This window comes from Rhinopithecus roxellana, chromosome 19 (assembly GCF_007565055.1).
Source record: "Rhinopithecus roxellana isolate Shanxi Qingling chromosome 19, ASM756505v1, whole genome shotgun sequence".
Taxonomy (NCBI): domain Eukaryota; kingdom Metazoa; phylum Chordata; class Mammalia; order Primates; family Cercopithecidae; genus Rhinopithecus; species Rhinopithecus roxellana.
In genome coordinates, this window is record NC_044567.1 from 62760128 (window position 1) to 62982215 (window position 222088).

Genomic DNA, 222088 nt, shown 5'->3' on the forward strand with positions numbered 1-222088 from the left:
ACACAGAGGCCTCCCAGGCCCTAGGACTCTTTAGGGCTGTGTGGTTAGCGGTGACTGGCAATAGGGCCCCTAATTGTTTCTCAGAGGAACAGTGTCTTCCCAACTGGGCATGGTGGCGCATGCCTGTGGTCCCAGCTACTAGGGAGGCTGAGGTGGGAGGATCACCTGAGCCCAGGAGGTCCAGGCTGCAGTGAGTCATGATTGCACAGCTGCCTCCAGCTTGGGTGACAGAGTGAGACCCCATCTCAAAAACAAAAACAGGGCCGGGCGCGGTGGCTCAAGCCTGTAATCCCAGCACTTTGGGAGGCCGAGACGGGCGGATCACGAGGTCAGGAGATCGAGACCATCCTGGCTAACATGGTGAAACCCCGTCTCTACTAAAACTAACAACAAACTAGCCGGGCGAGGTGGCGGGCGCCTGTAGTCCCAGCTACTCGGGAGGCTGAGGCAGGAGAATGGCGTGAACCCGGGAGGCGGAGCTTGCAGTGAGCTGAGATCCGGCCACTGCACTCCAGCCTGGGCAGCAGAGCGAGACTCCGTCTCAAAAAAAAAAAAAAAACAAAAAACAAAAACAGAGGCCGAGGTGGGCAGATCACCTGAGGCCTGGCCAACATGGTGAAACCCCATCTCTACTAAAACAAAAAAATACAAAAATTAGCCAGGCGCGGTGGCACATGTCTGTAGTTCCAGCTACTCAGGAGGCTAAGGCAGGAGGATCCTTTGAACCCGGGAGGCAGAGGTTGCAATAAGCTGAGGTTGCACCATTGCACTCCAGCCTGGGTGACAGAGTGAGACTCCATCACAAAACAAAAAACCCAATGCCTTCCCATTGGCATGATTTGCTGGTAGGGCCCAGAGGAAGTCCTGCCTTCTGCCTTCTTCCCCCCACCCTGCCCCTGAGGGATGAGGGGTTGAGGCTTAAGAGGCATGTCCTCCCTCCCACCTCCTCAACTAGGCTGTGCAGTGGGGGTGAGAAAACACCCCGGTGGGATCCTCTTTGCATGGTCTCAGGGGCCTTGGATGTCATCTCAACTAACCTCGTCTCCTGTCCTCATCTTGTGCAGACTCAGAGGTTCCGACATGGAACCAGGGTCACACAGCTAGGATGACGTGATGACCAGGCCTCAGGTTCTGACCCCCCAGGCAGGGTAGGGACCCAGCTCCTCTATGCCCTACTGTCTCAAGAGCAGCCCCTCAGTCTTAATCTGCACCCTCGGGAGGCCCCTGCTCACTGTGCTCTCCTGAGGAACAGGTCCCTGTCCTGGGTGTCGCCACAGGAACTGGTATGCCTGGTGAAGCGATGTGTTCAAAGCCCATAGCCAAAAATCACCCTAACCCTGCCTCTGCCTCAGTTACTCCCACACTCGCCCCCCTGCTTTGTAGCTGCTCCAAGGTAGGGGCAGCCCAAGGTCCCTGAGTGCTGAGGAGGAAGCTACCTGGCCTGGCTCACATTCCGGGCCCCACTGTAGCCCAAAGGTATATTTTAAGAGGACAAAGGATTGTTTTTTTTATTTTTTTTGCTAAGAAAGTTTCTAGGTGGCAGGTGCTTTCTGGGGAGGAGGCATGCGCAGCAGACACGGCGGCCCGACTGTCCTTTCTCTTCCATCCGTCCGTGCTCGCCCCGCCACCTGCCACCTCTTGCTCCCTCAGAGCCAGAAGGTTCTTGGCTCCAGGCCTCCTGGCCTGGATGCTGGCAGCCCCTGGGGAGAGGACCCAGGCTCCCTCTAGTAATGGCCACCACCCTCCCCTCAGGGCAGCTGGAGCCTCCTCTTTGGCAGGGTCCCCCTCCCTTCCCCAGGAGACTGCACCTGTAGCCCTGGTTCCAGTGAACCTGGCCCCCACCCCAGTGGCTGGAACAGGAAGGCCAGGAGGCAGATGGGCCGATCCCCTGCCCACCAGAGCAGCTTTTCCGAAAGGGGGGCAGGGGCAGGGTTTGCTCCCCCTGGTGCTGGGGTGTGGTGGAGACATTGCAGCCAGGGCTGGAGGCAGGCGGGTGGGAGTAGAGATGTCGCTGCTGAGCCCCCATCACCGTGGAAGACGGGGGTCTGCACTCTGGACGCTCCGCATGCTGGGGCGTCCCCAGGTGTCAGGCCAGGCTGGAAGGCCATGCTGTGACGGGGAAGCCCCAGACCCTACAGGAAAGCCCTTGCAGGTCCCCACCAGGGACCCAGCCCCACCGCAAACCTCTACGGCTACGGTGCAGGCCGCAAGGCATGTTGGGAGGCCTGCTTGGCCCGGTGCCGCCGCAGCCTCACGAAGACCTGCGCCTCTCGGTCACCCTTCCGGCCCGCCAGCAGCTGTAGGATTGGGTCCCCTGCGGAGAGAGGGGTTTGGGGGTCAGATGCTGGGGGGAGAGGCAGTGCCTGGTGGTGGCAGGGAAGAGTGGGGGGCGGGGCACAACACTGCCCTATCCCCCCGACCACCTGGAAGGAAACCAGTGACAGACCCTCGCCAGCCCAGCTCAGGAGGTGGTCTGACAGACGCATCCGGTCGCGTAACAGACAGAGTGCTGCTGGGACACTGACCCGACTGCAGCGAGGGGCTGAGACGTGCCTAAGGTTTGGCTATTACCTTTTTTTTTTTTTTTTTGAGACAGAGTCTCGCTTTGTCGCCCAGGCTGGAGTGCAGTGGCCAGATCTCAGCTCATTCCAAGCTCCGCCTGCTGGGTTTATGCCATTCTCCTGCCTCAGCCTCCCGAGTAGCTGGGACTACAGGCGCCCGACACCTCGCCCGGCTAGTTTTTTGTATTTTTTAGTAGAGACGGGGTTTCACTGTGTTAGCCAGGATGGTCTCGATCTCCTGACCTCGTGATCTGCCCATCTTGGCCTCCCAAAGTGCTGGGATTACAGGCTTGAGCCACCGCGCCCAGGCCTGCTATTACGACCTTTTCATGTGAGAACCTAAAGCTAGCAAGTTAACCTCTTCATGCCTCGGTTTACTCATCTGTAAAAGAGTGCTAATATCTGCTTCGTTGGCTGGCATGCATAAAGTGCTTAGCACTTGCTCATTAGTGCACAAGCACCAGACCGTTGCTGGAATCAAAAATGCTCTGCAGGGATGTGGCCACGCTGAGTGAGATCCAGGCCCTTCTCCCCAGTTAAACTTCTTGGTGACTCCCCCATGCAGGAAGAGTCACGTTACACTTAGCTTAAAGTTCACTGGTCTGTTGATTAGACTGAGAGATGGGCCATGGTTGTCCCACTGGCTCCCACCTCCAGGGAAGCTGTTCTCTGACCCGGTGTCACCTCTCTGGGGGCCCTGCCTGAGCTTTACAGGCTCCCGTCCTGTACCACCCTGCCCTGGGCTCAGGCCTACCGTTGGGTGCGGGGTACGTGAGGGGCAGGCGGGTCTGAGGCACGTCACCAGGCTCCTCAGAGCCACTCAGCCCGGGCACCTCACACAGCGGCAGGAAGGCCTCGCCTTCCAGGTCGTCAGCCCCCAGCGTGTCGTGGTCCAGCACGGTGAGCAGGAGGCATGCCCCAGCCTTGCGGCACGGCTCGGCAGGCACCAGGCTGTGGGGAGAGTCAGGGCTCTGCTGCCAGCCCCAGCACGGCCACCCCCAGCACTGACACATAGGTTCACCCACTTGGTGTTGGGAACCAGCCAGGGTTAGAACTGCAAAGCCAGCTCTCAGCCTGGTACCTCTTGGCCATGTGTGCAATGCCTGTGAGCTGATGCTTTAAACCAGGGGTCCTGTGTTCCCTGCTCACCTGTCCTGAGGAACTGGGAGCAGGTTACTGAGAACCTCAGAGACAGGACCCTTCTCCCTGGAAGTCCCTAAGTTCAACATGTGGGAGTCCACCCCTCCCCCCAGGGGAAGCAAGCTTTTTTTTTTTTTTGAGATAGAGTCTTGCTCTGTCACCCAGGCTGGAGTGCAGTGGCGTGATCTTGACTCACCACAACCTCCGCCTCCCAGGTTCAAGTGTTCTCCTGCCTCAGCCTCCCGAGTAGCTGGGACTGCAGGCACATCCCACCACACCCAGCTAATTTTTTGTATTTTTAGTAGAGACAGGGTTTCACCGTGTTAGCCAGGATGGTCTCAATCTCCTGACCTTGTGATCTACCCGCCTGGGCCTCCCAAAGTGCTGGGATTACAGGCGTGAGCCACCATACCCGGCCCTCTTTTTTTTTTTTTTTTTTTTTGGAAATGGAATCTCACTCTGTTGCCCAGGCTGGAGTGCAGTGGCACCATCTCAGCAGCCTCTGCCTCCTGGGTTAAGCAATTCTCCTGTCTCAGCCTCCTGAGTAGCTCAGATTACAGGTGCCCACCATCACACCTGGCTAATTTTGTATTTTTAGTAGAGATGGGGTTTCACCATGTTGGCCAGGCTGGTCTTGAACTTCTGACCTCAAGTGATCCACCCACCTCAGCCTCCCAAAGTGCTGGCATTACAAGTGTGAGCCACCGCGTCCAGCTGCACTCTTGTCCCAGGTGCCCCATCCCTTGGGCCCAAATGTGGCCATCTCAGGGGAGCCCCTTGGCCCCAGCCAGGAGGAGCAGGCCTGAGGGAGCCCACCTGGGGGAAATGAGGCGGGGGATTGGGAGAAGAACGGGACCCACTCACAATTCAAAGGTCTCATCAAACAGTGGATGAAGGTCCTTCTTGTGCTTCTGGGTCTCCCGGGCAGCCAGCTCAGGGAACTCATGCCTGGGCTCCAAGGTCAGCTGGACAAAGGGGTCGCTGGAGCCTGGCAAGTGGCAGGAGCGTGTGCATTAGTTGAGGGTCTCCCAGGTACCCCACCCCCGCAGCTATGCTCTGCTCAGCAGCACTGACCCCTCCTGGTAACTGGAGGAAATGCACCCAGAGCTCCTGCAGGGTGAGCAGAGCCCCAAGGGTCGCTGAGACAGGAGGGCCAGGACGGGACCACAGGGAGTGGCCAAAGGGCAGCCTCCACTCACCGTTGGAGTCCAGGGGCAGCAGGCTGGAGGCGCTGAGCAGCTCCACACGCAGCTTCTGCTCAGAGGCGCGGTAGCAGGCCTTGACTGTCACAGCCCCCAGCTCCTCAGAGGTGGTTTCTGCCTGGGGTGGGGAGCAGGGGCAGGGTCAGCAGGGACACAGCGGGAGCGAGGTGCTCCAGAGGCTGCAGAGGGCACAGCACGAGGGAGGGACCTCACCTGCTGCTGGATGCGGCTACAGAAGTACTTCCGGATGAGCTCCCGGCTGGAGGCTGCCTGCAGCTCCAGGTCGCTCTGCAGAGCCTGGGAACACATACAGCTGAGAATCCAAATGGACCGCATGCCCAACCATAGCCAGGGCCTGCCCTCCAGGAGCTCGCGGTCAAGGGTAAGACGCCCGTTTGAAATGGAAAGTATTGGGTCATGGGGCCACGGGCAGGAGCCACCCTCAGGCCAGGCAGACAGCAGGAGAGGCACAGACAGGGCTGGCTTCACGGGTGTGCTTCCCCGACCCCACCACCCCTGTGCAGGCACACAGGGCCCCTTAGGAGCTTAGTGCTTAGGAGGACCCAGGCTTGGTTTCAAGTTCTGTCGTCACCATTTTAAAATTTGAATAACTTTTGAATAAGGGGCCCAGCTTTTCATTTTGTACTGGGCCCCATAAATTATGTAGCTGGCCCTGGACATAGGTGAGTTGCCAAAAGGCAGGCTCCCCAGACCTCCTGCGGGGAAGCTCCCCCAAAGCTCCTACCTGGAAGGTGGCAGTGTGCAGAGCCTCGGGCGGCAGGCCACAGCCCTCAGCGTGGAAGCAGATCTCCAAGTTCTGAGGGAGATATCAGAGTTGACCCCAGGCACCCTCCCACCAGGGTTATCATTGCTGTGACCAGTTCTGTTACCTGCAGGGCAATCTTCAGCCTGTTGGAAGCCAGGGTCGAGCTGCGTTGGGAGGCGGCCACCTCTACCAGCACTGTGAGCGTGTGGGTCCAGAGCAGGGTCAGGAGGCTGGGGCGGGGGCCGGAGGGATGTGGACACAGCACAGCAGGGCAGTGGTGGAGGAGGAAGCAAAGAGGCTCTTGAGAAAGGGGAGGCCTCAGGGACCCAGCCACACCCCAGCTCCTCGCACCCCAGGTGAGGGTGGGGAGAGGGCGGGTACAGGACCAGGAAGGGGCAGGTGGGGTCAGTCCTATCCAACACACCTCTCAACCTCAGTGAAGAACCCTCCACAGCAGGCTAATGGAACCCACAAACAAGGCTGGAGACAGGGAGGAGGCCAGGCCCCCAGTGACAGAACTTGATTTAAGACAGGAGCAGGCCGGGCGCGGTAGCTCATGCCTGTAATCCCAGCACTTTGGGAGGTCAAGGCAGGTAGATCAGGAGATCAAGAGATTGAGACCATGCTGGCCAACATAGCGAAACCCCGTCTCTACTAAAAATACAAAAATTAGCTGGGCGTGGTGGCACGTGCCCCTGTAGTCCCAGCTACTTGGGAGGCTGAGGCAGAAGAATCGCTTGAACCCGGGAGGCGGAGGTTGCAGTGAGCCAAGATTGCACCACTGCACTCCGGCCTGGCAACAGAGCGAGACTCCAGCTCAAAAAAAAAAAAAAAAAAAATTAGCCAGGCATAATGGCATGCACCTGCAGCGCCAGCTACTCAGCAGCCTGAGGTGGGAGGGATCGCTTGAGCCCACGAAGATGAGGCTACAGTGAGCCGAGATCACGCCACTGCACTCCAGCCTAAGTAACAAGAATGAGATGCTGTCTCAAAAAAAAAAAAAAGCAGGCTGGGCGCGGTGTCTCACGCCTGTAATCCCAGCACTTTGGGAGGCTGAGGCGGGTGGATCACTGAGGTCGGGAGTTGGAGACCAGCCTGACCAACATGGAGAAACTCCATCTCTACTAAAAATACAAAATTAGCCGGGCATGGTGGCGCGTGCCTGTAGTCCCAGCTACTCGGGAGGCTGAGGCAGGAGAATCACTTGAACTGGGAGGTGGAGGTTGCGGTGAGCCCAGATCATGCATGCCATTGCACTCTAGTCTGGGCAGTAAGAGCGAAACTCCATCTCAAAAAAAAAAAAAAAAAAAAAAAAAAAATAGCATGGCCAGGCGCAGTGGCTCACACCTATAATCCCAGCACTTTGGGAAGCCCGAGATGGGGTGATCACCTGAGATGAGGAACGAGAGACTCTGTCCCCCCGCCAAAAAAGTAGGTAATTAATTAATTTGTGCAACACATTTAAGTGCCCATTATGTACCAGGCACTGTTCTTTCCAAAGTCTTTTTCAGATAGGGTCTCACTCTGTCACCCAGGCTGAGTACAGCAGTGCCATCACGGCTCACTGCAGCTTCCACCTTCTGCGTTCAAGGGATTCTCTCCACCTTCTGCGTTCAAGGGATCCTCCCAACTCAACCTCCCAGGTAGCTGGACTACAGGTGGACGCCACCATGCCTGGCTAATTTGTGTGTGTGTGTGTGTGTGTGTGTGTGTGTGTGTGTGTATATACACACACACATATATACACACACACACAAATAAATATAAATATAAATATATAGATATAGATATTTTTTTTGGTATAATTTTGTAGAGACTGGGTTTTGCCATGTTGCCCACGCTGGTCTTGAACCCCTGGGCTCAAGTGATCCACTCACCTTGGCTTCCCAAAGTGCTGGGATTACAGGCATGAGCCACCATGCCTGGTGGTGTTCTAAAGGCTCTTGAGACAGCACTGAGCAAAACTTCCCTCTTGGTGGATGTTTAACTCTGGTTTATGTGAAAAATATGGTCTAAGATCAAGTCCAGCAGAGCTTAAAGGTGAAAAAAGTAAATAAAATGTTAAAAATAGTCTGGGCGTGGTGGCTCACGCCTGTAATCCCAGCACTTTGGGAGGCCAAGGCGGGTTGATCATGAAGTCAGGAGTTCGAGACCAGCCTGACCAACATGGAGAAACCCCGTCGCTCCTAAAAATACAAAATTAGCTGGGCGTGGTGGCACAAGCCTGTAGTCCCAGCTACTTGGGAGGCTGAGGCAGGGAATCACTTGAACCCGGTGGCGGAGGTTGCAGTGAGCTGAGATGGCGCCACTGCACTCCAGCCTGGCGACAGAGCAAGACTCTATCTCAAAAAAATAAAAAATATATATACATGGTTTAAGAAATAAAAACGGCTGGGCTCCGAGGGGCCCTGACTATACCTGTGGGGGTAGAACAGAACTCTAGGAGGGCAGGCAGCCTCTTCAAGCGCCCAGATTCCACAGGGAGGTGGGCACTGTCATCGTCATCGTCACTACAGCTAATAGTCACTGACCACTTCCTTTGTACCGACATCACGCTCAGCACCTCACATGACCCATTTAATCCTCAGCAGAAGCCAGAACTATTTTCCTCTGCACCAGGAACTTGCCCAAGGCTGCTAAGCAGTGATGAAGCTGGAGTCTGAACCCAGGTGGTCCAGAGCCCACGTGCTGGACTCCACTGCCTGTTGCCTGGCATCCTGGGTCCCTGCTCTAAGACCCCCTAACTAGAAGTTCTCCTTGCACCGTGGGTGGGGAACACCTGTAACCTAATGGGGGCAGAGGAGCAGTCAGGGAGGCCCTGAAGACAGGCCTGGGACTAAAGGAGAAAGGACAGGCAGATTTTGGCTCAGCCTAAGGAAGAACTCAAAGCACTCAGAGTTAGGCAGCAGGAAATGGGGAGGCCTGCAAAGTGGCAAGCTCCCTGTCCCTGCAGCGAGCATCAGCAGAGCTTGACCACCCTGTAAGGGAGGTCACCAAAGGGATTCACCTCCACCCCTCAGAACCCATGCTGAGGCCCAGGAAGGAGGGGCCGTGGGAGGAGAGGGGGAGGTGGGGAGCATGCCCAGGGCAGGGGCTGCTACACCCCTCAGAACGGATGCTGGGGCCCAGGAAGGAGGGGCCGTGGGAGGAGAGGGGGAGGTGGTGAGCACGCCCAGGGCAGGGGCTGCTACAGACCTGCTGAAGTTCTCCTGTACCAAGTTGGTGTTCATGTAGCAAAGCTCCACTTCCAGGAACTTCATCAGGGGCAGAATGGCCTGGGGAGGGAGAAGGGGAGCAGGTGTGGCTCCAGCTCATGTTGCCCCCACCCCCATCCCCTTCCCCTGACCTGGAGGGAGGAAACAGGGCCGGGAACGTCTCTGTGAGAGCAGTTTGTAGTGTCTGTAAGAGGCCGGACTGCCCACCTCTCTGCCTTCCCCTCTTCATTGCTTAGCCTGTCCCAGCCACACTGGCCGCCTCTACAGCCCTGGAACCTTCCAGGCATGGTCCTGCCTCAGGGTCTCTGCCCTTGCCTGGAATGCTCTTCCACTAGAACTTCTCATGGCTCCTCCCCTTGCTTCCCGTAGGTCTTCACTCAGTTGTCACAGCCTTCCCTGGTCACCATCTAAAAATACAACCCTCTGACCCTTCCCACCCCCTTCTCTGTCTTTTCTCTGTAGCATTTATCATTATCTAGCACACTGCATGTGTGTGCGCACATACACGTCTGTGCATAGAGTTAATAGCTATAACGATCACTGGAGTTATGGACAGCTCTTCTCTCACCTCCACTACTAGAATGTCAGCTCCAAGAAAGCAGGTATTTTGTCATATTGTTCATTGACCTATCCCCAGTGCTTAAATCAATGCATAGGACAAAGTGGGCACCTGATAAATAGTTGATGAATGAATGAAAATCCTTCCACCCAGCAGTCGAAGGTGTGCGTCATGATATGCCCCCACTTACAGGCCAGCTGGCTTGTGTGAACAGGACAGCAAAGCTAGGAGGCAGCTGAGAAGGATGTGTACCCTGGCCTGTCGGGCTGCAAAGCCTAAGCCCTCCCCAGCTGCAGCCCCCTCACTGACTGTCAGTGCTGGGACAGCCGGTGGAGTGACCCAACCCAGTCCTGTGAGCATCCCAGGAGGAAACTGAGGCCCAGGGAGAGAACATGCCTTGCCTGGTCTGGGGGACTTGTCTTTGACACCAAGGCCTTCAGTGACCCCAGATCTACAGAGCTGGCAGGGCGGTGAAGGCCAGCAGGCAGAAGGGCCACTTACATCCTCAGGCAGGACGGACTCCCTGACACCCACCAGTTTCTGGATGTGCTTGGCGATGCCCACCTCCAACTGGAGACACAAAACGGAAGAAGGAGGGAGGTCAGGGCATGAGTTGGGGATGGGAGAGTTCCTTAGTGCCTGAGTTTAGACGCAGGAAGGGGTCAGGGCTGGACATGGGCCCAGGTCCTGCTGGAACCAGGCAGGCTGAGGACGGGAGGGGATGGGGTGACTGTGCGGTCGGACAAGGTACCTGCTCGGCCAGGGTTCGGACGCCAGTGCGGATCTCATGGCCCAGCCCGGCCAGCGCGCTCTGCAGCTGGGCATGCAGCGTGTTCTGCAGCTGCCCCTGCTCCAGCACGGCCCCTACCCGCTGCTCCAGGGCCTCCCATGCCAGCTGGGTGGGCAACTTGCCGATCACCAGCCGCAGCTGCTCCATGTCATTCACCACCACACACAGCTGGGACAGAGATGCAAGAGCTTCCTGAACTGCATCCGGGCTGGTCCCCACACCCAGCCAGACTCCCAGCCCCAGCTCTGGCCTCACCATGTTGGCTGCCTGGCCTTGGTCCTTCTGACCTGAAGACAGCTCGCGGGCCCGGGCCTTTATAAGACTGCAGTACACCAGGGCCAGGCGACAGGTGTCCTAGGGTGGGGTTGGACAGAGGGAACTGATCCATGGGTGGGGCATCCAAGAAGGGCAGGTGGGAAGGGCATGGAAATTTCGGCGACTTGGGAGATATAGGACACAGGCCTTGGGAGACTGCCTGGGTGAGAGCTTGGGAGAAACGGTGGCTGGTATTCTAGAAAGAGGGGGAAGGACACGTGGAAGATGCCACACCTCCACAAACTTGACAGTAATCATGAAGGCCTCCTCTGGGTCTGGCCAGTCCAGCTGCCGGGCAGTGTGGCTGATCTGGGCAAAGCAGGTGGATAGATCCACCGCTGATGTGCTGTGCTTGGTCAGTTCACCCAGGGGTACCAGCTGGGGGAAGAAAGGAGGACTCAGGATACTGCCAAATCCACCGCCTTCCCTCCTTCCTTCATTCATAGAGCAGCTACTACCACCAGGCACAGAGCTGGGTAGGGAGCTTCACAAGAGACAAGCACAGCTCCGCCCAGACGCACAGCCTGCAGGATCTCAGGCGAAGTGAAGCCACAGGCCCAAGGATATCCAGAGGCAGCGTTTTGCACACAACTGGCCTCAAGTGCACCCAAAGGGACGTTCAGAGAGAGTTACCAGCTTTGACTACACTTTGGAGGTCCAGGCAGAACCCAAGCCTCACCCCCAAACCAGGGCCCGGTCCCCCACCCTGGCCACGCCCCCACCTCATCCATCTGCACAGCGCGCTGCACCCGCGCCAGGGCCACGTTGTATGTCTTCTGCAGCCAGGAGGGGATGGCCGGCTGGAACCAGCGGTGGAAATTATCCAGGGTCAGGACTCCATCCCTGGGGATTGCCGGGGCTCAGCGTCGGGAAGGCTGGGGCCTCGTCTACCCTCTTCTCCCCTGTGCCCCTGCGGCCCGCAATTGGCCTGCTGCCCACCTCTCTGAGGAGCTTGGACGCAGCTGGCAGAGCTCCTTGAGGCTGATGTAGAGCTGGAACAGACTCTCGCCCATCTCTGGGGACACTGCATCACCCACAGCCGTCGTGTGGTCCTGCACCCGCTTGGCCACCTGCAAAGGGAAGGTGTGGAGGGTGGGGTCCACAGCCCTGTCAGAGAGCATGGCCTAGAGACAGGGGAGGGACTCACCAGCCACTGCAGCTCCCGGAAAGCCATGGAGAAGAGGTGGATCTTGAGGGTACTGCAGAAAAGGCAGCAGGTGTCACCCAGTGCCATACACCATGATCCCTGTGGTTCCAGCTCTGAGCCAATGCCCCACTACCTCCCGACCTGGCTATCTGCTCACTTGTGGAAGATCTTGTCCCACGTGCGCTGGCACTGGTGCAGGTCGCCGATGACATCCTGTACCAGGCCCAGCAAGGCCTTGCCTGCCTCCAGGATGCCCTGCAGAGACAGAGGTGGGCTGGGCAGGGCTGCCAGAGGCAGGCACCACCCCCTGTGCCCCCCCCCACCCGCCCCCTTGCCCAGCCCCTCACCTGCACCATGGGCTGATGGTGCTGCTGCTTCAGGTGGAACCATTCAGTGGTGCCAGTCTGTTGACAAAGAGGCAGTGAGCAGGGAGGGATTGCCAGGCCCAGACACTGGTCTCCCCCATCCCCAGCATGAGTACCATACCTGCAGGGCCTCAGTCACCAGCTGGGGCAATGGGGCGGTGTTGGGGCACAGTTCTCCGAAGGCCTTCATCTTGCACATCTGTACCAGGACCCTGCAAGAAGGAAAGAGCTGTGTCCAAAGTGCTTGCTGCCCCACACAGCACTCACTCCTCCAACAGCCTTCTCCCACTCCTGCAGGCACCCCAGCTGCTCCCTCATCCCTTACCCCACCGAGGAAGGGGAGAGCAGTCACTGACCTGAGAAGAGACTGGAGCCGGGCTGGGGAGTCCGAGACAGAGAGGGGGAAGACAGAGCGGAACCTCCGAATGAGGGAGAGGCCGTAGGCCAGCAGGGAGCTGAATGAAGCGGCCAGCTCCTCCTGCTGCAGAGCCAGGAGATGCTTTAGGAGCCTGGACAGCTTCTGCTGCTCCCCTGCCCCTTCCCTGAGCCCTGCTTGCCCAGCACCCCTTGACCACTGCATGCCTACCTGTTCTGCCTTGAGCCGACCCTGGATCCACTGGTACTCAATGCTGGTGATGGGGTGCAGGAGGCAGCTGCTGGGAAACTCCAGGCTCTGGTAGAGGCGGCTGTAGGCCAGCCACTGCCTGCAGGGGACAGGAAGCCCTCAGCTGGGCAGGGAGGAGGGAGTCACCTTCCCCTGTTCACCTGGCCTCAGGTGGAGGGAATCATCTCCCTCCTCCAGGGCCCTGGTGGAGAATCATCCACCAGCACAGGCTGAAAACTAGTGTCTCAATAGGACACGCAGGATTTTTTTTTTTTTAGACGTAGTCTCACTCTGTCACCCAGGTTGGAGTGCAGTGGTGCAACCTCAGCTTACTGCAACCTATGCCTCCTAGGTTCAAGCGATTCTCCAGCCTCAGCCTCCCAAGTAGCTGGGACTACAGGCATGTACCACCATGCCCAGCTAAATTTTGTATTTTTAGTAGAGATGGGGTTTCACCATGTTGGCCAGGCTGGTCTTGAACACCTGACCTCAAGTGATCCACCTGCCTCGGCCTCCCAAAGTGCTGGGATTACAAGCGTGAGCCACTGTGACCAGCCAGGATATTTTGTTTGTTTCCATAGATGCTTTTCAAATTGCCCAGATTGAGATATTTGTGATTTTAAAACTTCAGGATTTCTTGCTGTTTTTGAAAAACTGCATCAGCAAGGTGCGGTGGCTCACACCTGTAATCGCAGCACTTTGGGAGGCCAACGAGGGCGGATCACCTGAGGTCAGGAGTTCGAGACCAGCCTGGCCAACATGGTGAAACCCCATCTCTACCAAAAATACGAAATTTAGCCAGGCGTGATGGTGGGCACCTGTAGTCCCAGCTACTTAGGAGGCTGAGACAGGAGAATCACTTGAACCCAGGAGTCAGAAGTTGCAGTAAGCTGAGACTGTGCCACGGCACTCCAGCCTGGGCAACAAGAGGGAAACTCCAGCTAAAAAAAAAAAAAAAGGCCGGGCGCGGTGGCTCAAGCCTGTAATCCCAGCACTTTGGGAGGCCGAGACGGGTGGATCACGAGGTCAGGAGATCGAGACCATCCTGGCTAACACCGTGAAACCCCGTCTCTACTAAAAAATACAAAAAACTAGCTGGGCGAGGTGGCGGGTGCCTGTAGTCCCAGCTACTCGGGAGGCTGAGGCAGGAGAATGGCGTAAACCCGGGAGGCGGAGCTTGCAGTGAGCTGAGATCCGGCCACTGCACTCCAGCCTGGGCGATAGAGTGAGACTCCGTCTCAAAAAAAAAAAAAAAAAAAAAAAAAAAAGAAAAGAAAAATAGGATCTAAGGACCTAAGCCTTCGTGCACATGTGGCAAGCATCAACGAGAACTTCCTTTCAGATGGTTTGGAGGGATGTCACACACAGAGGTCCAGTGGGAGGGCAGAGGATGGGGGAGAGGAGCAGCCTGGGGACAGGCCGAGGTCCCTATTGGACACTGCAGCCACTTGCATTACTGTGCTTGGGCCCTGCAGGCAAACCAGGTCCCTCCCCATCTGGTGCCTGCTCCAGTCTCCAGCCTCGCTGCCATTCCACGCTCGTCTACAGATCACCCACCTGCCTGAGGTCCTAGCAGTACACATGCTGACCCTGACCCAGAAATGCACTCCCCTGGGCTCCCTCTGCCTCCCACTCAGACTCCAAGTTGCAGCCCAGGCCTGAGGCAGTATCCTGCTCCTGTTCCTCCCCTGGCCAGCGCCTGGCTGTGTCTCATCTCTTTTTTTTTTTTTTTTTGAGACAGAGTCTCGTTGTGTCACCCAGGCTGGAGCGCAGTGGTGTGATCTCAGCTCACTGCAACCTCCACCTCCTGGGTTCAAGTGATTCTTGTGCCTCACCCTCCTGAGTAGCTGGGACTACAGATGTGCGCCATCACGTCTGACTAATTTTTGTATATTTTGTAGAGACGGGGTTTCACCATGCTGGCCAGGCTGGTCTCAAACTCCTGACTTCAAGTGATCTGTTCGCCTCAGCCTTCCAAAGTGCTGGGATTCCAGGTGCGAGCCACTGTGCCCGGCCGGCTGTGTCCCATCTCTGACCTTCTCACATGCACTGGAATGACTGTGACCCCCTGTGACCTCCCCAGCATTCCTAGGACTTGACATGAGCGGCCCTCAACATAGATCCTTATCAGAGCATAGTTTTGCTGAGTTGAAGGCTATGGTATTGGGAAACAGGGCTGGGGTTAGGGACGGGGTCCAAATTCAAATGCCCAGAAGAACTCAGGAGACGAAAGCAACTGAAGTGGGCCCAGTGGCAGCTGTGACGGGCAGAGGCAGACACATCACTGCTCTGGCCACTCAAAAAAGCAGCAAAATGGCTGGGCACAGTGGCTCATGCCTGTAATCCCAGCACTTTGGGAGGCCGAGGCAGGCAGATCACCTGAGGTCGGGAGTTCGAGACCAGCCTGACCAACATGGAGGAACTCTGTCTCTACTAAAAATGCAAAGTTAGCTGCGCGTGGTGGAGCACGCCTGTAATCCCAGCTACTCAAGAGGCTGAGGCAGGAGAATCACTTGAAACTGGAAGGCGGAGGTTGCAGTGAGCCAAGATCATGCCATTGCACTCCAGCCTGGGCAACAAGGATGAAATTCTGTTTCAAAAGAAAAAAAAGCAGCAAAATGATGGCCCTGAAGTTCTAACACTTGTGTTTCACGAGAAGCTGGAGATCTGGATGGTATGTGAAATCTCCAGATTGCTTTTTCTAATATTTTTTGGAAATGAGATCTCACTCTGTGGTCCAGGCAGGACTGTTGGTGTGATCATAGCTCACTGCAGCCTTGAACTCCTGGGCTCAGGTGATCCTCCTGCCTCAGCCTCCCAAAGTCCTGGGATTACAGGAGTGAGCTACCACATCAGCCAAATCTCTAGACTTTTTAAAGTTGGCAACTGATTCAAAACTTCAAACACACATTTTGGGCCAAAGGGAAGTCCGCTGAGAATTACACTTTGGGCTACCAGCTTGGAGGAGGGCAGGGGGCGTGGGGGGTTGTGGCTCAGGGGTTCTGCCCAGGGCTGTGCACTCACGCCATGGACTGGTGGAAGTCGGACAGGTCCTTCTGTGTGGCATGCAGAAAGAGGATGGTGGCAGCCTGGGGACTCAACGACCCATCCCAGGAGGTGCTGCCCGCCTGAGTGGAGCAGGTGGAGGAGTATCAGGACCTGAAGGGCAGCCCCGGCTGTGCCCAGCCCTGGGAGGGCAGTACCTGGTGCTGGGTGACCTCGTGGGACACGAGCTGCTGCAGAAGGTGGAGGTGCACCGTGTAGCTGGGCTGCGAGCGGCTGGCTGAGGTGGCTCTCTGCAATGAGGCCTCTGTGAGCAGACAGGGCCCCACGCCGGGTATAGCCAGGCCCCCAACCCAGCAGACCACCGCAGGAGCTGGGCACAGCCACTGGCCCAGGACCCGACCTACCCGCTTGTGGATGAGTTGGAACTGGAGGTGGCACTGGCCGCGGTCTGGGTAGGTCTCAGTGCGGGGTTCCAAGGGGTACCACTGATCCTCTCGGCAGTGCAGGTCCTGACAGGCGGGGATGCCCAGCCCATGAGTGTCAGAACCTCACAGAGGCAGGGGCAGTGGAGACAACAGGAGGTGGACTCCAGGCTCAGTTTGGTGAGGACATGGAGCCTCTCCCCAGAACCCCTCCCAACCCCCTCCCTCTGCCTCGCTCCTGGGCCCCTTTCCTCATCCTCACCTGCAGCCTCAGAACCACGTTCCCCAAAAAGTCATCCTGGCCTTTGTCCTTCCGGGCCTCCTTAAAGATCCTTCGTCAGGCAGGGTCCCAGGAGGGGGATGCAGCAAGCATCAGAAGGGATCAGGCTGGAATCTACCCCCCGCCGCAGCCACCTGGACCCCAAAGGAGTCTGCACCCCAGCATCCAGTGTGCATGTCGGGGGATGGAGGGCAGAAGGAGGCCCCACTCCTTCCCTGTGAGCCCTACAACGCGCACCTGCGAAGCCCATGCAGATCTGTGAGCTCCCCAAGCTTCTGTCGGACAGACTCCACAGTGTCCAGGTCCCTGGCAGGACAGAGGTTTGAGAAGGAAGCAGAGAGAGCGCCTAGGACCTCTTCCAGGAGGAGGTTCTGCCTCTCTCACCCCAGATACCTTCCCTTCCCATCCCTAGGTGCAGGCCAGGTCACTCACCACATGTCCAGATGAAAGCTCGCACTGGTGATGTCCTCAAACTCCCTATATGGAGAAAAGGGCGTGCTTGAGGTCCCTGGAGGGTGGATGCCCCCAGCCGAAGCCATAAGTGACCACAGCCCAGAGCCATGGAGTTGTAGCCTATCCCTGCCAAACTCCTCTCCTCATACCCGCATCACTGCCTTTTTTTTTTTTTTTTTTTTTTTTTTTTGAGATGGAGTCTAGTTCTGTCCCCAGGCTGGAGGAGGGCAGTGACAGGATCTCAGCTCACTGCAACCTCCGCCTCCCGGGTTCAAATGATTTTCCTGCCTGAGCCTTCCAAGTAGCTGGGATTACAGGTGCCCACCACCACGCCCAGCTAATTTTTGTAATTTTAGTAAAGACAGGGTTTCACTGTGTTGGCCAGGCTGGTCTTGAGCTTCTGACCTCGTGATCCGCCCGCCTAGGCCTCCCAAAGTGCTGGGATTACAAGCATGCCTTTTTTTTTTTTTTTTTTTTTTTTGAGACAGAGTCTTACTCTGTCACCGAGGCTGGAGTACAGTGGCACGATCTCGGCTCACCTCCACCTCCACCTCCCTGGTTCAAGCGATTCTCCTGCCTCAGCCTCCTACGCAGCTGGGATTACAGGCATATACCACCACGCCCAGCTAATTTTTGTACTTTTAGGAGAGCGGGGGGGTTTCACCGTGTTGGCCAGGCTGGTCTCGAACTTCTGACCTCAGGTGATCTACCTGCCTCAGCCTCCCCAAAGTGCTGGGATTACAGGCATGAGCCACTGCGCCTGGACCCCACTAATTTTTTGTTTTGAGACAGAGTCTTGCTCTGTCACCAGGTTGGATCTCAGCTCACTGCAACTTCTGCCTTCCAGGTTCAAGCAATTCCCCTGCCTCAGCCTCTCGAATAGCAGGGACTACAGGTGCCTGCTACCATGCCCAGCTAATTTTTTGTATTTTAGGAGAGACAGGGTTTCACCATGTTAGCCAGGATGGTCTCGATCTCCTGACCTCGTGATCTGCCTGCCTCGGCCTCCCAAAGTGCTGGGATTATAGGTGTGAGCCACCGCGCCCGGCCTTTTTTGTATTTTTAGTAGAAATGGGCTTTTGCCATGTTGGCCAGGCTGGTCTTGAACTCCTGGCCTCAAGTGCTCTGCCCACCTCAGCCTCCTTTGGCGTGAGCCACGGCACCTATCCCTGCCTCCTTTCAGGTATGGCTTCAGGCACCCCCAAATTCACTCACAAGGGCCCGACCCTCCTTGCCCCATCAGCACATGTGGCATTGATGTCGTTCTATCCCATCTGACCTACTGTCCATCTAACGTGCCTAGAGATGGACTTCTTCTCCAGTCTTTGTCCAGGGCCAAACCCCCTCCCCTGAGCCAGGACAACCTACTCATCTCAGTATCTGGGGGAGACCCTGCTACCCAGAGGAGACCTGGACAGAGTGGGGGCTGGAGTGCGGCCACGTACAGAATGAAGGTCTCGTCCCAGACGGGGTTGAGTGTCTGGGTGATGACCTGAGTGCGGTGGGTCTGCTCCTCGGGGATGGTGTGCCTCACCACAGCCTTCTGCCGATGCCGGGACCCGGGGCTGCCCCCCAGCACACCTACCCCCTGCTCAATGCCCAGCAGGCAGTAGGGGTCGCTGAACCCTGGAAAGGAGTGGGGAAGACGAGGCAGCCAGGGAATCGGCTGGGTCCTTGGGAGAGGCCCTCATCACCCTCGCCCGGGGCTGAGCCTCCTCCTGGGGAGAGGGAAGAGGACCAGCAGCATGGGAGCCAGCACTGCAGAGCTTCTAGGAGGTGGGTGCTCCCACTAAGAGTCCAGGGCCAGGCTGTGATGGGAGAGGAAGGAGCCAGGAAGAAGCCCCTCGGGGACCCCGCCCCGCGCTCACCACTGACATCTTTGCCCAGAATGCCCTTGGCCTGTTTCACTGTTGCCTTCAGACAAAATACTGGCTTCTGGAGGGACAGGAGGGACGGCCTGAGTCCCTGAGGGGGCTGGGCTTCCCAGGCCCCTCCTTGCGCAGGGTGGCCCCGGCCCCAGGTTACCTCGAGCTCCCTGACCCTCTGCAGCGCCTGCTGGTGCTCCTCGGGCTCCACGTGGAAGGCCTGGTGGGGAGGCAGGCGGGTGGGTGGCTGGGGGCACGAGACAGGGCAGCTGCAGGAAGGGGGTTGGGGTGGGGGCTGGGCTCACCTCCTGCAGGTACCGCAGCAGCTCAGAGGCCTCCGTCACATGGTTGGGTTCAGGCTGACCCAGGCGGTGCAGGACAGTGTAGAGTGCGTCCTCGTAGAGCAGGGCCCGCTGAGACACACGGGGTCACCTTGGGGACCCCACCAGCCACCCCTGGCACCAACACCTCTCGCTAAGGGCAGGACAAGGGGCGGCTTGTGCAGCGGAGGGAGTTGAGACCCAGGAGTCCCCTCCTCACCGCAAGTTGCTTGCTGCCATCAGCGTCGGCCAGCAGGAGGATGCACAGCCGCCCTCCCCACCTCTCTGCACCCCAACACTCTGACTCTTACCTGCTCAGGGGAGAAGTGGTGGGACGGAGGCTGGATCTGCAGAGCAAGGTGGAAAGGCAGAGTGTCCTGGGAGGCCCAGAGCAGGCTCAGATGGACAGGAACGGCTCCTCCAAAGCCTGAACCAGGCCAAGGGTATGGGGGCCCCAGCACCCGGGCCTCCAGCCCCACTGATGCCCCGCACCTGTTCCCCCAGCAGGCCTCCTGGAGGTCCATCCCCTGGCCCGCCGTGGCTGAGGTCCATGGGCGCCCAGCAACGCAAGCCCTCCACGCCCGTACCCCACCTCCCTTCCTTCCCCAGAGGAAACAGCTCTGCTTATCGGTGGCGGCTGCTCCTCACCCAGCAGCGGAAGTGAGGCTCAGCAGCGGAGGTGAGGGGGGTGCCACGCCGGCCTAGGGGTCTGCTGCTCCCCGAACAGCTCACCCCACAGCAGGGACACCCCCACCTAACGGAGTCTGCTCCTTTGGAGCTGGAGGAGCAGGGGATGGGGAGTCAGGCCCACCAGAGGTAGGGGTTCAGAGAGGCTCAGACCGCAGGGCCTGAGGCTCACAGTGGCCCAGAGTACACCTGGCAGCCCCTGCTCTGCTGGCCCAGGAGGCTCTCCCCAGGGTGGGGTAGACAGGGGAGGGTCCCTGGTCCCCAGTCCCAGCCTTCGAGAGGTGGGGCCAGATAGCAGGGCACCCACACCCGAGACCGCAGTGCTCCCCAAGGCCAGCTGTCTCCCCAGTGAGGTCACTCCTACCTCCGGGGCTGTTTGGGGCAGGGGGTCCTGTAGATCTCTGACTCTGCGGCGCCTTATCTTGATGGCCTGGCGCAAGAGGGGAGGGCGCTGCTGCAGATGGGAGAGGAGTGTCGCCATGGTGGCCTTCTCTGCCCTTCCCTGTCCGTTGGTGCTGGGTGAAGACAGCGAAGCCACAGGATTATGCAAAGAGCCTGGGGCTGCCACCCTCTGTCAGGGGAGGGCGTAGGGGAGGGTGGTAGGGGGGACGGAAGGGTGAGGGTTTCACCGCTTCGGAGAGGCAGTCTCCCAGGCCCCCTGCACCTTCCCCAGCCGGGATCCCTACAGGACCCTCCTCTGGCTGGAGCAGAAGGTGGACTCTGTGGGCAGGCCTGGCCCCGCCCCACCCTCCCACAGGGGCCCTAGGAAGGGGCCAATGCTCTCAGCAGGGGGCGGGGGGTCTAGAACAGGCAGGCAGCATCCTCCCCCATCCATGTGCTGTGCCCAGGCTTGGCAGGACCCTGAGGGAAGCTGACATGGGCCCCAGGGGGTTCTCGCCCCACTTCCTCAAGTGCATCCAGACGTGGGGTGGGGCTCAAGGTGAGGGCTCCCAAGAGGCGTCTCCCTGGAGGACAGCCAGTTGCTCAGCCTGCCTGGCCCCACAGGTGACATTCCATGGAGATGACGGGGCCAAGCTGTGCTCGGCAGGGACGGCCCTGTGCCCTTGTCCCCACCTTGGCGGTCAGGAGGGTGCTCTCTTCAAACGCCCTTGAAGGGGGCCTAGCCAAGTCCCAGAGAGCTCCGGGCCAGGATGGCCAGGAGAAGGCAGAGCGGCCGCTGCCCAATCTCTCCCGAGGACAGACTTGGCTCCGGGGGGACGGGAAAATGCACCTCAGCATGGGGCTTTCCCAGAACTCTGTGCCCAGTGCTGGGCTGGGGGACTCGGGGGCACGTGGGCCTGGCCACGGCCTTTGGCCATTTCCCACCCTCCTGTCCCTTCAAGTTCACAGCAGGGCACGTGATGTGGGTGGTGGTGAGCCAGCTCGGCTACCCCAGTGTCCCTGTCACAGGTCCCGACATGCTCCAGGGCTGACTCAGCCTCCCCTCTCCAGCAGCCAGGACTTGGGCCAGGGCTGCCATTCCTCAAGGAGCCAGCAGGGGACAAGGTGTTGACCCCAACCCCTCCCATCCAGGCTGATGATGGGCCGAATCCACCTCTGTCCCAGCCAGGTCCGGGGGACTCGGTGGGGGAGGGACACAGCTGCTGAGCAACAACCACAGGAACTGGCTCCAGAGGCCAGAGCTGTCCTGGGGACCAGACAGCTGGGCCGTGAGAATGGGGATCCTCCCATGGGAGGGAACTGTCCCGGGAACCTCCAGGGCCCTCGGCAGCCAGACGGCTCTCCTTCCGGAAGAGACCGCCTGGGTCACCACATGCAGAGCCAGAAAGGGTCCAGTTACTTCATTTTTACTATTTCACATTTTCAGCAAACAAATCAAGGTGCAAACAGGGTTTATTTCACATTAATATATTAACTGGATTTTTTGTCAAATAAATAGGGAATTCTCTTTAGATAACCTTCTCCTCACGTCATGGCCAGTCCAGGAACAAACAAGAGCGAATGTTAGCGCATCCAGGGGCACGAAGCTTAAGGGGAAGAAGCAGGCTGGGGGGCTAGTGGCAGGTCCCGGCTGGCACGAAGGGTCAGGGGCCCTTGTTTCCAGCCCCACCCAGCAGCCCAAAAGTGGACAGACATGCATCCTCTGGTTCCAGTCGGGAAACTCCTTCTAGAGGGAAGTGAGAGGTGAGGGACAGCAAATTCCAGAAACACCAGCAAAAGGCAGAAGCGCTTCCTCCCAGCCTCGGTGGCCCTGCCCAGACGCCACCCAAGCCCTGGAAGCTCATTTTACAGCTTCAAAAGTCACACGGGGTGGCAACAGCATGACCCAGGACAAGGAAGGGAAGGACGGGTGGCGGGGCTGCAGCTGGACCCTGGCTGAGTGGAATGTGGACACGGTGGCCTTCTGAGACCAGCATAGACCAGCGGAGGGAATGTGAGCAGGGCCTGGCAGGGCCGGGGAAGACACCTGGCTGGTCTGAAGTGGCTCATGAGGCTGAGTGTAGCAGCGGCTGCCAGACTGAGGGAGCTGGACTGCGGTGGAGGAGGTGGCCAGAGAGTCCCTTTGAGGGGAGAAGCTGAGAGTGAAACAGGAACAGGGGATGCCCTGTGCTCCCAGGAAAGCCCCAGACGGTGCATGAGGCACACTGGGCAGCGTTGTGGGCTCTGGGCTGGCATGGGAAGCTGGGCGGCACCTCTCCTGAGGCCAGAGGCCCTAATGTCCCACAATGCTAGTTTCTGGTAATTGTTTATGATCAGACCTGGAGGGAGAACAAGGCGCCCCCTCCCCTCCCCCAGCCCCAGGGCAGCCCCGATGGGAGGGGTAGGGTACAGAGATAAGGGTGGGAGGCAGGGAGGCAGGAGGGCCTACTGGGTCTTCTTATCTTCCGGTGGGTAGTAGGGAGGTGGTGGCGGCTGGCTCTGAAGAAGAGAGAAAGGGAAAACTCGCGTTAGAAGGCTTAAAACATGGCGCGGTCTTCCCCCTGCGGCTCCCAGCGTCTGGGGCTGCGCTGGCACCGCCACGCTCTCACCGTGGGCATGTAGACGTTGTGAGGATTGCCTGGGTTGTAGTAGGCGCTGGCGGCTGCTTCTGCGGCCTTGGCTTCGGCTGTGAGAGCAAACACACCTAGTGTCAGTGACAAGTTCTCATCCCCCTGAGCTCAGCCCAGAGACCCTGGGTCCCCACGGCTCGGGGCAGCTGGAGCTGGGGGTCCAGTTCCACCAATAACAGTAGCAGGTGAGGCTTCGTGAGCATGGGCCACGTGCTGGCACGGTCCTTTCCAGGCCCATCGCATGTCTCACCTCATCTTATCCTTGAGCCAACCCCCCAGGTGCCACTGTGACCGACCAACTGAGTGTAGATGAGAGGACCAAGGCACACAGGGTGACCTTCCCTGCCCAGGCCATGTGGGTGGCTAAGGGATGGGGGTGGGGCCAGAATCTAGCTCTGCACCACCAGGCCACAGCCCTGCTGGGCCCCTGGGGCAGTCCAGGGGTCATCCATCATCTGCAGCTCTCAGCAGTCTCTGGCAATTCTGAGGCTCTCTGTGCAACCTTGGGCAGGAGAGAGCTGGTCCCGAAGGGCTGCCAGCACCCAAGGGCCCTCACCTGCAGGAGTGGAGGGGACATCGGGACCGCTGACCGGAGGTTCCATGGGCCCAGGATAGGGCGGTGGTGGGGGCTGCACGTATCCCATGGCCCCATCCATCATTGGGGGTCCTGGATAGAACTCTGCTTGGCAAGAGAGCAACAGGGACCTGGTGAGCACCCGGCTGCGGCCCCCTCCGAGGGGGTGCCTCTCCAGATCCTTTGTTAGTCCTGAAGCAGCTCAAGGAATGAAGTCTCCCTGGCCTGGGGGGAGCCTGGATAGGTGGGCTCATGAGGGGAGGGTGGGCAGCAAAGGACACACTCACCAGGCGGGGGCGGTGGATAGGGGTAGCCAGGAGGGCAGGGGTACATTCCATTGGCGACTGGCGGGGGATAGACATAGGCCCCGCTGGGCATGTAAGAGTAGCCATAGGCTCCATTGGGGGCTTCACCTCTGGAGGCTACAAGTACAAGGGGAAAGAGAAATGAGTGTGGCCTGCCTTGGGGCGGGGAGAAGGCGGTCCCGCTGCCTGCAGAGGGGAGCTACTGGGTTCCAGGAGTGTGCCCAGCAGACATGCTCTGTCCACCCCACTCCACTCTCCACCCACACTCGAGGCTGCCTTGGTCAGGGATGGGGTGATGAGAGAGGACAGGAGAGGTCAGAGCCAAGGGAAGGCAAGGGAGGTCAAGGACAAGGGTGGAGGATGGACAGAGGCCGGGAGGGAGGCTCAGGGCTGGGGCAGGAGTGAGCTGGTGGAGGACGTCTGCTGGGCCCATCCCTTGGTCATTTTCAATGGCTGCAAAACCGCAGTTTAATGGTTGGTTTAGTGTTTGTTTTATGAGGCCATAGTAAAGTGTCCTTGAGTCCAAACAGCTTTGTCAAAACGTGACCCACCTGCTCCAGGCAGGGAAACACAGCCTCTGACGTACAGGACAGAGCTCACGCCAATGACAGCTTTTCCTTCCCAACTGCTAGGCCTGGTCAGCCTAGTGCCCAGACACTTACCTCTTGAGTGTTTAAAAAAGCAAAACAAAAAGGAAGCAAACTCAAACCAACCCTACATGTTCAGTGTGTCCTCAGCCCCTAATCTTCGGAGCCTGGATACCTTGAGATGCCACTTGGAGCATCCGCTGTCCAAACTCAATGGCGCCCCCTGCCGTGAAAGTCAACTTGTAGGAAGCAGAGCCTTCCCAGCCACCTGAGAGGGGAAGGACAGCGAATAAACACCAGAGAAAAAGAAAACTGATGCCCAAGGAGATGGCTGTTTTCCTCTCCAGGGCTTCACCCAACGCCCGGGAGGCTTGCGGGAAGCTGGGCCTGCGCTGTGATGGGGACTTCCCGGTACCATGGTTTCCAGCCTGCTGCCTGCATAGGAGCCGGCACTGCAGCCCGGCCACGCCCGGCTATACTCGCTTCCCTCTTTGCAACAACGGCCTCTCCTTCCTGGAACAAGCCTGTCCTCCCACCACTGGCCCAATATGTACACAGGTGCCAAGGCCACCTTGGTTTGGTTTTAGAGCTAACATCAAGGTTTCTTTCCACCCCCAGTCAAGCACTCGGCAGCTGTACAGGAACAAGCCCACTTGGCAACAAAAGACCTTGAAATTCAGAGCAGACCTCTCGTCCTAAAGGGGTCCAAGGACAGACTCCAGCCCCTCTAGCTTGGCTTCTACCCAAAGAGGGACCAAGAGTGCAATAGCAAGGGCGGGCCTGGCTGGGTGTCAAGGGGAAGGCAAGTTCAATGCAGAGGTCTCTGGGGCCTGCCAAAAAGCCAGCCCCAAAGCAGGGTGACTCTGGCTTCGCAGAGGCAGTTGCCTCTTCCTGGCTCTCATGAAAAGGCCCCTCTCAAGAACTGATGCAGCTCCTTCCTGAGTCTAAAATTTGTATGCACTCGCCAAGTCGCACTAAGCATCTTGACTCAAGTCTGCAAGCTTCTGCAGACTTCACGCTCTGAAAAGCTGATCTGAGCTGCCGTCTTTAATGCCAGCATTTTCCCCAGCTCTTGGCAATCAAACCCCACCAGCTGGCAGCCCAGAGCTGGGAAGAGGTCATGGCTAGGGTGATAAGGGTCTGAAGGGGACACCCCCAGGGCGGCAGTCAGAGGCTCCCAGGGCACCTCTCTGGAAGCCCCATCCGTGTCCCTGAGTTCCCATCACCTACCTCCTGCTTCTGCCTTCACTGTTCCCTTGATGTAGTTTGCACCAAATACAGGCTGCTTGATCTCACAGTCTTTCATGAGATAAAATGGCATCATAAAGGACTGCATGGCATCCTTGCCCTTGGACAGAAAGATGACCTGCAGGGAGAGAGGGTGAGGTCATCAGCACCGAAAGCACAGCCCACGCTGCCCTGCTTCCCGGGAGTGACGAGTCTGCTCCCAGTGCCAGGGTCCAGTAGCCCCACGGCTCTCTCTGTGCCAGACACTCCTGGAGAGAGCTTTGGAAAGGGAAAGGGCTCACTGCAGCCTGGAGAGGCCAAGCTCACGTACATGGGAGAAAAACGTACTGGTCACAGACAGTATCTACGAGCAGGGCAGACTGCTCTGTCACTGACATGGTGGTGGTGAGGTGGTGGCGGTGGTGCCTAAGTGAAGGGGCCTACGAAGGAGGAAGGACAGGCAGAGGCAAGGGAAGGACAAGGAGAGGCAAGGCAGGGATGGGTTCCTCAAAGGGGAGGCCTCCAGCCTGAGCTCTCCAGAACCGAGCAGGATAGTGCAGTGGTCGCTAGCTCCCACTGAGGCGGACTATAAACAGCAACAAGAGCTCTCCTGGAGCCTGTGCCTGGAGAACCGCCTGGGTTTTCTTTTTTCTTTTAATTTTATTTATTTATTTTTCGAGACGGAGTCTTGCTCTGTCGCCCAGGCTGGAGTGCAGTGGCGCCATCTGGGCTCACTGCAAGCTCCGCCTCCCGGGTTCACGCTATTCTCCTGCCTCAGCCTCCCGAGCAGCTGGGACTACAGGCGCCCGCCACCTCGCCTGGCTAATTTTTTGTATTTTTAGTAGAGATGGGGTTTCACTGTGTTAACCAGGATGGTCTCGATCTCCTGATCTCGTGATCCGCCCGTCTCGGCCTCCCAAAGTGCTGGGATTACAGGTGTGGCCACCGCGCCCGGCCTTTTTATTTTTTTGAGACGGAGTCTCACTCTGTAACCTAGGCTGGAGTACAGTGGACCGATCTTGGCTCACTGCAGCCTCTGCCTCCCGGGTTCAAGCGATTCTTTCGCCTCAGCCTCCCGAGTAGCTGGGACTACAGGCGCCCACCACTACGCCCGGCTAATTTTTTGTACTTTTAGTAGAGACAGGGTTTCACCATGTTAGCCAGGATGGTCTCGATCTCCTGACCTCGTGATCCGCCCGCACCGGCCTCCCAAAGTGCTGGGATTACAGGCTTGAGCCACCGTGCCCGGCTTTTCTTTTTTTGGGGCAGGGTCTCACTCTGTTGCCCAGGCTGGAGTGCAGTGGCATGATCCCAGCTCACTGCAGCCTCAACCTCTCCCGGCTCCAGTTATTCTCCACCTCAGCCTCTTGGGTAGCTGGGACTACAGGCATGTGCCACCAACACCCAGCTTATTTTTATATTTTTTGTAAAGATGGGGTTTTGCCATGTTACCCAGGCTGGTCTCGAAATCCTGAGCTCAAGTGGTCCGTCTGCCTTGGCCTCCCAAAGTGCTTTACAGGCGTGAGCCACTGCACCAGCCTGTCTTTGAGTCTAAGCCTTGAGTAGCCACAAGCAGCAATTTTCCAAGAACATCCGTTTGTATTTCTCAACCTCTCAGAGTCCACGTGGGTAACTCTCAGGCAAGGCCTATTCTGCAGCCTGGCATTTGTCATTCTGCGGGGTAGTACCGGGCTCTCTGCCCAGTCCAGAGGCTGTGCCACGCAACTGTGCCCTGTTTACCAGATTTCTCACTCTGGATGTGCACAGTGCTTCATGGGCTACTCTCACAGAAAACAAAATATTAATAATAATAGTCTCTGGCCTCCAGGCCCAAGTCATGCCAGCGGCTGCATCCAACTCTATAGAGATTTTGCAGCAGCGGCTCTGGAATTTACATGGGTTCACTGCCCAGTGGTCAGGTCAGTTACACAAAGAGCCTGGTGGTTCTGGAATCCAGGAGCATGTGACGGAGAAACAGGCAGAGTGAGGCACTAACATTCACCAGGGTTCAGAGGCCACTTGACTCATGAGGCTGAGGCGGACCTAAGACTAAGACTCACGTCACCTCCAACAGCAACAAGCCTCTCAACCAACTGTCCTGCTGTGCAACTCACCCGGTAAGGGGTAAGGTAGACGGTGCCTTTCTTGGTCCCTTTGAAGGCTTCTGGCACGTTCTTCATGTCATTGAATGTGAGTTCCACATGATCATAGGACATGAGGATGCTGTGATGAGAAAAGAAGAAAAGCCTTGATGAGACAGTATGGAGATGCGATGTCACGCAGACACTGGGCCTTTCTCCCAAGCAGCTGCCCGGCACATCAGCTCTCATAATCCCTCAACAGTGCTGCATTCAAACCATTCATAGGGCCGGGCACGGTGGCTCACACCTGTATCCCAGCACTTTGGGAGGCCGAGGCAGGTGGATCACAAGGTCAAGAGTTTGAGAACAGCCTGGCCAACACGGTGAAACCCCATCTCTACTAAAAATACCAAAAAATCAGTCGCGGCGGGCCCCCGTAATCCCAGCTACTCAGGAGGCTGAGGCGGGAGAATGGCTTGAACCCAGGAAGTAGAGGTTGCAGGGAGCCAAGATGGCACCATTGCACTCCAGCCTGGGCAACAAGAGAGAAGCTCCAGGTGGGCGCGGTGGCTCATGCCTGTCATCCCAGCACTTTGGGAGGCTGAGACGGGCAGATCACCTGAGGTCGGGAGTGCGAGACCAGCCTGACCAACATGGAGAAGAAACCCCGTCTCTACTAAAAAAGTACAAAATTAGCTGGGCGTGGTGGTGGGCATCTGTAATCCCAGCTACTAGGGAGGCCAAGACAGGAGAATCACTAGAACCCGGGAGGTAGAGGTTGCGGTGAGCCGAGATCGCGCCATTGCACTCCAGCCTGGGCAACAAGAGCGAAACTCCACCTCAAAAAAAAAAAAAAAAAGAGAGAGAAGCTCTGTCTCAAAAACAAATAAATTAATAAAGCCATTCATAGGGCTAGGAGCGGTAGCCCACACCTGTAATCCCAGCACTTTGGGAGGCTGAGGCGGGTGGATCGCTTGAACCCAGGAGTTTGAGACCAGCCTGGGTAACGTGGTGAGACCCCGTCTCTACAAAAAAACTAAAAACCAAAAACAAACCCCATTAATGCAGCCATGGAAGAAACGAGCAGGTTGGGGTTCTGTAAAATTTCCCAAACTCCGCTTATACGGCCCCCAAATGATCAACATGGTAGCAGAGTTACAGGGCTCTAGAGAGGCTGCCGTCCCTCAAGTAGGTGAGGTGATCTGGCTTAACTTTTCTATTCTCTTTTAAGTCCTTTTGACAGATGTTCTGTTTTTGCTGGTCTGTTTTTCTTTTTTTTTTTTTTTTTTTTTTTTTGAGACGGAGTCTCGCTCTGTCGCCCAGGCTGGAGTGCAGTGGCCGGATCTCAGCTCACTGCAAGCTCCGCCTCCCAGGTTTACGCCATTCTCCTGCCTCAGCCTCCCAAGTAGCTGGGACTACAGGCGCCCGCCACCTCGCCCGGCTAGCTTTTTGTATTTTTTAGTAGAGACGGGGTTTCACCATGTTAGCCAGGATGGTCTCGATCTCCTGACCTCGTGATCCGCCCGTCTCAGCCTCCCAAAGTGCTGGGATTACAGGCTTGAGCCACCGTGCCCGGCTGTTTTTCAACCCTAACATATAAACATGTCTAAGAGATGATCGTACAGATCACAATAGGACCTCCTTCAGGGTTCTTTTAAACCTGGGTTCTTTTTTTTTTTTTTTTGAGACGGAGTCTCACTCTGTCGCCCAGGCTGGAGTGCAGTGGCCGGATCTCAGCTCACTGCAAGCTCCTCCCGGGTTTACGCCATTCTCCTGCCTCAGCCTCCCGAGTAGCTGGGACTACAGGCTCCCGCAACCTCGCCCGGCTAGTTTTTTGTATTTTTTTTGGTAGAGACGGGGTTTCACCGTGTTAGCCAGGATGGTCTCGATCTCCTGACCTTGTGATCCGCCCGTCTCGGCCTCCCAAAGTGCTGGGATTACAGACTTGAGCCACCGCACCCGGCCTAAACCTGGGTTCTTAAGCTGGGTTTGCAGGAAAGTCCTTGAAGCCCTTGAGATGATCACGTACGTCATATGTGCATTTTTCTGAGAGGAGAGTCCACAGCTTCCATCATTCTCAAAGGAGTTCACGACTTGAAAAGTAACGTTCACTATTTTCACTATCAATTTTTTTTTTCTTTGTTATGAGACGGAGTTTCACTCTTGTTGCCCAGGCTGGAGTGCTCTGGCATGATCTCGGCTTACTGCAACCTCTACCTCCTGGGTTCAAGCAATTCTCCTGCCTCAGCCTCCCACGTAGCTGGGGTTACAGGCATGCGTCACCACGCCCGGCTGATTTTTTGTATTTAGTAGAGACGGGGTTTCACCATGTTGGTCAGGCGGGTTTCAAACTCCTGACCTCAAGTGATCCACCTACCTCGGCCACCCAAAGTGCTAGGATTACAGGCGTGAGCCACGGAGCCCAGCCTAATTATCAAATTTTGAACACTGGACTTATACTTCAATTGTTACAGACACAACTTATTCAGACAGGAGGCTGAAGCACTGTCTAAAACAAGGCGCACCTTACTTAGCAGAACTGAGCCCTAAGCCAGGCAGAAGGCCCAGCAGGATAGATACATTCTTGTTTCAGAAAGTTCCAAAGAGACAGAAAGAAAAACAGTCCCCAGAGATGTTGCCAAATGGCATGAAAAGCTGGCCAGGCCTGGGAACTGACTCACACACAGAGATGCAACAAGACAGTATGAGGTGTCTCTGATCACATGATAAAAAGGTTCACACGGTTCTGTTTGTCTTCTGCCTCCCCCCATATATCACAACTTTCTCTGACTGAGGAAAGGTAAGTGGGAAACAACTGGTCTAAAAAAAAGAAGTGGTCGGGCGCGGTGACTCATTCCTGTAATCCCAATACCTTCGGAGGCCAAGGAGGGCAGATCACGAGGTCAGGAGTTCGAGATCAGCCTGGCCAACATGGTGAACTCCTGTCTCTAGTAAAAATACAAAAAAGTAGCTGGGTGTAGTGGCAAGTGCCTGTAATCCCAGTTACTGGGGAGGCTGAGGCAGGATAATTGCTTGAACCCAGGAGGCGGAGGTTGCAGTGAACTGAGATTGTGCCATTGCACTCCGGTCGGGGTGACAGAGCAAGCCTCCATCTCAAAAAAAAAAAAAAAAAAAAAAGAGAAGTACCACTCAGAGAAAAGAAGGAATTACCCATCAGACTCTGAGCAGGTAAGATAGAGGAAAAGTGAGCATGCTGGGTCACTCTAGGCATTTTCCTCTGACTCATCATAACATTCCCAAGTTACAGGGCACCTGGATGCTGGCCTTAGCTAGGTACAGGGCTCTGACTCCACAATGTTTCCTTTGGGGACTCAGGTGCCTCCTAAGCTCCTTCTGCCCTCAAGGGGCAATTCAGGTTCGGCATAGTTCAACCCAGAGCTGGCTGGTCTGATTTTCAATACCCAAGGAACAAAAGGAGAGAGAGGCCATTCAGGGCTTCTCTTGGCAGAGACTGGAGGAGAGACAGGATGCAATGAGCAAGGGGTGGGGAGGGTGGAGTGGAAAGAACCTTGAATTAGGAGACCTCTGCCTTCGGAGGAGATTCAAACCAACAGGCATTCAAGAGAGAGGCAAGGGAATGACTTTACGGATCCACACAGTGCCAGGAACTGTCAGACATCTGACAAACGTCATCTGTTTAATTTCACTTTTGGGACCTCAATTTCTTACGTGGAACCTGAACAGTTCTGGAACATACTGGAAGCCTGTATGCTGGTGGTTAATCCTATTAACTTTGGAGTCAAGACTCCTTTCCTGGAATTGCCATCTCTGTTACTTACAGAGTTGCAATCTCGGGCAAGTTACTTAACCTTTCTGCCCCCCACTTTCCCTACCTGTGAAATGTGGACAGTAGTAGATCGTACTGCACAGAATTTATTAAATAAGGTAGAAAAGGCGCAGAGCCTGACACGTAGTAACGTTGTAGACATCCAATAAGTGACAATTATTTTTGTTTGGGGCTCCTCCCAGCTACTGAAGTCAAAACTCTGGAAAGGGGTTCAAGAATCACCCCTAGGCCCCACCGGTCGTCCCATGCCAGATCCCCATGCAGACGTCCCACTCCCACCTCCCAGCTGATCACAACCTCCCGGGCCCTCCCCCGCGGCCCACTCACCTTCCTCCAACCCCGCCCCCAGCCGTTCCCCCCCCCAACCTTACTCCATCAATGCTCCCCCTTCAGGGGCTTATTCCCTACCGCCCGCCGCCCGCCGCCCACTGCCTCGACACCCGAACTTTGGTCCTCTAGGATCCTTCCGCCGTGTTTTCACCTCTCCGTGTTGTTGACGATCACTCCGCCGCCCTCCGAATGATTCTTGTTGAGCGCCATAGTCTCTCCAACAGGGGTCCCGAGACTCAAAACGCAGTGAGCTTGCGCCCCTCTTCGCCCCGCCCCTAGTGGCGTCTTCTTATTAGAGTCAGCCAGTCACAGCTCGAGCGCGGAGGCTTGCCCAACCACCTGACCCGAACGTCACGTGGTAATAGTTTACTCCCTCCCCCCAGTTCCGCCTGCGCAACAAACAAGATGAAGACTACAATTCCCAGCAGGCAACGCTCCCACAGCCTCTGCCTCTCCCTATGCTGGAGGAAGGATGCATTCTGGAACTTGTAGTCTCCTGGCTCATAGGCCGAAATTGGCTCCACAATTCACATAACCAATCGGCTTGTGCCATCCCCACTCCGCCTCTTCAGCCGGACGGAAATAAACAATTCGGCTGCTGTCAGGGACGTGAGCCTGGGGACCTCGGCCGAGCCTTACGGGAAGTCCCGCTGGCCGAATGCGACCTGGACATGGCCTGGGAGGGCCAAGCAGTCCCCTGGTGGATGGGCAGCCTTCGTTCACTCAGCAGACGTGTATGGGGCGCTTGCGTGACTCCGGGGCTTTTAGCTGAGCCCGAGGCCCCGGCTCTTGGGGACGCGGTGGACTGGCGGCGTCGGATCACCCCGCCACCCATCTCACCACCCCAAGCCCTGAGCCCGGGGGGCGGGGAGAGCCCCGCATGGGGAGGGGAGGCCGTGTGCCCCGCCTGGCTCCCACCACTTTCGCAGGCAGGCCGGGCGCCCTTTGCAGCCTCCTCGCCGGCCTCGCGGTGGCGCCGATCCCTCCGGAGCGCCCAGCGGGGTCCCGGCCGGAAGACTGAAGGCTGAGTGAGACTGGGCACGGCGCGAGACTGGCAACCTGATAACTAGGACTTACAGAATAAGACTGACTCATGCCAGCTCGTGATCCAGCCCTGGGCGTCCTCCACGGGGCAGCTGTCATTCCCTAATCGCCCCCCACCAAACCCCTGCACCTCCGAGCTGAATCCGTGAGGCGGAGAGAGGGGGCTGCACTCCTCACTTGGTGGTTCCGGTACTCGTTAACCTTAAGGAATTAGAGTTTGCTTTTCAGTAGACAGCTGCTTTCCTGACCGTGGTGGTCAACCTCTAGATCCACCTGTTCGACTTCGCTTAGCAGGGAGGTCTCCTATGTGAAGAAACAAAGCTGTCTCACTAGAAAAGATCAGGAAACCGCAGCGTTCTGTGAGGTCCGGTGCAATACCAGGTTGGACCTTGCAGGACAAGTACAGTGGATTAAGGATGGTCATAATGAAATCTGCCCCAATGGTTAGATGTATTTTGGCGTCTGCAATCTCTGCAGTCTTTAAAAAGAATTAAGTCGGCTGGGCGCGATGACTCACGCCTGTAATCCCAGCACTTTGGGAGGCCGAGGCGGGTGGATCGTGAGGTCAGAAGATCGAGACCATCCTGGCTAACACGGTGAAACCCCGTCTCTACTAAAAAATACAAAAAAATTAGCCGGGCGTGGTGGCGGGCGCCTGTAGTCCCAGCTATCCGGAGGCTGAGGCAGGAGAATGGCGTGAACCCAGGAGGCGGAGCTTGCAGTAATCCGAGATTGAGCCACTGCACTCCAGCCTAGGCGACAGAGTGAGACTCCGTCTCAAAAAAAAAAAAAAAAAGTCAGACTATGTGCTGATATGGAAAGATTGTCAAGGGTTATTAAGCACAGAATGCTGTATACATATAGTTCTATTTGTATTAAAAAATAGGATCTAATCCCAGCACTTTGGGAGGCCGAGAGGGGCGGATCATGAGGTCAGGAGATCGAGACCATCCTGGCTAACATGGTGAAACCCCGTCTCTACTAAAAATACAAAAAACCAGCTGGGTGAGGTGGCGGGCGCCTGTAGTCCCAGCTACTCGGGAGGCTGAGGCAGGAGAATGGCGTGAACCCGGGAGGCGGAGCTTGCAGTGAGCCGAGATTGAGCCACTGCACTCCAGTCTGGGTGACAGAGCGAGACTCCGCCTCAAAAAAAAAAAAAAAAAAAAAAAAAAAAGGATCTAGATAGAAATTTTTTGGGGGTGGATTGGTGGCTCAGTATGTCAGTATGCATTGTACTTTTTGGTACTGTTTAGTTTTTTTTTTTCTATGTGCATTTAAAATATAAATTTAAAAAACAAAAGCAGGTCGGGGTTTGTGGCACATGCCTGTAATTCCAGCACTTTGGGAGGCCAAGGCGGGTGGATCACCTGAGGTCAGGAGTTTAAGACCAGCCTGGGCAACATGGTGAAACCCCATCTCTACTAAAAATACAGAATGTGGTGGTGGTCACCTGTAATCCCAGCTACTCAGGAGGCTGAAGCAGGAGAATCACTTGAACCCCGGAGACAGAGGTTGCAGTGAGCTGAGATGAAGCCACTGCACTCCAGCCTGGGCAACAAGAACAAAACTCTATCTCAGAAACAAACAAAAAACCCCACAATTATTCATTCACAATACTGTGGCCACAATGAGGCCTCCTGACAGGGGGGAAATGACAAGAGGAAGTTGCAGTGGAGAGATAACGAGCTTGACCAGCTTCAGCTACAATGTCCAGAATTTCTAAGTTTTATAAAAACATATGACCATGTGAACACACTTCTTGGACAGCTCCCATGACTTTGGGGCCGGAAGGTACCAGAACTCAAAACTCAAACCGAAGGATTCAACAATCGTTTATTGCGGAACCAGGTGAGCAGCTGCAGGCCCCCCAGGCCCAGGTCTCAGTACTCAGACCTCTCCTCTGGCCTTTTACCCCTGTCTGCCTGTCTCCAGCTCTCCTTTTCACTGCAGTATGATTGCTCATATTCTCCACACCGGAGAATCTCCACACCGGAGCCCATCTTAGCGATGTGCTAAGAAAGGGTGCAGGTCTACCCCAGATACCAGCAGGCAGGGTCTGGGGCAGCTGAACCGCTGAACTGGTCACCTGTTTTTCTGTTTATAATTTTATTTATTTATTTTATTTACTTATTTATTTTGAGACGGAGTCTCGCTCTGTTGCCCAAGCTAGAGAGCAGTGGTGTGATCTCCGCTCACTGCAAGCTCCGCTTCCCGGGTTCACGCCATTCTCTTGCCTCAGCCTCCCGAGCAGCTGGGACTACAGGTGCCTCCCACCACGCCCGGCAAATTTTTTGCATTTTTAGTAGAGATGGGGGTTTCACCGTAGCCAGGATGGTCTCGATCTCCTGACCTGGTGATCTGCCCGCCCCGGTCTCCCAAAGTGCTGGGATTACAGGCGTGAGCCACCGTGCCCGGCCTATTTATTTTTGATACAGGGTCTTGCCCGTCTCCTGGGGTGGAGTACAGTGACACGATCTCTGCTCACTGCAGCCTCCGCCTCCTGGGTTCAAGCAATTCTCGGACCTCAGCCTCCGAAGTAGCTGGGACTACAGATGCAGGCCATCACACCCAGCTAAGCTTTGTATTTTTAGTAGAGATGGGTTTTCACCATGTTGGCCAGGCTGGTCTCAAATTCCTGACCTCAAGTAATGCGCCCACCTAACACTCCCAAAAGTGTTAGGATTACAGGTGTCAGCCACCGTCCCCCACCCCTGGTCGCCTCCTGACCCCCAATAAGATTAATCTGTTTGTCCCAGTGAGCCAAATAAATACCATTTCATTGACCAAATCATTTTCTGTGTGTGCCATGACATAAAAGAGGTTGGCAGGCCTGTAGAGTTGGTTCATGCCTGTAATCCCAGCATTCTGGAAGACTGAGGCAGAAGGATTGCTTCAGCCCAGGAGTTTGAGACTAGCCTGGGCAACACAGTGAGACCCTCCCTCTAAAAATTAAAAAAAAAAAAAAGGTTGGCAGCGTTTACCAAACACTGGCTATTTTTCTTTACCTTGACCCACCATAAAAATATATAGAGCTTGAGCCCAGGAGTTTGAGACCAGCCTGGGTGACAGAACGAGACCCTGTCTTATACTGCCAGTCAGGCTGGAGTGGTGCAATCATGGCTCACTGTACCTTCAACCTCCTGGGCTCAAGCAATCTTTTTACCTCAGCCTCCTGAGTAGCTGGGACTACAGGGGCACATCACTATGCCTGGCTAGTTTTAAAAAATTTTTTGGTAGAGATGGGGTCCTGTTATGTTGCCCAGGCTGGTCTTGAACTCCTGGCATCAAGCCAGTGGTCCTGCCTCAGCCTCCCAAGTAGCTGAGAGTACAGGCCCTGCCACCACCACAGGCTGCTTAATTTGTATTTTGTTGTGGGATATATTCTGAAATTTTTTTTTTTTTTTTTTTTTTTTTTTTTTTTTTTTTTTTTTTGAGACGGAGTCTCGCTCTGTGGCCCAGGCTGGAGTGCAGTGGCCAGATCTCAGCTCACTACAAGCTCCGCCTCCCGGGTTTACGCCATTCTCCTGCCTCAGCCTCCCGAGTAGCTGGGACTACAGGCGCCCGCCACCTCGCCTGGCTAGTTTTTGAATTTTTAGTAGAGACGGGGTTTCACCATGTTAGCCAGGATGATCTCGATCTCCTGACCTCGTGATCCGCCCGTCTCGGCCTCCCAAAGTGCTGGGATTACAGGCTTGAGCCACTGTGCCTGGCCTATTCTGAAATTTTCTTTTATTTTGTCATCTTAAAAAATTGCTGCAAGGGGGCTGGGCACGGTGGCTCACGCCTGTAATTCCAGCACTTCAGGAGGCTGAGGTGGGCACATCACCTGAGGTTGGGAGTTCAAGACCAGCCTGGCCAACATGGTGAAACCCCATCTCTACTAAAAAAAAACAAAAAAACAAATTAGCCGGGCGTGGTGGCACATGCCTGTAATTCCAGCTACTCGGGAGGCTGAGGTAGGAGAATCGCTTGACCCCAGGAGGTGAAGGTTGCGGTGAGCTGAGATCGCACCATTGCACTCCAGCCTGGGCAACAAGAGCGAAACTCTGTCTCAAAAAAAAAAAAAAAAAAAAAAAAAAATTGCTGCAAGGGCTGGGCTCGGTGGCTTGCGCCTATAATCCCAGCACTTTGGGAAGCCAAGGCAGGCAGACCACCTGAGTCAGGAGTTCAAGACTAGCCTGGCCAACATGGTGAAACCCCGTCTCTACTAAAACTACAAAATTAGCCGAGCATGGTGGCACAAGCCTGTAATCCCAACTACATAGGAGGCTGAGGCAGGAGAATTGCTGGAATCTGGAAGGTAGAGGTTGCAGTGAGCAGAGATGGTGCCATTACACTCCAGCATGGGCAAAAAGAGCAAAACTCAAAAAAAAAAAAAAAAAAAAAAAAAGAAACAAAAAAGCATGGCCGGGCGCGGTGGCTCACGCCTGTAATCCCAGCACTTTGGGAGGCCGAGACGGGCGGATCACGAGGTCAGGAGATCGAGACCATCCTGGCTAACACGGTGAAACCCCATCTCTACTAAAAATGCAAAAAATTTGCCGGGCGTGGTGGGAGGCACCTGTAGTCCCAGCTGCTCGGGAGGCTGAGGCAGGAGAATGGCGTGAACCCGGGAGGCAGAGCTTGCAGTGAGCTGAGATCCGGCCACTGCACCCCAGCCTGGGAGACACAGCGAGACTCCGTCTCAAAAAAAAAAAAAAAAAAAAAAAAAAAAAATGCTGCCGGCGTGGTGGCTCAAGGCGGACACTTGAGGTCAGGAGTTTGAGACTAGCCTGGCCAACATGGTGAAACCCCCATCTCTACTAAAAATACAAAAAATTAGCCGGGCATAGTGGAGCGCACCTGTAGTCCCAGCTACTCAGGAGGCAGAGGTGGGAGGATTGCTTCAGACCAGGAGGCAGAGGTTTCAGTGAGCTGAGTTCGCACCATTGCACTCCAGCCTGGGTGACAGAGTGAGACCCCATCTCAAAAAACAAAACAAAACAAAACACCAAAACCAACAACAATAATAGGATTGAAAGAGGAGCCCCAGGACACTAAAACCCAGCCCTCTGAGGAGGGGGCATGGGCCAGCTGGTGCTGGTGCTGGTGCCTCTGAAGGGAGCTCAGGGCAGCTGATTCTGCAAGGGTTGGAAAAAGTAGAAACTGGATTCAGCTGCTACTAAAGAACTGCAGCTGCCCTGATGAAGCAGCTTTCCTGGGTAAAACACAGGCAAAAATAGTAAGCAGATGGGAAGCTGGGGCCTTCTCCAGCCCTGCAGGTGTCTCTAGCGCCCCCTCTTGGCAGAGCCTGGCAGGGAGCAGTGGGCAATGGGGAAACGTGGCTCTGGGTGTGTTGGCTCAGGCCTGTAATCACAGCAGTTTGGGAGGCCCAGGCAGGCGGATCACCTGAGGTCAGGCGTTCGAGGCCAGCCTGGGCAACATGATGAAACCCCATCTCCACTAAAAATACGAAAATTATCCGGGCGTGGTGGTGCGTGCCTGTAATCCCAGCTACTCGGGAGGCTGAGGCAAGAAAATCGCTGGAACCCAGGAGGCGGAGGTTGCAGTGAGCCAAGATCACACTACTGCACTCCAGCCAGCCTGGGCGACAGAGCAAGACTCCATCTCAAAAAGTAATAATAAAAAATAAAATTAAGAAAAAAAGATGTGTCTCTGAGTCCCAGCCAGACCATGAAGCTGAGTTGGGTGGGTGGGTGGGTGTTATGCGTTGAGTTCTGTCTCCCCGCAAATTCACATGTTGAAGTCCTGACCTGCACTACCTCAGAAAGTGACCTTATTTGGAAATAGGGTTGTTGAAGACATCATTAGTTAAGATGAGATCATTAGGGTGGGCCCTAAATCCAACGTGACTGGTGCCCTTGTAAGAAGGGAAAACTTGGACACAGACACACGCAAGGAAAAGGCGGTGCAAAGAGGGCGGTAGAGAGCTACCAGGATTGCTACACGGATTGCCACATATTGTCAACAAACCACCAGAAGCAAGGAGAGCAGCAGGGGACAGTTTCACTCTCACAGTCTCAGAAGGAGTTGACCCTGCCCACACCTTGATTCGGTCTCCACACTGAGATGATACATTTTGATTGCTTAAGCCACCTAGTTTGTGGTGTCTTGTTACGACAGCCCTAGCACATTAATACAGTGGGTTTGGAGCTGAGAGTCAAGAATTTGGCATCATCCCCAAACTGTGCTTGGCCCAGGGGAGTAGGGCCTCAGCTGCAGCTAGAAGCACTTGGAGCCAGGCATGGTAGCTCACACCTGTAATTCCCAGCACTTTGGGAGGCTGAGGCGAGTGGATTACCTGAGGTCAGGAGTTCAAGACCAGCCTGACCAACATGGAGAAACCTCGTCTCTACTAAAAAGTATAAAATTAGCTCCCGGGAGTGGTGGCGCATGTCTGTAATCCCAGCTACTCGGGAGGCTGAGGTGGGAGAATCGCTTGAACCTTGGAGGCGGAGGTTGCGGTGAGCCGCGATCGTGCCATTGCACTCCAGCCTGGGCGACAGAGTGAGACTCTGTCTCAAAAATAAAAATAAAAAATAGAAGCCCTTGGACTCGGATGGTGGGCATCTGAGCAGCAGACCCCGTAGAGAACAGAGTAGAAGCTCTCCTATCTGTGGCCCCGGTGGCGTGGCTCATGCCTGTAATTCCAGCACTTGGGAGGCCAAAGTGGGCGGATCACTTGAGGCCAGGAGCTCGAGACCAGCCTGGCCAACATGGTGAAACCCCATCTCTACTAAAAATAGGAAAATTAGCTGGGTGTGGTGGTGCACACCTGTAATCCCAGCTACACAGGAAGCTGAGCCAGAAGAATCACTTGAACCCAGGAGGCGGAGGTTGCAGTGAGCTGAGATGGTGCCACTGCACTCCTGCCTGAGCAACAGAGTTGGTGCGGGGGAGAAAGCTCTCCCATCCCTTGGGCACCATGGAATCACCATATAATGCCAGGTGTAGTGGCTCTCACCTGTAATCCTAGCACTTTGGGAGGCCAAGGTGGGCCAATCAACTGCGGTCGAGAGTTTGAGACCAGCCTGGCCAACATGGTGAAACCCTGTCTCTACTAAAAATATAAAAATTAACCGAGCATGGTGGTGGGCGCCTGTAATCCCAGCTACTCCAGAGGCTGAGGCAGGAGAATTGCTTGAACCTGGGAGGTGGAGGTTACAGTGAGCAAAGATTGTGCCCTCCAGCCTGGACGACTCCATCTCAAATAATAATAATAATAATAATAATAATAATAATAATAGTAGTAGTAGTAGTAGTAGTAGTAGTAGTAGTAGTAGTGATTCTACTGAGGGGGAAGATGCCCCTCCCCATATGCCTGAAGTTGAATTTCCTACTTTCTTGGCAAAGGGCAGCTTATAATCACATTTTACTTGATTTAGGGAAACTGCCCAAATGGACATTTCTTTTACCTGAGTATTGGGGAACAAATTTGTGCTTGATACACCAAATCTTTTTCATTCAGCCAGTTGTCCTCTTCCTAATACGCCAGTGAGAGGAAGAAAACTCCTGGTAAGTCATGGTAACTTTCTGCCACTCCCCGTTGGTTGCTGTGCTGCAGAGTGGCAGATGCCCTGTGAGGCGTTGGTGATGTTTGGTGATGTGAAAGTGGGCTATTTTGGGTGAGTCCTTTTTGGCCGTAGGTGTTTCAAGAACACAAGTTGCCCGCTCCCTCCTCAGAGGCAGGGCCAACACGTGTCTGGGGCTGTTTCTGGTTGCTATAGAGATGGGCCCCACCCTGAGGTTCCCACTGGGACCTCCTGGCTCTGTCAAGTTCAGTTTCCCCAGACACAGCTGCAAGGCCTGTTCTGAGCAATTCCTGCTGTTAGAGTGTTTATACACGGCTTGAGTGCATTTCCGCTTCTGAACCTCCAAAGCCACAGAAAGCCAGAAAGGGGCGGTGTGACCTCTGAAGATGTCCGCATCCCAGTACTGAGGAGCCTTGGCTGGAGGGACCCCCTACACCAGAGAGCTGGAGGAGAGGAGGGAGCAGGGGAGGTGCTTAAGGGCCTGGCTCTCCCTGTTATTATATTTCTCTGTCCCCCTTCCCAGAGTTAGCGGGCTCTCCCTGGCAAGATGCAAGGCAGCAGTTTTAATTATTTTCATCCTCTTTTTTCCCCTCCTTAGCTTATTTCTCACCTAAATAATAGAATGACTGAAACTTCAAACCCCCCCTTTTTTTTTTTTTAAATGGAGTCTCGGCTGGGCGCGGTGGCTCAAGCCTGTAATCCCAGCACTTTGGGAGGCCGAGACGGGCGGATCACGAGGTCAGGAGATCGAGACCATCCTGGCTAACACGGTGAAAACCCGTCTCTACTAAAAAATACAAAAAACTAGCCGGGCAAGGTGGCGGGCGCATGTAGTCCCAGCTACTCGGGAGGCTGAGGCAGGAGAATGGCGTAAACCCAGGAGGCGGAGCTTGCAGTGAGCTGAGATCCGGCCACTGCACTCCAGCCTGGGCGACAGAGCGAGACTCAGTCTCAAAAAAAAAAAAAAAAGAAAGAAAGAAAGAAATGGAGTCTCACTCTGTCACCCAGGCTGGAGTGCAGTAGTGTGATCTCAGCTCACTGCAACCTCTGCTTCCTGGGCTCAAGCAATCCTCGTACCTCAGCCCTCAGAGTAGCTGGGACCACAGGTGTGCGTCACCATGCCTGGCTGATTTTTTTTTTTTTTTTTTTTGTATTTTTGGTAGAGATGGGGTTTCACCATGTTGCTCAGGCTGGCCTTGAACTCCTGAGCTCGTGATCCTCCCGCCTTGGACTTCCAAAGTGCTGGGATTACAGGCGTGAGCCATGGTGCCCAGTCAAAACTTCAAATCTGACTGTACTGTTTACTGATGTGAGACCATGCCCTGGCTTCCCATTGTTCCTAGGAAAGATCTAGAATCCTTACCAGGCTTTGCCTTGCAGGACCTGGCCTGCCACCTCAGGCCTCTCACCCTTCTGCCCTGCACTCCTGTCCCCTGCAATGCACTGGCTGGTCTCGAGCCCACACCCATCCTTTCTGTCTTGTTAGCTCCTCCCTGTCCTTCAGGCCTCAGCAGTCCTTTCTTCAAGGAAGTGATCCCTAGAAATAGCCTTCCGCCAGCCCCAATAGGGCTCCTTCTCATGGCCACTGTTCTTTTCTTTCTTTTTTTTTTTGGCAGTGTTGGGCGGGGGCACGTGGTAAAATATACATAACATAAAATTCACCATTTTAAACTTTTTTTTTTTTTTTTTTTTTTGAGACGGAGTCTCGCTCTGTTGCCAGGCTGGAGTGCAGTGGTGCAATCTCGGCTCACTGCAACCTCCGCCTCCCGGGTTCAAGCCATCCTCCTGCCTCAGCCTCCCAAGTAGCTGGGATTAGCCACCACGCCTGGCTAAGTTTTGTATTTTTAGTAGAGACGGGGTTTCACCATGTTGGCCACAGTGGTCTCAAACTCCTGACCTCAGGTGATCCACCTGCCTCAGCCTCCAAAAATGCTAGGATTATAGGTGTGAGCCACCATGCCTGGCCTGTTTTTTATATTAAAGCAATATTGGGCTGGGCTTGTATATTAAAATAACATTGGGCTAAAAATACAAAATTAGCCGGGCGTGGTGGTGTGCAGCTGTAATCCCAGCTATTGAGTAAAATTCAAAATTTAAATGTCATTTAAAGATAAAGTACAGGCTGGGTGTGGGCATGGTGGCTCATGCCTATAATCCCAGCACTTTGGGAAGATGAAGTGGGAGGATTGCTTGGGCCCAGGAGTTGGAGACCAGCCGGGCCAACACAGCAAGACCCCATCACTGTTTGGTTCCATATACCCCTGAAGGTGTCAGGAGCATGTGAGGAGAACACGGTGGCTCTCCATCCCAAGTGAAGCCCACAAGGACCACCAGGGCTTCCTGCATTTCTTATGCATCCCCCAATCTGACTGTGTGGACGGGGAATGACCTCGCCTTCTAGATTTCGTTTGTTTGAGATGGAGTCTCACTCTGTTGCCCAGGCTGGAGTGCAGTGGTACGATCTCAGCTCACTGCAACCTCCGCCTCCCTGGTTCAAGTGATTCTCCTGCCTCAGCCTTCTGAGTAGCTGGAATGACAGGCTTGCACCACCATGCCCAGCTAATTTTTGTATTTTTAGTAAAGATGGGGTTTCACTATGTTGGTAAGGCTGGCCTTGAACTCTTGACCTCATGATCTGCCCTCCTCGGCCTCCCAAAGTGCTGGCATTACAGGCATGAGCCACCACACCTGGCCACCTTCCAGATTTTGAATGTCGGCATCAAATGGGCGTGGGGTGTTTGGGGTTGAACGGGACACAGACCCTGCTCAGTGCTCCAGTAGTCCCCTGTTATCAACGTTTTGCTTACTCACAGTCTACTGCAATCCAGAAATGTTAAATGGAAGATTCCAGAAGCAAACAACTCATAAGTTTTAGATTGCATGCCATTCTGAGTAGCATGATGAAATCTCGTGCCATCCCACTTCATCCAGCCTGCCTGGGACAAGAATCATCCCTTTGTTCGGGGAATCCACACTGTAGGGACTGCCCGCCCATTGTTTACTTTTAGCCATCTTGGTTACCAGATGGAAAAACCGTAGTGCCTATAGGATTCTGTACAGTCTGCAGCGTCAGGCACACACGGGGGGGTCTGGGAACGCATCCTCCGAGATAAAGAAGGACTAGAGTACTTTCCTCCTGGGAGAGATGCAGTAGCTGCCAACCTCAGCCACGCCCAGTTCGGCCCCATCCTCCTGGCCAGGCCTCCGGGAGCCACAGTCCAGCTGCACCCACTCTGCCTGGGAGGAGAGGGGGTGAAGGGAGGTACTTCTGTGAGTGTTCCTCGGGCCTCAGGAAGGGGAGGACAAGGATGAGGAGAAGGGAGGAAAGAAGACTGGGGGTCTGTGTCCTCCTGGGGTGTGGGGAAGCCATGGGAGCAGCCCAGGCCGCTTCCTTCAGGCCGTTGGTTGGAACCCGAGCTCATTTTCCCACAGAAACAAAGTGCGAGTGGAGGTTGGCTCCCTGCCTGGCCCAGAGCAGCCAGGCCCAGCAACCAGCGCCAAAGCCTGGGAAACCCCTCACCCTGCACCATTGTCTGGGCCTGGTGGGGGCCTGGCGGGGGCTCTGGCGGGAGCTTCTGAGGCCACAGACCCTCGGGCAGCCGTGCCAAGGCTCTGGTGACCGTGGGAACTGGGACCTGGCTGAGGGCAGCGCATACACAGGCGGCAATGCTGGGAAGCAGGGTTGTGTGTGTGTGAGTGTGAGGTGTGTGTGTGTGTTTAGACATTTCTTTTTTTGTTTGTTTGGAGACAAAATCTTGCTCTGTCACCCAGGCTGGAGTGCAGGGGTGTGATCTCGGCTCACTGCAACCTCCGCCTCCCAGATTCAAGCGATTCTTTTGCCTCAGCCTGCCGAGTAGCTAGGACTATAGGCACGTGCCACCACTCCCGGCTAATTTTTGTATTTTTTAGTAGAGACGGGGTTTCCCTATGTTGGCCAGGCTGGTCTCGAACTCGTGATCTCAAGTGATCTGCCCGCTTCAACCTCCCCAAGTGCTGGGATTACAGGCATGAGCTACCACGCCTGGCCTGTTTAGGCATTTCTAAGCACAAGACACACCTAGACTGGGCGGTATGGAGAGAGTGTTCTGGACTGGGTAACTGGGCAGTCCCCCAGTACCCCGTGCCTCAGTTTCTTCCTCTGAAAATGGTAGTGGGAGGGGAAGGTTGAGACTAGGTCAGTGGTTTTCTCATTTTTGTTTCTTTTTAACAGTTTCTCTTTTCTTTTCTTTTTTTTTTTTTTTGAGACGGAGTCTCTCTGTGTCACCCAGGCTGGAGTGCAGTGGCGCAATGTCGCCTCACTGCAAGCTCTGCAAGCTCTGCCTCCCGGGTTCATGCTATTCTCCTGCCTCAGCCTCCCAAGTAGTTGGGACTACAGGTGCCCGCCACCATGTCTGGTTAATTTTTTATTTTTATTTTTATTTTAGTAGAGAGGGGGTTTCACCACGTTGGCCAGGATGGTCTTGATCTTCTGACCTCATGATCTGCCTGCCTTGGCCTCCCAAAGTGCTGGGATTACAGGCGTGAGCCACCGCACCCAGCCCAGCTTCTTTTTAAAAAGCGGTCTTGAATCAAATAGGCAAAAGCTTCTCTGATTAAGATGTTGGCAGGGGTGCTGAGAGACCTGCCCCCAGCCTTTCCGCAGCCCACCCCGCTCAGTGCACCTCCTCCTAGGTCTTCTCAGAGCATTGTTGGGAAAGTCACTAGGCTGGAGCAACATGCATTCATACATAGACGATCACCCAGGCAGACACTCACGCATAGCACACACACACATGCAGATATACACACATGTATGCAGATATATGCACATATACGCATACACACAAAATACCTAGGCATGCAGACCACACACACACACACACACACACACACACACTCGCAGTCCAGGGTAACAAAGGAAATGCGAGGTTGTAGCTAACATTCCAGTCTTCAGAGTCTGAAACTTGGGATCTGAAGAGCCAGCCCCTTGCTAGCTGTGCACCCAGGGGCCAGCCAATCCCTGGCTCTGAGCTGCAAAGCTACAATACAGGGATTTGGGATTAAAATGCTTCTTTCAGGCATGGTATAGAACCCTGTCTCTATATTTTAAAATTTATTTTATTTATTTTATTTATTTTTATTTTTATTTTTTTGAGACGGAGTCTCGCTCTGTCGCCCAGGCTGGAGTGCAATGGCCGGATCTCAGCTCACTGCAAGCTCCGCCTCTTGGGTTTAGGCCATTCTCCTGCCTCAGCCTCCCTGAGTAGCTGGGACTACAGGCGCCCGCCACTTCGCCCGGCTAGCTTTTTGTATTCTTTAGTAGAGACGGGGTTTCACCGTGTTAGCCAGGATGGTCTCGATCTCCTGACCTCGTGATCCGCCCGTCTCGGCCTCCCAAAGTGCTGGGATTACAGGTTTGAGCCACCACGCCCGGCCAATTTATTTTATTTTATGTATTTATTTTTGAGACAGGGTCTCACCCTGTCATCCAGGCTGAGGTATAGTGTGGCATGAACATGGCTCACTGCAGCCCCAACCTCCTGGGCTCAAGGGACCCTCCCATCTCAGCCTCCCAAGTAGCTGAAACCACAGACACGCACCACCATGCTGGCTGTTGTTTGTTTTTTGTTTTTGAGACAGAGTCTGGCTCTGTCGCGCAGTCTGGAGTGCAGTGGTGCAATCTCGGCTCACTGCAACCTCCGCCTGCTGGGTTCAAGTAATTCTCTGCCTCAGCCTACTGAGTAGCTGGGATTACAGGAGCCCGCCACCACGTCCAGCTAATTCTTTTTGTATTTTTAGTAGAGACATGGTTTCACCATGTTGGCCAGGCTGGTCTTGAACTCCTGACCTCGTGATCCACCCGTCTTGGCCTCCCAAAGTGCTGGGATTACAGGTGTGAGCTATTGCACCTGGCCAATTTTTATTTTTATTTTTGATTTTTGTAGAGATGGGGTCTCACCATGTTGGCCAGGCTGATCTCAAACTCCTGGGCTCGAGTGATCCCTCCCACCTCAGCCTCCCAAAGTGCTGGGATTACAGGTGTGAGCCACCATGCCCAGCCTCAATTTTTTTTTATAAAGAGATGTTTGTTTCCCAAACTTCCACGCAAGACTCTGGGCTGGAGGCCACTCTGCAGATGGCATCCTTGCTGATTGGCTGTGTCTGTGGCCACAGGCGTGACCAGTCTCACCTGAATTCCACCAAGAAAGCACCAGGCTTGTCTAGCTCACATTCCAGGACATGCCAACGCTTCCTGCAGGGTCAGCGACCAGAAGGTTCTCTGGCAAGGGGAGCCTGTAGGGTAGGGAGTGCCAAGTAGGGGGACAAGATGAGACAGCAGGTGGCATGAGGGGTGGGAGGGGTCCTGTGCAAGGTAGGAGGCTTGTAGTAGGTGGTCCAAGGAGCATCCAAGGGGACAGTGGGGCAGCCTTCTCCTCCAGTCCCTTTCACTGCTGGGTGAGCTGGGGACCCGTGGCTGCCAAGGGAACGGTGTTGAAAACACAAAGCACCAGAAGCAAGGAGGCCCCGCCCGGAAAAACAACATCCTGGCTGCTGGGGCCCAGGCAGGCTCTACGGGAGGGGCTATTTTTAGCTGCTGAGGCCGCTGGGGCTGGACTTGTATGGCCTTGCTGTGTGGCTGCATAACTCACCCATTATCCCGCCTGACCTTGAGATGGGCGTCTGTCTAAGAGGCCTCTCTGTCTGCCCTTGCCCTTGGCCACAGCCCCTCTCTGGGGTGTACCTGGGCCACACAGAACCCAGGGAGGAGTGAGCTGGCCTGGGCCTGGAAACATACTGGCCTGTACCCTCAGAGCATCCCAGGCCTGGCTTGGGTTCTAGGGCAGCAGAGGGCACTGGGCCCTCCCAGAAGAGAGGCAGAGGCTCTCCTGGGGGACAGGTCACAGGTGTCCCCAGCATGGAGGACAAGAAGATTCCAGAGGGGGACATACGTCCTTTTATTTTTTGAGATGGAGTCTTGCTGTGTCGCCCAGGCGGGAGTGCAGGGGTGTGATTGATCTTGGCTCACTATTACCTCTGCCTTCCGGGTTCAAGTGATTCTCCTGCCTCAGGCCCCTGAGTAGCTGGGATTACAGGTGCCCACCACCACGCCCGGCTAATTTTTGTATTTTTAGTAGAGACGAGGGGTTCGCCAAGTTGCCTAGGCTGGTCTCGAACTCCTGACCTCAAGTGATCTGCCTGCCTTGGCCTCCCAAAGTGCTGAGATTACAGGCGTGAGTCACTGTGCCTAGCCAGGACATAAGTCCTCTTATTGTAGATGCTCTGGGCTCCAGCCACATCCTGGGCCGGCTCTGTGGGCTGAGGGCTATGTGTGAAGGAAGTTCCAGGTCTCAAAACTCTCTTGCCCACGCCCAGGGGTCCTGCCCTGTTCCTGGAGGGGTGATGCCTGCATTTAATGGTGGGCACAAACAGTACAAACAGCGAAGGCAGGTCCAGAACCAGGCTGCCACATGAAAGATAGAAATAGCTGGTGGGAGTCAGGCCATCCCAAGCAAACACTCAAGCAGCCGGGATGGCAGTGGGGCTGGAGAAGCCACCTCTGGCTGCCCCTGCTGGGAACAAGGGAGTAGGGGTGCCCCAAAGGGCAGGTACCCTGTTCCAGTCCCCTTCTCACAGGCCAAGGCTCTCTCTCAACAGGCATCCTGGGACCAGGGGCTCTGGCCCCTCTCCTGCCTGCCCACTCAACCAGCTTATGAATGAGAGCGGTTCTGGGAATCCTTGGGTGGAGAGGATGGAAAAGGAGTCATTCATTCAACAAGTGTTTATTGAGCACCTACTACATGCCAGACATTGTTCTAGAAACCTGGAAAAGAAGGGGTCAGGGTAGCTTGGAGCTGTCCCAGCTGTAGTTCTGTCTCTCAGAAGCGAGGTCTGCAGGGGAACAGGGTCTGGGGGGGCCTCCTGCCTGGGGAGGGGGGGAAGGCTGAGTATATAAAAGGTGGAAGCCTCTAGAAATGAGAAGGCTGGGTGTGTGGGACTCATGCTGGTGCCTTCCCCAGAGGAAGGAGAGGGCCCAGAGGAGGCAGCTTCCTGGAGCAGAGACCGCAGCAGGAGCGCCCACGCCCCACATCACCTCCTCTTCAGCACGGATATGCAGGACTTCTTGAGGGGCCCGATCTGCAGGTGAGCGTCCACACTCTCCAGGAAGAAGGCAGGCTTGAGCCTGTGGGTGAACAGCCCTGCAAAGTGACTATCCAGGCGGCTCTGGAAGGGGTCAATGGGGGAGGCCGGGATGCCACCCCGGCGGGGCCGGGAGGCCTTCAGCCTCCGCAGGAGGCTCATCTTGCCGTCCCGCACAGCATAGAAGGCCAGGGCACGGTCGGCATATTCTAGGCAGACCCCAACTGTGGGCGAGAAGGGGTGTGGCAGGGGAGCCTCCAGCCCATGAAACCAGACGGAGAAGCTGCGTCCATTCCACTGCAGGCAGCAGGAGTGGGCGTTGCGGCCCAGCCGGCCGCGGTCGTAGGGCTCTTGTGGGGAGAAGTCTTCGGCCATGACCCCCACGCTGACCCAGCCCTCGATAATCTCCACCTCCCAGTAGTAGGTGCCCCGGTCCAGGGCGCCCTCGCCCAGCACCTGCTCACAATGGGCGAAGCGGGTAGGCGACTCAGGGTAGTTGATAGGAGACAGCACCCTCTTGACACCCTTGGTTCCAAACAGCTGCAGGAACTTGTCTGCCGTGTCACTGTCCAAATCCACGATGTAGGCAACTGATCCCGCGGACAGAAGAGAGAGGCAGGGCTCAGGGCCAGGCTGAGAGGCACGGCCCCTCCACAAGTGCCCACCCCCAAAAACACAGCCTCTCCCCTGCTTTCCAACTGGCACAACCCAGCCTCGCCGGAGACCACCCCAGGAGCTGCCCTAGCTCTCCCCACGAACTAGGGAGAGGAATCCTAACCCTTGTGTGCCAGCGCCCTGCTGGGACCTGCGTCTGGGATCAGCCTAGCAGCCCTGGGAGGGCACAGTGTGAGTGGAGGGGGCAGGGCGCCCACTTACACTTGAGGAAATAGTCTCAGCCTAGCAGCCCTGGGAGGGCACAGTGTGAGTGGAGGGGGCAGGGCGCCCACTTACACTTGAGGAAATAGTCTCAGCCTAGCAGCCCTGGGAGGGCACAGTGTGAGTGGAGGGGGCAGGGCGCCCACTTACACTTGAGGAAATAGTCTCAGCCTAGCAGCCCTGGGAGGGCGCAGTGTGAGTGGAGGGGGCAGGGCGCCCACTTACACTTGAGGAAATAGTCCCTGGGAGCTTCACTCTCCAAGAGGTTCGTGCTATCGGGGTCCTGGGGCTCAGCATCAGCTGTAGAAGAGGAGATAATGGTGAGAATGCCCCCAGACTGCCCCCCTCTGAACCTGTGACGACAATCCCTTCCCCCTTCACTTCCTCCCAGAGTCCAGAGCCACCAGGGAGCAAGCACCACCCAGACGTGGCACGCTGTGCTCACACGCATGCCCGTTGCCTGTGTTCTGCTCCTTGCCCCACGTGCTTCCCGGGCCACAGCCCCTCTGGAGCTAGAGGGTGGGCTAGGAGAAGCCCCCTCTACCCCAGGTCCAAGGGGCTGATGGATCCTCACAGGGTGGCAGCTCTAGTCACTGGCGGGATTTGGGCTCCTCCCTGTGCCAGGCACAATTTTCCTCCTCCACTTCTGGATGGGCACCAGGGCTGGGGGCCTGTGCGAGAAGCTGGGAGAGGGTGAGTCATCGGGGGAGTGGGGCGGTGCCCACCTTCCGAGTCCAGCTTCTGTGGCCCGTCCTCGTTGCCAGCCGGCCCCCTCAGCTGCTCCCACTGGTTGGCGCAGGCCACGGCCAGCACGTCTCTCACTGCGCAGGACAGCTTGGGAAGATTTGGTGAAGCTGAGCTCCCTCGGCGGTCCAGGGCCAGGGCCACACCCCTCCTCCAGGGCCAGCCTTAGTGCCAGCAGCTCCTGTGCCAGAGAAATGCCCATTAAAGCTCTGCTGGCCATGGCTCCTCCTTGCTGGGGGTGGAGGCAGCTCTGCCAGGAGGTCATGCACCCACTGCCTCCTCCCTCCACCCCGACCTGTCCCAGCTTCTGTTCCTTCTGTGGCCCCCAGAGCGGCCCTCACCTGCAGGAAGCTGACTGAGTCGGCTTCAGGGACCTGGCTGAGATTCTGGCGGGCTCGGCTCAGGCGGCTGCGCTGTTCCTCCTGTCGCCGCAGGTCACCCTGGGAGCGGCCCAGCATAGCAGCTTCCCCCTCCTCAATGAAGGCCAGCACCTGGGTCTGAAAGCCCTGCAGGGCAGCCGCAGCATCTGCAAACAGCCGGCTCACCCTCTCCCGCTCCGCCACGGCTGCACTCTGCACAGAATGACAGTAGCAGGGGCAATGAGGGCAAAGAACCATCCTGGACTGTGGCTCCCTCCTTCCCTGACCCCGGCTTCCCACCAACCCTCTTGAGGTGACAGAGGGGCCAGCCTGAGCCTACCCTGCATCTGGGCCAGGTCAGGGGACACTTGTGCTCAGTGGGTATGCGCATGGCTTGTTTGGAGTGGATTGTGCCATGCTGAAAGCATACACTGCCAGGAGTATGCCCACTGCAGGGGAGGACAGGGATGGAGGCTGAGGAGGGGTGTCTGACCTTGATGAGGGCCACTGTGCGCCTGGACTGTGCAATGCCAGCACCCAGTTCGTCCATGCGGTCCTCCACGGCGCTCAGGACTTTCGGCTGCTCAGCCTGTGGACAACACCCTCCATGAGTGTGACGTCTGGCAGAGGCCACAGCCCTGCCCTGGGGTCCCAGGCCTTGCCAGGGGAGAGAAGGGGGTGACCGGGGAGTGGTATCTGTGCATTGGGTGGGACTGGAGTGGCCATGACGTCCCATAATATGCCAGAGGGGCCTGCAGTCCAGGCTGGTGCCTTTCCTGAACGCCTGGAGGACCCGCAGGCTGACTGGGTGTCTGCCTCCCGTCTCTGACAGGAGGCCCAGTACAGGGCTTTCCTCTGGTCTCAGTGTTACTCAGATGAATCTGAGAACTTCCTTCGGCGAGGAAGCGGCACAGAGTAAGCGAGTTAGGTGCGGGGGTTGGGGGTGACTGCACAAGGAAGCATTAAGCTGTCCTGGGAATCACTGTTCCCAAAGAACCTGCATCCACAGTCCAGGCCTGAAAAAAGGGGATTCCGGGCAAATCCCCTAGGTCTTATGAGTCACTGCTCCAGGCAGGAGAGACGGAAAATCCCTCGGCCAGAGGCGCCAAGACAGGGCTGGAGGCCAAAGGAAACTGGGGGCGGGAGGTAGAGACTGCGGCGCACATGCTCCCACCACGGGCCCCCGGAACAGCTGGACAGAGAATCTGTGTGCCCGGCCGCCCTCTGCCGCCCTCCTGCCGCCTGCCACACCCATCGAAAGCCGCAGACTTAGTCCAGGGCAAATCTGAGCTGAGACCGGGTGAGCCCCTGGGCGGCAGCAGGAGCCACGCTACTCGAAACCCCGCAGGCCTGACCCGGTTCCCTCCCGCCTACAGCCCCATAGACCCCGGCCCGGCTTCAGGTCCCCTGCCCGCTCTTCGCGTCCTTGTCCCGTTCTCTCACGTCCCTCCTTCTCCCTTCCCATTTCCATCCCGCGAGCAGATGACCTTGTCAAGGCTGGAAGGGACCGCAAAGATCCTCAGGTTAGAGGAGGAAATTAAGATCCAACCCGGGAAGGCTGGGGGATCCAAGGTCCTCGGCCCGCTCGCGCGCGGTCAGTCACCAGCCCCGGCTCACCCGAGTGTGCCCCCGGAGCCCACCTCCTGAAGCGCGCGCTCCTGCTCCAGCGGCACCAGCTCGTGGCCGCGGTGCTCCTGGGCGGCGCAGGCCTCGCACAGACACACGCGCTCCGCGCGGCAGTAGCGCTCGAGCGGCCGCAGGTGGCGCGGGCACAGGCTCTCCTCTAGCCGGCGCAGCGGCGGCACCAGGCGGTGTCCGCGGAGTGCGGGGCTGCGCTCGTGCGGGCCCAGGTGCGCGGGGCAAAAGGAGGCGAGGCAGGAGAGGCAGGACAGCGCGGCAGGCAGGGCCGCGCCCTCGGGGCACGCGTCGCAGCGCACTGGCTCTTCGCCCGCGGACCACGGCTCGGGCGCGCAGGGGGCCGACGGCTCCGGGGCGCTGGGCGGCGCGCTGGGCACCGAGGGCTCCGGAGCCGGAGCAGGGGCCGGGCCTGGGCCAGGGCCGGGCCCGGGGCCCGAGCCCTGGCGGAGCTGCAGCAGCTCGGACAGCGTGTGGTTCTTGCGGAGCTGAAGGCCGTCGGGGAAGGGCTCCTGGCACAGCGGGCAGCGGGCCGCGCCTCCGGGTCCGCCGGCGCCACTCGCGCCACGATGCGGCCAGAGTGCGCCCAGGCAGGCGAGACAGAAGTTGTGGCCGCAGGGCAGCGTCACCGGCTCCCGGAGCGGCTCTAGGCAGATGGGGCAGCTGAAGGGACCACTGCTGTCCATGGTTCAGCGGCCGCCCAGGGCGCCGCCGATTCTGCTCCGGCCTGGGAGGGACCCGGGCCGTTCGCGCCGCGGCACCGCCCCCTGGGACCTAGGCCAGGGCTCCGGCCCCCGCCCGCCCCCAGCTCGGCCCGCCCCGCAGCGCCACCCGCCCGCCCGCTGGTCCGCGGACTCCCAGTCCCCGCTCAGACAACGCGGGGAGGCCTCTGAGCCCGCGCAACCCCCAGGGGAGTCCGCGTGGTCCCAAGGAAGGGCACTGCTGAAAGGGTGTGAAACTGAGGGAGCGCGGGCGGAGAACGCGAGGGGTACAGCGGAAGGAATGGGAAGGGCTCAACCTCCATCCCTCTGGTCCTTCTGGGCCTGGCCAGGGCTCCGCAGGGGCTGGGCGGGTCTAGCTGTGTCACGACTGCACCTTTGCGCTCGACCCCTCCCCGGCACCCTTAGCAAAGTTCCCGAGCTGCTGACTGCAGAGAAAAATAACTGCTGATGTACACATGTTTTTGCCCCTTAGCGACTTTTTTTTTTTTTTTTTTTTTTTTTTTTGATACAGAGTTCCGCACTTGTCGCCCAGGCTGGAGTGCAGTTGGGCGATCTCGGCTCACTGCAACCTCCGCCTTCCGTATTCAAGTGATTCTTCTGCTTCAGCCTCCCAAGTAACTGGAATTACATGCGCTCGCCACCACACCCGGCTAATTTTTGTAATTTTTTTGTAGAGATGCCGTTGTTGGCCAGGCTAGGTCCAGGCTGGTCTTGAACTCGTGACCTCAGGTGATCTACCCGCCTCAGCCTCCCAAAGTACTGGGATTACAGGCGTGAGCCACAGCGCCCAACCCCTTTAGCGACTCTGTTTACCCCCAGTGGGGAACTTGGGCTTTTCTAGATCTGAAATGGGAAGTTGATGTCATTCCCTGAGTCCCTTGCCTGAGGAATTTAGTTCTGGTCCCTGGACACTGGGGGCACCTGTGGTGGGGCTGGGGGTTCCCCAGCTGGAAGTATTTAAAGCTCATCTAATTATGCACTTAAAGTTGTGCATTTTATTGTATGAGTTGTATCTCAATAATGTTAAGTTAAAACACTACACCAGAATGACAACAGAATAAGTAAAGTAGCGCTGATTATAACCCAGAGTGTAAAATAAACATCTATGGGTCCATGCCGATATAAATAAATAATAAATTAACAAGCCAGGGAGAATAGACACATTTCGCATTGAAAATTCCAAATAATGTTATTTTATTTTTATTTTTTTAGATGGAATTTCGCTTTTGTTGCCCAGGCTGGAGTGCAGTGGCGCAATCTCAGCTCACTGCAACCTGTGCCTCCTGGTTTCAAGCGATTCTCCTTCCTCAGCCTCTGGAATAGCTGGAATTATGCGCGCCCGCCACCACACTCGGCTAATTTTTGTATTTTTAGTAGAGACGGGGTTTCACCATGTTGGCCAAGCTGGTCTCCAACTGCTGACTTCAGGTGATCCACCCACCTCGGCCTCCCAAAGTGCTAGGATTACAGGCATGAGCCACCACTCCCGGGCCCAAATGATTTTTGTAGTGACTGTGAGGAGGAACTTAACTTCCCACTCCTGTGGGCTGTGCAGAGTGACTCTTCTAAAGGGAGCCGAAGCTTCGCAGCTGAGAAACCTGACACAGTAGCTCAGCCAGGTGATCAAGGTCAACATCAACAGTGATGTCAGGCTGGGTGCAGGGGCTCATGCCTGTAATTCCAGCACTTGGGGAGATTAAGGTGGGAGGATCACTTGAGTCCAGGAGTTCGAGACCAGCCTGGGCAACATAGCTGAGTGCAGTAGGCTGTGGTCCCAGCTACTTGGGGGGCTGAAGTGGTAGGATTACTTGACCCTGGGCAGGTCAAGACTACAGTGGGGCTGGGTATGGTGGCTCACGCCTGTAATCCCAGCACTTTGGGAGGCCGAGGTGGGCAGATCACTTAAGGTCAGGAGTTTGAGACCAAACTGGCAGTACAGTGGCACGACTTTGGCTCACTGCAACCTCCACCTCCCGGGTTCAAGTCATTCTCGTGCCTCAGCCTCCCAAGTATCTGGTATTACAGGCGCTCACCACCACACCCGGCTAATTTTTGTATTTTTTTTTTTTTTTGAGGCGGAGTCTCGCTCTGTCGCCCAGGCTGGAGTGCAGTGGCCGGATCTCAGCTCACTGCAAGCTCCGCCTCCCGGGTTTGCGCCATTCTCCCGCCTCAGCCTCCCGAGTAGCTGGGACTACAGGCGCCTGCCACCTCGCCCGGCTAGTTTTTGTATTTTTAGTAGAGACGGGGTTTCACTGTGTTAGCCAGGATGGTCTCGATCTCCTGACCTCGTGATCCGCCCGTCTCGGCCTCCCGAAGTGCTGGGATTACAGGCTTGAGCCACCGCGCCTGGCCTAATTTTTGTATTTTTAGCAGAGATGGGGTTTCACCATATTAGACAGGCAAGGTAGCGGGCACCTGTAATCCCAGCTACTCGGGAGGCTGAGGCAGGAGAATCGCTTGAATCTAGGAGGTAGAAGTTGCAGTGAGAGTTCACGCCACTGCACTCCAGCCTGGGTGACAGAGCATCTCAAAAAAAAAAAAAAAAAAAAAAAAAAAATTAAATGCTACCTTGCCTGGCTAATATTTTTGTATTTTTAGTAGAGACGGGGTTTCACCATGTGGGCCAGGCTGGTCTTGAACTCCTGACCTCAAGTGATCTGCCCACCTCAGCCTCCCAAAGTGCTGGGATTACAGGCATGAGCCACTGCACCCGGAGATACCTGTAATTTCGGTTAGTGACAAAGTCACAGGTAACTGCTCATACCACTATGGTATATTCTCTCCATTTGGAATGGAAAGAAATGCTTTCAGTAACATGCTGCAGTGTGGCTTCCTTCTGCAGGATCTGAGGGAGACTGTCCTGGGCATCTGTCCCAGCTTCTGGTACTGGCTGGCAATTCTTGGCGTTCCTTGGCTCTTAGCTGTAAGATGTGCTCTAAGATCAGTCTCAGTTGTCATTTGCCTTTTTTCTGTGTCTGTGTTCATGTCCTCTTCTCTCTCTCTCTCTCTCTGTTTTTTTTGAGAGACTCTTGCTCTGTTGCTCACTCAAACTCCTGGGCTTAAGCAGTCTGCCTCACTCAGCCTCCCAAAGTGCTAGGATTACAGGCATAAGCCACTGTGCCCGGTGCCAATTTCCTCTTCTTATAAGGACACCAGTCGTTGGATGAGGGCATATTCTACTCCAGTATGCCCTCATCTTAACTCGGTCACACCTACAAATACTCTATTTCCAAATAAGGTCACAGCCACAGGTCCTGGGGGTTAGGATCTGAATAAGTCTTTTTCAAGGAACATGATTCAACCTATAACAGCACATAAGTAAGGAAAGTTTGGAGAGAGGCCCAGGCTCAAATGTGCTAGAGGTCATGCATGTCCCCCAGTGTTCCTGGCCTTCCTGGCCCTTCCCTAAACCTCAGCACACACTGCTGCGGCCATCCCAAACCCTTATCTACCTCTCCCATCAGGTCTGCATTCCCACCGCTGTTTCCCCAGCTCTCTAGGCTTGGGGGATGGGAAAATACTCTCAGGTCCCCTGAGACCAGGCTAGAAATGTTCAGAAGGAACTTAATGAGTTCAGAGCTAAAGAGGAGAAAACACAAGGAAAAGAGCACAAATGTGCCGGGTGCCGTGGCTCCCGCCTGGAATCCCAGGACTTTGGGAGGCCGAGGTGGGCGATCACTTGAGGTCACGAGTTCCAGACCAGCCTGGCCAACATGGCAAAGCCCCATCTCTACTAAAAATACAAAAAAATTAGCCGGGCGTGGTGGTGTGTGCACCTGTATTCCCAGCTACTCGGGAGGCTGAGGCAGGAGAATTGCTTGAACCCGGGAGGCAGAGGTTGTGCCACTGCACTCCAGCCTGGGCGACAGAGCGAGACTCCAACTCAAAAAAAAAAGAAGGGCCGGGCGCGGTGGCTCAAGCCTGTAATCCCAGCACTTTGGGAGGCCGAGACGGGCGGATCACGAGGTCAGGAGATCGAGACCATCCTGGCCAACCCGGTGAAACCCCGTCTCTACTAAAAAATACAAAAAACTAGCTGGGCGAGGTGGCGGGCGCCTGTAGTCCCAGCTACTCGGGAGGCTGAGGCAGGAGAATGGTGTAAACCCGGGAGGCGGAGCTTGCAGTGAGCTGAGATCCGGCCACTGCACTCCAGCCTGGGTGACAGAGCGAGACTCCGTCTCAAAAAAAAAAAAAGAAAGAAAAGAAAGAAAGAAGGAGGGACCCGGTCTCTTGGGGAGGGAGCTGGCTCTCCAGGCATTCAGTAACCCCTGTCTTAGTGTGTCTCGGCTGCTATCTCAGAACACCAGAGACTGGGTGGCTTATACACAACAGACACTCCTCACAGTTCTGGAGGCTGGAGGTCTGCGATCTGACAGCACAGTCAGGGTTCCGGTGAGAGCCACCTCCTGGGTTGTAGATGGCTGCCTTCCCACTGTGTCCTCACATGGCCAAGAGACAGCCAGAGAGCCTCTGGGGCCCCTTGGACAAGGGCGCTCATCCCATGAATGAGGCTTCACCCACCTGAAGACCCCACCTCCTAGGACCATCACCTTAGGGATGAGGATCTCAACACATCACTTCTGAGGGTACACACACATTCAGACTGTTGCAACTTCAAGTGCCAAAAGAGCAGTGCAATCTGCTCCCAGGGCTCCATGGGAAAGGCTGGGGGAACTGTGGAAGTGGCATTTGATCTGGGCTTTCACAGACTGCTAGGACTCAGGCAGGCAGAGACTGGGGTGGGAAAAGACCTTCCAGGCAGAGGGAGTAGCAGAGGGAGCCGGCCTGGGTGTGCCTGATTTGGCAGGAAGGTGGGTAATGAGTTCCATACGTTGGTTTCTCAAGAGCACTTGATCAGGACTGTGACTTGTCTGCCAAGCCCCAGGAGCAGTTGGGAGGCCCAGGCTGCCTGGGTTTGGTGAGGCCATAAACCTGCCTGGTTCTGGAAGGAGAGGGTGCCTTTCTGGTTGGGTCCCAGCCAACCCTCTGCTCCCCACCCACAGCCTGCTATCCTCCCTGCTTGAAAAGATCTGCTCCCCAGGAGGAAAGCACAGAGATGTGGTTTGTCAGTGTGGTGGCAGCTAGATATTTCTTTTCTTTTCTGTTTTTTTTTGAAATGGCGTCTCACTCTGTTGCCCAGGCTGGAGTGCAGTGGCACAATCTCAGCTCACTGCAATCTCCACCTCCCGGGTTCAAGTGATTCTCCTGCCTTAGCCTCCCAAGTAGCTGGGATTACAGACATGCATCACCACGCCCGGCTAAATTTTGTATTTTTTAGTAGCGATGGGGTTTCACCATGTTGGCCAGGCTGGTCTCAAACCCCTGATCTCAGGTGATCTGCCTGCCTCGGCCTCTCAAAGTGCTGGAATTACAGATGTGAGCCACCGTGCCCAGCCTAGCATCTTTCTATTTCATTTCCATTCCCAAAGTTTTAACATTGTTTGCCCAGTGTATTAGTTCCCTTCAAAACGAATTGTCTAAGAGCCAAGGGCAAGGGTAACTGGCACCATGTGAGCTCAGCATGTTCACACCTGCCCTCATTCTGTCCGTCCAAGGACCCTATCCTAAAGGATGGCAACAGGAATTCCGACAGGTACCATGTCTTGCCAGAGGTCACATAACTCATCCTGCGGAGGAAGCAGAATTTAAGCTCAAGAGGTTGCAGCTTGAATAATTAAAAATCTCACATATGACTATCTGACCGTAGTACTGCTTGAGAAAAAAAGGAAAAAAATCAAACAAAAACAAGTGTCTGGGTGTGGTGGCTCACGCCTATAATCCCGATCTTTCGGGAGCCAAGGCACGAGGACCTGAGCTCAGGAGTTGGAGACCAGCCTAGGCAACATATTAAGACCCTGTCTCTGGGGAAAAAAAGCAAAAAGCAATCTGGTGATGAGAGTCATTAAAAAGCTATTTCTAGCTTTACTTGTGTTTCTGAAAATTATTGAAAGGGGATAGAAACACCATGTCCCTAAGAGCACTTCCTTTTCTTTATGCTTTTTTTTTTTTTTTTTTAGACAGAGTCTCACTCTTTCTCCCAGGCTGGAGTGCACTGGCTCGATCTCGGCTCACTGCAACACCTGCCTCCTGGGTTCAAGGCATCCTCGTACCTCAGCCTCCGGAGCAGCTGGGACTATAGGCATGCACCACCACGCCCAGCTAATTTTTGTATTTTTAGTAGAGAGGGGGCTTCACCATGTTGGCCAGGCTGGTCTTGAACTCCTGACCTCAGGTGATCCACCCACTCTGGCCTCCCAAAGTGCTGGGACTACAGGCCTGGACTTCTTTATGCTTTTGATGTACTTTTTTGTTTTGTTTTTTGGTTAAAAAGCTTTTTTGTTTTGTTTGTTTGTTTCATTGTCTTTTTTCCTCACGGTCTCTGAACAAGTTTTTTTTTTTTTTTTTTTTTTTTTTTTTTTTTTTTGAGACGGAGTCTCGCTCTGTCGCCCAGGCTGGAGTGCAGTGGCCGGATCTCAGCTCACTGCAAGCTCCGCCTCCCGGGTTCACACCATTCTCCTGTCTCAGCCTCCCGAGTAGCTGGGACTACAGGCGCCTGCCTCGTCGCCCGGCTAGTTTTTTGTATTTTTTAGTAGAGACGGGGTTTCACCGTATTAGCCAGGATGGTCTCGATCTCCTGACCTCATGATCCGCCCGTCTCGGCCTCTCAAAGTGCTGGGATTACAGGCTTGAGCCATCGCGCCCGTCCTGAACAAGTTTTTTAAATTTTTATTTATTTATTTATTTTTTGAGACGAAGTCTCGCTCTGTCGCCCAGGCTGGAGTGCAGTGGCGTGATCTTGGCTCACTGCAAGCTCCGCCTCCCTAGTTCACGCCCGTCTCCTGCCTCAGCCTCCCAAGTAGCTGGGACTACAGGCGCTGCCACCTCGCCCGGCTCATTTTTTGTATTTTTAGTAGAGACGGGGTTTCACCGTGTTAGCCAGGATGGTCTCGATCTCCTGACCTTGTGATCCACCTACCTCAGCCTCCCAAAGTGCTGGGATTACAGCCGTGAGCCACCGCGCCCCGCTTTTTATATATTTTTAAACAGTTGGTTTGTATGAATGTCAAATGAATATATTTATATTACTTAAAAAGTAAACAGGGCAGGTGCGGTGGCTCATCTGAGACTGGGAATTTGAGACCAGCCTGGCCAACATGGCAAAACTCTATGTCTACTAAAAATACAAAAATTAGCTGGGAGTGGTAGTGCATGTCTGTAGTCCCAGCTACTCAGGATGCTGAAGCAGGAGAATTGCTTGAACCCAGGAGGCAGAGGCTGCAGTGAGCCGAGATTGGGCCACTGCACTCCAGCCTGGGGGACAGAGTGAGACTCCATCTCAAAAAATAATAAATAGGCCAGGCACAGTGGCTTACGCCTGTAATCCCAGCACTTTGGGAGGCTGAGGCGGGCGGATCACGAGGTCAGGATATCAAGACCATCCTGGCTAACACGGTGAAACCCCGTCTCTACTAAAAATACAAAAAATTAGCCGGGTGTGGTAGCGGGCCTGTAGTCCCAGCTACTCGGAGGCTGAGGCAGGAGAATGGCGTGAACCTGGGAGCTGGAGCTGGCAGTGAGCCGAGATCGCACCACTGCACTCTAGTCTGGACGACAGAGCGAGACTCCGTTTAAAAAAAAAAAAAAAAAAAAAAAAACACACACCGTTTTCCTTTATAAATTGCCCAGTCTCAGGTACATCTTTATTAGCAGCACGAAAAACCGACTAATACACCTCTCTGGCCTCCCATCTAACTCCTCCAATCCTGCTGGATGTCTTTCACAATCTCTCCTGCCCTTGTTCTGTCTCTGGGTGACCATCCACCTGACTGTGCATAACTGAAGTCCAGAATCTGTAAGGGGGTCTGGTGGGTGGGCCAGACATGCTGGAAACACCCACCAGCTAATCAAATGTGTCCCCTTTCCAAATGTCACATCCCAATTCTGTGCTGCCTTTTCCCTTGATACCAGTGTGCATTTTCCTGGAGAGGATATGGAGAGTTCTCTCAGAATAAGTTAGGCTGGCTGAGCATGGATTGCTTGAAGCCAGGAGTTCAGGACCAGCCCGGGCAACACAGTGAGAACCGTTCTCCACAAAAAAATTAAAAAATTAGCTGGGCAAAGTGGTATGCGACTGTAGTTCCAGCTACTCAGGAGACTGAGGCAGGAGGAGGATCACTTGAGCCCAGGAGGCAGAGATTGTATTCCGTCCTTGCACTGCAGCCTGGGTGACAGAGTGAGGCCCCATCTCTTAAAAAAAAAAAAAAAGGAAAGAAAAAAGAAAAAAAAAGCAATGGCTCACGCCTGCAATCCCAGGCGTGGATCCCTTTGGGAGGCTCAGGCGGGCAGATGACATGAGGTCAGGAGTTTGAGACCAGCCTGGCCAAACTGGTGAAACCATGACTCCACTAAAAATACAAAAACTAGCTGGGTGTGGTGGTGGGCGCCTATAATCCAAGCTACTTGGGAGGCTGAGGCAGGAGAATCACTTGAATGTGGAAGGCAGAGGTTGCACTGAGCTGAGATCGCTCCACTGCACTCCAGCCTGGGCGACAGAGTGCAACTCTGTCTCAAAAACAAAACAAAAGACAAATTAGCTGGGCATTACAGGTGGGTGCCTGTAGTCCTAGCTATTCTGAAGGCTGAGGCAGGAGAATCACTTAAACCCGGGAGGCAGAGGTTGCAGTGAGCCAAGACTGTACCACTGCACTCTAGCCTGGGTGACAGAGTAAGGCTCTGTCTCAAAGAAAAAAAAAGAAAAAAAGAAAGAAAACGAAAAAGAAATAAAGAGTGGGAGTCTCTGAGCCTACGTTGGCTCGGGAGGCTGTCCATTAGAAAAAAAAAAGGCGGGGCTGGACATGGTGACTCACGCCTGCAATCCCAGCACTTTGGGAGTCCGAGGCAGGAGGATCACGAGGTCCAGAGTTTGAGACCAGCCTGACCAACATGGTGAAACCCTAACTTTACTAAAAATACAAAAATTAGTCGGGCGTGGTGGCGTGCACCTATAATCCCAGCTACTCAGGAGGCTGAGGCAGGAAGATCGCTTGAACCCGGGAGGTGGAGGTTGCAGTGAGCTGAGATGGCGCCACTGCACTCCAGCCTGGGGGACAGAGTGAGACTCCGTCTCAAAAAAAAAGAAAGAAAGAAAAAGGGGGTAATATTTACAATATAGAACACGCCCACAGAATATAGAAAGAACCATCACCCAATAGGAAGATGAATTTCATATAATAAATGGCCCCAAACACCTCCCACCTCAGAAGCAGACAGGGGGCCACTCTTCCTCTCTCTGCCCCCTCAGAGCGTGGCTCAGCCCTCTGGAAGCTTCTGCTGCAGCCTTGGATTAGGAGGGAGTATGAGGTGGGGCCAGCAATGATGGCTATCTGGCCAGGCCAATACGTCTTGCCTGGCTGGGCTTTCAGCTCCCACTGTTGCCCCTAGCTAGCCAGCAAGGTCCTGCCTGCCTCCTGGTTGTGGGGCTGCACATGTCAGGTTCCCTTCCCATGTCTGGGGAGCTCCCATCTGAGGATCTTGCTGGAAAGTCCTTACCTGGGCTGTGCCAATCCAAGTCCCTGCCCTGCTCTTTAACAAACAGCCACAGGCTAGGAGCAGGGACACAAGATGGAGGCTGCAATGGTGGCAGTGATTGGGATGGGGTTGTCGTGGGAGGTTTTTTTTTTTTTCCCCACAAATATAGAAACATTATATATACTGGGGTATGTATATTACATGTATTATCCTTTAAAAATTTTTTATTGTGAAATATTTATCCATGAGTACATATAACACAGATGTCCAGTTTTTAAAGTTACAAAAGCAGACACCCCTCCCTTTTTTTTTTTTTCAGATGGAGTCTTGCTCTGTCACCCAGGCTGTAGTGCAGTGGTGCAATCTCGGCTCACTGCAACCTCACCTCCTGGGTTCAAGCGATTCTCCTGCCTCAGCCTCCCCAGGAGGGATTACAGGCGCACGCCACCACGCCCGGCTAATTTTTGTTATTTTTAGTAGAGATGGGGTTTTGCCATGTTGGCCAGGCTGAACTCGAACTCCTGACCTTGTGATCCGCCCACCTCGGCCTCCCAAGTGCTGGGATTTACAAGCGTGAGCCACCGCGCCTGGCCAAAAGCAGACACCCTTGGAACCACCTCCCAAAACAAGAAGTGGAACATTTCAAGTAAAACAAATTACATCTACCCTATGACCCAGCAACCCCACTTCCGGAAGTACAAGCAAAATCATGCCCAGGGTTCTTCATGGCAGCATGTTCTGCAATGGCAAACACCACACTAAACCAGGAGCTAGCCTGTGCCAGCACCTGCACACATGGCTGCCCCAAAGTCCCACACCCAGGGGTGGGATGCTGGAGACGGAGGTCCTGCCGGTGTCACGTGCTGCTTGGTGACAGGGTTGAGGGGCCTTAGTCGGCTGGACTCAAGGTGGCCTCACTGTGGCCTTTTGTATAAAAAAATCTTCAAGTGCTCATTGTTCCCTGAGTGACTCACTTGAGGTAACAGCCTACATACATGACCATAAATGCGGCCAAGCATCCTGCTCAGAAATATTCATCATAAGCCAGGCGTGGTGGTGCACACCTGTAATCCCAGCTACTCAGGAGGCTGAGGTAGGAGAATCCTATGAGCCCATGATGGCACCCCTGCACACCAGCCTGGGTGACAGAGGGAGACTCTGTCTCAAAAAAAAACACATCGATGTTTGTATAGCTAAAAAGAAAGCAAATTAAATGTCCAATGATAGATAAACTTGATAGCTATTAGAATGACTACGGTAATCAGTGAAAATTTTCTTTTTTTTTTTTTTGAGACGGAGTCTCGCTCTGTCGCCCGGGCTGGAGTGCAGTGGCCGGATCTCAGCTCACTGCAAGCTCCGCCTCCTGGGTTTACGCCATTCTCCTGCCTCAGCCTCCCGAGTAGCTGGGACTACAAGCGCCCGGCTAGTTTTTTGTATTTTTTAGTAGAGACGGGTTTCACCATGTTAGCCAGGATGGTCTCAATCTCCTGACCTCGTGAGTCCGCCCATCTCGGCCTCCCAAAGTGCTGGGATTACAGGCTTGAGCCACCGCGCCCGGCCGAAAATTTTCAATCATGTGAAAAATGCTTACGTTAAGTCAAAAAACTTCAGAAAACACTGTAATCTCAGCTACTTCGGAGGCTGAGGTGGGAGGATTCTTTGAGCTCAGAAGCTCGAGGCTGCAGTGAGCCACGATTGTGCCACTGTACCCCAGTCTGAGTGACAGAGCAAGACCATCTCCTAAAAAAAAAAAGTTTAAATGCAGAAAACAAAATTGTTTATAGAATACAATTATAAAGGTGCACAAAATAAAAAGACTACAAGACAGGACGGATGTCTATCCAAATGTTACAAAAAATTAAAGAGAGCTGCAGGCGGGACGGAGGGAGGAATCTGTCTGCCCCGGGACTACTCTGGCTCACCGCCCCTCACTAACTGCTCCTTTGGCCCTTATCATCTCCGGAGGCAAGTTCAGGTGGATCCAAATTTTGTCACACGCGCTGTCCTGTAAGCCCAGACGTCCCCTGGGCACTGCTCTAGCCTCCCAGGCCCAGGCAGTACCTAGAACTGGGTTCTGTTTGGGGCAAGGGCATCCCATTTATCCCCCTCCTAGACCGTGTCCCCTTCAAAGAGGCTGGAACACTGAACTTGGGTTTATGCTCACCTCCCCCCACCTCCAATCTCTTTCTGAGTTAACAGAGAGGCCAACTACTGGTCCTCCAATCTCCGAGCTGGAGCTGGGCAGCTCTTGGGCATGCAAGCATGGTGGCAGCTATGCCAGGGCTCCATCCCATGCCTTCTTCAGCTGAGCACCCCTTCCTGGGGCCCCGGAGGGAACACAGCCCCTGGCTGATGGCACAGGGTCAGGGTCCTACCCTCAAGGAGCCAGAAGACGGGGGTGAGGGGCTGGTTGAAGAGGGCATGGAAGGTGTACAGGGGCTGGGTCTGGGGCTCCAGGCTGTAGAAGGTGAGGCAGCCTGAGGCCAGGTCCAAATCCATGCCCAGGAGCCGCCCTGACACCCCTGGGAGGCGCTGGGCCTGCCCGTTGTGCCAGGCCTGGAGGCTGTCCCCCTGGACGCAGAGCCCCCAGGAGCAGGGTCCCCGGCCAATGTTGTCTGTGTGGGGCCCCACCCTGCACCGTGACAGTTGCGGGTAGGAGACGCCCAGTGTGACTGAGTGGTCTGATGCACGCACCTCCCAGTAGTGGTGCCCGGCCTGGAAACTCTGGGTACACTGCACCTGCCAGAGCTCGAATCTGCCGGGCCTGCCTGGGCCCTGGGACTGACGGCAGTGCTTCACCTGCTGGTCCTGGTGCGACAGATAGAAGTGACGGTTGGCACTGATTGGATCAAAGGTCAGATTGCGATAATCTGTTGGGGAAAGGAGGACAGAAGTGGGCTAGGGGAAGACAGCACAACTGGATCTCCATTTATCCGCTGCTAAACCTCCGCCAGGCATGCTGAGCACCAGCAGCCACCACAACACTTAATCCTCGCCACGACCTCACAGGCGGAATCCTCTATCAGCCCCGTTCACAGCTGAGAAAACTGGGGCTCTGAGATCCATTAACTCAGTATTAAGCGGAAGAATCGCGGGTCTGTGCCCCAGACTCTGTCCTTCAATGAACACTGGCTGCCTCTGCTTCAGGGTAGATGTGCACGAGGTGTGCAGGGGATAGGGCCAGGCTCAGATGTCCCGGCAGGACAGTCACAACACATGCCCCCCTCACTCACATGTACATACAAACATGTGTGCACACACTTGTTCACAGCACACACAGGCACCTCCTTGCACACGCACACACAGTTGCACACATACACGAATGGCCTCCTTACTCTGCCAGAGTTTCCTCCTCAGTGGACAAACTGTGCTTGGGACCGGTGCCAGGGGACCTGGGGCCTCTAGGGGGCAAAGCAGCGTTAGCAGAATGGTTGGAGAGGTCATGATGTGTGGGCCCTGACCCCCCCTGCCCCCCAGCGGGAGCGGCAGCTGGGCCCAGGGTCGTAGTGGGGGCCTGGGGTCAGTCTTACCCATGGGGCCTAAGTCCACAGGCTTGGCTGGTGCCCTGGGGTGGACCCCCTCTTCCAAGAGGAGGCCACACAGCCGGCTTAGCAACTGCTTCAGGTCGCCCAGCTGTTGGTCTTCATCCCACTGCAGAGGGGTCAGTGGCCCAAGAGGCCCTGGGGGCTGGAGGAGCTGTGATTCCTGAGCCCCAGGGAGAACAAGTAAGCCGGGGCCTAAGGGGCAGGGAAGCAAGTCCCCCACCTGTACCCTGAGCCCTCGCACCTGCAGGAAGGTCTGCTCATCCACCTGCTCCAGGAGCTCCTGGATCCTGCAGCCATGGTAAGCCACAGCCTCCAAGTGGCCCCGCAGCCGCTGCTCCTCATCTTGAGCCTGTGCCAGCACCCGCGTCTTGGCCACCTCGATGCTCCTCAGTGCTGCCGTGTGCTGCATTTCCAGGGCCTGTAGCAGGCTGCTGAACTTGCCGGAGACCCAGGAGGCCAAGACGCAGGCCGAGTTCTGGGTGGGAACAGGAGGGGCTTCAGGGTGGCCAGGGCCCTGTGCCATACCAAGGCAGGCTAGGGCCACGGCTGCCCACTGGGCTGAGGGTCAGGGATGTTGGGAGGCAGGGTCCTGGGAACCTCCCCAGGACCCCTGTGCCCAGCTCCCTGCTCAGCCACACTCCCTGCTGCCCAGTGTTCCAGGAACCAGCTGGTGGCCGCCCCCAGGATGCAGTGTGAGGCCATGGTGGGCGGGCAGGCACAGCCTCATACCTGAATCTGGCTTCTTTGCTTCTGCAGCTCTAGTAGCTGGCCTTCGGCCTGGGTGGCCTGCTGCTGGGTAACCTCCAGGCTGGCTCTCAGCTGGGCCTGTGGTGGCCGCCCATGGGACAAGCAACAAGAGAGGGCCAGGATTGGCTGTGACATCCTTTCTCAACCAACCATGCCTGCAGACACCAGGCAACCCCTCCCCACGCCACCCCAGGCCAGCCTCCAGAGCACAGGCCTCACTCTAACCCAGGGAGAGTTGGGGCCGTGCCCCGCGGGGTCCGGACAAAGTCCTTCTTAACCTGTAGTAGGGTGGTACCTGAGCAGAGCAGAAGCCTTGGGCTCAGGACCCAACTTCCATTCCCATTTCCACCTCTTGCATGCTGAGCAAGTTGAGGCAAAGCACCTGCCCTCTCTGGGCCTAACGCCACACACATCAATACATGAAAGTGATAATACTGGCTCAGGAGGCCTTGTAGGGATAACCCCAAATACTAAAGCTATTGGTCCCTCTCTCATTGCAGAGGGTTCAGTGGTCCAGGAGGCCCTGGGGCTTGAGAAGCTGACTGCAGGGACCACCCAAAGCACCAAAGCTGTCTGAGAAGTGGGCAGTTATTTGCATGGATAAACTAGATACTTCTGGGGATCCGGCCAGTCCCTGGCCCTAGCTTTGAGCCTGAGGGGGGAGGAAGGGACCCTAATTCGGTTACACTCCCTGAGTCCCTTGGGAATCAAAACACCATGCTCTCATGAGAGCGAGACGAACCATGCAGGTCCCGGGGGCCCCATTCCCAGCACCTGGTCAAAAGCTTCACCCTCGTTTCCGCTTTTCCCACAATGCACTGAGATGGGGACTGTTACTATCCCCACATCACAGAGGAGGAAACGGGCTCAGAGAGGTTGATAATTTGGTCAACGTCCTCAGATCTTCCTAAGTCCAGAGCTCCGCCAGGCCCCCGGCTCCAGCATTTAACACAGGAACACAGGAGGCAGGAGGGTGGGCTCTCCCAGGGTACCCGACCCTCCCCCAGGGACAGGCACCCCCATGTCCCTTTCCCTCTGTCTTGCAAAATTCTGGCTCCCCTGGTGCTACTGGCTGCCCCTGTTGCTCCCTTCCTCCACATGGCTCTCTACTGGCCTCCAACTCAAACTTCCATGCCTGGCTCCGTCTTCTGCACCCGCCGCTGAGCAGTACGTCTCCTCTCATCCTACTCCGCGGCTTTAGCAGCCACAAGGAATGTCCCGCAACACTCTGGAGCCCTTTTCCTTCACCTCATCTCAGCGCTCCCATGAACTCACCCTGGCCCTGTCACCAGCTCTAAAATCTCCATTCTAGGCACCCATTCTTCCTTCTCTGACCACCACCTTCGTGCCCTCTCCTGTTCCAGCCACCTCTATCCCAGTCCTCCCACTTCGCTGACCCCCAGCCGTGCACCCTCCCATCCCTCCCTGCCCATTAGCCCTCCTGGCCACCCCTTCCCTTCTTGTCCCATCCAGTGTCTCTGCGCCATCCTCCACCCATGCCTTAGCCCCAGCCCTCCTCGGTCCCCAAATGATCCCACGTCCTATCTTCACTGCTGAAATGGGTTTTGTCAAGGGCCGTGCTGAAGGTCATTTCTGTCCTCGTACTGAGCCTCCGATCGGCATGGGCACCCTGCCCGTTCTCTTCCTGGCACCCGTCTCCAGGTGCCACACAGGGCTGCCACTCCCCCAACCTTCCCCATCTTCCTGGGAGCTCCAGCTTGGAACCCTCTCTCCCTCCTAGCACTAATGACTCCCAGCTCTCCGCTCCCGAGCTTTGGAGCTCACTGCAAGCTCCACCTCCCGGTTCACACCATTCTCCTGCCTCAGCCACCCCAGTAGCTGGGACTACAGGCGGCCGCCACCAGGCTCAGCTAATTTTTTGTATTTTTAGTAGAGACGGGGTTTCACTGTGTTAGCCAGGGTGGTCTCAATCTCCTGACCTCGTGATGCGGCCGCCTCGGCTCCCAAAGTGCTGGGATCACAGGTGTGAGCCACTGCACCCAGTGGTGGCCAGGCTGCGGTGGGTCGGGCCCCCTCCCACTCCCGGCGGCAGCGCCTGCTCCTGGAGGCGACACTCGCGCATGGTGCACACGCTGCACACGCAGTGGCTCTCGGTCTGGCAGAAGAGCTCCAGTGGCTGCCCATGGCAGGGGCAGAGCATGGCAGGCTGGGGTCCCAGATCCCACAGACCGGTCCCCTGGTTTGTCTCACTGGCGACTGTGACCTCTATACGTCCAAGGCCAAACTCTGCCCTCCACCTACGCCTCTCAGCACACCTGCACCCCAGCCACCTGCGTGCTCGACAGAAACCCAGGTGTCTCCCTTGCTGCCCTCTCTGCTGTGCCCCACGTCCCCTCTGGCCTGCTTTCGCCTCCACAAGGTACCGCTCCCCCTCAGCGTTTCTCATCTCCTCCTCCATTCTGGTCTCCTTTCCCTGCCCCCCAACTGGTTCCTTGCCTCCCTGCACTCCTGCCCTGGGCTCCTACCCTATTCAGGTCTTGCGTCCTGCCCCCTTCAGCCCCCCAGCCAGATGATTAGTCTCCATGAAGCCCAAATCTGATCATGTGCCACCCTGCTTCCAAGCCTACAATGGCTCCTATGACCCTAGAGTAAGAGACAGGCTCCCCCAGGACCCTGCCCGATCTGGCCCCCTCTGACCCCCCGGCCTGGCCCACAGATCTCAGTGGCACAAATCTGCCACTGGCCAGCCCGCGTGCCCAGTTCTTTCCCATCCCAGAGAGGGAAGCAGGCTGATTCCTCTGCCTAAAATGCTCTTCCCCAGTTCTTTCTCCTCCTGGCTGGTGCTTCCTCAGCCCTCACATGCCAGCCTGAAGGCGGCCTCCCCTTCCTCCTCCTGGCCTGTTTAGCAGGGTCACCGCGACACCTCTATGACATGCTATGTGCTTTCCTCACTGCATTTTGTAAGAATACATTCACGCCTTACTGGAACACTGACTTCTTAAGTGGATTCTAAGTCTCTTAAGGGCAGGGAGCTCGTCTATCCATTTACCAACAGCCCCCATACCCCCCTCACCCCTCCACCCCCACCCTGTACAGCGAATTAAAGCAGACACACGACTGTTCTCTAGCGCCTGGGCACGGAGCAGGGAGCTGCTGCCTCATGCCCGGGCTTTTTTTCATCCGGAAGGCATCCAGCAGCTCCTGAGACCCACCCTGCGGTACTGGCCGGGCTGCACATCCCAGTCCGATGCACAGATCCGAGATATTTTTTATTTTTTATTTTGAGACGGAGTCTCGCTCTGTCGCCCAGACTGGAGTGTAGTGGCACGATCTCGGCTCACTGCAAGCTCCGCCTCCCGGGTTCACGCCATTCTCCTGCCTCAGCCTCCCGAGTAGCTGGGACTACAGCCCGCCACCTCGCCCGGCTAATTTTTTGTATTTTTAATAGAGACGGGGTTTCACCGTGTTAGCCAGGATGGTCTCGATCTCCTGACCTCGTGATCCGCCAGCCTCGGCCTCCCAAAGTGCAGGGATTACAGGCGTGAGCCACCGCGCCTGGCAGACCCGCGATTTTTATAATCAACTCCCAGGTTGGGCGAAGCCCCCCTCCAGTTGAGGCTCCCCTCCCCCGCCGGGTGCCCGGAGAGAGCAGGGCGCGGCCCGCAGGAGTCACCCTGCGGTAGCCAGGCCGCGGCGGGTCCAGCCCCCTCCTGCTCCCGGCGGACGCGTCACCTCGCGCTTGAGGCGCTCGGCGTCCAGCAGCGCCCGCTCGTGGAGGCGACATTCGTGCACGGTGCACACGCTGCACACGCAGCGGCCCTCGGTCCGGCAGAAGAGCTCCATTGGCCGCCCATGGCGGGGGCAGCGCGCGGCGGGGCCGGGGCCGGGGCCGGGGTCGGGGCCGGGGTCCCGGGCGGGCCCGGCGTGCACCACCTCCAGCACGCCGCTGAGGGCCACGTTGCGGCGCAGCTCGGCGCCGTCGGGGAAGGGCTCCCGGCACTCGGGGCAAGCCTTCCCGCAGCGGTCCCACCAGTCCCGGATGCAGGCTCCGCAGAAGTTGTGGCCGCAGGGCAGCGTCACTGGGTCCTGGTAGAGTCCCAGGCAGATGGCGCAGGTCAGCTTCTCCTCCAGTAGCTGCGCGGCCATGGCCCGGCGGCGGTGGGAGCCAGGCGGGCCCCGGAATTCTTAAAGGGACAGCTGGCCTCGCGTACTGAGGGCGCCCGGGCTTGGCTAACGCGAGGCGGGGCGAGGCTAGGTCCCCGCCCCGGAAGGCGGAGGGGTGCGGCGGGCCCTTCTCCGACACCTTCGACCAGCGACGTCCGCAGGGGCCTAGGCCACCCCTGCCCGCCTCGGCCTGGGCCGCTCGAAGCCTCCGCGTTCCGGCCTTGCGCCCCTCCCTCTCTCTAGGCACCGCGCCACCCCGGCTGAGAGCTGGGTTCGGCTCTCTCGGGTCCCAGCCTGGCGGGTCCATCCCACCCCTTTGGGCCTTCAGCCCAGGTCCTGGAGAGCAGAGACTCGAAAATCCCGCCCCGCCTCCGGGCTTCTGACCACGGGTCGCGCGGAACCTCTTCTGGACTCATCTGTCAATGGCCTAACTGCATAGACCACCCGCGCAATCCCCCGGGGCTCGGCGATGAAACGAAAGTCAGTGCACGTGGGCGGGCGGGCTCCCTGCAGACCCGAGCACTGCTGCACTTTTTCCTGGAGCTGGGTTTCGGGCACTTGCCAGACTGGGGTGTCTTCCTTCTCTGGGCTACACGTAATTTTGGTTATTTTAAAGTAAACAGCGAGATGGAAATGTCTGGTCACCAACAGACAGGGTCCAGTTAACTGGTATTTTTCAAATGGCCCTTGAATGAGTACACAAACCAGCTTTCAGCTCCAATCAGCATCCCTTCTCCCTGCTGCCCTCTGCTGGGGAGAATTTCTTGCCTGGGGTCCGAGCTGATCTGCAGCCTCAGTATTTAGAGGCACTCCAGCGTTTCCCCTGCGGCTGAGCAGGCAAGGCGGGTCTGGGGCCTAGCGCCCACCTCCCCGGCAGTGTGTATCAGGCCAGGGGGAACCCCAGTAGAGCAAGGCCTTTCTATCTAACCAAGCTGGGCTGATACTGAGGCGGCACGAGCTCTCACTGCTGCAGCAAGCACTGCGTCCTGTGTGCGGCCACAGGCGAAGTTTCTTTCTGGAAAAAGTGCAGAGATCTACCCTCCACCTACTAGTTAGCCAGACTTCTGCTTTTGGTAAGAGAGAAACAAAACACCTAACTGTCCAGCCGCAGGCTCCATGGGCTTTCTGACCCTGAGCAGGTCTCTTGAGTCACGCTGTTACCTACCTAATGTGGCTTCTCCTCCCAAGCATGGGGTGGGGGCAGGAATCTGTGCAGAGGGTCAGTGCTGGGGCAGGCACTCTCTCTCCAGGGGCCGGTGGGACCCCCTGGGGCACACAGCCAGTGCTCAATAAATGCTCCCTCCTGAGCCCAGCTGCTCTGCTCCACTTTTTCAGGGAGCTGGGTTTCAGGCACCTGCTGGATTGGGATGTCCGTCTCCCTTCCCGGGGCCACACCTGTTTTTGGCCCACTGCCTGCTTTTGCTTTGGATCCCAGGGCCACCGACACCCTCAGAAGATGGAGTTCAGGGTGCACCTGGTGGGGTGGGAGGCAGCCCCTTTCCCACGCAAGAGTACAGCTCCATCGGGGTCTTCTGGCCCTGGAACACCAAACCAGGCCAGCTATGGCAGAAATCATCATTTTTTTTTTTTTTTAATAGAGGCAGTGTCTCATTATGTTGCTCAGGCTGGTCTTGAACTCCTGGGCTCAAGCGATCCTGCCTCCTCAGCCTCCCAGTGTTGGGATTACAGGCGTGAGACAACCAAACCTGGCAAGAAATCATCTTTATTCCCATTCCCCACCCCACCACCTGAGAGTCCCTTTCCAAGCCCTGGGCCTGATGTGGGGGGGCCACAGAGGGGCTGCCTAAGGCAGGGCCCAGACCCCACAGCGTGGGCCTCTGGAGCTGTCTTTACTCCTGCTGCCGATCAATCCCATGCTCTGAAGTGGGCACACTCTGGCTCCTTAGTAGATGCCATAGGTGGGCTCATGACTGTCCCTGTACCGGTCCAGGTAGCGCAGGGGCTGCCGGTGGGGGAACCGCTTCTGTTTGGGGTGGTAAGGGGGTGGCCGCACGAACTCAAACACCGGCTCCCGCATGTCTGCAAGAAGAGCGAGGGGCACAGGGGTGGTCTCCTGCTGGCCTGCGCCCCCTCAGGCTGAGGCCTGCCCACCAGGAGTCTGCCGCAGTCTTCCCCTAACAAAGTTTCTCCCTGGCAGGGCAGGCGAGGCCTGGGAGCTCAGGCCCACCCAGTGCCCCAGCCCCATGGCACTTACCCAGAAGCTGGTGGAAGATGTGGGTGACGGAGTCATCCCAGCGGCACTGGAAGAAGGACAAGCCGGCTGGAGTCATGGCTTCTTGGTGTTTCTTGTAGAAATCAAAAGTGCGGAAGGTCCGCTGGGCCAGCTGATAGCTGTAAGATGGAGAGCATGTGAGAGCGGGGAGTGGGTACCAGAGCCCTCACCCCTCCACCCCACAGGCAACCCTGAGAGGCCCCTGGGATGCTGCTAGCACCCTGTCCTGCTCTTCTGCCAGCCTCAAGGCTGAGGTCGGAGAGAACTGAGCACGAGTGACCATTCCAGGGGAGCTGGCCTGAGGCCGGGTTATGTGTTGGGGGTGTAGATTACCAGGGTGAGGGGCGTGCGTCCTCGGAGAAGTCAATCGGCTGGTCCTGCTTGAAGAGCAGGAAGGCAAGACGGTGGATGCCGGAGCCTCGGGCAGGGAAGGGGGGGAGGTAGGGACACGTCACCTGTCCTTCAGCCACCCGGTTACCCGGGATGTTGGTTCTGGGAGGAGGGAAAGTCTCCATTAATAACCACTCCAGGGAGGCAGCAGGAGTGTCCACCCAGCTCCACACACACCGCAGAGGCTGACATGACTCCCTGAGAGGACGACTCTAAGCACTCTCTTTCCTAGGACAGAAGAGGCAGCCAAGCTCTGTGAATGCCTGGACATACTGCAAACATGGGAAGCGTGCTGGAGGAACTCCGAGTGGGGGACAGGGCTCCAGAGAGCGTCACCTTGACAACAAGGTCATGCAGCCTGCTTCCAGGCCCCGGGAGCCAGGGGGTCAGCCACAGTCACTGAGGCTAGAAAGCCATGCCACTTCTGGCTGCTTTTCCCTCTGCGTCCCGAAGTCCCCAGGACCTCATCGGGGGTTGTGTGCCCAGCCTGGCACAGGGACGGCCAATGCCTCAGGCACAACTCCCCAGAGGGTCCTGCTGCACACAGGTTGGTAACTGCAGTTGAATAAAAATGACAGAAACCAGCCTCCCAGTCACTGTCCCCAATTAACCAGAAGGCTCAAAGTTGGGGTCACTGGCCTGACCTCTGCCCCCTGGCCTGGTGTTCACAGCCAAAGGCTACCGAGACGATAGAAGGCAGCCTCGTCTGGGCCCAGGGAAGGAGTGCCCAGTGGTTCAAGGAGCACTTGGGAGATGCCACAGCTGCCAGGCCTCTCCTGCTCCTTCTCTCATGTGACCATCACAGTCCACATGAGTGGACTATGTCACTCACTCAGGCTGAGTAAGGCACATGGTGCCATTATCCCAGTTTTACAGGTGAAGAAATGAGTTTAGAGAGACGAAGGGGCCAGGCATGGTGGCTCATGCTTGTAATCCTAGCACTTTGGGAGGCAGAGATGGGCAGATCGCTTGAGCTCAGGAGACCAGCCTGGGCAACACGGTGAAACCCTGTCTGTATAAAAAAAACCTAAAAATTAGCTGGATGTAGTGGCTTGCACATGTAGTCCCAGCTACTCAGGAGACTGAGGTGGGAGGAGCACCTGAGTCCAGGAGTTAGAGGCTGCAATTAGCCAAGATTGCACCACTGTACTCCAGCCTGGGGGACAGAGTGAGACCCTGTCTCAAAAAAAATAAAAAATAAAAAATAAAAGATGAGGAGGCTTGTGGGGACCGACCGAGGCCAACTGCAAACTTTGTCTCCTGTAGCTGTCTTCAAGTAGACACGGGGATCCCAGGGCCCCTAACACCCTCAGGAGATAGAGGCGGGGGTCACCTCCTGAGGCAGGAGGGGAATTCAAGTCCCATGGGTAGTCTGTGAAACTCAGGAGCAGCTCAGTCCAGGCTCCCAGGTCCTCCTCCCGCCTGGGCAGCACCCCTCTACCCCTGGTACTCACAGCAGCCAGTGGAGGTACTCAGCATCCGGCTCCAGCAGGTGCCCATCTGCACAAAAACACACCTGCTGATCACTGCCCTGCCGACCACGGCCCTGCTGCCCCCTCCCTTGTTAGGAGCCAGGGCTGGAGATCTCCACCTGGCCCCTCCCCCAGCTCCCCAGGGCCCTGGCTCATGGGAGGTGAGCGGGGCAGGGGGCCTGGACACCCACCCAAGACACCCACCCAAGCTAGTGAGTAGCAGCGTCCACAAGGAGCCCTCTTCGGCCTCATAGGTCACCTCTGGTGCTTGGGCAGCCTGGCAGGGAGAGAAGGAAGCTGTCAGCCCCACCAGGGACAGACCAGCTGTTGCAGGGAGCCTTGGAGAAAGGGGTGCCCACTCTGACCCAAATGCCCTTGACAGCCCCTGGCACAGGCAGGCAAAGGGATGCATAGAGAAGGAGCCCTGCAGAGTTGCCTGTCCAGGCAACAACCACAAAAAAGAACTGTGCCAAGGCCTGGGCAGGAGGGCACACCACAGACAGCAGGCCGGTCACAGGAATGTGCTAAGATGGAGCCTCTTTTCCCTTCAAAATGAAGGAAAAATGAAATTGTCATGGTGTTTGTCTTCCAGGAAATCAAAGAAACAGAGAACAACAAAATTCCAAAAAATTCCAAACCCAGGAGCGTCTGTGACACTGAGATGGGATGTGTCAGTGTTTGCACAGGGCAGGGAGGAGGGGCACAGGTGAGCAGTTACCTCGGTTGGAGTCACCTCATTGCCACAGTACACGGGTATCAGGTCGTCCTCACCCACAGCATAGGCCACATGCAGGGGAACTTGGGGCACAAAGGTGGCACCATGGAACAGGTCTCGGTAGAGGCCGTAATATTCAGCCAGACGCTGCTTATGGTAGGGGCCACAGGTCCTCTCCCACTCGGCCCGCACGGCATCCAGTGGGACACTGGCTGGACAGGAATAAGGACAGTTGGGATACGGGGGGGCAGGGACACATCCTGTACCCCAACTCTGGGATGGCGCCTCCCCTGAGAAGGCTTACCTGTGCGGAGGCGGGCAGCCCTCTCCTCTTCTACATTGGCCCGAAGCTTCCGGATGGCCTGTTTCCGTTCCAGCAGCTGTTGGGTCCGGGAGACTTTGGGTGGAGGCAGCCCAATATCAATCTTCTCTTTGGGATCTGGAGAGGGAAGATGTGTTGGAAAAACAGGGTCATGCGTCACTGCAGCCTTAACCTCCCTCAGCGTCCTGAGTAGCTGAGGCTACAAGTGTACACCTTCTTGTCTGGCTAATTTTTGCATTTTTTGTAAAGACAGGGTTTTGCCACATTGCCCAGGCTGGTCTGGAACTCCTGGGCTCAAGTGATCTGCCCGCCTCGGCCTCCCACAGTGTTGGGATTACAGGCGTGAGCCACTGTGCCCAGCCATGGTAGCTAATTTAAAAAACCTTTCTAAGAGGTGGGATCTCATTATGTTGCTCAGACTGGTCTCAAACTCCTGGCCTCAAGTGATCCTCCTGCCTCAGCCTCTTGAGTAGCTGGGATTATAGGCACAAGCCACTGCACCCAGTGAGGGGGCAGGCACATCTTCTTGGTTAAACTGTCTGTCCCTACCTAGTTCTCTCATTCTGTGCTTCAAGCTCTGCTGCTCAAGCATTCCCTATGATTCACAGAATTAAAACAAACTGTTCTACTTCCCAGACCTGAACAGGATGTAATTGGGAAGCAAATCAGATACAACTTGAGGTTGTTTTTTTTTTTTTTTTTTTTTTTGAGACAGAATCTCGCTCTCTCACCCAGGCTGGAGTGCAGTGGCGTGATCTCGGCTCACTGCAACCTCTGCCTCCTGGGTTGAAGCAATTCTCCTGTCTCAGTCTCCTTAGTAGCTGGGATTACAGGCGCCTGCCACCATGCCTGGCTGATTTTTTTTGTATTTTTAGTAGAGACAGGATTTCACCATGTTGGCCAGGCTGGAGGTTGTGTTTTTCTGATCCCCAAACCAGGCCACAGTTTTGTCTACATCATGGGAAATTGAAGCCAGTGGTCCTTCCAATTATAGTTGAGATCACCTCCAAGCCTGTGCACAGGTGGCTACGAACACCCAGCTGTCCTGGCTAGAGTGAATGACTGATGCTAGAAGGACTTACAGAAGTGCTTCTCCGCCAGGCGTGGTGGCTCATGCCTATAATCCCAACACTTTGGGAGACTGAGGCAGGGGGATCACTTGAGGTCAGGAGTTTGAGACCAGCTTGGGCAACATGGTGAAACCCCACCTCTACTAAAAATACAAAAATTAGCTGGGTGTGGTGGCGCATGCCTGTAGTGTCAGCTACTTTGGAGGCTGAGGCAGGAAAATTTCTTGAACTCAAGAGGCAGAGGTTGCAGTGAGCCATCGCACCACTGCACTCCAGCCTGGGCATCAGAGCGAGCCTCTGCCTTAAAAAAAAAAAAAAAAAGAAAAGAAAACTAATAATAACGAAAACATACTGAGCCCACATCACAGACAGCATTAGGCAAAAATGCCAATGAATTGCATCTTTTAATCCTCATGGTAATTTTGTAGCAAAGACACATATTATTTTACAGTTGAAATAAGCTCAGGGACATTGTCCCTGAGAGGCTGAGCTGGGATTTAAATCGGGTTATTTAGATTCCATGCTTGTGCCTTTAACCACCACAAAACTGCCTCTACAAACGCTAAAAACAACAACAACATATACTCCATAAATTGTAAGCTCCTTAAAGGTTGGAGTCTTTTTTTTGAGACGGCGTTTCGCCCTCGTTGCCCAGACTGGAGTGCAATGGCGCGATCTCGGCTCACCGCAACCTCCGCCTCCTGGGTTCAAGCGATTCCCCTGCCTCAGAGGCCTCCCGAGTAGCTGGGATTACAAGCATGCGCCACTACGCCGAGCTAATTTTGTATTTTTAGTAGCGACAGGGTTTCTCCATGTTGGTCAGGTTGGTCTCAAACTCCCGACCTCAGGTGATCCGCCCGCCTTGGCCTCCCAAAGTGGTGGGATTACAGGCGTGAGCCACCGCGACCAGCCAGGTTGGGTTCTTTTTTGAGTCACCCTGCCCAGGACTTTAATTTCATTCAGCAAAGTATTGCACATGTACATCCTTGCACTGTTCAGGTGCAAGGATCCAATGGAGGGCAAGACAAGCAGGATCCCTGTCAACAGCGCGCTCAGTCTGGGGACAGGCAGCGCAGAGTCAGAATGCAGTGTGGCCAGAGCTACCTCGAGTATTTTAGGCGCACAGAACAACATCCCAATATGGAAAGTAAGATGATCAAGATTTTAGGAGCAGATACTTTAGGAGCTGGAACTCTAATAGAAGGGGGAGCGAATTTTCCAAGAATGAGGCGCAGAAGGTGTGAACAATCCCGGCGTGATGAAGCTGCCGATAGAGCACACAGGACTGCAGACGGGCCCTCCCATCCTCGCCAGCATCCACAGGGGCGCTGACAAGGCTCGTCTAGCCCCGGGAAAAAGGCCGGCGGGTCCCCTTGAGTTCCCCGGACGGTGGCTGCAGCCCCTGCTCCAGTTGCCCCGCACCTGTCTTCTCCCCAAAATACTCCCAGTAGGTCCGCCACCAGTGCGGGGCCTGCGCCTCCTGCTCTGCCCGGCGCCGGTAGCGGTCGAAGCTCCGGTACTTCTCCAGCCGCTCCAGGTTGCTCACGTCGATGTCCTGGTTGGGCATTGGTCCCAGTGGGGGTGTCCGGCGGCCCAAAACGGCTGCGGGCAGAGAGAAGACGTAAGTCCGGCGCCCCAAAGCTCGCGCGACAACCCGCCCCCACCCCACAGAGCTGCCCACCCCTACACCCCTCACCCGAGGTGCTGAAGGCCCGCCATCTCCGACACCCGCACAGCGCGGCTCGCCACCAGGGCGCCGCCATCTTCCCTCCGGCCTGCGTCATCGCGGCCGCCACTAGGACCCGGGCACAGGTGGCCAGCGCGGCGCCTGAGCGCAACGCAGCAGGCCGCGTCCAGCCCCGCCCAGGCCCCGCTCTTAGGCCAGTCCCCGGGTCCTGCCCTGCGGACCCTGTCGCCTGTACCGGAAGTGCCCGTTGGACGGCGGGGCGGAGCTGAGAGCAGCCAGGCTCTCGCCCACGGCGGGCCACCAGAGGGCGGCACAGACCGGGGTCGGCCGGCGGGGCCCTCCCCAAGCCCCTGGACGCGGGGCACTGAGTTCCCCAGGGGCGCAGGCCTGGTTGGGAGAAGGGGTGCGGACTCCGATTCCGGACTCGGTCTGCTTGGGTTTAAAACCCAGATTGAGGGCTGGGCGCAGTGGCTCACGCCTGGAATCCCAGCACTTTGGGAGGCCGAGGCAGGTGGATCACGAGGTCAGGAAATCGAGACCATCCTGGTCAACACGGTGAAAATCCGTCTCTACTAAAAATACAAAAATTAGCGGGGCGTGGCGGCCACCTGTAATCCCAGTTACTCAGGAGGCTGAGGGAGGAGACTCGCTTGAACCTGGGAGGCGGAGGCTGCAGTGAGTCGAGATCGCGCCACTGCACTCCAACATGGGCGACAAAAGTGAAACTCCATCTCAAAAATAATAATAATAATAATAATAATAATAATAATAATAATAATAACCCAGGGCCGGGCGCGGTGGCTCAAGCCTGTAATCCCAGCACTTTGGGAGGCCGAGACGGGCGGATCACGAGGTCAGGAGATCGAGACCATCCTGGCTAACATGGTGAAACCCCGTCTCTACTAAAAATACAAAAAATTAGCCGGGCGAGGTGGCGGGCGCCTGTGGTCCCAGCTACTCGGGAGGCTGAGGCAGGAGAATGGCGTGAACCCGGGAGGCGGAGGTTGCAGTGAGCTGAGATCCGGCCGTGGCACTCCAGCCTGGACGACAGAGCAAGACTCCGTCTCAAAAATAAAATAAAATAAAATAAAAACCCAGATTGTGGCCGGGCGCAGTGGTTCATACCTGTAATCCCAGCACTTTGGGAGGCCGAGGTGGGTGGATCACCTGAGGTCAGAAGTTTGAGACAAGCCCTACCAACGTGGCGAAACCCTAAAGATACAAACATTTTTGTGTCTACTAATGATACACAAATTAGCCGGGCGTGGTGGCAGACACCTGTAATCCCAGCTACTCAGGAGGCTAAGGCACAAGAATTGCTTGAACCCGGGAGGCAGAAGCTGCAGTGAGACGAGATTGCGCCACCACCTCGGTGACAGAGACACCAGTCTCAAAAAAAAAACAATCCACCCCCCCAAAAAAAACCAGATCGTGACCTTACTGTCTCCCTTGTGGTTTCCTCATTTGGGAAAAAGCAGGTAATACTAGTGCTTACCTGACAGTTGTCAGGATGAAAAGATTACCCTCTGGAAAGCACTTGCAGCGGTGTGTATTAATTAGCTCAACTATCTCCAACTCCCCATTATCCACATAAAGTCGGAAGTGACCTGGTTAAGATGCAGATGTGAATGTTTCTGGCAGGACTCAGGCTTGCTCTTGTGATCCAGTTCTACAAAGGCAAAACTTGGTAGCCTGGGGAATCTGGGACCCTTCTCTGCCCCAGCCCTGGCCCTCCTGCCCTAAAAGGCAATCTTCCAGTGCACTTTGCCCCCCGAGGCCACGGGGCCTTTGTACAGGCTGTCTCTTCTGCCTCTCACCTCCTCACTTCCCCACCTTGGCCTGGCCACCACCCAGCCCCAGGAGAGGGGTCTCTCCAGGAAACCTGCTCTGACATCCCAGGCCAGGGCTGGCGGTGACCAGGCCAGTGGCTCTGGCACCAGCAGAAGCTTGGCCCTCACAATCACTTTGAGATGGAATGAGAATGGAATGAGGGTCTCTCCATCCAGCAGGAAGTGGCCACGCCTTCCACTGGTTTTCATAAACAGCAGCCAAACAGCTAAACCTTTCACCATCATTTCTATTTCACCCTGCAGTATGCACCTGCTACATGCTAAATGTGGAGGGGAATGCACGGGGGCAGTCACACCCAGTCCTGCTTGTAAGGAGTTGCTTATTGTGAAATTCCATACTGCAGTTATGCAGTACAGGAGCGTAACTGGATTGTGTGTGTTTACATCGTGGCTGTTTAACCTTGTCCTGTTTTTTTTTTTGAGATGGAGTTTCTGTTGCCCAGGCTGGAGTGTATTGGCATGACCTTGGCTCACTGCATCCTCTGCCTCCCAGGTTCAAGTGATTCTCCTGCCTCAGCCTCCCAAGTAGCTGGGATTACAGGCATACACCACCACGCCTGGCTAATTTTTTGTATTTTTAGTAGAGACAGGGTTTCACCGTATTGGCCAGGCTGGTCTCCAACTACTGACCTCAGGTGACCCGCCTGCCTTGGCCTCCCAAAGTGCTGGGATTACAGGTGTGAGCCACTGCGCCCAGCCACCTGTCCTTTTGTTTCTGAATCCTTTTCTTCAGCCTCTAAACCCACCCGCCCTACCCCACGACCCTCCCAACCCTCTCCAGATGAAGATGTATGGGGCCTCGGCAGTTGGCGTGAAAGCCGCCTGGCCACCCAGGTGGCGATGCATTCCTCCATTCTTGTCCTCTTGCTGTCCCAGAACCCTTAGTCGTGCTTGCTTGGATATTAACGGTTTGAGAGAGGCTTCACATGGATTCCCACATGTACCAACTTGAAGCAAATAACGATGAATATCTTGAAACTAGAAACAGTGGCTCTACCATTTTAAAAAAATACGTGGGGTCAATGTGTTACCCATACTGGGCTCAAGCCAGCCTCCCACCTCAGCCTCCCAATAGCAGCTACAGGTGTGTACCACTGTACCAGTACTTTTTTGAGACACTATTGCTCTGTTGCACAGGCTGGAGTGCAGTGGCCCGATCTCAGCTCACTGCAAGCTCTGCTTCCCAGGTTCATGCCATTCTCCTGCCTCAGCCTCCCGAGTAGCTGGAACTGCAGGCGCCCTCCACCACGCCCGGCTAATTTTTTGTATATTTAGTAGAGATGGGGTTTCACCGTGTTAGCCAGGATGGTCTCGATCTCCTGACCTCGTGACCCGCCCGCCTCTGCCTCCCAAAGTGCTGGGATTACAGGCGTGAGCCACCGCGCCCAGCCCCTGCACCAGTATTTTTTAATCATTACGTTCCACCAATATTTCTTTTTCTTTTTCTTTTTTTTTTTGATACAAAGTCTCACTCTGTCACCCAGGCTGGAGGGCAGTGACATAATCTTGGCTCACTGCAACCTCTGCCTCCTGGGTTCAAGCAATTCTTCTGCCTCAGCCTCCCAAGTAGCTGGGACTACAGGCCACGCACCACCATGCCTGGATAATTTTTGTATTTTCAGTAGAGACAGGGTTTCACCACATTGGCCAGGCTGGTCTCGAACTCCTGACCTCAGGTAATCCACCCACCTTGGCCTCCCAAAATGCTGGGATTACAGACGTGACCCACCGCGCCCAGCTGCAATATTTCTCTCTCTAAAAGGAACTGAATGAAACACTTGGGTTATGATCTTGTTTACAATTTTGAAGGCAAAAGAAAGAGCAGCAGCTACACAACACTCATTTCTGCACTCAGCCCTCTCCAGTGTCTGTGGCCTGGGAGAAGGCTGAATGGGGTAATTAGGATGCCTGCCACACCCTCATGGTGGTGACGGGAATGCTGAGCGCTTACACTGAGTAAAGTGCCATTATAACTGAGTGCCTGTGGAATGCCTCTGCTTGGCTGTCCCCCCCCCGGCACTGTATACTCATCTGTGACACCACCCACTCACCTGGATGCCAGGAACCTGGCTGTCCTCCTCGACACGTCTTCCTTTCTGACCCTCCATGACTGGCACCAGGTCTGAGGGGCACTTTTCTGTGGGCCCTCCCTGCCGTACCTGGCACAGTCCTGCCCACAGTCTGTCCCCTGCACCATTGCCAGCTGCCTTCTCACACATCGTCTGTGCCCACTCTGCAGACACAATGGGTTTTCTTCTGTTTTTTTTTTTTTTGGAGATGGAGTCTTGCTGTGTCGCCCAGGCTGCAGTGCAGTGGTGCAATCTCGGCTCTCTGCAACCTGTGCCTCCTGGGTTCAAGCAATCCTCCTGCCTCAGCCTCCCAAGTAGCTGGGATTACAGGCACACACCACCATGCCCAGCTAATATTTTTGTATTTTTAGTAGAGACAGAGTTTCACGATGTTGGCCAGGTTGGTTTCAAACTCCTGATTTCAAGTGATCCACCCATGTTGGCCTCCCAAAGTGTTAGGATTACAGGCGTGAGCCACTGTGCCTGGCCAATGGGTTTTCTAAAATACAAATATGGTTCAACTGTTTAAAATCTTCTAGTGAAGACCTAAAAATTTGCCCTCAGACAAATTTGCCCTGAAAAGTTGCACATCTTTAACAAGATATGCAAAGCCCTCTCATTCTAACCTCTTCTCCCTACTGTCTTGAAGGCCATGCTCTCCCCTGTGGGTCTCCCAGCACTGCCCTCCCAGACGTGTGTGCTTGATCACCTGCAGATCCTGCAGGTGGCTGCCTAGATGCCAGCTGCCCCTGAGCCGATGTGCCCATCCTTAGACCCCCCAGCTCTTTGCACAGGTCTGCCCCTGAGCCGATGTGCCCATCCTTAGACCCCCCAGCTCTTTGCACAGGTCTGCCCCTGAGCCGATGTGCCCATCCTTAGACCCCCCAGCTCTTTGCACAGGTCTGCCCCTGAGCCGATGTGCCCATCCTTAGACCCCCCAGCTCTTTGCACAGGTCTGCCTCAGGACTGGTTGAGTCTCTCTTGCGGAGAATCACATTTGAGACTTAACCAAGGCTTCCAACGGGGCGTGTGATGCTTCCCTCCTCAGCCCCAGAAGCGCCTGAAGAGATCTTCCTCCCACACCAGCACCTACGAGGAGTGTAGCCTGCTCCTCTGGGAGGTAGGAGACTGGGGTGGCTGACAGCCTGGGGCTTGGGGATCAGATAGAGCAGAACTCAAATCCAGGCGCCACTCACTGTCACCTCAGGCAAGTTATTTAAATCTACCCGGGCCTCAGTTTCTGCATGTTTGAAGCAGGGCTAATAGTACCCTTCTCCTGGCTGTGGTCCAGCTGCCAGGTGCCACTGGAGACTGCAGGTGCTGGAGGGGAGAGGCATGTGGCCAGAGGCGCCTGGTCCTTACCAATCTTATAGGCTGACTTTCTTTTTTTTTTTTTGAGGCGGAGTCTCGCTCTGTCGCCCGGACTGGAGTGCAGTGGCCAGATCTCAGCTCACTGCAAGCTCCGCCTCCCGGGTTCACGCCATTCTCCTGCCTCAGCCTCCCGAGTAGCTGGGACTACAGGCGCCCGCCACCTCGCCCGGCTAGTTTTTGTATTTTTAGTAGAGACGGGGTTTCACCGTGTTAGCCAGGATGGTCTCGATCTCCTGACCTCGTGATCCGCCCGTCTCGGCCTCCCAAAGTGCTGGGATTACAGGCTTGAGCCACCGTGCCCGGCCTAGGCTGACTTTCTTAATAGGAACATCTGCCTGTTCTTTGGGACTTGTCCAGCAAGTAACAGGAAACATTTTCTAAGAAATAAGTATAAACCCTGATGAGCCATGGCAAAAGCAGTTGTTTTAAGCTTAGTCAAGTGAAGCAGTGGGAGTGGAGGAGGATCAAAGAAATCTCTGCTAGTTGTGATGGATTCCTTGTCACCTCCACTGCACGCCCACTGAGCTGTGGCTTTCGGCAGATGAGCAGCACAGAGGCGCCTTCCCTCCTCGTCCCTCCCCACGGCCCACCATCGCCACAGCTCCCTCTGCCGCCAGTGTGGCACCCAGATGGGGAGGAAGCTGAGGAGGCCACTGTCCACCCAAACTGGTTGGTCCTTCGGGCAATGCTAGGAATAGGGTGGGGGCTCTGGGCAAGCCCAGGAGGAGGAGGGCCCGGCTGAGTTCCAGGAACATCTCACACCACAAGGGAGGATCTAGCTGGTGCCTTCTCTGTACCGTCAGGAGGCCAGAGGGCCCTTCTCCAGCTCATCAGGGAGGGAACTGCTCTGGCAGGGAGTAGGGAAGGCTGTTTGTGGCATCCCTCAAGAAAGCTCCTGCCTCAGAAGAGGCCCAGGCAAAAAGAGCCCACAACAGTCTACCTGTGGAAAGGGGGAGCCCACAGAGCCCAGTGAGAGCTGGGGGTCCTCGCTGCCAGCTCAGACCTTCAGATCCAAGCCAGATGGCTTTGAGGCAGGGCAGCCAAAGCCGTGGTAAGACAGCCTATACCACAGAGCCCCAGAGGCAGGGGCTGCCCCGGGCTGGCACACTTGGAAAGGATGCACTTGCACCCTGTCCACGGAATAGCTGCCATCAGGCCTCAAGCATCTCAGAATCCTCCCCAGGCACTGCCTCCGTGGAGGCAGCAGGAGGAACAGGAGAGTTCTGGGGTCTGAACCTCTGTTGGAGAATCAGGCTGGGATCCCACTCAGGCTGAATGAGATGTCAAATTGTAGGACCCTTTCTTCAGGGTCTCCAGAAAGAACTGTTCATTCTCCAAGAAGTCGTGGTCCTGCAAGGCAGATTTGGATGGGCGGTCACCTTCCCTGAGCTGAGAGAGAGGTGGAGCCCTGGACACTAGCTGAGCCAGCCCTCATTAAGGCCCCTCCCCACATCGTCCCTGACTCTGCCTGGCTCTGGGAGTCAGCAGGGGCCGTGAAAGAGCCCAGGTACGGAGTGAGACAGACGACAGTCTCAATCCTGGCAAGGCTGCTTGTTTGCTGTGGAACTCACGAGCACATGACTTCATGTCTCTAAGCCTCAGTTTCCTTGTCTGTAAATATTCCTTGTGGCCCTTCCTTGTAGGGCTGTGTGAGGGTAAAGGCTTAAAATATACACAAAGCAGGCCAGGCACAATGGCTCATGCCGGTAATCCTAGCTAATCCGCAGGCCGAGGGGGCAGGATCACTTGAGCTCAGGACTTTGAGACCAGCCTAGGCAACATCATGAGACCCTATTTCTAAATATAAATAAATAAGAAAGAAAATATAAACAAAGCCTTCAGCACTGAGGTTGGCACACAGGAAATGATCCATGACAACTGTTATCATTATTGTTTTGTTTAGTTTGAGACAAGTGTCTTGCTCTGTCATTCAAGCTGAAGTGCAGTGGTGTGAACACAGCTGTAGCCTCGACCAGCTGGGCTCAGGCAATCCTCCCACCTCAGCCTCCCAAATAGCTGGGACTACAGATGTGCCCCACCATGCCCAGCTAATTTTTAAATTTTTAATATTTATTTTTTTGAGACAGAGTCTCACTCTGTTGCCTGGAGTGCAGTGGCACCATTGTGGCTCACTGCAGCCTTTACCTCCCGGGCTTAAGTGATCCTCCTGCCTCAGCCTCTGGAGTAGCTGGGACTACACGTGCATGCCACCATGCTCAGCTATTTTTTTGTGGAGATGAGGTCTTACTATGGTGCCCAGGCTGGCCACGAACTCCTGGGCTCAAGTGCTCCTCCCACCATAGCCTCCCAAAGTGCTGGGATTACAGGTGTGAGCCACCGGGCCCAGCCTGTTATTATTATTACTATAGGTTATCAGGAGATGACATATGCAAATTGCTTTGCACAGAACTTGGCCTAGTGAGGAGGTCTGAGCATTGGCTCACTAAGCAAACTGCAGTTTTACTCCCTAGGAGCTGGGGTCACCCCTCCCCAGGGCTACCGTGTGCCCCTCCCTGCCTCTGCCCTGAGTAGGAAGGACTTATGAACACAAGGATCCCCAAGGCCAGGAGAGACTCACCTGCTCTGCCGTGTGCCTCAGCAGCACCAGCCTGGCATGAAGGTGCAAGGGGCTGGGGTCCAGGCCAGTTGGTGGCTGGCTGCACCAGCGGGTGCTGGGAGCAGTAGGCAAGTGGGCTGAAAAGGCCAAGGAGAAAGTCAGGGACCAAAATGTTGGTGGAAATACCGGGCGGTCACAGCTTGTTCCTGCAGAGCTGCTCCCCACTGCCAGTGGGTGGACCCTGGCCATACCCTCAGGGTGCAATGGCACTAACTCTCAGAAGCCTCTGACAAATGCATACCTGCTCCTACCTGGCAAGACCATTTATAGGAATTTATTCAAGTGAAATAAGCAGGCAAAGGTGCAAAGACGTATGTAGGAAGATGTCCACTGGGTACTCTTTCTCTTTAAGACAACAGGCCAGGCACGGTGGCTCATGCGGCCGGGCACGGTGGCTCATGCCTGTAATCCTAGCACTTTGGGAGGCCGAGGCAGGCAGATCACCTGAGTTCGGGAGCTCGAGACCAGCCTGACTAACATGGAGAAACCCTGTCTCTACTGAAAATACAAAATTAGCCAGGCATGGTGGCGCATGCCTGTAATCCCAGCTACTAGGCAGGGTGAAGCAGAAGAATCGCTCGAACCTGGGAGGTGGAGGTTGCGGTGAGCCGAGATCGCGCCATTGCACTCCAGCCTGGGCAACAAGAGCAAAACTCTGTCTCCAAAAAAAAAAAAAAAAAGACAACAAATCATTCAGCACAGAGCAGCCTCATGGGAAGACTGTGCTGGTTGGGAATTGATAAATGTTTAATGACTGATCTGAAAACCTGTTCCACGTGTACATTACTGAGTGAAAATGAGTGAAAAAAGTAACGTTGTCGAACAACACATACAATCCTAATTTTTTTTTTTTTTTTTGAGATGGAGTCTCGCTCTGTCTCCCAGGCTGGAGTGCAGTGGCAGGATCTCAGCTCACTGCAAGCTCCGCCTCCCGGGTTTAGCCATTCTCCTGCCTCAGCCTCCCGAGTAGCTGGGACTGCAGGCGCCCGCCACCTCGCCTGGCTAGTTTTTTGTATTTTTAGTAGAGACGGGGTTTCACCGTGTTAGCCAGGATGGTCTCGATCTCCTGACCTCGTGATCCCCTCGTCTCGGCCTCCCAAAGTGCTGGGATTACAGGCTTGAGCCACCGCACCCGGCCTCTAATTTTGTTTTTAAAAACATATGTACCAGGCTGGGCGCACTGACTCATGCCTGTAATCCCAGCACTTTGGGAGGCCAAGGTGGGTGGATCACCTGAGGTCAGGAGTTTGAGACTAGCCTGGCCAACATGGCAGAACCCTATCTCTACTAAAAATACAAAATTAGCCAGGCATGGTAGCACATGCCTGTAATCCCAGCTACTTGAGAGGCTGAGGCAAGAGAATCGCTTGAACCCAGGAGGTGGAGGTTGCAGTGAGCCGAGATCATGCCTCTGCACTACAGCCTGGGTGACAAGAGCAAAACTCCATCTCAAAAAAAAAAAAAAAAAAAAAAAAAAAAATGTACCTGAGTGGAACATCATGCACTAAAATGTTAAAAGTGAAAAGTGGTTCTCTCTAGACTTGGGAGTGGTGTTGAGGGTGACTTTTTTTTTTTTTTTAAACGTACTCTCCCTCTGTTGTCCAGGCTGGAGTGCAGTGGCACAATCTCAGCTTACTGCAACCTCCACTTCTCGGGTTCAAGTGATTCTCCTGCCTCAGCCTCCCGAGTAGCTGGGATTACAGGCACCTGCCACCACACCTGGCTAATTTTGCATTTTTAGTAGAGACAGGGTTTCACTATGTTGCCCAGGCTGGTCTCGAACTCCTGACCTCATGTGATCCGCCTGCCTCAGCCACTGAAAGTGCTGGGATTATAGGCGTGAGCCACCTGCGCCCAGCCTGATGATGACTTTTTTAATTTCCTTTTTTTCCTCTTAGTCCAGAAAAAGGTGACATTTTTCATAATAGCGTTCCTCTCTGTTTCTGATTTATCTAAAATTAACACACATTACTTGTGTAAAAAAGAAATAAGGTGACTGTAAAACCCAGCTGGCTGCCTTAACTGGAGCAGCTGGAGGAGGGCCTGCCCACTCCTAGCACTGCCCCTGCCCACTCCCGAGCCGCCGACCCTTCCTTCTGGAGCCACTCACCTCTCTGGCTGGAGGCTGCAGGGCCCTGGGCCCTGGGGAACAGACCCATGAGGCTGGAGGGCAGGTCCTGTCGTGCGCGGTCCAGTTGCAGCCTCTGCTGGGCCAGACTCAGATGCTCCTGTCCCCATTCCCCCGGAAAGAAGGACTCAGCTGTCAGGTGGGAGGCTGGGGGTGTCGGGGGCAGGGGTGCCATACACTCAGGGAGGCTTGCCTGGTGCATGTGCTGCTCCTGCTTCCGCAGCCTCTCCTGCTGTTGCTGCACTGCCTGCAACCGGGCCTGCTGCTCTGCCTGCACCTGCCGGGCCTCGCGCAATGCTCGCTCCCCCTCCTCGTACTTCTCGGAGGCCACCTGCAGGGAGGCCGCCTGGGTCAGGGCTGCCTGAGCTCAGCCGCGCCCACACCCATGTGCCCCAGCAGCACCTTGCTCATGCGCTCCACCTCCTCGGCGCGGAGCTTGACACGTAGGGCGGTGGCGTTGGTCCTCTCCTTCTCCAGCCGCAGCTCCTGCCGCTCCTGCTCCAGGGCTGCTCTCTCCCCTGCCAGCTGCTTCTCCTCGGCCCGGAGCTCGCTGGCCCTGATCTTCAGCTCAGCCTGCTCCTGGAGATGGCAGAGGCCCTGCTGCATTCTCCTCCCAGGAGTTGCGCTGCGCTCTGTGCAGGACTCTAGGGTCCCCTCTGCCCACCCTGCCCCTGGGAGGGGGTGGTGGAGCCAAGGGCTTCCAGGGAGGGCCAGAGAAGCCTGGGGCCAAGCCGGGGTGCTGTCCTCCCAAGCCACGTGACTGTGGCAGGCTCAACTCTGAAGTTCACTTTCCTCATTTCTAAATGATCAAAGTCATGGGAATATGAGGATCCAATGATAAAATATGTATGATGCACCTAGGACAATAGGAGGAAGCTGTTAGCATGATGATGTGATTACTGTTTTAATCCCTATGCTCTTGTGACATTAGTGCTACACTCTCCTTTCCTAAAACTAGAAGCGGATGTGTCCAGATGGAGAGGCACAGGCTACCCCGGGCCCTCCACTGTCCGGAGGCTCTGGGCCCTACCTTGGCCAGGCTGATGAGGGTGCCCTCCCGCTGGGTGTCCACCTGCAGCGCCCGCTCGGCCTCGCGCTCGGCCCGCTCCTTACTCAGCTTTTGCTGCGCGGAGAACTCCGCCCACTCGGCCGCCAGGCGCCGCCGCTCCTCCCCGCACTTGAGCATGACAGACTTCTGCTCCTCCAGCAAGGTGCTCTGGGATGTGGGGGTGAGGGCACAGGGTGAGTGTCCCTGGGCATAATGGCAGGGGCAGGGGCTGAGTGCAGTGGCTTGACTCACCTTGGCCCGCTCCAGCTCCGCCCTTTCCATGGCCATCTGCTGGGCCGTGACCTTCCTTTGCTCCTCTAGGGCGCGCTGCATGGACTCCGCCTTGGACTGCTCGGCAGTCACCCGCCAGCGTTCCTGTAGGGCCCAGGGCAGGACTGAGAGCGTGGTTCCCACCCTGAGGATCATGCCTGAGGAGCTGCACGAACCCACCAGTGTCTCCCACGCTATGCCACTGACCCGTCCTTCCCAAAGAGGCACAAAATGGGGTGCCTGAGAGGCACTGCCAGGGCCCAGCCCGCATGATTCTGCCCAAGAGGAGGACCCAGCAGGTGCCCTCCCAACCCTCAGGTCTCCAACAGCACCAAGGCTAGCAGCTTGGGAGGGCCAAGGAGCAGCAACATCCCTGCCGCTGAATGGCCAGCTACACACTCTGCCTGTCCTCACCCATCAGCCAAGCAGGCTAAGCACAGGGTGGCCTAATGCTGTGCTGTGGGCCCAGCCACACACAGCAGAGGCAAGAGTTTCACTGTGCCTGACCCCAGGCAGGTGCTTAACACAGTTACCAAATGAAGAGGCAAATCAAAATGGTTCACAACATAAAAGCATCTCTATCTATGTTGATATGGCTACAGGATAGATATCAGGTCGGCAGTGGACATCTCTGACTAGTGAGATATTTTTATTTTCTTCTTTAAAAACATTTCTTTTGGCCAGGCACAGTGGCTAGGGCCTATAATCCCAGCACTTTGGGAGGCCAAGACAGGTGGATCACCTGAGGTCAGGAGTTCAAGACCACCCTGGCCAACATGGTGAAACCCATCTCTACTAAAAATACAAAAATTAGCTCTGAGTGTGGTGGCAGTTGCCTGTAATCCCAGCTACTTGAGAGGCTGAGGCAGGAGAATCCCTTGAACCCAGGAGGCGAAGGTTGCAGTGAGCTGAGATTGCACCACTGCACTCCAGCCTGGGCGACAGAGCAAGACTCTGACTCAAAAAAAAAAAAAAAAAAAAGTTTTTGACTGGGCAAGGTGGTTCACGCCTGTAATCCCTGCCCTTTGGGAGGCCAAAGTGGGCAGACTGTCTGAATTCAGGAGTTTGAGATCAGCCTGGGCAACATGGCAAACCCCTGTTTCTACAAAAAATACAAAAACTTAGCTGGGTATAGTGGCATGCACCTGTGGTCCCAGCTACTTGGGGGCTGAGGTGGGAAGACTGCTTGAGCCCGGGAGGTTCAAGCTGCTGTGAGCCGAGATCTTGCCACTGCACTCTAGCCTGAGTGACAGTGAGACCCCATCTCTAAAAAAAATTTTTTTTTGGTCAGGCGTGGTGGCTCCCACCTATACCCTCAAAATATTGGAAGGCCTAAGTAGGTGGATTGCTTGAGCCCAGGAGTTCAAGGCCAGCCTGGACAACATGGCGAGACCCATATCTCAACAAAAAATACACTATTAGCTGGGTGTGGTGGTGTGTGCCTGTAGTCCCAGCTACTCAGGAAGCTGAGGCAGGAGGATGGCTTGAGCCAAGGAGGTCAGGCTGCAGTTAGCTATGATCACACCACTGCACTCCAGCCTGGGCGACAGAGCAAGACCCTGTCTCTAAAAAAAAAAAAAAAAAAAAAAAAAGCGCTTTATGACAGCTGGGGACAAAAAGACAGGTGGGAGGACAAGGAAGGCTTCATGGAGGTGGTAGCATCAAAAGATTCATTACCGTTGAATTCAGCCTAGAAAGATTTCCACAGGTAAGGAAAAGGATGTGAGCAAACGCAGGGATTGCAGGTGTGCACCACCACACCCAGTTCATTAAAACAAAATTTAAATGTTTTTATTATTTATTTATTTTTTTGAGACAGAGTCTCGCTGTTAACCAGACTGGTGTGCAGTGGTGCGATCTCCACTCATTGCAACCTCCGCGTCCTGGGTTCAAGCGATTCTCCTGCCTCAGCCTCCCTAATAGCTGGGATTACAGGCATGCACCACCATGCCCGGCTAGTTTTGTTATTTTTAGTAGAGATGGGGTTTCACCATGTTGGCAAGGCTGGTCTTGAACTCCTGATCTCAAGTGATCTACCAGCCTTGGACTCCCGAAGTGCTGGAATTACAGGCGTGAGTCAACTAGCCTGACATAAAAAATTTTTTTAGAGGTGGGGTCTTGCTATGGTCTTGCTAGGCTGGTCTCAAATTCTTGGGCTTAAGTGATCCTCCTGCTTCAGCCCCCCAAGTAGCTGGGATTACAGGCACTGGCCACTGTGCCTGGCTAAGGTCATTGTTATTTATTTATTTATTTTTTGAGACGGAGTCTCGCTGTCTCCCAGGCTGGAGTGCAGTGGCGCGATCTCGGTTCACCGCAAGCTCCACCTCCCAGGTTCACGCCATTCTCCTGCCTCAGCCTCCCGAGTAGCTGGGACTACAGGCGCCCGCCACCACGCCCAGCTAATTTTTTGTATTTTTAGTAGAGACGGGGTTTCACCGTGTTAGCCAGGATGGTCTTGATCTCCTGACCTCGTGATCCACCCGCCTCGGCCTCCCAAAGTGCTGGGATTATAGGCGTGACCCACTGAGCCCGGCCAGGTCATTATTATTTAAATAAAGCATGTGCTTATATAGGAAAGGTATCTAGGGAATTCAAATGTCTCTGTGAGAGCTGAAGAGGCTAGGATGACATTTAATAGGCAAGAGCATCTGTCCTAATGTCAGGCCTCAGCTGATGTGACAGATTCGAGTGTCAGGAAGTGGGAAGTGCAGCTGATGGTTGCGGGGGCTAGACTGTGGAGGGCAGCCAAGGTGGCTGAGGGGCTTGTGGTGCTGAGGAGCAGGCAGGGCGTGGTGGGGGCCAGGCAGCCCCTGCATGCTCAGGTGGGCAGTGCTGAGGGCCTGGCCGGGGCAGGGGGATGTAGAGGCAGGAAGCCGCACATGGGGCGCTGACCTGAGGAGGTGAGGTCAGCAGTGCCGCCATGCCTGCGGGTGCCCTGGAGAAGAGGTCCCATGGCAGGAGGGCCAGGAGGATGGGCCTCACCTGCTCCAGCAGCCGGCTCTGCTCATTCAGCCGCGCCTCCATCTTCCCGATGATTTCCTGTTGCCGGCTCCGCTCCTCCTCCATGTCCCGCTGCTGCTGGCCCAGCCGCTCCTGCAGTGCTGGGGGCAACCCACAGGGTGCTCAGCAGCTGCTCCCCTTCCCACCAGGAGCCCGGGTGGCTGAAAGGGGAGGGCGTACCCCGCAGCTGCTCGTCACGCTGCCGGATCCCCAGCTCCCGCTCTTGGGAGGTGGTGAGGTGCGAGGCCTCCACGCGGGAGGACAGCTCGTGCAGGCTGCTGGAGAACTTCTCCATCTGGTGGATGATGCTATTCAGGGACCTGGAAGAAGACTGGGTCAGCCCCTCCTGAAGGTCTCAGGGACCCCCCAGACTCCCCCCTCAGGCGGGCATGGTTGGGGCGGCGCACGTACCGCGTGTGAGAGGTGGCGCTGGTGGCCGCATTGACCTCTCGGTCCTTCAGCAGCTTTAGCCGCTGCAGCTGCTCCTCGTGGTCTCTGCGCATCTCTAGGATGGACGCCCTGAGGGGAGGCGGGAGGGGAAGGTGGTCACTCTGAGCTGGACCACCCGGATGCGGTAATTCCTTGTGGAAGGGCGTGCTTCCGAGCAGCCCTTGCTCCCAGGCCTCTCTTCTGCCGGGCACTGCCTCAGTTTCCCCAGCTCCTCTGTCTTATCTGTCATGGTGCCTCAATGCTACACACACTAAGATGGGCAATCCTCCCATTATTCAGCTTTTTTTTTTTTTTTTTTTTTTTTGGAGGTGGAGTCTCGGTCTGTCACCCAGACTGGAGTGCACTGGCATGATCTTGGCTCACTGCAACCTCCGCCTCCTGGGTTCAAGCAATTCTCCTGCCTCAGCCTCCCAAGTAGTTGGGACTACAGTCACCCACTACCACGCCCAGCTAATTTTTTGTATTTTAGTAGAGATGGGGTTTCACCGTGTTGCCCAGGCTGGTCTCGAACTCCTGAGCTCAGGCAATCTGCCTGCCTTGGCCACCCAAAGCGCTAGGATTACAGACATGAGCCACTGCGCCCGGCCCCAAGCAGTCTTTCTTTTCTTTTCTTTTTTTTTTGGTAGAGATGAGGTCTCACTATGTTGCCCAGGCTGGTCTTGAACTCCTAGCCTCAAGCAATTCTCCTACCTTGGCCTCCCAAGTGTTTATTTTATTTTTTAAATGTTTTTAGAGACAGGGTTTTGTTCTGTGGTCCAGGCTGGAGTGCAGTAGCATGATCATAGCTCATTGCAGCCCTGATCTCTTGGGCTCAAGGTATCCTCCTGCCTCAGCCTCCCAAGTAGCTGGAACTACAGGAGTACACTATCATGCCAGCTAATTTAAAAATTGTTTTGCCAGGCGCCGTGGCTCAAGCCTGTAATCCCAGCACTTTGGGAGGCCGAGACGGGCGGATCACGAGGTCAGGAGATCGAGACCATCCTGGCTAATACGGTGAAACCCCGTCTCTACTAAAAAATACAAAAAACTAGCCGGGCAAGGTGGCGGGCGCCTGTAGTCCCAGCTACTCGGGAGGCTGAGGCAGGAGAATGGCGTAAACCCAGGGGGCGGAGCTTGCAGTGAGCTGAGATCCGGCCACTGCACTCCAGCCTGGGCGACAGAGCGAGACTCCGTCTCAAAAAAAAAAAAAAATTGTTTTTAGAGACAAGGTCTCACTGTGTTGCCCAGGCTGGTCTCAAACACCTGGCCTCAAGTGATCCTCCCACCTTGGCCTCCCAAAGTGCTGGGATTACAGGTGTAAGCCACTGTGCCCGGCCCCTGAGCAGTTTTAAAAGGCTGCCTCTGCCTTCATCAACCTGACTCCCTTAGGTAACTTTTCTTAGTTTCCTTCTCTTCTAGAAAGGCAACCCTATCAACATGGCAGGCACAACAGCGCAAGCCTTTCCCAGGTGGATCTTGTTTCTAGCCTCTACTGCGTGAGTGGATGATCTTGTGCTTAGACCCTGGGGGACTTGCTGCTGCCATGCCGTGCCTAAACAGCCTGTGGGTACCCCTCCTGCCTCTGTAAGAGCAGGTGGCACCCCTACCCATGGGTGTGATGAGTCAGTGTGCCCAGCCCTCAGTCCTCACTCACTGGACCAGGAGGGAAGGACCCGAACCCCTGTCCAAAGGCTGCTGAGTCACAGCGAAGGGTCTCATGGGGATGGCTCTCTTCCGGCTACTCCTTGCAAGCCCGCTCCCCAGCTGCCTGTCCCTGGGCCTCACCGCTGCAGCTCCTGGAGCCGCTGCATTTCCTGGTCCTTCTCCTGTGCTGTGGCCACCAAGCGCCGCTGGTGCTGGGCCGTGAGCTCAGCACGGGCCTGTTCAGCCTCCTGGCAGTGCGACAGATACCGAGCTGACAGCTCCTCGTTCTCTCTCCGGAGCCGCTCCTCCCGTTGCTGGTACGATGTTTCTAGCATCTTGATGCGGCTTCTGCCAACAGAACACCCAGCCATGGTGAGAGGAAGGCAGAGGGCTGCCACCTAAAAGCCTCTCCAGGCACACTGGGATAGCCTTTGGGGTCAGCGTGAGATCCAAGGCAGAGCTGGGGCCAGCACCAGGTTACCTGTGTGCACTCTCGATGAGCTCCAGGTCTGCCTGGTGCTGCTGCTGCAGACTCCCCAGCAGCAGCTCATGCTGGGCCCGTTCCAGCTCCAGCTTCCGCACCTAGAAGATGGCAGGAGGGCCAGTGACCAGGGAGGGGAGGCAGCTGTACTCCACGCTGCCCTGTGCCAACAGCCCCTCCTCCCTCATGGGGAAGCTTTCAGCCACTCTCAGTGTCCCCTCCCATCGCAACCCTGCCCCCAGCGCCAGTGGCCCCACTGCCCTTACCTGGGTCTCCAGCTCTGCCAGCCGGGCCTGGCTCTGTAGCAGTTTGGCCTGGAGCTCAGTGGTGCCGCTCTGAAGCTGCCCCTGTGCTGCCAGGAGCTGCTTCTTGTATTCTGTGCCTGGCAGCAGGCTCCGGACCAGGGACTCTGGGAGCAGGGGCTGGAGGAGAGGAAGAGAGGTGTTCCTGGTTAGGGAGGGGACAGGGGCCCAGCTGAGATCAGCTATCTCCTGGCCTGCTGCTCACTGGACCTCCCTGCATCTGATCTGTGGCTGCAGATGGGTCCAAGGCCTTGGAGAGTAAAAGTCACTGTGGCTAAGCAGTCCCCAGTGTACCTCCCCTTGCAGGTCTGGTCAGGAGCATGTCTCCCTCCACCGCCCCGGAACAGCTTCCTCCCCTGCATAGTCTCCGGCTTCCCAGACAAATGGCTGAGCCCCAGCAGAGTCTCTGCTATGACAAAAGCTGATGCTGGCTTTTCCTGTCAGGCCTGAAGCCCACATGCTGACACTAATCTGGTTCCCACAAGGTGTCCCCTACCCACCATCTCCCAGGGACACACTCCTGGGGGCCACACCTCCCAGGCCTACATGTCACAGGTGACTGCCACACATGGGAAACAGAGGCAGAGGTGTGGTGCGAGGATGGCAGGGGTGGAGGAGGCTTTCTTGACAGAACAGGACCCTGGGCCCTGCTTTCTGACTGCAGCATCCCAGCTCCCTGGCCTGGCTACTTCCTCAAACTCCTCACTGATGTAGGCAAATTAACACCCAGCTCTGCCTGGGAGCAGCGAGGCTAAAGATTCAGGCAAGTTCTGGTGGGGGGTGCCGGGGGAGCTGGCTGACGTCACATTTGTAAGAGCAGGTGGCACCTTTGTAAGAGCAGGTGGCACACACACAAAAAATATGTTTGACATATTTTTCGTGGCAGGTCATCAGGTCAAACTGTTGGTGTTGCCTCTGGGCATGGAGAATTGCTCCCTAGGCCCTGAGCTAGACCTGTCTGCCCACACCCCTACCTGGATGGGCATGGAAGGCTCTGTGGGTTCCTGGGTGCTCAGGAAACAGGTGGCAGGCTCTGAAACATCAACAGCAGAGAAATGAGCAGGAGGTCCAGGGCTCTGGGCCTGCGAGTGTCCAGGAGGGGCTGGTGTCACTCATGTCCCAGGGACCCCAAAGGAAGCTCAAAGCACCTCTTCCTCACCCAGGGTTAAACTGACAAACGAAGCAGAAAACAAAAAACAAACCAGTGGCCGAGAGGTCTTCAGGGGCTGGCCCTCTCTTTGGGGAACCTGTAGGGAGTGCTGAGGCAGCATGGTTCCGAGTCACAGGGGACCTGAGGACACAGGGATGGGGCATGGTGAGCAGCCTCTGTGTGGGACACGGGGATGGGGCAGGGTGAGCAGCCTCTGCGTGAGACACGGGAACGGGGCAGGGTGGGCAGCCTCTGTGTGGGACACGGGATGGGGCAGGGTGAGCAGCCTCTGTGTGGGACATGGGAACGGGGCAGGGTGGGCAGCCTCTGTGTGGGACACGGGGATGGGGCAGGGTGGGCAGCCTCTGTGTGAGGCATGGGGATGGGGCAGGGTGAGCAGCCTGTGTCCCTCTCTAAGGACAGAGGCCTGTGCTGCCCACCACGATCTCACTCCCACTCAGCCCACAGCCCAGGCCTACCCCGAGTCACCAGGCCTGACACACGGTCTTTCTTGTGCGGTTGTTCCGGAGCTCCCTCCAGCAGCTGCTTGCTCAAGTCCTTGTGTGCTGGTGACAGGTTGGCTGAGGAAAGGCAGCATTCAAGGTGAAAGTGACAGAAGGCCCAGGTCAGGCTGGATAAAGATGGGTCTCAGGACCGGCTTCACATGTGAAGCTCGTGGACGCCCTTCCTCCTGCTCCCATCATCCCATCTTGGGGCATTCTCTTCCCACATCTGAGCTCCTGCGATTTCAGGGTGTCTCTTCCCTTCAAGTACCCCCTTCCTGCCTCAGTGTCCACAGTGGCGCAGTGAATGGACACGGTCCAAGCAGTGACAATGGAAATGGTGTAGACGCTGGAGTCAAGTTCAAGTTCAGAGCCCTGTTCCAGCCCACTTAACTTGGCTCAGCTCTAGATTAAGGTTCTGCTCAGTCTTCCAAATCTGGCTGGCTCCCTTTCCCATTATTTCCACCTCTTTCTCGGCTCACAGGTCAGTGAAGAGACAGGCTCTCTTCTGTGTTGGCCTGAGCTTTCCCCTTGGCCTCAGGTCAAAGTCAAAACTGCCCTCCTGACATCAACCCCAGGACTGGGTGATGTCCCTGGGCTGCCATAAATTCCCCAGGTCACTACTCTGGGCTCTGGCCATAGCACATCTCACCACTTCCTCTGGACTCCCCCAGCCTGCCGGCCCCTTGTGCCTTCCTGCCCTCAGAGGTCACTCGCTATCCTGCCCCACGGAGAGGGGCTTCTCCAGGAGGTGCCTCTTGGCCACTGTGTCTCTTCTAATACTCTCAAAGAGCACAGGGACATTTCGTCTCACACACGCCATATTCACTTCAGTGGAGTCGGCAGAAGCACTAGTTGTTTGGACGCTGGGGCTTCCAGCCTGAGGGCGCTGTGACAGGGCAGTGGTGTGTCTGCCACCTCGGGTACCCTCTGTCTTCTGCCCGATCAAGTTAGCACCTGTCCCCATGGCGGTCAGGGCATGAATGTCAACAGCGCTCCTTCTTGGGTGTGTCCCTGGGGCAAGCCCGGGAGCCAGAGGCTCTCTCTGCAGTGCCCAAAAGGCAGAGTAGCAAAGCCAAGAAACGGCCTCTGTGCCCACACTGCCCTGCCTTGTTCCCCAACTCCCGACTGAGGCTGCAACAGGTGAAGGGGCAAAGGGGATCCTCAAGTCTGCAGCCAGTCCTCCCCCTACTAGCCACAGCAGCCCAAGCCCATACCTGCCAGAAGGGGGATGGCCCACTGTCCCCGCCAAACTCAGGCCCTCAGAGGCCCCAGCACGCTGCTCTCTGGCCAGGCCTTGGGACTTCTTCCGAGACAGGGTATGTCTCAGCCAGTCCTCCTCTTCCTCCTCCTTGGAGGCTCGCAGCTTGGAAGCCTGGCTGGCTTTGGCAGGGGACCCTGCCCCTTCGGTTGGTGGCTGTGCCCTGGAGGGGGGCAGCCCAGCTGGTGTGGAGTGCTGGCTCGCAGGAGCAGGCACCGAGGGCGTGGCAGGCACTGAGCTTTCCCGACGGGCCTCTCTGGTGGGTGAGGCAGGGAGCAGGTCCACGTCCTCGTCCTTGAGGCCTAGCCAGTCAGCTCCTCCCTTCCTGGGCTGGATGGGGCTGGAAGCAGCTGGAGGGCTCTGTTTGGAGCCTGGTTCTCCCTTGGGGTCTGGGCCACTGTCTGCTAAGAACCTACTTCAAAACAGAAAGGAGGGTGTCAGGCAGGGGAAGGAGCCAGTCCCAGTGGCCCCCTAGCAGCCTGTGGCTGGGCGGCACGATGCCCAGGGACCCTGCATGGTCAGCTGAGGCCCAGTAAGCAGTGGCTCCTGGACTGGCTTATGTGGCAGGCCACGTGCTGTCTGTAGAACAACGAAGTACAGAGATCTTGACTTCCATCACATGAACCAGGGACAGTTCTCCCCGCAGAGAACAGGAACATAATGAAATGACAGCCATGGGCACACAGGTCTAAAGAAAAATCAGGCCGAGCATGGTGGCTCACGCCTGTAATCCCAGAGTTGTGGGAGGCCAAGGTGGGCAGATCGCTTAAAGCCAGGAGTTCGAGACCAGCCTGGCCAACACAGTGAAACCCCATCTCTACTAAAAACACACAAAAAAAGCCAGGTGTGGTGGGGCGCGCCTGTAATCCCAGCTACTTGGGAGGCTGAGGCACAAGAACTGCTTGAACCTGGGAGGTGGAGGTTGCGGTAAGCAGAGATCATGCCACTGCGCTCCAGCCTGGGTGACAGAGTGAGACTCTGTCTAAAAAGAACAATAAATTGGATTAAGTGGTTTCCAGGTTTTCCAACAACAGTTACTTCATTTGTTCGGCCGTGGCCTTCATCTGTCACTGACCAGTGGCAGCAGGTACCCAGGGTTAAGAACATACTGGGTGTGGGAAGAAATGCCAGGATGCACAGAGCTATTCAGATAGAAAGAGGCTGAAGAAGCCAACCTGGCATAATAGGAACAACTGCTGAACCTGGGAAAGGATGAGAGGGGCTCCCGGCGCTGTTCTTACAACTTCTGAAGTGTTTTTTTGAAATGGAGTCTCACTCTATTGCATAGGCTGGAGTGCAGCGGTGCAATCTCAGCTCACCACAACCTCCACCTCTGGAGTTCAAGCTATTCTCCTGCCTCAGCCTTCAAAATCGAAAGTTTAAAATATATATTGGGAAAAAAAACTCCAGACTCAGAAAATCCTATCACTGCTTTAATTTTTTTTTGTAAACTGCGAGGATCACGCTGTCCGAATTGTCATGTCAGGTTCAACAGCAGAGTTCCTGGGAAGCAGGGTCTGAGATGCCACTGCAGAGGCCACTGTAGAGGTCTTGCTACCCATCGGGATGTATGTGCCTTGGGAAGACTGAGTGACATTACAGCCTTTTATGATTTCAGGGACTTTAGGTGGAGGCAGGCCTACCTGCTCCTTTCCTTCTGAGGCTGGGTGGGGCACTGGCGAACCTGAGCAGTGTCTGGGATGGGGGCTCCCACTGGGGCCGTCTCCACCACTCTGTCTGGGCTGGCGAGACCAGGCCATCTCCTGCTTCCTCCAGCACCCACAGAGCTGAGGGCCTTGTACCCTGTGGCCTCCCACACGAGACTCTTGGGTGGGACAGGGGCCAGCTGCAGGGGCCTATCTTCCCAGTGGACGATCTGTCTCAGAGGCCAGGCCTCCTGCAGGCCCCACTTACCTGACAGACTGCCTGCGGGACTGCCAGCCCTCAGAGGAGCCCACGGTGGGCTGATAGGCTCCAAAGGTGAAGTCCTCGTCTGCCCATGCATCTTCACTCTCTGTGAATTAAGGAGCCTGTGATCATGATCTGGAGTAGGGGAAACTGAGCTCATTTGCGGCTACAAAATTCTAACAACAGCTGAATTTGGTAGCTTGTTGTGTAAGACAAGCAGAGGGAAGCTGCTGTGAAGGGAGCACCTCAGGCACTGGCCAGAAAGATGCAGTGGCCTTGCAGTAGGCGGGCCCTGCCCCAGGATCCCTTGAGGTCAGGTCCAGCGAGCTGCGTGTGTCACAAGAACGATTCTCAGCAGACAGCCTGTGGGCCGATGCTTTGAGAAACACTGGCCAGAGCAGTGCTTTTCAGATGCAAGCTGCTACCCATGAGGGGGCCGAGAAACCAGCTTAATGTGTCACAGTCAGTGTGTTTCCAAATCAAACAGCATCTCAATCATAGACGACCGAGCACGAACAGTGGTCTCGGTAAGTATTATTACATGACGCTTTTGTCTCAGCTACAGACGTGTATAATTACATGTGTGTATCAGGATGTGAGGCTGATTTCTTATTACAGGTTGTAATGAAAGCCTGATCTAGAGGCCTCCCTCCCATCCTGTCGCGGCCCCCGCAAGCCTCCTTACCCTGTGGCCTCTGGTACTTCTTGTCTAGCTTGAACTCCCTGTGCTCCCCTGTGCCCGGGCAGGCCAGGAGTTTGGTGGCCGTGCCTCGACCCAGCAGCTCATCCAGCGTGGAGCGAGCAGGGCGAGGCCCTTCCCTGCAGGACGGGACACACGGCAGGAACGTGTGGGTATGAGGGGCTCTTGGGACCCCTGCAGTACCCGTCCACCAGCTTTTCCCTGAACCTGAAGCAACAGCCTAGGCAGCAGCCCGGCCTACTCAGAGGGATCCTTACTGGTCTCCCATCTGCCTCTTCTCTGCTTTGGGGCTGTCTCCAAACCCCAAGGTGGCCATGATGTCATCCCCATCGTCAAACAATTCTTCTCTTTTTCGGATGGGGGTGTCTCCAGGAGTTAGTGGAATAGAGGGACCTGAAAGACAGAACACCAAGGCCCAATGTCCACAGCCTTCTTGCCCTCAGCTGTGATATCTGAATGGGTTGGGGGATGGTTTCTCTGCACCTTTGGGTAGGACGACAGGCTTTAGACCTGCCCGGTCTGTCACGGGACCCAATTCCTCCAGCCTACTCTCAGACTCACACATCCTACCTCCCTATTCCTAAAGGCTGATGATCTCTTTGTACTGGACCTTACACCTCTGGTCCCCACCCGGGAGAGGCCTCTGGTTCTGCTCCAGAAAGGTTGGTTAGCCTGTTGCCAATAAAGCCTTCCTCCAGGATGGGAAATGAGCCCACTCCACCCTACCTTGATCTCTGACTGTGCTGGGGCTCTTGTCAGAAGCTGTTTTACTCTCTGTCACAGGCGGCTTCTTGGTGATTCCTTCTTCATCATAGGAGAGAAGTCCTGCCAACGGGTCTTCCAAGTCTCACAGCAGAAGGGAAAGCACAGGTCAGACCACAGCACTTAGTTGAGGAAAAGCAAGCCTGAACTGGGGAGCAGCGCTCAAGTCAAGACTTGTGGCTGCTCCAGTACATAAACAAGCCCCCTGGCATCTGGAGGGTGCGGCCTGGGGCAACAGGGACTCCAGAGGCCGGGCAAGGGGAGAGGGAGTCGGAGGGCGGCCCTGGGCTTACGGGGCCTGCTGCAGGCTTGCCCGTGGGGCCTCTGACTCTGCAGGCTGCAAGGCCTTCTGGAAATGTCCCTCAAGCATCAAAAGAGATATAAAATGTCCACACATTCATGACGGGAAAGGGGCTTCTTCCTATATTGGGGAAAATCTTCAGTTTGATGCCTGGCTTTAAGGTCTTTGCAAGTAAGTTCCCCAATATCTCAGCCAATACAATATAACTGGTCCCGACATGAATTCATGAGGAACTAAACCAGTGGCACCAGCACTCTGCTCCCCATGTGACATAGGCAGCAGCGGGGCCTCGGGCCAGAAAGTGTACCCAGGCTGCTCCACTCCCAAACCAGAGTGTCCCAGAGGCATGACAGGAGCCTATGATACCTTCAGAGGAAAACCTCCTGTTCTGATGCCCAGAGCTGCTGGGAGACGGAGGTGACTTCTTGGTGGATATGGCGCCCCCTGCAGGAAGCAGAGGGCAAGGTTGTAGGCCTGAGTCTCTCCTGGCCAAAGTCTTCCTCCCATACCATGGACTGGGACCTCTGGGATGGGGTACACTTCTTCCTGGGAAGCTGAGGGCTCATGGCCATGGGCACAGCCAAGGGAGGAGTCTCCAGTTCTCCCATGGGCTTCTGGTAGGGAAACGTGGTAGGAGCTACCTCCGCTCCCTCATCATGAGTCACTCCAGAGACATGGGTTCAGGAGAGGCACAGGCTACCATAGAGTTCTCCATTTTAACTCACACAGCTTCTCCAGGAGTTGCCCATGTTGGACCCAGAGGGCCTGGAACAGCTCGAGGAAGGGAGGAAACTCAAGCTGTCCCCTTACCCCACCACACACACTCACACACACGCACAACTGCTTCTTAACCTCTCCAGCTTGCACAGAGAAAACCCAAGGACACAAACACTTCCTACTAGCATCTTCCACATCCTCAAAGTCTCCCTAACAGATTCGAGGAGCCGTCTCTCATGTACCTTTCTCACTGGCTGCTGACCCCCCTGCAGGCTTGGGGTGGCTGGGCAGCTCTCCTTTCCCAGGGTCCTTTGCAGCTTTTTTGCTAGGGGCTGCATTAGACTTCTTCAGACCTAAGATATCAGCATCCATGCCGTCCAGGTCCTAGAAAACCAGGGAGGGAAGGCAGAGGATGATGTCTGATAAGGGGGTGAGGACTTCCACCCAAGAGAGATGGGCTGATGGCACCCCAGGGGCAGAATTGTGAGAAAACAAAGGAAAATGCAAAAACTATTGAGAAAAACAGTGAGTGAAGAAAGAAAATGGAACTAAAGGTAAGCAGGGTGGGGTGGAGTGCAGTCCAGCTCATGGTTCTGGGATGAGACTCAAAGTTAGCATCAAAAATTGAGTCAGAGGACTTGTGGGTTATGCCCAGGGATCCTAGGTGGCTGGTCTGGGGAAAAAAGCTTTCCTTTTTTTTCTTTTTTTAGACAGAATATTGGCCGGGCACAGTGGCTCATGCCTGTAATCCCAGCACTTTGGGCTGAGGTAGGTGGATCACCAGGTCAAGAAATCGAGACCATCCTGGTCAACATGGTGAAACCCTGTCTTTACTAAAAATACAAAATTTAGTTGGGCGTGGTGGTGCACGCCTGTAATCCCAGCTACTTGGGAGGCTGAGGTAGGAGAATCGCTTGACCCTGGGAGCTGGAGGTTGCAGTGAGCCGAGATCGCACGACTGCACTCCTGCCTAGGCAAGAGAGCAAAACTCCATCTCAAAAAAAAATAAAATAAATTAAAAATAAAACAAAGACAGAGTCTCACTCTGTCACCCAGGCTAGAGTGAAGTGGTGCAATCATAGCTCATTGCAGCCTCTAACTCCTGAGCTCAAGTGATCCACCTGCATCGGTCTCCCAAAGTGCTGGCATTACAGGAGTAAGCCACCATGCCAGGCTTTTTTTTTTTTTGAAGACAGAGTCTCACTCTGTCACCCAGGCTGAAGCGCAGTGGTGTGATCATAGCTCATTGCAGTCTCCAACTCCTAGGCTCAAGCGAGCCTACTGCTTCGACCTCCCAAAGTTCTGGGATTACAGGTGTGACTGACTGTGCCTGGCCTTTGAGGAGAAAGATTTCAAGATGAGGTTAAAGAAGCTGAATCTGGGCCGGGTGTGGTGCCTCATGCCTGTAATTTCATTATTTTGGGAGGCCCAGGTAAGAGAATCGCTTAAGGCCAGGAGTGTAAGGTTGCAATGAGATCACATCACTGCACTCAGTCTGGGTGATAGAATGAGACAGTGTCTCTAAAAAAAAAAAATACCAAAAAAACAAAAAAACACAACAAAAACAAGAGCCCCACAGGGCTGTAACCAAAAGCGTGGCCTTGTCCTAGGGACTCTGGTAAAATGGGTTAACTAAAAGGGACACAAACCCCCAAGCGTCAGACAGGAGGGTGCTGCTGGCTGGAAGGAGAGAGAGAACAAGGTGTCCTAGGCCAAGCTAGAGATTACGTCCTTACAAATTATTCAGAATCTGTGCCTTAAAAATCCATTGCAAAGACTGGTGCTGGGCTTGATCTGATGAGAAGACAGCAGTATTGAAGGGGGCTTGGCAGGGGATGTGGAGAGAAATATGGAGAAAAATTAAGAACAAGCATTACAGGAGACAGTTTCCCTAGAGGAGACAGTCCTCTAGGTGGAAGTGAGGGGACCCAGCTAGGTAGGCCTCCGAGTAGGGCTGGCCCCATTTCCCCAGAGGCCTGTGGCACCCTCCACTCTCTATATACCAGCAACACTGGTTGATACCCAGAAAGACGAGAAGGCCAACGGCTCACAGACGAGTTCCATGCTTGCACAAGGAAGGGCTCAGAAACACAGGTTGTAAAGGGAGAAATTAGAGGGAGAATGAAGCCTTGGTATAAAATATCATGACCCCACCCCACCCACCCCCAGTTCTAAGAATCGTGCAAGCTGTTTCCTTACCTTCATGCCCTGGAGCAGAGCCTGTGGGTCTGCCTCTGAGATACCTGAAACCTAAGTCCATAAGGAGGGTGAGGACACAGACTAGGAGGCACATTAGTCAAGGCCCCATAAAATTCAGGGTCCTGGCCCCTTGCTTCTATTAGGGCAGACGGCGCGTCAGGAGCTTACACAGCCAACGGAGCTTACACAGAAGGGTGGCTTTGTTCTCCTTGCTTGGGCTTGGCAGTTGTTTGAAGCCAAACCTGCCTGGTTGTAGAGACTCAGAAAGCACTGCCATTCCTGCCCCTTCCAACCGCAGAGAACCCTTCCATCCAGCATCGGAATTCTGCTACTTCCCACCCATGCCAATGGACAGCTATGGAGTTTATTAGGGGAAAGGAGCAACATCTAAGGCTCTAGCCGTTTCAGGGAGCTCTCCTTTCCACTCATCTTACTACAGGAAAGAGGATTCTGCTTTGAGTCACTCGGCAGCCCTTGGGCATTATTTTGCTTTAAAAACGAAGTGATGGCCGGGCACAGTGGCTCACGCCTGTAATCCCAGTACTTTGGGAGGCTGAGGTGGTTAGATCACTTGAGGTCAGGAGTTTGAGACCAGCCTGGTCAACATGGGGAAACCCCGTCTCTACTAAAAATACAAAATTACCTACTAAAAATACAAAAATTATTTTCTTTGGCTGGGCACAGTGGCTCAGACTGTAATCACAGTACTCTGAGAGACCGATACGGGCGGATCAAGAGGTCAGTTTGAGACTAGCTTGACCAACATGGTGAAACCCCACCTCTACTAAAAATACAAAAATTAGCCAGGCGTGGTGGTGGGTACCTGTAATCCCAGCTACTCAGGAGGCTGAAGCAGGAGAATTGCTTGAACCAGGAGGTGGAGATTGCAGTGAGCCAAGATCGCACCACTGTACTCCAGCCTGGTCAACAGAGGGAGACTCCGTCTCAAAATAAAAAAAAACAAACGACAAAAAAAATTAGCCAGTCATGGTGGCAGGCGCCTATAATTCCAGCTACTTGGGAGGTTGAGGCAGGAGAATTGCTTGACCCCGGGAGGTGGAGGTTGCAGTGAGCCAAGATCGCACCATTGCACTCTAGCCTGAGCAACAGAGCAAGACTCCATCTCAAAAAAAAAAAAAAAAAAAAAGAAAGAAAGAACAAAGTGACTTTGCAGGGACTTCTAAACCCTTCTGTGGGCAGCCCCTTGACAACAACACCCATCTCATTGTTTCTGGGATAGGCAGAGAGGTGGAGGAGTAGGAAATGGCCAGGCTTACCTCAGCATCAGCTTCTTCCAGGCCTGCGATGGTGCTGAAGACATCATCACCCAGGAGGGACCTGCAAAGGGGAGGCATCAGCCCCTACGTGCATCCAAGGGCACTGGATGACTAAAAAGGGGAAGAGTGGCTTAGAAAGCCCAAGGAATCTCGGATAGATTTCTCTGGAGAACAGAGGTGCTAAAGGAATGTCACAAGCCTCCTGATGCAGTGATTTTCAACTTTGTTAGCAGTAGAACTGCTTTAAAAACAAATTGTTGTGAGCTGAGATCCGGCCACTGCACTCCAGCCTGGGCGACAGAGCAAGACTCCGTCTCAAAAAAAAAAAAAAAACAAACAAACAAACAAAAAAACAAATTGTTAAAAACAATAGGCTGGGCCGGGCGCGGTGGCTCAAGCCTGTAATCCCAGCACTTTGGGAGGCCGAGGCGGGCGGATCACAAGGTCAGGAGATCGAGACCATCCTGGCTAACACGGTGAAACCCTCGTCTCTACTAAAAAATACAAAAAACTAGCCGGGCGAGGTGGCGGGCGCCTGTAGTCCCAGCTACTCTGGAGGCTGAGGCAGGAGAATGGCGTGAACCCGGGAGGCGGAGCTTGCAGTGAGCTGAGATCTGGCCACTGCACTCCAGCTTGGGCGACAGAGCGAGACTCCATCTCAAAAAAAAAAAAAAAAAAAAATAGGCTGGGCGCAGGGGCTGACGCCTGTAATCCCAGCACCTTGGGAGGCCGAGGTGGGCGGATCACCTGAGGTCAGTTTGAGACCAGCTTGACCAATATGGTGAAACCTCATCTCTATGAAAAATATAAAAATTAGCTGGGTGTGGTGGCGGGCACCTGTAGTCCCAGCTACTCGGGAGGCTGAGACAGGAGAATTGTTTGAACCGGGGTGGCGGAGGTTGCAGTGAGCTGAGGTTGTGCCACTGCACTCCAGCCTGGGCGACAGAGACTCTCTTAAAAAAAAAAAAATGGTGAGCAAGTGTGAAGTAGAAAGTGGGGGTGGAGGGGCAAAGAGCATTTAAACTGAAGTAGGTCGTGGATACCCAGGCCGACCCTGCCCTTACTTTGTTCTAGCCTTTGAAGAAGGGAACATCTGAGATACACCTGTAGTGTCTCTGGTATGTGAAGCTAGTTTAACAGGCTTCTCAGGTAGTGTCACTGGAAAAAAAGAAAAGAGAAAACGTGTCATTCAGCTAAAGGGACCTGGAGTCAAGATGCAAAGGCTGGCAAGCTCCCTTCCCAAGCTGTCTCTGTATTAGGAGGAAGAAATCTGGCTCCATAGGCAGGTCCCAATGTCACCCCTTGGAAAACCTGAATGGGAGAGAGGGTAGTACATTTCCAAGGAGGAAGTCAACCCTAAGTGCCAAATACCAAATGAAGAGCCCAACCCAACCCAACCCAACCCAACCCAACCCAACCCAACTGAACCCCAAGGAAATGCATGAGGAAAATTGTTTTCCACAGCCCAAAACTGTAGGCTGGAATACATTAGCCAGGTGTGGTGGTGGGTGCCTGTAATCCCAGCTACTCAGGAGGCTGAGGCAGGAGAATCGCTTGAACCAGGAGGCGGAGATTGCAGTGAGCAGAGATTGCGCCACTGCACTTCAGCCTGGGTGACAGGAGCTTTGTGGGTTCTCTGGGACCATGCGGGGGAAACCTGTCTCTCTGTCCCTGGTGAGCTTTACATGACCATGAAACCATGTTCCTTAACAGACCAACACAAACACAAATAATATGGATTAGCATCCAGAATCTACCAGGAACTCTTATAACTCAATGATAAAGACAAGTTACCCAATTAAAAAGGGGCAAAGAATCTGAACAGACATTTCTCCAAAGATATACACATGGCCAATAAACACATGAAAAGATGCTGAACCTCATTAGTCATTAGGGAAATGCACATCAAAAAAACACCCTCTAGGATGGCAATAATCAAAAAGAAGAAAAATAAGTATTAGCAAGGATGTAGAGGAACTAGACCCCTCTTACATTGCTGGTGGGATGTAAAACGGCACAGCTGCTGTGGAAAAGCAGTCTCCTCAAAAAGTTAAACATGCAGTTGCCATATGGTCCAGGAATTCCAAATGAACTGAAGACACATGTCCGCCCAAAAACTAGTACACCAACATTCATAACTGCATTATTCATAACAGCCAAAATGTGGAAATATCTCAGATATCCGTCAGCTGATGAAGGGATAAACAAAATGTGATTTATCCACACAATGGAGCATTATCTAGCCATAAAAAAGTTATAAAGTACTGATTCATGCTACAGTGTGGATAAAATTTGGATAAAACTTGGAAAATATCATGCTATATCAGAGAAGCTATGTGTGCTACGCACAGTGGCTCACACTTGTAATCCCAACACTTTGGGAGGCTGAGGCAGGTGACTGAGGCCAGGAGTTCAAGATCAGCCTGGCCAACATGGTGAAAACCCATCTCTACTAAAAATACAAAAATTAGTTGGTTGTGGTTGTGTGTGCCTGTAGTCCCAGCTACTCGGGAAGCTGAGGCACGAGAATCACTTGAACTCAGGAGGCAGAGGTAGAGCCTAGATCACACCACTGCACTCCAGCCAGGGTGACACAGTGAGACTCTGTTACAAAAAAAAAAAAAAAGCTAGATGTAAAGGTAAGATGCTGGCCGGGCATGGTGGCTCAACACCTGTAATCCCAGCACTTTGGGAGGTCGAGACTGGCAGATCACCTGAGGTTGGGAGTTCGAGACCAGCCTGACCAACATGGAGAAACTCCCGTTTCTACTAAAAATACAAAATTAGCCAGGCGTGATGGTGAGCGCCTGTAATCCCAGCTACTCAGGAGGCTGAGGCAGAATTGCTTGAACCTGGGAGGTGGAGGCTGCGGGGAGTCGAGATCGTGCCATTGCACTCCAGCCTGGGCAACAAGAGCGAAACTCTGTCTCAAAAAAAAAAAAAAAAAAAAAGTAGGCCGGGTGCGGTGGCTCAAGCCTGTAATCCCAGCACTTTGGGAGGCCGAGACGGGCGGATCACGAGGTCAGGAGATCAAGACCATCCTGGCTAACACGGTGAAACCCTGTCTCTACTAAAAACTACAAAAAACTAGCCGGGTGAGGTGGCAGGCGCCTGTAGTCCCAGCTACTCGGGAGGCTGAGGCAGGAGAATGGCATGAGCCCGGGAAGCGGAGCTTGCAGTGAGCTGAGATCCGGCCACTGCACTCCAGCCTGGGCGACAGAGCGAGACTCCGTCTCAAAAAAAAAAAAAAAAAAAAAAAGTAAGATGCTGTGTGATTCCATTTTATGTCAGGTGTCCACAATAGGCAAATCCATAGAGACAGAGAGTAAATAATAAGTGGTTGCCTAAGGTTGGAGGGAGGAGAGAATGAAATTGACTACTAATGGGCATAGGGCTTCTTTACAGGGTGATGGAGAATGTTCTGGAATTAGGTAGTGGTGATGGTTATACAACTTTGTGAATATTCTAAAACCACTGAGTTGTATACTTTACAGGCATGGATTTATGCTATATAAATTACATCTCAATTTTTTTTTTTTTTTTTTTTGAGACAGAGTCTGGCTCTGTCGCACGGGCTGGAGCGCAGTGGTGCAATCTTGGCTCACTGCAACCTCTGCCTCCTGGGTTCAAGTGATTCTCCTGCCTCAGCCTCCTGAGTAGCTGGGATTACAGGTGCCCGCCACTATGCCCAACTAATTTTTTTGTATTTTTAGTAGAGACAGGGTTTCACCATGTTGTTCGGGCTGGTCTTGAACTCCTGACCTCGTGATTGGCCCTCCTCAGCCTCCCAGAGTGCTGGGATTACAGACGTGTATATCTCAATTTTTTAAAAAGGGCGGGTGTACTGGCTCATGCCTGTAATCCTAGCACTTTGGTTCAGGAGGCGGGAGGATCCATTTGAGTCCAGAAGTGTGGGACCAGCCTGGGCAACATAGTAAGGAAAAAAAAGCAACAGCAGCAGCCCAAATTAGGGGATTCTGGGCAAGGCGCACTTACTCTCATCCCCTAGAAGGTCACCAAGTAAATCATCAATGGAGCCTGGAACAGAAAAGGGACTGTCATGACTTCAGGAGGAAAAAAGAGTGGCCCTTAATAAACCTCAAGGCTTGAGACTCGCCAGAAGGCGTCAGAGCTTTCAGATGTTGGGACTCAGGCTTAGCTCTCCTTTCATTGGCCACGAGATGTTTTATGTCTCTGGCAACAAGTCACAAAGCCTTGCTGAAATACCCTGAGGCAGAAATTTAAAATAACTATCTCAGGCCAGGCGCAGTGGCTCACACCTGCTATGCCAGCACTTTGGGAGGCTGACGCGGGCGGATCTCCTGAAGTCAGGAGTTTGAGACCAGCCTGACCAACATGGCGAAACTCTGTCTCTACTAAAAATACAAAAAAATGGCTGGGCGCAGTGGCACACGCCTGTAATCCCAGCACTTGGGGAGGCTGAGGCAGGTGGATCATGAGGTCAGGAGATCAAGACCATCCTGGCTAACACGGTGAAACCCTGTTTCTCCTAAAAATTCAAAAAATTAGCCAGGCATGGTGGCGGGCGCCTGTAGTCCCAGGTACGTGGGAGGCTGAGGCAGGAAAATCACTTGAACCTGGGTTGCCGAGGTTGTAGTAAGCTGAGATGGTACCACTGCACTCCAGCCTGGGCGACAGAGCAAGAAGCCATCTCAGAAAAAAAAAAAAAAAAACTCCAAAAAATTAGCTGGGCATGGTGGCACATGTCTGTAATCCCAGCTACTAGGGAGGTTAAGGCAAGAGAATTGCTTGAACCTGGGAGGCAAAAGTTGCAGTGAACCAAGATCGCGTCACTGCATTCCAGCCTGGGTGACAGAGCAAGATGCCATCTCAAAAACAAATAAACAAACAAACAAAATTAGCCAGGCATGGCGGCGGGTGCCTGTAGTCCCAGTTACTGGGGAGGCTGAGGCAGGAGAATCGCTTGAACCTGGGAGGCAGAGGTTGCAGTGATCTGAGATCGTGCCATTGCACTCTAGCCCGGGCAACAGAACGAAACTCCGTCTAATTAAAAAAAAAAAAAAAAAAAAAAAAACTCAAAGAATGATGGTGCAGATTTTCAGGAGAACCTATATTCTACCTGTCTACCATGACACACTGGCCAAAAATCAGTCTTCCAGATCTCGAACACAGCCCAGTGTGGCTCTTTGGGAAGAGTGCCCAAGATTTCTAGGCACATGGAAGCTACTTTCAGACAAGTAGGCTCCTTGTACCCTTCCATCTGATATCCCCCAGAAGTGGTCTGGACGTCCTCATCAATGGCCACTTTCTGATGGAGGCATGTGGGGGAACCTAAGTATGAATACCAAATTCATTTCCCTCCCCCAGCTTTCCCACCCTGAATCCCAACCACATATTTCTGGATACAGAGCCCAAGGAGAAGGATTTTTTCCACAACCCCATATCTTATTTATGTCTGAACTTCTCTGAGGACCAGTGAGGAAGCAAAAGGAAGACCAAGGCTGCCTACGGAAAAATGGGAAGAACAGTAAGACTCTCATCAAAAACATTTTTTTTTTTCCTGAGACAGAGTCTCGCTGTGTCGCCCAGGCTGGAGTGCAGTGGTGCGATCTTGGCTCACTGCAAGCTCTGCCTCCCGGGTTCACACCATTCTCCTGCCTCAGCCTCCCAAGCAGCTGGGACTACAGGTGCCTGCCACCACGCCCAGCTAATTTTTTGTATTTTTAGTAGAGACGGGGTTTCACCGTGTTAGCCAGGATGGTCTCGATCTACTGACCTCATGATCCACCCGCCTCAGCCTCCCAAAGTGCTGGGATTACAGGCGTGAGCCACCGTGTCTGGCCCAAAAACATTTAAATAAACACACATTTCATTGTTCCAGGACCAAAGGGGAAAAAGATATATATTTGGCTTAAGGGTAATGTTCCATCTCTCCACTCACCTTTCCATCCCTTCTTGGTTTTTGGCGCCTAAAACGGGAAAAACAAATCACATCAAGAATACCAAACAGTGAACACAGGTGGAAACTGGCAATGCAGAATGAATTGCATTGCCTTTTGCCAAGTCACCAGAGGCAGGAGCACCAATGGCATTTAGAGATGTTAAGTCCTTTATGCGTTCCTGTATTTTCTGAGAACCGACTCATCAGAGCGTGGACACAGCCCCACTAACCAGTGATGGGTACCAATGGGTGGGCAGAAGTCATTCCTATCCCAGACACGACATGCAAACCCTCCCAGTCGAGATGTCTGTGACCGGAAATTCCTTCTATTCTGTGCCCCTGATTCAATACCAGTGACAGGCACTTAAAAACGCTTCCAGCCAGACACTCAGAGGCTCAGAAGAAAACTTGGTAGTCAAAAGTTTGGTATCAATGCCACCTCCTGTCACTCTTCTCCAGGGTTTCCATCCTGGTCCTTGCTGCCCAGTCCCCAGACTGTTGCATGCAGTCAAGATCTTTGGGGGTGCAGGATGGGAGGCATGTTTGCTTTCCATGCATCTTACTCTGAACTCTGCCTACCATCTCACAGCTCTCGGGGCTGCTTGCAGCTCCTTCACAGCACTGGCCAGCTCATCTGGATTCTGCCCACATCAGGCTCATACTCCCTAATGAAGAAAATTAAAGTGGTTGCTTAAAAATGATGTAGCTTTGGCTGGGCGCCGTGGCTCACGCCTGTAATCCCAACACTTTCAGAGGCTGAGGCAGGTGGATCACCTGAGGTCAGGAGTTCAAGACCAGCCTGGCCAACATGGTGAAACTCTGTTTCTACTAAAAACACAAAAATTAGCTGGGCATGGTAGTGCACATCTGTAATCCCAGCTACTCAGGAGGCTGAGGCACGAGACTCGTTTGAACTTGGGATGTGGAGGCTGCAGTGAGCTGAGACTATGCCAACCTAGGAGACAGAGTGAGACTCCATCTCAAAAAAAAAAAAAAAAGAAAACAGAGAGAGAGAGACAAGGCGCAGTGGCTCACACCTGTAATCCCAGAACTCTTTGGGAGGCTGAGGCAGGTGGATCACCTGAGGTCAGGAGTTTGTGACCAGCTTGGCCAACATGGTAAAACCCCATCTCTACCAAAAAATACAAAAAATTAGCTGGGTGTGGTGGTAGGCACCCAGCTACTTGGCAGGCTGAGGCAGGAGAATCACTTGAACCCACTAGACAGAAGTTGCAGTGAGCTGAGATCATGCTATGCATTCTAGCCTAGGCAACAGAGCAAGACTCCATCTCAAAAAAAAAAAAAAAAAAAAAGATGGTTTAACAGAGCATGAATCCAAGGTTTATCAAAGCTTCTCTCACTTTGCCCATTCAAGAGGTAAAACCCATTTCCATAAATTAAAAATTCCTTATAGGGGATGCACTTCAGAAGAGGAGCAAAGTACTCTCAGTCCGGGCACGGTGGCTCACACCTGTTACCCCGGCACTTTGGGAAGCCGAGGTGGGCAGATCACTTGAGGTCAGGAGTTCAAGACCAGCCTGACCAACATGGTGAAATGCTGTCTCTACTAAAAATACAAAAATTAGCTGGGCGTGGTGGCACATGCCTGTAATCTCAGCTACTCAGGAGGCTGAGGCAGGAGACTCGCTTGAACCCAGGAGGAGAAGGTTGTAGTGAGCTGAGATCGCCCCACTGCACTCCAGCCTGGGCAACACGTGAGACTCTGTCTCAAAAAAAAAAAAAAAAGTGCTCTGGATAACTTAACGGGCTTTCTGAAGCTTTGCGATTACTTGAAAAAAGGGCAGTGGCCATGATCCCTTACCCTGAAAGCTGATGCGGCAAGTGGCAAGTACTCATTTCAGAAATGAGGTGGGTACCTGGCACCAAGGCTGAAACCCTTTCCCAGGCAGCACCCATGACTACTTTCTAGGCAGCATTGAGCACAAAAGCAGGTGTGAGCTCTGGTTACTCTTTGATATTCTTTTTCTTTGTAAAATCTTTTTTTAGAGACGGGGTCTCACTGTGTTACCCAGGTTGGTATTGAACTCTGGGGCTCAAGCAATCCTCCTGCGTTGGTCTCCCAAAGTGCTGGGATTACAGGTATGAGCCACCACATCCAGCAACACGATTTTCACTGACGGTGGAAATATTTCCCTTTACATAGGCAGTAAATCTGACCCATTGAGAACAGTTTTCTTCGCAATTAGCTCTCTCCCTCCCCCTCCTCCACTTTACCAAAACCCACCTACAGGATGTCCTGGAAGGAGTCAGAGGGGTCCTCTCTCTGTCCCAGGTGTTCGCCTGTCCTGTTATTGGAATGCAAGGGTTATCTGGGCTTACCTACAGAGTCCACCTTGAATACTTGAATACATGTGTTTTCTTTTTTTTCTTTTTTCTTTTTTACATGGAGTCTCGCTCTGTTGCCTAGGCTGGAGTGCAGTGGTGCAATCTTGGCTCACCGCAACCTCAGCCTCCCAGGTTCAAGCGAATCTGCCTCAGCCTCCCGAGTAGCTGGGAATATAGGCATGCACCACCATGCCCAGTTAATTTTTGTATTTTTAGTAGAGACGGGGTTTCACTGTTGGCCAGGATGGTCTTGAACTCCTGATCTCGTGATCTGCCCACCTCGGCCTCCCAAAGTGCTGGGATTACAGGTGTGAGCCACCGCGCCTGGCCTTCTTTCTATCTTTCTTTCTTTTTTCCAGACAGGGTCTTGCTCTGTTGCCCAGACTGGAGTGCAGTGGCGCGATCACAGCTCTCACAGCTTGCTGCAGCCTCGACCTCCTTGGGCTCAGGCGATCCTCCAATCTCAGCCTCCCTAGCAGCTGGGACCACAGGCACAGGCCACCATGTCCGGCAAATTTTAAAACTTTTTTTGTAGAGACGGGTCTCCCTACGTTGCCCAGGGTCGTCCCAAACGCCTGGCCTCGAGTGATCCTCCCGCCTTGGCCTCCCGAAGTGTTGGGATTATAGGCATGAGCCACCGTGCCCGGCTTTGTGTTTTTCTCTGCAATGGCGACATCACGACCTACAAGTCCAAATGTGTCCCATAACACATCATGGAACTTCTGGCATCTCCTATCGATCCTGTACCGGCTTCAAACTATGGGGATTTTCTAGGCGTGGTTTGCCAAGGCCAAAGGGCTACAGTGTAACCCCGTCCCCACATCTATTCAGCCGACTCCATGCCAGGCGTTTTACAGATCCCGAGATTACCCCTAAACAAGACCCCTAACCGGAGTAGCCCCACCGTCCCGAGACTCCGCGCCCCTCAATGCGTCACCCTTCTGAGCGCCCGGCCTATATGGTCCCCGAGAGCAGCCTGTAATGTTCCCAGCCCCTGAAGCCTCCCGTTACGCGCCGTGTCCCCGGAGGTGCGGCCGCTGGGACCAGCACCGGCCCCGGCTCCATTCAGGTCGCCCAGCTCGGCCAGGCCTCCAGCTTCCAGCCGCTGCTGCCACCCTCAGCCTTCCGGCCTCCCGCGGAAAGGCGGGCGCGAGGCATCCTGGGAGTCGTAGTCGGCGGTCTGCTCACCCGCCCGCACAGAGGAGACGGGGCCGACGTGAGCAACTACAGCTCCCAGGGAGCCGCGCGCGGCCCTTGGCGAGGCCGGGCCTCTGCCGGAGGTGGGCACGTTGCTAGGAGCTGCCCCAACGCCTCTCCAGGAAGAGGGAGCCAGGCCCAAAGGCCCTCTTGGGAACTGCAGAGACGCTTAAAAGTTCCTCCTGCCCACTTCTGAGGGCTGACACGTGGCCGGCGCGGAGGCGTGAGAAATGTGTCGATATTGGGAGGTTGACGGGTGAATCCACAAATTCACCCGTGTTTATTCCACACCCCAAAGCTTGAGGGAAGTGACTGACCTTCCTGTTTAATGATCCAATCAAAGCTGTATAGCCAGAATGAAACCCAATACTGTCACTCCACAAAAAGATACGTCACATTTTTTCTAGTATGTGCTAATTATGAATTTTATTAAGGTTTATTCAATTTCACAGAGGAAAGAACGGTTTGTAGTTTGGCTTACCCGCAGTGCTGGCAGGTCACAGCTGGCCAACCATGATTCATTCACATGCTCTGGCCCCGTGCCCCTCGTCCTCCCACCCCTGCCCCCACAGGACACCATCAAGCCAGGGCTGGGTAACAACATATGCTAAAGCCATCTTCTCAGGTATGAACCAAACTCAAGCCACAACAGCAAAGGCGGAAAAAGGTAACAAAGTAATTATGTGCTCCCAAGGTATACAGTCATTTAGTTGAATCTATAACAATTGGAAATAAAAAGGCATTTATGAAGTCTAGTCTGCAGTCTGAATGTGGAAGGTGGAAGATCACACACATTTACTAATCTAAGAAATACTCAAAACATATTTTGGTCTAAAAAATCCCCAATTTTCCATGATCTTCCCAAAACCACCAATGACCCACTTAAGACAGAAACACCCTTGAATCTAGGAACGTGCACATATGCAACAGCTAACATGTGGTAACTCTAACAATGTTCCTTATATGTTTCTGTGTTTACTATCATGGACCATAGGAATCAAGTACTGGAAAATTTAGTAAGTGTGCACAGTTAAAAGCAAAACAGTGGCTGGGCGCGGTGGCTCACACCTGTAATTCCAGCACTTTGGGAGGCTGAGGTGGGTGTATCACGAGGGCAGGAGTTCAAGACCAGCCTGGCCAACTTGGTGAAACCCCGTCTCTGCTAAAAATACAAAAAAATTAGATGGGCATGGCAGCAGGTGCCTGTAATCACAGCTACTCAGGAGGCTGAGGAGGAGAATTGCTTGAACCCAGGAGGCGGAGGTTGCAGTGAGCCAAGATTGTGCCACTGCACTATGGCCTGGGTGAAAGAGCAACTCAGTGTCTCAAAAACCAAAAACAAAACAAGAAAAACCCCCCAAAAATACCATCAGTATTTTAAAATAGAAAGTCATTTTAGTCCATTACAGTATGACTTGTTCTAATCCTCCAATAACACAGTAAATAAACAGCAGAAATTACTTTCCTGCATTGTTTCATGAAAATGATCAAAACCTTTATCTAAGTCAGAACATCAACAAGACTCTTGATCTCAGGTCATCAATTTCCTGGCACTCCTCCTCTCTCTAGCTGTAGTAGCAGCTACTCCTTGAAGACAACCTGTATATCCCAGGCATACCCTCTACATGTATAAAAAGATGTGCAGGTGTTACAGACCACCTACACCTAATTCACTTCCTAATAAGATGGATGGAATAACTCGGAAAATGTAGAGGAGGGATTTTGAGCCGCAGTTCTCTAAAGAATTATTGATTCACAGGATATCCAAGATTATGCATTTGAAAAGTTTCATTTCTCCACCCAAAGCCCTGCAGTGAAGAAAATCCAAGAATGAAGATGTAACATGTTGGCTGGGCGAAGTGACGCAGTGGCTTATGCCTGTAATCTCAGCACTTTGGGAGGTGGCGGGGGGTGTGTGCAGATCACCTGGCCAACATAGTGAAACCCCATCTCTGCTCAAAATATAAAAATTAGCCAAGCGTGATGGTGGGTGCCTGTAATCCCAGCTACTCAGGAGGCTGAGGTGGGAGAATCGCTTGAACCCGGGAGGTGAAGATTGCTAAGCCGTGATCGCACCATTGCATTCCTGCCTGGGCGACAGAGCGAGACTCCGTCTCAAAAAAAAAAAAAAAAAAAAAAGTAACATGTTGGCCCAGCGCAGTAGCTCACTCCTGTAATCCCAACCCTTTGGGAGGCCTGGGGTGGGAGGATCACCTGAGGCTACGAGTTCACGACCGGCCCAAGGCAACATAGCCATACCCTATCTCCAAAAAGAAAAAAAAAAATTAGCCAGGTGTGGTGATGTGCACCAGTAATCCCAGCTTCTCAGAAGAGGCCAAGGCAGGAGTCCAAGAGTTGGTGGCCAAAGTATGCTACAATCACACCACTGCATTCCAGCCTGGGTGAGAGTGAGACACTCGTGGGGTGGAAAAAAAAGATCCAGCATGTTAACTTCAGGAACCATAAAATGAAGTCGCCATTGCAAAGGTATATATGATCTGAAATTACAAGTGGTGACTTCTCAGAAAGCATATGAACATAGTGAATGTTGTAATGTTCTGAAGATAAGCTGATACTTAGTAGTGATATGTTCTAAAGACAAGAACATGAGGGCCCCAAAGGCTGTGTCACCAACTCTGCTTTGAGGTCACTAATCTTTAAATACAGAGCATAAAGTAGAACTCCAAACACTTGGGCAAGAAGAATCCATTACAAATAGCCAACACATTTCTATTAAACCTCACATTTTCAATTTTGTATTCGGTTGAGAGTACTTTTTTAAAAAAGGCTTAAATCTAACACACACAAAACTCATTAATTCTGCTCACTCTGGGCCAGGTGCTGTGGCTCACACCTGTAATCTCAGCACTTTGGGAGGCTGAGGCAAGATGATCACTTGAGCCCGGGAGTCTGACACCAGCCTGGGCAACATGGCAAAACCCTCTCTCTACAAAAAAAGTAGAATTAGCCGGACGTGGGAGCATGTGCCTGTGGTCCCAGCTACTCAGGAGACCGAGGAGGGAGGACCATTTGAACCCGGGAGGCAGAGGTCACAGTGAGCCAAGATCCCACCATTGCACTCCAGTCTGGGTGACAGAGTGATACCCTGTCTCAAAAAGATAAAAATAAAAAATAAAATTCCTACTAATTTTGGAGAAGACAAGGTTAAAATGTATCTTTGTACTTGTCTAGTGTGGTAGACAGAACAAATTGGACTTGCCACTTCCTTTAAGGTACAGCCAACAAATGTGTACCAAGTACTTCCAAGGACTCCTAAAGTGACTGGAGCCACTCACAACTATTGCTACAACTGCAGTAATTACAGCTGATTTACACTTATCCACTCAGGCAGGTATCACTCCTTCCTTTTTTATTCTTAGTGTTCCCTAAATCTAATAAACCTATATTCTAAATTTCTTCATAATTTAAACCTAAGTTTAATTGTGTGGCATATTTTTTCTCTCTTAATAGTACAAATCAGTGAGGTTTACTGTATCTTTACTCTTGATTATACTGAATAAAGTTCAAGACAGAAAATTTCAATATTAATAAAAATAGCATCAAACATCAGATTTAGATTTTATTTTATTTTATTATTTTCTGAGATGTAGTCTCGCTCAGCCAGTGGCGCCATCTTGGCTTACTGCAACCTCCACCACCCTGCCCCCAGTTCAAGCAATTCTTCTGCCTCAGCCTCCTGAGTAGCTGGGACTACAGGCACGCGCCACCACCATGCCCAGCTAATTTTTGTATTTTTTTTTTTAGTAGAGATGGGATTTCACCATGTTGGCCAGGATGATCTCAAACTCCTGACTTCAGGTGATCCACCAGTCTAGGCCTCCCAAAGTGCTTGGATTACAGGTGTGAGCCACCGCACCCGGCCCCAGATTTAGATTTTAAATAAAACTTGAGGTACTGGGTCAAAGGGGGCTCTGCAGGTCGATGATCTCCTCAAACCCGCCAAGACATCCCATCTATGCAAATGGATTAGGGGGTGTCATTCCAAACACCCTCAGATCCTGCCCAGATATTCATCTGTGAACAAGGTATTTCAACACTAATTTTCAAACAATTCTACATCTAGCAGGTCAGTTTATCATTTTCCAGAATCTGAACTACTGTCAAGATAGACTCAAGTGAGATTAACTCAGGGTTAATCTTCAATCTTAACACAATTATCAATTAGTTCTCCCAGTGGAAAGATTAAGGCTTCTGTCAATATGTAGCATTTCTGCTGTAGCCTAAAAGTCTCCTATTACCAGTTCCCCAGGACAGACAGATACTATGTCAGGTCTCAGGAGAGGAGTTACGTTTCCAGGAATGAAACCACATTCTCAGGACTGATTCTAGAACAGCTGGTTTCATGAGGCATACGGCGCAGATTTTAAAAAGAAAAAACAAAAACAACAACAAAGTGACTTACATTGACTTTAAGAAAAAATTAATTAAGATGTATTTAATCTTTAAATATAGAATGATTGTGTAAATTACATTTCAGCTGAAAGGACAATTAGCGATTCAGATAAAGCTCCTAGAAATGTACTGAAAACAAAGCCATACGTAGAGTAAGAAATAGAACCTACAGAACTTCCGCTTTTCTAACCATAGTTTTTTTTTTTCCCCAGTTGTTAAAAAAAAACAAACACACACCTCACAGTTTCAATGATTATATTTTCTGAACCAAAAATCAGAACACATGGTTTGTGTCAAAGGGTTTTTCTGTGCTACGTCTGGGAGTGAGATGACCTAAGTGACATTTTTTAAATGCCAAATATGGTAACCTCCAAGCTTTTAATGGCTTATGCCAAGATGACAGAATCTTTGAAATCTGATTGTCCCAGAAAATCCAGTTAATATAGTCACCAAAGTTACAGCTGAGAGCTCTCCCTACAGTTCCTACTACTGTGACAATTTAGTGATCCTTCAAATGGAAAATTCCTAATTACACGAGACAATGGTCCTACAGGAGGCCTGTGCGAAATAAGTTCTCTTGTTGGAAAAATGCCAGCATGAATAGTTGGATAAACGCAATCCATCAGCAAAGGAGAGCAAGCAGGCAGAGACTGTGCCAAGCAGAAACTCATTTGCATCAAGTTTTCCAATAAGTTTCCTTCCCCCAGTCCCTTTTCTTCAATCCTGCTTTTAAGCCAGGTCCCAGGGTAAGTCTGGTAGAACACCAAGCAGGAAAGCTTGGAAGGGTTCTACACCACTTCAAAAATACCTTTGCTTAAAAACACTTATATAGCCAGTGATTAGCAATTAAAATGTGAAAATAATCAACTACTTAGTAGTTAAATTCTGCTAATTATCAAAAGTCGTAGTCTACTGGGATCAGCAGCATTACAAAAGGAAGTCATATTGCATTTCTTAAGCTTTTTCTGAATGGTTTAACAGGTCTCTTTCAGTGTTAATTGCACTTAAAACATCTGCTTTTTTTTTTTCATTTAATCTCTGAAATCTGTTCATTTTTTTCCCTCCATTTATAAAAAGGGGTCAATTTATCATTTGCTCTATAGCTATTTGAATTCGAAAAAGATTCCACACAGATTCGAGTTGCACACAGGTGCTTTCTGGAGCAGATTAAACTTGTCCTCGTGATACTTCAGAGCTTAGACTGCAGTGATTTCAGGTGCTTGTAAGATTCGTGGACCTGTGGGGAAGGGAGAGAGAAGAACTACTAATAAAGAGTTTGTAATGTTAAATAGTATATATATATATTTTTTCAAGACTGATTCCTGCTCTGTTGCCCAGGCTGGAGTGCAGTGTCACAATCCTGGCTCACTACAGCCTCTGCCTCCCAGACTCCAGTGATCTTCCCACCTCAGCCTCCCGAGTTGCTAGAACTACAGGTGTGTGCCATGACACCTGGCTGCTATTTGCAATTTTTGTAGAGATGGGGGTTTACCATGTTGGCCAGGTTGGTCTAGAACTCCTCAACCCAAGTCATCCACCCACTTCAGCCTCCTAAAGTGCTAAGATTACAGGCGTGAACCACTGTGCCCAGCCTGTGGTTATTACTATAGAGTCCTTATCTTTCAGAGATATGCATTGAATTATTTATGGATAAAATTATCTGATGTCTTAGTTTATTTATTTATTTATTTTTTTTGAGATGGAGTCTCACTCTGTCTCCCAGGCTGGAGTGCAGTGGTGCGATCTTGGCTCACTGCAAGCTCCGCCTCCTGGGTTCATGCCATTCTCCTGCCTCAGCCTCTTGAGTAGCTGGGACTACAGGCGCCCACCACCAAGCCCAGCTAATTTTTTGTATTTCTAGTAGCGATGGGGTTTCACCGTGTTAGCCAGGATGGTCTCGATCTCCTGACCTCGTCATCCGCCCACCTCGGCCTCCCAAAGTGCTGGGATTACAGGCGTGAGCCACCATGCCCGGCCATTTTTTTTTTTTTTTTTGAAACGGAGCCTCGCTCTTGTTGCCCACGCTGGAGTGCAATGGCACCATCTCGGCTCACCGCAACCTCTGCCTCCCAGGTTCAAGCAATTCTCCTGCCTCAGCCTCCCGAGTAGCTGGGATTACAGGTGTGCGCCACCACGCCCAGCTAATTTTGTATTTTTAGTAGAAACAGGGTTTCTCCATGTTGGTCAGGCTGGTCTCAAACTCCCGACCTCAGGTGATCCACCAGCCTCGGCCTCCCAGAGTGCTGGAATTACAGGTGTGCGTCACTGAGTCTGGCCCTGATGTCTTAGATTTATTACAAAATAGTCCCCAGGAGGAGGGGGATGAAGGTTCAGATGAAACACAACTGGCCACGAGTTGACAGTCATTGCTGCTAGACGAAAGGTGTACCAAAGAGCACTATGGAATTCTCTTTTTGTATATTTTATTCTATTTGTGTGTGTGTGTATATATACTTTTTTTTTTGTGACAGAGTTTTGCTCTTGTCGCCCAGGCTGGAGTGCAATGGTACAAACATGGCTCACTGCAACCTCAGCCTCCTGGGTTCTCCTGGGTTCTCCTGGGTTCAAGCTGAGGCAGGAGAATTCCCGAGTAGCTGGGACTATAGGCGTCCACCACTACTGCCCGGCTGATTTTTTGTACTTTTAGTAGAGATGGAGTTTCACCATTTTAGCCAGGCTAGTCTCAAACTCCTGACCTCAGGTGATCCGCCCACTTGGCCTCCCAAATTGCTGGGATTACAGGTGTGAGCCAACGTGCCCGGCCTATATATATATTTAAATGTTCAATTCGTTATCAAAAATTGAAATTGATTAAGACCCTGGTTACTGTGGGAACAACCCAGTTCCCTTCTGAACCTGTTGCTCGAATAAAGTGACTGTCAGAAGTGGCCACGGTACTTTCAGAGCTTTCACAGATAAATCCCTTTACAGAGGCCTTTCCTGCTTCAATATTTAAGTGAAGACTTTTAAAAAGGTGCAAAGACACTGGATTTTTACCTCTGTTTTGTTCAGTGGGGAGTTCCTAGCCCACTCAAACAAGTTTTCATATACATTTCCATCATAGCGGCCAAGCACAGAGCCAAGTGTCACATCCTGAAAATCAAATGCATCAACCAAAGCAACAGCATCTGAGCGAATCAGAGTAAGTAACTCCTTTACACGCTGGTTTACTTGCATAATCTGAGACTCTGTCATGATGCTCCCCTAAAAGAGACCAAAGTAAGTAAATAAAATATATATATTTATATAGATAGACATAATTATATGCATATACAGCTATAAAGCACACAGCAATTTTTCTTTCTGAGACTGAGTTTCACTCTTGTTGCCCACGCTGGAGTGCAATGGCGTGATCTTGGCTCACCGCAATCTGCCTCCTGGGTTCAAGCGATTCTCCTCCCTCAGCCTCCCGAATAGCTGAGATTACAAGCATGCAATAGCACGCCAGGCTAATTTTGTATTGTTAGTAGAGACAGGGTTTCTCCATGTTTGTCAGGCTGGTCTTGAACTCCCGACCTCAGGTGATCCACCTGCCTTGGCCTCTCAAAGTACTGGGATTACAGGTGTGAGCCACTGCGCCCAGCTATTTTTCTTTTTTGAGACAGAGTCTTGCTCTGTCGCCCAGGCTGGAGTGCAGTGGTGCTCACTGCACCACTGTAATCTTGGCTCATTGCAACCTCTGCCACCAGGGTTCAAACGATTCCCGTGCCTCAGCCTCCCTAGTAGCTGGGATTACAGGCGTGCACCACTGCACCTGGCTAATTTTTGTATTTTTAGTAGAGACAGGGTTTCACCAGGCCAGGCTGGTCTTGAACTCCTGACCTCAAGTGATCACCGTACCTGCCTCGGGCTCCCAAAGTGCTGGGATTACAGGCATGAGCCACCGCGCCCGGCCAACAATTACTTTTCTTAACAACAAAAAAGACTTGCACTTAGAAAAGACTGACCTGAAGGAAATCCCCTGCGTTCTGACTGATTCCATACAGAGAATACAGCAGACATAAATTCCTTAAGACAGCTTCAATGGCTTTATCTTGAATTTTGAGGAGTTTTTCTGAAAAGAGCTTAACTACCACATAGTGGCAATGTGCCTAAGATTAAACAGAAAATACCTGAGTTTGAGAACCTTAGAAAAAGATTCAATACACAGTGACTAGGGTTTCTGCACCAGAAAATGCGGGACGCTGCAGGGCAGGGAAGGGGAAAAAGAGAACTACCACTGACCTCACTTGCTCGAACAAGGTCAACAGAAGTTAGGTTCCATGCTACCTCCTTGCTTTTTCTGTGAATCACTTCTTTTTGAAGGTTTTTTGCAGCAATTTCTACTAATCTGTTAAGACACAGATTGGAGGTCTGAGGAAATGATCAACAGTACTCATGCCTTCTTGTCATCTATCAGGGCCCCAGCCCCTCGGCTGCATATTCTAGCTCTTGGGGGAAAGCTCACCTGGCTGCACGGAGTTTATATGCTTCGGTTAGGCTTTCAGGGGCTATTGATATCCACCATGGTTGGCCAGACTGCTACCTGCTGTGGCTGGATGCGTTGACTGGGCAGGTCATTCAAATAGGACACCATGCCACACACCAACTTTCCTGAGTGCACCTGGTCATAACTTTTCATCAGGAACCTAAAAATCACCAGTAAACATGCTTTTTAGTAATTACTTTTTCTGTTTTTTGAGATGGAGTTTTGTTCTTGTTGCCTAGGCTGGATGGAGTGCAATGGCCAGATCTCAGCTCACTGCAACCTCCTCTTCTCAGGTTCAAATGAATGACTCTCCTGTCTCAGCCTCCCAAGTAGCTGGGACTACAGGCACCCGCCATCATGCCTGGCTAATTTTTAATATATTTTTGTTTCTAGTAGAGACAGGGTTTTACCATGTTGGCCAGGCTGGTCTCTAACTCCTGACCTCAAGTGATCCACCCGGCTTGGCCTCCCAAAGTGCTGGGATTACAGGAGTGAGCTACCACACCTGGCCTTTTTTTTTTTTTTTTGATGGAGTTTTCACTCTTGTTGCCCAGCATGGAGTGCAATGGTGCAATCTTGGCTCACTGCAACCTCCGCCTCCCAGGTTCAAGTGATTCTTCTGCCTCAGCCTCCCAAATAGCTGGGATTATAGGCATATGCCACCATGTCTGGCTAATTTTTTTGTATTTTTTAGTAGAGAGAGGGTTTGACCATGTCGGTCAGGCTGGTCTTTAACTCCTTACCTCGTGATCCGCCCGCCTCAGCCTCCCAAAGTGCTGGGATTAGTCATGAGTGCCCAGCCCAGTAACTCTACCCTTGATACAACTTCAAGCTATGTAATAGGTGCTTCATACTCTCTAGCCTCACCACGAAATAAAAACAGTGAGTCAGAATGGAAGGTAAAAGTATACCTTTCAGGAACAAATATATATATATACGGTGAAGAAAAACCATGGGAACAAGAACCTAGGAAAAGGACTAGAACATTCTTATGAACAGATGGGAGGAATCGCGGATTTGACTCTCACCTAGCCGTCTGGAGCATCATGACAGTGTTTTCTCCCTCAAAGGTACAGCTTGGGGTGAAATTGACATAAATATTTGGAAGACCACTGCAATGAGAATAGCCATGCCCACCACAAGCCATCCGACAAGCTTCGATGCCAGTGTTTGCAGTCCAGGAGGTGAAAGCCTTAAGTCCGGCGGTGAGGGCATGAAGCTAACAGGACAAGCACAAATCTGTCAGGACATTTGTGGTGCTGAGAGCCCGAGAACCAATGAGAAAACACACCCCTCCTCTAACATCCCGGCCACTGTCAAAACACAGCTGCCACACATGCAAACTGAAGAAGCACAGCTGTCCGACTGGCCAGAAGAATGGAGAACACTACCCACAGCCATCTGCGCTGCTCTACTTGGCTGAAAATTCACCACTTACATTTCCTTGATCGACAAATAATCAAGATGGTACGATATTTTGGATAACACTAAAAATACTTAACAACAAACCCCACAGTTCTTCATATCTGATCTACCTTCAACCAGAAGAAGTTCTCAGAATACATTATTCTTTTCAGGAAATCTCAACATCTAGTTATCTCCTGGACATCGTCCAACAGGCAACCATGAAACAGAAGGGTACCCACGAGTGAATGAGACCAAACTCGTACCTCAGGCAGTTCACTCAGGTCCCCTTGACCAATGCCTTCATTAATCCGGTGATAGGTCTCCTTCATGTATGCGCCCACAAACTGGAAGGCATAGGCAGTGGCCAGGAGTGGAAAGAGTTTATACTGTTGGGTTTGAAAATCCAAAATCTGCGGTTCTGGTTCACTACACGACATAGAAAAAGAATAAAATAGTAAGTAAATGTTTATACAGAACTTTCTATATGCCAGGTTCTAATCTAAGCACTTGATATTTTAACTTATTTAGTCCTTATAAGGGCACTGTGAGGTAGTTACTATTACTATCCCCATTTTACAAATGGGAAACCGAGAGGTCAAGAATCTGCCTGAAGTCACACAGCTCATATGTGTCAGGTCTTAGATGGAAATTGGGGCTCTCTTTTTTTTTTTTTTTTTTTTTGTGATGAAGTCTCCCTCTGTGACCCAGGCTTTAGTGCAGTGGTACGATCTTGGCTCACTGCAAGCTCCACCTCCCACGTTCAAGTGATTCTCCTGCGTCAGCCTCCCACAGTGCTGGGATTACAGGCATGAGCTATCGTGCCTAGGCTATTTGGCTCCCTAAAACCATGTTCTAATTACCTTGTACTGTGTAGGCTGACAGTAATTTTCTAGCTGCAAAGTCCGTATCTGTCCTAGTCTTTCCAGTATGACTAAGAAAACTGTACCTCATAGCAACATACAAAACCAATGTTAGACAACCCAGTAAGGCAGCAATGCTGAAAAGCTCTGCTCACCAGATGGCTGAATACACTGCATTTTGACCACAATTTTGGAGAAGACCCAATGGATGGTGTTAAATATTTTGAAGTATAAGGCCGGGCGCGGTGGCTCAAGCCTGTAGTCCCAGCACTTTGGGAGGCCGAGATGGGTGGATCATGAGGTCAGGAGATCGAGACCATCCTGGCTAACACGGTGAAACCCCGTCTCTACTAAAAAATACAAAAAACGAGCCGGGCGAGGTGGCGGGCGCCTGTAGTCCCAGCTACTCTGGAGGCTGAGGCAGAAGAATGGCATAAACCCGGGAGGCGGAGCTTGCAGTGAGCTGAGATCTGGCCACTGCACTCCAGCCTGGGCGACAGAGCCAGACTCCGTCTCAAAAAAAAATAATAATAATTTGAAGTGTAAGAATTAGCAAGGGTCTGATTCTATCAACTCCTTTATTTCTTTTTAAAAATGTAATTATTATTTTTTGAGATGAAGTCTCCCTTTACCACCCAGGATGGAGTACAGTATTGTGATTTCGGCTCACTACAACCTCCACTTCCTGGGTTCAAGTGATTCTCCTGCCTCAGTCCCCCGAGTAGCTGGAATTACAGGCACCCGCCACTACACCCGCTAAGTTTTGTATTTTTAGTAGACGTGGGGTTTCACTATGTTGGCCAGGCTGGTACTCGAACTCCTGACTTCAAGTGATCCACCCGCTTTGGCCTCCCAAAGTGCTGGGATTACAGGCGTGAGCCACTGCTCCTGGCTTCAAAATTTAATTAATTTTTAATTTTGTTGAAAATAGACCAGTGTGGCCAACATGGTGAAATCCTGTCTCTACTAAAAATACAAAAATTAGCCTGGCATGGTGGCGTGCGCCTGTAATCCCAGCTACTTCGGAGGCTGAGACAGAAGAATCACTTGAACCCAGGGGGCGGAGACTGCAGCAAGCTGAGATTGTGCCACTGCACTCCAGCCTGGGCGACAGAGTGAGAATCCGTCTCAAAAAAAAAAAAGACGAAAAGGAGAGGGAAGGGGAGGGGAGGCAGAATCACGAGGTAAGGAGTTCAAGACCAGCCTGACCAACATGGTCAAACCCTGTCTCTACTAAAAAATACAAAAAAAATTAGCCAGGCATGGTGGCACATGCCCATAATCCCAGCTACTTGGGAGGCTGAGGCAGAAGAATCACTTGAACCTAGGAGGCAGAGGTTGCAGTGAGCCAAGATTGTGCCATTGCACTCCATCCTGGGCAACAAGAGTGAAAACTCCATCAAAAAAAAAAAAAAAAAAAGGCCAGGTGTGGTGGCTCACTCCTGTAATCCCAGCACTTTGGGAGGCCGAGGTGGGTGGATTACGAGGTAAGGAGTTCAAGACCAGCCTGGCCAATATGGTAAAACCCTGTCTCTACTAAAAAAATATACATATATTAAAAATTAGCCAGGCGTGGTGGCAAGTGCCTGTAGTCCCAGCTACTTGGGAGGTTGAGGCAGGAGAATCATTCATTTGAACCTGAGAAGAGGAGGTTGCAGTGAGCTGAGATCTGGCCATTGCACTCCATCCAGCCTAGGCAACAAGAACAAAACTCCATCTCAAAAAACAAAAAGAAAAAGTAGTTACTAAAAGCAGGTTTACTGGTGATTTTTAGGTTCCTGATGAAAAGTTATGACCAGGTGCACTCAGGAAAGTTGGTGTGTGGCATGGTGTCCTATTTGAATGACCTGCCCAGTCAACGCATCCAGCCACAGCAGGTAGCAGTCTGGCCAACCATGGTGGATATCAATAGCCCCGAAAGCCTAACCGAAGCATATAAACTCCGTGCAGCCAGGTGAGCTCTCTCTTAAGAGCTAGAATACGCAGCCGAGGGGCTGGGGCCCTGACAGATGACAAGAAGGCATGAGTACTGTTGATCATTTCCTCAGACCTCCAATCTGTGTCTTAACAGATTTGTTAAGGAGACAGGGTTTCACTATGTTGGTCAGACTGGTCTTGAACTCCTTACCTCGTGATCCGCCCTGCCTCGGCCTCCCAAAGTGCTGAGATTACAGTCATGAGCCACTGTGCCCAGCCTCTCCTCTCCTCTTAACAGATTAGAGAAGGAGAGGGGAGGGAAAGGGAAAGGGAAAGGAAAGAAAATAGAGACAGGGTCTCGCTATGTTGCTTAGGTTGGCCTCAAACTCCTAGGCTCAAGTAATCTTCTTGCCTCGGCCTCCCAAAGTGCTGAGATTACAGGTGTGAGCTACCACACCTGGCCAATTTCTTTATTCCTTAAGAGTAAAAAGAGTATCAGGGAGTATCAGTGAAAGGCAGTTGTAGGAATAAACTGTGGCCATGAATGCAAAAGGGAAACAAATTTAATGTAACTTTCACCATGCACAATTTACAGCTGCTAGTAGTAATCCGAACTTTCAAATTGCCTTTAATGTGTTGAACATTTCACTTACAAAGTTCAAGTAATATTATTACTACTTTTCTTAAAAGGTTAAAGATAATAAGGTGAGTATTCTCTTTTTTGGCAATCACTGATTATAGCAAGGGTGGTTATTTCTATCTTTCCTCTTAAGAAAAGGAAGCCTAGATACAAAATTACAGGCCCAGTTATCACCCTAGCCAATTTTGCAGTGCCAATGCATCTTCTCTATCGACATCTGGGAATTCTGGGATCTGAATGAGGTAAAAACTAGGCTTTCGGTACTGAGCCCATCTAGGACCCTACCCTTACCCTGGCTTGATTTCAGACTGGTGCCTCACAGCGCTGTATCGGATGGCAATGGTGCACGCCTTAGACAGAGCCCGAGCAGCTTCTCCCACAAGGAAGGACCTGACAAACACCATGGTCCCGTAAGTCAGCTTGTTACTCAGTGGTTTCACGTATGTGCCATCAGGCTTCACCTGGAAGAAGAACGTGGGACTGATGCTTCCTTTTTTTAAGTCCAAGAGGCAGTTCAGTGGTTCTCAAAGTATAGTCCCTGGAATAGCAGCATCAGCATCACCTGGCAACTTGCATGAAATACTACATCTTAGTCCCCACCCTGACCAACTGAATCAGAAACTCCGGGGTAGGGCCTAGCAATCTGGGCTTTAACTGGCCTTCCAGGTGATTCTAACACATGCAAGTTTAAGAATCATTGGTTTAGCAAATCAAAATATATCCTTCAACCCTGCTAACTGCTTCTGATTTCACTGTCACAGTAAAAGAAGCATCAGAGTGGGCGTGATGACCATGCCTGTAATTCCAGCACTTTGGGAGGCCAAAGTGGACGGATCAAGAGGTCAGGAGTTTGAGACCAGGCTGAACAACATGGTGAAACCCCGTCTCCACTAAAAATACAAAAATTAGCTGAGTGTGGTGGCGCGTGTCTATAATCCCAGCTACTCAGGAGGCTGAGACAGGAGAATTATTTGAACCCGGGAGGCGGAGGTTGCAGTGAGCTGAGATTGTGCCACTGCACTCCAGCCTGGGTGCCAGAGTGAGACTCCATCTCAAAAAAAAAAAAAAAAAAAAAAAAAAATGCTGGGTGCAGTGGCTCACACCTGTAATCCTAGCACTTTGGGAGGCCGAGGCAGAAGGGTCCCCCGAGGTCAGGAGTTCGAGACCAGCCTGGCCAACAGGGTGAAACCCCACCTCTACTAAAAATACAAAAAAATTAGCTGGGTGTGGTGCCACATGCCTGTAATCCCAGCTACTTGGGAGGCTGAGGCAGGAGAATCGCTTGAACCCAGGAGGCAGAGATTGCAGTGAGCCAAGATCATACCACTGCACTCCACCATGGGTGACAATGCAAGACTCTCTCTCAAAAAAAAAAAAAAAAGCATCAGAAGGAAAAATGCATTATTACCTCCTTTATTTTTTTTTGAGACAAGAGTCTCACTGTGTTGCCCAGGCTGGAGGGCAGTGGTGCGATCTTGACTTACTGCAACCTCTGCCTTCCGGGTTCAAGTGATTCTCCTGCCTCAGCCTCCTGAGTAGCTGAGATTACAGGTACGTGCCATCACACCCAGCTAATCTTTGTATTTTTAGTAGAGATGGGGTTTCACCATATTGGTCAGGCTGATCTTGAATTCCTGACCTCATGATCCGCTCTCCTCAGCCTCCCAAAGTGCTAGGACTACAGGCATGAGCCACCATGCCTGGCCTTATTACCTCCTTTTATAAGACAGAGTCTCACTCTGTTGCCAAGCTGGAGTGCAGTGGCACAATCTCTGCTCACTGCAACCACTGCCTCCTGGACTCAAGAGATTCTCCTGCCTCAGCCTCCTAAGTAGCTAGGACTACAGGCGCACGCCACCACGCCCGGCTAATTTTTTTGTATTTTTAGTAGAGACGGGGTTTCACCATGTTGGTTGGCCAGGATGGTCTCCATCTCTTGACCTCATGATCTTCCTGCCTTGGCCTCCCAAAGTGCTGGAATTACAGGTGTGAGCCACCGCACCCAGCCTTTTTTTTTTTTTTTTTTTTTTTGAGGCAAGGTCTCACTGTCATCCAGGCTGGAGTACAGTGTGGCGTAATCATAGCTCACTGAAGCCTCGACGTCCCAGGCTCAAGTGATCCTCCCACCCCAGTCTCCCAAGTAGCTGGGACTACACACGTGTGCTACCATGCCCAGCTAGATTTTTAAAATTTTTGTAGAGATGGGTTCACACTATGTTGCCCAGGCTGGTCTTGAACTCCTGGGCTCAAGTCATCCATGCACTGAGCCTCCCAAAGTGCTGGGATAACAGGAATATGCCAGTGTGCCTGGCTGTTATTACCTTCTAAAAGAACAGATCATTCTAACCCTATTGTGAGCAACAGCCACTGCAACCCCACTGTTTGATGCCTCTGCTTCTATTTTCTATCAAAACATACCTGGGCATACTTCATCAGCATGTTTTCTCTGGGAATACGATAGTTGTCCATTTTGAGGTAGCCATTGTCCATCTCATCATAACCAAATTTGGGGCCGATGTCGCCAACGGTAATTCCTACCACAGATGAAAGGACAGTCATGAGATGTTTATGCTCTGGAATTTCTGGCTTTCGCTCCGCCTCTTTAGTTGGGCATTCTACCTTTTAAGACAGTGCTCAGTTTCATTTTCATCTCAACATCAGATGAACAGTTCTTACCTGGCAAAGGCTTATGGGTCCCGATTTCACGAATAGGTACGATAAAGGCATGTAATCCATAGCATTTCCCCTTAGTGATGAGCTGGGCAAGAACTATTGCATGATTTGAAGTCTTTCCAACTGTAATATCAAAGGGAACAAGAGAGGGGTGAGTAAACGTTCGTACATTTTTAAAGGGTAGAAAAAAGAAGAAAGAATATGTTAAATTTAACACTACACAAAACCAATAGTATGTGTCCAGAAAGCCTTTCTGCTGACAGTATCACACTTAGCTTTCAGAAAGAAATTCCCTTAAGCTAACAGTTACTACTCTTTTCTGCTTATTTCTCATACATTTACACAGAGAAAATTTTAGGATAAAAATAAGAATATTAATTTAAACTACTTCCTTGTTATCCCTTAAGGCAGTGCTGTCCAAAACAGTAATCACTAGCTACATGTGCCTTCTTACATATAAATTATAATTAAATAAAATATACAATGTGAATAACAAAATCCTTTAACCACTAACTGTATCAGAAATATATATTCCAAGATAATAACTCAGAATGGAATAAGAAGAGATAAAAGTTTCAGGTCAGCTGGGCACGGTGGCTCACACCTGTAATTCCAGCACTTTGGGAGGCTGAGGCGGGCAGATCACGAGGTCAGGAGTTCGAGACTAGCCTGGTCAATATGGTGAAATCCCATCTCTACTAAAATACAAAAATTAGCTGGGCTTGGTGGTGTGCGCCTGTAGTCCCAGCTACTCAGAGGCTGAGGCAGGAGAATCACTTGAACTGGAAGGTGGAGGTTGCAGTGAGCCGAGATCACGCCACTGCACTCCAACGTGGGTGACATAGTGAGACTCCTGTCTCAAAAAAAAAAAAAAAAAAAAAAAAAAAAAAAAATTTTGTGTTAAAGCTATTTAAATTTTTTTCTTTTTTTTTTGAGATGGAGTCTCGCTTTGTCTCCCAGGCTGGAGTGCAGTGCATGATCTCGGCTCACTGCAAGCTCCGCCTCCCGGGTTCATGCCATTCTCCTGCCTCAGCCTCTGAGTAGCTGGGACTACAGGCGCGCACCACCACACCCGGCTAATTTTTTGTATTTTTAGTAGAGATGGGGTTTCACCATGTTAGCCAGGATGGTCTCGATCTCCTGACCTCGTGATCCGCCCACCTCGGTCTCCCAAAGTGCTGGGATTACAGGCATGAGCCACCGTGCCCTGTCATTTTTTTCTTTTTTTTTTAAGAGACAGGGTTGGCCGGGCGTGGTGGCTCAAGCCTGTAATCCCAGCACTTTGGGAGGCCGAGACAGGTGGATCACTAGGTCAGGAGATCGAGACCATCCTGGCTAACACCGTGAAACCCCGTCTCTACTAAAAAATACAAAAAACTAGCTGGGCGAGGTGGCGGGCGCCTGTAGTCCCAGCTACTCGGGAGCCTGAGGCAGGAGAATGGCGTAAACCTGGGAGGCGGAGCTTGCAGTGAGCTGAGATCCGGCCACTGCACTCCAGCCTGGGCGACAGAGCGAGACTCCGTCTCAAAAAAAAAAAAAAAAAAAAAAAGAGGGTTTCACTCTGTCACCCAGGCTGGAATGCAGTGGACATGATCACAGACAGTAGCTCACTGTAGGCTTGAACTCCTGGGCTCAAGTGGTCCTCCCACCTCAGCCTCCTGAGTAGCCAGGACTACAGGTCTATAGGTATGTGCCACTATGCCTGGCTTTCCCCTCTCTCTCGTGCGCGCTCTCTCTCTCTCTCTCTATACACACACACACACACACCTCCTCTCTCTCTCTGTCTATACACACACACCCACACACCCCACACATATTGTTTGTTTGTTGGGTTGTTTTTGAGACAGAGTCTTGCTGCGATGCCCAGGTTGGAGTGCAGTGGTGCAATCTTGGCTCACTGCAATCTTCCCGGGTTCAAGTGATTCTCCTGCCTCAGCCTCCCGAGTAGCTGGGACTATAGGTGTGTGCCACCACACCCAGCTAATTTTAGTATTTTTAGTAGAGACGGGGTTTCAGCATATTAACCAGGCTGGTCTTGAATTTCTGACCTCAAGTGATCCGCCCACCTCAGCCTCCCGAAGTGTTAGGATTACAGGCGTGAAACCACCAAGCCTGGCCGACGTTCTCATAAAAGCTCTACATTCTAAGCAAAATCTCATGACAAACCTTCAAAACATCCAATAAATGCTAAAAAATTCACTTACGTCCGCCAGGCCACCATTTAATGGAGGTCACAGTAGGACTGTTGAGAATGAACTCCTGGGTTTCAGGGTCATATGTGGCTGTGGTTTCCAAGCCTCGAAGGTGAGTTCCTAAGGAGATAAATTACATTGACTTCAGTTAAGAGATGGGGAAAAAAATAGGCACAAGGAAAAATTTCCTGCATAGTCCTTTAAACTCTCATATCTCAGAGAAAAACAAAATCTAACAAAAAACACCAGTAGATGAGCTACAACTGGTTGACAACCAAGACACTGAATTTCCCACGCTATCTGATGGTTTTCCATTAAGTTGAAAATCTAAGTATCATCATGCATGTTCCATTTCTGTAATTGATTTGTTACATTTATTTACAGCAACTGAAAGAAAATATAAAGGCAACTTAGAATCACATTTTTAAGATCACAATATATGAATTTAACAGGGATGTTAACTGTCTTTTTAAACCCATCTCTGAGTTGCAAGTATGCGAATTTCAACTCATATGTATTATGTTAACCACACCAATTCAACATTCTCGAATTCTGTACTAATAAGAATAAGATAACATGTGAGAGAAAGACATTTCAGCCAAAATTCTTATAAATTAAAAATGTATGGCTGTGCGTGGTGGCTCACACCTGTAATCCCAGCACTTTGGGAGGCCGAGGCGGGTGGATCATGAGGTCAGGAGATCGAGACCATCCTGGCTAACATGGTGAAACCCCATCTCTACTAAAAATACAAAAAACAGCTAGGCATTGTGGTATGCGCCTGTAGTCCCAGCTACTCAGGAGGCTGAGGCAGAATTGCTTGAACCCAGGAGGCAGAGGTTGCAGTGAGCCAAGATTGTGCCACTGCACTCCAGCCTGGGTGACAGAGCGAGACTCCATCTCAAAATAATAATAATAATAATAATAATAATAAAGTATAAAAGTATAACCATTATTGGGGAAATGACCTGGAATGTGACTTCAAAAAATTCCTAAAAAGGTCCAATAATAAGGTCTCAGTTGACCCTACAGATTTCCAATAGCAGGCCTAACTTAGTCCTAGCTGGTTCATTAATGCAGCAAGGAAGAGTTTCCAGTTTCTTACGTGTACTGGGATAGATGGGGTCTTATGTTTTAAATCTTCACATAAATATACCAAAACTATCTGAAAAGAGTTATAGAAAAATGTTCTAGGTGGCAGTCTCTACAAAACTACTGACTAAAGCAAATGTTGGGAACCTTTTACCTATCCGCTTTCATAACGCTAGACCTCATCAAACACACTTTGAAACATTTAGAAGCTTCTAAGTTGAATAACCAACTTACATGCAATCCACAACTTTCACAGACATCTTTCATCAAAGAAGCAGCTTTTACAGAAAAGCAGACGACATTAAACAGAACAGATAAGGACAAAATGTTTTCAAAAGCACAACTGAAACAAATAGTATTCCACTTGGAGTCTCATGAAAATCCTGTAAAATACTATTCAGTACCAAATAAAAAGCAGCAGCTGTATAGAAATAAGGAGCAAGTGGCAAATACACACTAGACCAGTTTTTCTGAAACATCAGAGAAGAAAAAGAGAAGCCATAATAAATGAATGGCAAACATGGATCCAATTCAGAGCAGATACAAAGAGGAACAGCGGCCACCTCCAGTCCACCCAGGTGCATGAAGAAAGCAGGTGGGGGATGGAAAGATCAATGAAAGGTGGAGATAGTGTCTGAAACCAAATGCCTGCCAAGTTTGGCTTATCTTGGTTTTTTTACTCTCCAGTCAAGTCACTTGTAGAACTACTGATTGACTCAAAGTACAAATAACTCCAAAGCACAAAATGTCACACACTTCAGTTATAAGCTACTCATTTCCCTCAAGCAAATCCAAGGGTACACAAACTATTATTTATATTTCTTCTGGAATTTGTATAAGTTCATTAAAGTACCAGTAGCAAAGGTAATCAGATAGTAATGAAGAAAAAACCAGTTTTGGGTTGTATATGCACACAGATTCCACACAACCTCAGTAACATTGAAAGCCACTTGGTAAATAAAACCTGACTTGTAATTCTTGACCCTCTGAAGGAGAACTATGGCATAAAAAAGACAATCGTTTTATCACTATGATAACCTTTAATTCCCATTGACCAAAGCACTGTTTATACCAAAACCTGTACTCTGCAAAAAAAGCTCATTTAAACAGACCACAGAACATCGACACGCCATCGATGGTACATGGTGGGCACTCCACACATGGTAAGTTCACAGGGGCCCGCCCAACCCAGAAGGTAGACTGAATACTCCATACCATGACCCATCTCTGTCTGGGCATAAGTGCCAATGATCTCCAAGTTCCAGGCGGGCATGAAGAAGCGCTCCTGCTGCTCCGCAGTTGCCTGGTGAAGCAAGGTGGGCAGGAACATGCCCAAGTGAAGATCCAGAGGCTCAGGCCGCCCTCGGTGCACAAAACTTCGAGGAAATATCAAGGATGGGCATTTGAGAGAAGAGTCATCAGGTGTGAGAGAATCAGCAATTTAAATATAGCAAGGAAAGGAGACAAAAAAAACCTTAAGTATGAATTAGTTGCGTGCACTTAATCATAGATGGGAGCACTGTCCCTTTCTGTATTACTTTATAATTCTTGTTAATTTCCATTTTTCTGGAGTCAGCAAGGAGTATGAGGAAAGGGATTGGCTACTGATTCCAAAGTCAGTGCAGTACAAAACCACACGTGCAAGACAGAGGACCCCAGCCCAGGAATTAAATAAAAGGAAATAAAGAAAATTTGAGAGGCCAGTGCAGTGGCTCACGCCTGCAATCTCAGCACTTTGTGAGGCCAAGGCGGTCAGATCACCTTAAGTCAGGAGTTCGAGACCAGCCTGGCCAACATGACAAAACCCGACTCTTCTAAAAATACAAAAATCAGTTGAGCATGGTGGCGCCAGCCAGAAGTCCCAGCTATTTGGGAGGCTGACGCAGGAAAATCGCTTGAACATAGGAGGCGGAGGTTGCAGTGAGCCGAGATCACGCCCACTGCATTCCAGCCTGGGTGACAGAGTGAGACTCTGTCTCAAAAAAAAAAAAAAAAGAGAGAATTGGCCAGGCACAGTGGCTCACACCTATAATCCCAGCACTCTGGGAGGCCAAGGTGGGTGGATCACCTGAGGTCAGGAGTTCAAGACCAGCCTGGCCAACATGGTGAAACCCTGTCTCTACTAAAAATACAAAAATTAGCCAGGCATGGTGGCGCACACCTGTAATCCCAGCTACTGGAAGGTTGAGGCAGGAGAACTGCTCCAACCCAGGAGGCAGAGGTTGCAGTGAGCCAAGATCACATCACTGCATTCTAGCCTGGGCGACAGAGTGAGACTCCATCTCAAAAGAGAGGGAGAGAGAGAGAATTTGAAAAGTTGTATAAGGCCAGGCATGGTGGCTCACGCCTGTAATCCCAGCACTTTGGGAGGCTGAGGTGGGCGGATCACCTGAGGTCAGGCGTTGGGAGACCAGCCTGATCAACATGGTGAGACCCCATCTCTACTAAAAATACAAAATCAGCCAGGCATGGTGGCACATGCCTGTAATCCAAGCTACTTGGGAGGCTGAGGCAGGAGAAATGCTTGAACCTGGGAGGCGGTGGTTGCAATGAGCCGAGATCATGCTATTGTACTCCAGCCTAGGCAACAAGAGTGAAAATCCGTCTCAAAAAACAACAACAAAAAAGAAACCAACCAACCAAACAAACAAAAAATTAGCTGGGTGTCGTGGCACCCACCTGAAATCCCAGCTACTTGGGAGGCTAAGGCAGGAGAATTGCTTGAACCTAGGAATGGAAGGTTGCAGTGAGCTGACATCACACCACTGCACTCTAGCCTGGGCAACAGAGCAAGACTCTGTCTCAAAAAAAAAAAAAAAAAAGTTGTATAGAATGGAGAATTTGCTGGGTGTGGTGGCACGTGCCTGTAATTGCAGCTACTTGGGATGCTGAGGCAGAATCGCTTGAGGAAAATCACTTGAGGCCAGGAGTTGGAGAACAGAGAATTTGAGTGGTACTGATACAAGGATGTCCTCTGATGAGAAAGCAAGAAAGAACATAGTAGTTCTCTCAGAGTGACAATATGACCCCCAGATTATAGCTTTTCCTCAATGCAACTTCAAAAATGCTTCTAGGCTGGGATTTTTTTTCTGTTTTGTCCACAAAACATCCAGCATAGAACCACATTCCTCACATAGATCTGATCACTTCATTCAGATTCATCATGTCAAATATTGAGCCATGCTTTACTGAAACAATTTAATACAAAAACTGACAGTGCTCTTCATCCCAATAAATTATTTCAGAAATTAAAAAAGACATGCAATTTCTAGTGAAGACCATAATAACAAGTTACAGATTCATGCATAAGCTTTCTGTGACAATTATACAGAAGTTATCACTAATGATAATAAACATCTTAGCTTTATTAGTTTTAAATCCACTTTCTGGGGTCATTCTTTTCCACTTAAAACGTGCATGGGACAGGATTCTGTGTGAATTTTTGCTAAGGATAGGAAGTCATTTTATATGCCTTTGCATTTTTCCACATTACTGGCATTCTGCTTAATTGCTAGCTCCAAATCCGTCAACTCCATATTGCTCTTATCATTCTATGTGTCTTTGAAATAAGCATAAACGACGTTTCAGTTTTTAAATTTCTGTTTGTTCCTGGCAAGGTAGGGAGGAAAATAACCAGGGCACACTGCTCAGACAAGGGCTGATCAATGACTTCTTCCAATCTACTGGCTGGGCTTTCAGCTAAGCAATCACACTTTAGAAAAAGAAAAATCAATGTGTGACTGAATCCCTCATTTTACAGAGAAGAAATTAAGGCTGAGACGGATTAAATGCCTTGCTCAGGGAAAAAAGACAATGGCAAAACAAGGACAAGAATCTCGTCACCACTGGAGCTGAGCAAGGGGTAAACATGGACATGCAGAATGGAATAACAGACACAGGGCCAGGCGCGGTGGCTCACGCCTGTAATCCCAGCACTTTGGGAGGCCAAGGCAGGCGGATCACCTGAGGTTGGAGTTCAAGACCAGCCTGGTCAACATGGTGAAACCCCATCTCTACTAAAATTACAAAAATTAGCTGGGCGTGGTGGTGGGCACCTGTAATCCCAGCTACTTGGGAGGCTGAGGCAGGAGAATCACTTGAACCCAGGAGGCAAAGGTTGCAGCGAGCCACGATGGTGCCACTGCACTCCAGCCTGGGAGACAGAGACTCTCTCAAAAAACAAAAAACAACAACGAACAAAGCAGACACTGGAGGCTTCAGAATGTGGGAGGATGGGAGGGGTATGAGGCCTGAAAAGTTATCTGCTGGGTACTATGTTCACTATTTGGGCAATGGGTACTGCAAAATCCCAGACTTCACCATTACATAATATATGCATGTAAGGAAATGGCACTTCTACCCCCAAAACCTATTTTTTTAAAAAACAACCTTGTCACCTAGTCCTGTCTCCTAGCTGGGGAAATTATTGCACAAGCATAGCACGGACTAAAGACTGTGACTGTAGGCCAGGCACGGTGGCTCACGCCTGTAATCCCCACACTTTGGGAGGCCGAGGTGGGCAGATCACTTGAGGTCAGGAGTTCGAGACCAGCCTGTGCAAAACCCCATCTCTACTAAAAATACAAAATTAGCTGGGCATGGTGGCAGGCGCTGGTCATCCCAGCTACTCAGGAGGGTGAGGTAGGAGAACTGCTTGAACCTGGGAGGCGGAAGTTGCAGTGAGCCAAGATCGCACCACTGCATTATAGCCTGGGGAACAGAGAAAGACTCCATCTCAAAAAAAAAAAAAAAAAAAAAAAAAAAAAATTAATAGCAGAAATCCCAAGAAAAACACATTCATGGGATGAGAGTGCCTTTCACTCAAACAGATATGTCAACCGTCCCCACCTTTTGAGAATTGTCTAGGAAGAAAAATCAGTGTACACTTAGAACCTGGGAGGTGAAAACTCTGAGTTAGGACTGAAACCTAGGACTAGACACTTTTCATGCTTTCATGGAGGGTTGTTTTACTTCACCATAAATCAGAGCAATTCCTGGTGAAGGAAAGGCCACTATCAAGCACCCATCAGATTATGGAAGATTTACATCTGAGTACATCACAGAGCGAAGATTTACATCTGAGTACATCACAGAGCGAAGATTTACATCTGAGTACATCACAGAGCGAAGATTTACATCTGAGTACATCACAGAGCGAAGATGGACGCTAAGGGCTACAACAACTGCGCTCAGTAGGGCAGGAGTAAAACCACTACAATCACAAATGGTTCTGACACTAAAGAATGTTTTCGGGAAAAAAATATTTCTTCCAACTAAGACAAGGATTATTCAGATGTGGATGAAATTTAGAAATGTTACAAGGAGAAAGTGAACTGCAGAGTTTTTTGACTTAAGCCAACTATTTGTTTTAAAAGCTGGTTATGCATGATAAAGATATTATTTTTAAATAATTTATCATAAAATTACGAAGCACCAACATTATACTTAGTGAAGCGCTAGAGTCAGCTCTTTTAAAACCAAAACATCAGAAGGCATCCCCAGCCCCTCTTTCCACAGGACACAAGGCTGGAAAGGCTGACAATCAATACTGAGGAAAAACCAATTAGACTATTCATGTATGAGAAAGGAAGAAATAAAAAGCAGCTCTGTAGAAAGCACGAGTATCATCCTAGGAAAACAACAATGTCAACAAAATATCAGAATAAGTGAACTGAGAAAAGCTGCAGGCTGTAAGGGAAAAAAAATTAACAGCATTCAGGCGTGGTGGCTCACACTTGTAATCCCAGCACTTTGGGAGGCTGAAGGGGGCAGATCACGAGGTCAGGAAATCGAGACCATCCTGGAGAACACAGCGAAACCCTGTCTCTACTAAAAATACAAGAAAATTGGTTGGGCGAGGTGGCGGGCGCCTGTAGTCCCAGCTACTGGGAGGCTGAGGCAGGAGAATGGAGTGAACCCAGAAGGCAGAGCTTGCAGTGAGCCGAGATCACGCCACTACACTCCAACCTGGGCGAAAGAGCGAGACTCGCTCTCAAAAAAAAAAAAAAAAACACACAGAAAAATGATCAATACCTAATAGGGTGGGAAAATAAAGAAGAGAAAAATAAGAGGAAAGAAATAGCTTCCCAAGAAAAGACAAGGCTTCAATATAAAACCAACTTAAAATTCCAGATGTCGCCGGGCGCGGCGGCTCCCGCCTGCAATCCCAGCACTTTGGGAGGCCGAGACGGGCGGAGATGGAGACCATCCTGGCGAACACGGTGAAACCCCGTCTCTACTAAAAATACAAAAAACTAGCCGGGCGAGGTGGCGGGCGCCTGTAGTCCCAGCTACTCCGGAGGCCGAGGCAGGAGAATGGCGTAAACCCGGGAGGCGGAGCTTGCAGTGAGCTGAGATCCGGCCACTGCACTCCAGCCCGGGCCACAGAGCGAGACTCCGTCTCAAAAAAAACAAAAAACAAAAACAAAAACAAAAAATTCCAGATAGAGAAGGAGGAAAAAAAAATTTAATTCCTGTAGAATTTGTTTTTAGAACCTAACAGATTCGGATTAGAATTCATCTAGAATAAGCAAGCATAAATACCAAATACACATATCTCGAAATGTAACAATAGTAGGCTTATCCTATCAGATTTTTAAATACCTTACAAGCCTGAGCAACACAGCAAGAACCTATCTCTACTAAAAATTTAAAAAATCAACTGGACACGGAGTCATGTGCCTATACTCTCAGCTACTCGGGAGGCTGAGGTAGGAGGGTCCCTTCAGTCTAGGAGATCAAGGCTGCAGTGAGCTATGATCAAACCTTTGCACTCCAGCCTGGGCAGCAGAGCAAGAACCTGTCTTTAAAAAATAAAAATACACCAGACCTGGTGGCTCACTCCTGTAATCTCAGCACTTTGGGAGGCTGAGGCAGGTGGATCACCTGAGGTTGGGAGTTCGAGACCAGCCTGGCCAACATGGTGAAACCCCCATCTCTACTAAAAATACAAAAATTAGATGGGCGTGGTGGCACATGCCTGTAATCCCAGCTACTCAGGAGGCTGAGGCAGAAGAACTGCTTGAACCCGGGAGGCGAAGGTTGCAGTGAGCCGAGATCATGCCACTGTACTCCAGGCTGGGTGGCAGAGCAAGACTCTGTCTTGAAAATGAAAAAAATAGCTCCAGTGGCACAATCGGTTAGCATGCGGTACTTACGTGAGAAAGAAAAAAATAAATAAATAAAAATAATAAAAAAAGATAAAGGCCAGGCCTGGTGGCTCAGCCTGTAATCCCAGCACTTTGGGAGGCTGAGGCGGGCGGATCACAAGGTCAAGAGTTCGAGACCAGCCTGATCAACATGGTGAAACCCCATTTCTACTAAAAATACAAAAATTAGCTGAGCATGGTGGTGCACGCCTGTAATCCTGGCTACTCAGGGGGCTGAGGCAGGAGAATCGCTTGAACCCAGGAGACAGAGGTTGCAGTGAGCTGAGATTGCGCCACTGCACTCCAGCCTGGGCAACAGAGTGAGACTCCATCTTAAAAATAAAAAATAAAAATACAAAAATACAAAATAAAAATAAAATAAAAAGTCTTGACTGGGCACAGTGGCTCATGCCTGTATTCCCAGCATTCTAGGAGGCAGAGGCGGGCGAATCATGAAGTCAGGAGTTTGAGACCAGCCTGGCCAACATGGTGAAACCCCGCCTCTACTAAAAATACAAAAAAATTAGCTGGGCGTGGTGATGGGCACCTGTAATTCCAGCTACTGGGGAGGCTGAGGCAGGAAAATTGCTTGAACCCGGGAGGCGGAGGTTGTAGTGAGCCAACATCGCGCCACTGCACTCCAACACAGGCGACAGTGCGAGACTCTGTCTCAAAAAAGTTTTATAGGCTGGGCGCGGTGGCTCAAGCCTGTAATCCCAGCACTTTGGGAGGCCGAGACAGGTGGATCACGAGGTCAGGAGATCGAGACCATCCTGGCTAACCCGGTGAAACCCCGTCTCTACTAAAAAATACAAAAAACTAGCGGGCGCCTGTAGTCCCAGCTACTCGGGAGGCTGAGGCAGGAGAATGGCGTAAACCCGGAAGGCGGAGCTTGCAGTGAGCTGAGATCTGGCCACTGCACTCCAGCCCGGGCGACAGAGCAAAACTCCGTCTCAAAAAAAAAAAAAGTTTTATAAAGCACCAGTGGTCTGGCCGGGCGCGGTGGCTCAAGCCTGTAATCCCAGCACTTTGGGAGGCCGAGACGGGCGGATCACAAGGTCAGGAGATCGAGACCATCCTGGCGAACACAGTGAAACCCCGTCTCTACTAAAAATACAAAAAATTAGCCGGGCGAGGTGGCGGGCGCCTGTAGTCCCAGCTACTTGGGAGGCTGAGGCAGGAGAATGGCGTGAACCCAGGAGGCGGAGCTTGCAGTGAGCGGAGATCGCGCCACTGCGCTCCAGCCTGGGCGACAGAGCAAGACTCCGCCTCAAAAAAAAAAAAAAAAAAAAAAAAAAAAAAAAAAAAAAAAAGCACCAGTGGTCAAAACTTATGTTAGAAGAAAAACAAAGAAAGAAATCAACCTATCAATGTAATATATGAAAGGTTCCAGAAATAAATTTAACCTATCATAAAACTCTTAAGACAAACCAGAAAGGACATAATGGGAGTAAGATAACAATGGGAAAAAAACACTAGTTAATAATGAACATTAGAAAGCTTGGAAGCTGCACCACTGCACCCCAACCTGGGCGAAAGAGTGAGACTGCCTCAAAAAAAAAAAAAAAAAAAAAAAAAAACCAACAAAAAAAGAAACACATTAAAGTAGGCTGCGCGCGGTGGCTCACACCTGTAATCCCAGCACTTTGGGAGGCCAAGGCAGGCAGATCACCTGAGGTCAAGAGTTCGAGATCAGCTTGACCAACATGGAGAAACCCCATCTCTACTAAAAATACAAAAGTAGCTGGGCGTGGTGGCGCATGCCTGTAATCTCAGCTACTCAGGAGGCTAAGGAAGGAGAATCGCTTGAACCCGGGAGGCGGAGGTTGCGATAAGTTGAGATCACGCCATTGCACTCCAGCCTGAGCAACAAGAGCAAAACTCCGTCTCAAAAAAAAAAAAAAAAAAAAGGAAAAAAAGAAAAAAGAAATATATTAAAGTAGCAAAAATAAATTAAAGTGGCCACGTTGATGGAGCTGTGGAAATACAGGTACAGAGCTTGCTAAATATATTGTCAACTAGTTCTGTGTTTCAGGAAAAGTCTCAAACTATGCAGCAAAAGCTCTAAAATGCTCATGTCCCTCAATATAGTAATTCATTTCTGAGATATTCCAGAAGTATGACCCCAAAGAATACAGCTTTTTATTTATTTATTTATTTATTTATTGAGATGGAGTCTTGCTCTTGTTACCCAGGCTAGAGCACAATGGCGACATCTCGGCTCACCACAACTTCCACCTCCCAGGTTCAAGTGCTTCTCCTGCCTCAGCCTCCCTAGTAGCTGGGATTACAGGCACACACCACCACACCTGGGTAATTTTGTATTTTTAGTAGGGACTGGGTTTCTCCATGTTGGTCAGGCTGGTCTCGAACTCCCGACTTCAGGTGATCCACCCACCTCAGCCTCCCAAAGTGCTGGGATTACAGGCATGAGCCACTGTACCTGGCCAGAATACAGCTTTCATAAAGTTTATATTATTATCACTAATATTGGTGAAATTTAGCCGAAATCCCCAGGGAAGCAAGTCTCATGAGAAGTCCAACAGGGAAGAGAATCACTTGGGCAGAGGAAAGAGGAGACTATTGAGCCTGGGGAGAGAGGGCAACGGAGGTGCAGGTAAAGACTGATGACTTACAAATCAAGTTTACTACCCCTTTCCTGTTTCAAAGAAAGGTGCTTTATTTCATATTTAAGAGTTAATGATGGCAATTTGCCAGAATACTGCATCAGCTTCAAAGCTAACTATGTATCATACAAGCTCTATATTCCTAAATAGATGGTAATAGGAAACAAGGCAATGTGACCTGAGTCCACGGGTGAGGAAGAAAGAAAGGAACGAAAGGAACAGAGGAACAGAGGAAGGGAGGAAGACAGAAAGAGAGAGAGAGAAAGAGGCCGGGCACAGTGGCTCACGCTTGTAATCCCAGCACTTTGGGAGGCCGAGGTGGGCAGATCACCTGAGGTCAGGAGTTCAAGACCAGCCTGGCCAATATGGTGAAACCCCGTCTCTACTAAAAATACCAATATTAGCCAGGTACAGTGGTGCACGCCTGTGATCCCAGCTACTCCGAGAGGCTGAGGCAGGAGAATCACTTGAACCCTGGAGGCGGAGGTTGCAGTGAGCCGAGATTACACCACTGCACCACTCCAGCCTGGGCAACATAAGACTCCTTCAAAAAAAAAAAAACAAAGGAAGGAAGGAAGGAAGGAAGCAAGCAAGCAAGTAAACAAGGAAAACAAAGCAAGAAGAATCTCCCGAAGTGGCTAGATCTTGAAATGATCAGTTATCTGTAAGAGCAAACAAACGATCTGTTTTGTGGTCTAAAGAAACATGTGGTGGGGATGATAACATGGACCCAGTTCCCCAGGCTGTTCCTTTAATTCCAGAACCCCAGGCAGGGGAGCCTTTGATTAAGGCTCCCAGACCCACAGGGCAGGTGCATATCCGAATTTCTTCTTCGTGTGTTAAGAGGAAAGAAGACATACTCTAGAAAGAAGGATAATGTGGGTGACTGAGACTTTCTGAAGGTGACTGAACTTCAGGATTCAGAAGGAACATGGAGTGAACCTGAACACTTCTGAGCCCTTTCACGTCTCAGCAGCCACCAGAAGTGAAAGAATCCGAAATCCAAAGTGATAGCTGCTTTTGCGACTGCGTTAGATAATCGCTGTTGGTCCATCTTCCAAAGTCGCAGAATTTACACAGTCAGATCTCGTTCTATATAAGTTGCTCTATTGCTCATCTCCTGGATGTTGCTGACTTTTTGCCTATTCCATAGAAGGTAAAACTGTCCCATGATGTAAATTAACCAACCTGACTTGTTTCCAAGGAAAAGATGAGTGGTCAACCAAGAACAGGAATATGAATTAGCAAAATTCCAGCAAGAAAAAAAAACTAACCTCAGGACACCGTTCTCTAAACCACAGAGATTAAGACAACATTGGTTCAAATACAAGAAAATACGCAGAACTAGCCGGGCACAGTGACTCATGCCTGTAATCCCAGCACTTTGGGAGGCCAAGGCGGGCGGATCACCTGAGGTCGGGAGTTCAAGACCAGCCTGACCAACATGGAGAAATCCCATCTCTACTAAAAATACACAATTAGCAGGGCGTGGTGGCACATGCCTGTAAGCCCAGCTACTAGGGAGGGTGAGGCAGGAGAATCACTTGAACCTGGGAGGCAGAGGTTGCAGTGAGCCGAGATTGCGCCATTGCACTCCAGCCTGGGCAACGAGAGCGAAACTCCATCTCAAACAAAACAAAACAAAACAAAAGAAAAAAACAAAACTAGAAGCAATAAGGGGAAAAAAACGCTAACAAATGCAAACTTGCCCACAGCCATATAGGATCTCTATCCAACTTCCGTTCTCCTCAAACCAGTATAGTTCAAGTCTTCCTTTCTTCCTCTCTCCTTTCAAAGATAAGGGCAGGCCAGGCGCGGTGGCTCACAGCTGTAATCCCTGCACTATGGGAGGCCGAGGTGGGCGGATCACCTGAGGTAACGAGTTTGAGACCAGCCTGACCAAAATGGCGAAACCCCGTCTCTACTAAAAATAGCAAAATTGGCTGGGCATGGTGGTGGGTGCCTATAAACCCAGCTACTCAGGAGGCTAAGGCAGAAGAATCACTTGAACCCAGGAGGTGGAGATTGCAGTGAGCCGAGATCACTCCACTGCACTCCAGCCTGGGGCACAGGATGAGACCCCGACTCAAAAAAAAAAAAAAAAAAAAAAAAAAAAAAAAAATTAGGGCAAATACATATTTGTGATATTACTTTATAAATGAGGCAGAAGCATTAGACAAACAAGAGGTATACTTAACAGATCTATTAGCCTCAGACTATTTCACATTTTATGCCTCCTATGAATAGCATGACTGTTAAGTCAAATAAATTCTATACCACAAAGCTACCTCAAGATTACAACACACACAAACATCACACATGCATGTACACAAACACACAGATACTCCAAGTGAGGAGGACTAAAGAATCTTATCTGTCAGGCCAGGCGGCGCGGTGGCTCACGCCTGTAATCCCAGCACTTTGCGAGGCCGAGGCAGGCGGATCACGAGGTCAGGAGACCAAGACTATCCTGGCTAACACAGTGAAACCCCATCTCTACTAAAAATACAAAAAATTAGCCAGGCGTGGTGGCGGGCACCTGTAGTCCCAGCTACTTGGGAGCCGAGGCAGGAGAATGGCATGAACCCGGGAGGTGGAGCTTGCAGTGAGCCGAGATGGCACCACCGCACTCCAGCCTGGGCAACCGAACGAGACTCCGTCTCAAAAAAAGAATCTTATCTGTCAGCCAGGCGTGGTGATTCAGGACTGTAATCCCAGTACTTTGGGAGGCCAAGGTGGACAGATCACCCGAGGTCAGGAGTTAGAGATCAGCCTGGCCAACATGGAAAAACCACGTCTCTACTAAAAATACAAAATTAGCCTGGCGTGGTGGTGAGCGCCTGTAATTCCAGTTACTCGGGTGGCTGAGGCAGGAGAATTGCTTGAACCCGGAGGCAGAGGTTGTAGTGAGCCGAGATCGCGCCACTGCACTCCAGCCTGGGCAAAAAGAGTGCAACTCCGTCTCAAAAAAAAAAAATAAATAAAGAATCTTATCGTACTTAACAAACCTTTCTTTCAGGCTTATAATTTCAGTACTGACCATCTTGAAGTTGAAGTCTTGGGTGTTTAGTAAGGTGTCTGGAACATCAAACCATGACCAGAAATCTGCAGTCCCCATGGAGATGACAATAAATAACACTTTCCTTAAACCAATTTGCACCTTGAAATCAGCAATCAAACACAAAATGATGTTTCCCTGATATCTGCATTCCTTTTTCCTTCCCTTTCTTTACTCCTCCCATTTTGATACTTAGACATGAGGCTGGGCAGCTCAAATTCCAAACACTCAAACCTGCTAATGGCCTTGTCTACGAAAACAAACCTATTTCACATTAAGACCAAAAGCAAAACTTTTTAAAGGAAGCCAGACATTTAGGAACAATTTAACAAAGAATTACTGGCAACACAAGAGTTCCTAGACATATAGGGGAAAAAAATATCTAAAAAGACTGAAGTCAGATGAAGAGAATCATGGACTTTTTTCCAAACTGCCTTATAACTCTGCTAGTGGGCAATGAGAGATGAGATAGGTAGCTGCCACCACCTGCTGCCCCCATTAAAATCCACAGCTTTAACTGCATTACAGCAGAGAGGCACTTTCCAGATATTGCTGGGGCACTAACCCTCTGAAGAATTTCCAACAAAGTCTTTACTCATTAGACCCAGAGTAACATAATGGGCTTCCCTACTGCACTGTAAACCCCATCTTTTCAAACTGTTCAATAATAAAGACTTTAGGAAATAACAGTGAATGATGTTTACAGGCCAGAGCCCTGGACGTTTCCAAGGAAAATATCTAGGAGAAAACAAGAAGCTGAATTTTGACTTAACTACTTAAAAATAAAATCCCAAACAGATAACAGCAGAAAAAAGTCAAATGCCGGCAATCACTGTTAACTGATGTCCTGAGGTGGGTTACCCAGAGACCCTCAGTGTGGACTAACCGTGGCCCATTTCCGTCTGGGCGTAGGTGCCAATTATCTGGAGTCCTTTGGACGAAGGCAGCCATTTCTCTTTCTGAGCAGTGGTGCCCTGATTCAGCAAGGTGGGAATAAACATGGAGTAATTGAGGCCCACAGGTTCCACAAAATTGACCAAATGTAGTCTACAGGAGAGAAAAGAAAAGGATCTCAGCCTTCCTTTAGAAACTGCATCCTACAACCCATTCTTGCCAAACAGCTTTGGCCTTCAAGGAGAAGGTCAGGAAAATGTAAACCCCCTTCTTATGAAATTAAACATAAGATTTACCATTTTACTACCTAAAAAGCCAACAGCAGAACCTGATGATGTCTCTTCTAACTATTTCAAGGCCACAATTCATTTCATATTTACATGTAATCTAGGAAGCAAATTCTACCTAAGTTTTAGCATAAAAACATCTCTAATTTTTGGAAGGGGAGGCTGTTGGTGTTATTTACTGGTTCGATTGGTTGAATTTTTTAGAATGTGGTTTTTTTTTTTTCTTTTTTGCTTTATTTAGGTTTTACTTGTTTGTTTTAAAGGTTAAAAGTAACTCCATAGAACACTTACTTGTAGAGCTGTTAAGAGCTCCAAGGAAGAAATAATTTCAACTCTGTTTACCTAGATAATATAAGCAAATATCCAGAAGAGTAAATATATATTCCAGGGCAGAATCATACATCTCTAAAGGTCTTCAGGGTTTACAATAAGTAATGCGGGCATGTAAAAATTTATCCCCAATGGTCAATGAACATTACTACCGATTAACTCTATATCACATTGAAATTTAGTCCTCAACTCTCTTCTTATAAAACAGAGTCCACAGTAGTTGGCCTTGGCTGTGCTGTGTCATAGATTTTATGGGGATCAATTTTGTACTTTGACAAAGCGCATATCTAAAGAGTTTAAAGTACAAAATACTTCTCATCTAACCGATCTTCATGACTTCTCAACAGATGATTAGGAAGCAATGTTACCACCAGTTTATCTTGACCTGTGCAATGAGCAGACCATGAAGTAAAGGAGAGAAGGGATAGGCTGCCATTGCAGTGCTGGGGGACCCTGAAACCAAACCGCCACCTTAGAAGAAATAATAGTAGCCGGGCATAGTGGCTTACACCTGTAATCTCAGCACTTTGGGAGGCCGAGGTGGGCAGATCACGAGGTCAGGAGATCGAGCCCATCCTGGCTAACACGGTGAAACCCCGTCTCTACTAAAAATACAAAAACATTAGCTGGGCATGGTGGCGGCCACCTGTAGTCCCAGCTACTTGGGAGGCTGAGGCAGGAGAATGGCGTGAACCCGGGAGGCGGAGCTTGCAGTGAGCCAAGATCGCGCCACTGCACTCCAGCCTGAGCAACAGAGCGAGACTCTGTCTCAAAAAAAAAAAGAAAGAAATAATGGTAAACACAATATACCCTTATTTTCCTATTTCCTAAATAAGTACTACACGATTATCCTCACCATTTCTTTTCTGTTTCTTTTTTTTTTTGGAGATAGTCTCCCTCTGTTGCCCAGGCTGGAGTACAGTGGTGTGATCTCAGCTCATGGCAACCTCTGCTTCCTAGGTTCATGTGATTCTCATGCCTCAGCCTCCCAAGTAGCTGGGATTATAGGTGTGCACCACCAAGCCCGCCTAATTTTGTATTTTAGTAGAGATGGTGTTTTGCCATGTTGGCCAGGCTGGTCACAAAGTGGCCTGGCCTCAAGTGACCTGCCCACCTCAGCCACCCAAAGTGCTGGGATTACAGGTGTGAGCCACATGCCCAGCCTCATTGTCTTTTCTATCTTACATAAATCATAATCCACTTAGAAACAAAAACATTCATCATGGATGCTCTTAGATACGAATATTTCTAGTTAATCAAAACGAATTAATGTAATTATTATAGATTCCACCAGAGGGAACAACTTCTGTGTCCTAATCATGTGTTTAAGTCAATAGAAGCTGCTTATTAACATCAGTAAAAAATGTTTTCTCGGCCAGGCGCAGTGGCTTATGCCTGTAATCCCAGCACTTTGGGAGGCCAAGGTGGGTGGATTACGAGATCAGGAGTTCGAGACCAGCCTGGCGAACATGGTGAAACCCCGTTTCTACTAAAAATATAAAAATTAGCTGGGTGAGGTGGCAGGTGCCTGTAATCCCAGCTACTCAGGAGATGAGGCAGAAGAATCACTTGAACCCAGGAGGCGGAGGCTGCTGTGAGCCAAGATCACACCACTGTACTCTTGCCTGGGAGACAGAGCAAGACTCCGTCTCAAAAAAAAAAAAAAAAATTTTCTCTGCCACCAACAGTTGTCAGGCATAGACCTAGGGCAGGACATCACTTTTCAGGGGTGCTGAGGACATACTCATCTGAACAGCCAAGAGAGGACTACTAGCCAACATCTAAAATGCCTTTTAACCCTCAGATTCTATGATTTTTATATCATTTATGTTAATTTAAACTAGAGGGAAATCAGAGAAAGGAGGAGTATGAACAGAAAAGATGAGTCAATTTCTAAGGAATTTACAGCAGCAGCAGCTTACTCCTCTGTATTTTATGCAACACAAGAGTTACTTGTATAACTCTAATACACAAGTTACACATTTCATAAAATGTACCATGCCCAAAAGCCTGATTAGATAAATGTGTAACTTAATCTCTCAAGGGCAAACACAGAATTCTCTAACAGTTGTGTTACTAAAACCAAAATGTTTTTATACACTTTCTATTTGTATAAATAAAAACACTTTTTTTTTTTTGAGACAGAGTCTCACTCTGTCGCCCAGACTGGAGTGCAGTAGCACAATCTCGGCTCACTGCAAGCTCCGCCTCCCAGGTTCACGTCATTCTCCTGCCTCAGCCTCCTGAGCAGCTGGGACTACAGGTGCCCGCCACCACGCCCAGCTAATTTTTTTTGTGTTTTTAGTAGAGACAGGGTTTCACCATGTTAGCCAGGATGGTCTCGATCTCCTGACCTCGTGATCTGCCTACCTTGGCCTCCCAAAGTGCTGGGATTACAGGCGTGAGCCACCACGCCCGGCCAAGAATACTTTTCTATAAATACTTTTAAGTGTATTAAGTATTATATTTCATATGTATATCAAGAGGAAATAAACATACAAAAATTTCCAAGAAATAGGCCAGGCACAGTGGCTCACACCTGTAAGCCCAGCATTTTTGGAGGCCGAGGTGAGAGGATCACTCGGGGTCAGGAGTTCAAGGCCAGCGTGGGCAAAATAATAAAATCCTGTCTCTACAAAAAATTTAAAAATTAACCAGGTGTGAGCCAGGAACAGTGGCTCACACCTATAATCCCAGCACTTTGGGAGGCCGAGGTGGCGGATCACCTGAGATCAGGAGTCTGATACCAGCCTGGCAAACGTGGTGAAACTCCATCTCCACTAGAAATACAAAAATTAGCTGGGCGTGGTGGTGGGCACCTGTAATCCCAGCTACTTAGGAGGCTGAGGCAGGAGAATCGCTTGAACCCGGGAGGTGGAGGTTGCAGTGAGCCGAGATGATGCCACTGCACTCCAGCCTGTGGGACAAGAGTGAAACTCCGTCTCAAACAAAAACAAAACAAAACCAAACAAAACCAGTACATGCCCCAAATTCTCAAAAATACTGCTTATTTCATCAATTTCAGCATTCTTCTCCCTCATTTAGCATTTAAGAAATCCAGGCTGGGCACAGTGGCTCACGACTGTAATCCTAGCACTTTGGGAGGCTGAGGCGGGCAGATCACCTGACGTCAGGAGTTCGAGACCAGCCTGACCAGCACGGAGAAACCCTGTCTCTACTAAAAATACAAAATTAGTCGGGTGTGGTGGCACATGCTTGTAATCCCAGCTACTCGGGAGGCTGAGGCAGGAGAATCACTTGACCCAGGAGGCAGAAGTTGCAGTGAGCTGAGATTGCAATATTGTACTCCAGCCTGGGCAACAAGAGCGAAACTCCATCTCAAAAAAAAAAAGAAATCCAGGCTAGGCACGGTAGCTCCTGCCTGTAATCCCAGCACTTTGGGAGGCCGAGGAGGGCAGATTGCTTGAGGTCAGGAGTTCGAAACCAGACTGACTAACATAGTGAAACCCCGTCTCTACTAAAAATACAAAAAATAAGTCTGCCTGTAGTCCTGGCTACTCAGGAGGCTGAGGTAGGAGAATTGCTTGAACCCAGGAGGCAGAGGTTGCAATGAGCCGAGATCCCGCCACTGCACTTCAGCCTGGGCCACAGAGAGAGACTCCACTCAAAAAAAAAAAAAAGATAAAAAGAAAAGAAATCCAATGGGCCAGGAGCAGTGTCTCATGCCTGTAATCCCAGCACTTTCGAAGGTCGAGGTGGGAGGATCACTTGAACCCAGGAGTTTGAGGTTACAGTGAACTATGATTGTGCCACTACACTGCTACCTGGGGAACAAAGCAAGATCCTGTCTCAAACAAAAATGAAAGAAAGAGAGAAAGAGAGAGAGAGAAAAGGAGAAAGAGAGAGAGAGAAAAAGAGAAAGAGAGAGAGAGCGAGAAAGAAAGAGAGAAAGAAGGAAAGAAGGAAAGAGAGAGAGAGACAGAAAGAAAGAAAGAAAGAAGATAAGAAAGAAGAAAGAGAAGAAGAAAGAAGAAGAAAGAAAAGAAAGAACATAGAAAGAGAAAGGAACCCACCTCCCCGTCCTTCTCTCCTTCCATCCTGTGATTGCGTTCCGTCCCGTTCTTTTCTTTGCTTTCTTTTCTTTCTTCTTCGCTTCCTTACGGCAGGAAGGAAGGAAGAAAGGTAAGTGATGTATTTCACAATTAATAGCATGCCATGGTTAACAGGCAGCATTCTTTCTTTCTTAGTGTACACAAAACACTGGTGTGAGTTATAATCGATGAGATTATATAACCGAGGCTTTAACTCAATGCATGCGATAATTGCCAGGACTCATTTACAAACCCCTTCTCTAACTTAAAAACTGATCTCCTTGTCATATCCTAAGGACACTGGAAGCGCGTCACAGGGTGTGTTCAAGTTTGTACTTTAATACTTCACATGAAAAATCATATACCAAGTAAATTGCTGGTGCCCATGAATCCTCAATCCACATAAAGGACTTTGTTCTATTTCATTGTGACCTCACTCAAGTCTGGTTACACATTATGAACAGGTCACAGGTTATGAAATCATCTACTAACAGCTTTAAAATGTATTGCACCACCCATTCAAAAACAAATACACACACACACACAAACTTCTTTCCTGACATTTCTAGAAGGAATAAAATCTTACTAATTTTTTCAAATTTACAAACCCAACACAAGTATCAGTAACATAATCTTCTAGGAGTTACTTTATCTCAGTATCGCCACAGCCATGAGTTACAGACTTTAAAAACAAAAAAGACCATTGGGAAGTATGCTGATTTGAACTACCAAAAATAAAATAAACAAAAGTTTTACAGCTAAAACTGAGTGGAGCTCTGAGGAAAGTCCAAAGGACCAGAGTAAACCATTTCATCTTCACAAAAATAACCCAAGTCAAGCTGAATATCGATATCAAAGGCACTAGAGGCAGTGACCATTATTACCATAAAGGCAGAACGTGCAACATATTCTATTTAGTTTGGTTCTAGTCTATATACCACTCATATGATTTAATCTTTACTGATGAAAATACTGGAGTTCCTTTAAAATGGAGAAACTGAAATGGAAAATGCCTCGGAATAAATGTGAAAAAATGCTATAGGCCAAAATAATCTTGTACTAGGATCACGTAACACTGTTTGTTTAGGTTAAGGCAAAAATATCCTTTTTTTTGTTTTTTGAGACAGTCTCTCTTTGTTGCCCAGGCTGGAGTGCAGTGGCACGATCTCGGCTCAGTGCAGCCTTTACCTCCTGGGTTCAAGGGATTCTCCTGCCTCAGCCTCTCGAGTAGCTGGGACCACAGGAGCGCACCACCACACCAGGCTAATTTTTGCATTTTTAGTAGAGAGAGGGTTTCACCATTTTGGCCAGGCTGGTCCACCTGCCTCGGCCTCCCAAAGTGCTGAGATTACAGGCATAAGCCACTGTGCCCGGCCCAAAACCCTTATTTTTATTTATATTTACCACCCCTTGTGGAGCAGGGTGGATCACGAGGTCAGGAGTTTGAGACCAGCCTGGCAACATGGTGAAACCCCATCTCTACTAAAAATACAAAAATTAGCCGAGCATGATGGCCAGCGCCTGTAATCCCAGCTATTCGGGAGGCTGAAGCAGGAGAATGGCTTGAATTCGTGGGGTGGAGGTTGGAGTGAGCCGAGATCGCACCACTGCACTGCAGCCTGGGCGACAGAGCGACACTCGTCTCAAAAAACAAAAACAAAAACAAACAAAAAACACAACAAAACACACGGTATGAAAAAAGGATATACTCTCTTCCACACTAGAACCAAGGCAGGTTTTTATGACGTCTCTCTCATATGCACAAGACAACCATTCAAGCGCTGTCATCGATTCAGAACTACTGGGTTCTTAGACTTTCTATTCATTCAAAGGCGTGACTGATTATTCTTCATCCAGGTCCACACTACCATATAATATAATCTGCTACTGCTCCAAAATATTTAAATGATCGTGCAACTAAAAAAAAAAAATCCTTCCAGATTCAGAATTTTAGCCGTCCTCGTTACAAAGAGCAAAATGATTCTGCATTTAAATCAGTCAAATTTGAGTTGCTTGGGCAGAATAATGCTTTTACAACATCCTTGAAACTGTACGCGAGAAAACTCCTGCATTTCCATTTATTATCAACATTCTACAAACACGTCATCCCACGAAAAGCCTTGGATACAAAAGTAATCACATTATTTTCCACACATATAACTTTATTTATTTATTTTTTTGAGACGGAGTCGCGCACTCTTGCCCAGGCTGGAGTGCAGTGGCGGTATCTAGGCTCACTGCAGGCTCCGCCTCCTGGGTTCAAGCCATTCTCCTGCCTCAGCCTCCCGAGTAGCTAGGACTACAGGGTACAGGGGCCCGCCACCACGCCCAGCTAATTTTTTGTATTTTTAGTAGAGACGGGGTTTCACCGCGTTAGCCAGGATGGTCTCGATCTCCTTTGTGATCCGCCCGCCTTGGCCTCCCAAAGTGCTGGGATTACAGGCGTGAGCCACCGCGCCCGGGCACACATACAACTTCATAAAGTGGCATGAAAATATGCCAGTTTGCATCTTCAAACGCCAAAGCACGGTGGTGAAAGGCCACCATAGACTGCAGCTTTAAAGTTCAGGCTTAACAACACTTGCTCTGTGCTAAGGCATACCTACTTTTTAAACCACATAATTTCATCAGGGTCTGCGATGCCAAACTCCCTCATCTTCTTCACCATGATGGCACTTTTCCTGACAGCCACCTCATAACGCTGGCTGCGAGTGAGGAAGTTCAAGTCCTCATGCTGGAAGTCTGGGTCGTTCAGGATCATGTTCTCTGGAAGGGGGTTAAAGGGCATTAAAAGGCAGACAGACACTCGGGGCTCCGTTCCACCCTCCCTGAATCACAATAGGCTTCAGAGTCGCGGACACATCTCGGGAATGGCGATATCCCCCCACCAGGAACACAGGCTGTTCCTCGAAGTGGGGGTCCCGGCTACCCTAACGCTGGGCGAGAGGGCCTGGGCCCCATAGCGCCCCTGACTCCGCATCGAGGGAGTCTACAGCTTTTCTCGGGAAAGGAGGGAGGTCTCGCCCGCCGCCCTCACCGATCTCTCGGCGGCGCCGGGTGTTCTCGGGGCTGCCGTCCAGGATATGTGTAAGCAGCTCCGGGTTGAAGCTGGCGGAATCCCGCTCCCTGCGCAGGTCCGGGTTCATGGCGACGACCAGCTGGCAGCGAAGTAAGCACCGACGGAGGTGGCAGTGACAACCTAAATCCGCAGCTTCAGCGCCGGCCGGGCCCTATGAGGCAGCCTCAGAACTGCTCAAGTCCCCGCCTCCGCTCGCCCGGCCCGCCCCTTCTTTCTCCGCGGCCCTTCGGCGCGTGAGTGACAACGGCCCAGACAGAGGGGGCGATGTCCGCGGCGTGACTGGGGCCGGTCGCGGGGCAGACGAATCCCCTGCTCCTGGCCAGGGGAGGCTCCCGAGCGGATCCTCGGGAAAGGGGCTCCAAAGGTCAAGAAATTGCCCGGCGGGGAGTTCGGGGAGAGGGAAAGTAAAGCACTTTTTGTATCCCGCCCCCTCTCTCGTCACGTGACCACGCGAGGCGGAAAGAGGCAATCCGAGGACCTGGCGACGCCCAGAACAGGTTGGCTGGGGCCTTGGGAAGGGGCGGTACAACGAGGCTGAGGAGGGACTGCGTCTGCGCTTGCCGCCCCCTCCCCCCCGCCCGCCTCCGCCCCGCTTCCGGGTCTGTGTCTCTAGGCCTCTCTAAAATGAGAGTGGTCGGGGAAACTCAAGAACTTGGAGCGGGAGACGGGCTTTGCGGAATTGCTAGGGAGGGTCATTTGCGCTTTTGCCAAATCCACCCGGATTGGAGGAGAATGGGACGGGAACCAAAATCTCTTTGGGGAGAGGCTCTAGTTACCTTTTGTTAAAATAATGGCGTCTTTACTGGCAGAGGCGTGGGCTCCGGGGCTCTGGGTGTGGGATTGTGAGCGTTGCCCGCTGTTTAAGGGGTGGACGCGGACTTAGAATGAGGCTGAGCGGGCAGTGCTGCTCTAAGCCCTCTGTCTGGGAAACCAGACATTTTTCTCCCCCAACCTCGCAGTTACTAGAGGTCTTGGAATCCAGACTTATTTGCTTTCGCCATTATCATCATCAAAGTGGGAAATGCACACTTAAATACTGTTAAAACCTAGTGTAGGGCCGGGTGCGGTGGCTCACGCCTGGAATCCCAGCACTTTAGGAGGACGAGGCGGGCGTATCACTTGAGCCCGGGAGTTGAAGACCAGCCTGGGCAACACGGCAAAACCCCATCTCTACAAAAAATACCAAAAAATTAGCTTGGTGTAGTGGCATGCGCGTGTAGTCCCAGCTCCTCTGAAGGCTGAGATGGGATGGTAGCTTGCGCACCGGAGGTGGAGGTTGCAGTGAGCCAAGATTGTGACATTGCACTCCATCCTGGACAACATAGTGAGACCCTATCTCTACAGGAAAAAAAAAAACAGTTCTGCCCAGTGGGATTGTGGACAAGGGAGATTCACGGATTTGTTGAATCATCTGTAGTCACTTTTTTTTTTTTGAGACGGAGTCTCGCTATGTTGCCCAGGCTGCAGTGTGGTGGTATGATCTCAGCTCATTGCACCCTCCACCCCCTGGGTTCAAGCGATTCTCCTATTTCAGCCTCCCAAGTAGCTGGGATTACAGGGGCTTGCCGCCACACCCAGCTCATTTTTGTATTTTTAGTAGAGACAGATTTTGCCATGTTGGCCAGGCTGGTCTCGAATTCCTGACCTCAGTTTATCCATCTGCCTCGGCCTCCCAAAGCACTGGGATTACAGGCATGAGCCGCCGCACCTAGCCTGTCTGTAGTCTGTGTAATACTATGACTTTGGTTTTCTCAGAAGTAAAACTACAGGCCGGGCGCGGTGGCTCAAGCCTGTAATCCTAGCACTTTGGGAGGCCGAGACGGGTGGATCACACGGTCAGGAGATCGAGACCATCCTGGCTAACACGGTGAAAGCCCATCTGTACTAAAAAAAAAAACACAAAAAAAACCAGCCAGGTGAGGTGGCGGGCGCCTGTAGTCCTAGCTACTCGGGAGGCTGAGGCAGGAGAATGGCGTAAACCCGGGAGGCGGAGCTTGCAGTGAGCTGAGATCCGGCCACTGCACTCCAGCCTGGGCGACAGAGCAAGACTCCGTCTCAAAAAAAAAAAAAAAGTAAAACTACAAAGATGCATAACATTCATCATTTGAATAACAGAACTATAATACACACTCTTAACCACTAGGACCTCAGGATCCTCATTTGTCTTATTAAGGTGCTGATCTCAGGCCCCTTCAACAGTAGGGAGGGTGTCTATTCTCTGTACCTGGCACAGTGCCTGCCCCACTAAAGGTGCTCAGGAAATCTTTGTGGCCTGAACAAATGGCTACTTGACAGCTGACCTTCTAGGTCTAGTATTCTAGGAAACCAATTGCTCTTAATGTAATGATAGTGGGTGTACTCAGCATTGAATAGAAAAGACTTAGATGAGCTAAATTTGGTTTTATTTTGAAATAATTTCAAATTTACACGAGAATTACAAGACTAGAACAAAGAACTTTTCTTCTGTGACTTTAACACTTTTTTTTTTTTGAGATGATGTCTTCCTCTGTCACCCAGGCTGGAGTGCAGTAGCATGATCTCAGCTCACTGCAACCTCCGCCTCCTGCATTCAAATGATTCTCATGCCTCAGCCTCCCAAGTAGCTGACACTACAGGAATGCGCTACCACACCTGGCTAATTTTTGTGTCTTTATTAGAGGCAGGGTTTCACCATGTTGACCAGGCTGGTCTCAAACTCCTGGCCTCATGTGATCCGCTTGCCTCAGCCTCCCGAAGTGCGGAGATTACAGGCATGAGCCACCGCGCCTGGCTGACTGACATTAACACTTTTGAAGTGTATAAGCCCGTTGTTTTGTAGTGTTGGGTCTCAGAAAACAATACCCCAAAATGAAGGCCTCAGAAGCAACCCACAAAGCAAGTTTTTTTTTTTACCTTCTGCCCTCCTCTCCCTCAGGCCCATTCTCCCCCAAGGCTAGCCAGAGATGTTAGAATCCTCTTCCCCAAGGCAGGTCATAGAAAACAGAGTCCTTTACCCCCAAAGCCAGCCATAAAACCCTAAATATAGGCTGAGTGCGGTGGCTCACGCCTATAATCCTGGCACTTTGGGAGGCCAAGGCAGGTGGATCACGAGGTCAGGAGATCAAGATCATCCCGGTTAACACAGTGAAACCCCATCTCTACTAAAAATACAAAAAAAAATTAGCTGGGCGAGGTGGCACTTGCCTGTAGTCCCAGCTATTCAGGAGACTGAGGCAGGAGAACCGCTTGAACCCGGGAGGCAGAGGTTGCAGTGAGCCGAGATTGCACCACTGCTTTCCAGCCTGGGCAACAGAGTGAGACTCCATCTCAAAAAACAAAAAACAAAACAAACAAACAAGAAACCTAAATATATTACTCTTAACTTTCCCTCCATCTTTTGGTATAAAAACTGGCCAGAAAGAAATTATCTGACCTACCTTGTTTGACTGTAGGCCATAAGACCCCATTCCAGAGAGGGTCCTGCCCCACACCCAGAAGGAAGGAATGCCTGCTCCGAGAAGCCAAGAAGAATCTAGACAGGCCTTGCTGGGCCTCCCCACTCAGTCTATCAGCATTAGATCATACCTTTCCCCTGTATCTTTGGGTCTTCCTTCTGAAGGCTCCCACATGTACATGTTACATAAATTTGTATACCTTTTTGACTATTACTCTGTCTTTTGCAAGTTGATTTTTTGCCGCGAAACTTCAGAGGGCCGCTTAGCCCCTGCAGTAGAATGTCGCTTAATTCAGATTTGTCTGATATTTCTTCATGATTAGATTCAGATGATGCATTTTTGGCAGGAATACCACACAAGTGATTAATAGGAGAAAAAGCATACACATGTATTTGATCATAGTTTTGCTTTGTTTTGTTTTGTTTGAGACAAAACTCTGTCACCCAGACTGGAATGCAGTGGCTCAACCATAGTTCACTGCAGCCTCAAACTCTTAGGCTCAAGCATTGATCATAGTTTTATTTACTTATTTATTTGTTTATTTTTTCAGGCAGAGTCTCGCTCTGTCGCCTAGGCTGGAGTGCAGTGGCATGATCTCGGCTCACTGCAGCCTCTGCTTCTCGGGTTCAAGCAATTCTCCTGCCTTAGCCTTCCTTGTAGCTGGGATTACAGGCGTCCGCCATCATGCCTGGCTAATTTTTGTATTTTTAGTAGAGACAGTGTGTCACCATGTTGGCCAGGCTAGTCTCGAACTCCTGACCTCAAGTGATCTGCCTGCCTTGGCTCAAAAAAAAAAAAAAAAGAGACCGGGTGAGGTGGCTCATGCCTATAATCCCAACACTCTGGGAGGCCGAAGTGGGTGGATCACCTGAAGTGAGGAGTTCATGACCAGCCTGGTCAACATGGTGAAACCCCGTCTCTACTAAAAATACAAAAATTAGCCGGGCATGTTGGCACGCACCTGTAGTCCCAGCTACTCAGGAGGCTGAGGCAGGAGAATCGCTTGAACCTGGGAGGTGGTGGTTACAGTGACCCTGAGAACCTGCCACTGCACTCCAGCGTGGCAGACAGAGTGAGACTCCATCTCAAAAAGAAAGAAAAGGCCGGGCGCGGTGGCTCAAGCCTGTAATCCCAGCACTTTGGGAGGCCGAGACGGGCGGATCACGAGGTCAGGAGATTGAGACCATCCTGGCTAACACGGTGAAACCTCGTCTCTACTAAAAAATACAAAAAACTAGCCGAGCGAGGTGGCGGGCGCCTGTAGCCCCAGCTACTGGGGAGGCTGAGGCAGGAGAATGGCTTAAACCCGGGAGGCGGAGCTTGCAGTGAGCTGAGATCCGGCCACTGCACTCCAGCCTGGGCGACAGAGCGAGACTCTGTCTCAAAAAAAAAAAAGAAAGAAAGAAAAAAGTATAATCAGGCCGGTCGCGGTGGCTCAAGCCTGTAATCCCAGCACTTTGAGAAGCAGAGACTGGCAGATCACGAGGTCAGGAGATCAGACCATCCTGGCTAACACGGTGAAACCCCGTCTCTACTAAAAAAAAAAAAAAAACTAGCCGGGCGAGGTGGCGGGCGCCTGTAGTCCCAAGTACTCGGGAGGCTGAGGCGGAAGAATGGCGTAAACCGAAGAGGCGGAGCTTGCAGTGAGCTGAGATCTGGCCACTGCACTCCAGCCCGGGCGACAGAGCGAGACTCCGTCTCAAAAAAAAAAAAAAAAGTATAATCATTATACCAGCAAACTCCTCCCTCGGTGAGAGTTGCATAGCCACCCCAGCATCCTCCCCTCCTCCCCACCCCTTTTTCCCCAGATCCACCAGAAAAATAGGAACATGTAGTAGGGACACTCCTTTAGTGCCCTCATGTTAGTGAGCACACACTCGTGTACACCAGCCCTTCGTAATTTTTATCTCCCTCTGTTTTAGACAACGAATGTTTTCATAGCCTGTGCCACTTCTATAACCACCTGATGAGTTCCTGCAGCACAAACAAAATCAGCTCATGGAGAACATGGCGTTACAGTCAAGAAAGAGTTTAACTGACACAAGGCTGGCCACACCACGTGGGAGTTGGTATTATTGGTCAGTCTCCTGGAAGGCTCAGAGATTAGAGGTCATTTAAATGTAGTTTCAGGAAAGGGGTGGTGGCAGCTAGGCAATGGTGCTTGCTGCTGATTGGTTGGGGGTGCAACCTTAGGGGTGTGGCAAATGGTCCTCCTGCAGGCTGAGTCACCTCTGCGGGGGGGGGGCCGCAGGAGTGGTTGGTGGGGTCCATGTGGAGTTGGTGGTGTCAGACATGCAAAAAACCTGAAAAGATATCTCCAAAGGCCAATCTTAGGTTCTGCAATAGTGATGTTATCTGCAGGAGTAACTGGGGAAGTTGCCTAGCTTGTGACCTCTGGAATAATGGCTGGCAATCTTCGCAGAATTTGGGCTTCTCTGTGCTCCTAGCCTGGTGGTTTCTCATTAGCTTTACAAAAGTGGCTGCGTTTTAGGGAAGGGCTATTTTCATTTAAACTATAAACTAAATGTCTCCCAAAGTTAGCTTGGCCCAAACCCAGGAATAATTAAGGGCAGCTTAGCAGCCAAAGGCAAGAGAGGAATTGGCTAGATCAGATCTCCCCCTCTCCCCTGCTGCCCTAATTCTCTCACTGATACAATTTTTGCAAAGGACATCTTACTTCTCTATCAAACTATGACTCTGAGGAGATCTTTTTGCTCATTGTTGGACATTATGGGCTGTATAGTGTGTTCCTTGTTCTGAAGAAATAATGGTCGGCTTTCCAAATCTATGCACTGTCTCTTGCTCTGCTTTTTCATTTTTTTTTTAATTTAATTTTGCTTTTGTGAGCGTCACCCAGGCTAGAGTGCAATGGTGCAATCATAGTTCGCTGCAGCCTCGACCTTGCAGGCTCAAGCGATCCTCCTAATCTCATCCTCCCAAGTAGTTGGGATTATAGGCATGTACCACCATACCCGGCTAATTTTTATATTTTTAGTAGAGACGAGGTTGCCCACAAACTCCTGAGCTCAAGTGATCTGCCCTCCTCGGCCTCCTCAAGTGCTGGGATTACAGGCATGAGCCGCTGCACCTGGCCTTGTTCTAATTGTTTTGAAGCATTTGTAGCTTCCAGCAGGTAAGCAAAGCGCAGGCCAGAGTCACTGTTCCTATCAAGGAACAGAGTTCCGTGGTACTGCCCCAGGGCTGCCAGCATGAGTCTCACTTGCCAGCGATGATCAGGACCTTCCACGACGTGATCTGCACCATAACCACAGGCAGTCTCTGTCTCTTTTGCTGACAAACAGAACAGTTCTTCCTGGCACTATGTGCCTGAGAGGGTTCAAGAGGAACGTGTTGATGAAGAAAGTCAAATGCGGCAAGGCTTGGTGGCTTACGCCTGTAATCCCAGCACTTTGGGAGTCCAAGGTGGGTAGATCACCTGAGGTCAAGAGTTCGAAACCAGCCTGACCAACAGGGTGAAACCCTGTCTCTACTAAAAAAAATTCCAAAAATTAGCCGGGCATGGTGGCAGGCGCCTGTAGTTCAACTACTCGTGAGGCTGAGGCAGGAGAATCTCTTGAACCTGGGAGGCGGAGGTTGCAGTGAGCCAAAATTGCACCACTGAACTCCTGCATTATAGAGCAAGACTCTGTCTCAAAAACAAAAACAAAAAAATTAGCTGGGTGTGGTGGTAGGTGCAGCTACTTGGCAGGCTGAGGCAGGAAAATTGCTTGAACCCCGGAGGCAGGGGTTGCAGTGAGCCGAGATCATGCTGAGATGGAGTTGTTCCCTTGACTCCCTTGGTTCCCTGGTTGGGAACTGGAGTGACTCGTTTCACTCAGCCTGCCACTGGCCATTCCTCAAGAGAGGGAGCATGGGAGCAAGCAAGTGCAGGAACAGGAGGGAACAAACCAGCCCATCGCTCGTCTCTGGCGGGAGCAGGCTCTGTGCAGAGCCCGCAGCAGCATCCAAGCCTGTGCCTCTCAGCACCCGGGTTCTTGTCTGGCATCCAGGAAGAATCAGGTCACACGAACAGATTGAAGGGTAGTGTATGCTGAGGATTTTATTGGGTGATAACTCTTAGAGGGATGGGAGTTGGAAAGGGGATGGTATGGGAAGAAGGTGATCCTTCCCTGAAGTTGCACTGTTTGAAGTTAGCTGCTTCTGTCTGTAGCCTCTGACTCAGTTGCTGCTTCTCTGCTCACTGCTCAGCAGCTTGTATCCCCGACCATCAGCCCCGGGGAGAGGCCCCATAAATATGGGGTCATATCTATGATGGGACACCAGCCCTACCAGGCAGGCAACAGAGCAAGACTCTGTCTCAAAAAAAAGTAAAAAAGAAAAAAAATGGGCCGGGTGTGGTGGCTCATGCCTGTAATCCCAGCACTTTGGGAGGCCGAAGCGGGTGGATCACGAGGTCAGGAGATCGAGACCATCCTGGCTACCATGGTGAAACCCCGTCTCTACTAAAAATACAAAAACATTAGCCAGGCATGGTGGTGGGCACCTGTAGTCTCAGCTACTCAGGAGGCTAAGGCAGGAGAATGGTGTGAACCCGGGAGGCAGAGCTTGCAGTGAGCCGAGATAACGCCACTGCACTCCAGGCTGGGCGACAGAGTGAGACTCCATCTCAAAATAAATAAATAAATAGTTGAAGGTGGCCAGATGTGGTGGTACGCACCTGTAGTCCCTTGGGAGACTGAGGCAAGGGGAATCACTTAAGTCCAGGAGTTTGAGGCTGCAGTGAGCTATGATCCCACTAATGCACTCCAGCCTTGGTGACAGAGTGAGACCTTGTACAGGCACATGCTGCATACACACATTTGGGTCAATGACAGAGCGCATATACACAGTGGCCCAAAAGATTATATGACACCCTATTTTTTACTATTTACCATTTTTTACCATTTTCTCTCCTATGTTTGCTTATGTTCAGATATACAGATACCATTGTGCTACAGTTGCCTCCAGTGTTCTGTACAGCCACACATGGTGCAGGTTGATAGCCTGCGAACAATAGGCTCCACCATATGGCACCAGGGCTGCAGTAGGCTGTGCCATCTAGGTTTGTGTAAGTACACAGTGATGTTCACACAATGATGAAATCACCTAACTGCATTTCTGAGAACATATCTCTGTTATCGTTTGAATGCATGTCTATAATTGTAACAGAGATCATATAGCCCACAAAGCTGAAAAATGTACCATGTACTCATTTCTAAACCCCTGTTTTATGGGATTGGAAGGAATGGGTTACATAGAGATTGGAGTGGAACAGTACTTCTCCACATAGCTTTTTATTTTATTTTATTTTATTTTATTTTATTTTATTTATTTTATTTTATTTTAGACTGAGTCTCTCCCTGTTGCCCAGGCTGGAGTACAGTGGTGTGAGCTCAGCTCACTGCAACCTCTGCCTCCCGGGTTCAAGCGATTCTCATGCCTTAGCCTCCCAAGTAGCTGGGATCACAGGTGCTGCCATCATGCCCGGCCTAATTTTGTATTTTTAGTAGAGATGGAATTTCGCCATGTTGGCCAGACTGGTCTCAAACTCCTGATCTCAGGTGATCTGCCCACCTTGGCCTCCCAAAGTGATGGGATTACAGGCGTGAACCACTGTGCACGGACTTTTTATTTTTTTAGAGACAGAGCCTCCCTCTGTCGTCCAGGCTGGAGTTCTGTGATGTTCTCATAGCTCACTGCAGCCTCGAACTCCTGGGCTCCAGCTATCCTCCCACCTCAGCCACCCGAGTAGCTGGTACTACATGTGTTTCTAGCCTGCCACATTTTTTTCTTTTTTGTAAAGTCAGGCTGTTGCTTTGTTCTCAGGCTGGTCCTGAACTCCTGGCCTCAAGCAGTCCTCCCACCTTGGCCTCCCAAAGCACTGAGATTACAGGTGCGAGCCACCATTCTGGGCCACATATAGCTTTTTAATTTTGTTTGTTTGTTCGTTTGAGACGGAGTTTCACTCTTGTTGCCCAGGCTGGAGTGCAATGGCGCAATCTCGGCTCACCGCAACCTCTGCCTCCCAGGTTCAAGCAATTCTCCTGCCTCACCCTCCCTAGTAGCTGGGTGTGCCACCACACCCCACTAATTTTGTGTTTTTAGTAGAGTCGGGGTTTCTCCATGTTGGTCAGGCTAGTCTCAAACTCCTGACCTCAGGTGATCCGCCCTCCTCGGTCTCCCGAAGTGCTGGGATTACAGGCATGAGCCACTGCGCCCAGCAGCTTTTAAAATATTGTTTTAGTTTATTATTATTTTGAGACAGGGTCTTACTCTGTTGACCAGGCTAGAGTGTAGTGGTGTGATCATAGCTCACTGCAGTTTCAACCTCCTGTGGTGAAGTGATGCTCCTGCCTCAGCCTCCTAAATTGCTGGGACTACAGGTGAGAGACACCACACCTGTCTAATTTTTGTATTTTTTTTGTAGTGATGGGGTGTTGCCATGTTGCCCAGGCTGGTCCCGAATTCTAGTCTCAAGGGATCCACCCGCCTTGGCCTCCGAAAGAGCTGGGATTACAGGCATGAGCCACTGTGCCTGGCCTCATGTTTTCATTTTTTCATAGAGATGAAGTCTCATTATGTTGTCAGGGCTGGTCTGTTTGTTTGGTTTTGGTTGTTTTGCTTTGTTTTTTGAGATGGAATCTTGCTCTTGTTGCCCAGGCTGGAGTGCAATGGCATGATCTCGGCTCACTGAAACTTCTGCCTCCTGGGTTCAAGCGATTCTCTTGCCTCAGCCCCCCAAGTCCTGGGATTACAGGCAAACGCCACCATGCCCGGCTAATTTTGTATTTTTAGTAGAGACGGGGTTTCTCCATGTTGCTCAGGCTAGTCTTGATCTCCCGGCCTCAGGTGATCCACCCACCTCAGCCTCCCAAAGTGCTGGGATTACAGGCGTGAGACACCGCGCCCGGCCATGGTTTTTGTTTGTTTTTAATACATGAATGCATGTGATATCAATTATTTATTTATTTATGTATTTTTGAGACGGCATCTTGCTCTATCACCCAGGCTGGGGTGCAGTGGCACGATTTCGTCTCACTGCAACCTCCACCTCCTGGGTTCAAGCAATTCTCCTGCTCCAGCCTCCTGAGTAACTGGGATTACAGGCGCACGCCACCAGCTAATTTTTGTGTTTTTAGTAGAGACGGGGTTTCACCATGTTGGTCAGGCTGGTCTCAAACTCTTGACCTCGTGATCCACCTGCCTCGGCCTCCCAAAGTGCTGGGATTATAGGCATGAGCCACCGTGCCTGGCAAAAATTTTTTTTTTTAATTTTAAAACACTGCCCACTGGAATTAGTCTTCAAGATGCTGTTGGTCTCATATATCTGCTAATGTCTGTTTTGTAGTCCATTTGATTTATCAGGAAACTTCAAAATCCATCTCAACTGTTTGGTTATAGGAGCCCATGATGCTGCCCAAACCTGGGACCTATTACTTCCCCTGGGAGGCCAGTGCAGGCCAAGTTCCTGATGGGGGCACACTGAGAACATTCGGCAGGTGAGAATGGTTTTTTTTAATTTTTTTCACTGTTAAGGGTGATGGTTAAATGTCTTTCTCTCCCCCCCCCAAAAAAATAGTTAGGGCTGGGCGCGGTGGCTCATGCCTGTAATTCCAGCACTTTGGGAGGCCGAGGTGGGTGAATCACCTGAGGTTGGGAGTTTGAGACCAGTCTGACGAACATGGAGAAACCGTGTCTCTACTAAAAATACAAAATTAGCCTGGCATGGTGGCGTGTGCCTATAATCCCAGCTACTCGAGAGGCTGAGGCAGGAGAATTGCTTGAACCTGGGAGGTGGAGGATGCAGCGAGCTGAGATTGTGCTATTGCACTCCAGCTTGGGCAACAAGAACAAAACTCCATTTCAAAAATAAAAAATAAAAATGAATACATATACACATATATATATATATATATATATACACGGAAAAAATTAATATTCACTGTAAAAAGTGTAGATAGTCCATAAAGGTGTAGAGAGGAAGGAAAAGTCACCCATAATCTCATTGCCCAGACAACCACTGTTAACCTTTGGTGATTATCTTGATGTGCTCTTCCATGTGTATGTGTTTGTATATGTGGGTGGGTATAGAGACACCCGATATACATATATACGTATATACTTTTTCAGTTATTTATCAGTTATATATTGCTGTGTAACAAATTACCCACACACACAATTTTAGTTTTTCATAGAAACAGGGTCTCCCTATATTCTCAAGGCTAGTGTCAAACTCCTGGGCTCAAGTGATCCTCCTGACTCAGCCTCCCAAAGTGCTGTGCTCAGCCATTGTGCTCGGCCTCCCCCAAATTTAAAATAATTATTGTCTCATAGTTACTATGGGTCAGGAATTTGAGAGTGGTTTGGATCTGGCTCAGGGTCGCTCATGGGAGTGGCATCCAGATGTTGGCTAGGGCTGCAGTTATCTGGAGGCTTGACTGGGGCCAGGACCTCTACTTCCAAGGTGGCTTGTTCACGTTTGGCAAAGTAGTGCTGGCTCTTGGCAAGATAACTCAGTTCCTGACAATGTGGATTTCTCTGTAGTTCTGTGTGAGGGTCCTGATAACACAGCAGTTTCTGCCAGAAGCAGTGACCAAGAGAAAGAGCAGGGTGAAAACCACAATGTCTTTCATGACTTAGCTTCCAAAGTCAGTCTCCATCATTTCTGCAGTATCCTACTGATTACACAGGTCAGCCTTACTCAGCATCGTAGAGGATGCACAAGGATGTAAATATAAGGGGGTGAGAATCACAGGGGACCATCTTAGAGACGTGTGTACATACATAGAGAAGTATTTTAACCTAGGTCAGGTGTGGTGGCTCACGCCTGTAATCCCAGCACTTTGGGAGGCTGAGGCAGGCGGATCACCTGAGGTCAGGAGTTTGAGAAGAGCCTGGCCAAAATGGCGAAACCCCGTCTCTACTAAAAATGCAAAAATTAGCCGGGCTTGGTGGTGGGTGCCTATAATCCCAACTACTCAGGAGGCTGAGGCAGGAGAATCGCTTGAACCCAGGAGGTGGAGGTTGCACTGAGCTGAGATTGCACTACTGCACTCCAGCCTGGGGGACAGGGTGAGACTCTGTCTTGAAAAAAAAAAAAAGAGAAAGTAGTATTTTAACCTAGGCCGGGTGTGGTAGTTCACGCCTGTAATCCCAACACTTTGGGAGGCCAAAGTGGGCAGATCACCTGAGGTCAGAAGTTCAAAACCAGCCTGGCCAACGTGGTGAAACCCTGTCTCTACAAAAAATACCAAAATTAGCCAGGCGTGGTGGCAGGCGCCTGTAATCCCAGCTATTTGGGAGGCTGAAGCAGAAGAATTGCTTGAACCCAAGAGGCAGAGGTGGCAGTGAGCCAAGATCACGTTCCAGCCTGGGTGACAAGAGTAAAATTCAGTCTCAAAAAAGAAAAGTATTTTAACCTAGTTAAAGGCTGGGTGTGGAGGCTAACATCTGTGATCCTAGCACTTTGGGAGGCTGAGGTAGGAGGACTGGTTGAGTCCAGGAGTTTGAGACAAGCCTGGGCAACATGGTGAAACCCTGTCTCTACAAAATATACAAAAAAATTAGCCAGGCATGGCAGTGTGCACCTGTAGCCTCAGCTACTGGGGAGGCTGAGGTGGGAGGATCACCTGAACCTGGGAGGTCTAGGTTGCAGTGAGCCAAGATTGCACCACTGCACTCCATCCTGGATGACAGAGTGAGATCCTACCTCAAAAAAAAAAAGAAAAAAAAGAAGAAAGCAGTGTTTTAACCTAGATGAGATCCTATTGTATTACTGTACTGTAGCATTTGTTTACTTAGCTGTGTATGGTAGACCTAGTTCCATGTCAGACATGTAGAGCTCCATCATCATTTTGAATAGTCCCATTTTGTTTCACTGTGGTGATATTGCATCATTTACTTAGCCAAACCCTTTTTTTTTTTTTTTTTTTTTTGAGACGGAGTCTTACTCTGTCGCCCAGGCTGGAGTGCAGTGGCGTGATCTCGGCTCACTGCAACCTCTGCCTCCTGGGTTCAAGCAATTCTCCTGCCTCAGCCTCCTGAGTAGCTGGTATTACAGGCACCTGCCACCATACCTGGCTAATTTTTTTAAATTTTTTAGTAGAAATGGTATTTCACCATCTTGGCCAGGCTGGTCTTGAACTCCTGACCTCGTAATCCACCCGCCTCGGCCCCCCAAAGTGCTGGGATTATAGGCATGAGCCACCGCGCCCAGCCTACTTAGCCAATACTTTATTGATTTTCTTTTTTTTTTTTTTTTGAGACAGAGTCTCGCTCTGTTGCCCAGGCTTGAGTGCAGTGGCAGGATCTTGGCTCACTGCACGCTCCGCCTCCCGGGTTCACACCATTCTCCTGCCTCAGCCTCCCGAGTAGCTGGGACTACAGGCGCCCGCCACCACACCTGGCTAAATTTTTTTTGTATTTTTATTTTTTTTTAGTAGAGACTGGGTTTCACCATATTGGCCAGGATGGTCTCCATCTCCTGACCTCATGATCCGCCCACCTCGGCTTCCCAAAGTACTGTGATTACAGGTGTGAGCCGCTGTACCCAGCCTTTTTTTTTTTTTTTTTTATTGAGATGGAGTCTTGCTCTGTTGCCAGGCTGGAGTACAGTTGCTCAAGCTTGGCTCACTGCAACCTCTAACTCCCTGGTTCAAGCCATTCTCCTGTCTCAGCCTCCCAAGCGATTCTCCTGTCTCAGCCTCCCAAGCGATTCTCCTGTTTCAGCCTCCCAAGTAGCTGGGATTACAGGCTTGCACCACCACACCCAGCTAATTTTTGGTTTTTTGTTTATTTTTATTTTTTGAGAGGAGTCTCGCTCTGTCACCCAGGCTGGAATGTGCAGTGGCGTGATCTTGGCTCACTACAACTTCTGCCTCCTGGGTTCAAGCGATTCTCCTGTCTCAGCCTCCCAAATAGCTGGGATTACAGACGCGCACCACCACACTCAGCTAATTTTTGTTTTGTTTTGTTTTGTTTTTTTTGAGACGGAGTCTCGCTCTGTCACCCAGGCTGGAGTGCAGTGGCTGGATCCCAGCTCACTGCAAGCTCTGCCTCCCGGGTTCACGCCATTCTCCTGCCTCAGCCTCCCGAGTAGCTGGGACTACAGGCGCCCGCCACCTTGCCCGGCTAGTTTTTTGTATTTTTTAGTAGAGACGGGGTTTCACCGTGTTAGCCAGGATGGTCTCGATCTCCTGACCTTGTGATCCGCCCGTCTCGGCCTCCCAAAGTGCTGGGATTACAGGCTTGAGCCACTGCGCCCGGCCATTTTTGTATTTTTTTAAGTAGAGATGGGATTTCATCATGTTGGCCAGGATGGTCTCCATCTCTTGACCTTGTGATCTGCCCGCCTCAGCCTCCCAAAGTGCTGGCATTACAGGCGTGAGCCACCGTGCCTGGCTTTATTGATTTTCAATAAAGACATCAAGGTAATTCAGTAGGGAAAGGACAGTCCTTTCAACAAGTGGAGCTACTAGATATTGACACTGTGTCGCCCAGGCTGAAGTACAAGTGGCATGATCATGGCTTACAGCAGCCTTGACCCCTCAACCTCCCGAGTAGCTGAGACCACAGGCGCGCACCACCGTATCTGGCTAATTAAAAAAAAAAAAAATTTTAGAGATGGCGTCTTGGTCTGTTGCCCAGGCTGATCTCTAATGCCTGGGCTCAAGCAATCCTCTTGCCTCGGCCTCCCAAGTGCTAGGATTACAGATGTGAGTTACCATGCCCAACATATATATATATACTTTTTTTTTTTTTTTTTTTTTTGAGATGGAGTCTTGCTCTGTTGCCCAGACTGGAGTGCAGTGGTATGATCTCAGCTCACTGCAGCCTCTGCCTCCTGGGCTCCAGTGATCCTCCCATCTTGGTGATCCTCCCAAGTATCTGGGACCACACCATACTTGGCTAATTTTTTATATTTTTAGTAGAGACAGGGTTTCAACATGTTGCCCAGGTTGGTCTTGAACTCTTGGACTCAAGCGATCCACCTGCCTTGGCCTCCCAAAGTGCTGGAATTACCAGCATGAGCCACTACGCCCAGCTAGATATTAATATGGTAGGGGAAAACATCTTGATCTCTACTTCACAACATGCAAAAAAAAATTTACACTGTGTCATAGATTACAAGCTAAAACTGCAATGTCTCAAGAAAACAGGAAAATATCTTTACAACCTTGAGTAGGCAAATTTTGTTTTGTTTTGTTTTGTTTTTTTTATAGCGTTTATAGCCCATATTGAAAAAGAAAAGATGGCCAGGCACAGTGGCTCATGAGTGTAATCCCAGCACTTTGGGAGGCTGAGGCAGGTGGATCGCTTGAGCCCAGGAGTTTGAGACCAGCGTGGACAACATAGCAAAACCCCATCTGTACAAAAAGTTAAAAAATTAGCCAGGTGTAGGCCAGGCGCAGTGGCTCATGCCTGTAATCCCAGCACTTTGGGAGGCCGAGGCGGGCGGATCACAAGGTCAGGAGATCGAGACCATCCTGGCTAACATGGTGAAACCCCATCTCTGCTAAAAATAGAAAAAAATTAGCCGGGCGTGGTGGCAGGCACCTGTAGTCCCAGCTACTCGGGAGGCTGAGACAGGAGAATGGCATGAACCTAGGAGGCGGAGCTTGCAGTGAGCTGAGATAGTGCCACTGCACTCCAGCCTGGGCAACAGAGCGAGACTCCATCTCAAAAAAAAAAAATTAGCCAGGTGTGGTGGCAAGTACCTATAGTCCCAGCTACTCAGGAGGCTGAGATGGGAGGATTGCTTGAGCAGCCTGGAAGGTCAAGGCTGCAGCCTGGGATACAGAAAAAAAAAGAAAGTAAGAAAAGAAAAAAAAGATTTCTTAGACAAGACATAGAAAGCAAAAGTCATAAAAGAAAAAAAAAGGTCGGGTGTGGTGGCTCACGCCTGTAATCCCAGTACTTTGGGAGGCTGAGGTGGGTGGATCACTAGAGGTCAGGAGTTGGATACCAGCCTGGACAACATGGTAAAACCCCTTCCCTACTGAAAATACAAAAATTAGCCAGGCCTGGTGGCAGGCACCTGTAACCCCAGCTACTCAAGAGGCTGAGGCACAAGAATTGCTTGAACCCAGGAGGTGGAGGTTGCAGTGAGCCAAGGTTGCACGACTGCACTCCAGCCTGGGCAACAGAGCAAGACTCCATCTCAAAAAAAAAAAAAAAAGAAAAAAATGAATAAACAATGAATAAACTGATCATCAACAAAATTAAAAGCTTCTGCTTATCAAAATATGACATTAAGAAAATTAAAGGCAAGGGGATGAAAATTAAAAGGAATTCCTTCGCATTCTACAATGTAGACTGAAAAATTTTTTTCTGGTTTGTTGTTGCAATTTGCATTTCTCTGATGAGGCTGAGGCTGAACACTTTTCTATAGATTTCTTGGCCGTGCAAACCTTTTGCACGTGGTGGTGATTCTACATATGGATGGAAATTATTGCATTTCCTCTGCCTTCCAGGTTGTGCCTCTATGACATGATCCAGTCCAGAGTAACACTGATGGCTCAGCACGGATCCGATCAACACCAGGTTCTTGTCTGTACCAAGTTGGTGGAGCCCTTCCACGCCCAGGTGGGCTCCCTGTACATTGTCCTCGGGGAGCTCCAGCATCAGCAGGGTGAGCTGCGGCCTCACACCCCTTTTCTCCTCCTGGGGCCTGAGCTGGGGCAGTCTTTGGGGCAGTCAGTGAGGAATGGGCTCGTGACCCGACAGCAGTGTCTCATCGGGGTTAATGTTTCTTCCAAATCGGCCCACAAGTTCAAGGACTCTTGAGGATTCAATTCAGAGTGGACTGGCCACATGGTGCCAACTCAAAGACAGGGTGGCAGGTCAGGAGTTCGAGACCAGCCTAGCCAACATGGCGAAACCCCGTCCCTACTAAAAGTACAAAACTTAGCTGGGCATGGTGGCATATGCCTGTAGTCCCAGCTACTCAGGAGACTGAGGCAGGAGAATCACTTGAACCAGGGAGGTAGAGGTTGCAGTGAGCCAAGATCGTTGCACTGCACTCCAGCCTGGATGACAGAGTGAGACTCCATCTCAAAAAAAAGAGACAGGTACAGTGAAGAGATGGTCCCCCATGGGGAAGTGAAGAGAGAGAAACCACTAATTTCTCAAGGCCTAACGCACCAGGTCTGAGGTGAGGCAGTTTGCTTAGATCTTTTTTAATTTGTCTGTCAGCTCTTAATCTGAGTCTTAAAAAAAAATTTTTTTAATTTTTTTGAGACAAGATGTCTCTCTGTCACCCAGGCTGGAGTGCAGTGGTATGATCACAGCTCACTGCAACCTCTACCTCCTAGACTCATGAGGTTCCCACCTCAGCCTCCTGATTAGCTGGGACCACAGGCATGCACCACCACACTCGGCTACTTTTTAAATTTTCTGTAGAGACAAGGTGTCATTATCTTGGGATGAGGGATCTGCCTGCGTTGGCCTCCCAAAATGCTGGGATTACAGGCATGCAGCACCAAACCCAGCCTTACTTCTGATTCCTTTTTTTTTTTTTTTTGAGACAGAGTCTCGCTCTGTTGCTCAGGCTGGAGTACAGAGGTGCGATCTCCGCTCACTGCAAGCTCCGCCTCCTAGGTTCATGGCATTCTCCTGCCTTAGCCTCCTGAGTAGCTGGGACTACAGCCGCCCGCCACCACAGCCGACTAATTTTTTGTTTTTTTAGTAGAGACGGTGTTTCACAGTGTTAGCCAGGATGGTCTCTCGATCTCCTGACCTCCGTGATCCGCCCACCTCAGCCTCCCAAAGTGTTGGGATTACAGGCGTGAGCCACCGTTTTTTTTTTTTAGACAGTGCCTTGCTCTGTCACCAGACTGGAGTACAGTGGTGCAATCTCAGCCCCCTGCAACCTCCAACTCCCTGGATCAAGTGATTCTGCTGTCTCAGCCTCCCAAGTAGCCCTGCCTGCTTCTGATTCTTATTGCTGTTTTTTTTTTTTTTTTTTTCTTGAGACAGAGTCTTGGTCTGCTGTCCAGGCTGAGTTCAGTGGCTTGATCTTGGCACCAGGCCCTATTCTGCCATTTCTGTATGGATTGCCTGTAGTGGAAACCAAATGGTTGATGAAGGAAAGTTCTTTTTTTTTGAGATGGAGTGTCACTCTCTTGCCAGGCTGGAGTGTAGTGGCATGATCTCAGCTCACTGCAACCTCTACCTCCCGGGTTCAAGCGATTCTCCTGCCTCAACCTCCTGAGTAGCTGGGACTACAGGTGTGTGCCACCATGCCCGGCTAATTTTTGTAATTTTAGTAGAGACGGGGTTTCACCATGTTGGCCAGGATGGTCTCAATCTCTTGACCTTGTGATCTGCCCAACTCAGCCTCCCAAAGTGCTGGGATTACAGGTGTGAGCCACCGCGCCCGGCCTGGAAAGTTCTTTAGAGAAGAGTCACAGCGAATGAACGCAGGAGAAATATGTAAATTCAAAGTCATCACTTTAAAAGCCCTGACAAAATAAAAAATCCAGGCAACAGTCCTCACTAGTGGTCAAAATCATTAGTAAACATTTTGATGGGATCATTGTGATGGAGGGACCCGCTGGCAGTGCCTGGGCCAGTCTGATCAATGTCACCATGATAAAAATCAGAAGGGCAGGCCGGGCGCGGTGGCTCAAGCCTGTAATCCCAGCACTTTGGGATCAAAGTGCTGATCCGGCCGAGACGGGCGGATCACGAGGTCAGGAGATCGAGACCATCCTGGCTAACACGGTGAAACCCCGTCTCTACTAAAAAAATACAAAAAATTAGCCGGGCGAGATGGCGGGCGCCTGTAGTCCCAGCTACTCGGGAGGCTGAGGCGAGAGAATGGCGTAAACCCGGGCGGCGGAGCTTGCAGTGAGCTGAGATCCGGCCACTGCACTCCAGCCTGGGTGACAGAGCGAGACTCCGTCTCAAAAAAAAAAAAAAAAAAAAAAAAAAAAAAAAAAATCAGAAGGGCAGACATCATGTACCTCTGATGTGAGGTAAGAGGAAGACACATACCACCACCGCTGGTGGGTTCTCGCCAAAAAAATTGAACCTGAAGCTACTCAGGCCTCAGAGGAAGTAGCCTGTTACCAGGCACTGGCTAGTTTACTACTACTCTTATAACTTGCATCACAACCTGTTTTTTGTGTGTGTTTTTTTTTTCTTAAAACATTTTTGTCGCTGGGCGTGGTGGCTCACACTTGTAATCCCAGCACTTTGGGAGGCTGAGGCAGGAGGATCACCTGAGGTCAGGAGTACAAGACCAGCCTGACCAACGTGGAGAAACCCTGTCTCTACTAAAAATACAAAATTAGCTTGGCGTGGTGGTGTATGCCTGTAAACCCAGCTCCTTGGGAGGCTGAGGCAGGAGAATCACTTGAACCCGGGAGGTGGAGGTTCCTGTGAGCAGAAATCACGCCATTACACTCTAGCCTGGGCAACAAGAGCAAAACCCCGTTTCAAAAAAAAAAAAAAAATTTGCCTTGATTTTCTTTTTTTTTTTTGAGACGGAGTCTCACTCTCTCACTCTGTTGCCCAGGCTGGAGTGCAGTGGCACGATCTCAGCTCACAGCAACCTCCGCCTCCCGGGTTCAAGCGATTCTCCTGCCTCGGCCTCCTGAGTAGCTGAGATTACAGGCACCTGCCACTGCACCCAGCTAATTTTTGTATTTTTAGTAGAGACAGGGTTTCACCATCTTGGCCAGGCTGGTCTTGAGCTCCTGACCTCGTGATCCACCTTCCTTGGCTTCCCAAAGTGCTGGAATTACAAGCGTGAGCCACTGCGCCTGGCCTGTCTTGATTTTCTAAGTCATACATGCTCATTATTCACAGAGGGAACTGGGAGGAGAGCATCTGGGCTGACTGTGCTCTGTCTGCCCTGACCTCTGGCCTGGGCAGAGGGGGCACCCTGTGGCTGCTTTAAACCTCCCTGCGAAAGCCAAGTGTGGTGGCTCATGCCTGTAATGTCAGCACTTTGGGATGTCAAGGAAGGAGGATTGCTTGAGATCAGGAGTTCAAGACCAGCCTGGGCAACATAGTGAGACCCCATCTTTACAAAAATTAAAAAATTATCCAGGTGTGGTGGCACACGCTTGTCGTCCCAGTTACTTGAGAGGCTGAGGTGGCAGGATTGCTTGAGTCCAGGAGTTCAAGGTTACAGTGAGCTGATCTTGCACGACTGCACTCCAGCCTGAATGACAGAGTGAGACCCTGTTCAAAAAAAAAAAAAAAAGAAAAAAAAAATGCAGGTGTGGTGGCTCATACCTGTAATCCCAGCACTTTGAGAGGCTAGGAAGGGAGGCTCGCTTGAGCCCAGGAGTTCAAGATCAGCCTGGAAAATGTAGCAAGCGCCTGTCTCTGCAAAATAGTAATAAATAAATGGAAATAAAACAATAAACCTTCCTGTGCCAGGCCCAAAGTCCTGTGGGGACACAAAGGTTGATCAGGTGTGAATCCTGCCCTGTGGCCAGACTGACGGTTCTGAGGACAGGTGAGAGGTCACCTTTCGGAAATGTTTGCATAAGAGCTAGCTAAGAAGACCAACAGGCGAAGACATGCCGGGCTGCGATAAAACCCACAGACCTGACACCTGCTGGCGCCATCCAAAGGCCCGAGGGCCCCCTGTTCTCAAGCTAAGGTGTGGGGCACAGCCTTTCCCAGGCCTACTCCAGAGGCCCTCGGAGCATGCCCAGGCCAAAGGGCACTGGACCACAGCAAGCATCTACCCACAAGCCCTCACCATGCATCCTCTGCCTTCTGCTTTTCTCTCACCGCACCCCTGCACTTTGCTGTGAGAAACCTTCCTGTGTGGCTGGGCTCAGGGGCTCAGTAATCTAGCATGTTCAGAGGCTGAGGTGGGAGGATCACTTGAACCCAGGATTTTGAGACCAACTTGGGCGACACAGAGAGACTCCATCTCTACACAAATGAAAATATTAGCGGGGTGTGGTGGCTTGTGCTTGTAGTCCCAGCTACTTGGAAGCCTGAGGCAGGAGGATGGCTTGAGGCAGGAGTTCGATGCTGCAGTGAGCTATGATCATGCCACTGCACTCCAACCTGGGTGACAAAATGAGACCCTGTTTCTAAAGAAAAAGAAAAGAGGCTGGGCACAGTGGCTCATGCCTGTAATCCCAGAACTTTTGGGAGGCTGAGGCAGGTGGATTACTTGAGTCTAGCAGTTCAAGACCAGCCTGGACGGCCAGCCGCGGTGGCTCACACCTGTAATCGCAGCACTTGGGGAGGCCGAGGTGGGTGGATCACTTGAAGTCAGGAGTTTGAGACCGGCCTGACGAACATGGTGAAACCCTGTCTCTAAAAAAATGCAAAATTAGCTGAGCATGGTGACGCATGCCTATAATCCCAGCTACTCGGGAGGCTGAGGCAGGAGAATTGCTTGAAACTGGGAGGCAAAGGTTGCAGTGAGCTGAGATCACGCCATTGCACTCCAGCCTGGGCGACAAGAGCAAAACTCCATCTCAAAAAAATAATAATAATAATAATAACCAGCCTAGGTAACATGGTGAAACCCCGTCTCTACAAAAAATACAAAAATTAGCAGGGTGTGTTGTTGCACACAAGCCTATAGTCCCAGCTACTGGGGAGGCCGAGGTGGGAGAATCACTTGAGCCAGGGAGGCAGAGATTGCAGTGAGCTGAGACTGTACCACTGTACTCCAGCCTGGGGGACAGAGTGAGACCCTGTCAAAAAAAAAAAAAAAAGAAAGAAAAGAAAGAAAGAGAAAAGAGAAGAGAAAGGGAGGGAGGGAAACCTTCCTGTGTGTCCCCTGTGCGCCTCCCTCTTCGAGCATCCTTATGGCTCCGGGACTTGCCCAAACCATCCTCCCCAAACCACACACCCACAGAGTCTGGAGCAGGGCCCGAGTTTCCCCGGCTCCTCAGGTGTGTCAGCATCTCACATCCCTCCCTGTCTCCCTGCTGCCAACCAGTTCCACCAGCAAGCACCTCTGCCCCAATTCCACCTCCCACGCCTGCTGCCGCACCTTGGACTTGTTTTCCTGAAATTGCATGCCATCCGCTCTCCCTTCTGCTTCTGCTGCGTCCCTCTTGCCCTATCAGGACCTGTGGACTCGGGACTCCTGGACTTTCTTCCCCACCTCTCTTCCCTGCTGGGCCTCACTACCATTTCAGCCACTTTCCTGGCAGCTTCACTCCTGCCCTGAGACCCCAGCCTCCACCCTCCTGGTCCTGCCAACTGTTGAGTGCAGAAAGATCACAGAGCTCCAAGGATTCCAAGCTCAATGATTTCAGGGGCTCACTGAGGTTTCCCTGCTCTGTCTAGAAATCCTTCCTGTGTCCTGGCCACACCCGCCTCCCAGGCGCCACCACAGCTAGTCCAGAAATTCCCTTGCCTCATAAGAACTCACTTCCTCTCCTCCCCTGTCCCTCCCAGCTTATTGTTTTATGTCCCAGCTAGGATTGAGGCCACAGGCAGCCGTTCTTCCTCCTACAGTCAGACACTGAAATGGCCACCGTTAGCACCTTCCTCTAGTCTAAGAGGAAGCAGGGTCCCTCCTACCTAAGGGGTTACCACAGTTCTTCCCTCTCCACATATAAGGCGCTCAAGCCTCCTCTATATGGAAATAATAGTCTCAACGACAAGAAGTCATCATCTACACTAGAGTCCGACCTGCCTGCCCATGGTCTTCCCTCCCTTTGCAGACAAACCTAAAAGAATATCTGTGCTCCGTATAGCGCCTGCCTGTCCCCGGGCCTCACCCCACTGCATTCTGACTGCTTTTTTTTTTTTTTTTTTTTGAGACGGAGTCTCGCTCTGTCGCCCGGGCTGGAGTGCAGTGGCCGGATCTCAGCTCACTGCAAGCTCCGCCTCCCGGGTTCCCGCCATTCTCCTGCCTCAGCCTCCCGAGTAGCTGGGACTACAGGCGCCCACCACCTCGCCCGGCTAGTTTTTTGTATTTTTTAGTAGAGACGGGGTTTCACTGTGTTAGCCAGGATGGTCTCGATCTTCTGACCTCGTGATTCGCCCGTCTGGGCCTCCCAAAGCGCTGGGATTACAGGCTTGAGCCACCGCGCCCGGCCTCTGACTGCTTTTTATAACCCAGGCCCTTCTTTACTCCATCTACTTTATCTTTTTTTTTTTTTTTTTTTTTTTTGAGACAGAGTCTCACTCTGTCACCCAGGCTGGGAGTACAGTGGCGTGATCTCCGCTCACTGCAACCTCTGCTTCCCGGGTTCAAGTGGTTCTCCTGCCTCAGCCTCCCGAATAGCTGGGATTACAGGAGTGTGCCACCACACCCAGCTAATTTTTGTATTAATAGAGACAGGGTTTCACCTTGTTGGCCAGGCTGGTCTTCAGCTCCTGACCTCAGGTGATCTGCCCGCCTCAGCCTCCCAGAGTGCTGGGATTACAGACATGAGCCACTGCGCCTGTCCTTTTTTTTTTTTTTTTTTTTTGAGACAAGAGTCTTGCTCTGTTGCCCAGGCTGGAGTGCAGTGGTGCAATCTTGACTCACTGCAATATCCACCTCCCTGGTTCAAATGATTATCGTGCCTCAGTCTCCCAAGTAGTTGGGATTACAGGTGTGCGCCACCACGCCTGGGTAATTTTTGTGTTTTTAGTAGAGACAGGGTTTTGGCATGTTGGCCAGGCTGGTCTTGAACTCCTGGCCTCAAGTGATCCACCCGTCTTGCCCTCCCAAAGTGTTGGGATTATAGTGTTGGGAGCCACCGCACCTGGCCCCGATTCCTGTCTAACCTGTGCAGTCTCTGCTGCTCAGCACCAGGCTAACAGAAGCTGAGACACACAGGCAACCTCATGTTTCAAATGAGTTCATTGTCTAAGGGTAGCCTGTGTAGACAGCTGGAATCTAGGCAGGATGACACCCTGAATTCTGCCCTCAGGCTGTGCTATAAATGACCTAGACTAGAGGAAAGGACAGGCACAGCCTTTATCTCAAAACAGCATAAAAAGAAGACAGTGTAATAGCCTAGAACGTGGCATCTATTTATTTATTTTGAGAGGGAGTCTCACTCTGTCGCCCAGGCTGGAGTGCAGTGGCTTGATCTCAGCTCACTGCAACCTCTGCCTCCCAGGTTCAAGCGATTCTCCTGCCTCAGTCTCCTGAGTAGCTGGGTTTACAGGCGCCAGCCACCACGCCTGGCTAATTTTGGTATTTTTAGTAGAGGTGGGGTTTTGCCGTGTTGGCCAGGCTGGTCATGAACTCCTGACCTCAGGCGATCTGCCCGTCTCGGAAATCTATTTATTAAAATGCTCAGAGAGCAGAAAGAGCATGAGTGCAAAAATTTTTTTAACTTTTTTTTTCCCTTGCAAGCTATGACTGGAGAAAACAGAAAAAAAAAAGTTAGCTAGGCGCAGTGGCTCACACCTATAATTCTCGCATGTTGGGAGGCCGAGGCAGGCAGATCACTTGATCCCAGGAGTTTGAGACCAGCCTGGGCAACATGGCGAGACCCCATCTCTACAAGAAATACAAAAATTAGCCAGGTGTGGTGGTGTGTGCCTGTAATCCCAGCTCCTGAGGAAGATGAGATGATCACCTGAGCCTGGGAGGTGGAGGCTACACTGAGCCATGATTGACCCACTGCTCTCCAGCCCAAGTGACAGAGCAACACCCTGTCTCAAAAAACTAAATTTTTTTTTTTTAGGTGGAGTCTCACTGTCTCTCCCAGGCTGGAGTGCAGTGGTGTGATCTTGGCTCACTGCAACCTCCACCTCCTGGGTTCAAGCGATTCTCCTGCCTCAGCCTCCTGAGTAGCTGGGACTACAGGCATGCACCACTACATGTGGCTAATTTTTGTATTTTTAGTGGAGATGGGGTTTCGTCATGTTGGCCAGGCTGGTCTTAAACTCCTGACCTCAAGTGTTCCACATGCCTCGGCCTCCCAAAGTGCTAGGATTACAGGTGTGAGCCAGTTCATCTGGCAAAAGAAAGAAAAGGTTTAAAAAGTCTCTTATGGCAAATCCCAGATGTCTTTCCTGTTTGGTGCCACCTGAACATTGGCAAACCTTTCCATTATGGATCAGGTCACCATCGCATCTGCTAGAGCCCCTCGTCCACGGTGGGATGACCTGTTCCTATAAAGCCAAACTTACCAGAAGCTCAGTCCCTTGGATTTTTAAAATATGGGTGTCTCTTTTCCCCTGGTTTCTGATGACATTGCATCCCAAGGTGCCAAGGGGGCCTTTCCTCAGACCAGAGGGCTTTTCTGGTCACCTGCTAAGTTCCAGACACGGGCCTGCTGTGCATGGCAGGCCCGCAGTTCTAGGCCCAAGTACGCAATTGCCTTAGCCCCATATGCTGTTGTTATTGTCCACGCCGCTTGCTGCCAAAACCCAGGACTGAGCTGTTGAGGGAACAGCTGGAATGCACCTTGGAGGACATTATTCTGCTCAGTCACCGCTAGTGCCCTGGTGTTTGTCTTGCAGACGGAGGCTCCCTGGTGAAGGCGCGCGTGCTGACCTGCGTGGAGGGGATGAACCTGCCCTTGTTGGAACAAGCCATCCGGGAGCAGAGGCTGTACCAGCAGGAGCGGGGCGGCGGCCAGTAGGAAACAGCAGCCCAGCAACACCCCCACCTGCTTCCAAGACCAAACCCTCTGGAACTGCGGGAGCCCCAGAGAGTGCAGACGCCTCCCCAGCGACAGCCTTGTCTGGAGCCGAAAGCAGAGGGGCGGATGGTGAATCCAGCCCCTTCCTCTACTTTGGGATTAGCTCATCAATGAGAACCCAGAAAGCATGCCATAAATCCAACAGCCCCACCCTGGGAGACTGCAGGTGGCCGAGCTCGGGTGCCAGACCGGGCTTGGTGTGGGGCCATGGAGGGTTCCAGAAGGTCCTGGTGAATAAAGGCCCAAGGGGCGTGCCCTCGATGTGTGCTCGTGGTGCAGCGCCGGCGGGGGCCAGGAGGGGGAGCTGCAACCGGGGCTGTGGGCTGCAGCGTCTCAGGGCTTCTGGTGAATTCTGGGCCTGGGGCCTCAGGGGAGGGTGCCAGGGGCCCAGAGGCCGGGGTGGGGGGCCCAGGTCGGGGGCCCAGGATGCAGGGGTCTGCCCCTGGTCAGGCTCTGCCTTCCGAGGAGACTGAGCGTCGTCACACAGGCCGCGCCAGGCCGGGCCGAGCCGGGCTGAGGCCGTGGGCCCCTGACCGTGCAGCCTAGGGCAGGACTGTGACTTCAAGACCCTCCTGACCCCTGACCTCTGCCCCCAGTGGCCCTGGCCCCTGGGCAGCCCTTCCTGGCTACCTTGTGCCCCCAGAGCCTGGGCCTGGCCGGGCTGGGCGGGGACCCGGGCGGGAGAGGGTGGTCTTGCTCTCTAAGGCCAGGCACAAGTGAGAGGCCTGGGGGTCCAGGCTGGGCTGGGCAAGGGGTGGCCTCTGACTCCCTGGGGGTCTGGACTGGGCTGGGTGAAGGGTGGCCCCTGACCCCCTGGGGGATCTGGTTGGGCTGGGCAGGGGGCTGGGTGGGAGAGTGTGGGTCCTGCCCTCCGAAGCCAGGCATGGGAGAGAAGCCTGGGGGTCCTGGCTGAGCTGGGCTGGGTGGGGGTGGCCCCCAACCTCCTGGGGGTTTGGGCTGGGCTGGGCGAGGGGCAGTCTCTGACCCCCAGCCAGGTTCCCAGGCAGGATGAGCTGGGGTCGGGGTGGCTGGGCCGCAGGCCTTGGGAGCTGGGTACCCTGGGTGGGGCGGGGCTGGGCTGGGCAGGGCGCCACATGGAGGCTGGAGGAGCAACAGGGGTGCTGGGCGTGGGGCACAAATGGCCCAGCGCCTTCTGTTTCCCAGGCAGCTCCATGGCCATGGATGTGTTCCAGAAGGTAGAGAAGATCGGAGAGGGCACCTACGGGGTGGTGTACAAGGCCAAGAACAGGGAGACAGGGCAGCTGGTGGCCCTGAAGAAGATCAGACTGGATTTGTGAGTGCTGGGACAGCCCCTGAGTTACCCGCCCTGGGCCTGGGCCATCACAACCTGGACCCTCCCTGATCCGTTCCCTCCTTCCTGGAGGCCACACTTAACTCCTCCGGGTGCTGCCCGGCAGCCCTTACCCATCCTTCCCCCAGCTCACTGTCTTCTGACCAGCCTTTGCCGGGGCCCTGCTCTGTGGAGCTTGGTGGGTGTGCCAAGGAGCACAGGTCTCCATTGCTGGGGCCTGGGTAATTCTGTGGGGATAAGGAACGCAGAAGCCAATCCCCCTGGCCAGAAGTGCCCTTCTTGGCCCAAGTCTCTGCCCGTGGGTGCGCCCTTGTTTCTTGCAGGGAGATGGAGGGCGTCCCAAGCACTGCCATCAGGGAGATCTCCCTGCTCAAGGAACTGAAGCACCCCAACATCGTCCAGTGAGTTAGGGATGGAGGCGGGGAAGCTGGGATGGCGAAGGTAGCATCCTGACTGCCATCTTCCTGCCAGACTGCTGGATGTGGTGCACAACGAGAGGAAGCTTTATCTGGTGTTTGAGTTCCTCAGCCAGGACCTGAAGAAGTACATGGACTCCACCCCAGACTCGGAGCTCCCCCTGCACCTCATCAAGGTAGGGAGGGAAGGGCGGGAAAGGGGAGGTGACACCCCGTCCTGCCATCCCTGTCCACGCAGCGCCTCCACTCAGCTGCCTCCACCTCTCACTCATTTCTCCAGAGCTACCTCTTCCAGTTGCTGCAAGGGGTGAGTTTCTGCCACTCACACCGGGTCATCCACCGAGACCTGAAGCCCCAGAATCTGCTCATCAATGAGTTGGGTGCCATCAAGCTGGCCGACTTCGGCCTGGCTCGAGCCTTCGGGGTGCCCCTGCGCACCTACACCCACGAGGTATTGTGAGACAAAGAGGAGAGAGGGGCAGCAGGAGGAGTGTCACCCATGCACTAAGCCACCCTGAGTGATGCTGTTTCCTTGCCCTGCAGGTGGTGACACTGTGGTATCGCGCCCCCGAGATTCTCTTGGGCAGCAAGTTCTATACCACAGCTGTGGATATCTGGAGCATTGGTTGCATCTTTGCAGAGATGGTAGAGAGAGGGGCACACATGGCCACAGGGTGCCACAGGCAGGGTCCTATGGGGGTTGGGTGGGGCCCACTAATGCTTCCATTAGAGGTGGATTAAAGAGTGTTTGAGGCTGGGCATGGTGGCTCACACCTGTAATCCCAGCACTTTGGGAGGCCGAGATGGGAGGATTGCTTGAGCCCAGGAGTTTGAGACCAGTCTGGGCAACATAGCAAATCCCCAGCTCTTAAAAAAATATAAAAATTAGCTGGGTGTGGTGGGGCACGCTTGTAGTCCCAGCTACTCAGGAGGTTGAGGCAGGAGGATTGCTTGAGCCTGTGCTTGAGGGTGCAGTGAGCTATGATTGCACCACTGCACTCTAGCCTGGGCTATAGAGCAAGACTCCGTCTCTATTTTTTAAAAAATGCTGTTTGGTACTGACTAAAGGACTGAGGAAGGTAGCCTTATTCCAAAAAAGGCCAGAATTCTTTGCATAACCATGGGAAAGAGATCTTGACAGGCCTCTCCCTGGGTCTGGCCACTCATCTGGTACTGGATTCTGTACAACAAAGTGGCAGACCCCACACCTTCTCTTCTTCCCCATTACAGGTGACTCGAAAAGCCCTGTTTCCTGGTGACTCTGAGATTGACCAGCTCTTTCGTATCTTTCGTATGCTGGGGACACCCAGCGAAGCCACATGGCCCGGGGTCACCCAGCTGCCTGACTATAAGGGCAACTTCCCTAAGTGGACCAGGAAGGGACTGGGAGAGATTGTGCCCAGTCTGGAGCCAGAGGGCAGGGACCTGCTCATGGTAGGTGCATGTGGGCTCCAGCTGCTGCTCCAACTACAATGTCCCCTCATCAGCCAGCCTCCTACATAACCCTGGCACTTTCCGAGTCCAAGGCCAGGGTGTCTTTCCTGACCCTTATATACAACTGGCTTGTCCTTGTCGCTGGGTGTACTGATTGCTCAACCTGGAAGCCTGCCCCGCGAGAAGTGCAGTATTTCTCTTCCCTGGGAAAGTGGCGCTCGTTGAGTTGGCTCTGTCTTTCTGCTGTGCCACATGTCCTTTTGCCCTAGTTGGCTTGTGTGTTTGGTTATTTTACTTTGTGGACATTACTGCTCCATCTAAGCTGTATGCCTCCCCAGGCCGGGGCCATACCTTCTTTTCTTTTCTTTTCTTTCTTTTGAGATGGAGTTTCGCTCTTGTTGCCCTGGCTGGAGTGTGCAATGGCGTGATCTCAGCTCACTGCAACCTCCACCTCCTGTGTTCAAGTCATTCTTCTGCCTCAGCCTCCTGAGTAGCTGGGGCTACAGGTGCCTGTCACCACGCCCAGCTAATTTTTTTGTTTGTTTGTTTGTTTGTTTTTTAGTAGAGACAGGGTTTCACCATGTTGGCCAGACTGGTCTCCAACTCCTGACGTCAGGTGATCTGCCCACCTCGGCTTCCTAAAGTGCTGGGATTAGAAGCGTGAACCACTCACTGTGCCCGGCTGGGGCCACTCATTCTACCACCTGGGTGTTCCCCCTGTGACTCCTACAGTGGTCAGTCTTCAGAACAGGCTGTCCCCTGCTGCCTGGGCCCATGCCACAGCTCTCACTCACCCCTCCTGTTGGTGTCTTGAGCTGTGTACCACGCCGGACTGCCCAGGAAGTCTCTGGCAGAGCCATCCTTTTTTTGTGTGTGTGACAGGGTCTCAGTCTGTCACCCAGGCTGGAGTACAGTGGTATGACCATGACTCACTGCAGCCTTGACCTCCCAGGCACAAGCAATCCTCCCATCTCAGCCTCCTGAGTAGGTGGGACCACAGGTACATGCCACTATGCCTGGCTACCTTTTGTATTTTTTTGTAGAGACAGTGTTTCACCATGTTGCCCAGGCTGGTCTCGAACTCCTGGGCTCAATTGATCCTCTTGCCTCAGCTTCCTGAGTAGCTGAGACTATAGGGGTGCACCACCATGCCCAGCTAATTTTACTTTTATAGAAATGGGGTCTCACTATGTTGCTCAGACTGGTCTCGAACTCCTGGGCTCAAGTGATCCTCCTGCTTTGGCCTGTCAAAGTGGGGGTGACAAGTGTGAGCCACTGCACCTGTCCACCATCCATTCTTGCCCACAAAGTCTTGGAGCCACATTTCTCTCCTTAATCTGGTGTTGAGTGAGAGGAAGGCGGGTCAGTATTTTCATCTTCAGGCTGTGTGTCCAGCTCTCCAGAAGTCTCTGCGTATTGTCTACCTGCCCAATGGGAGCAGGACGGCGCGGACTCCAGCCAAGGCCCGGAGCCCTCCATCTGGGCTGCTCCACCACAGGGGGTCCTTCCACATCCGGCCTGGGTCTAGGGACTCTAGGGCACAGGACTGGACAGGTTTGGCCTCTTGGAGTGTCAGTCCCTGTGCCCCCCACTCAGGGTTTCTCCCTGGACAGCTTCAGTCCCCTGCTTCCTGATAGGTGGGGTTCTGTACTCTTCCCGACTAGAAGCAGGCTGGGACCTGGGACCCTCCCCGAGAAGGGGAGTGACTCAGCTTCAGTGGCCTGAGGAGACCTGGGTGACTCATTGGGACTGTCCAGATTCCAGGAGTGTCCAGAACTGGCTGGAGAGCCAGGAGGTCGTGGCTTCATGCGGTTCTGGGTTTGAGGGTAGCCAATTTGGGGCTCAGGCCCTTGATCTGGGACCTGGGAGGGGGATTTCTCACCCCACCCTGGCTGCACCCAGACCACATCCTCTTGCTCCTTTCTTCCCAGCAACTCCTGCAGTATGACCCCAGCCGGCGGATCACAGCCAAGACTGCCCTGGCCCACCCATACTTCTCATCCCCCGAGCCCTCTCCGGCCGCCGGCCAGTATGTGCTGCAGCGATTCTGCCATTGAGAACGTCAAGACCACACTCAGATCCTCTCTCGAGCAGCTGCTGCCCCAGCTGACTCCTACCCATTTCTGAGAGAGGACGCATCTGGGGAGAGCAAAGCGCTAAGGAATTTGGCATCAGCCTGCAGAGGGCTGAGTCTGGGTTAGTCCTGCCCACAGGTTAGGGAGATCCTGTGTGTTTTTTGGGTTTGATGGTGCCGTTTCAAAATGGAAGCATGGATGCTCCATGCACCAGGGGTCCCCAGGCACTGGAAAAACACGTGCCAAGTTGAAGGCAGGGGGCCTGCCAGAGTCGGGTGTAGGTGTTCATGCCCTCACCTGCCCTGCCTGCAGGGCCAGACCCTGAGGAAATGGCGCCCCCTGCTGGTCTTTTTGGATTTAAAATGTTTGGGGGAAGTGTTGAGTCCCAAGTTAAACAGGAGAGAAGTGAGGGAGAGGAGAGAGGGCATTCCCTGGATCCCAGGAGAGCTGGGCTGTGACTGCACTAAAGAGTCCTTCCTTCACCTGAGATATGCTGCTTTTGGTTCGTTTCTGGCTTGACAACAAGAAATAAATGTGATATGTTCCTGAGTTTTCTGGTTGTACTGCTCACAGGAGACTCCTGGGCCTCCCAAGGGGGACATTGACACAGGGCTGGAGACAGCTCTGGCCCAAACCAAGACAGCGGGGAAATGGGCAAGGAGTAAGGAGCAGGTGGGGAGACAGGAGCTGTTCCATGATCTTTTTTTTTTTGAGACAGAGTCTCGCTCTGTCACCCAGGCTAGAGTGCAGTGACACAATCTTGGCTCACTGCAACCTCCGCCTCCCAGGTTCAAGCAATTCTCCTGCCTCAGTCTCCTGAGTAGCTGGAATTACAGGCATACGCCACCAAGCCGAGTTAGTTTTTTGTTGTATTTTTAGTAGAGACAGGGTTTCACCATGTTGGCCAGGCTGGTTTCACATTCCCAACCTCAGGTGATCTGCCCACCTTGGCCTCCCAAAGTGCTAGGATTACAGCTGTGAGCCATCACACCCAGCCCCATGATCCCTTTTTAATTTTTAACTTTTGCGGGTACATAGTAGGTATATACATTTATGGGGTGCATGAGATGTTTTGATGATACAGGTATCCAATGCGTAATAATCACATCAGAGTAAATGGGGTATCCATTCCCTAAAGCATTTATCCTTTCTCCGAGTTACAAACAACCCAGTTGTACTCCTTTAGTGATTTTTTTTTTTTTTTTTTTGAGGTGGAGTCTCGCTCTGTCTCAGGACTACCTTGTTGCCCAGGGTAGAGTGCAGTGGCCTGATCTCTGCTCACTGGAACCTCTGCCTCCCAGATTCAAGCAATTCTCCTGCCTCAGCCTCCTGAGTAGTGGGGATTGCAGGCATGCACCACCACACCCAGCTAAATTTTGTATTTTAGTAGAGATGGGGTTTCACCATGTTGGTCAAGTTGTTCTCGAACTCCTGACCTCGTGATGCACCCGCCTTGGCCTCCCTAAGTGCTGGGATTACAGGTGTGAGCCACCGTGCCCGGCTTCCTTTAGTGATTTTAAACCATAATCTCCAAGGATGCCCATTTCCTAGGCAGGCAAATGGAGTATGTCCGTCCAGGGAAGGACTTGAGCAATGCTGTCCCTGCACTCATCTCCCAGACACCTGGATCCTGTGCTCTCAAATGTGAATGAATGGGACACCACATGGCACGGGGAGAGAGAATTTGTTTATTGGGATCACTGGGTGGAGGTGGAGGAAGAACTGAATGGCTGCTGTCCTGGTCTGGGGATGGATCAGGCACCAAGGTTAGGGGAGAGAGCCCAACACCACGTTAGTAAAATAATAAAATAGTGGTCGGACAGGGGAAAGACCCACTGCCTGGGATGAGGCTGCTCTGGGGCAAGAGGTGTACGTATCCTACCTGCCCCAACACCACTTCCCCACTGGCTGTTTGGCCGGTGTCAGCGCAGGGAGCGTGGGGCGGTGGGGGATGCGGTGCGGTAGCAGCGGTACCCCTCCAGTGCCGCTGGCAGGAGCAGCAGGCCGCTCAGGGGGTCTTTGCGGCAGCGGCCCATGGCCTCCTTGTAGCTCAGCCGTTCCTTGGAGATGGGGTCTGTCAAATCCTTCTCATAGCTGGACTCGTCCTGCAGGAGCTGGGCCAGCTCCTCGCTGATCATCCCGGAGAGGAGGGCCTGCTGGATGGGGATGCGGCCTGTCCTCTTGGGGTCGATGAGGCCCCCGGTCAGGTGCTGCACCTGCAGGTGTGGAAGGACACTCTCCCGGGGCATCCAGCCCTTCTGGACGGCCTCGCCCACCGACAGCCTCTTCTTGGTGACAGGGTCCTCGATGCCGGTGAAGGCTTTCTGGGCGTTGAGCAGCCTCTGTGTGGAGGTGTTCTCGATCAGGCCCCTCTCCATGGCCTTGTGCACAGAGTAGCGCTCACGGCTGAGCAGGTCCACGATGCCCCCCGTGGCCGCCTGGGCCTCCAGTAGCTTCTGCCCGGTGATGGGGTCCAGCATGTTTTTGGCCACGGCGGTCTTGATGCTGCACTTGTTGTCTGTGGTTGTGTCATAGATTCCGGCGATAGGGAAGCTGTCATCGCCGAGCCCGAGAGAGAAGCCGGGAGAGAAGAAACTGGTGCTCTGGGAGACCGGGGAGGCAAGTGGGGACTTGGAGATGATAGAGCCGATGGAGAGCGAGGAGCTTGGCTTGGTCTCCCCAGCCACAAGCAGTGCGAACTCAGAGATGGGCAGGTGGCCATCCTTGTACAGATGGTACTCCTCCTTAGAGATGCGCCGGCAGCGAAGGGCGGCCTCGATGGAGTACTGCTTCCCGCTCTTGCGGTCCAGGAGCACAGACTCCTCCCCACAGGGCCCCGAGGTGGTGACCTCCTCCCAGTCGCACTCGAGCTCCTGCAGCTGTAGGTACTGGCCTCTGTCGATGATGCCTCTCTTGTAGGCCTCGTACGGGGACATGTCCTTCCCTGTCTCGGGTTCCAGGATGGAGATCTTGGTGGAAAGGTTGGTCTCTCGCGTCTGGGTCTCCTGGCTGAGCTCCTCCCGGCTCACCTTGGCGTGGAGGTCCCGGAGGGTCCGCTCCTTCTCGTAGATCTGGTCCTTCTCGCGGAGGATGGCCGCCTCGAGCTGTGAGAGCTCCTGGCCCCGCTGGGCCGCCTTCTGCCGCTCGCTCTCCGTCTTCTGGCTAAGCAGCTTCGACTCCTCCTGCAGCTGCAGTGTCTGCTGTTGCTTCTGCCTCTCCAGAGCCCGCAGCTCTTGCTGCAGCAGCCCACGCTCCTGGTCCGCCTGGTCCCGGGCCCTCTGCAGTTCAGCCTCCTCCCGGGACCAGGTCCTCCCCAGCCTCTCGGCCCGGTCAATGCGCTCCCGCAGGCGCCGCGCCTCCTCCTCCCGGGCCTGCCGGGCAGTGCGCTCCCTGGTGAGCATCTCCCACAAGCGGGCCCGCTCATCCTCCAGCACGCGGTCCTTCTGCACCCGGATCACTTCCTTGTAGATGGTCTTCTCCTGCGATTTGGCTTTCTGGAGGACGTCAATCTGGACCTGCAGGTTCTTGCACTCCCGATGCAGCTCCGTCACCTGGGTCTTCTCCTGGTCCAGGTCCCGCCGCAGGGCTTCCGTGGATTTCTCCAGGTCCGGGTCCTTCTCCAGCTTGACCACTTCCTCCATGATGATCTTCTCCTGCACCGTGGGAGGCCGCTTCTCGAGCTCCTGGATCCTCAAGGTCAGCTGCCGCAGCTCCCTCTCCACGGCCAGCTTCTTGCTGCGGTCCTCCTGGAAGCTGAGCAGGCCCTCCTGCTCCTCTACGCCGGCCCGCAGCTGCTGCACCTCAAGCTCCAACTGGCGCCGCCGGCCCACCTCCTCGTCCAGGCTCCGGCTCAGCCGGCTGTGCTCCTCGCGCAGCTTCGGGTCCTTCTGGGTGACCACGACCTCCTGCACCACCACCTTCTCCTCGGGCTTCCTCCTCTCCAGCAGCAGGCTCTTGGTCTGCAGCTCGTGCACCGCGTCCTCCGCGGCCCGTCTCTTCTGGGCCGCCTCCCGCACTTCCTGGCGGAGCCGCTCTGCTTCCTTCTCCAGCACCGGATCCTTCTCGTGGCGCACCACCTCCTTGCTCACCGTCCTGGTCTCCACCTTGGCCCGCTCGCGCCTCCACTCGTCGCGCTCACCCTGCAGGCGAATGAGCTGCTCCTGGGAGCGCCCGTGGCTGTTGACGAGCTCATTAAGCTGAGCCTTCAGGCGGTCGATCTCGCGCAGCACCTCGGGGCTCTTCTCGTGCCTCACCACCTCCTGGGTCACCTCCTTGTACTCCACCGTGGGCTTCTGGGCCCGCAGGACCTCCAGGTCGGGCAGCAGCTTCTCCACCTCCTTCTCCACACCGCTCCTCTTGCCCGCCATCTCCTGCAGCTTGGCCTTGAGCCGAGTGATCTCCTGCTCTGTCTCCGGATCCACCTGGAAGATCTCGTGGACGCGCTCCTGGAGCTGCACTTTGGGCCTCTGCTTCTCCACCATGCTGTACTTGCTGTGCAGGTCGCTCAGCTCCCTGGCCAGTGTCGCATTCTTGCTCCTCTCCTCCTCGAGAAGGCTCCTCAGCCTGGAGGACTCCTGGAGGAGCCCTGGGTCCTGCTCCACCTTCTTCACCTCCTTCACGATGACCTTGGGCTCCACCGAGCTGATAGCCCGCTCCAGGTCTTGGATGCGAGCCTGTAGCTTGGTCACAGCCTCCTCTGCCTGCTTCCTCTGCGCAGCACCCTCCTCAATCTGCAGCCTCAGAGCCTGGGCCGCCTTGACCATTTCCAGATTCTTCTCCACCTTGACCACTTCTTTCACCACGACCTTCTCCTTCACGTCCACCTCCCTCTTCTCAAGGGCCAGTAGCTCCTTCTTTAGCCCTTCCAGCCGGGCTGAGATGACGGCATCCTCCCTGCGGAGCTGCTGGATCTGGATCCTGAGCTGGGCCGCCTGGCTGTCCAGGCCGGGGTCCCTCTCCACCTGGGTGACCTCCTTGGTCAGCAGATGAGGCTGCATGGTCTTCCTCTTGCTCTCCAGTTGCACGACCTTCTGGGCTGCCACTTCCAGGTCTGCCTGCAGGCCAGCCCGCCGCTTGTTCTCCTCCTCTACCTGGGCCTTCACCCTGGACAGGCTGCCCTCCAGCTGGGGGTCCCGGTAGAACTCCACCACTTCCTTCTCCTCCAGCCTCTCCAAGGGCCGCTGGGTCCTCAGCTGCAGCAGTTGGCTCCTCTGCGCCTCCAGCTCACGCTGCACTTGGGCCACCCGCTTCCTCTCCTCTTCCAGCTGGGCCTTCAGGGCCTCTGACTCTCTCCCTGCTTGGGCAGGGCTCTCGGAGCCCTGCTTTGCATCGTGGGTCCCTCGGATGTCCTCACTGAGCTCCTTCTGCAGAGAGGAAGAAGGGTAGAGCACGGGGGTGGGCAGTGGAGATAGGAGCTCCATGTTTTTCCTGAGATGAAAGACCCCTCCCTGTTTCCTCAGACTCCCCAGTGGGTCCTCAGAGGTGGAGCTGAAGACCTAAGATGCTTAGATATCGGATTTTGAGAAGACCCAGTCAATGCAACGATTTTAGGACCCAAGGCAGTGTGCAGGCCTGGTGTGCATTAGAAAGCGCAAATAGGGGACAGGTGTGATGGCTGATGCCTGTAATCCCAACACTTTGGGAGGCCAAGGTGGGCGGATCACCTGAGGTCAGGAGTTCGAGACCAGCCTGACCAACATAGTGAAACCCCATCTCTACTAAAAATACAAAAAATTAGCTGGGTGTGGTGACGCATGCTGTAATCCCAGTTACTCAGGAGGCCGAGGCAGAAGAATCGCTTGAACCGGGGAGGTGGAGGTTGCAGTGAGCTGAGATTATGCCATTGCACTCCAGCCTTGGTGGTAGAGCGAGACTCCGTCTCAAAAAAAAAAAAAAAAAAAAAAAAAAAATGCAAACAGGACAGATTCTCCCTGTCCCTCCAGAACTTCTCCCCTTTCCCCTTCCATCCAGGGACACTGACTGTGGCCGAGGGTAACAGAAAAGCTGGTAAGCCACCAGGAGTCCTGGAGAAGTTCTGGCTCGAGGGTGGAGAACCAGGTGGCTAAGCCTGAAGGCTCTATGGAGATTTTCTCTGCTCTCTGGGTTAGAGGTTCTGTCCCATTGGAGGACACCCAGTGGCCAAGCTGTGACCACACTGAATGCCATCTGCAGGGCCTAACCCTGGGATGGACACCAGCCTGTAAGAGCTGCTGGAGAGAAACCTGGGTGGCCGGAAGCCGTGCCCCTCTCCAGCAGCCAGAGCTGCCCAGGGGCTGGCAGGCAGGAGGGAGAGGAGGAAGGGAGACTACCAGGGTGAGAGCCTGGCATTTTGGGAATGGAGTGGGCATTCCTGGTTACTCCTGGCTGTTGTGGGAAAAGTGTAGGTGTTGTCTGTGTACCTTCTCCAGTATTTTTCTAGCGAACTCCAGCTGCTGAAGAATCTGCTGCTGGGCTGCTGCAACCTCAGTATAGGCCTTTGCAAGGTTCTTCTCCTGGAGAGGGCAGAGGGAGAGGGGAAGGGCAGAGTCAGCTCCTGCCTTGGAGCCTGCAGAGCTGGTGCCAAGGTCCACTGAGCCCTGCCAGGTCCCATCTCACCTGGGCATGGATGCTCTCCTGTAGGGGAGCCACTCGGGGTCTCTTGGGGGCTGACACTGCCAGGGTGGGCTCCAAAGAGCAGCGGTAGGTGTCTGCCTGCAGCTCATAGTCCTGAGCGGGGAGAAAAGGACAGCAGGCTGGCAGCCAGCGGGGGAAGCTGGGTGTGGGGGGTAGGGCTGGAAGAGGGACAAGGGTGATGCATGGAGAGGGGCAAGCTGAAGGCGAGCTACTGACCTGGAGCGCCGCCTGCAGGGCCTGGGAGAGGCGGGATGCCATGGCCCTATCCCGCTCTCGGCTCTGGATCTCCTGCATCAGTCTCTGCCAGGGAAGAGCCCAGAGTCAGGAGGCCAGGAAATTCCACTCACTCTGACTCTCCTCTAGCCAGTGCCTCCAGGGCCACAGCCAGCCAGCGCTGCCTCTCAGGGACAGAAAGGGCAGGGAGGGAGACCTGGGCTAGACTCCCTCCTTTCCCTGACATCATTCTCTCTGCTTTTCCTCCTTCCTTTCCAAGGCACCTTGGCGGAATCTTTTCTTTTCTTTTTCTTTTTGTTTGTTTCTTCTCTTTCTCTCTTTCTTCTTTCCCAAGTCTTGCTCTGTCACCCAGGTTGGAGTGCGTGATCTTGGCTCCAACTGCAGCCTCCTGGGTTCAAGTGATTTTCATGCCTCAGCCTCCCAAATAGCTGGGATTACAGGTGCCCGCCACCATGCCAGGCTAATTTTTGTATTTTTAGTAGAGACGGGGTTTCACCATGTTGGCCAGGCTGGTCTTGAACTCCTGACCTCAGGTGATCTGCCTGCCTCCGCCTCCCAAAGTGCTGGGATTATAGGCATGAGTCACCGCGCCCGGCCCAGAGTCCCTTTCTTCGGCCTCATGCCCCTCAGAATTCCGTTCTAGCACAGTAGTATCTGTGAGCGTTACCTGGGGCCTGTGGGAGGCAGGCATGTGGGGCCCACCTGCACATCAGATCCAGCAGGTCCAGGTGGCCCTGAGAATTCACATTTCTGACAAGTCTCCAGGTGATGCTGCTACAGCTCATCCAGAAAGATGGCTCCAACTGGAAAGTTCTCAACCTGGGATGCCCACTTTTATTCACCTGGGAACTCAATATACTGATGCTCTGACCACAATAATACAATGTATTTGGTCTGGGGAGGGGTCCTGGCCTGGAGATGTTTTAAAAGCTCCCTGGGAGATTCTAGTTTGCAGCCAGGGCTGAGAATCTCTGTCCCAGGCCCCCTTCCCAATGTCACCTCCCTACTCTCTCCCCAGATATTCTCATTTTCCGGCAGTCCCAGACCCATCTTTGCTCTCATGGTCTCCTAGGGGAACCCCCAGCCCCAGTTCCCTCCCAAATGCCTACCTCCACCTCCCCGCTGCCCTTGGCTGTCCTGGCCACCTCATTTCAGCATGACCCAGCCGGCCCCATTCCTCTCCCCAAATATGCTCTGTTCCCTGTGCTCCTGCCTCAGGTGGAGGTACCCCCTCTTCCCAGTTGTCCCCAACAGAACCCTGGGTACCACCGGGCTCCGTCCGTCTCGCTCACTGTCCCCTTCAACCAGTCACCAAGTCCATCTAATTCTGCCATCTCCATCTCAGACCTGCCCACCTCGCCCTGTGTTATGGCCCCTTCCCCGGCCAGGCCACCACTCTCTCTCAACTGGATTTCCACCCTGGCTCCTTGTGGTCCTCCATGTCTTCATTCCCATCCTTTTAGCCATTCTCTACTTGGCAGCCAGAGCCAGCTTCTAAACACTGGCCTGGAAGCAGCCCGTCCCCAGCAGCTTCTGGGGACCGCAGGAGAGAGTGCAGCCTGGATCCCGTGCCGGAAGGGCCTGTGTGGTCTGCCCATCTGGTCGTCCTCGCCCCTGAGTCCCCCTCCTTTCCCCTGACTGCCATGCCCTCTGCATGGGACATTTCATCCTTCCCCCCACTACACTTGCTTCCTCCCACACCACCGACCCTGACCCGCACGGGTGTCCAGCCTGGGGGCACCCACAGCACGCTGGCTTCTCCCACCAATGCTTATCAGCATCACAGACCTCCCCCACTAGACTGGGAGCTGCCTGGATGCAGGGTTGTACCCCAGTGAACCCATTGCCTGGTACATGGCAGGGGCTTGATGAGTATGAGGAAAATGCAGTAGTGGCCGGAACCCTCAGGGCTCTGTGGCCTGAGCTTGTAAATCCCACTGCCCCAGTCGGGCCAGAGATGTGCTGGCCCCGTCTGTGGGCAAAGTGGAGCATTTCAGCTGGAGGCCAGGGAAGGGGCCAATGCCTCCGTGCCCTGGGCTTTGAAGCCCCTTAGAGCTCTTCTGAGCTTTGGCCACTAGGGGGCGACATAGGCACAGGCAGCTGTCCCTGCCTCAGCCTCACCTTCTGTGCCTGCAGCTTGTAGGCGATCTGGCTGGGGCCGTTGCTGGGCCGCACCTGGCTGTGGGGCAGGTGCTCCAGCCAGGAGCTCAGGTTATCCTTGCAGTTCTTGAACTGCTGGTAGGTGAGGGCGGCATCCTGCACCATCTTCTCCCTGCAGGAGGACGAGGCCCAGAACAGAGATGAGACCTGCCCTCTGGGGACAGGGACAGGTGCACAGGGAGGCTGGTGGGAGCCTCCTCCTGGGGGCAGGTCAGGAGGCCCGAGTGACCTGCTGTGCAGATCCCCACTCCCTGACCCTGGGAATTTAGAGATGGGACGGTCTCCACCAGGCACCACCCTGGGAGGTAAGTGCTGTTGTTATCTCATTTTAGAGGTGAGGAAACAGCTTCAGAAAAGTGAAGTCACTAGCCCAGGATCACACAGCTTGTAGGCAGCAATGCCTGCCTCTGCACCAGCCCACACCCTGTGCCCCGAGGACCCAGTCGCTCACCGCAGGTCCAGCTGGTCCCCTGCAGCGTGGTAGCGGTCGGTGAGGGCTCGCACCTGGCGCTGCTGGTGAGGCAGGTCTTGGCAGAACTCCTGGAAGTTGTTCTGCAGCGCAGCGCATGCATGTTCCGAGGTCTTCAGCGCGCGGTGCAGCCCCAGCACGCAGGTCTGTTGTTCCAGCAGCTCCCTCCGCTGGCGCTGTGGGAGGAGAGGATACAGCCGTGCACCCTCGGGGAGAAACCGTGTCCACCCCACCCTCCCCCGAATGCTGAGTCCCCCTGCCACCAGGAGGCCCTGGCTGGTCCCTTACCTGCAGCTCGCTGACCCTCTCCTGCAGAGAACCCGGTTCGGCAGGGATAGGGGCCTCCTGCACCAGGGTGGCCTCAAAGCCTCGGATGACCCTGTCAGCATCCTGGATCTGCTGTTCCAGACCCAGGGCAGCCTTGGCTCTGCCACAGAGGAGGCAAGACTCAGACACTCCCTGGGCCACATGCTGCTGCCCTGCCTGGCTGCCCTGTCCCCAGAGCACTCACTTCTCCCCATAGAGGCTGCACAGAACCTGCACGTCACTGAACTTGTTCTTCACGCTGTTGAGGGCCACGGGCAGTTGCAGGGCAGCGGGGCCCACGGGCCGCGTGGACAGAAACGCCTCACACTCCTTCTGGGCTGTCTCCTTCTCTGCTCCCAGGATCTGCAGACGCTGGGCTGTGCCCTAAAGAGGGGCGGGGTCAGGGATCTCTGGGCAGGTGGGTTCCACCTGACTCTTCTACCAGTATACCCTAACTCTGTGCCCATGGAGGCATGGGCTCAGGCCAGAGAACTGGGTTCAGTCCTGGCCCCACTCGTTCCTCTGTGGATGACCTGGGGCAGATCAACCTCTCTGACCCTCAGTCTCCTCATCTACAGAATGATTGATAGGAGGGGCTGGGCGCAGTGGCTCACACCTGTAATCCCAACACTTTGGAAGGCAGAGGGGGGCGGATTGCTTGATGTCAGGAGTTCGAGACCAGCCTGGCCAACATGGCGAAACCCTGTCTCTACTAAAAATACAAAAATTAGCCAGCCGTAGTGGCGTGCACCTGTAATGCCAGCTACCCAGGAGTCTGAGGCAGGAGAATTGCTTGAACCCCAGGAGATGGGGGTTGCAGCAAGCTGAGATCACACCACTGCACTCCAGCCTGGGCGACAAGAGCAAGACTCCATCTCAAAAAAATGAAATCAATAAAAAAGAATGATTGATGGGAGGATGACATGACAGCCTGTGTCTGGAGCTCAGCAGTGAGTGCCAGGCACACAGTTACCTACAGTCATCTTCATGTCACTGTCCTGCTCAGAAGACCGTCAGGTCCCCTGGCCCTGTCGCTCTAGCCAAAGCCCTGGCTCTGCCCGCTAGGGACTGTCGCCCTTATTCTTTCATCAGCTATTCACTCATCTGCCCCCTCCGTCACCGAGCAGTGCTGACTGCACCAGGCACCACCCACCGCCCAGTCTAACTGGGCTTCTCCTGGACCCCAACATCACTGATGTGGCAGATGCTATGACTTCAAAACCTAAGGACCCAGCTTCTTGGGAGGTGAAGACAGGGAGATTGATTGAGACCAGGAGGTTGAGGCTACAGTGAGCCTTGATCATGCCACTGCCCTCCAGCCTGGGCAACAAAGCAAGACCCCATCTCAAAATAATAATAATATGGCCAGGCGCGGTGGCTCACGCCTGTAATCCCAGCACTTTGGGAGGCCGAGGTGGGAGGATGACTTGAGCTCAGGAGTTTGAGACCAACCTGGGCAACATGGCAAAACCCCATTGCTACCAAAAAAAATTAGCTAGGCTCAGTGTTGCGCCTGCAGTCCCAACTACTCGAGAGGCTGAGGTGGGAGGATCACTCAAGCCTGGGAGGTAGAGGTTGCAGTGAGCTGAGATTATACCACTCTACACCACTGCACTCCAGCCTGGGTGACAGAGTGAGACCCCATCTCAAAAAACAAAAAACAGACCAGGAGCAGTGGCTCACACCTGTAATCCCAGCACTCTGGGAGGCCGAGATAGGTGAATCACTTGAGGTCAGGAGTTCGACACCAGCCTGGCCAACATGGTGAAACCCCATCTCTACTAAAAATACAAAACATTAGCTGGGAGTGGTGGCAGGCACCTGTAATCCCAGCTACTCGGGAGGTTGAGGCAGGAGAATCGCTTGAACCCCAGAGGCAGAGGTTGCAGTGAGCCGAGATTGTGCCATTGCACTCCAGCCTGGATAACAAGAGTGAAACTCCATCTCAAAAAAAAAAAAAAGAGGCTGGGTACAGTGGCTCACACCTGCAATCCCAGCACTTTGGGAGGCCAAGGTGGGTGGATCACTTGAGGTCAGGAGTTCAAGACCAGCCTGGCCAACATGGTGAAACCCCGTCTCTACTAAAAATACAAAAATTAGTTGGGTGTGGTGGTGGGCGCCTGTAATCCCAGCTACTCAGGAGGCTGAGGCAGGAGAATTGCTTGAACCTGGGAGGCAGAGGTTGCAGTGAGCCAAGATCATGCCAGCCTGGGTGATGGAGAGAGACTTTGTCTCAAGAAAATAAAAGAAACTGGTTTGGAAGGATAACCCAGACTGGCCCAGTGTGGGTTTCACTTTGAGCACTTCTGGGAGTGTTGAGTCCACATGGCAGACAGCTTGCTGTTCTTGGGTAAGGAGTTTACACAACGCTGCAACCTCCCCAGGAAGGCTCCCCCTTGCAGCCAGGGGACATCTCTTCCTAAGATTCTCCAGGCTCCCTTGCTAATTCAGGAGCTTCGCCAGAACACCTCCTGGGGGTGATGACATTGGGCCCTACTGGAACCTTCCTGAATGATCAGGTGAGCTGGGCATTATTATATCTGCTTCAGGGATGAGGAAACCAAGGCCCAGAGAATGATGTAGTCCAAGATCACGGAGCTGGTCAGTGGAGGAGCCAGGAGGGGAACCAGCTTGTCTGAGCCCAGGTCTGTCCACTCCCTTCTCCACCTCCGTCCTAGCCGCTGCTCCTGCACTTGCCTCTCCTCCCTCAAGTGTGAACCCCAGGGCCAGGCCGCTTCCCATCCCAGCTGCCCCTGCCCGCCGCTCACCCACCTCGTGGCCGTGGATGCGGCCCTTCAGGTCCTCCAGGGGTGTGGTGCGGCTCAGCGGGGCCCGTGCCCAGGCCAGCAGCTGCCTCTCTGTCTGTCCCAGGTCCCCATCCAGCCGAGTCATCTGTGTCAGGAGCTTCTGGGCCTGCGGGTTGGCTGGGGCCGAGCCAGATGGAGCTGGGGGCAGAGGTGCTGGTGAGTGCCCGGGGCCTATCTCCTGACTGCCAGACGGGTGCCCCCACCAGGTGCCCACAGAGGGTCCTGTCAGGTAGGGTGGAGGGGATGGCAGGGCCACCCGAGAGAAGAAATCCCCAGAGTGGTGGCCCCTAACGCAAGGCGACCCCTGCCCATCACAGACCAGTCGGAAGTTGGAATCCTCTCCCTCCAGCCCCACAGCCACCCCTCCGCAGGCCGCCCTGGGTACCCTGCTGGCTGGGCCGAACAGACTCTGCAGCGCTGGCCTTCAGGCGGCTCTGGACTGTGGCCAATTTCTGCTTCAGGGCCTGCAGCTCCGAGGCCAGCCTAGAACGAAGAGGGGGTTGGATAAGGAGGTCCCCACTCTGCCTCTCTCCCTCCCCAGCCCCAGTAGTCGCAGCTGCAGGTGAAGGCCGGCCTTTGAGCAGGGATCTGCCGGGCCATGGCCTTGGACAGTGTAGGGCCAGCCTGCTTTGCCCACAGCCTGCCCCTGAGTAACCCTACACAGACCTACCGGGAGGCCCTGGCCACGGCGTCAGGGTCAGGTGCTGGGATGCAGAAGCAAGCGGCGGGAGCACGCTTGGTCTCCCCACCTGGGCCCTGCACGACCCAGGTGTGTGGGTCAGTGTTATCTATCAGCTTATACCGCTCACCCCGCAGCAGCTGCACCTGGGGGCACAGAAAGGGAGCGGCTCCTGCAAGCTCAGGGGTAGGGGGCCAAGGCCAGGGTAAGGCAGGGGGCCAAGGCCAGGGCAGAGTAGGGACTGGTGACAGAGACAAATGGGGACAGCAGCTGGAACAGGGACAAGAGTAGGGTGGGAGGTTCTGGGGTAGGAAAGAGGCAGGACAGGACTTGGAGAGAGGAGGGTCTGGGTCACGGGAAGGAGTAGGGCAGACGTGGGAGCAGGAGACAGCTGGGGATGGAGCAGGGATGGGCTTGGGCAGGGGCAGGGGATGGGCTTGGACAGGGGCAGGGGATGGGCTGGGAGGGGCTGGATGGCGGCAGGGGTGAGGTGGGGGAGTTCACACTTCTCCTGAGTCCCAGTCACAGATGCTGTCCACGTGCAGGGGCTGCTGAGGCGGGTTTCTTCGCTGTGGCAGAGGGGCTACATCCCGGCTTCGCCGCTGCAGGTCCCCAGTGGCCCTCTCAGTGACGGCCAGCTGTTTCTCCTCCGCCTGCCGGGGGCCCAGGCAGTGGAGACTCAGTCCAGGCTGCACTGGGGGCTGGCCACACCATACCCGTCCTTCCAAAGGACCAGAGGCTGGCCTTCATGAAGGCAGGGGTCTCTAAGTCAGCAAAGTAAAAGGAGCCCCTGTCTGGGGGCCTAGGATCCTGGGATCTGCTAGTTGCAGGGAGGGGGATGGCAGAGCACCAGCCAGGCCTCCGAGCAGAAGCTAGAGCAGCCTCAGAGCTCTCCCAGGCTGCCCTTGTCCCACTGCAAATGAGGAAACTGACATCCAGAGGTGGGAGGGGCTTGCTGGTACCTGGCCAGCCTCCTGCTAGAGCAGACCCCCCGCCAGCACCCAGGCCAGGGCCTGGGATAGGACTAGGTACCGAGGCAGAAGGGGTGAAGCCCAGAAAGATGGACAGGACCAATTCCCAGAAGTGGGGTGCAGATGGCCTGGTGGGGTTGTCTCACCTCCAGCTGTTGCAGCAGCTCTGTGGGGGCGCCAGGGGGGCCCCCAGGTGCAGGGCTGTACTTGGCATCCAAGTTAGAGTCGAGCTTCGCCAGGGTCTGGCTGACCGAGTCGGCCTCTTCCTGGAACTGAGTTCGCTGGGTGGTCAAGGACAGAGCCTGGGGCAACCTGCTGCCCCCTGACCCTACAAACCAGCTAAACCTAAGCCAGCTAAACCTAAACCAGCTAAACACAAACCAGCTAAACCTAAACCAGCTAAACACAAACCAGCTAAACCTAAACCAGCTAAACACAAACCAGCTAAACCTAAACCAGCTAAACACAAACCAGCTAAACCTAAACCAGATAAACACAAACCAGCTAAACCTAAACCAGATAAATGTGAACCAGCTAAACTAAACCAATAAACTAAACTAAACCAGTAAAGTAAACCTGCTGGATCTGATGTGCAGGTGGGCCCCGCATGCCTGCCTCCCACAGGCCCCAGGTGATGCTCGCAGATACTACTGTGCTAGAACAGAACTCTGAGGGGCACGAGACAGAAGAAAGGGACTCTGGGCCGGGCATGGTGGTTCATGCCTGTAATCCCAGCACTTTGGGAGGCTGAGGCAGGCAGATCACCTGAGGTCAGGAATTCAAGACCAGCCTAGCCAACATGGTGAAACCCCATCTCTACTAAAAATACAAAAATTAGCCTGGCATGGTGGCGGGCACCTGTAATCCCAGCTACTTGGGAGGCAGAGGCATGAAAATCACTTGAACCTAGCAGGCTGCTGTGAGCCAAGATCATGCCCTAAGCCAGCTAAACTTAAACCAACTAAACACAAATCAGCTAAACCTAAACCAGAAAAATGTAAACCAGGTAAACCTAAACCAGCTAAACTTAAACCAGCTAAATCGAAACCAGCTAAACACAAACTACCTAAACAAACCAGCTAAACCTAAACCAGCTAAACACAAACCAGATAAACCTAAACCAGATAAACAAACCAGCTAAACCTAAACCGTCACTCTCCCCTACTCTGGTCAGTCTTTTTTTTCCTTACCCAGGCGGCAGGACCTTTGATCACTGTTGTGCTCTTGCAGATGGGGTCTTACTCGTGCACTGAACTTAATTTTTGTAAGTGGGTCATAAAACACTTGGTCTTCATCCTTCCCGCACAAATGAAGGGCACTGACACCTGCCTCCCTCCAGCACCTGAAGTGTTTCTTGCTGGGACAGAGGGTATTAGGGCTGCACTTGTCCCAGCCCCGGAGAAGAAGCTGTGCTTTAAAGAAGCGTCCCAGGTGCTTTAATGGAGCTATTGTCAATGTGTGTGATCACATTCTTCTGGTTCTATAGGAAAATGTATGAAACATTATCTGTCCCCAAATCCCACTTGTATATTATATCAGGTTTTCTCAACCCCTTTTTTCATTATTGTTCTCCTAAAGAGGCTTTTAAGAAATCTTTTAGCTGGGCGCGGTGGCTCAAGCCTGTAATCTCAGCACTTTGGGAGGCTGAGACGGGCGGATCACCAGGTGAGCAGATCGAGACCATCCTGGCTAACACCGTGAAACCCCGTTTCTACTAAAAAAATACAAAAAACTAGCCGGGCGAGGTGGTGGGCACCTGTAGTCCCAGCTACTTGGGAGGCTGAGGCAGGAGAATGGCCTAGACCCGGGAGGCGGAGCTTGCAGTGAGCTGAGATCCGGCCACTGCACTCCAGCCTGGGCAACAGAGCGAGACTCTGTCTCAAAAAAAAAAAAAAAAAAACAAACTTTTAATTTCCCCCCACCTCATCCCCATAAATTTTTATTTATATATTTATTTATCTATTTTGATAGAGATTTATCTATTTGTATAGAGACAGGGTCTCACTATGTTGCCCAGGCTGGTCTGGAACTACTGGGGTCAAGCAATTCTGCTGGCATGGTCTCCCAAAGTGCTGGGATTACAGGTGGGAGCCACCACACCTGGCCCCCATGAAATTTTAATACCACAGATATGCTGTTTGTGAATCTGTACTTCATGCATAATAAGAGTTAAGATATTTTTGTGCCATTAAGAAACAATGTTCACCCCCCTGGGAACCGCTTCACCCTGTTGAGAATGTGCCCATGCCTTTACTTTCCCTCTGGGACCAAGTGGCAACCACACAGCTCTATTTTATTTTTGAGGTGAAGTCTCTCTCTGTCACCCAGGCTGGAGTGCAGTGGACCAATCTCGGCCCACTGCAACCTCCGCCTCCTGGGTTCAAGCGATTCTCCTGCCTCAGCCTCCTGAGTAGCTGGGATTACAGGCACGTGCCACCACGTCTGGCTAATTTTGGTATTTTTAGTAGAGATGGGGTTCCAACATGTTGGCCAGGCTGATCTCGAACTCCTGACCTCAAGCGAGCCACTGCGCCCTGCCAGCTCTGTCTAGTTGAGAGGTGCGGTGCCTCTCCTGTGGCAGGTGTGCTGTGGGACCTCCCGCCCCTGCCGCCCCTGCCGCCCCTGCCGCCCCTGCCGCCCCTGCCGCCCCTGCCGCCCCTGCCGCCCCTGCCGCCCCTGCCGCCCCTGCCGCCCCTGCCGCCTGCCCGAGGGCTCACCCGGCGGTAGTCCTCCACGTGCTGCAGCTGGGTCTCCTGGCAGATGCACAGGTTCAGGAAGTTCTGCCACTCCATCTTCAGGGCCTCCTGGTGGGCCTGGGGACGGCAGCACGAAGCCCTCGGACCACGCTCCGCCCCCACCCCACGTCCGCCCCACCTCCCCCTCTTCCCTGCCCACCACGTCCCTTCTCACTCTCGCCCTGCCCCCAGCGCACCTGGATGGGCCCCACCGCGGGGTGCCGCAGCTCCACCATGCGCTCGCCGTCATCCTCCAGCTGGTTCACGCTCTGCTCCTGGCTCAGCAGCTCGTGCTGCTTGAAGTGCTGGGGGCGAGTCGGGTGGGGAGCGGCGGTGAGGACCAGGATGGCCCTGGCCGCCCCCACCCGGCCCCAACCTCTCCCTGCCAACCTCGTACTCCCGCCGCACGCCCGCGGGGTCGGCCATGAGGTCACTCCAGTCCTGCTGCAGGATGCGGCGCTGCTGCTCCGCCAGGACGCTCAACTGCCGCGTGCAGCCCTGCAGGTGAGTGTACAGGCTGCCCAGGCTCTGCCCGCGCCACGACGCCGCCTTCTGTGCTCAGGACCCGCCGCCAGCAGCAGGGTGGGGAGAGAGAAAGTGGGGGGCAAAAGACGCCATTGGGCCGCGCTCAGGAACACTGGCCCCGTGCAGGGTCCGGGCGGCCACCCACGCCCACCCGCAGCCACCCGGCCCGACCCTCCCTCCTGCTCACCAGTAGGTCTCGGTATTGGCTCCGGATGGTGGCTGCATCCTGCCTCGACCAAGGGGAGAAACAACTCCATAAGAGGTGAGGTGCAGGGAGATGGCCCCCTAAGATCTGAGCAGCCATACCCCACCCACCCCTATCCCCAGGGTCCAGCCGATCTAGCTCTGGCTCTGACTGGAGAAACAGGGGCTGGGGCTGGCCCGGGATGTGACATGCTCCCAGCTCACCCACCGGCCCCACAAGGCTCCGCAGCTGCTGCCCGTAGGCCTCGATCTCCTTCTGCAGTATGTTGTGCTCAGCGATCTGCTGCTCCAGCTCCGCCATGCCCGGCCCGTACTTGCCGGCGCAGACCTGCTTCTGCAGGACAGCCGGCGGCTCAGTCCCCACAGGACCGCGGTGGGGAGCCAGAGAACCCCACAGGCCTCCCACCCGGAGAAGCGGACTTGGTCATTTGGGCAGAGCGTGGACGAGCTTGGGAGCAGCCCGGGTGCATGCCCTGCAGCTCACCCAGGGGCGAGGTCATTCTGCAGTGGCCCAAGTCCCACTGGTTCCCAGACGCTGGGCTCAGCCTCTGCGAAGTCTCCTAGCTCCATCCTGCCTTGTCTGTGACCCAGCCTCAGTGCTTCCTGCCTGGACACCTCCAGCCAAGCTCTAGGGCCCTCAGCACGCCCTGCTCCACCCGGGCCCTTCCCCATTGTCCCTCTGTTGTCATCATGACACCCCTTCTGTGTGGCATCAAAGCACAACTCCTCACCCAGGGATCAGAATGCCCCATGACCTGGCTCTGCCCACCTGCCCAGAAATCCCCACTTCTCGTCAAACCCCAGGCTTCCTCCTGGCAGGAGCCTTTGCTCCTTCTTTCTGGAATTGTCCTCTCCTCACTACTTCACCCTGACCCAACCGAGCCTTCTCACCTCTCTGAAGTTTCTTCATGTGCCTCTTCCTGCAGGAAGTCTTCCCTGACTGCACTGCCTGCTCTGCTGTCTCCCTGCCCAGACCCCTGAGCCACCCCAGGTTCAAAGCCTACAATCAGACCCTGGATTAAATGCAGTTCCGTATTGCCCTCTGATCACACTGGGGTGTGACTTTGAGCTCCTGACCTGTTTCTGCTCCAGCACACGTGCCCAGTCGACCCTGGGTCCCACGTCAGGGGGCAGTGCCATCTTCTCGTACAGGGCACGGTACTCCGCACACTCCTGGGTCACCCGCTCGTGCAGCTGCTTGATGCTGTCAAGAAGGTGGCCGGCAGGTCAGGGCTGGGCCTGGGTCTTCCCCGGGGACCCCCAGCCCTGCCGCAGCCCCACTCACTCCTTCTCAATCTCCTCAGCCTGCGGGTGCTTGAGCCGCCGGGCCTTGTCCACATCCAGGAAGAGATCCTTGAGCAGCACCTCGGCCTCCTTCAGGCTGCGGCCGGTCTCCTGCTGGTGCTGCAGGGCCTGGCTCTGCTCACTGTGCAGCCGGTCCTATGGGCAGGGGATGGGCAGACTCGCCAGGGCCCAGAACCCCCACTCCCCTGCTGCCCCATCACTGTGGGCCTGAGCCCCACCTCTGGGACCCTAGCTATGCTGGCCAACCTTGAGGCCCACGCCAGGCACAGGGTCAGGCCCAGGACGTCCGTGAGGCAGGTGACAAGGACACAGGGGAGCCCAGCAAAGATGGAAGCCGAGTCCTCTCTCCCATTGTGTGTTAGGGGATGGGCGGTGCAGGACAAAGGTCATCTGTCCCATCTTCGCCATCACCAGGGGGCACTCAGGGAGTGCCAGTCCTGATGATGGGCCTCCCATGCCACCCAGCCTGCCCACGCCCTGCCAACTGCTGCCTGGGCCTCACCTGCTGCAGCCTCTTCTGTGTCTCCAGGATGTCCCGCTCCACCTGGTCGGCGTTGGCTTGCATGCGGGAGATGAGCAGGGCCAGCTCCTGAGTGGTAGCCCTGGTGGGCGGAGAGGACAGCGGGCAGCTTGGTGGATGAGGCTCCTCTATGCCCCACCCAGGTGGCATCCCCTGCCCTCCCTCCACCCCTTCCTGCCCCCACAGCCTAGCTCACTGCCCCGACTCTGGGGTTTCTCTCTGCAGGAGGCTCTGTGAGCTAGTCCTGGTTGGGGATGTTAGCACTGCCCACATGAAGGGTCAAAGGTGAGGGTCTCAGGTCTGTGTGGTGCTGGGGGGCAGGCGGCCTCGGTGTCCCAGTCTCAGCCCCTGTGCTGGCAGTGAGTCCCTGACCCCACCCAGCTGCCTGCCGCTTCCCTCCCCGAGTCAGTGAATCACCGGCTCAGCCACTAGTAGTACCTGAGCCAGCCGGGCTGGGCCTGGGAGGGGCAATTGGGCTGGCTGGGGCAGGGAGGCAGCAGCATGTCCTCCACCCCTACCTCCTCCCACTCCAGCCCTGTGATCCCCCATACCTCCCCCACCCCGGGGGGCTTTGCCAGAGTGTAGGCTCCAGTAGCTGTCTAGAGGAGCGTCACACTGTCGGAGCCGTGCGGGGGGGGCAGGCACAAGAGACTGCTGGGCACCCTAACATTCTCCAGAGTTGAGGGTTCAAAGCCCAGATTGGGCCCTGACTTGCTCTGAGTCACACGGTCAGGGACGGGCAGGAAGCCTTGCCTCCACCCCAGGGCTTTTTCTGTGCATTCGCCCTGCAGCCTTCATAGAGCACCTGCTGTGTGCATGCACTCACTGTTTGGAGTTCACGAGGTCAAGCAGACCTAAAAGAGGGCAGAGTGGTCCAAGCCTCATGAGCACAGTGCCTTATGGGGGATCATTATCCTGGGGCAGGGGAAGCCTTGAACTGGGTCAAAGGATGGGCCACCCCAGGCAAAGGGGCAGTGCTGGTGAAGGCACAGCAGTCTGGAAGAACTCTGTGGCCAAGACAGCCTGGTTTCATCTTGCTCCATCATTAATGCTGTGTGACCTTGGGCAAGTTACTCAACCCCTCTGTGTCTGAGGTTCCTCACTTGTAAAGCGGGATTTTAATAAAAATATCTATGCCTTAGGGCTATTGTGAGCATTAATTGAATTTATCCATCTGAAACATCCAGTGCAGGCCTGGTGCAGGATCGGCACCCAGCACGTATTAGTTTTTATCCCACTAGAGGGCTAGTGCCTTGAAGGCAGGGGCCTGTCGGTTCTGTTTACAGAGACATCTCCAGTGCCTAGAACAGTCCTGGCATGGAGTAAGTGCTCAGTAAGTTTGTGTCAAACGAGTGGATCACACGTGAGGTGAAGGGGCTACAAGTAGAGCCAACAGGGCCCTGAGGACCGAGCTGCCCCAGGCCAGGAGCACACTGCTGGGAAGCCTGCCTGGACAGTGGGAGCTGCAGGTGCTGGGCCCCGGGCACTCCTGCTCAGGTCCCGCCTCCTGGGATGGCTGCTCCCACTGGGAGCTGCACACTCCACCCTGGGTGGGGCTCAGGCACCCCAGGGAGGACAGGTCACTCAGCGAGAGTGTTAGCCGAGAGTCTTCACCACTGTCTTTCCCGTCCACCCAGACGCCCAGCCTTGGTGTCTGTTGGTGCCTTGATCCTTATCGGGGTAATGGGCACCCCCACCCCCATACCAGCCTTTCATGCCTGTGCTTATCTCAACACCCTGGGCCCAGGCGGGCTGCTGCTTCCTCTGCAGAGGAGCTGAAGTCAGTGAGTGGCAAGAACGCAGCCCAGCACATCCACAGAGAGCCGGGGCTGGGCCCCAGAGAGCCGGGTGGTCCAAGGGAGGCCCAGTGCCCCCTGCACCGCACCCCCCGGAAAAGGAAGCCCCAGTTCTATTTTGTTTTATTTTGTTTTGTTTTAATAGACAGGGTCTTGCTCTGTCACCCAGGCTAGAGTGCAGTGGAGTGATCACGGCTCACTGCAGCCTCGACTTCCCGGGCTCAAATGATCCTCTCACCTCAGCCTCCCAAGTAGCTCTGACTACAGGCACACACCACTACATCCAGTTAATTTTTGTATTTTTTGTAGAGACGGGGTTTCGTCATGTTTCCCAGGCTGGTCTCAAACTCCTGGGCTCAAGTGATCCACCTGCCTCGGCCTCCCACAGTGGTAGGATTACAGGCGTGAGCCATAGCACCAGGCTTTTTTTTTTTTTTTTTAAAGGCAGAGTCTTACTCTGTCACCCAGGCGGGAGCACAGTGGTGTGATCATGGCTCACTGCAGCCTCAAACTCCTGGGCTCAAGCAATAGACATGAACCACCATGCCTGGCTATCTTTTATTTTTAGTTTTTTATAGAAACAAGATCTCCCTATGTTGCCCAGGCTGGTCTCGAACTCCTGGGCTCAAGGAATCCTCCTGCATTGGCCTCCTGAAGTTTGGGGATTATAGGCGTGAGCCACCGCACCTGGCCATGAACCCCTAACTCTTCAATACAGCAAGGCCCTGTGTGAGAACTCTGGGGAGGGCTGTGGCTTAGGCAGGAGGCAGCACAGCCCCTGCGTCCCTACCCCAGGGACCCCATCCCACCCCCTCAGTCCTCATGCCCTGCACCCAGGCCCCAGGGGTCATCCCAGTCAGTTAGAGCCTTGGGGCAGGGCTGCAGTCAGATAGCCAGGCTCTCCCATCTCCCAGCCTCTGGCAGAGGAGGGCATCGGTGCAGGCTCCTGTCCAGCACTTCTCCTGCTGAGCAGCCTCAATCCGTGGCCCGCAGGCCCCCTTAGAGGATGTGGGGAGCCCCAGGCCATCCCCTGCCTCCTGCCAGGGCTGAAGTTCGGCCTAGGCCTGCGGCTCCTGAGGCCGGGAGAGAGTCCACTCATGGGCCCTTTGGCTTCAGGACACCAAATGCCAGCACGGGGCTGGTCCTGGGCTCTGGGCTGCCGCTGCCGCCAGGTGGCTCAAGGACCTGGGCCTGGCACCAACCCCACCCCAGCTCCCCGGCTCCCCATCCCCCAGCCCCACTCACCGGCTGTGCTTGCTGGGGGAGCCTTTGGGGGACCCCTTGGCTGGGGAGCCCTTAGGGGACCCCTTCCCCTGGGAGCCTTTGCTCAGCCCCTTGAACATGGTCGGAAAGGCAGGTGCTGGCTCAGGCTGGGCTTGGCTGGCGAAGGAGGGCAGGAGGGCAGGTGGGAGGCAGCAGGCGTCCTTGCTGGCTGGTCAGCTCAGTCTGGTGAGGTGGGGCAGCTGGGCACTGGGGAAGGGAGTTTCTGGGAGGCCCCTCCTTGCAGGTGAGGCAGCGGGCGGCCGGGCCCCGGGCCTGCCGCGCATGTACCCACAACGACCACACTCACGCCTGCTCCTGCACAACCAGTCTGGGAGGAAAGGGCGCAGCCCCGAGGGCGGGGCCGAGCCTGCCCGACTCCCACGGAAGGTTTGGGCTTGTTACACCCACATGCCCAGGGGAGTGCAGCGGCGATCACACCCAGATGGGGAAGGAGTTAGGCCAGGACAGATAGGGCTGAAAACAGACGTGCACATGCAGGCGCAGGCTCAGCGGAGAGGCTCCAGCCCCGGAGCTCAGGATTAATAAACACCTCCAGCCAGCTCAGAGGCCCTGCTGCCAGGCAGGCCTCCACCCACAGCTCTCAATCCCCCAGGAGAGGAGGGGGTGTCCTGCCAGCCCAGGACCTGGCTCTCTGCTCTCCACCGACGTGATGGGGCAGCCAGGGGACAGTCACTCCAGACAACTGGCACAAAGTCCATTTTTTTTTCTTTTTTTTTGAGACAAAGTCTCGCTCTGTCACCCAGGCTGGAGTGCAATTGCACAATCTCAGGTCACTGCAACCTCTGCCTCCCGAGTTCAAGCGATTCTCCTGCCTCAGCCTCCCAAGTAGCTGGGATTACAGGTGCCCGTCACCACGCTCAGCTAATTTTTGTATTTTTAGCAGAGAAGGGGATTCACCATGTTGGCCAGGCTGGTCTCGAACTCCTGACCTCAAGTGATCCACCTGCCTTGGCCTCCCAAAATGCTGGAATCACAGGCATGAGCCACCGCACCGGGGCCCGTTTTATAAAGTGTGCACAGTGCAGCAGTCCCTGCCTCCCCGCCCTCTCTTCCTGGCTGGCTGTGTGTGGGGCTCTGTGCACCATCTGTGCAGGGCTCCCAGCCCCGTGCAGTAGGACGCGCATCACTGAGATCCTCAGATCCTCAGGCCAGCTCCAGAGAGGCAGGGACGTCTGGTGCACGCCCTCCCCCAGGTGCCACCAGGGCTGGCTTCAGGTGCCACTAAGCCTGGGCTCTGGCTGAGGCCCGGGAACCCACCACACTTGGTTTTTCCCACCTGCCTCTTCCCCCTCCCAGAAATGGCCCCTGGTGGCTTCTGTGAAGTCAGATTGAGTGGCAGACAGTGATGCCAGCTTATTGGTCTTTTCCTCACGCTGGGGACCAGGGCTGCTGCCTTTTAATTCTGTGGTGTCTCTGAGCATCTTCAAGAAGGGGGTGGTGGCTGGGCGCGGTGGCTCAAGCCTGTAATCCCAGCACTTTGGGAGGCCGAGACAGGCGGATCACGAGGTCAGGAGATCGAGACCATCCTGGCTAACCCGGTGAAACCCCGTCTCTACTAAAAAGTACAAAAAACTAGCCGGGCGAGGTGGCGGGCGCCTGTAGTCCCAGCTACTCGGGAGGCTGAGGCAGGAGAATGGCGTAAACCCGGGAGGCGGAGCTTGCAGTGAGCTGAGATCCGGCCACTGCACTCCACACTCCAGCCTGGGCGACAGAGCGAGACTCCGTCTCTAAAAAAAAAAAAAAAAAAAAAAAAAAGAAGGGGGTGATGCCACCCTCCTTTCCAGGCGCTCATGTCACTGGCCCAGCGTGACGGGTCCCTTCTTTGGAGGTGGCGTCACTTTCCAGGTCGTTCCTGAAACCCCTGCGGTTTTAGTGGAAGGAGAGCTTGAGAGGGAGTCAGGGGATGGAACAGGCTGACTGGGTGACATCACCTGGACATCCTGGCAGGCCTTGCTGAGGACAAAACACAGCCTGGCAGGAGAGAAAGGTCCCCAGCAGATGGGGGAGATCAGGGACTGACACCTGGTACCGGCCTCAGGCCCCCATGGGATAAAAAAGTCCTGCACCCTTTTTGGCTGAATCTCATGGGAAGTCCCTGAACTCGGCCGTGGAGAGGGGATGCAGGAGACCCCCATTCCTGGAGGTGGAGGAGCTGACAGGGGCAGTGGGGGTGGGGAGGGCAGCGGCGGCCTCTGACAGCGATGAGGAAACAAAGTGGTCTCCAGTGTCCTCGGCTCCCAGCCCATGTGATGAGTGAGATGGCACCAGAGATGACAGGCCGCTCAGCCTCTGCCCCAGCCTGCTCCCCCTTTATTCCTGGTGACACTTGTCTTCTAACCACTCATTGCCTGCCTGCAATCAACTGTCTTCAGAAAGGAGCCGTTTGTGTGAATGACTACGGGGGCCAACGCCAGCCTCACCCCTGGCCTCCCTGACTCATCTTTTTTTTTTTTTTTTTGAGACCGAGTGTCACTCTGTCTCCCAGGCTGGACTGCGCTGGCACCATCTCGGCTCACTGCAACCTCTGCCTCCCAGGTTCAAGTGATTCTCCTGTCTCAGCCTCCTGAGTAGCTGGGACTACAGGTGCATGCCACCATACCTGTTAATTTTTGTATTTTTATTAGGGACGGATTTTCACCATGTTGGCCAGGCTGTTCTCCAACTCCTGACCTCAGGTGATCCACCCACCTCAGCCTCCCAAAGTGCTGGGATTACAGGCATGAGCCACCTAGCCCGGCTGCTTCACCTTTGAGCTAGGCCCCTCCCTGGGAGGTGGCAGTCATTGGAAGTGGGGCCCTGGGGACAGGTGTCCAGACTTCAGACGGAGAGCAGCCAGGCGAGGTCCCTGAGCTCTGCAGGGGGAGGTGCCCTGGGATGAGGGCAGCGAGCCTGAGGTCTGGAACACTCGAGCATGGTCGCCTCTGCAGAAGCCCTCCAGGAAGAAAATGAGCACTGCAGGGGGCCCCCACACGCCTGGGAGATTAAGGGCTGATACACTGCAAGAAAAACAAGAGCTGACTTCCTGGCGTGATCTTCTCATGCCGGATCAAATCAGGCCCGGCTCCTCTGATATGGGCTGCCAGGCGGCAGGCAGGAACACCCGGAGCCCTGAGGCAGTCTCTCACTGTGGGATGCTCCTGTCAGATGGCGGCAACCCTGGCCCCAGAAGAAAACAGGAGAAAGGACAGGGACACAGAGTGGAGCATGGCTGTCTTTGTGCTTCACTTCTGGTCTCACCCTTTGGAGAGAAAGAAGCCCTTTATCTAAAAGGCCAAGATGGGGCTGACTGCCTGGATCAAGACCCTCAGCGTCGGTTTCTGCAACCACAGGCCCCGCTGTGTGTCGCTGTAGTGCATTTGAAGGTGCCCGGACGAAGTGAGATGTATTCTATGTGCAAAATTCATGCCAGACTTCAAAGACATACTATGGAAAAAGAATGTAAAACGGCTGGGTGCAGTGGCTCATGCCTGTAATCCTGGCACTTTCAGAGGCCAAGACGGGCAGATCACGAGGTCAGGAGTTCAAGACCAGCCTGATTAACATGGTGAAACCTCATCTCTACTAAAAATACAAAAATTAGCCGGGCGTGGTGGTGGGCGCCTGTAATCCCAGCTACTCGGGAGGCTGAGGCAGGAGAATGGCATGAACACGGGAGGCGGAGCTTGCAGTGAGCCGAGATTGCGCCACTGCACTCCAGCCCGGGCAACAGAGTGAGACTCCGTCTCAAAAAAAAAAAAAAAAAATTAAGGCATGCATACAAAGAGGGCATCTCTCCACTTTGAGGGCCTGGTGAGTCCTTCCCTTCGCCTGGACCTGGATTGCTCCTTGGTGGACTGAGAGGTTAGAGATGAAACGATCCCTGGGGCTGCTCAGCCCTCTACCAGCCATGACTTTGTGCGGCAGCTTACTCACTCCTTGCGCCTGGAGCTCCACGCTGATGTGGGCAGCTGGCAGCTCACCCAGCTCAGGACCTGAGCAAGAGGTCTGATCAGACCAAAAACAGTGAGACTCTCAGCTCCAAGACTGCCGGACACAGCTGGGCACATGTGCAGCCCGGCCACGGTGTGACCACTTGGCAAGTGTGCCAGCAGTTAAGCCCTCTGGTGCCCACTCTCTCCTCCAGCTTCGGGGCTCCTGTGGGGAGGCATTCTTCTCCCTGCTGAGGCAGATGGTGGTAATTGCCTCCTTTGCCCCAGGAGCCGTAAGCTGCCAGGCGCCCATGTGTTCCTGATGAGGCGAGGCTTTGCTGTCTCAGGAAATTGCCCTGTTTGTACAAAAGCTCCGCTGCCAGACCCTTGGACCGAGGTTGAGTGAAGACCTCTTCCCTTCACTCCCTTGGCCCGCTGAGCAAAGCAGAGGTGCCCTCCTCCAGCTGGGCCTAGAGGAGCACAATCTGGCGGACTGGGGGTTCAAGGAAACAGCCTCCTTTCATTGTCTGCAGGTACGGGGTTAGGGGGCAGAGGCCGTGGCCCAGGAATCTGCAGGGCCACCTGGAGGAGGCTCTTTGGGCTGTGAGTCTGCCTAGCAAGTCTGATAAAAAGAAATGAAATGGCAAGGTCAGCCTAGAGAGAAGCGAAAGGCAGCACAGCTTGCCTAACCGGACAAGCGTGGGGAGGAACAGGTGCTCGTGCTTCCTTTTGGGACTTTTACAGGGAAGGTTTAGAGGAGGCAACTACAAAAACTCCAAAAAACAGAAAACAACCAAGCCTTGTGTGTGTTAAGAGAGCAGGCAGAATTCCTCATACTAAATGGCAAGAAAACATAGAGGGAGCCCCTGGAATCCTCAAAACCAAGGCTACCTTAGGGTATCTGTCCCTCACTCTGAACCAGCCCTTTTCCCTGGGAGAAGGGGACCCACAGCACCAGCCCCAGTTCAGCTGTAGGACTGGTGCTGGCGCAGTCCACTCCCCAGCCCCTGCAGCCACCTGGTGCATGAGCCATCCCTGCATTCCAGAAGTCTGCACCTCAGCCAGGCCTGCTCAGGAACTGGTAGACCCAAGGGCTCTGGGCCTCTCTGCCACCTTTAAGATAATAGCTATCCTTACTAGCCAGGTCTGGGGACCTGCAGCCCTATTTTGGAGAAGTGCAGGTCTGATGGAGGCAGCCAGCTAACTGTCCATGCCAAGATAATGACCCGTGTGGCCGCTTGAGAAAACGTTCTGCTGGCTGCACTGCAGCAGCAAGGGGTCTGGTAGCATCTGGCACTGTTCACTGGTCAGAGGGAGAGAAAGGTTTATAAAACAAACGGACAAACACGAAAACGAAGGAACAAGCAGTTCTCATAGCTGCCTGATTTGTCTCTATTGTCAGGAAGCTGGAAAGGGGAGGTTAAACTGCCCAGCACACACAGCGGCTCATCAGACCCAAACTATTGTCTGAATGGCATTGCATAGATTTAGGAAGACTTCCTGAGAAGGAGAAGACAAGGACACGGTCTGGCTGAGTGGAAGGCTCTCTCAGCTATGTGTGCCCATCGACTCAGGGTACAGCAGTCCCACACTCTCTTGGGGTTCAGAACGTTTTGGGGGAACCTCCTCACTGTCTCCTCCCAGCAACTTTGAGACACAGCTGCCCTTGTACAGGAGCTGGAGTGTGCTCGGAGGCAATGGATTAGTAAGCACAGGGCAGGGATCCACGAACTCAGAGGACCTGGGCACCTGCTCTGTCTGCCTCACACCTCTTCTCAGGCAGCATGGGAGGCACTGCCTGGCCAGGCCTTTGCACAGCCACACCCGTCTCCATTCCACAGATGAGCCGCAGCTAACGTTACTCAGCTTTCACCAGCCCAGGTACCTGCCCGTCATAGCTGGATTGCTAGGTCAGAAGATCCCTGGGGGAGCACTTTGCAGGGCCGAGGTTGCGGATCACCTGAGGTCAGGAGTTTGAGACCAGCCTGTCCAACATGGTGAAACCTCGTCCCTACTAAAAATACAAAAATTAGCTGGGCATGGTGGCACATGACTGTAATCCCAGCTACTCAGGAGGCTAAGGCGGGAGAATCACTTGAACGCGGGAGGCGGAGGGTGTGGTGAGCCAAGATCGTGCCATTGTACTCCAGCAACAAGAGCAAAACTCCATCTCAAAAAAAAAAAAAAGATCCAGGGGAAATTTGGCCTAGCAGAAAGGATGTGGTTCTTTTCCAAGTGGTGAGGATTCGTTCAACCCTGAGTGGTGCCGGGCGCGGTGGCTCAAGCCTGTAATCCCAGCACTTTGGGAGGCCGAGACGGGCGGATCACGAGGTCAGGAGATCGAGACCATCCTGGCTAACACGGTGAAACCCCGTCTCTACTAAAAACTACAAAAAACTAGCCGGGCGACGTGGCGGCGCCTGTAGTCCCAGCTACTCGGGAGGCTGAGACAGGAGAATGGCGTGAACCCGGGAGGCGGAGCTTGCAGTGAGCTGAGATCCGGCCACAGCACTCCAGCCTGGGCGACAGAGCGAGACTCCATCTCAAAAAAAAAAAAAAAAAAAAAAAAAAAAAAAAAAAAAACAACCCTGAGTGGTGCGTGAGAACAGAGAGTTGCAGTTAATGAAGGCAAACAAAACCATCTGCCGCGGGCAGTGACCATGGACAAGCAAGGCTCCCATTCCCAACACAAAATTGCCACCACAAAGGGATGGCTGGAGAAGAAAACCCTGACTGCCTTGAAGAAGTTCTCTATGGGTCTCAGGACCAGTGCGGAGCGGCTCAGCAGTTAATAGCCTCTAGTGAGCTAAGGTGATACAGGAATCTGGAGCACAAGCCAAACGCCAGGCCACCAGCCTCAGATCAGAGTACCCTAACAGTCTGAAAAGGTCCTCACAAATATTCCATCAGTATTTGTCATGTGAGATACTTTTTTTTTTTTTCTGAGGTAGGGTCTCACTCTGTCACCCAGGCTGGAATTCGGTGAGTGGTGTGATTATAGCTCACTGCAGCCTTGACCTCCTGGGCTCCAGTGATCCTCCCACCTCAGCCTCCTAAGTAGATGGGACTACAAGCATGCACCACCATGCCCAGCTGTTTATTTTCTTTAGTCTGTACCAAATAATAATACCTCTAGGCCAGGTGCGGTGGCTCAAGCCTGTAATCCTAGCACTTAGGGAGGCTGAGGCGGGTGGATCACCTGAGGTCAGGAGTTCAAGACCAGCCTGACCAACATGGTGAAACCCTGTCTCTACTAAAAATACAAAAAATTGGCCAGGTGAGGTGGCTCATGCCTGTAATCCCAGCACTTTGGGAGGCCAAGGCAGGTGGAATCACTTGAGATCAGGAGTTTGAGACCAGCCTGACCAACATGGTGAAACCCTGTCTCTACTAAAAAAAATTTAGCCACACGTGGTGTCACACACCTGTATTCCCAGCTACTTGGGAGGCTGAGGCAGAAGAATTGCTTGAACCTGGGAGGCGGAGGTTGCAGTGAGCCGAGATTGCACCACTGCACTCCAGTGTGGGCAACAGAGTGAAACTCATCTCGGAATAATAATAATAATAATAATAATAATAATACCTCTAGTGGATGCTTGTAGAGCCCCTCACTCTGTGCCAGATGGTGCTTAGAGCAGAGGGTGTACCCAGAGGCCAGGGCCTGTCTACTCTGTGCAACCTGCACAGCCTGCCACCCCAGCTGGCTCTGGGCGGTGCCCCCAGCCACAGCCCCTCCCAGATCCTGCTCCCAAGTGTCTCTAACATCTAACAGAACAACAGGTTGGATTCTTCCAGTTGGTGTTGTCAGGATGCAGGCAATTTCCAATTTATTCTCTTTGCTTTGGAACATCGATAAATTTTACAGCTAAATCTGCTTTCCATCTCCTCCGCAGCAACAAGTGTCTTCAAATAAAAAATTAGAACCAACACATATTTTTGCTATCTTTGGATATTTTCCTAGACCTCTAAATGTCCCAAGCTTTTCAAGGCTGCAGACAGAATTGTGCTGTTTAGAATTCTGTGATCAATTAGCTTTTTTGTGTGTGACTAACGACCGATACCTCGTATGTGAAAAATTAGCACTGCCACAGCGATGACAATGAACACAGCACAGTCCCACCCTCAAAGTCCCTGGCGTCGGCCTTCCTCTCCTAGGGGGGTGAGGCCTCTGCCTCTGCTTTTGGGAAGAAAGTCCCCGCTATGGCCCAGGACCGCTATGGGTTGTCATCACAGGCTGTCACCTCACAGTCGTGGTGACAGGCTCAGGTTGCCACCAGGGGAAGGAGTCGGAACCAAGCCAGGCACTGTTTCATTTCAAACAGGGAATCCAAGAGTTCTCACTGATTTAACGTAAAACCAGAGAGGAGACAGCACATCCAAACAACATTCGGGAAGAGAGGAACGGACAGGAGACCCAGCAGCGAAGGCCAGTGCCATTCTCAGCCACCTCGCGCTCCTGACCGTCACCCAGCAGGCCTGGTAGGGCTTGCCTGGAACAGAGAATAGAAACCATGATCACTTCGGCCGGGAACGGTGGCTCACGCCTGTAATCCCAGCACTTTGGGAGGCCAAGGCGGGTGGATCACGAGGTCAGGCATTTGAGACCAACCTGGCCAACATAGTGAAACCCTGTCTTACTAAAAATACAAAAAATTGGCTGGGCGTGCTGGTGGGCACCTGTAATCCCAGCTACTCAGAAGTCTGAGGCATGAGAATCACTTGAAGGGGAGGCGGAGGTTGCAGTGAGCCAAGATCGCACCACTGCACTCTAGCCAGGGTGACAGTGTGAGACTCCATCTCAAAAAAAAAAAAAAGGGGCCAGGTGCGTTGGCTCATGCCTGTAATCCCAGCACTTTGGGAGGCTGAGGTGGGTGGATCATGAGGTCAGGCATTTGAGACCAACCTGGCCAACATAGTGAAACCCTGTCTTACTAAAAATACAAAAAATTGGCTGGGCATGGTGGTGGGCACCTGTAATCCCAGCTACTCAGAAGTCTGAGGCATGAGAATCACTTGAATGGGAGGCAGAGGTTGCAGTGAGCCGAGATCGCACCACTGCACTCCAGCCAGGGCGACAGAGCAAGACTCGGTCTCAAAAAAAAAAAAAAAAAAAAAGAGAAAAGAAAAGGAAAGAAACCATGATCACAGCCACAGCAGACCTTGGGCAGGCTTTAAAAGTATGAGACTGGGCCAGGCGCAGTGGCTCACTCCCGTAATCCTAGCACTTTGGGAGGTCGAGGCAGGTGGAACACTTGAGGCCGGGAGTTCGAGAACAGCCTGCCCAACACAGTGAAACTCCACTTCTACTAAAAATACAAATATTAGCTGGGCATGATGGCATGCACCTGTAGTCCCAGCTACTTGGGAGATTGAGGCAGGAGAATAGCTTGAACCCGGGAGGCAGAGGCTGCAGTGAGCTGAGATCGTGCCACTGCACTCCAGCCTGGGCAACAGAGCGAGATTCTGTCTCTAAATAAATAAATAAAAGGATAAGGAGACTGAATTGAGGTCTCTTCGTTCTCTCTTGATGTTGGAGACAGAAGCCTCCTCTAGGTTCAGAGCTTGCTGACAGCACCAGAGTCCATCCTGGAGGAGGGACTGGAGCCAGCACAACATGGAACACCCACTTGGAAGAGACCCATTCGCAGCCCACGGGGCCTCAACTGCATGTCCTGCTCCACGGGAAGGCAGGACTGAGCGGCCTCCGAAGTGTCTTTCTGTGAAAACCCCTAGCGAACAGCCTGCAGGGTACAGGGGCAGTAAGGACCTGCTTGAAACCTGCTCCCATCAGAGGCAGAGCCGCTTCCCAGGGCCTGAGGACAGGAGGGGGTCCTGCATCTGGCGCTCTGTTCCCCATGACACAGCCTGCTTAATGTCCAAGAGTCCCACGTGAAGGGATGTGCAAGCTTGCCAGAGACCTTGGCCCTGCCAGATCTGTCTTCTTATGTAAACACCTGCTTTTAACACTAAACAGCATCACTGGCCGGTAACAGCCAATGCTGCTCAGAGCGCCTGGAAGGAGCACTGAGAGGAATGGAATTTGTAGTGTGGCCGCGAGACAAAGCATTAGGCAACCTGAGAAGAAAAGGTGCAGTCAGGATTCGCCTCCATCCCTAGTTTATAGGTCCTGGGTCGCCACTGAGGCCAGTACTGTAGTGGGAGAGGCTGGGAGGGCTGTGGGCAGGACAAAGGGACATCTTCCAGGAGGATGAGTGGTTCCCCATGCCCGTCCCCCTCACGATGCTGCAGGCAACGGCCTGAGGCAGGCCTGAGACTGCTGCACAGCAGGGCCTGGAACTGGGTTTTTTTTGTTTTTTTTTTTGAGACGGAGTCTCGCTCTGTTGCCCGGGCTGGAGTGCAGTGGCCGGATCTCAGCTCACTGCAAGCTCCGCTTCCTGGGTTTACGCCATTCTCCTGCCTCAGCCTCCTGAGTAGCTGGGACTACAGGCGCCCACCATCTCGCCCGGCTAGTTTTTTGTATTTTTTTTTTTTTTAGTAGAGACGGGGTTTCACCGTGTTAGCCAGGATGGTCTCGATCTCCTGACCTCATGATCCGCCCGTCTCGGCCTCCCAAAGTGCTGGGATTACAGGCTTGAGCCACCGCGCCCAGCCGGAACTGGGTTCTTGGAGCTGGAGGACAGCGCGGCTGTCAGCACAGAGACAAGACAAGGGAGGTGCAGAATCTTGGCAGATGACCCTGAGAGGAGGATGAGGACATGAAGGGACAAGGACCTGAGACCAATCATCTGTGCTATATATATTTTTCTTTAAACAAATTTTTTTTTTGGTAGAGACAAGGTCTTGCCATGTTGCCCAGGCTGGTCTCGAACTTCTGGCCTCAAGTGATCTGCCTGCCTCAGTATCCCAAAGTGCTGGGATTAGAAGCGTTAAGCCACTGTGTCCAGCCTATCTGTGCTGTATTTTCAGAAGGAGGGGTGAGGATAGTCCTAAATTTATATGGCATAGATGATGAAACTTTCAATTAGAAAAACCCCAGCTTCCTGAGGCTCTCCAACCCAAAACAAATCCCAGGGGTTAAGGCCCCTCTTCGAGCATCTCAAGGTTCCAAGCCACCACCCAATTCTAACAAGAAGTCTGGTTTGTGTCTCACCATCCTTTCTAGCTCTTAGCCTTCCCTCCCTGCAACTTACTGGGAAAACAAGAGGCACAGCCAAGCCCACAGTGGCATTCCAAAACCACCTTTTCAAAAATTCTAATGGTGAGATTATTAGAGTGCAAAAG

At 52.9% G+C, this 222088-nt stretch overlaps 10 protein-coding genes across 30 annotated transcripts; 2 read left to right on the forward strand and 8 right to left on the reverse strand.

Annotated features, from left to right (window-relative positions):
* Positions 1-1481: 1481 nt before the first annotated feature.
* UNC13D (unc-13 homolog D) lies at positions 1482-20557 on the reverse strand. 6 transcript variants are annotated; one of them, XM_010387570.2, is made up of 33 exons: positions 20062-20178; positions 19322-19357; positions 18996-19103; positions 18851-18910; positions 18694-18760; positions 18271-18451; positions 16805-16849; positions 16610-16678; positions 16355-16424; positions 16075-16179; positions 15868-15960; positions 15689-15792; positions 12647-12764; positions 12417-12541; positions 12182-12272; positions 12043-12099; positions 11853-11950; positions 11696-11747; positions 11488-11618; positions 11271-11391; positions 10783-10926; positions 10489-10587; positions 10195-10401; positions 9945-10013; positions 8865-8944; positions 5794-5899; positions 5649-5720; positions 5117-5200; positions 4901-5021; positions 4566-4689; positions 3316-3512; positions 2185-2314; positions 1482-1700 (listed from the first exon to the last, which is right to left on the reverse strand). In XM_010387570.2, the coding sequence occupies exons 1-32, from the start codon at positions 20176-20178 to the stop codon at positions 2193-2195; spliced, it is 3273 nt and encodes a 1090-aa protein (XP_010385872.1). In that variant the 3' UTR covers positions 1482-1700; positions 2185-2192. The 6 variants fall into 6 exon arrangements, 4 of the variants coding, with proteins under 4 accessions (XP_010385872.1, XP_010385871.1, XP_010385873.1 ...); XM_010387569.2 differs by having other exon boundaries at positions 1482-2314; positions 20062-20557; XM_010387571.2 differs by lacking the exon at positions 20062-20178 and adding an exon at positions 19503-19643 and having other exon boundaries at positions 1482-2314.
* Positions 20558-21489: 932 nt separating this feature from the next.
* WBP2 (WW domain binding protein 2) lies at positions 21490-32022 on the reverse strand. The gene is made up of 8 exons (XM_010387568.2): positions 31772-32022; positions 27516-27624; positions 25405-25540; positions 24350-24442; positions 23570-23704; positions 23265-23387; positions 22688-22764; positions 21490-22577 (listed from the first exon to the last, which is right to left on the reverse strand). Exons 1-8 carry the CDS (start codon positions 31828-31830, stop codon positions 22524-22526), a joined length of 786 nt encoding a protein of 261 aa, XP_010385870.1. The 5' UTR covers positions 31831-32022; the 3' UTR covers positions 21490-22523.
* A 15915-nt stretch (positions 32023-47937) lies between these two features.
* Positions 47938-52930, reverse strand: TRIM47 (tripartite motif containing 47). The gene is given in 7 exon segments (XM_010387564.2): positions 47938-48904; positions 49416-49490; positions 49916-50015; positions 50017-50115; positions 50276-50506; positions 50787-50882; positions 51934-52930. Coding segments are annotated over 7 exon segments (1923 nt in total). The 5' UTR covers positions 52615-52930; the 3' UTR covers positions 47938-48263.
* A 10689-nt stretch (positions 52931-63619) lies between these two features.
* On the reverse strand, positions 63620-71490 carry TRIM65 (tripartite motif containing 65). 2 transcript variants are annotated; one of them, XM_010387562.2, is made up of 6 exons: positions 70164-71490; positions 66453-66548; positions 65965-66198; positions 65709-65883; positions 65514-65579; positions 63620-65048 (listed from the first exon to the last, which is right to left on the reverse strand). In XM_010387562.2, the coding sequence occupies exons 1-6, from the start codon at positions 70575-70577 to the stop codon at positions 64480-64482; spliced, it is 1554 nt and encodes a 517-aa protein (XP_010385864.1). In that variant the 5' UTR covers positions 70578-71490; the 3' UTR covers positions 63620-64479. The 2 variants fall into 2 exon arrangements, with proteins under 2 accessions (XP_010385864.1, XP_010385865.1); XM_010387563.2 differs by lacking the exon at positions 65514-65579.
* An 810-nt stretch (positions 71491-72300) lies between these two features.
* On the reverse strand, positions 72301-78941 carry MRPL38 (mitochondrial ribosomal protein L38). The gene is made up of 9 exons (XM_010387561.2): positions 78494-78941; positions 78220-78399; positions 75710-75844; positions 75409-75617; positions 74895-74967; positions 74673-74718; positions 73162-73320; positions 72811-72947; positions 72301-72635 (listed from the first exon to the last, which is right to left on the reverse strand). Exons 1-9 carry the CDS (start codon positions 78579-78581, stop codon positions 72499-72501), a joined length of 1164 nt encoding a protein of 387 aa, XP_010385863.1. The 5' UTR covers positions 78582-78941; the 3' UTR covers positions 72301-72498.
* Positions 78942-82883: 3942 nt separating this feature from the next.
* Positions 82884-114868, reverse strand: FBF1 (Fas binding factor 1). 10 transcript variants are annotated; one of them, XM_030923997.1, is made up of 31 exons: positions 114640-114861; positions 112974-113059; positions 112395-112422; positions 110468-110509; positions 107536-107629; positions 106472-106532; positions 105195-105245; positions 103238-103379; positions 102645-102722; positions 101942-102061; positions 101473-101608; positions 101201-101334; positions 100522-100621; positions 98564-99022; positions 97323-97424; positions 96896-96984; positions 96668-96726; positions 95658-95813; positions 95392-95492; positions 95052-95258; positions 93249-93356; positions 93018-93157; positions 92820-92938; positions 89820-89942; positions 89550-89735; positions 88922-89098; positions 88713-88850; positions 88502-88619; positions 86353-86468; positions 85011-85124; positions 82884-82902 (listed from the first exon to the last, which is right to left on the reverse strand). In XM_030923997.1, exons 2-30 carry the CDS (start codon positions 112974-112976, stop codon positions 85041-85043), a joined length of 3471 nt encoding a protein of 1156 aa, XP_030779857.1. In that variant the 5' UTR covers positions 112977-113059; positions 114640-114861; the 3' UTR covers positions 82884-82902; positions 85011-85040. The 10 variants fall into 10 exon arrangements, 7 of the variants coding, with proteins under 7 accessions (XP_030779857.1, XP_010385860.2, XP_030779858.1 ...); XM_010387558.2 differs by lacking the exon at positions 82884-82902 and having other exon boundaries at positions 84176-85124; positions 114735-114868; XM_030923998.1 differs by lacking the exon at positions 82884-82902 and having other exon boundaries at positions 84176-85124; positions 98564-99019.
* A 5488-nt stretch (positions 114869-120356) lies between these two features.
* On the reverse strand, positions 120357-157245 carry ACOX1 (acyl-CoA oxidase 1). Its single transcript, XM_010387550.2, is given in 15 exon segments — positions 120357-121587; positions 123348-123554; positions 124298-124441; positions 124575-124680; positions 124798-124838; positions 124840-124978; positions 125847-126037; positions 126489-126651; positions 129934-130103; positions 132061-132176; positions 132319-132438; positions 134520-134627; positions 149319-149479; positions 156602-156761; positions 157033-157245. Coding segments are annotated over 15 exon segments (1983 nt in total). The 5' UTR covers positions 157142-157245; the 3' UTR covers positions 120357-121539.
* Positions 157246-157277: 32 nt separating this feature from the next.
* TEN1 (TEN1 subunit of CST complex) lies at positions 157278-183355 on the forward strand. Of its 6 annotated transcripts, XM_030924001.1 has the most exons (6): positions 157433-157571; positions 162431-162586; positions 165442-165576; positions 167910-168007; positions 173981-174138; positions 182913-183355. In XM_030924001.1, exons 4-6 carry the CDS (start codon positions 167916-167918, stop codon positions 183032-183034), a joined length of 372 nt encoding a protein of 123 aa, XP_030779861.1. In that variant the 5' UTR covers positions 157433-157571; positions 162431-162586; positions 165442-165576; positions 167910-167915; the 3' UTR covers positions 183035-183355. The 6 variants fall into 6 exon arrangements, with proteins under 6 accessions (XP_010385853.1, XP_030779861.1, XP_030779863.1 ...); XM_030924003.1 differs by lacking the exon at positions 165442-165576; XM_030924002.1 differs by lacking the exon at positions 162431-162586.
* An 835-nt stretch (positions 183356-184190) lies between these two features.
* CDK3 (cyclin dependent kinase 3) lies at positions 184191-188881 on the forward strand. The gene is made up of 7 exons (XM_030924005.1): positions 184191-184388; positions 184730-184807; positions 184878-184998; positions 185103-185273; positions 185366-185467; positions 186053-186256; positions 188188-188881. The coding sequence occupies exons 1-7, from the start codon at positions 184267-184269 to the stop codon at positions 188311-188313; spliced, it is 924 nt and encodes a 307-aa protein (XP_030779865.1). The 5' UTR covers positions 184191-184266; the 3' UTR covers positions 188314-188881.
* Positions 188882-189998: 1117 nt separating this feature from the next.
* Positions 189999-211104, reverse strand: EVPL (envoplakin). Its single transcript, XM_010387548.2, has 22 exons — positions 210900-211104; positions 207841-207940; positions 207319-207473; positions 207111-207237; positions 206242-206367; positions 206017-206055; positions 205695-205856; positions 205502-205609; positions 205287-205382; positions 202716-202841; positions 202105-202251; positions 201590-201744; positions 201305-201402; positions 200885-201057; positions 198318-198496; positions 198095-198233; positions 197789-197982; positions 197299-197449; positions 195160-195243; positions 194926-195036; positions 194730-194822; positions 189999-193694 (listed from the first exon to the last, which is right to left on the reverse strand). Exons 1-22 carry the CDS (start codon positions 210995-210997, stop codon positions 190254-190256), a joined length of 6102 nt encoding a protein of 2033 aa, XP_010385850.1. The 5' UTR covers positions 210998-211104; the 3' UTR covers positions 189999-190253.
* Between the last annotated feature and the right edge of the window lie 10984 nt (positions 211105-222088).

Coding starts and splice junctions, on each gene's coding strand:
- TRIM65 (XM_010387562.2), bottom strand. CDS start 70,577: ATGGCCGCGCAGCTACTGGAGGAGAAGCTGACCTGCGCCATCTGCCTG. Junction 66,549..70,163: donor CCGAGCGCCTCAAGCGCGAG/GTGACGCGTCCG, acceptor CGGCCACCACAG/GCCCAGCTGAGAGCCAGCCT. Junction 65,049..65,513: donor GAGGAGGAAACTCTGGCAGA/GTAAGGAGGCCA, acceptor TTTCCCCAACAG/ATTATCGCAATCTGACCTTT.
- EVPL (XM_010387548.2), bottom strand. CDS start 210,997: ATGTTCAAGGGGCTGAGCAAAGGCTCCCAGGGGAAGGGGTCCCCTAAG. Junction 205,383..205,501: donor CCGCGGTGGGGCCCATCCAG/GTGCGCTGGGGG, acceptor TGCCGTCCCCAG/GCCCACCAGGAGGCCCTGAA. Junction 198,234..198,317: donor TGCAGCCTCTATGGGGAGAA/GTGAGTGCTCTG, acceptor CCTCTGTGGCAG/AGCCAAGGCTGCCCTGGGTC.
- FBF1 (XM_030923997.1), bottom strand. Junction 107,630..110,467: donor TGACCTTCTAGGGGATGAGA/GTAAGTGCGCCT, acceptor CTTTTTTTCCAG/TGACACTACCTGAGAAGCCT. Junction 102,723..103,237: donor GTCAGCAGCCAGTGAGAAAG/GTACATGAGAGA, acceptor TGCTTCCTGCAG/GGGGCGCCATATCCACCAAG.
- MRPL38 (XM_010387561.2), bottom strand. CDS start 78,581: ATGACGCAGGCCGGAGGGAAGATGGCGGCGCCCTGGTGGCGAGCCGCG. Junction 72,948..73,161: donor GACGCACGCCCCTCACCCTG/GTAATCTACACC, acceptor TCCATCTTACAG/CTATCAGCTGGCCCAGCGGA. Junction 72,636..72,810: donor CATCTTCCACCAGCTTCTGG/GTAAGTGCCATG, acceptor CTCTTCTTGCAG/ACATGCGGGAGCCGGTGTTT.
- CDK3 (XM_030924005.1), top strand. CDS start 184,267: ATGGCCATGGATGTGTTCCAGAAGGTAGAGAAGATCGGAGAGGGCACC. Junction 184,389..184,729: donor AAGAAGATCAGACTGGATTT/GTGAGTGCTGGG, acceptor TGTTTCTTGCAG/GGAGATGGAGGGCGTCCCAA. Junction 185,468..186,052: donor GTTGCATCTTTGCAGAGATG/GTAGAGAGAGGG, acceptor TCCCCATTACAG/GTGACTCGAAAAGCCCTGTT.
- UNC13D (XM_010387569.2), bottom strand. CDS start 20,178: ATGGCGACACTCCTCTCCCATCTGCAGCAGCGCCCTCCCCTCTTGCGC. Junction 18,911..18,995: donor TGCTGCGGTACCTGCAGGAG/GTGAGCCCAGCC, acceptor CCTCCCCACCAG/GCCTTCCACGTGGAGCCCGA. Junction 18,761..18,850: donor AGAGGGTCAGGGAGCTCGAG/GTAACCTGGGGC, acceptor CTGTCCCTCCAG/AAGCCAGTATTTTGTCTGAA.
- WBP2 (XM_010387568.2), bottom strand. CDS start 31,830: ATGGCGCTCAACAAGAATCATTCGGAGGGCGGCGGAGTGATCGTCAAC. Junction 24,443..25,404: donor AGTGAAGGCAGAAGCAGGAG/GTAGGTGATGGG, acceptor TTCCCCTCTCAG/GTGGCTGGGAAGGCTCTGCT. Junction 23,388..23,569: donor CTATCCACCGCCCCCGCCTG/GTGAGTGTGTCC, acceptor CTTGCCAAGCAG/AGTTCTATCCAGGACCCCCA.
- TEN1 (XM_030924000.1), top strand. CDS start 163,830: ATGTGCCTGAGAGGGTTCAAGAGGAACGTGTTGATGAAGAAAGTCAAA. Junction 163,932..167,909: donor CAGCACTTTGGGAGTCCAAG/GTGGGTAGATCA, acceptor GTTTGGTTATAG/GAGCCCATGATGCTGCCCAA. Junction 174,139..182,912: donor GGAGCTCCAGCATCAGCAGG/GTGAGCTGCGGC, acceptor TTTGTCTTGCAG/ACGGAGGCTCCCTGGTGAAG.